Source organism: Lagenorhynchus albirostris, chromosome 1, assembly GCF_949774975.1.
Source record: "Lagenorhynchus albirostris chromosome 1, mLagAlb1.1, whole genome shotgun sequence".
Lineage (NCBI taxonomy): Eukaryota > Metazoa > Chordata > Mammalia > Artiodactyla > Delphinidae > Lagenorhynchus > Lagenorhynchus albirostris.
The window spans coordinates 145,246,322-145,534,679 of NC_083095.1; positions in this window are offsets into that span (position 1 = coordinate 145,246,322).

Sequence of the window (288,358 nt, forward strand, 5' to 3'; positions counted from 1 at the left end):
GTTAACAACCCTGTACGGCAGTTATTATTGTCATTAGTTCCCACTTTCAGAAATGTGGGGTGAAGGCTCAGAGAACTAAGGCCATTTCTAGAAGAACTACTTACTCATGACAGAAATTCAAGACATCTGCAACCTATGATCCTTGATTGAAATCTGGATAAAAACAAACAAACCAAAAAACAAAGCAAACATACTGAGAAGAAAAGATGATGGATTGTGAATCCCAGAAGGATTTAGGCAGCTGGGAAGGGCAGGAGGAGAGGCAGAGGAAGCAATATGCAGGGATTCACGGTGATCAGAGTGTGAGACACGAGTGGGGGACCCACGGGCCCGGGGCTTCCAGGGTCGACGGCAGCACCGAGGCTAAAGGGCAGAGTGAGAGTGGTCTGAGTGAGCTCAAGGCAGACATAGTGGAGAGACTGCAAAAACAAAATAAAGACATTATTGGGATGTTTGAGGACATGAGAATATGGACCATATAGTAGATTTTATGGAGAAAGAAATAGCAAGCACACGCAAATGAAATAAAATGTAAATAATCCATAAATCTTAGTGAAGCTTATCGAGGTATTCATTGTTCTATTCTCATAACTTTTAAGAAGGTTTGAAATGTTTTTAAAATTAAAATTTAGGGCACAAAGAAAGAAGCTCTTACTGGGCTAAGAGCTGGTTTAGGTATAAGGCAGAGCCTGTATTCAACCCCAGGTCTGATCAGCAATCAACCTCTTCCAAGCTCCTTTACTTCCCCAAGATGACTCTTTCTTCCACAGAGAGCAGTAAAAGGAAGGCAGAGTCTTGCCTGCAGGGTGGGCTAATCTGGGTCCGGCCCTGCTGCTAACTGTCGTCTCTGAGAGAGAGGTCTGTGGGGCTTGCTGACCTCGGCCTAAGCCTATAACGGTTCTCAACACCCATGTGCCTTGCCCCTTTGACTTCTGGTGAAGTCTGTGCACCTTTCTCTGCATGATGTTTCCAAGTACAAAAGTAACATACATGGGATTATAGAGAAAACCAACCATTCACAAACATAGTTTTTAAAATATAATTTTAAAATATAATAGAGCAAGATATGTGCTGCTATATTCATATGCTAATTAACAAATAGTGAGTCTGGTAACTACCATGCTTTGAAATAGTGATGAGCATAAACCATGTTTTGAGATATCTGCAACTGTAAAGTGATATAAAAATATCTATGATTTCTACAGGTGACAAAATACAGCTAGTGCAATACGATGATGATTTATTGCCATCATTCATTATTGAAAGAAATGCTGCATTTCAGTTAGTTGTTAATGACTGTCAAAATTGATGGACAGAACTCAAGCTACGAATCCTGGTAAGGACATACACAGGTGCCAAGCTCTGTGCTGGAGGATTTTCCAGGACTTCCTATAATTATCCTCTGTGACTCTGAGAACTCTGTTAGCTGTAAACCAAAAGTTAAGGGGTTGTTATGGTCCCTTTATACCTTGTGCCCCCTGCTGAAGGCTCTGTTGAATAATGTCAGGGTGTATCATCATGACTCTCTCCAAAAGTCATAAGAGTTGGGCTGCACAACTACCCATCTTTGGATCACCTACTGTGTGGCCCTTAACATAGTGTTTGTAAGTTTTCTTAAAGTAAATGTTATATTTTTCAGATCTTCTCTGTACTTCATATCCAAATTAAGATCTCAGTTATTACCTACTCTCCAAAACCCAGTTTCAATTAAACCAACTTAGAAAATCAGTTTTAACCTAGAATTCACTTTGATGAATATTTTTCAGAATATTATAAACTAATTTTTAACATTCTTTCTACTGAGCCTTCTCACTTATAAAAAGAATAAAATACAGAACATTTAGATATCTTATTCAACGACAGAAAGAAGTCCTGGAATTCAATTCTATCATGTATTGATCACACTGAACCTTGAGGATAAAGGCCACCTAACCTCTGCCTTATTTATTTAAATCGCACCTTATTTAGGTGGCTTCCAGTAAGAATATATGTAATAACATAGATAGAAAACACAAATGAAAATAAAACATGTGTAAGAAAAAAAAAAGTCCAGGTCAGGAAACAAATAGGAAATAGAAATTAAAAGAGATAGTTATTATAAGTAAGCCTCCAGAAGATCAATGTGAAAAAGAATTGATGGTCATTAATTTTAGAAGGAAAGGTAAAACTTCTGGTTTACAGGAAAGTCTAGTCTTTCCTAGAAGTAAATTTCAAAGCAGTTTCTCTAAGGAACCTTATGCAGGAACACTGATGGGTGACAGGGACAATACTTTCTTTTCTTTCTTTTTTTTTTAATAAAGTTATTTATTTACTTATTTATTTTTGGCTGCATTGGGTCTTTGTTGCTGCACATAGGCTTTCTCTAGTTGTGGTGAGCAGGGGCTACTTTTCGTTGCCGTGTGCTGGCTTCTCATTGTGGTGGCTTCTCTTGTTGCAGAGCACAGGCTTTAGGCATGCAGGCTTCAGTAGTTGTGGCACACGGGCTCAGCAGTTGTGATGCACGGGCTTAGTTACTCCGTGTGTGGCATGTGGGATCTTCCCGGACCAGGGATTGAACCAGTGTCCCCTGCATTGGTAGGCAGATTCTACCACTGTGCCACCAGGGAAGTCTCAAGCACAATACTTTTAGTAACATTCTCACAGCAGAAAATGGTAATGGGTTCCATATAGCTGATCTTGTCATATCCTTTTAACTTGACTGTGATTAGAGTGTGAGTTAACGTGGACTGTTTTTGACCACGTGTGAATTTAAAATCAATCTCTTGGGCACTGTGGCTGGTAGGCTCTTAGGTGGCCCCAGTGAATCACCTCCTGGCATTCATTCCCTTGTATGATTCCTGCCCCGAGTGTGTATGGGACCTGTGGATTGTTTCTAAGCAATAGAACGCAGTGCAAGTGATGGGACACCAATTCCCTGACAGTGTAACATAAGATTAGGACTTGCATTTTGCTAGCAGGCTCTGTTGACTCTCCCTCTTTCTGACTCTGATGGAGTAAGCCTTCTTATGGGGAGGCCTTTGTGGCAAGGAACTGAGGGCATCCTCCAGCCAACAGCCCTGAGCGAAGGACAGAATATTTCTCATACCTCATGAGCTTGGAGGTAAGTCTTTTCCCAGTCGAATCTCAACAGTTATTCACACCCAGATCACCACTTTTGCTGTAACCCTGTGAGACCTGGAGCCAGAGGGCCAGCTAAGTCATGCTCAAATTCCTAACCCACAGAAACTGTAAGATAATTGATGCGTGCTATCTTAAGCTGGTGATTTGGTGGTAATTTCTTATGCAGAAATAGATAAAACACAATAGATAAGATAAAACACATTTTAAAAAGTAGAGCACAGCCTGTGTTTATGCTACGCTGGGTGTGCCACTCGGATGGTGTTCTGGAATATTGGGTAGTGTGATGTGTCAGCTTTTGGTTACCTTGCAAGCTTTTGATTATGATCTCTTAGCCTCTTGTTAACACAGATGCGAAATCAAAAGCAGAAAAGCGTATGGTTCATATACGAGTAACCTTGCTATAAAACCAGAATTATGGAGATTAACTATGTGCACTCAGATAATTAGAAAGTCATAAAATCATAAAAACAACGTGAAACATGTATATTGTTGTGCTTATGACAGGTGGCATGAGACAATTCCGCTAGCTAATTCAAGGCTCTCCATGTAGTTTGTCACACAATCAAAGAAAAACCAGTGTGTTTCAGGGAAATATACATACTCACAAGTGAACAGGGATTCTAGATGAGGATGTTTAGTACAGAGAATAATCTAATTTTTTGGAGTAAAAGATCTAGAAATTGGGAGATTGATTAAATTGTTTATTTAGTCATTCATTCAGCAATTAACTTTTATCTTCCATGAGCCAGGCCCTTCCTAGATGGTAGAGATAAAGAAGGAAGAGATTTTGTCTTGCTGTCAAACTCACTGTCTAGCATGGATTAAAAACTATGACCATATATTGAAAAAATATATTCCAGGATATGCTAAGAACTCTATACACTTTGACTCATTTATTCAGAAAACAAAAGTTTGGTACTATGCCAATTTTATTGATCAACAAACTGAGGTTTAGAAATCACACAGCAAGCACATAGTAAAGCTGGAATTTGATCCTGAGTCTCTTGACCTTTCTTAACTGTCTTCTGGTTTAATGAGAGTCTAATGCCCAAAACTCAGCCTCTGTACAATGGTGCTGAATCGAATTTCAGAGACAGAGTTTGGGTGAAGTAGAAAAGAATAGCTTTATTGCTTTGCCAGGCAGAGGGGGACACAGCGGGCTCACTCCCCTTAAAACTGTTTATCCCAATCCAGGAGGATTTGGTGAGGAGTTTTATAGCAATGGTTCAAGGATGGGTTTGCTGATAAGGATTAGAGTATGTGCACACTCCTTTAATCTGCTCTCAGGTGATCTTCTCTGGAATGAAGAATGCTAACATCTTCCATTTGTTGGGGGTTTTAGATCCATAAAGAGCTCAAAGATATTGTTATGTGTATCCCTTGAGGTGGAACCAAGACCCTGTCCCAAGGCTTCACTATTGTTTCTTGGCTGCTCCTCCCTTGTCTCTGAATCCCCTCCCTTCCCTGATTAGCAACAGGCTTCCTTGCCCAGGAACCCCACAGGGTCTGCTTGGTTTCAAGTCTCTCACTTTACAAAAATAATGTATGGTTATCATAAAACATTTAGAAAATATAGGCAAATGAATGGGCAACAATTCATTTGATCTCACCACCATGTTTGTATAGCTTTTATTCTGGAAAGTTATGTTTTAGTGGACAGATGGATGGATAATCATCTATGTGAGCATAGTTTATTAAGCAATTTGTGTTTGATTTTCAAGACCCTTCGAGGTTTCTTGCTACAAAGATTTTTGTGGGGAGCTACTTAAAACCAAACCGATCTTCTGACTTTTATAAAAGCCTAAACTTGTGGAAAAGATGATATAGTTCCTTGTCTCAGAGAAGGAAAGAAAGGGATGATCTTCACTGATCAAAAGAAGAAAGAAGTTCTACCTAGACAGTTAAGAAGAAAATGGCAACAGATCGTGCTTGGAGGATGAAACCTGCTTCACGGAGGTGGGGAACTCTCAGAAAGGGAAAACCATGGGGTTCCCCAGTGAGGATGGGCCCCAGGCATAGCGTCAGTCTCAAGCATGGCACAAAAGCGGCGGCTCTTCTGCATCCAAGGGACCATGGGGCCATATGCATTGGGATATGGACATTGGAGAAACAACATTAGCCTAAGCTAATAACCTGTAACAAATGACCTGAGGGTCCTCCCAGTAATTGCGACTCCTCGAGACCCAGGGATTCTTGCACATCTTTGAAAAAGGGAAAACTCCAGTTATGAATGAGAGAAAATATTCCGTTCTAGCAGCAAGGGTGCTAAGAGGCAGAGGAAAAGATGTGACACCTCGAGTACCCCTGATTTATGGACTGATGCCCACAAAATCCATGCCTGCTTTGCCATCTCTACAAATATTAGAGACTATGATAGAGCAGACATTTTTTAAGTGATATTAAGACAGATAAGGCAGGATCCCTTCACTTTGTCTATTGACAAAATATTAAAAATAAATAAGTCTTAAAAATTATATCTATCAAGTGCTCAGTGAATCCAGATGGTGCCTTCCTCAATTTTGTAAGGGACAGTTGATCAGTCAGAGTTCTTCAGAAAAATAGAAACAGTAAGGAAGAGAGATAGATGATGGATAGATAGAAGAGATTTATTTCAGAGAATTGTCTTAAGTGATTTTGGGGTTCTGCTGGACAAATTCTAAATTTGTAGGGCAGTGCAGCAGGCTGGCAACTCTCAGCTGGAGCTGATGTTGCAGACTTGAGGCAGAATGTTTTCTTCCTCCAGAAGACCTCAGTTATTGAAGATAATCTTTATCTAAAGTCAAATGACTGTAGCTATTAACCCCATCTCTAAAAAACCCTCACAGAAACACCTGTGATGAGTGTTTAATTGAATAACTGGGTACTACAGCCTAGCCAAGTTAACACACTGGGAACTGTAGACTAGGAGTAGATGTTGAAGGTGACAGGAGCTCACCAGGTGAGAGAGGATAAAGGGCAAGATGACACTGAGAAGGGAAGCACAAGGTCTGCTTTGGGGAATGCTGAGTGGTCCTGTGTGGCTGAAACCAAGGAGAAGGGATAAAGAGATAGACTGGCAGGCCAATCAGCCAGGGCAAGAGGAAATCCCATGGCTCTTTTAACTTGTAACTTGATCATACTCAGGTTCTGGAGAGACCAATTGGGGTCAGTGTGGATAATGATGGAGGAGTGGGTTTAGCTTTAGAGAAGAGTTATTAGCCTGAATTCCAGCACTGGCCGTGAGGATAGAGAAGAGTGATAAGATTGGGAAGGTATGGGAGAGGTTGACTCCACAGGCCTCGTGACCCTAAGTGTCAGTTGCCGCTCACCCATCACTGTGCTCTTTCTCTCTCTGCTTAGACTTACTTGTGAACATCATTGTCTACACTGTACTCTGTTTAGCCGCTACCAATATGGGAAATTCCTGGGCCATCTCTAGTAGTAGAGACAATAGATGTAACAACATTGTGGCTTCAGTTGTGTAAAGAGTATTGAACCCAACACACTGATACATACCAACAAAAACTATACACATGCATGCACACACATATGCATCATTCATGGGAGAAGGCATTCCCCTCACATTTTAATCTCATTCAGAAATTTGTGCAGTTGGAGTCCCAGGAACAGTTTACAAGTCTAGCTTTCAAGATTATAACTAGAAACCTAGCCTGGAAATATCTTTTCACAAAATTAAGTAGTACAGCTTGAGGATGCATAGAGAAAGTGTGTTGATAAATATTTTAAATTACAGTCCTGTTTCTATGGCAATTCCTTGGGCCTTACTAGGCAGAGAAAGAAATTTCTCTTTGACCAGAGTATGAAGGGATTTATATTTTTCCAGTGTTTTAGCAACAACTACGACTCAAAGCTGGTTGCTTCTGGATCTCTAACAGTCCCCAAACCTGAAATTCATGAAGTGCACTCAAGTTCAGCCTTATGTGTACTGAGTCTCAACAACTTTGCCCCATTAGGCAGACTTGGTCCCTAAATCCCAAACTACACACACCCATGCCCATCCCACTGTCACCTCAACTCCCTCAGTTTTCTTTCTGAGTACACAGGGATTGTCCCAAGCTTTCTTCCACCTCCCTTATATCTAAAGTTAGAAAAGAAATTCAACATTTATATATGTCATTTTGAAATACTTTTATTCCAAAAAGCATGTGCTAAGCATGCATACCAAGTTCTGGGCAAGGCTCCAGGGATCCAGAAATTCATGAGAAACAGTGTCTTGCCCTCCAGAAGCACAAGAGAAAGAGATACCCAGGCAATGAGGAGAGTGTAGCCCAAGCCTGGGATTGAGAAGCTAGTCAATATGGGGAGGGGTTGGCTCTGAGCACACATAATGGATAAAACACTCCAGATCTAGTGTTGTTATACACCAAGAAGCTGGTGAGAAGGGGTCTCTCTGCAGACTAACTCAGAAGTTGGGGAAGCTGGGAGGCCATAGCATCAACATCAGGTTCCAGTACTGGAACGTCCTCAGGGAGCTCAGGTGGTGGTGTCCGGTGTGAAGCCATGTTGCCATTTCCAGTTGAGGCCAGGTGGTAAGGGGAAACGGATAAGAATCTGATGCCCTACACTATCTTCTCCCTTCGTGATGGCCAGTGGAAGAGCGTCAGGGTGTGGGCGCTCCTGGGACTGGGATTCCTGATAGTCAGGGATAGTAGTACAGGGGAAGCAAGGTGTTTCTTCTCATTATCACCTGAGTCAGTGAGTTATGCACCTGTGGGGAGTCAGATGGTCCCCTCCCCTTTGAGTCTTTTGGCTCCTTCATTGACTTGGGGTCCAATCTTCACTGTGAGCAAAAAATAAGAGGGTGATCAGAGACAGAAATGTACACAAAAAACACCCATATGTTGGAGGGGGAAGAAAAAGAATGAGTGAGCAGTAGTGTAGTGCTTCCTAAACACTGTCACTTCATGGCACACGTGGAGAAGATTTTGAGAAGAACACGTGTAGGTACAAGAGTGTTTGGCCAAGGCCCACCCAGCTGCCCTGCGGACAGTGTGCGCCATTATCTCCACACATCTGTTATCTATGCTGATTGGGAAGCAGGGGAGAGATGGTTTCCACTGAAAGAGACAAGGGAATAGGAATTGAGTTCAGAGGCAGAAATAGAAACAGAAGCTGGGGAGACTATCTAAGATAAGGAGGGCAAGGGTGTCCCTGGAGAGAGGGAGAAGGTCCAGCATCTACTGCTAACCGTGCCTTGTGGTTTCATCCAAAAATTCTCCTCTGATTTACAGTTCCTAAGAGGAGCAGACATGTCATCTCAGGAAAAGAGACACTTGAGAACGCAGGTGCAGCCCTTGAGAATGAGGAGAGGGGACATCCAGGTCGGGGAGAGGCCCCACTCTGGATTTCCTGACAAGTGACCTTTCTGTCCCTCCCACCATCCTGGGCAGCAGCCATCCAGGTGCAGGAAATGCAGAGGGAGGGAGAAACTCCAGGGCTGGCACTGCCACCTATCTTCCTTTCTGTCCAGGCAACACTGTCCCGGGAGGCCTCCAGGGCTGCCCTTGAAGGCCTCCAGCTGCAGGGACATGTCATGGCTTCTGGGAACTGTTGCTGGGAGGGTCTACAGGGGAGAAAACAGGGGCATCAGGATGTCTTTCTTTCCGCAATTAGGAGCTCACCAGGAGCCAGAGCCCCACGGCTCCACCTTCTGCCCTGAGACTCCTACTGTTTTCTGGGAAAGGCTCTTCAACTCCTGGGGAGGCAACATCTCAAGGCTGGGATCCCTCCAAGCCCATTTGGGAAATCTTCAGCAGGGTGTTTTCAGATGCTCCAGCCCTTCTAGCCTGCTTAGGTGCACTGGGTGTGTTCCTTGGCCCTTAGCTCCCCTTCTCCAACATGACCCCAGCCTCTGGTCTGAAGGGGGTCCTGACACCTCATAGCAAAAAACAAAAAAAGCTGGCAACTTGAAGCATGTCTTTCCCACAAAGAAATGGTAGCTTAATACAAGCCAGTCCTTCAACTGGGGAAGGAATTTTTAACGGTGGGGACATCAGACATCTGGGACAAGGCAGCATCTGGAAAGAGGCAGGAGTTTATTTGCAAAGGCAGGGGCTTTCCCAGACCCCTGACATCCCAGCCAAAGCAGCTACTCACACCCTTTCTTCCCTGATGCCCTGGCTGCCGTGAGAAGCCGGCATCCTAGGAAGGAGCAAAAGTGGTTCCCGGTAGGGGCGGAGCAGCCTTCTCTGAACAGGAGGCCTGGGCAGGGCCATTCAGAAGCACCTGCTGCTGGAGAGTTCTGCACCCAGAAACTACATAGAGTAAGTGGACACTCTTCAGTTCAACTGCGAAAGCCCATTCAGAGCCCTGCTGGGTTGCCCTGGAAACCCCAACGTAAGCAACTGTCACTGGATGGGGGAGGGGCTCCCAGCCTGATAGGGCACTGGTCCCCTCCACTGCCCCACTCATCATCCTGCTGTCCTGTGGGGGGGGTCACAGCTCTGAGACCTGAAGGGAGGAACCTCATGGCTCCCACCTGTCCTGGGGAAAACAAGGGCTCAGAGACACCACTGGTTAGCTTGGGGGCTGCACAAATATGCCTCCTCAATTAATAGGTCCTTAAGAATAAATTGTATGGATGTACAAATATATACAATTATATCGAGAGACTATATAGGGTGGCCGTGGCCTACGAAAAACAGGTTTGCTAGCAAGGGGGTGGGCTGCACAGTAGAAAGCACCTGGGCTGCAGAGGAACCCCACAGCTGGCCTCTGAGCTCAGGTTTCGGGCAGAGAGGAACCCAAAGCGCTGAGGCAGCAAGGACACCGGGCAGTGTCTGCCAAGTCATGTCCTCCCACTGACCCCATGTCCCCTAAGCCTCATGAGTCCCAGTTCTTATGAAAGAAAAGAGATGAATACACAGGAGTAAAGGGCACAGGGTCCGGGTGGATGGAGAAACTTATAGAAATAAAGTAGACAAGAGAGAACCTCGGGCAAGATGGGGCCGTGCAGCTGAAAGGGAGGGGAAATGATGGGAAGCCAAAAAAGAGCAGGAGTTGGTGGGGGTGGAGAGGAAGAGGGAGGAAAGAAAGGTGGAGACTTAGAGGTGGCCGAGCTGAGGTGCAGCAGTGCTGCCGAAGGTGAGTGCTGAAGCCCAGACTGGACTGGCCAGGGCTGGAGGGCTGCCCCCCAGTCCCTAAGAGATGGCTTCTTGTTCCAGGTCATCACTGAGAAGGAGGGAGAGGCAGGCAGAGGGTGGAGCAAAGGGGACCAGCCGGAGCATGACAGAAGACAGACGGCCCCAAAGTGCCCTTCTCTTTTCTTTGTCCCTGGTCCCCAACCCTCCCAGAGCCCACAGACCATAGAAGGGAAGGGGACCGGATAAGGTGGGGTGGAAAGATGGGAGCGGAACATCCTTCCAGAAAGAAATTATAGCTTAATGGTAATCAGTTCAGTGACCAGGAAACAGCCCTATAATGGTGGAGAGTTAAGCATCCAGTATAAAGCCCTGGGGGAGGGGCACGGTCAGGCTTGGGAGCCTTTCTGATCCCCTCAATGTCCAACATGGGTCACCCCTTCGGAGAGCCCAAGACGAAGCCAGGTCTGAGAGAGACTCAGAAATGGCTGCCAGGCTCAGAAGGAGGTTGAGTTGCCTCCTCCAGGAAGGCTGCCTAAAGAATTGTGGGTCCAGACATGGCAGGGAATAGGCAGGAGAGAGGGGTGCCACGGCCTATGCCCCTTCCCCAGACCGCCCCTGCCAGGCTGCTCAGGAAACCCCAGCCGGAGCAACTGCCACTTTTCCTTCCTGCCATCCTGGCAGTGGGGGGAACTTCTTCTGGGCCCCTCCAGTGGTCCTCCTGCCCACCAGCTCTGCTGCCCTAAGATCATCCAGTGCCCCGGAACAGCGATGGAAATTGCAATCATAGGCCCTGGTGGGAGTGTGGTCTCAAGGAGGTTGCTAAATGACTCTCAACGTGGCTCAGTGACCGTCAGCCAAATGGGAAGAGTTGGATTTGGATTTCTTTTCAGTCAGGGGTGAGGGAACACCCAACTCTGGTGTTGCTCTTGGAGCATGCTCACGGGTAGAGACCCAGCAGACCTGGGACCAAGGATTTTGTGGGAGGGTCCCTTCACAGGACTGTCCCAGTAAACCAACTCCCAGCTGCTGGGCATCTCGGCAGCCGGGGAGCTCTGCCCTCACTTCCCTTTTGATTTCCCTGTTGCCACCATCCTCTGGTGTCTGTTCAGGGATTCACCCATACACCTGTACGCTCATTGCAGTATCAAATATTTGTTGAGATTTGCTGGGCAGTGGTGATACAAAGATGAATGAGACAAAGTTCCTGCATTCAAGTACCTTCCTCCATAGTGAGAAAAGGCAGATTGACATGCTGAGAATGAATACAAATACAAGGCCAGGCTGATGGCTCAGATATACGTGCTCAGTAGTCCTGCATGCCCCCACCCCCACCCCAGGTAGATACATCTACTCAGAGAAAACTAACACTCAAAAAATACTCTCGGGGAACCCTATCAATCAGGAAATAGTGAGTCTTCCCTGGGCCCAGGCAGGAAGTTGGAAAGGAGAATGTTCTTTGCCCACCCAGGAGTTGGGTCTAAAAGAAAAACCCAGTTGCCTGTATTATCAGGGTCCTGATCTTGAGCAGCACTGATGTTGGGGGAAAGGATATTGCTTGGGATTTTTACAGTCCAATGGGAGTGGCCTCCAGGGAACCCACTGAACATACCTGGAAATGCTGGAGACCCAAGAGTTTATAAGGGCTCTTGAGAGTGTCATATGGGTTTATCAGGGACAAGGGTCAGAGGCTTCCTGAGTTCAGCACAGGACTGATAAAGAAGATATAAGGTTACTGTAAAGATCTAGGCTTTGGGGATGTGGGTGCTCACAGGGACTGGGGTTGTGTTTGGAAGCTGCCTCCTTGGTATCCCCAGTTAAAAGGCAGAGGCCAGGGGCTGGTCCCAGGAAGATGGTGACAGCCCAGATGATGGCCAGTGGGGAGTCCTGGAGACTCACGGAGAGATCCAGGAAAAGGTGGGGTGACACTGGAGTATCACAAAGATGGTGTTTCCTGGCCATCAGAAACTGGGCCTGGTGAAGAGGAAGCTGTCCGTTCCTCAGCTGGGAGGGCAGGAGGATAGATTGGAGCCACCTGGAGCCCCTCCCTCCCTGCTGCTCCTGCTACAGGCCATCACTTCTGGGGAAGGGGTCCCTACAGAGAGCTCTTGAATCAGTCTCAGAAACCCAGAGAACTCGGGACTCTGGAGAGAGGGAGAAATGGGCAGGAAAAAAAGAGCTGGGGATGCTGAAGTCCCATGTGCAGAGAGAAAGAGAGAGAGAGAGGCCACAGCCAGGAGAGAGCTGGAGAAAAGAATCATGATGAGAAGCATGTATACAAAAGAGGAAACAGGAGAAGAGAGGGAAGGACAGTGCCCCTCCAGGGGACCAGAGTCAGAGGGAAATTAGGACAAGGAGAGAAGTGCAGAACAAGCTGGCTGGCTGGACCTTGCCCAGAGAGCAAAGCCGTGGGGAGCAGAGCTTTTGGGGTCCAGGCAGCAGCTGGGAGGAGGCCGGGATGGCCAGGTGGACCAGATGCTGAGTTTGGCAAGGGAAGCTGTCCTACTGGAGCCGGACTCAGGGTGCTCCATGCCAGTGTGCAGATGGGGTCTTCCTCTGCCCTCACCGGCTCCGAATTCAGGACTAGCCTCTCTTAGAGTCCAATATAGATGAAGAGAAAAAGAGGAGGTCCCAGCAGGAGGTCATGAGACCAGGGTTGCACTGTGCAGGCATCCCTTGGGGCAAAGCTCATCTCCAGCCTGTGAGGGTCCCCTCTGGGACCTGCTGGGATCCTGTCCTAGGCCAGCTCAGAGCCCTACCGGGACAGCAGGAGACTTTCCAGAGCCTCCCTCCCACCGTGCCTCTCTTCCCAGCCCTGTCTAGGTGTCCTTGCCAGGGATGTTTGAGCTTCCCGCTTCACAGTCTCACAGTCAAAGCAGTCCCCCCGCCCCCCAACCTGAGGAGGAGTGCCCACAGCCCTCTGCTTCTTATTTAACGCAGAGAGATGGCATCTTAGCAATGACCTGTTTCCCACTGAGAAGAACAAAACTGGACAGTCTGAGGAGAGAGGTCTTCTTTGGGACTGGGAAAGGGAGGTGTGGGTCATAAGGTGGTTTCCAGAGAAGCAGGATCCTGAGTGTACCCATCCCCTTAAGCCCAGGCGGCCCTGAGAATCCAAAGCCTGGAGCAAGCAGTCCAGCACAGAGACACCTTTCGGGGGAGGCGCTGGGTAGCTGTGTGCCCAGGAACCACACGGAATAAGCAGTTTTGGTGTATGTGCCAGAGGCCGGTCCCTGCCAGAGTCCCAGACAGCCTGCCCTGGAGCCCCTGCTGAGGGTCATTGCCACCACAGGGCCCTGTCTGTCTCCCAGCCCATTCCCCAGACCACCCCTCTTCCTGGGTCCAAGGGACCGGAACCAAGCTCCCCAGCTCCTCCTAACACAGGGCTCTGCTGACCCCATGGCCTGAGATAGAGACCAGAGCTAGGAGATAGTCCAAGCCCCCCTTTGGCAGCATGGCTGGGAAATAAAAGGGTCTCAGGACAAAACTGGGGCGCTTGAGAAGTGGTCAAATCACAGTTCAGTTCAAGAAGCGAGCAGCAGGCTGGATCAGGGGTCAGGTTTAGGCTTTCTCTTCAGCCAGGTGAACAAGGTAGTTTTCTCTGATCAGCTGATTTGACTATTCGAGCCATAAGAGACACATCACCTTGGGGTCTGTATTCTTATCTCCTTGGATGGGAGCCATATGTCCCCGTTAGCTTGTACTCCAAGAGTGGGTCCTCCAGAACTTGCCCCAGGTCACCCAACTGAGTATGTGGCACTGACACAAGCCCTCCCCTTTGCTTTTTTTTCTTTCCTCGTTCCACCACACTCCACAGTGTCTCTTCATTCACTCACGTATATTTCACCAAACAGCTATGTACTTGAACTTGGCACCAGGGATGCAACAATGAGTGGGATGCAGTCCCTGCTCTCAAGTTGCTCACCGCATTTCAGGGAAAGGCATAGTCCTAAATATCAGGGGGAGATGCTGATGGTCACAAATAATCACTGCGGCCTTTGCTAGACCTCAGATATCAATATTCCATAATCTTCCTTCTATATCGCACCTCATAGAGAACTAAAACCACTTTAGATAGTTGTCACTAGGAAACCACTTTAATTAGAAAATAGCTAGGCCTCTGCTCAAGAAGATCTCAAAAACTTTAAGGAGATACTATCCAAATTCCCATCATCTCCCTTTATGCTAGGCTGATATTTTAGGGACCAGGAAAAATCTTTGTAGTTATGTGTCTAATGTGGAGAGTATACATGAAATGCTGGAGACCCGGATTTATAAGGGGTACTGAGGGTACCATACATGCTTATAATCAGGGACAAAGATCAGATGCTTCCTGAGCCCAGCACAGGACTGGTGAAGGGAAAACAAGGAAGCCCCAAAGACCCAGGCTTTAGGGATGGGATGTGGATGCTCACAGAGGCTGGACACAGCCTCCTTGGAATCATCCCCAGTTAAAAGAACAGAGGCCAGTGGCTGGTCCCCAGAAAAGGATGACAGCCCAGCTGATGGCCAATGAATAGTCTTGTGGGGCTCACAGAGGGAGATAGGAAGAGGTGGGGTGATGTTGGAGTATCACCTGAATGTTGCTTTCTCAAAATCAGAAACAGGTCCTGGGAGATGGTTTAAGGTAAAATTTATGTTGTGCATATTTTAAAATATTTTTTAAAGGAAAAGAAACAGCATTGAGAAGAAGGGAGACAGTCCTCCCTTCTCCCACGCCCCGGGCTTAGAGGATGGATGGAAGTCTGCCCCTGTCTCTGCAGGTCATCAATCCAGTCTTTACTGAGCAGGAAAGCAAAAGGAGGGGCACTCACGCTGACTCAAATGCCTGGAGACCATGGGACACTGGAGAGACAGAAGTAGAAATTCTGTGCTTGTATCTGCAGACAGACAGAGAAGGAGAAGAAGCAGCACTGAGAGAGGAGAAACAAGAACAGAAGTGGGAGATAAGATCAGAGCGGAATGAGTCAGTGCCATATAGGTGCGAACAAAGTCCCCCACTCCAAGGACCAGAGAGTCCCCTTCACGGAGGGAGGAGAGACAGGCAGCTATAGGAAGCAGCCAGCCACACTCTGCCCCAGGCTGCCAGCTCTCCAAGAGAATCATCAAATTCTTCTGAAATTCATGGTTCAAAAAGATAGAAAATAAGGAATGAGGAGCTTTCAGGGGGGCATGGAAAAGGGCTGGGGAACCCTCTTCCAGGTTCTTCTGGAATGGGGTGGCCAAGATTCTGTGTGATTCAGAGATGCATGTGCTACTTGCCTTCTATGTAGTAACTCATCTCCTTGGCTACTAATTGCTCTGCAACTTTCAGGCCTAATGATGCCAGAAGAACAAGATGATTGAAGAGGAAAAGGAAAGAAACTCAGGACTGAAGGGCAGGCTGTATAGGAAACCACCAATTTCCTCTTTGAATGAAGCCATGAGCCACCCAAGACTCCAGGTTAGCTGACCCTCTTGCACCCACCTGTGGGGATTCTTCATGGAGAAAGTGTGAACATGGAGTGCAGAAGAGATGCCCTTGGTCTTGGGAGGCCCAGCCCCTGCTGCTGCTCTCAGGAGCTGCCCCTCTGGACCCAGACCCATAGCCTTGCCCCCCAGGCTCTGGACAGCCTTTGGTAAAGCTCATCTCCAGCTCGGACATGTCTGGTGACACCTCCAGGTCCTGCCCAGATTCCTGTCCCAAAGCATTTGGGAAATCTCTCTCCTTCTTCCCTTCAACCCTCCTCCCTCCTGACTGGCTCTCCTTCCTAAAGAGATGAAACTAAGTATGTTTGTGTTCTTCCCTCCTACCCCACCAACTCCTTTCTCAGGCTCTCTGCATAAATAGTGGTTACATTCCTTCTCAGAAGCAGAAGGATGATGGCACTTAGATGGATTTCTTCCCCAGAGGAAGTTTTATCTTAACACCAAATGGCAGGGATATGGTGTCAGGGACTGGACACCTTACAGTAAATGACTTCTGTGAAAGCCCAGCCCAGAAACTTTCTCATTTTTCTCCCTCCTGAAATTCAGGTGGACTTGAAAAACCAAGAACTAACAAAGCCTTTGAAATAGGTCCCAGGTACAGCTCTCTTAGGGGGAAGCAGCAGATGGTTCAGGAAATGTCCAAGTCAAAATTTAATTACATAAGCAAGGAATCCAAAACTGAGGTCTTGGGACTAGGATTGCTCTTCAGTCTTATTTTAACAGGCTTTCCCTTAATCAGCTAACCTCAAGAGACTTGTTCCTCTAGAATATCCTATAGACCTTCATCAATAAATTTGCTGAAATTTAGAAAACGATTTAAGTCCCTGCCTTACAAGAACTTCCTGCCTTCAATCAACTTACAGTCTGAGAAGGGAAGACAGGCAAATGTATAATCATATGACCCTATATTAAGTGAATATAAGGTCCCCGATGCCCCAACACTCAGAGAACCCCAGCTTCATTGAATTAGCCATAGTAAAAAATTGCAGGGCCTAGCAACTCCAATGGCAATGCTTTCTGAAGTCATTGGTCTATATTCAGACCAGCACAGGAACAATGAGACAGGCTCTCACTTTGTGGAGGGAGAGGGAAGAGTTTCCTGGGTCCAGGCTTGTGGGGTTGAAGTACATGGTTGGATCAGGGACTCTTTGCTATTTCCGGTTGAAGACTAGAGAACCAAGGTATGGAGTGGGATGGATAAGGAACTTGTCCCTCATGAACTGCTCTTTTCCAGACTGTGGAGACTTGAAGCATTTAATAAGGAGGGAATATGGAAATGAGGACCACCTGGCTAGTGAATCTTGACACTCAAGAAAGGAACCAGGAGCAGGAGGTGGTTGTGTCCTTCTTGGAATGTCCATGACCCTTTCCTGCCTCATGGTCCCTATTTTGTCAATGGGAGACATTTTTTTTCATATTTTAAGTAGACTAACACAGACACAGGATATACAGGATTCTGAAACCAGATGAAGTAAGGAAAAAAATAGAGAAGAGTATATATGTCCATGACATATATACAGTACCAAACGTAAAATACATAGCTAGTGGGAAGCAGCCGTATAGCACAGGGAAATCAGCTCGGGGCTTTGTGACCACCTAGAGGGGTGGGATAGGGAGGGTGGGAGGGAGGGAGATGCAAGAGGGAAGAGATATGGGAACATATGTATATGTATAACTGATTCGCTTTGTTATAAAGCAGAAACTAACACACCATTGTAAAGCAATTATACTCCAATAAAGATGTAAAAAAAAAAAAAAGAAATAGAGAAGAGAAGAAAGGGTGGGAGATTGATCCTGAGAGACAATAAGCAGAGCAGAGCCATGGAAAGAGAATAGAGGACGTTGTAGCCATGGAGGGGGTGAAGGTGGGCATGGACCATGGGAGTTAGAGCCAGGTACTGGGGGCATGGATGGGGAGTCAAGGTCCCTCTTTCAACAAATGCATACCATGTTCCAATCGTGCTTGGGAAAGAGAACTCTGATGGAAATGAAAGGCAGCAATAGCCAGGCGTTTAGGAATAAACTGCTGTCTGATGTGTCTGTTCCTCCTCCTGATTCTCAGCATAAGTTTCTGGGAAAGAGGAATTCTGCAAAGCATGAGCCTCACAAGTCTGCCCAAGAGGGGAAGAAGAGAAACAAAGTGTTTCACCAAAGGGAGAGGCTGGGGCTGCTACAGTCTGGCCCCTGAGCTGCCCACACTGTGGAGTACATGTGTAGGTTGGAGGGCAGGGTATGGGGTAAAGGGTGAGGGCTGTGGCTGGGGGAAGGCTTAGCAGGGTACTACAAGCTCTTGTGAATCCAGCTGCTAGGTCTCTGAGCTGTTCCCTCGAGTTCTCCATCCTGATTTGGTTCTCAGCGGGGCCATAATCCAGATTGGATATTAAGAATTAAATTCTTAATTTCCACAGATTCTCTCTTCAAAATAGGCATTCCCAAAACAAATGGACTTGGGCCTGGGGCCCCATTACCCCCAGGGAGAACCATAGTATTTAGGGCCAGCCTTGACTTCCCTTCACTTCTGGAAGGGACATATATCCAACCAGGAAGAGGGGTAGACTGTCTGCCCCAGGATGGGACAAAGAATGGCTTTCCAACGATAGTTGGGGCATAACCCTATTCCCATGCCTTAGGGAATTATCAAATGACCTATTGGTATAGCTCCTTAAGAAAGACAAGGCAAAGTTAAAGTTGCTGAGAAGAATGTATTGCTCCAATCGCCTTGACTAGCAATCCACCTTTTACCTCACCCTTCTCTTTGCTCAGGATTGCTTCCCCTCCAACCTTGGCTTCAATCATCCTGACTTCATTCCCAGCTATCTCCTTTGGATTGGCTCTTCTCTCAGGGCTTCATTCCCACTGAGCCTTGGAACACCATCCTGCTGTTCTGTGGGCACCTGGGAATCTTGCATCTTTGACTGATGTGACCTGGTGTTGAAAATAAGAGAGAATACCTGTTTTGAAGGGAGGATTTGTGGACTCTGTTCTCTTCCACAGGCATTTATTAAACCTGTACATTTAATGTAGCTTTGGCTACAACTGCTTGGGAAGGCATGACCTTCTGGGAACTCCTGCCACCCCTGAGTCACTGACTGACTTAAGTTGCCTGGGATCCATTAGAATTCCTCAGTTGCAAGTTCTCTGACACACAGAAGCTAATATCCATCCAATCCTTTCTAGAACTCATGGATTCATATTCCTGCCTTCTTTTTCCAGCTGCTTTACCATTTCTGCCTCCCAAACTGCTGCATATTTTCTGGTCTCTTATATACATAAAACACTTTGGGAATTGAACATTAATATTAATTCCATTCAAAACACATCCATGGAAACACAACTACTCAGATATTCTAATAAGTCTTAAGGATAAAACAATGAATGAGAAACAGTGTCTTTTCCTCTAAAAGCACTTAATATTATCAAATAACCTTCAGTATCTTCCAGGACATTAAAGATGAGGTTGAGTTTATAAGTCGATATGGGGAGTCAGTCTCTTCAATGGGAAATAGAAGAAATCCTTGAAGACACTAGTCCATGAAAGGCTGGGGTTTGGTCTAAGGAACCACTGGGAAGAAGCCTGCCAACAAAACAGATACCCTCAGACTTATAGGAAGCACATACGTCTCAAAGAATTCAGTCTTTCTAGATGTGGGATCCATAGTTGGAGAGGGAAGCTGTCTTATCAGAGTTCCTAGCTAGAAGACAGAAAGCCAGGTGGGAAGACAGTCAGAAGGTGTGTCATGAAGATGTCAGTTAAATAATGGCTATTGGAAAAGAGAAAGAAGAGTGATCAAGGAAAAGGCAAAGCCAGAAGGGGCAAGAGGGATGGAATACCACCTCAGGCAAAAAATGGTTCCCCAATGCCCCAATGCCTAAGCTGGTTTGTTGGAGCATGCACTGAGAAGTCATGTGGTGTTTAATTATACTTCTGCTTTCCAACTCCACCTCAGCTCCCCCTGTGTCCTGCCTTTCCATGAAAGAAAAGGTACAAATGAATGAGCTAGAATGTCCCCACCAGAAAAGGGAAATCAGCAGAGAGAGATAGCTATATAGAGAGAGAGATGCAGAAAAAAAAAACAACAACAACAAAAACGAGATACTGAGACAATATAACAAAAAAGTTATAACAGAAGGAAAACAGCAAAAGTACTGGGAGTACCCCCTGGGAGAAAAGAGCAATGAGTCTAAAAAAAAAAGAACTGATAGAGAGTATCAGCAGAACGCAGAGGCAAAGAAATCTCTACCAGAGAACTGACAAGGTTCAGAGAGGTCAAAAGAGCAGAAGCTGAACTACAATGCCCTGTTCCACTGAGGTCAGTACCCCTAGCATCCCAGACTCCTCCCACACATTCACAGACAAAGGAGCAGAAGAAAGGAAAACCCTGAGGAGGAAAAAGAAGAGGGAATAGAAAGGGCAGATGCGGGAAGCTTTTGAAGAAATGGGGGAGGAGGAAAGGAATCTGGCCCTCAGATTCCTGAAAGGCTGGATATATACCCCACCATCATCACATTCCCCCACTCCCAAGCAAGTCTCTGGTACACATGGAAGTGAAGGAAACAAAACAAAGCAAAAAAGAAATACTTGGTTGGATGTGGGTCAGGTAGTTTGGAACCACTGAAAATTCCCCAACTCATTTATCTCTTCTACTTCTGAAATCAAATATTCAAACTCAGTGCTGACACTTCATCAGGTGTGTTTGGATGCTACCCAAGATCCAGGCCCATCATTGACTCTTTACCCTATGTGAGGGTGAGAGGAGGTTTCCAGTGGATATCAGTGATGGGCTCCTGGGTGCTCAGGGAACTTGTCCTAGTCTGGTGCAGTGAGGGAAAGATGTACCATCATTTGTTATATTTGGCCTTTGGCCTCATATGAGGTCCTGATCCTGTATTCTGGCTGATACTGAAGCCAGACCTCTGTACCCATTTCATCCGATCAGCTTCTGATGCAGTAGTAGAGAGGGGAGATGGCTGAACTTGAAAGATGACTTTGAGTTTTGATCAAGTCTTCAAAACGAAAGCACTGAAGTATGGGGGACCATTTCTTCTCTATTTTTTAGCCTTGATACAATGACCACATAAGAAGATTCCTCAAGGTATAGTTGTATTTGTTTTGCCATCATCCACAGTAGGGCCTAGAGTATATTCTTCCCATTTTGACAAACATCTATTGAGTACTTAGTAAATCACACTAGGATGTCTGCTTTCTCAAAACTTTTACCAAAACATTGTTTGAGGCTAAGCCCAATTCCAGAGACCTTCAACTGTAGCCTGACCCAGACTTCCTTGTGGTAAACTATGGGTGGGGGGAACAGGGAGGCACAGAACGTCTTGCATTGCTCAAAAAATGGTCCTATCACAATCCAGATCAATAGTGAAGAGCCCAATCTAAAACATGGGACCAGATTTTCCAACAGCTGAAATCTGGGGTTGGTCCTGATTTATTTATTACAGGAGACACGCACCTTTGTGGGGCTACTTACAGTGCAGATGTAGCTGTCAAGAACCCACAGCACTCTCAGGACTGTTCAAAAAACTGGCTCCAGCTTTACGGTTTATGCCTTAAAAAAGCAGCCCAGTGTTCATCCACTTTTTTCCCTCCTTTCCCTTCAGATCCTCTCATCCTGCCTTCATAATTTAAGTTGGCCTTCCCCTCTGACATAGTAGATACACAAAAACATTTTAGAATTTATCTACTATCACTGATGAATATCACTTTAGTTAACAAATATTATTGAGCTTTATTTTATGTCAGGCTCCCGGTAGTGTTGGGAATTCAAAGTCAACTCAGGGGTGGTTTCCCCACATCGAGAAAGTCACTATTTAGAAGGGAAGGATGGACTGCAGAAAAGGAGGCTGGGTCAGGTGTTCTTTGAGGAGTTATCCTATCGGAATTTATGAACAACACTGGGGTTCAAGAAAAATACAGTGGGTGATTTGTTGTTGGTCCCAGTTGGAGAATAAAGAGCCAGATGGTAAGGATGATGAATGAGGAGCCTGATCCCTTCAGGTGTCATTCTTCTCATAGATAATAATTACAGAGGTGGAGAGAGGCTGGGACACCTAAGAAAGAGTGTGGGAACGGGCTACCCAGATAGTTCTCCAGGGCAGGAGAATTCTGGCTGAATCAGTTGTCTCTTGGTAGGTAAAATGGTGCCCTGTCTCTTTCCTTCCATACCCTTATTGCCCCTGTAGCAAATTCAAGCTTCAGCCATCCCTTCTTGTCTAAAAAACATACTAGATGAGGAAAATAAGAGACAAACACTTGGATTCTGACTCTGGCAAACTGTAAAGAAAGAAATGAAGAGACAAGTAATATTTTTTAAGTGTCTAGAAAGAGAAATGTAGAGCTATAATGGCAAAAACATAGAGAGTTGGAAGAAGAAAACTAAAGATGGAGAAGGAAAAATAAAGCCATGGAGGGAAATGTGATCAGATGGGAATGCACAAGAAGGGAGAATCCTAGGTAAATGGAGGAGGAAGGACAGAGAGTGGAGGTAGTGGGAGATGTCAACTCCACCAGGGCATTCTCTTTCCCTGCTGGGCAGTGGCCTGGGCCGATTTATTTCATGATTCCTGAAAAGGCGAAAGAGATGTGGTTTTAGGGAAGAGATGCAACCAGAGACCATGTAGGGAGCAGCTGAGAAAGTTGTGTCAAGAACATGGAAGAATCTGAGCATCTGAAGAATGCTCATCCCTCCCTAACTTACCCAACCTATTCCTGCATCCTCACCCCAGCTATGGGTCAGGTGTCTGAGCAATTTAACTAAAGGGAATAAAAAGAGTAAAGTAATAAAGAAATATGGTAAGTGGAGGATTTGGGCTGTGGGTATGCTGTGTGGCAGCCTCCACTTACCTTCCTTATCCCAGTCTAATTCGGTTCAAATAACACTGCCCCTTGTTCTCGGGTAGCCTTTGAGGGAGCTGACAACCCCAAACCACCCATCCTTTTCTTTTAAGAGTGGTTTCTGTGTAGGGCTGAGGTGGAGAGGAAAAGAAGGTATCGAGGATGGGCCTGCTGGATGGACTTCAGGAATCTTGCCCTCATTACCAGGGTCAGGGCTGTTAAACAAATTTAAGGACCCCTCCTTTTACCAAGATAAAGCCCAAGTTCTTTATGTAAATACAAATAAGATGCATACCAGGATTTTAAAACAGGACGCTTGTTTTGTTTTCATTGAGGTTCTAAAAGGCCAAGGAAAAAAATAGGTGAAAAATTTGTTACCTGTTAAAGTAAGGAGCTAAGACTCACAAAGAAGGCAGCCCCAAACCAGTTCCAAACCTTAATCATAAACCCACATGAAGGGTAAAAAAATGTTTGAGTCTAGGAAAAGAAAAGGAACTTCTTCAGAGAAAGTTCTTGGAGTGGTATCTTCTCTGCATTGGGGAGAGAAAAACATGTTTCTTCCTCATTGCCACAAACTGAAGAGATGACACAGGGCTCTTGACCTGTGGCCCTGGGATTTCGTGAAGCCCACTGCATTGGTGCTGACCCACGGGTGAAAGCTCTAAGGGAAGGAGCTAAGATAGCAGTGCAGGGACTCAGCTTCAGTGGGAAGTGGCTACACTGCCCCAGAGAGTGGAGCCAGGATGGTTCACTGTGTTACGTTGACCAGATGCGCCTCTCAAGAAGAAAATCTGGCCAGAAACCATTTAAAAATTAAGTCCAGGAGGGACATGGTGGTGGTAGAGAGGAGTATTTGACTGAAAAGGAAGAGGTAATTGCAGACCTGAGGATGTGCTTCGCCCATGGCTGGGAAGTGCAATTAGATGTGCTCAGTGAGGAAATGAAAGGGATACTCAATAGCACCCCACAGAAGAGTCAGCCTCAAACATGCACAAAGCCCAGAGCATGCCGTCACCAGATCCAATGCAAACCAATCCACCATGCCATTCCTGAATGCTGGGGTGGAAACCAAGGCTAGGAGGGGTGAACAGAGGAAGAAAAGTTCAAGGCTGAGAATTAGAGAGAAGGTAACCCCACCCATGACTGAGAGAGGGGAACAGCTCTAAATGAAGTCCACTGTTTTGACTATTACACAGGACTGGGTATTCTAGTTGCTGCAAGGGTTCTGTCTTATGGCTAAAACTGACTGGAGGGGTGGTTATTGCCTGAGAGTTTCTGGAAAAACTATGGAACCGGCTGGAGTTTTCATGCCAAAGAAGGAGGGCAAGAAATAGCTTCACAGAATAGATTTTCAGTCAGCAGCTTCTCCTGAATTGGGTGTCATTTGGGTCTTATAAGTGGTTAGAGGAACTTTCTTCACTCCTTCCTTTGGTCTCACAGGCTTCCCTCCAGCCCTGCAGCTGGAGTGAAGCATCCTAGGTATTGTAAAAGAATGCTTCTTTCTCTAGTTTCTTGATCCTGCCGCACCTTCTTGACTGCTGGAATACACTTCATCCCACCATTTTGCTTTCTCCTTGATCCTTTGGGATGCATCTTAGACTTGGCTTCTTTCTGAAAGTCTCTGGAATTTCTCCCAGGTGATGGGAGTGGCTCAACTCACAGATTCCACTGGCTTGCCTGCTTACCTCTGTGGCTCAGAAGTCAGGGTCATCGTTGCCTGTTTACTCGTCCTTGCCCTCTCCTAAAATACTGTAAATTCCTTGAAGGTAGGAATCTCAAGTATCTTATTTACTTGCTTATTTCCAGGTGTTAGAGAATGTCTTGGCACATTGTAGATGCTCAGCTAATGTTTGTTGAATCAATGTGTGAACACACTCACTTCCCCCTACCTCCCCCCACTCTTTTTTTTTTTTTTTTTGACATGTTGAATATATGTGTAGCTACTTCTGTTTACTTTCTGGGCAAACACAAGAATTTCAGTTTCACTGTATGTGACATCTTGGGAGAACAAGATGTAGAAAAGTGGAAATGGAGGGAAGGAATACAGAGAAGAAATAGATTTGTGTCTGAGGGCTTGGTAAAGATAAAGCAGAGACAAATTAGACACCAAGGAGTTATGGCATGGGAGCATGAGCAAAGAGGTTGCCAAGTCTTAGGTCCAAGGGCAGCTGGCATACTGGGTCATGAAGTTGTTTGGGGTAAAGCTGTTTAACAAGGTTTGAGTGGAAAAAAATACAAACTGAAACTGGTGTAGCATATTTCCTCAACTTCATCTCCAGTGTATGAAGCAACATTGAGTATTTAAAGGTCCATTGCCGTTAGGTGAAGTGGATTATTTGTGAAAGGGAGGGGTGAAAGAAAAGTCACTAGAGCAGAAGAGTACTTGAGTGTTCTCCAAATTTGGGAAGAATTAATATAAAACCTCAAGGTCATGGCCTAAAACCCTAACAGTGCTCTAGGGTAGTGGTCGGATGCTAGGGGAGAGGTTCGGGATGTACCCTAGAGAAGCTCCACACAGGGCTTCTAGCTCCCTGCTCTCTGTGCCTACCGTCAGTGAACTGTGCCTGTAATACCCATTAGAGTATCAGTTTACACTATGATCCAAAGACCAGAGTGTGTAACAACAGTGCCTGGGATATTTGTGAAAGGAAAAGAGGAAGAAGATGGAGCCTCAAAATAAGTGATTATAAATTTTAAGTTAAAGAGATGGGAATTCAGAGGCAGATTGCCTTTAGAAAAGAAAAAAGAAGAAAGCAAAGTAAATGAAACACCATTACTTGAACCTAATTATTTTTATGGAGTAAAAAATTAAAACTGCTAAACTCACCATACTTGCAATATCTTTAATTAGTAATTGCACACAGGGTTTTAGAAATGGATCTGAAAAATGTCTATTTAGTACTACTGAGGAGATTAATTACAAATCAAAGCTCTGTCCAACACGAGGCCCTCAAAAATCCTCCGTGACAAGTTATTGAGTCAATACCGTAGGGGAAGACTGAGTAGGAGAAACTCAAGTCAGAGACAGAACCATAGAAGACATGAAAACTTGGATGGGGTACCTGAGACAGAATAAAAAGATGGCCTTAGTAGGTGTGTTATCTGAAAAAAAAAAATGCAGTCATTAATAAGCATCTCCTTGAAACTACAATGTAAGTTCAGGAAAAGTTTCAAGTAAGTGAAGCATGATTTCTGGGTGATATTTAGAGGAAACAATAATAATTATGATCGTTATTAGACTTCCAAACAGTGAGACACTAGCTGAACTCAATATAAGCAAAGCCTCCAAGAGCAGTCATAACAGCAAAATGCCTCCAATGAGTCTTTTAATAAACTGCAAAGCACTGAGTGTAGTCCCATGTATGCAAGGTCCTTAGTAAGGGTAGTGATGGTATATTCAAGGGGAAATGGGCCAGAAATGCTTGACAGTGTTAAGAGTATTCATCTGCTTTACCAGGACTTCTCAAAGCTGTATCTTAGCCAGTTGTGAGGTTGCACCTGATCATACATAAGCATACACTCTTGGTAAAATATTTTAGCCCTTTTCCATTTCATTGCACCTTCCAGTTCTACTCTGAACCTAGAGAAGTGACCAGGATCATGTTGCACAAGTCTTCCCTTTTCACTGTCCAATGACCATCATCAAAACTGCCAAATTTGCTAAGGTGCTGGGAAGATGGTGGAAGAGTAAGACGTGGAGATCACCTTCCTCCCCACAGATACACCAGAAATACATCTACACGTGGAACAACTCCTACAAACACCTACTGAATGCTGGCAGAAGACCTCAGACCTCCCCAAAAGCAAGAAACTCCCCACGTACCTGGGTAGGGCAAAAGAGAAAAACAGAGACAAAAGAATAGGGACGGCACCTGCACCAGTGGGAGGGAGCTGTGAAGGAGGAAAGATCTCCAAACACTAGGAAGCCCCTTCGCGGGCGGAGACTGCGGGAGGCGTAGGGGGGAGCTTCGCGGCCGCGGAGGAGAGCACAGCAAAAGGGGTGCGGAGGGCAAAGTGGAGAGATTCCCGCATAGAGGATCAGTGCTGACCAGCACTCACCAGCCGGAGATGCTTGTCTGCTCACCCGCCAGGGTGGGCAGGGCTGCGTGCTGAGGCTCGGGCTTCGGTCGGTCGGAGCGCAGGGAGAGGACTGGGGTTGGCAGCTTGAACATAGCCTGAAGGGGTTAGTGCACCACAGCTAGCCGGGAGGGAGTCCGGAGAAAAGTCTGCAGCTGCCGAAGAGACAAGAGACTTTTTCTTCCCTCTTTGTTTCCTGGTGCGCGAGGAGAGGGGTTTAAGAGCGCTGCTTAAAGGAACTCCAGAGACGGGCGCGAGCCGCGGCTAAAAGCGCGAGCCCCAGAGACGGGCGCAAGCCGGCTAAAAGCGCGGACCCCAGAGACGGGCGGGAGACCCTAAGGCTGCTGCTGCCGCCACCAAGGGGCCTGTGTGCGAGCACAGGTCACTATCCACACCCCTCTTTCGGGGAGCCTGTGAAGCCCGCCAGTGCCAGGTTCCCGGGATCCAGGGACAACTTCCCAGGGAGAACGCATGGCGGGCCTCAGGCTGGTGCAACGTCACGCCGGCCTCTGCCGCCACAGGCCCGCCCCGCACGCCGTGCCCCTCCCTCCCCCCGGCCTGAGTGCGCTAGAGCCCCCGAATCAGCGGCTCCTTTAACCCCGTCCTGTCTGAGCAAAAACCAGACGCCCTCCGGGGACCTACACGCAGAGGCAGGGCCAAATCCAAAGCTGAGCCCCTGTGAGCTGTGAGAACAAAGAAGAGAAAGGGAAATCTCTCCCAGCAGCCTCAGAAACAGCGGATTAAAGCTCCACAATCAACTTGATGTACCCTGCATCTGTGGAATACATGAATAGACAATGAATCATCCCAAATTGAGGAGGTGGACTTCGAGAGCAAGATCTATGATTTTTTTCCCCTTTACCTCTTTTTGTGAGGGTGTATGTGTATGCTTCTGTGTAAGATTTTGTCTGTATAGCTTTGCTTCCACCATTTGTCCTAAGTTCTATCCGTCCCTTTTTTTTCTAAATAATTATTTTTTAATTCAATAACTTTATTATACTTTGTTTTATTTTACTGTATCTTCTTTCTTTCTGTATCTTTTCCTTCCTTCTGTCCTTCCTCCCTCTCTCCCTCCTTTCTTTCGTTCTTGACTTCTTTCCTTCTTTTTCTTTCTCTTTCTTTCTTTCTTTCTTTCTTTCCTGCTTCCTTCCTTCCTTCCCTTCTTTCTTTCTTTCTTTCTTTCTTTCTTTCTTTCTTTCCTGCTTCCTTCCTTCCTTCCCTCCTTTCTTTCTTTCTTTCTTTCTTTCTTTCTTTCTACTTCTACTAATTCTCTCTACTTTCTGTCCCTTTTATTCTGAGCCGTGTGGATGAAAGGCTCTTGCTGCTCCAGCCAGGAGTCAGGGCTCTGCCTCTGAGGTGGGAGAGCCAACTTCAGGACACTGGTCAACAAGAGACCTCCTAGCTCCACATAATATCAAATGGCGAAAATCTCCCAGAGACCTCCATCTTAACACCAGCACCCAGCTTCACTCAAAGACCAGCAAGCTACAGTGCTGGACACCCTATGCCAAACAACTAGCAAAACAGGAACGCGACCCCACCCATTAGCAGAGAGGCTGCCTAAAATCATAATAAGTCCACAGACACCCCAAAACACACCACCAGACGTGGACCTGCCCACTAGAGAGACAAGATCTAGCTTCATCCACCAGAACACAGGCACTAGTCCCCTCCACCAGGAAGCCTACACAACCCACTGAACCAACCTTAGCCACTGGAGACAGACATCCAAAACAACGGGAACTACGAACCTGCAGCCTGCAAAAAGGAGACCCCCAAAACAGTAAGATAAGCAAAATGAGAAGACAGAAAAACACACAGCAGATGAAGGAGCAAGATAAAAATGCACCAGACCTAACAAATGAAGAGGAAATAGGCAGTCTACCTGAAAAATAATTCAGAATAATGATAGTAAAGATGATCCAAAATCTTGGAAATAGAATGGACAAAATGCAAGAAACATTTAACAAGGACCTAGAAGAAATAAAGATGAAACAAGCAATGATGAACAACACAATAAATGAAATTAAAAGTACTCTAGATGGGATCAATAGCAGAATAACTGAGGCAGAAGAATGAATAAGTGACCTGGAAGATAAAATAGTGGAAATAACTACTGCAGAGCAGAATAAAAAAAAAAGAATGAAGAGAACTGAGGACAGTCTCGGAGACCTCTGGGACAACATTAAACACACCAACATTCGAATTATAGGGGTTCCAGAAGAAGAAGAGAAAAAGAAAGGGACTGAGAAAATATTTGAAGAGATTATAGTTGAAAACTTCCTTAATATGGGAAAAGAAATAGTTAATCAAGTCCAGGAAGCACAGAGAGTCCCATACAGGATAAATCCAAGGAGAAATACACCAAGACACATATTAATCAAACTGTCAAAAATTAAATACAAAGAAAGCATATTAAAAGCAGCAAGGGAAAAACAACAAATAACACACAAGGGAATCCCCATAAGGTTAACAGCTGATCTCTCAGCAGAAACCCTACAAGCCAGAAGGGAGTGCCAGGACATACTGAAAGTGATGAAGGAGAAAATCCTGCAACCAAGATTACTCTACACAGCAAGGATCTCATTCAGATTTGATGGAGAAATTAAAACCTTTACAGACAAGCAAAAGGTGAGAGAGTTCAGCACCACCAAACCAGCTTTACAACAAATGCTAAAGGAACTTCTCTAGACAAGAAACACAAGAGAAGGAAAAGACCTGTAATAACGAACCCAAAACAATTTAGAAAATGGGAATAGGAACATACATATGGATAATTACCTTAAATGTAAATGGACTAAATGCTTCCACAAAAAGACACAGATTGGCTGAATGGATACAATAACAAGACCCATATATATGCTGTCTACAAGAGACCCACTTCAGAACTAGAGACACATAGAGACTGAAAGTAAGGGGATAGAAAAAGATATTCCATGCAAATGGAAACCAAAAGAAAGCTGGAGTAGCAATTCTCATATCAGAAAAAATAGACTTTAAAATAAAGACTATTAGAAGAGACAAAGAAGGACACTACATAATGATCAAGGGATCAATCCAAGAGGAAGATATAACAATTGTAAATATTTATGCACCCAACATAGGAGCACCTCAATACATAAGGCAAAAACAAACAGCCATAAAAGGGGAAATCAGCAGTAACACATTCATAGTAGGGGACTTTAACACCCCACTTTCACCAATAGACAGATCATCCAAAATGAAAATAAATAAGGAAACACAAGCTTTAAATGATACATTAAACAAGATGGACTTAATTGATATTTATAGGACAAACCATCCAAAAACAACAGAATACACATTTTTCTCAAGTTCTCATGGAACATTCTCCAGGATAGATCAAATCTTTTGTCACAAATCAAGCCTTGGTAAATTTAAGAAAATTGAAATCGTATCAGCTATCTTTTCCGACCACAACGCCATGAGACTGGATATCAATTACAGGAAAAGATCTGTAAAAAATACAAACACATGGAGGCTAAACAATACACTACTTAATAACGAAGTGATCATTGAAAAAATCAAAGAGGAAATCAAAAAATACCTAGAAACAAATGACAATGGAGACACAACGACCCAAAACCTATGGGATGCAGCAAAAGCAGTTCTAAGAGGGAAGTTTATAGCAATACAAGCCCACCTTAAGAAGCAGGAAACATCTCAAATAAACAACCTAACCTTGCACCTCAAGCAATTAGAGAAAGAAGAACAAAAAAACCCCAAAGTTAGCAGAAGGAAAGAAATCATAAAGATCAGATCGGAAATAAATGAAAAAGAAATGAAGGAAACAATAGCAAAGATCAAGAAAACTAAAAGCTGGTTCTTTGAGAAGATAAACAAAATAGATAAACCATTAGCCAGACTCATCAAGAAAAAAAGGGAGAAGACTCAAATTAATAGAATTAGAAATGAAAAAGAAGTAACAACTGACACTGCAGAAACAAAAAAGATCATGAGAGATTACTACAAGCAACTCTATGCCAATAAAATGGACAATCTGGAAGAAATGGACAAATTCTTAGAAATGCACAACCTGCCAAGACTGAACCAGGAAGAAATAGAAAATATGAACAGACCAATCACAAGCACTGAAATTGAAACTGTGATTAAAAATCTTCCAACAAATGAAAGGCCAGGACCAGATGGCTTCACAGGCGAATTCTATCAAACATTTAGAGAAGAGCTAACACCTATCCTTCTCAAACTCTTCCAAAATATAGCAGAGGAAGGAACACTCTCAACTTCATTCTACAAGGCCACCATCACCTTGATACCAAAACCAGACAAGGATGTTACAAAGAAAGAAAACTACAGGCCAATATCACTGATGAACATAGATGCAAAAATCCTCAACAAAATACTGGCAAACAGAATCCAACAGCACTTTAAAAGGATCATACACCATGATCAAGTGGGGTTTATTCCAGGAATGCAAGGATTCTTCAATATATGCAAATCTATCAATGTGATAAACCATATTAACAAATTGAAGCAGAAAAAGCATATGATCATCTCAATAGATGCAGAGAAAGCTTTTGACAAAATTCAACACCCATTTATGATAAAAACCCTGCAGAAAGTAGGCATAGAGGGAACTTTCCTCAACATAATAAAGGCCATATATGACAAGCCCACAGCCAACATCATCCTCAGTGGTGAAAAACTGAAAGCATTTCCACTAAGATCAGGAACAAGACAAGGTTGCCCACTCTCACCACTCTTATTCAACATAGTTTTGGAAGTTTTAGCCACAAGAATCAGAGAAGAAAAGGAAATAAAAGGAATCCAAATCAGAAAAGAAGAAGTAAAGCTGTCACTGTTTGCAGATGACATGATACTATACACAGAGAATCCTAAAGATGCTACCAGAAAACTAATACAGCTAATCAATGAATTTGCTAAAGTAGCAGGATACAAAATTAATGCACTGAAATCTCTGGCATTCCTATGTACTAGTGATGAAAAATATGAAAGTGAAATAAAACACTCCCATTTACCATTGCAACAAAAAGAATAAAATATCTAGGAATAAACCTATCTAACGAGACAAAAGACCTGTATGCAGAAAATTATAAGACACTGATGAAAGAAATTAATGATGATACAAATAGATGGAGAGATATACCATGTTCTTGGATTGGAAGAATCAACATTGTGAAAATGACTCTACTACCCAAAGCAATCTATAGATTCAATGCAATCCCTATCAAACTACCACTGGCATTTTTCACAGAACTAAAACAAAAAATTTCAGTTTGTATGGAAACACAAAAGACCCTGAATAGCCAAAGCAACCTTGAGAACAAAAAACGGAGCTGGAGGAATCAGGCTCCCTGACTTCAGACAACACTACAAAGCTACAGTAATCAAGACAGTATGTTACTGGCACAAAAACAGAAAGATAGATCAATGGAACAGAATAGAAAGCCCAGAGATAAACCCACGCACATATGGTCACCTTATCTTTGATAAAGGAGGCAGGAATATACAGTGGAGAAAGGACAGCCTCTTCAATAAGTTGTGCTGGGAAAACTGGACAGGTACATGTAAAAGTATGAGATTAGATCACTCCCTAACACCATACACAAAAATAAGCTCAAAATGGATTAATGACCTAAATATAGGGCCAGAAACTATCAAACTCTTATAGGAAAACATAGGCAGAACACTCTAATACATCAATCACAGCAAGATCCTTTTCGGCCCACCTCCTAGAGAAATGGAAATAAAAACAAAAATAAACAAATGGGACGTAATGAAACTTCAAAGCTTTTGCACAACAAAGGAAACCATAAACAAGACCAAAAGACAACCCTCAGAATGGGAGAAAATATTTGCAAATGAATCAACTGACAAAGGATTAATCTCCAAAATTTACAAGCAGCTTATGCAGCTCAGTAACAAAAAAAACAAACCCAATCCAAAAATGGGCAGAAGACCTAAATAGACATTTCTCCAAAGAAGATATACAGACTGCCAACAAACACATGAAAGAATGCTCAACATCATTAATCATTAGAGAAATGTAAATCAAAACTACAATGAGATATCATCTCACACCAGTCAGAATGGCCATCATCAAAAAATCTAGAAACAATAAATGCTGAAGAAGGTGTGGAGAAAAGGGAACACTCCTGTACTGCTGGTGGAAATGTGAATTGGTTCAGCCACTACAGAGAACAGTATGGAGGTTCCTTAAAAAACTACAAATAGAACTACCATATGACCCAGCAATCCCATTACTGGGCATATACCCTGAGAATACCAAAATTCAAAAATAGTCATGTACCAAAATATTCATTGCAGCTCTATTTACAATAGCCCGGAGATGGAAACAACCTAAGTGTCCATGATTGGTTGAATGGATAAAGAAGATGTGGCACATATATACAATGGAATATTACTCATCCATAAAAAGAAACGAAATTGAGCTATTTGTAATGAGGTGAAAAGACCTAGAGTCTGTCATACAGAGTGAAGTAAGTCAGAAAGAGAAAGACAAATACTGTATGCTAACACATATATAAGGAATTTAAGAAAAAAAAATGTCATGAAGAACCTAGGAGTAAGACAGGAATAAAGACACAGACCTACTGGAGAACGGACTTGAGGATATGGGGAGGGGGAAGGGTGAGCTGTGACAGGGCGAGAGAGAGGCATGGACATATATACACTAACAAACGTAAGGTAGATAGCTAGTGGGAAGCAGCCGCATGGCACAGGGATATCGGCTCGGTGATTTGTGACCGCCTGGAGTGGTGGGATAGGGAGCATGGGAGGGAAGAGACTCAAGAGGGAAGAGATATGTATATGTATAACTGATTCACTTTGTTATAAAGCAAAAACTAACACACCATTGTAAAGCAATTATACCCCAATAAATATGTTAAAAAAAATTGCCAAATTTCCATAGTAAAATTAATCCAGTCATGTTTGAATTGTCATTTGTAAAATTTCAATTTGGAGATGCTCTTAAATGATGAGCTCAGGGAAAGCTATACATCAAAATAGACATTTAATAGCTGGTCAAAACATAGTAAGCTCAAATTTGATAAAAATTTTTACACTGCCTTCCTGAAACGCAAAACAAGACAAAATTAAAATCCAATATTTGTATAAGTAAGTCAAGTTATCATTACTGTCCTTAAGACTATTTGAGATAACCCATTCTCTGAAGTTTTAGAAATTTTTAAACACATTTTTATTCTATACAAAACTCTTAAATCACAAGCTTTTTTCGAAATACAACAGGAATTATATTGAAAAGAGTTATAGCTTGTATAAGTGGTTTAATAATTGAGATATTTACCTTATGAATAATGAAAGCAAATTGATTATTAAACACAGGCAAAGTGAATATTTAAGCGGTATTCTGGAAAATTTAAACAATACAAGGACTAAGAGTCTAAAATTCTGAGAGGACGATTGAATTTTGAATTTGTCACATTTGTTGTAATTCTCCAGAAGCTTGTTCAAATTTTGCTTCCCATTCTCTCGGGAACGTATGGATGATAAAACTTATATATGAGATGAGAATGTCACTCCATCCTTCAGTTAACGATGAATGTTGTCTTAAGTAGTGCAGGGTGGGTGAATAGCATGGGATTCCATGATTCCTAGTCCAAACAGTCTATTAAGTTTTTTTCTGTCTTAAATGTACACTGAGAGGACTTTTTCCAGAGATGCTCAAACCCTTGTTCTGAGTGTTACAAGGAAACTCCCCAAGTGCAGGTACTGTGTCTGGTGAATATCTCTCTCCAGCACCCAGCCAAGGGCTAGGAATGTAGTGAATACCCGGAACCGATGCCTTCTCTTGCCAAGACCAGATGGACTGAATGTGCATCCATGCTGATAGCTTTGCATCACTTCTACTGTTAAAAATGTATCATGAATTGGGAGATTGAGATTGACATATATACACTAATATGTATATAACAACTAATAAAAAATATATCATGATAAAAAGTCAGGCCTGCATTCCTTATACCTCTCAGTTTTTTGGAAACAAAGTTGGGCAGGGCCAAAGACTAAAAAGTCCTTTGCTCATCTTAAGGTTTGCAACGGCCCTAATTAACACCCTAATGAACCACACAAGAAAGAGTTGACAGTCACTAAGTTAAACTGCTGGAGACTGCACTCAAACTGTCCCCAGGCCCTGGAAAATCCTGGAGGTATTCTGCTCAGAAGTTTCATTGGGACTCCAACCTTGAGAAGAGAAATATTGCAAGGCATTTAGAACACCCAGTGGTCCATTTCAGAATTCTGAATGATTGTACTTGTGGATGGACTCTGTAATGATTAGGAGAGAAGGAATGGAGACTTCAAATTTGACACTTTTCCTAACAGCAGAATAAATCTGTGATGTTTAGGTTGTATCAGGATGAAAATAACTGAAGATAATAAAATTAAAATCTGATTTTAATCGCAACCTTGTGTTCCCACAGAACTTTGGATAACATAGAATTGTATTTGTTTTTTTTTAAATCAGTTATCTATTACATGTATAGCTTCCTTGCTAGACAGTGCATATCTTAAGAGTAAGCACGATGTCTTATTTATTTTTGCCATTTTTGCATCATCTCGTAAGTTTAGATTTTACTATAGCTACATAGCAGAAATTTAACTACATTTGTATTGAATTAACACATAGTCAAATCTGAGCTTGCCATAAAGTCCAATATTGACTTGTTTGTTACATATCCAATAATCTTTGTGGGCATTCTCAATTGACCACATTCTCATTGACAGCAGTATGTCAGTTGTACAGGTAGATCAGTTAGGACCTGGGTCAACCGTAGATGTCTGTATAAATGCCTGAAATAGCAAAAGTTGTTGGCAATAAATTTGGGATCAGCTTTGAGGTAGTTAGCTGGAATATTTTTAAAAAGAAAACTTCCTGTTTTTAAAATGGATGGAATATTTAAGGAATGTTAAATATTTTTTTAATAGAATACAAAGAAAATATAGATGACTATAAGACCTCAGCTTGAGGGAGTCTTTTTCATTCATGAAGTAACTGAAGACATCATAAGGAAAATCTTCATATTAGTTTCCACAAAATTGTTAATATTTATAAAAACTACATTTATATTTAGAAAATAACAATACTAAATTTCTATTACCAACACTGTTCTATTGAGGGGATTGGAGTAAATATATATATATATATTTTAATTTAACCAATTTATGAGAACATAAAATCTTAAATTGATTAAAATATGGATTTTAAAGAGAAATTTACATCCATGATACAATTTTAGAATGAGCATGTAAAACGGCATCTTGAATGCATGTTTCATAATGATGAATTTCACTGAGGTTTAAGGGTGAAATAACAATCTTTTAGATTAATATTTAATTAGAACTAGTATTAACTGCTCTTGTGCACTTAAGACAGCCCATTTTTTTTAATGTGTATTTGTATTTCACAACCAACTTAAAATAACTAGATGACTGACTTTCTTACAGAGGATGAAGATGAAGTCCTTATATGAATAGAAAACTTTTTAGGGCTTTACTTTAGAAAATGTGGAAAATTAATTTCTATTCTGCTACATCTATGTGATCCTCTTTGCATATAATTTTTTTCACTTATAAATACAAGCTTCTTTTGTACAGTGAGGGTAATAAACTTTCAAAATGAACATGAGCTCCTTAAAATACCCCCTTGAGATGTTGATCACATTTCAAGGAAAGTTTTCTGCTTTACTCAATGGTGGATCCACTCACTGGAGTGCATGCTTTCTTTTCTCATAAACATGCAAAACCACATATTTTGAAAATTATCTTCGTTAAGTGTTCAGTTCAAACCAGAGCCTTATCCCAGAAACCAAAAGCTTCCTGGTCAGAATACTTTATTGTAAAAAAATGAAAAGGAAGTAGTCATGTCAGCTGCTTTCATCTTTGCTTCCTAATTGACAGGTGTAGCAGAAAGGAATCAGACTTTCTTCTTACAGGATATTAAAGATGGAAAAGGCCTTGGAGATCATCAAATCTAATCCCTTTATTTTGTAAAGAAAGTGAGGCTAAGAGTAATTGACCTGACAGATAGAAAATGATTGAAAATTTTAGTTCTGCTACTTACTTCTATGAGGCTATTTTGAAAATAGACCTCTTATTCCTTTTAAATTACTCTGGACTTCAGAAATAACAGTTGTATGCTAAACCCATCTGTGTCTTGGGGAAGAAAGACCCTACTCAAAATAATGCAGGTGCTGACAGTCAGCTAGTCAAAGTGAAGATTTTTAATGCTAACAAATATTTATTGCATGTCTTCTGTCTGACACTGAATTAATCAGCATGGTATAGAAAAAAAATATCTATATATAAAGGTTTGAAGCCAGACAAGTGAGAATTTAAAGCTTACTTCTGTAACTTACTAGGTCTAAACTGATATTTTAGGTGTTCCTGAACTCTCTGAGCCTCAATTTCCTCATCTGCAAAATATATCTGTGAAGAATAATTTTAGAATTATTATAAAGGCAGAATGAGATGACCTATGAAAAACACATACAATAATGGATACTCGATAGATATTTAGTTCTCTTCTGCAGCTAAGGGGTTAACAAAACCTTTCTTCTTCCTCTAAGGGCATTTGTCATTAGATTCACCTTCTATCTCTGTTTTGCTGAAATATGATAAAGGCAGAAAGTCAAATTGTTATGGCTAAAGTGATCCCAAACTAGGGAACTGCACCACTACTAAGAGACAGTATAACAACTTGTGTTGTGACTCTTAGAACAGAACATGGTCCTTGCAGGGACCCTGGCAGCTAACCCAGAGACTGTTGCAGAAGATACTGGTTTCTAGTTGGAACATGGGGCTTCTAAGCCGGGAGAGCTCACTGAGTGTTGCCTGGAATAAGTCTACTTCCCTCACCTGGGAGCTGTCACTTGAGGGACCAAAAAAGAAGCTCTTGGACAGATGTGCAGACTTCTGTGAGGACCATTCTTGATGCTGTTCTGTGGGCACTGTGTGTTTTCTGCAGCCTTCTGAGAGCCAGGTCAGGACTGTGGCAGTCGTGCAAGTCTGTTCTCTTTAGACCAGCAAGATCCCAGGATGGGCATTGCATCTTCCCATGCTGGGGATCTATAATGGGGAGTAAGACTTGGAATATATCTAAGGGTTTGTGGTCTAGTGGTGAAGCATTGGCATGCAAGCAATTAACAATAAGACAAACCAGAAAGTGATATTTCACACCTAAAATCAACCAAAAAAGGTTATAGGAGCACAGAGAGGAGAAAAATGGCATCCAGTTTAGGGAAAGGGATAAGGTGTCTTTCATTGGGTAACATTTAAAGCAGGTCGGCATGACACACTTTCAAAGGGCAAAGTATTCCAAACAGAGCTTACACTGAGCAGAGGCAAGGAAGCCAATGACCTGAAGCTGTGAAGGATGAAGTGAGGGGGAGTAAGTATGACAGATGGAATGGCAGAGCATGGAAGGCAAGGAGGACCAAGACATTCACAAGGATTTTATTATGTAAATAATAATAATAATAATAAAAAACTATTGGTCTCTGAAGTGGCATATAGTTACTCAAGGAGAAAGAAGATACCAATAAATTAGGAAACAGCAGAAAAGCAGTAGACATATCTTAATAAGGTAAGAGAAAGGCCTCCTGCTAGGTGTAAGAAGGCCAAATATGACTTGAAGAAAATAAAGAATACTGGGACCATTTATGACAGGTATTGAGCTAGTCAACTAGCAATGAAAAAAAAAGTTGTCAAGTGGAAGAGTGATATTACAGTGGAACCCATAATCTCAATTGCAAAGCTTTCTACAGAAGTTGCTTTTAAACTTATTTTTTATCCATAAATGCATAAATACATTTTAGATTACCACCCATCCATGCATATGTTTCCCAAATGTATAAGACAAATTGTTGCATATAACAAAACTTTCCCAAAAACATTCAGCCCTACTAAATGTAATGTAACTTATGTTCTACTGGTATTTTGAATGCATCTTCTGACCCAGTACATTGATTTTAGAGCCGGAGCCTTGAAATGCAATCTGAAAAATCACCATTCTAACAGCAATGTTTACCAGCTGCAGGTGGAAAAGGCAGAAATCAGATTTATTGAGAACTGAAGACAGACAGGGTAGGCATTGGAAAGTCAAAGAAGGAAGGCACTCCAGTGCCAGCAAGATCATAATTGAAGTGCCCGACTGTGGGGAGGGAGACACATACATAAGAAATGGGATTATGAATTAAGAGGGTACCAGGCACTAAAACATTGATGAAAGATGTGTAGTTGGAGTTACAGAGACCTGGGTTCAAAACGCAGCTTTGTCCATCTCTGAACTGGAAAGGACAGAGTCATTGTGAAGTTACAATCAGATAGATTGTACAGAGCTCAGATTAGTCCCTATCATATAGGAAGCATTGATTTAACTAAATCCTAGCTGCTAATTTTTGGTTAAATGAAGGGTAGGCCCAGTTGTAGAGGATAATAGGAAAAGTAACATACAAAGATGTCCTCAGAAAGGGAAAGCTCTGGATTGAACATTTAAAAGCTGGAAAAGTGTTTGGAAACTTAAAGTTTGGTCTAACGAGACCCTGATGCAGTGAAGGGCAGTTGCAAGTAGTTAGGGCTGAGGAAGTTGAGGCTTTGAGATGAAGGTGTGGGAAAATAACCTGGATGTGGAATAGGCAAGAAGGAAGGTATAGCAGGGAAGGAGGGCTGGGAGTCAATTCTAAAGTAGCCAAAGAAATTTGGAGAATGTCTCAGAGCGATATCAATAATTTAAAGAGCTTAGGGAGTGAGTAGATATAGGGGAGTCCTATAAAAAAAAAAAACAACAACAAAAAAACTGGGCTTCCCTGGTGGTGCAGTGGTTGAGAGTCCGCCTGCCGATGCAGGGGACACGGGTTCGTGCCCCGGTCCGGGAGGATCCCACATGCCGTGGAGTGGCTGGGCCCGTGAGCCATGGCCGCTGAGCCTGTGCGTCCGGAGCCTGTGCTCCACAACGGGAGAGGCCACAACAGTGAGAGGCCCGCGTACCGCAAAAAAACAAACAAACAAAAAAAACCTATAAAGCTGTTATTTGGGAATAAAAACAGGGCTCCAAATTTGCTTGAGTAAACTATTTATCTGAACCACATTTTTGTATTCCCAGTGTACAGGATAAAATATTTTGACACATAATTACACGCATATCATTCATATACATAATACTTTATGACATAGAAACATAATGTATCATAGTGTCCAAATATTCATATCTCTATTTTTGAATGCCTATCCCTAGGCATTCAGAAATATTTGTTGAATACATGAAAACTCCCAGCTTTGCCACCTGGCCACACAAACTGAAGGAACCTTAGTTATGTCATCAGTAAAATGGATGTGCTAATACCCACCTCATGGAATGAGATAATACATCTGAAGTACCTGGAATATATGAGGCATTCAATAAATGGTAACTCCTATCATTTTTGGTACATGTCAAGCACTGTTTTTTAATTGCTTTTTTAATCATTGGTCTAAAATATATCACATAAAACCTTTTCTATTTTATGTGGGAAATATGTATGTTTCATTTTTGAAAGAAAAAATGTGTTTAAAATCTATCAAGTATACAAGGCATCTTGATTGTATATTGTATTAATGTATAATTGTCATCCCCTAGACTAATACTAGACTATGATTTCCTGGAACCTGGTTTGCATAAACATATGGGTCTCATGTGATGTCAGAAATGTCAGGAAGACATGAGATTCTAACCCAATATTTCTCTGAGTGAAAAAAATTATGAACCAAGAGATAAATAAGAAATACTGTTTTCTCCATGAGATCTATCCAAAAAATAGCAACCTTGTCAGTCATTTTATATGATCTTAAACTGTTCAGAGCTGTTAGAATTTGCAGCAAGTTAGGCTTGTGGATCCCTCTGTCAGGTAGGGAGTTGAGCATCAGGGCCCTGTTCTAATGTCCCTTTCAGATAGAAGGGCACTTCCTGAGAGTGTGGCACCATGATGACATTCCAGCACCCGGGACCTGATATACTTTCTCTCCAAAGCTTTGTGTTCTTCCACCAGCAGGGGAGAGAAGGGTACGTTACATAAAGTGGAACCTAAGACTGTATATTTTATTCTTTACACTAGAAATTTTAGGATATAAGAAACTATTTATTTCTTCCTCCACCTCTTTATTCAGAATGGAGGAGTAACACCACCAGGGTTTTGAAAATCAGAACTGGATCAAATCCCAGGTCTACTTTTTGATAATTGTGTGATATTGACAACGTTTGTTGACCTTTGGCACTTCGATTTCATCATCCAAACGTAGGGAGAGTGATACATTTCTGGTTGAAATTAAATAAAATAACATGAATACATCTGAAGATATTGAGGATGTTCAACTAATATTAATTCCCACTCTTTTCCCTCTTTATTCTCTTCTGGATTTTTTGAAGAAAAAGGGGTGAAATAGCATTATCAGCTAGGTGCAGAGAGGAAAAATTTATGTAGATGTTGTATGCTTAGAAAACTTACAACACTCAATCTGTCAAAGATACAAAATTCCATCATTATTGTGTCAAATCTTATTCAAGATACTTAAGGAAAATGTACTTAGAATCATGAATAGTTCAACTTCATGAAACGCATTGTTACTGATATTTTCAAGTTGTTCCATCTCAAAACCCACTAAAACCATAAATACACTCACTGTTGATGACTTCACTTAGAATGTTTGGGTGGGAACAACGTGCTGTTGAGGGCACAACAATGGTGCTCCAAAGACTCCCGAGAATGGTCATGACCTAAGGACTTTGGGGATTGAGTCACACTATGTAATATGATTACATTTAACATGGAACTGGATGAGTGCTAAATTGTAAGGTCAGATTGTGCCTTTGTTAATCAGAAACACAACACTGCCATTACCATTTCCATGCTTTGTGCATTTCTAAAATCAAGAGTCAGGTTTACATATGTTGGTGCCAAACAAGGTGAAAACAGCATTAGCACCAGAATAGACAATTCTAATAAAATCCATAAAGCATAAGGAGCCCAATCATCCTTAACAAAATAATAAGTGATTTAGTGGAAACCTCTTTCTATTCCTTAAATATAGGAACATGAAAGTTAAAAATGAGATTTCACCTCATGAAGAATACTATAAAGGTTTAAATTTTATTTTGCAGGATGCAGAATTGATATGCTTAACTCTTATTACATGTAGATAATAGATCTAAAATTTATGAAACTGTATGAATAAGCTTCCTTTTTCAGGCAGTAGCTATAATCTTATTACTTTAACTGAAATATCAATATTTACAGTTTTCTATTTTTCTAAAAAAATGTTTCTTTAAAGACAAGAAACACTTAAGTTAGTCATTTTGGAGGCATCTCCCACTTAAGAATCTTAATCTGAATCAATGATTTTTTTTTTCTACCCATAGTCCAACAATCGTGCTGAGTTTCCTGTCAAGAATTAGAAGATAAGATTTTCATGTGCTGGACATGATATATATATCATGTCCAGGATATATATATCATGTCTTGGCTATATAGGATATATATCTGTAAGTTAAGAAGGAAGTGCAAGGATACAAAAGGGTAAGTCAATAGCTTAGATGGCATTTATCCACATGGGGATGCATGCCCCTTCCAGAAAATGAAAGTTGACAATTAAAGTCAGGTCACTTGCTAAGTGTATTCAATGCCTGTATAAATATTTATAAAACTGCTTTTCCTCTTTTCCCTATTTTGCTCATAGAATGGAGGCAAAGACACTGAGTGGTCATATGGAAAGATATTAATTCCAGAAAGGAAGCAAGAATAATAATTAAGTTCATATCTGTGGTGTCTGCAGGATTAGTAACTGCCCAAGGGCTCTCAAGCACCCTCTATCCCAATGAAGCACCACCCGTTAGCATATCTCTCATGTATTTAATATATATCTCTTTCCACACCACCTATCTTACATTTATATTCTTGAAGAAATGGTATTTTTCATGCTTGTAATCATATAATATATAATATATATTCTGTTCTATTTCCTACTTTCTTGTACAGTTACTGAAATCTGTCCATGTTGTTACATATCAATTTCATTCTTTCTGCAGTATTGTACCATATGCATATTCCACATTTTACTTAACATTCCTCTTATTAATGAACACCTAGATTACTTCTAATTCTTTCCCTTATAAAAATAAATGCTGGGACAACATCTCTATACATGTTTCCTTGTGAATATTTGACAATTTCCCAGAAGTATATAATCAGATATGAGACAAGTAAATCCTACAATATATCCACATTCAGCTTAACTAAATACTGTTGATTTTCCTCTAAAATGACTGCATCAATTTTTATTCCCACCAGCAGCATTGTTTAGCCATACTCCACCAACACTCAAGAATACCCAACTTTTAACAGTATTCACTTTCAAGAAATGGTATCTCAGATTAACATGGAGTCCATTTCTCTAGTTGCTATTAAGTTTAGACATGTCCCTCACACACTCATTATTTGGATAGATTCCTATTTCTGTAAAGAGTCTATTCATAGCCTTGATCAATTTTTCCTTTATGAGTTAAAGTACTTATACTTACATATAATAGGTATTAACATTTGACATATGTAGACATAAAAAGTATTATTCCCAGTCATTTATCTCTTATCTTTGTGATAGTCTTCATTGAATAGAAGTCTTTAATTGTGATATAGCCTAATCCATTAATTTTCCCTTTATGGCTTATATTTTGTTCGAATCTTGTTTAAAAGATGGTGCAATAGGGCTTCCCTGGTGGTGCGGTGGTTGAGAGTCCGCCTGCCGATGCGGGGGATGCGGGTTCGTGCCCCGGTCTGGGAGGATCCCGCATGCCGCGGAGCGGCTGGGCCCGTGAGCCATGGCCGCTGAGCCTGCGCGTCTGGAGCCTGTGCTCCACAGTGGAAGAGGCCACAGCAGTGAGAGGCCCGCGTACCGCAAAAAAAAAAAAAAAAAAAAAAAATGATGGTGTAATAAAATATTTTCCTACATTTCTTTCTATCAACCATATAACCTCAACTTTCACTTTTAGGCTTTAAATCTATTTGGAATTAATTTCTGTATATGGTGTAAAGTAGTTATTTATAATAAACTGATTTTTCCCAGCACCATTTATAAAGTATTCCATTTCCTCATTGATGTCACTGATTTGTGTAAACTGACAACTCTATCATGTATCAAATTCCTATGCACATGGATTTGTTTCTACACTAAACTGTTCCACTATTCATTTTTCTACACCTCCATTCTCTTTACACTTTAATTACTGTAGCTTTGTACTATCTTATAATATACAGTATAGTTAACTCTACCCTGAATGTGAGCTCCCATACTTGCTTACTTTTTTCCAAACTTTTTTTATATTTTCATTTTATACAAATCTTATATAAATGTTAAAGATTTCCAAAAACTCCTTTCTGGGCTGTGTTAAATTTATGGGTTAATTTTAGAAAAATTAACACCTTCACAATATTGCCATCTCATCTAGAACATAATAATATTTCCATTTATATGGTGCTTTCTCCATCTTTTTTAATGAAGTTTTAAATTGCTCTCCATGAAAGTTTTGTGCATTATTTTTATAATTAGCTCCTATATTGTTTGTGAAAACTCTTTTTTGTGCTTAAAATAGTATCTTATTTTACTATGAAAAGTATCTTATTACTTTTTCTGATTTTTTATTTCTAGCATAATGGACAAATGTTGATTATTATATATAGATCTTGAATCAAGTTATCCAGTTAAACACTAATTCAGTCCAATACTATATCAGTTGATTCTTTTTCAATTTTATATGTAAATACACAGGAAAATGAAATTTTTGTTTCTTGACTTTCATGCTTCATACAGCTTCTATTTCTGTTCTTACTTTCACATCTAGGACCTCTAATACTAAGGTGAAAAATAGTGATTAGAGTGAGAATTTTTGTCTTGTTTCATACTTTTAAGAAAACATTTCTAAACTTTCTTAAATATGAAGTTTTATATAGGCTTTTGTTAGACCTTATCAGCACATACTTTTTCTGCACTTTTTAGTTAATTTGCTTTATCTTCTTGAGGCCATTGATGATCAACTGCATTTTAAGATAGTCTTATGTTCAACTACCCTTAAGTTTTTAGGATAAATCATACTGTTCATAATACATTGAAATAGTATTTTATTGGCTCTGTAATTTCCTTTTTTTGTACTGACTTATTCCATTTTAGTTATACCAGCTTCATAATAATGAACTGGACAGATATTTTGCTTTTTCTATTATGTAAGGACATGTATAAAATAAGATTATCTATTTCCTGAAAATAAGCTTAGTTTTAAGTTATATCTCATTCTTCTACTTATCCCTAAGAAATTGAAACCCACACTGATATTTTCCTTATCAATTTTGTAATCAATATCTATGTTTTTCTCCGTTAAGTGAAAAAAAAAATTTTCCGTTTTTATCTTTCTCCAGTTTCTCCACTCAACTCTCATCTTCCAGATTGATATTTTCTGGACTTTTGGATCCATATTGTAAAGGATAATTTGCTTCATTTGTTGTTTTAGACAAGCGTATAATTGATTACAACCTTTGGCTCTATTTTCCAAGTGTCGACTCTTTTCCCTGAATCTTTTCTTACAAACTACATCCTCAAGAATTCTTACAAAGAGATTTGATGTATGGAAAACTTTGTAAAATCCTTTATTTCTTAAAATATGTTCATTTCATCTTCACATTTAAATGTTACAAATGGATGTAAAACTGAATTTCAAATTTAGAGTTTCAATCTTTTGTATCGCTCTCTTGTGCTCCTACTTCCAGGATAGCTTTTGAGATATCTGATACCAACCTATTCTGTGTTCCTTTATAGACACTTTTCTCTCTCTGGATGACTTTACAATTTTCTCTGTCTTTGAAGTCATTAGATTTCACTCTTACACCTCCAGATATAAACATGTTTAATCTGATGTCTATATCTCTAGTTAAATCTTGCTCATTATTTTAAAATATGTCCTCCTCATCATTGTTTCTTTGCTGTCACCTACTTCTAGCCTCATTTTCTCTCAACATTTCTCTTTTTTCCATACAGTCATCTCTGATGCACTTTGGGAGACGTCATTGACCAAGTCATCCAGATCTCTAACTGATTTTTTTGATTATGTCTATTTAGTTATTCAACCAATTAATGTTTAGCTACACAATTATTTTTATAAACAATATCCCCAACTGGTTCTTCTATATTACCACTTTTCAGGAATTGTATTTCTAATAACACTCTCTTATTTATTGTGCAGTGTTTATTATGCCTCTGAGGGAAAAGCAAGAAGTGATTTAGTCCAGATTGTTATACGAAATTTTTCTACCTTGATGAAGGCTTTACTTACTCCAATTCCTGGCAGTGCATGGTCCTCGGCGTATAAAAATGAGTTCATAGGAAACACTTATGGGATAGATGAAGAGTGAACACCCCAAGAAATAAAGATAACAACAGATACAGAGGCACTCTCCCGTCATACCTGGGTAGCAATTGTAAATAAACAATCTCTCATATATGCAAAGGCATTAGTAGTTTAAACAAAGACAGAACTGCTTGTGTTAATGGAACACATGGTTGGTCTTGATCAAGTAGGTAGTAATGTATTTTTTTTGTCTTTTTTGTATATTTATACTAAAAGATTAATCATTGGTTACCTTTTTTAATTTTTTAATTTAATTTAATTTATTTTTCTATGCAGCAGGTTCTTATTAGTCAACAATTTTATAAACATCAGTGTATACATGTCAATCCCAATCACCCAATTCTTCACACGACCATCCCCACCCCCACGTGGCTTTCCCCACTTGGTGTCCATACGTTTGTTCTCTACATCTGTGTCTCAACTTCTTCCCTGAAAACCGGTTCAACTGTACCATATTTCTAGGTTCCACATACATACGTTAATATATGATATTTGTTTTACTCTTTCTGACTTACTTCACTCTGTATGACAGTCTCTAGATCCATTCATGTCACAACAAATGACCCAATTTCATTCCTTTTTATAGCTGAATAATATTCCATTGTATATATGTACCACAACTTCTTTATCCATTTGTCTGTCGATGGGCATTTAGGTTACTTCCATGACCTGTCTATTGTAAACAGTGCTGCAATGAACATTAGGGTGCATGCATCGTTTTGAATTATGGTTTTCTCTGGGTATATGCCCAGTAGTGGGATTGCTGGATCATATGGTAATTCTATTTTTAGATTTTTAAGGAACCTCTATACTGTTCTCCATAGTGGCTGTATCAATTTACATTCCCACCAACAGTGCAAGAGGGTTCCCCCTTTTCTCCACACCCTCTCCAGCATTGGTTGTTTGTAGATTTCCTGATGCAGCCCATTCTAACTGGTGTGAGGAGATACCTCATTGTAGTTTTGATTTGCATTTTTCTAATAATTAGTGATGTTGAGCAGCTTTTCATGTGCTTCTTGCCCATCTGTATATCTTCTTTGGAGAAATGTCTATTTAGGTCTTCTGACCATTTTTGGATTGGGTTGTTTGTTTCTTTAATACTGAGCTGCAGGAGCTGTTTATATATTTTGGAGATTAATCCTTTGTCCGATAATTCCTTTGCAAATATTTTCTCCTATTCTGAGGGTTGTCTTTTCATCTTGTTTATGGTTTCCTTTACTGTACAAAAGCTTTGAAGATTCATTAGGTCCCATTTGTTTATTTTTGTTTTTATTTCCATTACTCTAGGAGGTGGATCAAAAAAGATCTTGCTGTGATTTATGTCAAAGAGTGTTCTTCCTATGTTTTCCTCTAAGAGTTTTATAGTGTCTGGTCTTACATTTATGTCTCTACTGCATTTTGAGTTTATTTTTGTGTACGGTGTTAGGGAGCATTCTAATTTCATTGTTTTACATGTAGCTGTCCAGTTTTCCCAGCACCACTTATTGAATAGACTGTCTTTTCTCCATTGTATATCATTGTCTCCTTTGTCAAAGATTAGTTGAACATAGGTGTGTGTGTTTATTTCTGGGCTTTGTATCTTGTTCCATTCATCTATGTTTATTTTTTTGTGCCAGTACCATAATGTCTTGATTACTGTAGCTTTGTAGTATAGTCTGAAGTCAGGGAGTCTGATTCCTCCCACTGTTTTTTTCCTTCAAGACTGCTTTGGCTATTCGGGGTCTTTTGTGTCTCCATACAAATTTTAAGATTTTTTTATTCTAGCTCCGTAAAAAATGCCATTGGTAATTTGATAGGGATTGCATTGAATCTGTAGATTGCTTTGGGTAGTATAGTCATTTTCACAATATTGATTCTTCCAATCCAAGAACATGGTATATCTCTCCATCTGTTGGTAGCATCTTTAATTTCTTTCATCAGTGTCTTACAGTTTTCTGCATACAGGTCTTTTGTCTCCCTATGAAGGTTTATTCCTCGGTATTTTATTATTTTTGTTGCAATGGTAAATGGGAGTGTTTCCTTAAGTTCTCGTTCAGATTTTTCATCATTAGTGTATAGGAATGCAAGAGATTTCTGTGCGTAAATTTGGTATCTTGCAACTTTACCAAATTCATTGATTAGCTCTGGTAGTTTTGGGGTGGCATTTTTAGGATTCTCTATGTATAGTATCATGGCATCTGCAAACAGTGACAGTTTTACTTCTTCTTTTCTAGTTTGTATTCCTTTTATTTCTTTTTCTTCTCTGATTGCCGTGGCTAGGACTTCCAAAACTATGTTGAATAATAGTGGTAAAGGGGACATCCTTGTCTTGTTCCTGATCTTAGAGGAAATGCTTTCAGTTTTTCACCATTGAGAATGATATTTGCTATGGGTTTGTCATATATGGCCTTTATTATGTTGAGGTAGGTTACCTCTATGCCCACTTTCTGGAGAGTTTTCATCATAAATTGGTGTTGAATTTTGTCAAAATTTTGCTGCATCTATTGAGATGTTCATATGGTTTTGATTCTTTAATTTGTTAATATGGTGTGCCACACTGATTGATTTGCGTATATTGAAGAACGCTTGCATCCCTGGGATAAATCCTACTTGGTCATGGTGTATGATCCTTTTAATTTATTTTTGGATTCTGTTTGCTAGTATTTTGTTGAGGATTTTTGCCTCTATATTCATCAGTGATATTGGTCTACAATTTTCTTTTTTTGTAGTATCTTTGTCTGGTTTTGGGATCAGGGTGATGGTGGCCTCATAGAATGAGTCTGGGAGTTTTCCTCTCTCTTCAATTCTTTGAAAGAGTTTGAGAAGGATGGGTGTTAGCTCTTCTCTAAATGTTTGATAGAATTCACCTTTAAAGCCATCTGGTCCTGGACTTTTGTTTGTTGGAAGATTTTTAATTGCAGTTTCAATTTCATTACTTGTGATTGGTCTGTTCATATTTTCTATTTCTTCCTGGTTCAGTCTTGGAAGTTTATACGTTTCTAAGAATTTGTCCATTTCTTCCAGGTTGTCCATTTTATTGGCATAGAGTTGCTTGCATTAGTCTCTTAGGATGCTATGTATGTCTGTGGTGTCTGTTGTAACCTCTCCTTTTTCATTTCTAATTTTATTGATTTGAGTCCTCTCCCTCTTTTTCTTGATAGGTCTGGCTATCAATCAAGGTCTGGTTTATCAATTTTTTTTTATCTTCTCCAAGAACCAGCTTTTAGTTTTATTTATCTTTGCTATTTTTCATTCATTTCTTTTTCATTTATTTCTGCTCTGATCTTTATGATTTCTTTCCTTCTGCTAACTTTGGGTCTTGTTTGTTCTTCTTTCTATAGTTCCTTTAGGTGTAAGGTTAGATTGTTTATTTGAGATTTTTCTTGTTCCTTGAGGTAGGCTTGTATACCTATAAAATTCCCTCTTAGAACTGCTTTTGCTGCACCCATAGTTGTTGGATCGTTATGTTTTCATTGTCATTTGTCTCTAGGTATTTTTTGATTTCCTCTTTGATTTCTTCAGTGATCTCTTGGTTATTTAGTAGCATATTGTTTAGCCTCCATGTGTTTGTGTTTTTTACATTTTTTTTCCCTGTAATTCATTTCTAATCTCATAACGTTGTGGTCAGAAAAGATGCTTGATATGATTTCAATTTTCTTAAATTTACTGAGGCTTGATTTGTGACCCAAGATGTGATCTATCCGGGAGAATGAGCACTTGAGAAGAAAGTGTAATCTGCTGTTTTGGGGTGGAATGTCCTATAAATATTAATTAAATCTATCTGGTCTATTGTGTCATTTAAAGCTTCTGTTTCCGTATTTATTTTCATTTTGGATGATCTGTCCATTGGTGTAAGGGAGGTGTTAAAGTTCCCCACTATTATAGTGTTACTGTTGATTTCTTGTTTTATAGCTGTTAACAGTTGCCTTATGTATTGAGGTGCTCCTTTGTTGGGTGCATATATATTTATAATTGTTATATCTTCTTCTTGGATTGATCCCTTGATCATTCTGTAGTGTCCTTCCTTGTCTCTTGTAACATTTTTTTATTTTAAAGTTTATTTTATCTGATATGAGTATAGCTACTCCAGCTTTCTTTTGATTTCCATTTGAATGGAATATCTTTTTCCATCCCTTCACTTTCAGTCTGTATGTGTCCCTAGGTCTGAAGTGGGTCTCTTGTAGACAGCATATATATGGGTCTTGTTTTTGTATCCATTCAGCGAGCCTGTGTCTTTTGGTTAGAACATTTAATCAATTCACATTTAAGGTAATTATCAATATGTATCTTCCTATGACAATTTTCTTAATTGTTTTGAGTTTGTTTTTGTAGGTCCTTTTCTTCTCTTGTGTTTCCCACTTAGAGAAGTTCCTTTAGCATTTGTTGTAGAGCTAGTTTGGTGGTGCTGAATTCTCTTAGCTTTTGCTTGTCTGTAAAGCTTTCAATTTCCCCATCGAATCTGAATGATATCCTTGCTGGATAGAGTAATCTTGGTTGTAGGTTCTTCCCTTTCATCACTTTAAGTATATCATGCCACTCTCTTCTGGTTTGTAGAGTTTCTGCTGAGAAATCAGCTGTTAACTTATGGGAGTTCCCTTATATGTTATTTGTCATTTTTCCCTTGCTGCTTTAAATAATTTTTCTTTGCCTTATTTTTTGCCAGTTTGATTACTATGTGTCTCGGCGTGTTTCTCCTTGGGTTTATCCTGTATGAGACTCTCTGTGCTTCCTGGACTTAGGTGGCTATTTCCTTTCCCATGTTAGGGAAGTTTTCAACTATAATCTCTTCAAATATTTTCTCTGGTCTTTTCTCTCTCTCTTCTCCTTCTGCCACCCCTATAATGTGAATGTTGTTGCATTTAATGTTGTCCCAGAAGTCTCTTAGGCTGTCTTCATTTCTTTTCATTCTTTTATCTTTATTCTGTTCCATGGCAGTGAATTCCACCATTCTGTCTTGCAGGTCAGTTATCCGGTCTTCTGCCTCAGTTATTGTGCTATTGATTCCTTCTAGTATAGTTTTCATTTCAGTTATTGTATTGTTCATCTCTTTTTGTTTTTTCTTTAATTCTTCTAGGTCTTTGTTAAACATTTCTTGCATCTTCTTGATCTTTGCCTCTATTCTTTTTCTGAGGTCCTGGATCATCTTCACTGTCATTATTCTGAATTATTTTTCTGGAAGGTTGCCTATCTCTGTTTCATTTAGTTGTTTTTCTGGGGTTTTATCTTGTTTCTTCATCTGATACATAGCCTTCTGGCTTTTCATCTTGTCTATCTTTCTGTGAATGTGGTTTTTGTTCAACAGGCTGCAGGATTGTAGTTCTTTTTGCTTCTGCTGTCTGCCCTCTGGTGGATGAGGCTATCTAAGAGGCTTGTGTAAGTTTCCTGATGGGAGGGACTGGTGGTGGGTAGAACTGACTGTTGATCTGCTGGGCAGGGCTCAGTAAAACTTTAATCTTCTTGACTGCTAATGGGTGGGGCTTGGTTCCTTCTCTGTTGGTTGTTTGACCTGAGGCAACCCAACCCTGGAGCCTACCTGGGCTCTTTGGTGGGGCTAATGACAGACTCTGGGAGGGCTCACGCCAAGGAGTACTTCCCAGAACTTCTGCTGCCAGTGTCCTTGTCACCACAGTGAGCCACAGCCACCCCTGCCTCTGCAGGAGACCCTCCAACACTAGCAGGTAGGTCTGGTTCTGTCTCCCCTTGGGTCACTGATCCCTCCCCTGGGTCCTGATGCACACACTACTTTGTGTGTCACTTCCAAAAGTGGAGTCTCTGTTTCTCCCAGTCCTGTCAAAGTCCTGCAATCAAATCCCACTTGGCTTCAAAGTCTGATTCTCTAGGAATTCTTCCTCCCGTTGCCAGACCCCCAGGTTGGGAAGCCTGATGTGGGGCTCAGAACCTTCAGTCCAGTAGTTGGACTTCTGTAGTATAAGTGTTCTCCAGTCTGTGAGTCACCCACCCACCAGTTATGGGATTTGATTTTACTGTGATTGTGTCCCTCCTACTGTCTCATTGTGGCTTCTCCTTTGTCTTTTGATGTGGGTTTTTTGTGTGTGTGTGTGTGAGTTCCATTGTATTCCTATCAATGATCGTCCATCAGCTAGTTGTGAATCTTGTGTTCTCAGAAGAGGGAGTGAGAGCATGTCCTTCTACTCAGCCATCTTGGTTCCTCCTCCATCCTGTATTGTTTTTTTATTTTTATTTATTTATTTATTTATTTATTTATTTTGCGGTACGTGGGCCTCTCACTGTTGTGTCCTCTCCCGTTGTGGAGCACAGGTTCCGGACACACAGGCTGAGCAGCCATGGCTCATGGACCCAGCTGCTCCACAGTATGTGGGATCTTCCCAGACCAGGGCACAAACCCGTGTCTCCTGCATCAGTAGGCAGACTCTCAACCACTGTGCCACCAGGGAAGCCCTGTATTGTTTTTTATAAAAAATTATTTTATATATTCTGGATATAAAAAATATATTTTGTAAAAGATTTAAAAATTCCTGTAGACCTAAGTTGTTTTTTTTTTTTAGGAGAATAATTTTAGGATTTCAAATTTATTTTGTTTCAGACTTTAAAATAATCTTTGAACTCATACCCACTTATTGCTAGTTGTATCAAATGTATTCCCTTGCCTATAATTCTAATAACATTCCCTAATTAACTCATTTTATCTTTTAGTATAAATCAATTACAATTAAAATAGGGTTTGTTAAATCTCAGTGGAGTATTGTTCCATGTTAAAAACATTTTTACTCAAGAGATCAAGTGTGATTAACTTCAGTAAGAGGCTAAAATGTCAAATTATTCTGAGTAGAGGGAAATAGTAACAAATTCTTTCTTTATAGAATATTCCATTTCTAATAGCAGGATGATAAATCTCCATTTGTCTTATTAATTTACTCCAAAGTAAATTTTAAGTGTTTTTCTCAAGCAACAAGCGGGCATGTGTGGTTAAATCGAAGGCAACTACACAGGGGCTGTCAAGTATGATTCCCCCAAGCAGATTCTCCTGAAAGAGATATGAATGATGGATTTTGTGGCTGCCACTTTGACTTCTTGGTCTGATTTTTCACTTCTCAGTGTGTTTTTGAGATTGATCCATTTTGTTGCATGTATCACTCATTTCTGGTTTCTTTTTTATCCCTGAATAGTATTCCATGGTCTGTAGTTATGTACCAAAATTTATCTGTTCACTGGTTAATGGATACCTAGGCTGTTTCTAGATTTGGTGACTAGTAATAAATTTGCCATAACCCTTCAAATATATACGTACTTGTAGGGACATATGCTTTCAAGTGCTCTATGGTAAATCTCAGGAATGAAAATGCTAATCATATGTTTAACTTTCTAGGGTACTCTGTCTTTTCTACCATCATTACTGGTAGAAAGCAGCAATGGTGGAAAAGGCAGTTTCTTACAATGTTGCATTGCAATAATGCATATATGAAGCATTTATGAGAGTGCATTATTCAGCTCCTTGCTAGCAGTTGGGATTGTCAGGATTTTTGTTGCTGTTGTTTGTTTTAATTTTAATGATTCTCCTAGATGTGCAGTAGTATCTCAGAATGATTTTAATTTGTTTTTTGATGACTAGTGGTGTTGAGCAACTTTTTATATGCATATATGTCATCCATATCTCTTTGGTGAAGAGAAGGCACCAGTGAAGTGTCCAAATAAATCTTTCATCAGATTTTCATTAGAGATTTTTTTTTCTTTTTATTGAATTTTAGGAGTTCTTTATATTGTCTGGGTAAAAGTCTCTTATGAGATAGGCATTTGCAAGCACATTTTTCCAAGTGTGGGGCTTGTCTTTCCATTTTCATAACAGTGTATTTCAAAGAAAAGTTTTTAATTTAATAAAGTGGAATTTATCATTTTTCTATTATTTGTTTTTGTTGTTACATTTAAGAATTTTGTCTAATGATTACAAAAATTTTCCTCCATATTTGTATCTCAGGTTTTATAGTTTTAGGTTTTATATTTGAGGATATGATCCATTTTGATTAGGGCTGATTTTTCATATACCGTATGAGGTCTGAGTAAAAGTTCTTATATCTACACACAGATATCCTCTGTTTTAACACCTTTTTTGAAAAGATGACTCTTTTTCATTGTATATATATATATATATATATATATATATATATATATATATATATATATATATATACCACATCTTCTTTACCCACTCATCTGTTGATGGACACTTAGGTTGCTTCCATACCTTGGTTACTGCAAATAGTGCTGCTGTGAACATTGGGGTGTATATGTCTTATCAAATTAGTGTTTTGTTTTGTTTTGTTTTGTTCAGATCTATACCCAGGAATTGTTGGATCATATGGTAGTTCTATGTTTAATTTTTTGAGGAACACCCATACTATTGTCCATAGTGGACAACACTATTTACATTCCCACCAACAGTGTAGTAAGGGTCTCTTTTTTCCACATCCTTATGAACACTTGTTATTTCTTGTCTTTTGACAATAGCCATTTTGACAGATGTAGGGGAATATCTTATTTCCATTTTGATTTGAATTTCCCTGATGATTAGTGATGTTGAGCATCTTTTCATGTGCTTGTTGGGCATCTGTATGTCTTCTTTGGAAAATACCTATGAAGGTCTTGTACTTAAGTCTTTAGTACATTTTGAGTTTATTTGTGTATGTAGTGTGAGAAAACGTTCACTTCATTCTTTCACATGTAGGTGTCCAGGTTTCCCAATACCACTTATTGAAGTATTTTTCCCTATTGTATACCCTTACCTCTTCTGTGACAGTACCACACTGTTTCAATTATTGTACCTTAATAGTATAGTCTGCAGTTTTAGCAATATGCATTTAAGGTTCCTCCATGTCTTTGCATGACTTGATAGTTCATTTCTTTTTATCACTAACTAATATTCCATTATATGAATGTACCACAGATTATTTATCCATTCACCAACAAAGGACAACTTGGTGGCTTTCAAGTTTTGGAAATTATGAATACATTTTCTATAAACATCTGTGTGCAGGCTTTTCTGTGGACATAAATTTTCAACTCATTTGGATGAATACCAAGGGGCACGATTGATGAATCATGTGGTAGGAGTATGTTTAGTTCTGTAAGAAGCTGCTAAACTGTTTTCTAAAGTGGCTATGCCATTCTCACTCCTGCTATCAATAAGTGAAGTGTTCTTTTTGCTCCACATCCTCACCAGAATTTGGTATTGCTGGTGTTTTCGGTTTGAACCATTCTTATATGTGTGTAATGGTATCTCATATTTTTTTTAATATGTAATTCCTTAATGACAAATGATGTTAATCATCTTTCCTTATGCTTGCACCTGTATATCTTATTTGATAAGGGGTCTGTTCAGATATTTTTTTTCATTTTATAAATTAGTTGCTTGATTCCTTATTGTTGAATTTATGCTTTCACTATCAGTCACAATATTTTCTATTTGTCCTTGCTAATTTGCAATTATTTGGAGATTTTGTAGACATCATTCTATTACAGATTTTTAGTTTAATTATATTGTGGTCAGAAACAATGCTTTTTATGATTTCAATTACTTTAGATTTTCAAAGTTTGTTTTAAGGTCCAGAATATAGTATATTTCTCCTTTCTGTTCTATCAAATTTTGTTGCATATATTGTGGAGGTTTGTTGTCAGAATTGTTAGAATTTTTATGTCTTATTGATGAATCAATCTCATTATTATTATGTCAATTCCTCCTTTATCTCCTATAATATTCCCTTATATGAAATCTGTTTTGTCTTATATTAACATTGCCACTTCTTTTGATTAGGGTTTATATACTATATTTCCCCAGACTTTTACTTTTATCCTGTCTTTATATTTGAGGTGGGTTTTCTATTGGTAACATAGAGTTGTGTCTTGCTTCTTTATACAATGTGATAACTTCTTCCTTTTAATTGGGATATCTAAACCATTTATATTTAATGTAATTAATAAAATTGATACTTTTAAATCTACCTAATTATTTTTGTTTTCTGCTTGTTTACTTGTTAGTCATTCCATTTTTCCCTATTTTTTCAGCCTTATTTTTATTTAATAAATTTTACTGCATTTTTCTACCACTTCTACTTTTTTTAAAGTTGTTGTTCTAAATATGCATACTTAGTTGATAAAAGTTTACTTTCAAATAATATTATATCATAAGAATCTTACAGTAATATACTTTCAATTCCTCTTTCCCATTCTTGTGCTATTTTTGTCATGAATTTTATTTTACATACAGTACAGTACTATTTTTGTTTTAGACAGTCAATTATCCTTTATTTTAATTAAACTGTTTATTTGGATAATTGTAGATCTACATGCTGTTGTAAGAAATAATGAAGAGAGATTATGTGGATTCTGTACACAGTTTCTCCCATTGTTAGCATCTTGCAAAACTTGTGAATAATAGATATCACAACGAAGAGATCAACATTGATACATTCAAGATACAGATCCGTAACACCACAGATTCCTCATGTTGACCTTTTATAGACACATCCATTTCCCTCCTGTACCAAAACTCCTCCTAAACCCTGGAAACCACTAGTCTCTTCTCCCTTTCTATTATTTGGTTATTTCAAGAATGTTATATAAATGAGATCATACCTTTGGGGACTGGCTTTTTTTCCTCTAGTATAATTCTCTAGAGATTCATCCAGGTTGTTTGTGAATCACTAGTATGTTCCTTTGATTGCTACGTAGTATTCTATGGTATGAGTTTACCACAGTTTATTGAAATATTTTTCTGTTGGGTTGTTCAAATTTGGGGTGTTATGAAAAAAATTACTATAAACATTTATATACAGGTTTCTTTTTGATAATTTTTCCCCCCTCTGGAATAAATGCCTAGAATGTAATTGCTGGATCACATGGTAACTGCATGTTCAGATTTTTAAGAAAGTGTCAAAGTGTTTTCAGAGTAGTCATACCATTTTAAATTTCTGCTATCTATTAGTGATCCAGTTTCTCTGTAATCTTGCAAGCATTTTGTGTGTCACTATTTTTCATTTTAACCATTCAGATAGAAGTGTAGTGATAGCTTATGGTTTTAATTTGTATTTTCCTAATAATGATAAACATCTTTTCATTTGCTCATTTGTCATCTGTATAACCTCTGTGGTGGTAAAATGTATCTTTATATATTCTGCCCATATTCTATCTAACTGGATTACTTGTTTTTAATTGTCCAATTCTGAGTTCTTTATCTATTCTAGATAATAGTCCATTGTGAGGTATATGTTTTGCAAATATTTACTCCAAGTCTGTAGCTTGTCTTTCCATCTTGTTAAGTGGATTGCTGGCAGAGCAAACATTTTTAATATTGATGAAATTAAGTTTATTAATTTTTTCCTTTTATATATTGTTCTTTTGTAACACACCTTCCTTAAAATGATGACTTTTTACACTCTTCCAGACCTAGAAAAGCAGAGTGCCGATATCTTTTTTCTGAATCTAGAATAGGCTTGATTCAAATAACTGACAAGCCAGCAGAGAAGAGCAATTAAGGACCAATCTCACAAATCATGATAAAAACAGTACAAATCAAAAATGTAATAACAGAATTTTTTAAAGAATCATGTCTAGCAGTTAAGTCAGGAGTATAGACCTCAGGAGTATATTAACAGATCAAGGGATAAAAATTATATAAAGACCTAAATAAGTACCCAAAGAAACAATGTAAAAATTCCGATCTTTTCCTGATTAAACTAAAGGAATAAAACTTGGTAAAAAAAAAAAAAAAAAGGAATAGATGGACATTCCATGGCATTGTTATATGTATATATTGTATATACTATATATATTTATTGTATACATTATATATATATATATTTTTAGTTAGTTAGTTAGTTAGTATATAGAATGGCTCAAGTCAAGACTGATGCTATATGACATCAACAGATAATACACTTTCAGGTTGCAGAATAATTATGCAAATTTATTTTAAAATGTTTATATTAATTCTGTTATTAAAAACTGCTGGATTCAAATTTCAAGTATGACATTCAGGTGTAAGAGCAGTCATTTCTCAGGACTGTCAACAGCTAGATCATACTTGTCACTACACTGCACATTAGCGATACCAAGCAGGCTCTTGTACCTGAGGTCATTAGAGGTACCTGGGGCAGCATCTTGACTTCGTTTTTCTTTTAGACCTTATGTTCATTTTATGTCTGAGATGAAGATGATTAATTGTAGATAGTACTGTACCTGATTTTGAAGCTTTTTTTTTTCCTGAGAAATTTGGAGTTGGCAAAGTGGACATTCTGCTTTTAATTCATTCTAACGAGATGTGAAAAATTATCTAAATACACTTTTATTTGGAAGACTTGGCCTAAATGGAATTAAATAGCTAAAAATAAGTATAGTTCCTAAAGGTTACTGTGTTTAATGTTATGAATTCTAGCCCAAAGGAATTCTATGAAGCTATGAAGTTTGGAATCATGACATGATCTTATCCTTATTATTATTTCTGTTTTCATTAAAATTTTATTATTTTTGGCCCCAAAATATTCTAATTTACTTACCTAATCTACTCACTTTATACTTATATCCACTATCAATCTATTTTATCAAAAATTGCAAACTCAAGTTTTTGCATATAAAAATAACATCTTTTAAAATAATTGATTATTGCAACATTCAAATCTTATTATCTTATATGTGACTGTTAGCATTTCACCATTAAATATAAGATAAAATAAAAAATAAAGCATGTTTGCTTAGAGTTGCATGCAGATCACTAATCTTTACAAAAATGGAATAAGACAAAATAGTATGTTAAAAATATATACCTTGTTTTTATTATTTAGATTGTATTACTTACACATATTAAATATGATAATAATCTATTTGATCATTAATTATAGACTAAGGCCAGAAAATAACCATTCCAAAAGCCTCAGCTTTCCAAAGGTCAAGGTCAAACAAAACTGAATTGTCAATATGGACAGAATATCAGAACTATCGCTAAACTTTTGTACAGCCCTAATGTATATGTATGTGTGTGTGTGTGTGTATGTATGTATGTGTATACACACACACACACGTGGCAACAGAACAATTATACAATTTGTCTTTCAATGTACCTCTCCTCTATAAAAGTTAATAATGGTTTAATGTCATTTTCTTCTTTGAACATCTTACTTAAACATTTAATCAGAGCTATTATGTCTAAACAAAAGCCAATATCCTATTCAAAAACAGAACACTAGAAGAATTCCAATAAAGTTAAGACTCTTTCAAAGATGTTCACTCACCACTGTTTCTTAACCAGCCACATTGTTTAATCATCCAGGAGAGTAATTCCTGGTCAGGGCTAGTGTGGCCAAGGTGAGTCTGGTTGGGTGGGTCTGTGCTCCACAGGCACTGCTTGGAAACCAAAGACATTCATTCCGCTACAGTGTTCAGGATAGACCAGCCACACTAAGCTAGTGAAAACCAATTGTAAAAAAAGAAAATGTAATGTTTCATACATTTCTACCATTTTTCCATGTTTATTGTTTGGAGTATTGATTCTTTTTCAATTATTTTTATTATCTAAGGAAGAGAGTTTGCAGGTTCCCATTAACTATGAAATATATCGTGCAAAATTCTAGCTCTCCCCATTTTATAATGACCAATATATGTACCAAACACTCCCTCATTTAATCCTCACAGAAAAATCATGTGCAATATGAATTTGTAAGCTTATACATAGGGAAATTGAAGCTATGACTTGCCCTACATCTCACAACAGTAAGATGCAAGACCATCACACTTCAAATCCGGCATCTACTCTACCCTAATGCCTGCTGGTCAAATTAGCACCTGTTTTCCTTGGCATCAGGTCTGAACAGCTTAATATAGAGTAGTAAGGTCCCTGAAAGTCAGAGGATTTGCTGGGGTTTATGCCAGAGCAAAATTTCCTGCATTTCCCAAGACACACACTCAGCACATCACCTGAATTCATCCTTGAGCAGGGGGCTACCGCTCCTGGCAGCCAGGCAACCCCACACTAAGATCTGTCTCTGTTCAGCCCTGGATTTCTGCCACCCACCCTCCATTTCTGTAATTACCTCTAAATTTAACACACGGTCATTAATGATGATGCCTATGAGAATGTGATAATGTTTTCCTTCTTTCATTGGATAAGTGCACCTACCCGTCTTACCCCACATTTTTAACAAGTGCAGCCTTAGATTAGCAAACCACAGGTTTTCTTTCTGACCGTGCTTCCATGGAAAGCTTATAGTTTTCTCTATTCTAAAGTTCACTGAAGTACTTTTCTGCTTTCTTGCAGTTTTTAAGGAGATAATAAGTTCCAAAATTCACCAGCATTTCGCTGAAAGAAGCTTGTCACGGTGGTTGGTAGCTAATGAAGGCCCCTTTAGTTTATCTTCATCAATTGTCAAATATTTGAGTCCGTGAAGTGGTGTGATGAGGTACAAAGACAGATATTTGAAGGGATTTTAACTCATTTGAGCAATTACATGCTTAACTGCCCTGCGATAATCTGCCAGTCTGAGTCTTTTCTACACAGCACAAGTGGAGAGTGTTAGAATAGATGGATTTAGAACATAAAGGCTTAGTCTGAATGGAAGAAAGGCACCAGAGAGATTAATTGCCAATAACAAACAGCAGGGCTGCTTGCAAGTTATATATCACATAGTTACCTACCAGCAGTGATGGAGGCCAGCTCACAGAGAGCAGGACAGGTTGGGACAAAACAGGCATTACACAGAATCCTGAGTACCAATGACCACCAATTTACAGGGAGGTAGAGAATTCACTTTTTAAAAAGAATATACATACATACTATATATATATATATATATATATATATATATATATATATATATACACACACAATATATACATACATTCACAAATGCAACATATACATTAATGCCTGCACCATACACATACATTTATACATGCAATATATACATATGGTTAAAAAATAGCAGCTTTTGTCAAGACACACATTTAGAGATTTTAGAGGCTTCTTCTAGGGCCATTCTTCTAATAGTTAACTGAGTCTACTAACCCATTACTCCTATAACCTAGAAGTTAAATGTCTTTTAAGTATTAGAAATTAAAATAAATGTGATTCAGGATAGATCATATCTTGGGTCAACAAATCAAGTCTTGGTAAATTTAAGAAAATTGAAATTGCATAAAGTATGTTTTATGACCACAATCCTATGAGACTAGATATCCATTACAGGAAAAAAAAAAAACAAAACTGTAAAAAATACAAACACATGGCGGCTAAACAATAAACTACTTAATAACCAAGAGATCACTGAAGAAATCAAAGAGGAAATCAAAAAATACCTAGAAACAAATGACAATGAAAACACAATGACCCAAAACCTATGGGATGCAGCAAAAGCAGTTCTAAGCAGGAAGTTTATAGCAATACAATCCTACCTTAAGGAATAAGACACATCTCAAAAAGAAAACCTAACCTTGAACTTAAAACAATTAGAGAAAGAAGAAGGAAAAAACCCCAAAGTTAGCAGAAGGAAAGAAATCATAAAGATCAGAGCAGAAATAAATGAAAAAGAAATGAAGGAAACAATAGCAAAGATCAAGAAAACTAAAAGCTGGTTCTTTGAGAAGATAAACAAAATTGATAAACCATTAGCCAGACTCATCAAGAAAAAAAGGGAGAAGACTCAAATCAATAGAATTAGAAATGAAAAAGAAGTAACAACTGACACTGAAAATACAAAGGATCATGAGAGATTTCTACAAGCAACTATCTGCCTATAAAATGGACAACCTGGAAGAAATGGACAAATTCTTAAAAACGCACAACCTTCCAAGACTGAACCAGGAAGAAATAGAAAATATGAACAGACCAATCAAAAGCATTAAAATTGAAACTGTGATTAAAAATCTTCCAATAACAAAAGCCCAGGACCAGATGGCTTCACAGGGAAATTCTATCAAACATTTAGAGAAGAGCTAACACCTATCCTTCTAAAACTTTTCTAAAAAATAGCAGAGGGAGGAATACTCCCAAACTTGTTCTACGAGGCCACCATCACCCTGATACCAAAACCAAGATGTCACAAAGAAAGAAAACTACAGGCCAATATCACTGATGAACATAGATGCAAAAATCCTCAACAAAATACTAGCAAACAGAATCCAACAACACATTAAAAGGATCATACACCATGATCAAGTGGAGTTTATCCCAGGAATGCAAGGATTCTTCAATATACACAAATCAATCAATACGATACACCATATTAACAAATTGAAGGATGAAAACCATATGATAATTTCAATAGATGCAGAGAAAGCTTTTGACAAAATTCAACACCATTTATGATAAAAACCCTCCAGAAAATAGGTGAGGGAACTTACCTCAACATAATAAAGGCCATATATGACAAACCCAGAGCCAACATCGTCCTCAATGGTGAAAAACTGGAACCATTTCTACTAAGATCAGAAACAAGACAAGGTTGCCCACTCTCACCACTATTATTCAACATAGTTTTGGAAGTTTTAGCCACAGCAATCAGAGAAGAAAAACAAATAAAAGGAATCCAAATCAGAAAAGAAGAAGTAAAGTTGTCACTGTTTGCAGATGACATGATACTCTACATAGAGAATCCTAAAGATGCTACCAGAAAACTACTAGAGCTAATCAATGAATTTAGTAAAGTAGCAGGATACAAAATTAATGCATAGAAATCTCTTACATGATGAAAAATCTGAAAGTGAAATTAAGAAAACACTCCCATTTACCATTGCAACAAAAAGAATAAAATACCTAGGAATAAACCTACCTAAGGAGACAAAAGACCTGCATGCAGGAAATTATAAGACACTGATGAAAGAAATTAATGATGATACAAATAGATGGAGAGATATACCATGTTCTTGGATTGGAAGAATCAACATTGAGAAAATGACTCTACTACCCAAAGCAATCTACAGATTCAATGCAATCCCTATCAAACTACCACTGGCATTTTTCACAGAACTAGAACAAAAATTTCACAATTTGTATGGAAACAAAAAAGTCCCCGAATAGCCAAAGCAATCCTGAGAAAGAAAAATGGAGCTGGAGAAATCAGGCTCCTGGACTTCAGACTATACTACAAAGCTACAGTAATCAAGACAGTATGGTACTGGCACAAAAACAGAAATATAGATCAATGGAAGGGGATAGAAAGCCCAGAGATAAACCCATGCACATATGGTCACCTTATCTTTGATAAAGGAGGCAAGAATATACAGTGGAGAAAAGACAGCCTCTTCAATAAGTGATGCTGGGAAAACTGGACAGCTACATGTAAACAAATGAAATTAGAACAATCTCTAACACCACACACAAAAATAAACTCAAAATGTAAGGCCAGACACTATAGGCAGAACACTCTATGACATCAATCACAGCAAGATTCTTTTTGACCCACCTCCTAGAGAAATGGAAATAAAATTACAAATAAACAAATGGGACCTAATGAAACTTTTAAGCTTTTGCACAGCAAAGGAAACCATAAACAAGACCAAAAGACAACCCTCAGAATGGGAGAAAATATTTTCAAATGAAGCAACTGACAAAGGATTACTCTCCAAAATTTACAAGCAGCTCATGCAGCTCAATAAAAAAAAAAAAAAAATCCAAAAATGGTCAGAAGACCTAAATAGACAGTTCTCCAAAGAAGGTATACAGATTCCCAACAAACACATGAAAGAATGCTCAACATCACTAATCATTAGAGAAATGAAATCAAAACTACAATGAGATATCATTTTCCACCAGTCAGAATGGCCATCACCAAAAAATCTACAAACAATAAATGCTGGAGAGGGTGTGGAGAAAAGGGAACCCTCTTGCACTGTTGGTGGGAATGTAAATTGATACAGCCACTATGGAGAACAGTATGGAGGTTCCTTAAAAACCTGAAAATAGGGGCTTCCCTGGTGGCGCAGTGGTTGAGAGTCCGCCTGCTGATGCAGGGGACATGGGTTCGTGCCCTGGTCTGGGAGGATCCCACATGCCGCGGAGCAGCTGGGCCCATGAGCCATGGCCGCTGAGCCTGTGTGTCCAGAGCCTGTGCTCCGCAATGGGAGAGGCCACAATAGTGAGAGGCCCGCGTACTGCAAAACAAAACAAAACAAAACAAAACTGAAAATAGAACTACCATATGACCCAGCAATCCCACTACTGGGCATATACCCTGAGAAAACTATAACTCAAAAAGAGACATGTACCACAATATTCACTGAAGCACTATTTACAATCGCCAGGACATGGAAGCAACTTAAGTGTCCAGAGGCAGATGAATGGATAAAAAAGATGTGGCATATACATACAATGGAATATTACTCAGCCATAAAAGGAAACAAAATTGAGTTATTTGTAGTGAGGTGGATCGACCTAGAGTCTGTCATACAGAGTGAAGTAAGTCAGAAAGAGAAAAACAAGTACCGTATGCTAACACATATATATGGAATCTAAAAAAAAGGAAAAGATAAAAATGGTCATGAAGAACCTAGGGGCAAGACAGGAATAAAGATGTAGACCTACTAGAGAATGGACTTGAGGACACGTGGAGAGGGAAGGGTAAGCTGGGACAAAGTGAGAGAGTGGCATGGACATATATACACTACCAAATGTAAAATAGATAACTAGTGAGAAGCAGCTGCATAGCACAGGGAGATCAGCTCAGTGCTTTGTGACCACCTAGAGGGGTGGGATAGGGAGAGTGGGTGGGAGGGAGATGTAAGAGGGAAGAGATATGTGGATATATGTATAGCTGATTCACTTTGTTATGAAGCAGAAAGTAACACACCATTGTAAAGCAATTATACTCCAATAAAGATGTTAAAAAATAAAATAAAATAAATGTGATTAGAGAGCCAAAATAATTTTGAAAAAGTTGAACAAATCAAATGATCTGATCTCAAAACTTACCATAAAGCCATAGTAATCAAGATAGTGTGGTAGTTATAAAGATAGATATATTGATCAATGGACAAAATAAAATCTTGACATAAAATAAATAATTTCATAAATGTATCCAGTCATTAAAAACAGAATTCTAAGAAATCAAATATCAGGAAAATATATTTTTATTACTGTTGTTGCTTTGGTTACTGAATCTTGATTTTCTGCTATCTTTCCCGGATTGCTGTTTGATAATTTGTTTTTCTAGCAGGAGTTATCTAGAGTGATACCATGTGGATTACGTTAGAACATTGTGGTATATGATGAGATATTCTTCAATTTACTCGTTCATTCACTAATTCATTTGTTTTATTCATCTAGCTAATGTTTCCTAAGCACCCCTTGAAGTTTTTTCCGCATAGGAATGGAGATCAGGAGAAAATGGGTGGAGGGGGTGGCATCTCAGGGGACTTTGAAGACTAGTAGGATTCCCGAGAAGTGGCGAGGGTCAGGCATTTCATGTGGGGAGAAGAGCATGAGCAAAGAGCAAAAATATGGAGAAAAAGTGCAGTGGATTAGGAGTGAAGGGTATTTACTCTGGGAGGCCAGAGATAACACACCATCAGAGAGTTAGGGGAGTAAGAACTGTGCTTCAAGAAGGCTAACCTGATATAAATTGTGTCAGGAGAAAAAATCGGTGGGAGTGAGGAGACCAGTAGCATGGCTTTAAAGATAACCTAAACCAACCCACAATGAAGAGCAGCTGTGCTATGGTTAGGAAAGTGCGGATAGAGTGAGGGAAGGATATGTAGAATTAACAGCGGTATTTGTCCTCTGATTTGATGTGGTGGATGACAGAGGAAAGCATAGAAGATGGCCCCAGGTCTTGAGACTGGTGCCAGAGAGAGGAGTTGATGCCATTAGAAAGGAGAGTGTGGAGGAAAAGGATGGAGAGTAGATTTGTCAAAGTAGATCACTGTTTTCCTTCAGAAAAAGTGTCGGTTGTCCTGGCTCTGGTCCTCAGCTGATCAAAGAGTGGAGCTAGTGCCCTCCTGTGTCATGAAAGAGGACACAGACCTTGAATTCCTACACTGGCATGGTAGTTGAACTTGGAGCCTGGGTGAGATGAACAAGCAAAGGGGACCAAGATCAATTCCCTGGGGGTCAACCTGCCTGAGGGAGGAGGGTGACACACTGATGCTCACTGACTATTTCCTCTGGGAAAACACTGAGTTGAGGGCTTGCACATGATTCCTTTACCTCATTTAATATCCACAGCCACCGTGTAAGACATATTCTTATTCTGACATGGCCAGTAAATGTCATAATTAGGTCTAGTCTGATGTCAAAGCAGGAAGAGACAGGTAAGAGGGGAAAGGGAGAGAGAAAACAAGGGGAAATCTCATCTGTAGCAAAATCTGTGTGTTTAGGACATGAAGGTGTTTTCCTTCTCTGTGCTTCAGTTTCTTCCCCTCCAAACACGTGACAATCTTGCTCTACATCTCAGATGAGGTTAGATGAATGAAAGGATCCCACACTCATCAGTGAGGAGCTAGCAACTTAGCCCTTCTCTAGAGAATAATGCAAAAATAGATGTGCAAACTGGAGAAATAGTCATTCATAGCCATACACTTTTTACAAATACCATTGAGTCATCTGTATTTTCAAGATGCTATTTGTGTACTTATTGATTAAAACATAGTAAGTGCTCAATAAATCTTTACTAAATGAGAAGATTGACAAAGGGCTGAACAATCATATTTTTACACTTATGGGCTTAATGTATGGATCTATGCTGGGAAGAAATTAAGATCAGTAACTACAGTGTCCCATGGACAGTTTCTTAGTGTAATAGTGCTACCTACTATCTGTCTCCATTGGAGGTGCAGGATGAGGTAGGTCATGGATTTGTTGTTTCTAGGGAACAGGTGGAAAATCTGCATTCGAAGGGAAAAATCAGTAGTAAGGAATTAAATAGTGTGAGAAGGTAGAGGTGCATCATTATTTAGCCAGAAAGTGTGCATAATGAATTAAGTTATTCCCAAGGTATTTTCATTTAATGGAATTTGATACCCTTTATCTGGAAACAAAGTGAACTCCAAAAGCAAGCCTCTGGCATCATTTACCTATAGGACAGACAAATTTGTGCTTCCCACTCATGCTTCTTACCCAGCCTCCTTTGAAGTCAATATATTTGGAATTAGTTTGCCACCATTAGAGTACAGTTTTTAACACTGGAGCATAACTGGCCAGCGGGCCCATCCAAACCTTTACAAGACTTGATGACTGACTTGGCCTAACTAGACATATAATGTACTGACGACTACCTGAAAAGCACTGTGTGTAACTAAACTTTTCCCTCCTTAGTCCTTTCTTGCCACAAGCAAGTACTAGACAACTAATAACTGCTTCTAGGTCTATGAAAGAACTTCCAAGAACAGAGGACATGAACTGGTCTTTCCCTGATGCAGCCATGTGTAAGAGATGAACACAACCCAACCTAAAAATTTTTACAAATGTCTGTTTTATCTCAGCATGCCATTAAATATCATACTGTACCCCTTCATATGTCCAAACACTTTATTATAAAACACTTGGTTTCCAAAACATTTGCATAAGATGGCGTCCTCACTTTGGCATACACTTTGGCACAAAAACACCACCAGACCCACTTCACCCCAATGTGGAAAGCATGGTCCTTGGAAAAAGAGAAGTAAAGTTGCCACTCTCCAGTACCTGACAGTCTAGCAGGGATAACAAATGAGGAAGCGACAACAGAGCATGATAAAAGTTATGCAAGAAATGAGGGTCAGAAACCAGAGCTATGGTCTCCTTTCCCTTTGCGAATACTAGCACACAATCAGAGGATCAAATGACCTAACTGAGCCCCTGCCAGAGAATCTGAAAACAAGCTAGGAAGGTCTTTGATCCACCATGATAATATAGCACATCATTTCAGAAAGTTGTACAGATGACACTTAGTTTTGAACATGACAGTACTGCTCAGGGCCACTTCCAGGTGCTATTTCCCATCTGCCTGCATCCAGAGCATGGTTGTGCACACCCTCAGACTGGCACAGGGTCAGACAATATGTGCTCTGCACTCATCTTTGCCTCACCCAGTCAAGTCTGTCTCCATGGCACCACTAACCAGCAGCTTGGTTCTCCCTTTCCACGTGGGTGCTATTACACTGCCTTAAACCATCCGAGTCACATTGTTCCTCCTCCAACTGGCTGCCACTTCTCAGAAGGGCCACGCTGATGGACACGGCTCTCCTGTCTTCATGCCATCACCACTCATGTGATTTTTCATTTGAAACGATCACCTTTAGCTGAATTTCAAAGTGCTCTCAAAGCAGTAATGAGATTCCCGGGCACTCTTTGGAACCCAACTGATTCTCTTGGAAGCAGCACATGAACTCCACATAATCTATTTATTCCTATTGTTCAGGTGGTAGCATATGGCGATGGCAAAGAGAGTACCTGTGCACTGATATTGTGAATTGCCATCATTGGCAGTCATCTGATGCACTTGGATGACAGTATATGGATGCAACATGGCCTAAGAAAAAGCCGTATCAGTCAGCAAAACAACACACACCTCTGCTGTATGGAACCAAACCTTCCTAAGTCATATGGAGCACATTGTGCTGATGCTTTACTGCTAACCACGGCAAGCCTTCCTTCTAGTCCTTAGCATAGCTCACCTTTCAAGGAAACTACATGTCAACAACTGTGCAAAGGCTTCTTTTTAAAGGTAAACCTGATGGGTTACTTTTCTGCTTAATGTCTTAGAGGTCACCCCTCCCCACCCTACTATAAATGTTAAAGACCGCACTCCATGGTGTGAGCTGACACATGAGTCATCTCCCATCATCTTCCATTCTCCCTCCATAAGGAGCTATTCATCAATTGCCAAACACATGCAAGTTCTCTTGTGCCCCTCTAGGCATCTACTCACAATGTTTCCTCTCCCTGGAATGCCATTCTTCCTCCTTCTACATAAAAAACATCTTCTTGGGCTTCCCTGGTGGCGCAGTGGTTGAGAGTCCGCCTGCCGATGCAGGGGACACGGGTTTGTGCCTCCGTCCGGGAAGATCCCACATGCCGCGGAGCGGCTGGGCCCGTGAGCCATGGCCGCTGAGCCTGCACGTCCGGAGCCTGTGCTCCGCAACGGGAGAGGCCATAAGAGTGACAAGCCCGCGTACCGGAAAAGAAAAAAAAAATTTGTTTAAATATTAATTAATTATTTTTTAAAAAAAGAAAACATCTGCTTGGACTTCAAGGTCCAGTTTAGGTACTGCTTCCTCTTTGTAGCATGGAGAGTCCCTCCTCCTTTAGTGCCCAGACTGCTTTGTACATGTATCTCTTGTGCTATTCCATCCTTATTTATCTATATATTTGAATCTCAGGCCAGTCTGACTTCCTTGAGAGAAGGGTCACATCTTTCTGATCTTTGCTTAGGTCCCTAGCAGAACGTGTAGCACATGGCGGATCCTCTAGCATCATGTTGTGAACTTCAGCTTTCTTTAGATCTGTGAAATGCAGTCAGGGCTAAGACTTCCTTTGGGATCAAAGTCAAGCACAAACTCAAATCTGTACAGGAGCCAGGTGAATGGCAGAAGTGAAATGAGTAATGTACACTCAGTAGAGACTGCGATACACTGAAGCACTCATGACTCGTGACTGGCCCCAAGGCAGCTGTCACGACTCAGCTCCAGTCAATCATGACTGTGCAGGACTGTGGACTAGGTCTTACTAGATTGTTGGATTACCACCACCCCAACCCTCACCACCTCCCCCAAACCGAGAGACTCCAAATTTTTTAAGATTAGTTTCTCTTACTTAACAATCAGAAAAATTCAAACTTCTAAAGTAATGTGTAAACCAAATATAACACATCTGTGGGATTTTAACCTCCACTCTACCTAACCTCTTTTAATCCTGTTCCAAGGTGGGGTAGGGAAGCTAAATCAGTCTTCCCCTCCCCCAAGCACATGCCTCTGATGTGCAGAGGAGAGCTTGGAGCTGATTAATTATGAGTGTTAATAGCCTGACACTTAAAGTGATGAAAAGAAACAGCTATATCGTTAAAGGGTTAGTTTAATACACTAGTCTAAACGTTACCTTTTCTCCACCTAACACACCCTCAAATTGTCACCTCCAAATATTGAAGCATAAGTGTGCTTAGAATTTATAACACTGAACACAGCGGAACAAGGTCAAGCCATAAGTCTAACATTCCATATGTCTGAGTTCAGTATCTGACATCCCCATTCCCTTGGGGTACAACTTTTTAATTATTATTTATAGATCATCTTTTTTTTAACCACCTGAGAAGTGCAATTATCACCCTGAGATGCAATGTCTGAGGTATCATTTTTTTCTGAAATGGAAATTTTCTATCCAAGTAGAGATCGAGGCATACAATTTATTACTATAGTACCCCTGACAACTAGTCAGAAATATGAGTGTGCAGAATCTGAAAACTAACTCATAATTAACAGTGGAACTGGATCATTTAAAAAAGAAAAAACAAACCAAACTCCTTTGCTTTCTCATAAGATTCCTTTTTCCTGACTTATCCCCATAGCTATTCCTATTATTGATGGAATTTTTGCCCTTATTACTATCTTGGTCCTGAACATAAAGTGTTAGGATAAATAGTTTTTATAAAATTTAATGAATGTTAGGTGCACATTTATTTTTCATTCCACATTTTGCTGACTGAATATTCTCCAGAGTGCTGGCATATTACCAAAATTGACAGTCATGGCATGCATGGAGCTCTAGCTAACATCTGAAGGGAGCATAACACCCAATGGGTTTTAAATCCAAGACTTCAGAACCAGCAGTCAAGACACTCAGGACTCATTGCCAGTTTCCCAAGATGAAAGATGTTCAAAGCTAGCAGTATGTAACTGCATTAACAACTCTGTAATTTTGAATGGATGATGCTAGGGGAGAGAATGGAGTTAGAAATGTATAGGAGGAGAAAAAGAGACTTGACCAAAACTTTGATGACAGAAACCTGGCCAAAGGACATAATTGTATATGATGCATTTCAATCCCTGTGTTCCAGATGACTACTCTATGATATGTAGGCAATATTATGCTATATCCAATTAATTCATGTCTTGAGTAGTAATCTTGGTTTGCCCTTTCCTGGAAAGAGTTCATACCAGACTTCATTCTCCTAAGAGTAGAGCTAAAATCACTATTGAGCTCAGCAGCTAACTTTCTATGATCTGCTTTCACCTGTGGGTTGGAAAGGACCTTGCAGTTCAGCTAGTGACTTCCACCATCTCACTAGTGTCTGAATCCCCTACATGACAAGTCAACAAAAGGCCATCCATTCTGTGGTTCTGTACCTCCTGTAACAGGGAGCTCAGAAATATCTTTCCTATACTGAATCTTTCCCTTTTAAGCTTCTATGTGTTGATCTAAATCTGAGCTGTTGAAGATATACAAAATACAATGAACTTATCTATATGACATCTATTGGACCTTTCTTCAAACAGCTGATGACAGCACCCATGACCTTCAAAATCTTTTAAGTTCCTAGTTAAACAACCACAGTTCCTTCAGTTGCTCTGCATATGATATGGCTTCTTGACCTTTGCTTGACAGAATAACTCCACCGTGGAAAGTAGTTCCTAATCTCACATTAGTATCAGCTGACTATGAGCCTTGTGCCAGCCATTGCTTATTAGGTAAGTTTGGAAATTATCTTCATCTGGATTTCTCTGACTTCACTTTTATTTCTGGAAAATTATTTATAATTTTGATTTTTTTTTCTGCTGAGCCATAGTAGTCATACAAGTCAGACTATTCAGTAGCATTTTGATTATTCATTTACTTACCCATATTTTTAAACATCTACTCTGTGCCAGGCAGTGTGATAGATCAGTACTGAGGTTATAGCTGCTGACAAAACATTGTTCCTGCCTTCATGGAGCTGTCATTTCTAGCTAGATCATTGACCCAAATCAATTCCTTAGTAGTTATGGTCTCTGTATCCTAGGAAAAAGGAAAGACTGGAGAGAGAAGTTGTTCCTTCAGAAAAGCTCTTACCCATGAGCACTTGCATGTGGTTGCCTTACTACAATGCAGACAGAAAGTAGAAGACCATCACCCTTTTCTAGAGTCTATGAGTGAGGCAGGAAGTGGTAAGTTGACAAAAGAGTACATTGTCCATGGGCAAAGACCTTCATCAAGAGAGCCAGGCCAACTGGGAAATAAAACCCCTCCCTGAGAACTTCATTGGCCCTTGCATGTATCTCTATGTGGCCCTTATCATTTGTAAAGTAATTGTTTGTTTTCATATCTGCCTTCCCTGTTAAACCCTAAGGCTCCTGAGGGGAACGGCTCCATATCTGGCCAGAGGATGGCGCCCAGTGGACAGTCAAGGAAAGTTTGTTGAACACATGCCTTAGCTCTCATCTCCCCTAAGTGGTTTGTTGACCAAGATCATTCATCGTTCCAAGTTATTACTTTATGTTGCCATTGTGAGAATTCAGGATAAATACTTTGCTTGTGGAGAAAGAAGCTCTGGAAATAAGGGTTTGCTTTAGTCCTTTTTACTATGCCACTTCCATAGCTATAATTACTTGGTGATACTTGAAAATTATATCAGATTAACAATTAGAATGACTCATAATATGCAATAATTGTCATAGCTATCATCTAGATAGTCTCTTTGATTTTTCTTTTTTACAAAAGTATGAAATGCAAAGATGGAAATAATATATTGAAAAGATATCAAATAGTTTTTAAGTACTTGTTGGAGTCAGTTAATGGGTTATACTCTTATTTACATTTTAAATGAACCTAAAAAAATCAATCATGCAGGGTAGCCTTCTAATGGATACACTTATGAATATACAATGCATTTGATATGGCATGTTAAATTTTAAAAGGATAAAGATGTTTGCTGAATCTACCGACAAATCCTATTGATAAAATTGGTTCAATGAAGTTGTCAAAATTTACCAACAAAAAACAAATGACCTCTAAATTTATCATCACTAAAGTTTCCTGCTAATTAGCATCTAGAGATATTGTGTTATAGATGCGTCTTTAAAAGCTATCAGCCCTCCAACTCTGCATAGTGACATGGTATCTATCAACGTCTCATGGTGCCTGCAATTCTGACATGAGGCACTGGGAAGAACTGGCACGTACCACCATATTTGCATTTTTGCATCTCATTAAGGACATAATTGCATACCAACACAGCAATTCTCCTTCACTGTCTCAAAAAACATTATCAGCAATGTCTGAAATAAATGCTTAAATGTCAGCTACTGACAAGCAAGAAAAGCTGACCTTTGAAGGTTCTCATTCTTCTGAGATGTGCCCTACTATGACTTACTTCTTAATTTTCTGCCTGTGTTTAATAACAGAAAAGGGACACAGGGACTCTTAAGAATTGTGATTGAGTATGGAAAACTAGAAGGGAATCAAGAAATTGCAAAATGGCTACCAACTTACTATTCCTACTAACAGTCATCTGGAATTGATTGAATATTTGCAAAGACAAATCCTTAAAACCACAGAAAATTTGAAGAGGGTGAACATCAACATTTTTTTGTTTACAATGCAATTTCTGCAAAAGTATAGAGTGCCTCCACATTAATAACTAAAATGAGTTTATCCATGATTAATGTTATGACAAAGAACCAAACAACATTTCTCCTATAAGCATGCAACCCATTTTACACATTGTCACAAGTGGAGGCTAAGTGTTGGACGAGCACCAACAGCTAATCTAAAACTGCACAGAACCATTTACACCCTCTCCTCCAAGACCTCATCTCACTAGAGTGCCCTTAGTCTCATGGATCTCATATCCTATTGTACGCCTTTATCCTGTCATCATCCCCTGTTTGGAGCTACCTCAATCTGCACAGCCATTTGGTACACATTTTTTCGAAAGCACTTATCAATTTTAACTCACGTTGAAATGCCATAGAAATGTCTGCCAATGTCCAGAAAATGCTAATCAATTTTGAAAATCTACATCATGGCTTGCATCCCAGATTTTCTACCCAATCCACATCAAATAGAAATGATAGAAAATCATGTTAACATGTTCAGCCGCTTGTTTGCTTGTTGTCGCTGAGGCATTGGTCATGCTTCAATGGCAAACTAACCGCCTGCTTGGAAGCTCATCCAGTTTGCACTACTTTGGGTGGCTATGTGGCGACAATGTGAAGTGGCTGTCACACTTCACGTTCAAAGATTGGGATTTCCATATGAATCCTTTCCCCCACTTCGATTTTGAAGAACGCAAGGGATGTTTTTTCCTTAGATGGAGAAATATGCATTTTTAATGCTTCTATTTCCCCCAAAGAACATCCGCTAGTGGGAATGCTGCTTCTGTGGTAGACATGACACATAAATTTATATTTCAGACTCACTGAGTAAATCTAGATACTATAGAAAAGAGAGAAGAGTTTTTAGTGTGCAAAGCCCATACAAATAAGTCTCTCCCAGCAATAAACAAACAATCAAAAATCCCTCTCAGAATTTTGATTTGGAAGGGAGCTCAAAAACCAGCTGGTTTAACCTCCCCATCATAAGAAAGCTCTTCAAAGACCTCCCAGAAAGACAGTCCTTCCGATGATTAGAATTCCACTACTCCGCGGGAAGGGAAATTTCACTAAGAAGTCCATCTCTTGATTCAAAAATTAATGATAAATCTAGGCTCAAAATCTTCTTTTGTTGAAACCTCACTTAATTGGTGCTCGGCTGTTCTAAAGGAACAAACTGTTGCCCTGTTTCTTGACAGTAATTACTTTGCCACTAAGTTTTCTTGGTTCCAGGGAAAGCATAATCTCATTCAGTCCTTGACTTCTTGTGAGATGTGGCTCCCAGATGACCCCTGGCTCTCCTGGTCAACTTCCCCTGGTCACTCCCCAGTTGACCAACAGTCCTTTTGAAACACCCAGAACTGCCCCCAGGACTGGATCTGATTGTCCCAATGGGACAATTGCTTCTGGGACTCTGGATGTTATAGTACTAGGAAAACAATCTGAGGACATTTTAGCATCCTTAGGAGCAGGAATGCCCATGTTGGTGCTAAGAAGTTCATAATCTGCCTTACTTCTTCAACTAAAATCAGTTTGATTCACTATTTTTGTCATAGCTTCTTTTTTTCTTTCTTTTTTTCTTAATGAAGCTAAAGAGTCTACAATCTTAAGAGGTCCTCAGTGCCAAAAAGAGGAACTCAGCTTTGTCCTGGGTCTAGCAAAGTGCTAGCATGTCTTGATCATCATCATTGCAGCAATAACAGAATCTAACCATTATTAAGCACTTAATATCTAAGCTTGCTTTATCACAAGCCCATGAAGTAAAGATGATTATTATGCCCCATTTTTGTTTGTTTGTTTTTTTAATTTTTCTTTTATATTGGAGTATAGTTGATTAACATGTGTTAATTTCAGGTGTACAACAGGGTGATTTCATTATACATTTACATGTATCTATTCTTTTTCAAGTTCTTTTCTCATTTAGATTATTACAGAGTATTCCCTGTTATGCAGTAGGTCCTTGTTGGTTACCTATTTTAAATATAACAGTATGTACATGTGAATCCCAACCCCCTTTTGGAGATGAGGAAAGTGAGATCCAGAGAGGTTAAGTTACTTGCCTAAAGCCACAGAGCTAGGAAATGGTGATTCTGACTCCAGCGTGCCCACTAACCAGTGCAGAAAGTGGTCTCAGAAAATAGCAGAAGCTCAGAACCTATTTGACACACTAAACTGAAGGATTTTCTTCCTGTTATACATATGTTTTCCTACTGAAGGAAAAGAGTCTAGCCACCGAGGTGACGGCAGCATTGGGACTCCAAAGGCAAGCTGTGCTTTGTACTCTCCATTCTGCACCAATGGAACAGTGAGCAAGGTTAGGGTGAGACAGGAAGGTGCCATCTGCTGTTAGTAGAAGACTATGCTTCACAAGCATGAGCCCATCTCTTTGCAGATCACAAGGCTGGCAGTCTTGAACCAGGAGCCTATCATTTCTCCCGAATTTGAAGTGCCCAGAAACACCAGAGAGCCCTGCCTCCCAGATCCCCATGGTCCCCACTTCACCGTGTGGTGCCAGCTCAGTGATGGAAGTATCCAATGATCCCCAAGCCCTGCTGGATTTCAGAGGACTGGTATCAAGTGACAGATTGATTTCCCGTGGTCATATGTTTCATGCTAAGACTCAGTCTAGAATTCTTCTACGTGGTTGTATTATTTGAAGGAGAAAATGACGGCCAGCAGGTAAAAATAGCAGAACTGAAAAGAAGCGCTACATTTAATTCCATCTAATTTATGCTGCTGTGGGTGGGAATCAAAGTTCATCTCCTAGACATTAATTAAAGCAGAAATGCAGGGAAATGTCAGTCCTCTGGCTGCCAGGGCCCTTTTCAGGAGGAAGCCAGAAGCTGGGAAAGTAGGTCTGCTATTTCCTTGCTGTCACAGAGCTCATAATAGAGGGCAGCAAACTTCGTGGGCTCTCAGAAACTGTCCTGTCTCCCAATCAAGAGCATTTCAGCAAAGAAGGAGAGGACCTTGGGCCTGGAACCCAGCAGCTGTATCCATGGGAATTCCACACTGACAGGGAGGAGAAGGGATTCTGTGCAATTAAGGGCTCGGCAGTCAGCCCTGATCACATGTTGGCATTCCCAAGCATCCCCCTAAAAGCGAATTTTTTATTTTATTTTATTTTATTTTTTATTTTTTATTTTTGGCTGTATTGGGTCTTTGTTGCTGCACGCAGGCTTTCTCTAAGTTGTGGCGAGCAGGGTCTACTCTTCATTGCGGTGTGCGGACTTCTCACTGCAGTGATTTCTCTTGTTGAAGAGCACGGGCTCTAGGCGCCCGGGCTTCAGTAGTTGTGGCTCGCGGGCTCTAGAGCGCAGGCTCAGTAGTTGTGGCGCATGGGATTAGTTGCTCTACAGAATGTAAGATCTTCCCGGACCAGGGAACCAACCTGTGTCCCCTGCATTGGCAGGCAGATTCTTATCCACTGTGCTACCAGGGAAGCCCCCAAAGTGATTTTTTTTCACCCACCCACACCCTTTGCACAAACAAAAATACTGTGCTCTTCTGTTTGTACTCACCGCCCTGCCCTTTGTCCAAAGGTGAAAAAAACCTTTTTATGGTGAAATAAATGAACATACATGACTGTATACGTTTAAGGGGTACAGCGTGATGGTTTAATTTACATCTATTGTGAAATGGTTACCACAAAAATGTGAAAAGGAAAAGGAAAAAAATAATTTTCCTTGTGATGAGAATTCTTAGGATTTACCCTTTTAACAGCTTTTCTATGTATTATTACACAGCAGTGTTAACTATAGTCCTGTTGTATATGACATCCCTAGTATTTATTTATATTATAGCTGGAAGTTTGTGTCTTTTTTCTTCTTCAATTTAATGAATTGTCAATTAAGAACCTTCAAAGAGAGAGGGGCAGGGAGATGCTGGTTTTAAACTAGGGGAAATATAAAGAAAAGGGAAAAGTAAGACCAGAGTAAGGCAATTTCTTTTCCTAAATTTAGAAGGCCTTGACATCTCTGGGAAAACGTGCTGTGTTACAGTGTGCAAAATTCTGCAGGAAGGGAAACTGACTTAAATAAATAATTCTAGAAAAGCACTACGTTTTGAGGCCAAATTCTCTCTAGACCTGAGGCACAGGGCCACACCTGAAGGCAGTGTGAGATGAGGAATAAAGTGCTCAGCCCATATTGGTCTTTCTTTTCAGAAGACATAAAATGTGCTCTACCATTTTATCCTAGAGATTTGGAGGAAAAATAAAAAAGAGAGCACCTGAAAGAAAAAAGACCTGAGCAGTGTTTCTGTGAATATCTTTCTGCCGGACACGGGGACACGGAACCCATTTGGCAGTAATACCAATAAATACTTTTATAGAATGCTGTTCACCTCAACTGCTTTTTGCTAGTCGAGCAATAAAAACAAAACCAGGTTTATCATTAAATCAAGGCACTACTGTTTTGTTAGACCAGGCAGGGGTCAACATATTTTATCTGTAAAGGGTAAGAGAGTAAAAAATTTTAGGCTTTGCAGGCTATGCACTTTTTGCCACAACTACTCAGTTCTGCTTTTCTAGCACAAAGTAGCCAGCGAAAATATATGAATGAAAGGCCTGGATGTGTTCTGATAACACTTTATTAATAAACAATGAAATTTTTATTTTGTCAAATTTTTATGTGTCACAAAATATTATTCTTTTGAATTTTTTCAGCTACTTAAAAATGCACACACAAAAAATGTAATTCTCAGTCTGTACAAAAGCAGGTGATGGGTTGGGTTTGAACCCTGGGGCACAAATTGTCAACACCTGTCTTAGTCCCTGTTGAGCTGGTGGAATCCTTTCCTACCTAATTTTGTAATCTGGGTTTGCTACAGCATGTGTGCTGACAGTGTAATTTAATTTCATTATCCTAAATACTGATGCTGGTTGGAGACTATGTTTCTTATACTTGGGCTGTGGGATTCAGGCAATGTTTAAATATATGCAGTTATTTTGGTCAGTGTTGATCAGCTGCATATGACTCGGCAGGCACTGTGCAAGATAATGCATACATGTACCTATATGACATGCAAGATGAGGCATGACCTTACTGTGATTTCAATGGTAATCATGGAAGGTACAAGCTGGTGGGGTTTACATAGGATTTGACATTATCCTATGCGTAATCCATACCACAAATCTGTGAGAGGGTGTTATTTTGTATCTTCATTTCACAGATGGGAAAGCTCAGTATCAGCCCTGTCAGTTACATAAGATCACTCAACTTGTATGTAGTAGAGCTGGAATTTGAACCCATGCGTTTCCATTCTCTCTCCTAGGGCTCTCATCCCTTCAGGTCTTCCACACTCAAGATCAAGACCTTAATTTAATGTCATGACTATGACCTAACTTAGCATGAACTCATGTGAGGCTACTTCTGGTCTCTAATTTCCCATGTAATTCAGGTATTTCCTTTAAGAAATACGAATGTGTAGAGGCATGGAGCTTATGTGCTCTGGAGAAAACTTTGTTAAGTGAAAGAATACAGCTACAAAATTATTGGCATCTCACAAGTAGTTAAAGGCATTTGTCAGTTCAACTGCCAAATATTTATATTTGAAGATCCACCCTGTGCTAAACGTTTGTCTAGGCACTGAGAATGCAGCAGTAAACAAAATAGACAGAAATCCCTGCTCTCAGGGATTTATGTTATACTGGGGGGAGACAGGCAGTAAACAATAAAATAAGTAAAACATATGCTATGTCAGATGGTGATAAGTGCTGTGGGAATAAAACGAGCAGTGAAGGGTGATTGGGAGTGCCAGAATGGTATGGGGGTGGGAGAGAGAGACAGGGACATGATTTCGAAGAGGCTTGTCAAAGAAGTGTCACCAAGGAGATAATGTTTGAGGAAATACCTAGAGGAGAAGAGAGACCCAGCCATGTTTCTTTCCGGGAAAGAGGACTGTCGGCAGACGGAGCGGGCATGAGGGTGGGGGTTGAGAAGTGGAAGGCAGAGCCTTCCAAGATTCGGTGCCCAATGGAAACATTTTGAAGGAACCATTGAAGCATTTTAAGCAAAGGAGTGGTATAGTCTAATCTAACTTATAGTGTGATAGTATTACTCCAGAAGCTGTTTTAAGCAGAGACTGTAGAAGGCAAGGGTCAAAATAACTGTAATTGTTTAGGGAGAAATGGTGGGACTTGGACGAGGGTGGCAGCTATTAAAGGTAGCATCTTAGTTCTCGCTGCAATAACAAAACACCATAGACTGGATAGCCTACAAATGACACACATTTATTTCTTACAGTTCTGGAGGCTAGAAGTCTAAAATCAGGGAATGGCAGATTTGTGAGCTCTCCTCCTGACTTATAGATGGATCTTTCTGGAGTGTCTTTTATAAGGGCACTAATCCCATTTAAGAGGTCTCCACCCTCATGTCTTAATCACCTCCCAAAGGTCCCACATCTTAATACCATCACATCAACATATGAATTTTGGAGGGGACACAAATATTTAGGAGGGGACACAAATATTTAGGAAAGGATCAGATTGAAATCTAAGCCGACAGGATTTACTGGCCATGAGCTATGGAGCATGAGAGGAAGAAGGAATCAAGGTTGACCTCCAGGTTCTTGGCCCAAGCAATGTGAAGGATGTGACTCCATCCACCAGTACCTGAAATTGGGAAGACAGTGTCAGGGGCAAGTTGCAAGTGGAAGATCAAGGAGTTTGCTGCGGATACGACAAGTTTGACTTGTCTATTAGACACCGAAGCAGGGGTGTAAACAGGCAGTTTGAGGTAAAGGTCAGAAGTTCACACCATAGTATGTACCATAGGTTCAGGGATAGAAGCAGGAGAATGAGAAAAGATAAAACTTTGGTCCTGGTCCAATTGAAACTTGCAGATGAAAAATGCAGCCAGTACAATCCCCTTTACATCTGCTACCTTATATTTTTCTTCAACAACTTGAAAGTTTGGCCAGGGTCCACTCATTTGAGGATGATGCTGTTCAGAAATTATCTGCACTCCTTTTACTAAAATGTTTAATATGATTAGCTGGAGAATTTGTGCTTAATTTTATCACCTGGAGATTAGAGATTAGAGGTTCTTTACTATTGACACTTTATAATTTTCTCTTAGGTTGCTCAACACTGTGGTGGTCTTTTTTAAATCTTGATATTTAAAGTGTATTTAATATCACTGAACTCAGCTTAGCACAAGTAGTACGACATATATTGCTCAAGTCACCAAATCCATTGAAATGCTTAAAATGAAAAGAAAAAAAAAAAGTTGGATGATGCCTGAATCCAATACAGGTGGTATATTTTTGCATTTTTCTCTCCATGAAGAACATCAAATGGATCATGTTTTAATCTGCTGTTATTAAAATGTTGGGATACATCTCCCACGTGATATCCATGTTTTTAAAAGGGAATCTATTGCATGAATGGTTGTAATTTCCTTTCACTTTGACAACACTGAGATGGCAAAACCAGTGTCAGCTGTTGGTCCAGGCTTAAAGGATCACACTCTGCTGTCTGTTTGTGTCTCACAAACTCCAAATGCTCATTTGCAAAATATCCAAGGAAACAGTCACATCTCTCCCTGCATTCCCACCTTCTTCTTTCATTTTATAGAAATAAAGGCAAATATTTCATAATCGTATTTTACCTTTTATTCATGTCTGCTAAATTTAATATTAGAAAATGATCTTCAAGAGGACTGTGATTTGGGATAAAACTTAAGTTTCAAGCATAGATTTTATACAGCAGGAAAAGAAGGTGAGAGTATAAAACATGCCAAGGTATATTACACACAACTGGCTGCTCACCGCTTCTCCTGTGAGTTGCAAATGTAAAAGTCTCAGGATTGGGTAAGATTACTTTCGGGAAAAGTGAGAGACTTTCTCTAAACATGACTGTTCTTTTTGGAAAATAAATTGAATTCACGAAGGATATGATTTGTTGTTTTTTTTTGTTCTGGGGTTGAAGTGAACCCTTAAGTTAAAAGAAAAAAAAAAAAAGCAATGTTTCATTCACCTGAATTTTAACTGGTGCATTGGGAGAAAATGCCGGCTGTGAGAGGAAACTTACTGGACAAATTCCCACGCTCCGTGTTGGGCAGGAAGTCTCTAGCGGCTCAAGGGGCAAGCGCAGAGGAGCAAGCAGTCCTGGCTGTCGGAGCCTCGCGGTGTGTCAGCCACCTGGGTTGAGCCGAAGCGTGTTTCTTCGCCTTGATCTCGGCTTACATTTGAGACACGGTGTTACCCATCCTGTTGCCCACTCCGCCCTGGCTTGAGATTTAAATAAAAACAAATTACAGGTCTTAACAGTGATAGATGGACTGCTTTTACATTTGTGTAGAGTATTTTTGCTCTAAGATTAAAGGCTTACGCATTTATCTGCATAAACTAACCCCTGGAGTAGGGTACTGCTGACATTTTCCAAGAAAAATGAATCTCCTAACTTATTCCAAAGAGAAGACTTGGTATTTGTATGGCCAGAGTGACCTTTGCAAGTGCCCTTTCAGATTAGGTGCACTACATGGAAAATTGTGCTCTTACAGTACTCCATAAATCATACCTACCAATTTTCTTTAAAGGGGTATGTAAATATCAGTGTACCAGGTGGGTAAACAACACCAACCTCATACAAATGGCTTGAAAATTGAAGAAAAGCACCGTATTCTGCTGCTGAAATTGCTTTTGAAGCCCAACATCGGGGCTTGGTTTGTAGAATGCATGAAATGATTTGTGCATGGGGAATAGAAAATGGGCTGATGATAACCACCCTGGACACAGTCCCCCTATTTCTGAGTTCTTTCCAGGATCAAAGATACCATTGCTATTTATTACTTTTCTTTGCATACCCCAAATGCATGTACATTTTAACTGACATCTTCATAATCTGCATATTTCAAAAATGATTAGACAGCTATTTTAGCTGGTTAATATTTCTAGAGAAAATTCATGGAAGCATTCTTGTTTTGATCACATAACACTTCATTTAAGAAGAAAGGGGGAAAACTAGAGAGAAAACTAAAGAGAGAAGCTATAGCTTTTGAAACTTCCAAGGTCTTAATATGAATCAGTACTATTTTTGTGATTTAGTGAAATCTGTTCATTGCATCTCCTTATTTTAAAATAGGAATAGGCAAATGGAAAAAAAATTTTCCTGCTGAGACATTTTAAAGGAATGCCTGTGGCATAAGATACAGCTTGTACTGCACCCAATTGACATGAATAGTTTGAAACTCAGTTTTGTACATTTTTCCATGAGCCAGAAATCCTTGACTTTGATACCTTTGTTAGTTTGTGGCAAAAATCATGGTTCATATCCTGAGAAGAACTTTACATATAGTAAAATTCACATTTCTTAATCAGATAACTTGCCAAAGGGGTGAGATTTTTATATCACATAGGGTTTAGGTAAATAACTCTTGATGTTCCTGTGTGCTATATAGATAGTTAGGAAAACTGCAGAATCATTTCATTAAACATATGTCATTTGCCATCGAGCATGCTAGTTATTTTTGAATGAATGGCTTATCTTTAAGGGGAAAAATGGGCTCTGTAATACACTTTTTTCTTCACAATAATTTTTATTTTCTATGTGCCTTCCACTGAGGAAAATATTCCTAGTATGAAGACTTTGGTTTTCTAGCTCTTAAACAATGAAAAATGAGTTTCTGCATTTTTTTATAAAATGAATTTCTAAAACTTGAATCACAAAATGGTACAAGCAACATGTGGTCATCTACATGGCTTTCCTAGTTCTTCTCTAGTTAGTTGCTATGTGTGAGTGCCTTCCATTCTTTTCTACCTACTGGGCATAACGAAGAAGAAAGAATGCCTTCTAAGTCATGGGGGAGGGGTGGGGGGTAGGCAGGGTGTACCAAGTTAATTGCATTGTTTGCCTTAAGCACATTTTCATCTTTGGTTTCTGTTCTCCATCCTTGAGCACAGTATTTCACCATCTATACTTTTTGACTTTGGTTCATCAATTTCCTGTTGCTCATAAGCACAGTCCTTAAGACCCCTTGCAAATAATATTTCCCTGCCTCCCTATGAAAAGGTAAAGGTTGAAAGCTTTTACTTCATATTTTTGTTAGTGGAGATTAAAAATAGAGTGAATGAAATTTCAAAACTTAACCCCATTAATTATACTTTTCACTGTTAATGAAGTCAAAAAGTTTCAGATTAAAAAAAAAGAAATTCTTTTTGAACACAAAATTTCAGAGCATGAAAATTCATAACTCAGTACAACTCTTTTTTAAAAAAATATATATAGACCTCTATATTAAGTACCAAATTACAAAACAGTAACTTAAGCTCATCAGCCTACAATTTTTATCCTGTCTATAATGCAGTTCATAATAACTTCTCCAGTCTACACCAATATATGCTACTTGTCTGGAGAAAATGAGATTATTGGAAAGTATATTTTCATCCAAGGAAAGGGACTGCTCATCTGACCTCATTGTCATTGTGCATTTCTATGGCACCTTGTATTTCATAGAATTTTCTTCTAACGCCCACTCTTGTCTTGCTTCGTTCAATAAGTATTTATTGAGTACCTACTCTATGCCAGGGACTGCTCTAGGCCCTGAGGATACAGCTGTGAAGAAAACAAAAAAACATGAACAATAAAATCCTTGCCTCAAGCAGCAGAATTAATAAAATTGTAAAATGAGATCAGCCATTGTTTAAAAATTGAATATGTAAAAGAATAGTCAGTATTTTGCTCTTTACCATATTTTCAAATTGTCTCCATAAATAAAACGTTTTGGGGAAATATAATATTTATTCTTTAATTTATTTCTAAGAGGGCTTATTCATTTTCCTACAATGGGTAGATTATAGGAATCATTAATATTCACATTTTATTAGTATACTTCTATTATTAATCATAATGCTTAGCCTTGAGTCCTTCATACCTTTTATCCAACTGGTTTAGTCCAAATCAACTTCTACCATCTAGGTTTTCTACTGAATTTACAGGAGGTGTTACAACTCAGCAAACACTGATTTTCTAGTTTTAATTCCATGATCTGATATCCCTTACTGTTTTGGAAAACCCTGAAAGAATGGCTAATTTCTTTCACTTTATGTCCTCTAGCAGCTAACATAATGCAGACAGTAATAGCTCAATAAACACATTTCTTTTCTACTAAGTTCTATGTCAGGGTCTTCTTTTTTCTTTTTCTCCCAGGACTCACCTGAGACCTGGGATGTGACCATCCTCTCCAGCCCCACTTTCTTTCCCATAACATTTCCATAAGAATTTATGTACAAAAACAAGAGGTGGGCTGGCATTGGCCTGGAGGCCACAGTTTGCAAACACTGTCTAGCTTAATCAAATAACTGAGGGCAGGGGTTGGGGGGGAGGCAAAGGACAGAGAGGTCTTCCAACTCCCATAAATCCATACCACATAGCTAATTATTCTCATGAAAAGTCATCCCTGAATAAGTGGGATACCAATGGACCCAGCCATTTTCTGGCAACAATTATTTAACTTATATTAAAGACATTAAATGTCCAATGTCTCTATGTAATTTGCCTCCCAAATTCTGCTTTTTTTTCTTTTTTTAATGGAACACAGCCAGTGAAATACTATTTCTCTCCTTATAAGCAAACGGGCTTCTTTTCATTACAGAGAGTCAATCCAGCTTCTCTCTTTGCCTTGGCCATTAGAAAGCTCACAGAAAACTTTTGCATTCTATCACTGTAGCTTTTCTCAGCCTTGATAAAACGTTCTCATCTTCTTCCTCTTTGGCTTAACTTTTTTCTCATTCATTTGTTGTTAATGGTTTATTGCTATCCTACGTTCACTGCAGCTACTTCTAATCCTTTTGGGAAGTACTGAAAAATAAAATAGAGACCAAAGAGAAGTGCACGAGAAACATTCTGGAAGGAAGAATGGTGCTTTTGCTTCCTGGTGAAACTTAAGCCACTTTGTAAACCATGTCAGCCCAACATATGCTTCAGACTAGTATGTTTGGCCATATTGCAGGTTGAAAACATTTCCCTACTATTGTGCTGATAGACAAAACAGTCTGTTAGTCCAGACGCCTTATGGAAGGTGTATCACATTCTATGTTTGTAAGTGACCTAACTCTGGTCACTTAGAGATCACATCTGACCTCTGCAGGGCAGGCTGACAGGCAGGGGTGGGGTTCTGTCAGGAAGCTGCTGCTGCAAGGCTCAGATAGGAATTAATTCCCTACTGATAGCACGGGGTAGCCTAGGGGCACTGGATGGCTGCCCCCTGGGGTCATTAAAATAAACTCTGAGGGCCTGCTGATGACAGCCAATGTGCTGGGATGGGAGAAGAGGTACAGGGCAGGGGGGAACCATTGCTGAGCTAGCTGAACAGTGCCCCTAACATGGGGCTACCCCTCCTAACTTATCTCAAGGTCCTGGAAGCAGCATGGCAGGCCAGGAGAGGCAGTGGACCAGCAACTAGAAGATGTGTACATGATCTGGCCTCTGTCTGTGACATGGTCACTGACTCAACTGCTATGCAATCAAGGATAATTTACAACTGTAACCGAACACTTTCCCCCAAATGACCAACATTAAGCAGTAGAGGAATATTTCTCGAATGAGAGGATGACTCTCTCCCTGTTTCCGTCTCCAGTCCCACTTCCCACTTCTCTCAACTCCTAGCTACACAGCTGAGCTAACCTGTGGTCAACTCTTATGGATAATTAACTATTGCAGTGTAAAGTCTCTTGTTAGATAAGTACAACCACACTGGGGGAAATTATGGATAAAAATACCAACAGTGTTTATAATATATATATATATATATATGTACTAATGTGAATGTACAAATGTATGTATGTATGTATTGTGGCCAACTACTTAGTAGTTGAATGCCATAAGGCACCTTGTGCAAACAAATAGAGAGCTGATGGTGTTTTTTGTTTGTTTGTTTTTTGCGGCCTCTCCCGCTGTAGAGCACAGGCTCCGGACGCGCAGGCTCAGCGGCCATGGCTCACGGGCCCAGCCGCTCTGCGGCCTGTGGGATCTTCCCGGACCGGGGCAGGAACCCGTGTCCCCTTCATTGGCAAGTGGACTCTCAACCACTGCGCCGCCAGGGAAGCCCCGAGAGCTGATGTTTTTAACTATCTCCAGGTAAATATTTAGGATGTCAGACCAGTATTTTGGTAATGACTTGTGTTCCTCCCCAAAACCCTTCTTTTACGTAACAGGCAAATCCAGGCAGAAGTGTTTTGGTCCTAAAGACTGCCTTGCTCAGATATTGTCGGGGCTGTGAAGCTCTTCAAGGATGTGAGTCAACCCCAGAGCCTCTGGGACCATAAACAGATCTTTTAGAGAACCCCCAGCATCCCTGAGACCTGGCTGCAGCACCCAGGATCAACTTTAAACCACCTTTACACCCACGATGACAGGTATCGGTCTGGGTCGTGCCTTGAGGAAGTACTCCCAGCAACTGAGTGGAGGAGATGTCAAGACTTTGCATGAAACACAGAGTTCTTAAAATATGTGGCACTGACTACATTATTCCCAGGTCTGTCATGTATTGTTTTAATTCGGTGCAGACAAATCAGCTACAGTTAAGCAAATAGCTTGGAACACATTATTGTGAATAAATGCAGTTTTTTTGACGCTTTGAAAATATGAATGATACAGCTTGGAAAAATACCTTTACTATTATTTTTTTCAATTCCTAAGGGTCAGAGGCGCCCCAGCTGAGAATGCAGAGCTCTTCATTATGACACACCTTGTGATGCGGCGAATATAATGGACTGGAGTTTTTGGAAGCGAATGGAGAAGAGGAAGGGGAAGCTGGCCGAGCTCAGTCAGGTGCTGTACGGATAGTACAGTTCTAAAGTGACATTGTGTTGTCAGGCTTGGCTGATTCTCAGATCAAAAGAGCCATCCATCTTCCCCAGATCTATACAGATCTGTCCTGGGTCAGAAGAATAATCAATAACCCTTAGTTCTCACTTCACAAAAACAAAGGAGCTGTTGGTTTGTTTACCTTTCAGATTGTGTCTTGATTAAGCATCATTAATGGGCATTGTGGAATGAAACTATGTGTGTTGCTAACTCCTCTGGTTTACATTTCAGGATGCAGCATGTCACACAGAGGCAACCCATACATAGTGTTCAGAAAGAGCTCTCAGGAACAAGGTGCACACACGCCAGGGCCGGGATGGCGGGACATAATGAAAAAGCTATGGAGGATTAGAGGTGAAGGGACATTAGAGATAATTCAGCACAAACCTCATATTTTACAGATACAGAAATTGGGGCTCTGAAAGGGCATCAACCTACTCAAGGTCACTTAGCTGGATAAAGTCAATATGAAATGATACACCTGCTTATAGATATATAGTTATTTCTTGCCTGTTACGGACAGTAGTTAGGGTTTGTTACTATGGGTTGGAGTTTTTTATATACCTGGCCACTTGTTTTATTTTCTTAGTGAGGTGTAGTCTATTGTGGAAAGATAATAAGCTTTAGAGTCAGAAGGGCTTGAATTCAAAGCCTGGTCTGCCATGGACAAACTGAATAACCTTCAGGGAGTTACTTACCTCCGAGAGTCTGCTTCTTCATTGCCATCCTGAAGATAATAATATCTGCATCTTAAAGTTGTTGTAAGAATGAAACAGAAATATGGTTAAAATCATCTAGCATGATTCATGGCACATAGCACGTGTTTGACCCATATTTGCTTCCTACTCTCTCTCCCTTTCCTCCCACTGTACTACAAGTTGGCTCTAACTATTTTATGAGAATTTGTCTTTTTCTTTCACAGCTGCTCCTGAAACGTGGATAACAGAATTTCTGTCTGTCTGAAATTCTGTATAGATGATATATAGGTAGATGGATAGTTAGATAGACAGGTAGAAAGATAGATAGATAGATAGATGCACATATATGCAAAATTGAATAACTTATGCCCATAGGTAAATGTATGCATACATGTTATGCTTGATCAGCATATCCATATATGCAAATGATGTGTGCTCAACAAGAGAAAAAAGGTAAAAATTAAGTACCAAGATGTAAACTTTATGAACATTTCAATATAAACTAGGAGAAAGAACACAAATTACCTCAGATAATAAAATAAAAAGAATCATCACTAGGAACAAAACTACAACAAAAAATAACTACTCTAACTGAATCCCACTGAGTTAAGATCCATATAAAAGTAATGTTCTTTAGAGTAACAGTCCGTGATTATATTTTGAACCAAACAATGATATGATAGCTAGTTTCCCTGCATATTGAAATAGTGCAGCTGAATTAGGCCTCTGCACCCCAACAATGAATTAAATTCCAGAGACAGAGTTTTGGGTGAAGAAGAGAATAGCTTTATTGCTTTGCCAGGCAAAGGAGGCCACAGTGCGCCAATGCCCTCAAAACTGTGTCCTGACCTGGAGGGGTTAGTGAGAAGTTTTATAGTAATGGTTCAAAGAGGGCGTGATCAGCTCATGGACACTCTTCTGATTGGTTGGTGGTGAGATAAGTGGGAGTGAGCATCACCGACCTTCTGGTTCCAACCAGTCTGGGGTCTACCTGCTTGTGGGCAGCATAGAGTTAACTTCTCCCACCTGGTGGGAGTTTCAGCATCTGCAAAACAGCTCAAAGATACTGTTATGTATTCAATATACCTCTTAAGGGGGAACCAGGACGCTGCTCCAAGGCTGCACTTTTTTTTTTTTTTTGACTATTTCTCCCTTGTCTCTGCATCCCCTCCATTCCCTAATTAGCAACTGTTTGAATCTGCCCCATGGAGGCTGAATGAAGCCTACTTCCTGTAATCAAGAAATGGGGACACAGAAAGGCTTTTGTGCCCAGGAGCCCCACAGGGTACTGCTTGGTATAAATAGGAGTCCTCAAGCTATCCCAAATATCCCAACTGGAGAAGTGTCCAGAAAACTGAGATAGGTGTACTGAGCTGGGACAGCAGTCAGTATTCAGCTCCAATTGTTTTATATTTTCAGTTTTCACTTTAGTTTCCTTTTCCTGGGTCACATTCCCCCTGGTGGAAGGCAGTAGGGTCAGTCAGTGAGAGGAGTTTCAAACAGACCCAGGAAGACATCACATGCACCCTGGTCGTGATCCTAACAGCTTCCTCTCCACCTCCTGCCTGGACTCCCTGTAAATGCCTTCTGCAGTTACTCTCCTAACCTCAAAAAATTCTCCAAGCTGTGTGTCCTTCTCTTGGCCTCACACCCACCCACTAAAATCTGCCTGCCAGATTTTTCTCCTACTAAGTCACTTACACCCAGATTTCCAGGTCTCCAGCCGACAATTTAACTGGACAGTCAACCTAGCTTTGATTTTATTTTCTCCATAAATCAGTGCCTCTGTGTGGCCTCGGTCACCAATCCCTGGTTGCCTCCCTCTTTTATTTGGGTCAGGCCCAGAAAACATTGTGTACCATCCCCCTATGGGTGAAAGTTTGCCTACTGGAGTTTCTGCTGTTCTTTCTTATGGTTCCACCATGTGCTGTATTTGAAGGTCAAGATCTCCTTTCAAGCTAAGAGCTAATTTATGCTATATGCATCCTGTTATCATTGAGATGTAAATAGGATAAACCGTATCATTGTTCAGACGTGATGGAAAGGAGAATCTAGCTCTAAATGATGAAAAGCATGTGACTCAGAGGAATAGCCCTCATGCTTGGATGCCCTCCTACTTTTCTTGGGCATTAACTGCCATCCATCCTCATGGCAGACCAGCAAGGATGGAAACATCTTCTCTACCTTACAGACAGCGAGTATGATGATGAGAAAGTTTGCCCACGTGCCTAAGCCACATAGCTCGGAAGTAGTGGAGATCAGATTTGAACCCGGCTCTAATGGACTGCAAAGCCTGAGTCATCACCAAGAATATACTGTTCAGGCTCTTCTGCTAAAGGCAACTAAGTTTGTAGAAAAATTCTGGACCGTTGTGGAGTTTGGTTGGGCTGGGCAGTTCTGAATAGTGGGGAATTTTCATCTGGGTGATATGAGGAAATGAGAAGCCTGGAGAATTAGCCTAGAGAAGAGAGCATTCAACGGAACAGGACTCAGAGTAACAGCTCTCCTGCTACTTTTCTTGGATATTCTGCCGGAAGCAACTCTGTGATGATGAGGACAGAATGGGGTGAAAGGGTGACATAGATAAGAAACACCAAAGAATACCTGAAGGAGCTTTCTAACAAGTAACACTGCAAAAGTTTCCCCAGAGGAAATAGTGAGCTCCTTGTCATGACATGTATTTTAAGCAGAAGCTTTGGAAACAATTTAGTGATATTGTTAGAATACAGCCAAATACCTAAATGGAAGCTAATAAGACTGAGTGCTTAATCTGTACTAGGTACTTTTCTGGATACTTTCCACATAACATCTCAATTAATCTTCTCAACAACACCGAAACCAAACTGGGTATTATCCCATTCAAAAGATGAGAAAATTGATGGTTAGAAGGGTTAAGAATTTGCTGTAATTGAGAAGAGCTGGGATTTGAGCCCAGGTAGTAGGCATCAGAAGTCCTGCCTTTATCTAAGAGGCTTCGAATGGCCCTGCTACTTTTGAGATTATATGAAAACCTCCTTCCCTTTCAAGATTAGAGGTAATAACTTCTCTATCTCCCCACACTCACAGATATTGTCCATTTATCATCAAATAGTGATACTATGGTCTTATTTCTTTACCATGTCAGTGCATAACACATTAAAATGAACAGTAACCGGGCTTCCCTGGTGGCGCAGTGGTTGAGAATCTGCCTGCTAATGCAGGGGACACGGGTTCGAGCCCTGGTATGGGAGGATCCCACATGCCGCAGAGCAACTAGGCCCGTGAGCCACAACTACTGAGTCTGCGCGTCTGGAGCTTGTGCTCCGCAACAAGAGAGGCCGCCATAGTGAGAGGCCCGAGCACCGCGATGAAGAGTGGCCCCCGCTTGCCACAACTAGAGAAGGCCCTCGCACAGAAACGAAGACGCAACACAGCAAAAATAAATAAATTAATTAATAAACTCCTACCCCCAACATCTTCTTTAAAAAAAAAAAGAACAATAACTGAGAATAGTAATGAGTGTCCATTAAAAGAGAACAAATTAAAACTAGATGACACATCTTTACCAACACCTCAGCAATGCACATGACAGGTCTCTGATACTTAAGGACATATTCAAACAAAATGGCACTTTGAACTATAAATTTATTTGCACTGAAGTAGCAAAGCATTGCCTGCCCCTGCATCTATCTCATAGGAAATTCAGAGCCTGGTTTTGACAGCTAGTTCTAATAATAAAAAGGTTTTAAATGTAAGGTATAACAGCGTTCCAATCAGTGCCTAATCAGGGTTATGCTTTTCAAATTATATTGTGTCTGCTTTCACCTCCTGCCTATTATCTGCAATAAAAACAGAAGTGCTTAAGAAAATCCTTGATCTGTGCACATATATTTTTAATATTAATATGTCAGGCCAGTGGCAATAAGGATATTAGGGAAATGATGGAATTCTCCCCAGCTGGACATGTTAATTGAGAAGCCAAGTTTGGAAGGCAAAGTTCACATTTGTGCAGATGGCGGGACAAAGCCGGGTGTCGATGCAGGTCAGTGTCAGCCCCAATCCCGGCTCTAATGGTTCAAGTCTCTGCTTTCTTTGCATCAGATTGTCCCTCTGGGCTCTGTAGGTTGGGGAAGTCTGTCTCTCCATTTTTTTTTGCCCTTGACTCTGGGGTGGTAATTACTCTTGAGATGTCAATGTGCTTTCTTTTAAAAAAAAGGGAAAAAAAAAAAAAGCAGGGGGAAGGAAAAAAAAGTTTAATCTTTCTGGTTGGAGGAAATATAAATTATAGCTCACCCTACCCTTTCCCCCGCAGTCCCCCATCAAAAATAAAAAGAGTAACCATATTATTTGGGGGATGGAGAAGTTTATAATCATCCTAAACTAAGAAGTTGAAACTCTTATGGACTCAAAATAGTGACTGGCCCGATGCATATTTCCTTTTTTATCTGGTTAGCTTTAGAATTTATCCACATTTATTACCAATTTTCCACCTACCACGTATTGCCTTTAATGTGATTTATGTATTGCTACCCACCCTTCAACTACAGTAGTATGGTATCAGCAGTCTTTAATAGTTTCAGTTTCCTAAGTGATATAATTATTTATTATCTCTAATTAAAATTCAGAGTTTGGCTTTCAGCACGAGTCTGGATGTAAAGCCCATTTTAATGAAAAGAGCAACTGTGAGCTCTAAATTTCTTTATGAAGGAGATAACTTATGTAATCACTGGTAACCTTTTTCAAGAATATTATCTCACTATTTATAAAACAATGCCTTTTTTACTTTAGAAATTTTCATTTGCATATGAAAACGATGTATTTATTGATGCTTTTGACTGATGCACATTTTCCATTCAGGAATGCTCTTTTCAAATCCTTCCTATACCATTGAATTTCTCTTTGAAAACTCTAAGCTATGGTCCTTTAAAAGATGCTCATATATATATATATATATATGTCTATATATACATATACATAAGTAGCCACTAAGAAAGTTTTCAATTGTTGGTTTCTTTTAAAAATTTCTAGTTTGAAAATTCAGAACCCTTTATGCTCCTGAAGCCACTTGTAATAAGCAATGACACTATTCTTTCCCCCATCCATAGGCATAGACCTAAATACCTTTTCTTCCAGAGACAAAATCATATTGGTATCTAAATATGATGAGTTCTAGCTAAAGATATGTTCAGGTTCCTACTACAGTATTAGTAGCAGACATTTTCATTTAATTCACAACATCTTTTTGTTTGAGTCATTTCACTAATAAACACACTTTGAGAAAAAAGGAACCACTTTCTAATATTGGTGCAGAAATTTGTATATGAAAGTTTTCACATGGAGGCAAGCAAGACAGGGTTTAAGTACACGAGTTTTAAGCTTCATTCATATAACTTATAATGTCCCTCTTCAGGCTCTGGATTTTGCCAGACCATCAGTTTATAATGAGTCACTATGATGAAAGAGACACCATGGTTTAACTACCGCCTACAACAAAAGGAAATGAATGGATCAACGACTTTTTCCTCCCTGTTCTCCCCTTGCTCAAGCCTCCAATAATTTCCACATCACTTCTAAGATCTTTTTTTTATTTGAAACTTAGGACCTATGGGTTGAGCTTATGAAATAAAGTGAGCAAGTTGAAATTATTTTTTTCCTGGGGAGATCTTAAAATTTATCAGAAATCCATTCTTCACTGTGCTATCTAATCACCCCCATGCACATTCTCTTTTTAATTAAGCAAGTTAACTTATTTGGCATTTATGTTTCAGGCCTGACAACCCGCAGCTTTCAGATTACTTCATTCTTAGGTTGAGTGATTCAGAAGCAAAAAGACCCATATAAACCTCTTTATCCAGGTTGTGTTAGACAACATCAATGCCAGAACAGGACACATAGGCATGCCGAAAGGATCTGTCCAAATTAATCAAGATCAAGATTTTGCATCTACTTTTTTGGTCAAGGTAACCATGATGTTTCATAGAGGAATGACTTTTAATTAACTAAATTTCTTCTATAGACCCAGACACAAACATAATAAGGAAATGTGTTCACCATACATGATTTACATTGCATTAGAAAAATTTATTTTTAGAATTTATATACATTTTAATTATTTTTTATTAATTCTTTTATATGTTAGATGTCAGCTGAGCTCCAGACACTATGCTAAAGTGCTTGGGGAAAGTGAAGGTGAGTGAGACTCAGTTTCCGGTCTCAGGAACTTATCAAGGAAGCTGACACATGCCCGACTGAATCTCTTACAGAGCAAAATAAGGTTTCATAGCAGAGGTAGAAACCAAGTTGAGTGGCCTTCCCAATAGAGTCATTACCTTTTTGGTAAGGCAGTTGGCATAGTGGTTAGGAGAAAGGTTCTGGAGTCAGATTGCCTGAATTTAAATCTCAGCTCTGCCAGTTACTAGCTGAGTGACTTCTGTTTCAGTTTCCTCATCTGTAAAATGGAGACGCAAATAGTTTTCACTTCATCTGGTCTAGCCAATGAGTAATGAGTCCGAATTAGAGGGTTTTGGGGGAGAGGAGTGGTGGTGTGAGAATGGCAAAAGCAGCTACTATGAACAATACTTTGTATGGGACAGGTGGAGAGAGGTGAAGACATCCAGGCTTTAAATTGTGGCTCTGCTTCATGATACATATTTAAAATCAGAAAAAAGTGACAAACTCAGCCCAAATCGAAGAGGAAATGGGACAAAATAGATTCCAATATATATTGATAAAAACACTATCAATTTTCAGAGGAAAAAATCTGGATTTACCATAGTATCATTCTGCAGTACTATTAATTAATTTCATTCAAAGAAGTGAATACTATGTATAAAGATAAAAGCATAAAGTATACTTTATCTAAAAGTATATAAGTAAAAGTATAAAGTAAAAGCATAAAAAGTAAAAAAAAAGTGTAAAACTATAAAGTACAAAAAAAGAAGCTGCAAATATGGGATGAAGTGTGAAGTTTCTTCTACACCTTATATAATTCCATTTTGGTGTGGAACATCTGGGAAGCCTGCAGGTGCCCTGGGAGAGTGGAGTCCTCCTATTCACTTGCTAAAACAGAACTGTAAGTTAATGAAAGGTTCCTAAGGAGGGAGTAAAAGTCATGTGTCATAAACATATAATTTATTTCTAAAATGTTTAGATAAGTAATAGTTAAATCTTAACTATTTGGTTTAATTTAATTTTTAATTTATTTAATTTTATCTTGATTTATAATGACAAACCCTACCAATTTACACTGAACAAATGAAACCTAGTAAATACTTCTTTTTTTAATAACACTTTACCTTTATAGGGAAAGAAACTCTTTGTCTTTTGTAGAAATTTTTGTTGGTGTGATTTCACATTTTAGGGCGTCTCATCGTATCAGGTGAAACTGTTTTTACAAAATATCAGTGGAGTAATTCAAGGCAACACGAAGTACACTGCTTCTTTTTATCTATAACTGTTCAGAGTCATTTTGAATGTAGCATCCCTCCCTCCTTTCCTCAAAGCACAAAATTCATCTCAGCTGACCTCACCAAATATTTTTTCATCTAATGATTCAAATAATTGCTGGTACCCCTGTTAAACATTAATGCATTTTGCATTACTGGCAATGGTAAATCTAAGGTATTCTAAACTTACTTTTAGACTTCAGTAATAGGGAATAACTATTGTTGCACTGTTGTGTTAATGCAAATCACAGAAACCTTAGTGGATCCACAGACAATTCATTAATACTCTGGTCAACTTGATTAACATTGATTCACCATATACACGGGTTGTTACAGAATCTGTGTTGCCTGTGGTCAGTAGCAATATCATTACTTACTGTAAGTGTGTCCACAGATCTGGTCTACATTTCATGATTATTACCACAGCTTATTCACATGAAATTATGGGAGATCTTCAAGTCCACAGATTTTGACCACAGACCCAAGCAGGTGTTTGCTTAATATTTTAGTCAAATATCAGTGAGTTAAAGGTTAGGCCGGGGAAAGTAAGAATAGAGGGGTCACCACACTTGCAGGAGGGGGATGAGACTTGATCTTCTCGGGTCTGGAACGGTCAAACCCCAAGGTCACCCATTAGTGATCCTGCCTTTAAGGACTGTGAGATGTCAACAATAAATTCACCATGCCAGAACCTTTAACCCTCTTAATGCTGTGAACACCAGGAGCCAAGGCCAAAACCCAGAAGGAAAGGACCCAGGGAGAATATTCACACAATTGTCTGAGGGATGTGGCATTTATGTCCTTTAGGTTTGCCTCTGTTAAAGCAGACAGCTAAGAAAAAAATGAGAATGTTGTTTGATGTCCAAACTCTCCATGCACACAATTCATCCGTGCACGGGATGCAGACATGATATAAATACGGTGCAAATAGCATTGTTCAATTGTCACATTTTCATTCTATCACAAGTGTATCCAAGTAACAGAGTCTTAATGTAAGATACCACCCCCCTCGTGCCTCCACAGTTAGAAACGATCAATGCATTAAAGATAATGGGATTAGCATAGGACATTAGAAAATTTCTTTCTTAGTAAGAGCAAGATTTACATAGGAAAGACTACAGATTTTAAGAAAGCCTGATGCATGGATCTCAAACATAAGTTTGCTTAATATAACAATCACTCTCTAATCATTTCTGAAATCCAATCATTTATCAAATATGTCATCAAATGTTTTTCAAAGTCAGTCCCCTCCCAGCAGACAACCACAGTGAACATACTTAAATTTCAATCAGCTATGAACATGCTGATGCTACCAACCCAACTTTTAAACCATTAAAGCAGTTACTTCATCCCTCAAACACAGATTTCAGTTCAACCCACTGCTGGGAATCAGGTTTTTGTTAGCATGCCCCTAGCAGGTCTGTGGGATAGAGAAAAATGAGCAAAGTCACTCAGCATCTACAGAGCTAGAGTAACATTGCGGTCCTAGAAGCAGCAATGTAAAGACAGGCAGAATCAAAATTAAGAAATGATGAAGAAATATTTTGTAAGCTGATTTTTCAATAGTGGATCCAATGATTTTTTTAAAATCCATTGGAATACTGAGTAGTAATGTTAATTTATTGTCATTCTTATTTCCACCCCTGAGTTATGGACCACCCAGCACTCATCAAGTCTAGCATTTTTCTTGGACAAGTGTCCCAGTTTAGATGATAAATTATGTGCTTGCTCTACCTAGAGGTATATTTGAGCAGTCACAATGTGAAGGTGATGACATACATGCTAGATATGAGTGGCTCTATACAAAGGACTAAGGAATTTGCAATGAAACAGGTAGGAGAGACAGGGGAGACTGTTTCATGTTCAAAGTACCATGGGAGCAGAGAGGAACAAGAAATTAATTCAGATTAAGAGAATTCACAGAAGCGCTGAAGCAGTAAAATGAAACTGGGGTTCAGAGGGAACAGCATTGATTGGCCTGGAACACAATGTACATGAGAGAGAGAAACAGACCAGGACAGGAAGACTGGGACATGTGGTGGGTACTTTGAACATCAATTAAGGAGTTTAGAACCATTCTATGAGTAACTAGGAGTCTGAGAGATTTTTAGCAGAGAAGTTGTATAGTCAGATATCCATTTAAGGGGGTTCTTTCTCCCTACTATGTATATATATCAAAGGGGAATATTAGGGAATGGTTAGGAGGCTACTGCTTCAGACCAGGGTGGGAAGAGAAAGGCCTTTATTTAGGAGCTTTTCTATACCAGGTCAAATATTCACTCTCATTCAATCTCCCGGACAACTTTAGGAGGCAGGCATTACTATTATAGCGGTTGTTATTGTTATTCTTTCACGTATGAAGGAGGTTGAGTTACTTGCCTAGGTTCACAGTCAACCAGGATAGAGCCTGAATTTGAACCCAACTCTCCTCTGACTCCATCACCTTGCACACAAAACTGTCCCCGGGAAACAGAGACGGAGCTTAGAGCCAGCAGGCAGTTCGAGGTGTACAAATACAATGCCTGTTTGTTTATTCTAGAAAAACACTGTATAGCACTTTAGTTTTATAGTCTACCCAAATCAGTAGAACTTTCTGATTTCCTTTTTGTCCTTTGGAAAAAATTAAGTCTACCTAAAGAGTTACAAGGAGACTTCAGAAAAATAGTCGTGCATGGTTGCTAGATTTTAGGAGACACATGAATTCAATGTGCTTCTTTTTTTTTTTTTCAGATTTAAGAAACACTTACTAAGTACTTGCATCATTTCAATTCATGTTCAAAAGAACTCCCCCTTAGTACTGTAGTGATCAGATGGAGAAACAGAAGCTCAGAGGGATAAATGTAATTTCTCCCAAAACCAATTTAGCAAAACAGTTACATTGTCAGGGTTACACATTCAGGTCCAGAGGCTTCCAGCAGCTTTGTGAATCTATTCCCAGGTTCTCCGTTTTCTGCGCCTTGGGGTGATATGAACGAACCCTCCATTTCCTCAGACTCAGTGTGCTTCTGAACAATATTTCACAAATCACTGGTGTATACGACATACACCTTGGATTGGTGAGTCCAAGACTAAATGAACTAAAAGTGCTGGGACGTGGTGTAAAAACCCACAATCGTCAAAGTCTTCCAAAAGAGGCAACTGCCAGACTCAATAAAGTCTTTCTTTCTTGTCTTCCTTTCCATTGCACAGGTCAAAAAAATCTAACAAAATTAAAAACAATAGCAACAACAAAAATGAACGAGACATTAAGCTCAACAGGGAAGAAACAAAAATAAAATCCTTTTATCTAAGTGGATTTAGAGCCATATTACTAGCCTAATGAACGAACACCCAATGGCTTTTCCAAGAAGACTGGGAGGCATTAATTTCTCCGAATCTGTTTCTAGTGTTACAGAGAGAAAGAGAAAGACACGTTGACCCCTTGTGAAAATATTGATAGACATTCCAAAAAAGACCCTGAATCATGATCAATTAAAGCCCAACTCCTGGTGAGGTTTGAGAATATTTAATGCATCTTCCAAATGGTCTGCCCCCTCATCAGGCACACTGTGAAAGATGCTGAGCACACCTGTTTATTTTCCTCTCATTACACAAGTGTATATTTTGGGTTGGAATCATTAGTTGCAACAAATGAAATCTCTATATTTATTCAAGCAAACATAAGAGATGTTTAAATGACTCTGCAAAAGGAGAATACTCACCAAAAACAACAAAATTATGACAACAAATTAATTTGTATGAATTTTTTTTTTTAATCTCAAGTTATATTTTTTCCTGAAACCAGAACATCTACAATATGTTTCCATTTTGGTAATGTGTGTATTGTTGGGATTTTCTTTTTTCCTCCCAACTTCAAACATCCTTTGAAAATAACACATTTTTTTCTAAAAATAAGAATTGGCTCTAAAATGATAGAGGAAAAATATGCTTGTCTAACCATAAGTTTTTAGGGAAAAAAAAAGCTGCTTTAAAAACTGAAAGACAAAGAAAGTATATTTCACTATAAATTATTCATTGCACTCATTTTGGATCAATATTTATAGATATTCACATGCTTCTTATAAAGCTTGGGAGATTCTTTCAAATGTCATAATTTCCTCCTCAAAGCCATTGTCAGAAGCACAGCTTAGGGCTGGCAATAACTGAGCACAACTTGAGGCTTATTCTCTATTCTCTCCATCTTCAGCATCAGGACTGCTTGATACACTGTGGGTTTCTGCCACTGTTCTACCACATCACCCCGTTGCTGACCTTCTACATTCTGTCAAGTGGCTACATTTTATAGGAACAAACAAAGAAACTGGTCGCCCTTACCCATTGAATAAGAATGGAAATGTGGCCACTACTGTGGTTCTCAGTAATAGAATTTAGGGTAAGTAGAATTTGCCTTCAATCCCGTGAACCCACATTAAGAGAGCAACAAAGGTTCTAGGAATCTGGTTGAGGGGAGCCCTGTTTACATATCACAGCTTTCCGAGAGGACTGCTTTCTATGTTTGGTTTGGTGGGGACAAGTCTGAAGATGAGGTTTATAATAGACAGGGGGTTGAATCAAAAAATGCCCTGCCAACATCAAATCTTCATGTTCCTGAAAGTCCTTTCTCGCTCCTCGAAATCTCAGATTTCTCTACTGTGGAAAAAAAAAAAAAAAAATCAATACCTACAGGGTTCTCTTCTTGGGCCCTTTGCTAGGAGCAGGGCTGCAGTGAAAGAAAAATGGGTTTCAAAAGCTGCTACAACTATTTCACCTGTCCAGCTTAAGAACCAAAAAAAATTTTCTCCTTGCACCATCAGGAAAATATTTTCTTTGTACCTTCCTCATTAGGACAGTACAAACAGGTTTAAACTATTTAAAATAATACGAAAGCAGCATTCTTTTCTTGATGAAAAGTAATTGGGTAAGTAAAAGAGTTTTAGAAATTCTAAGCAGAGTGAAAAAAATTAGAGATCATCACTGTTACTATTATTAACTGCACAAACAATTTTCTTTTCTATTATATTGAAGAGATGGAGCCAGTGAATTTGCATAATTGTGGATGGCTTTGTAGGAACCAAAAATAAAGTCTAAATCTCAAAGTCTAGGAGATAGTGCAGCCAGGTACCTTCATATGGGTCTTGTAAGCCTTCATCTTCCTGTGTCACAAATGGGTGCTCCCAAAACAATGGTTAGGCTTTCAGAGGACAAGGGAATTCAGCAAAAAGGCCTGTGTTTACATTGAATGCTACCGTGAAAAGCTCTTGCGCCTTTTATTCTTGGTCTTAAAATGATCACTTCATTAAAATGGATCTTTTCAATAAATGCATTGCCTTCCCAAGTAGTAACAGCAATTCAGTCACTGACTATATTAGGGTATGTAATCTAGAATATTTTGTTAATGATTTTAGCTGCATAATGCTTTGGCAGTCTTCAGGTTGAGGGGTGTTAACATCAAGTAATCACTAATATCAAGTAATACCTTTAGACAAAAAGCGCTCTACGCAAACTTTGATACATATCAAAAGAGTTATGACAACTCTTCTGGAAAATGATTGAGGTAATCTGAGCATGATTTTTCCTGAGTAGGGTACAAGCCACACTCTAGTAAATAAAGAAAAAAGCATTTCAGTTATATTTATTTTTCCAATATACAGATCCATCCCCAATTTCAGCTGTTTTTTTCCTCTTTCTTGATCAAAAAGCACGCCAACTCGGGGCGAACACACATCCTTTCTATTTCTATTTGAGCCCCCCTGTGTCTCCGGAGAGGGCTGATGGAGTTCAGCATCTCGCTTGAAGCCTGAAGCCATTTCCTCAGAGTCTTCCTTACAAGACTCCAATGCCTCAGCAACTTTCTGCTTCAGCAGTTCCATCTTTGGGGCACGAAGATTTATTTTCTTTCTTCCTACAAGTGAAAGTCCAGCGTGTGAGCCCCCCGCCTGGTACCCAGAGGGACCAACAATACAACCACCAGGATCAACTTGAAAAACTCGTCCAGGGGGGAGACTTCCCAGCATCTCTGTGCTTCTCACTAGGTTAAGTGCTTCATATATCAATGAAGGCAAGCCCTACTAAACCGAATTCCCACAGCAGCTGCATGCCGCCGCAGTTATCTGGAGCTCAATTTTTGCAACCCTCCATGTCTCCTGCATAGAAAGTCTACACACAGCATATCAGTGCATGCATGGACATTCAGGACGGATTTTGACATTGGGGCCTGAAAATCACATCTTGGTCTAGGGCTGCAGTGAAAATAACAAGGTGTTTAATGGATCAGGAAACATTAACACGGACATATATGTGTACCTTACAAATATTATTGATGGTCGTTTTTTAACATTCAGACTTCTTTAACATGTAAATAGACTGCTTAAATATAAAAGTTTTCATGTTTCAAAACAAGGAAAGCCCCCTTTTAAAGCAGACCTGACAGTTTTAAGAAAGTGTTTGGATTTTTAATTGACACCGTTGGGGAAAGGAAAAGGCAAGGTTTAGTGAACATTGCAGTATATCTGTTTGCAGGTGGATTATTTTCTGTGCTTTAAGAAAGTACTTTTCTGTTCTATGCAAAGGAGACTGATAGTAGGACATGGTAGTGGAGGTAGATGGGGGGAGTTTAGATATATAATCTGAACACACATGAAGGAGGGCAACCAGATTCCACATTTACCAGCAATGTGGACCTATACACTTATTTTAAAAGTGACCATATTATTTTCCTATGTACGAAATAATGTTATGCTTGATTAGTGTCAAAGGTATGAGAGTAACAACATGGCATGTTTCCTAAGCTCTACCTCTCTACAAATAAAATAAATAGTAATGTTTAGAAGAACCCAAACTAGAAAAGCACTGAAGTTATTTTAATAGAAATTACACTGTGATCTTAGCTGGGAAAGGTGTTTGTCATTTTCCCATCATTGTTTGACCACTGAAATTTTCTAAAAGAAAATTGCAAAAAACTCCAACTCATCCTTTGAAAAACAAATTAAGCAAATAAATATTGCCTTGAACTAAGTATAAAAGCACTCTACAAAATGATAATTTCACTTTTTTGAACTAATCCAGAATTCATTGAAATTTGATTACACTGGTATGTTATTTCAAATTTGAAATTTACAAAAAATAAATTACTACAATGTGTAGCTGTCCTTAAAACCATCAGCTATAACACATATCTTTAGAAAAAATAAGTGTTATACCTTCTTATGATATATTTATATGAAATGTGTTTTGTTTTATTCACAAAATGATTTATTTTATTCCATATTTTGCTTTCTCTACTATACGCACCTTAATACTTTTGCATAAAAGTTGCCAAATAAACATTCTTTATCATGTCAAATGCATAGCTTTCGTCTGCATCCTGTTTATTAAGACACCCTTTACGAAGTCCCTCACATTTTCAAAAGAACCTATTGAAATAAAATTTGAAGAAAATGTTCATAAATGAAGCTGGAGAGAACTTCTCCAATGTCTGCAGATTTAAATGTCAAATTCCTATCAAAATTTATCACAGTGATAGGGAAGCACATAATCTTATGAAGAAAAGGAAGCACATTTATCTTTAATAACAAAAATAAATAAAAGAGCAGAAGACATTTATTGTCCCTCTTCCACCCTCATTAGCAAAAATCTAGCAAGCGAACTATCACAAGTAGTGTTGACTTAACAACATTTTTTTTGGTGGTAGGGAGTGGTGATGAAAAGGGTAGATTAAAATGATGTATGTCAAATATTAGTAGCCTTTTAAGAAGCCATCCCCCATGGCCCTTAACCCCTTACAGATGGCAAATCAGGTGCAGAGCAAATGAAATGAAGATGATAGTGTGTTGACAGGAGCAAGCAGATTCCAGTTTTCATCCTGCAGGACAACAGGAATGACATCACATCTTTTCAGACTGACACCTTAATGAATTTAGCAACACCTGAACTTTTCTGGCCCTGGACACCTTTGACATGGGTAGGTCCTTTTGTGTCAGTAATAATAGGATTCTGTATCATTCCCCCACTCCATATTTGATGGCAGAATTACCTTTTGGGCCCTAACAAGTTGACAGGGTTTCATTTTGCTTCCTTTTTTTTTTTTTTTTGCGGTACGCGGGCCTCTCACTGTTGTGGCCTCTCCCATTGCGGAGCGCAGGCTCCGGACGCGCAGGCTCAGCGGCCATGGTTCACGGGTCCAGCCGCTCCGCGGCATGTGGGATCTTCCCGGACCGGGGCACGAACCCGTGTCCCCTGCATCGGCAGGCGGACTCTCAACCACTGCACCACCAGGGATGGCCTCTGCTTCCTCTTTTAATGACGTCTTCTTTGCAGGTGAACTGGAAATGTAATGACTTCCTTTTTTGTCCTGGAGGATTCCTAAATGTCATTGAGAGACCCAAGACATCTCAATCTGGCTTAATGCAAACAGGAAGCCAAGGGTTTTTAAAGGTGAAATGGGTCTTGCTAATGAAGAAGTATCACTCTTCCTGGGGCAGGCAGCTTGTTAGTTCGAGTTAGGTGAGTGTCACAGGTTAGGGTTCAAGCATGACATGGGGTGTGACTCAAGATGTCATCTTTTATTTATTGGACTTTAAAAAAACAAAACATCATTGAGTGCTTGGGCAATAAAAACAGGGAACCCTTTCTGCACTGGAGAGCAATCCGGAGAGAAAGGTAATGAGCTCTTGCCTCAGAAATTTGCCATGATGGGGTCCCAATGATGATCAAGTTCAAATATGTGAACTTTAAATCTGTGAATGGTAAAGCCACCCTGTAAATACAACTGCCTATTCATGGGGACCAGAAACTCAAGTTTTCTGTTTATCTCAATTCTTCAGTCTTTTTATTTTTCCCATGAGTGTGACTCAATAGTTACATAGTTGTCTCTTTGTTTCCTTCCCCCTTCTTTTACACAATAAAAAGGCAAGAAATACAATACTTGTGGCTATCGTGAATTTGCAAAATGGTCCTGAGGCCCAAAGGGGGGTGGAGAGGAGGCTGCCCAGATTTAAAAACTTGGCACTGTTTAGAACTTCCTACGCATTTAAATCATTTCGAAATTCTCTGCTTTGCTGTCTTTTTCTGATATTACTCACCCGGCTGGTCACCATTTGGGGGAAATATAAGAATGGAAAATCTGATTCATACAATGACATAAAATCCATCGTGGAAAAAAAAAAATCCATCGTGGGTGAATAAAGCCAAGCTTCCCAGCAAACCCAGCTTAAATGTGGATGTGCTTGCTCAGAGCCGAAAGGGTTAAAGAGACACCTTCTCCGCTGTCGGCTCAGGGCCACCGTCAAGTTACAAAGATACACCAAAATATAATGTCCCAAATATTAAATGATAACATTTTCAACCCATCCGAGCTAATTAGCAGATTCTACTTGCATCGTGAGGCCATTCTCCCTTTCTTTCTTTTTTACCTTAAAATATCTAATTACCACGGCCAAAACTTTTTGGATCCGGAGGTTGGTGAAAATTCAGAACCTAACCCTTTTACGAGAGGGCTATCCCTGTCACATAGCTCCTCTCTTTTTCCTTGTCTGCGGTGTAAAATCCATATAATGATTAACTGTTAGGTTTGCCCCGTTTACCTTTATGGAACAAAAATTATTCCTTCAAAGATGAGGAGGGTTTCTCAATTAAAACACTTCTGTGAGTCATGGCCTCTGTGTCATTTTAGGAAAAACACACAATGCCATTTGGTTCTAACAGGTAAAATAATGACTTCTTCACCTGTCAACGGCTAGCTTAAAATTCCCACACATGTAGGCCATTTCTGTTTCATCTGTTCTTTGAATTTCAGCTGCTTTGCTTTTCAATGCCTCTGTTTCACTGGTGTCTCTTTTGTGTCTGAGACGCTCACACTGGGTTCTCCCTCTTTGGTGCTGGGCTTTCTTTTCACAGTGACATTTCAACATAAACAGTCAATATTCATTACCTCAAAGGAGACTTCCCTCCTATTGCTGACCAATTAAATACCAGCTGAGATAGGCAGACAAAGGTAAAGGAGCTGTAACACAAGACAGGCTTCGAGCATACTTTCTGCTCCCTTAAAGGAAGAAAAATTGTCATCAAAACAAAGAAAGCTGGGGATTGAAGGACTATCTCTATCCAAGAGACACAATTCCGTTGGATGCTATGGTTCCCTGTCTTTTCATCTGGCGTACTGCAGAGTGTGGGGTTTTTTTTTGTATTTGTGTGTGTGTGTGTGTGTGTGTGTGTGTGTGTGTGTGTTGTTTTTAATAATTCAGCACCATGCATTTCTGAGGTTTCACTGAGAAGGACAATCAGCCCTTAATTAGTTCCTGACTGAAGATGGCCATATTGGCATAGGCTGTTTACTCAGATGCTGGTGGACCTGACCTTTATTTTCTTCCTCTGCTGACTAATTTGATTTAGCTTGATTTCTGCATTTCTCCACCACACAAGAGCGACTCAGGAGGTGCCACTTAGAACATCTGTTGAGACTGAGCCCTTTATGGTGAACTCTCCGCTGTACGGGAATTGCTGGGAATGGCTGGGAGACCTGTCAGCTAAGCCCTCTGAGCTGTGCATTCACTTCAGGGGGGTTGGGGGGGAATGTTCTGGTATATTTCCTTGACTCATTAAACAGTTCAACTCCCTTCCCACCCAGTCCGCCCCTCCCCCACACTCACACGCTCTCCAAGATACACAGAAAAATGTAGGGCACTTAGAAAAACATTTTCTTAGGAAAGCTGGAGAGACTTTTTAAAAAATAATTCTGCAAATTTCCAACTACTTCTCTCTCTTTTTTTTCTTTTTTCTTTTCCCCACAATTCTGGCCAGCATACATGTGCCAAGCTCTCCACAAATGAATTGTGTAGTAAATTGGGCATTTGGATCTTTCTTTTGTGGAATTGTCCCCCAAGTAAGCCATTTATTCCACCTTCACCAAATGTCGTCCTCTTTGGTGCTGATTTTTATATTTGAAATGTAGCCTAGATTTAAAGGCTTGTAACCCAAACTATCAGGACTGCCATCCACAAACAAATTCAACATTTTCTGAAGGACTCATTTAGATAACATTCCCGTGCAGAGTGACCTTAAAGCAGAAGGTTACATATAAATGAAGTACACACACCCCATTCATTTTCATAAACATACATATGCATCCTAGCTTTGTCATCAGTTCTAAAAGCCACTACAATATTCCTAAAACAAACAAACAAACCAGAGTCACTCTGGATGGCAATCCTTACTCAACTTCCTTTAGAAACAGAATTAAAATCAGTGACCAATAGTCAAAGTAATGCATAGTCCAAATTTTCTGTGTCTTATTAATCAGCTGCTTGAGAGAAGTGAAATACCAGTTTCATTTTTTGAGAATCCCTCCTGAATTATTACTCTGTTTTGTCTTGTAAAAACGAAACTGCAATTAATTCAAGAAGTTAAACTTTTATTTCTTTCGATTTTTTTTATAAAGAAAAATAAACTTTAGCTCATAGGAATAATATTTTTTTTCCTCCCAAGCCAGATTAGGTGAATTAAATCATCAGAGAATTTTGTTTTCCATGTATGCTTCCAGCAGCTAGAGGGCACAAAAGAATGCTTTTACCTTGCCTTGTCTTTTTTTTTTTTTTTTTAATCATGGAGTGGAACTATATAGACTCAGAAATAAACAAAAATACAGGGAAAGCTGGTAGATTTTATGGCACCTTCCTTCCTCAGGTGTCAATCTTTTCACATTTTCCTTCCAGCAGGAATCCAAATTCCTGATGACAGTAATAAGTGACAGGGAAATAGCGGAATTTCACCTTCCCCCAAAAAAAGAGTAACTCCCAAAGAATGAGAGACTCGGACTGGGGCACGATTATTCCAAGTCTGGCCCATTGTTATTTTTCTGAACTATTTTGTAGAGCTCTTTTTGTTCAAAAGCAATATAAACATATGTTTAACCTTTATCGTTCTAGCATCTTAAATATTAATGTTGGTGGTGATTCTGCATGAACAACATCTATTATTTTTTCACTAATAAGAGGCTTAAACGAATAAACATGAAAGCCTTGGAGCAACCTTCCTGTCAATTAAGAAACAGTCAGTAGTACTTCAAATGAACAGTTCCAGCAGGTCTCACAGCAACTGGAATCAGAGTGGAAATGCATGCTTCAAGAGACACAAAAGAGACCCCAACTCATGACTCTTAAGTTTTGCAAACCATCCTCTCCACACTCTTATATACCCCCCATCTTGTAAAGCTAGCTACTAAGATTCCATAGTAAAAGGCATTCTTTTTGGAACATTTATTTGAAAGCATAATAGTTTGGCATTTTTCTGCAAGAAACACTAATAAACCTCAGGAGGAGTCACATCTGTTGCTGGAGTACAAAATGGGTTGGGCCTCAATAGCATAATATATATAAACACTTTTTCCCCCTAATGAACTGTACCACCCCCTTAGGCATAAATGAGTTGGATCTGGATAAAGTGCCATTTGCCAAATTGTAAATTGCCTACATTTATTTTGGGAGTGCACTAAACAGAGTGCTAATTGCCTTGTTTAGCACTTTCCTTTCTTTCATTTGCACTGGTGTAAAATCTTAGTAAATTAACTCAAGGCTTTTATTATGTAGGTAGCATTTGAACAACCAAGAATTAGTGAGGAGGCAGCATGAAAGGACTGATAAAAGAGGAGTTGGCTCTACCCATAATGCCATTTATATGTCCCTTGAATTAAAAGGATGGAATTAACTTTTAATCCTTGGGCTTTTTAAATAGCTGATGTTAACACAGAACGTATTACGCAGCCATTTTATTCAAATTTGCTCACTTAAAATGGGTAGAATGTTAACAACCATGATCATATGGGGAAAGTGCAGCTCGCTGTATTCATATACACAAGTGTATATATTAAGGTTCATTCCAAATAGCAATTTATGTAGTTGCAGTCAATTGCATAGTCAAGATTCCAGCTTATTGTCAAAGACAAAACACTCCAAAGTCATTAACATCCACTGCTGTGCAGTAGCCTATGTAGAATGAGTTGGGAGTCTCGTTGCCATTCCTAATAGACAGGTGTAGACTTCAGAAAAGCCATCATCAGATTTACCACAGCACAGAATGCACACTGGCTGTTTGACTGTAAAGCATAGAGGCAAAATAGCCCCCAGAGGCTGAAGATCTTGTACTCTTACAGGTGGCCTCTTGTGGGGAGCTTGTCCAGGGAGCTGTGGAATCTTGCAGATGCAGATAAACAGATTATTCTCTTCTCAGTATTCTTGGTTTCACTCAGTTCTTGGTTCATTAGGTTTTCCAGATCCTTTTAAAACTAGGTATACAGCCTCAAATTTTTCCTTTCAAAAGAAAAGAAAATATGTTGCAAATGGTGATTTAAGATGAAAAGCAATAAAACCCATCATCTTTGATTTTTTTTCTCCATATCTTTTCCTTTAAAAGTCAGAAGTTGTGCTTAGATGGAAGTCTGCCAATATGAAAAGCGGAATGATGAAACAAAAATTGATTCAACTCCTAATCATTTGTATTAACCTCTCATACATAGAAATCTGCAGGTTATTACAGAGAGACTAGAGGAGATACTTAAATGAGGACAAATTCTCTGGTTTTTAAGAAGTTCGACTGGGCCTTGATTTTGGTGCACACTGACTTTAGAAATGTTTTTTCTGAAGCGGTATTATTTATGTTGTAGAGGGTAGCAGGGGACACAAGTGTCCTTGCTCAAGGTAGTGTCAATGGAAGAAAGTTTTAGAGTATAGAAAGGCAGTCGGTATTTGCTATGTTGAATGTCACTGTGAATCCAGTTAGAAAGATAAATTCAAGTCTTGATTATCTTATTAGCAGAAAAGGAACAGTATGTGTTTTGCTCAATAGTCCCTAGAAATCCAAGTAGTATCTGTGATTTGTTAATAGATAATATGCTAACGGTACAAAAGATTTTTAATTCAGGCAGACATTTGTGGATTCCAACTTGGCCACTGGAACTCTGATCTCTAACAAGAGACCTCACCTTTTTAATTATTTGTTTCTTCATCTCTAAAATAGGGCAACAATACCAATGTGTAAATGCTGTTGTGAGAATTATATGACAATGAATATAAAGTTTCTAAAACATGTACATACTCCATAAAATTTCATTCCTCTTCTGGTCCTCTTTTTATTTTTTTCACCTCTAATCCCACCTCTTCATTAAGTTAATGAAGCAAAATTCCCACTTGGATAATAGAAGACATAGTAGTATAATTACTTTTGTTCCTCCAGTGTAGAACGTGATAATAGAACTCCTCAATAATAAATATCTGAGGAAAGAATAAATGAATGAGAAAAAAATCACACAACGTTTTAAGATTGCAACTGGAATAATAACAAATTCAATGGGAATATTAGTCACCAATATTATTTACTAATCCCACCCAGACTTAAAAACAGCTGGTAGATTTAATTGTGCATATAATTATAGAAGATGCTTGTGAGATATATATATATATATATATATATATATATATATATATATATATATATAATACTAAAGGCTTTATGATGAAACACATTTTGTGAAGTCTCCAGGCCAGAATGGTCTGGAGCCATTTCAGATTGCTAACTGGAATTCCATACAATTTTTAGAGATACTATGTGGTCTACCTATTACTCAGCACCAAATTGCAGTTATATATAAGTTTTGCATGAAATAAGATAGGACTGAATATATTTTTGAAACAAGTTTATTTGCCAGGGAAGCAAAATGCTGGCTTAACTACTAAACTTTGTCTGAGTTCTCATTTAAATAAAAAGCACATTGACAATGAAAACTGGTGAGAATGAAATAGGAGAAAGCTGAGAGAGGATATTTTAACCTACATGATCTATTTTATGTCTTTCATAATACAAAGACTTTTCTTTTTTTTTTTTTTAAACATCTTTATTGGAGTATAATTGCTTTACAATGGTACGTTAGTTTCAGCTTCACAACAAAAATGAATCAGTTATATATATACATATATTCCCATATCTCTTCCCGCTTGCGTCTCCCTCCCTCCCACCCTCCCTATCCCACCCCTCCAGGCGGTCACAAAGCACCGAGCTGATCTCCCTGTGCTATGCGGCTGCTTCCCACTAGCTAACTACCTTACTTTTGGTAGTGTATATATGTCCATGCCTCTTTATCGCTTTGTCACCGTTTACCCTTCCCCCTCCCCATAGCCTCAAGTCCATTCTCTAGTAAGTCTGTGTCTTTATTCCTGTTTCACCCCTAGGTTTTTCATGACATTTTCTAATTTGGGGTGATTGTCACTTTTAATGGAATAACTTAATGGCAGTTCTATGAAATAATAGTTCCATATGAAATAACATAGGTTTCAGTCATATGAGTCCTATGAGAATTCATTTAAGGACTAATCCTTGATTAGAGTTAAACTGTGCTGAAGATTGGTCTTTATAGAGTCCTTCAAAGAATTGATTCCATAGTTATATCAATATAAAAATTTACTCTAACAGGAGAATTGGCCAAAGATTTCATAAATTCAAGTTTTTGTTTCCCATGAGACTTTCACCAATGGCAGAAGCAAAAGACTGGTCACTCATTCTTTCTTTTTTTAAAACATCTTTATTGGAGTATAATTGCTTTACAATGGTGTGTTAGTTTCTGCTGTATAACAAAGTGAATCAGCTATACATATACATTTATCCCCATTTTTCCTCCCTCTTGCATCATCCGTTCTTTAATGAAAGGAACTGAGAGTCTGACTAATGATAGCTGTTTCTATCATTTCATTCCAACATGTTTTTCTTTCTTAAATCCTTAGACAAATAGTCTACAAGTTAATTGTCCATGCTTCAACTTATTTTAACAAACTTATATCTTTTAAGGGTTTATATTTTATCTCTAAAAACCAAAATGGTACTCCTCATGCCTCACTTTCTAGTTTTTCTCACCATCCTTCTTCCTTTTCTTTGATCTAAACTGTGACATTTTTATCTATTATCAGATACTCTTAAAAAGGAGCTTTAACAGAAACTATTCAAACAGTTAAGCCATGATTATTTTCTTCAAAGAAAAACATATTCTTTATGAGTTACTTTCCCATCTTACAGTTCTTGGGGTTCAGTCTTTTTGTTTTGGAGTATTCATAACTCTGATGACCCAAATCAGCTTCCATCTTGAATAAACTTGCCAAATGTTTCATGAGTGTGTAATTTTACCATCTAACTGGCCTTGGTACATGGATCCAAAGCTACCTCAGACAATCGAAATGCTGGAAAACCCAAACAAAGTATATTTGTTTTGTTAAGAAGGAATTTATAAAAATGAGAGTATACACGTTTTGAATACAAAAGTATTCTGCATCAATCTTCACAAATACACCACTTTTCTCATAAAATGTGGTATCAGTTTATTAAGAAAAACTTGGTTTAAGGCTACAATTACCTATTAGTTATCTAAATTTCTATAGGTTCTTTGCATAACAGAGGGTTAGTTTTTAGCCACTGAAAATATTCCAGACTTAGAACCTTAGCAGGACAGTAGATGCTAATCCAGAGTAAAACTTGAACGAGAGAAGCAGGCCTTGTCCATTACTTTCTCAGGCTATGATCACTGGATCAAAAACAAAGATACTCTTAAGTACGACTCTGTGAGTTAAAAGTCAAAAAATATAAAGCCCCTCATAATCCCAGAAGTTTTCTGGGATGTATCTAACCATAAGTATAGTAGAAGAGATTCCTACACCACAAGCTTCATTAAATATTCAGGCAATTGTGCCAATAAACAAATGTCCAGAGATTGCCTAGGATCGCAGGTTGGCTAAGACTCTTTCCAGTAATGAGGTGAACAATTCTCATACAGGCTAATTTCTGTCTGTTTGGTATACTGCCTATTCTGACTACTAGGCATGAAAGACCTGTTTAAATGCATTTTTGAAGTGCTATAATATTTTCCTTTCTATTCTTGGAGTTAAAGCTAAAAATACTTGTGTGTGTGCCTTTTAAAATAGGATTTATATATACAGGTCTTGTTTTTGTATACATTCCCCCAGTCTATGTCTTTTGGTTAGAGCATTTAATCCATTTACATTTAAGGTAATTATCAATATGTAGGTTCCTATTGCCATTTTCTTAATTGTTTTGGGTTTGTTTTTGTAGGTCTTTTTTCTTGCCTTCCTCTTTGTTCTCTTCTCTTATGGTTTGATGACCAACCTTAGTGTTGTGTTTGGGCTGCTTTTTCCTTTTAGTGTGTGTAGCTATTGTAGTTTTGGGGTTTGCTGTTCCATGAGGTTTTGATATAGGAGTCTATATATGTACAAGGTTGTTTTAAGTTGCTGGTCTCTTTCCTGCCTAGAGAAGTTCCTTTAACATTTGTTGTAAAACTAGTTTGGATTTCTAGTAAAGAAGATCTTTAAATCTGTTGCTTTTAAAGAGTTGACTCTGCCCTTCTAGCAGAAATATATCTTAAGAAAAAATCTCAGATGAGGGAAGGCCTTAAACAAAATGATTTAATTGAATTATTATTTTTAAAAAGTATTATTTTAATATTCAATAAAACATTTGCTATAACCCAAAATATTCAGAAGATGAAATGTTGGGTGGTCAAATAAAAAAAAGTATTGGGTTGGCCAAAAAGTTCATTCGGGTTACAAAAAACCCGAGTGAACTTTTTGGCCAACCCTATATGTTTATAAAAATTCTAGTAATATTGACTGGGGAAAAAAGTATAGCACAATTTACATATGACATGATCTTGACTCTAAAAAAGAGAAAAATACAAAGATAATTAGAAGAGAATCAACTGTGTCAAAACAGTTATTCTCCCTGAGCTGGAAGCTAAGATTATGCAAACTATTTTCTACTCGAATAAACTTTTCTCTGTAATGATTTTATAATTAAACAAAAAGAGATAACTGGGGAAAAAAGAATTCTTCAACATGATTATTCAAAGCAGTTTCTTTGTGGAGATGTGACCGCAGTTAATGATACAAAAAATGATACAACCTGTATGTACACTTGTCTTCAGTCACTCACCTCTTTATAAATCCAGAATAACATGAGGACCAAAGAAACAAATTAACAGTAGCACTAGAACCTGAAGACAGGCTCCTTTGCTGAACTAGAAACAAGTTTAAGACACCTTTCTCTAGCTTCCTTTTCTAAGTGGTGATGTGAATTATTATAGATTAGATTTGCAAAGTTCATTGCCCTCCGTTTTTATCTCCGAAGTAAAAGACATAGGTGGACACAGATGGTGCAAGAAATGATAAAACAAATACAAAAACAAAGAAACAAACACCAAGGGCTGAAAACTGCATCCTTCCTCACGAGAAATTCCAGTTTCACTGACCACCTTCTTGCAAGATTTTAGTTCATGTATTTCTTTGCTACCTCCATCTCCCATGATTCCCCTCGTCTTCTAGAGTGCACACACACACACACACTCACACACATTCTCACACTCACACACACTCTCACACACTCACACACACAGAATTGCCTCTACATCTGAGTTAGCCATGAGCAATTCGGTTTTCCTTTTGAGCACACAGACAGCCCTTTGCGTTTTTAAAGAAATTTCCCGAACAACATTGGTGTGTGAGGCTCACTTAATTCCCAATTCTCTTACTTGAATCTCACCCTTTCTCCAAGTAAGGAAGCTAAAGCTGAGAGATTAAGCCACATTCTGAAGATCACAAAGTCAGCAGTGGAAGCCAGGCCAGAATAAATTCCAACGGTAGTGTTTCCCTTAAGAGACCCCTGTCACTTTTAATCTACACGGTTAGAGTTACCCACCCCCCAAGCCTTAAGTCTCAGCAATGCATATTAAATGAATATTAGATAGTATGCTCATTGGCTGAACTTTGAGGTGTTAGAGCTCTCTGTCCACCAGTCTAAAGAAAATTAAGCTTTTTGAAGGAAATGTGGTCTCTATTAGTAAAGGGTTAAACACAGATTATGCAAATAAAGATATTGTCATTTGTCCCCTCTGTTCATTCTGAGAGCTGCTTTTCTGTTGTTGATTTTCTTCTCCTCCAATTGAGAGATTAACCTGGTCCCAATTGAAATGGCAGTCCATATCATACCTTTCCTTGATCTCACAGCATGGCTAATAACAGTGGGGCTCGCCAAGCAAGCGTCTTTATTTTTTCTTTATTGTTCCAGACTACACATCCGTGAACCTTCAGCATGTTATGTACTTAACCATGGTCAGGTTGATGTCATTATTTTCTGATTGTCCGGGAGCTCCCGGGGTACTGGCCCATATTGACAGAGAAGGGCTGGCATGCTCTTTGTAGGGTAACCTTTGAAAAAGAAGTCCCTCGACCACCTGCATGTTTAGCCTAGGGCTGTGACATTGCACTCGGCCAATTGGTACGCTTCAAAACACATATTAGCACCAGTTGTGCTAGTTCATCATGCTTTTTAATTTTCACTTGGTCTTGTTAGATAAACCTTATCTGTGCCACAAGCAAATGCTTCACAGAGCAGATTTTTCCAGATCTTAGCAAGAAGGTCTGGTATGCATGGGTCAGTGTGTGCTTTGTCTAAATCTAAGCATAGCTATTTGTTAACTTCCCCCCCTCTTTTTTGTATTTTTTTCTCTGTTGCCTGTCCATATGTCTAAGTAACTAGCCAGGCTAGCCAAAAGCAGACAAAACCAGGGACAGGAGGACAGAACGACAAGAAGAGTGGGGCAAAGTGCTTCTCTGCGTGAACCTTCTCCACACTTAGCTTTTACAATCCTATAAAAATTGGTCTACTTGTTATCAGTTCAGACTGGAAAGCAAGCAACAGCCCTCAATTGCCTCAGGCTTTGATGTAAGCACCCCTGACTATTTCTGTTTAAACTCTAGCGGATGGAAGACACCTATAAAGATATTAATTAGCTCCAGTTGTCACCAGATGTGGTTCACATTCTCTACGCCAGCTCTGAAATACTGGAATTTTTATTAGGCAAGGTAATGTTTATGGCTCTCATTAAAGTCTGAGTCATAAAAGACTGAAGATGAGATTGGAAGGGGCAGGGATGGGGGGAGAGTTTTCTCTTTATTTATCAACTTTCAAAAATCCAAAAGACCTGTGCTTTAGATTTGAGTGGCATGCTAACGTTCAGGGATTTGGCAAGAGTCTTATGGTGTTTACACTTTGAGGAAACCCTTTGAGTTATACTACATAAAATGACTGGTTTGTGTCAGAATTATGAGTTACATTTATATGCTTAATTATAATAATATCAGCTGGGTAGCACTGCAACCATGCAAAAGAATTCAGTACTAATTGTTACTGGACTGGATACTTGCTTCTGGGGTATAATATGACAACAAAAGGAATTAATTGTTTATTCAAAATGGGTGAAAAGTACTTCTTAACTGGCAGGGTGGGGTGGCAGGGAGAGGAAGAAAACCCAGAAACATCTTCCAAACTCTTTTCTCCAATGGTCCCCTTCCAGCCCATTTGCTGCCATGCTTTCAGGACTCTTAGGAAATACTTTTGTTAATTTTTTCTCTTGGATGAATGAGAGGGTAATGGCTAAAACATGCTACTAGACTATTTATTAAAAAAAAAAAAAAGAATTCTTAATTTGAGAAAGATTTGCAGGCCAAACTAGCTGCTTAGATTCCTTCAATATCTTCCCTGACCTCATTTTGAAGATCCCCCTCTCATGAAACCTACACACATAAGACCGGCCCAATTCTTCTGCCGGCCCACATGATAATCCATGGTCTGGGGTCCCCAAATGTAATATATCTTCATCTTGAATCCTCTGATGACTTATATCAGTGTATCCAATTTACAGTTTCATAAGATCTTTGGAGATTTTAAATGATATTCAGAAATATGCTTATGCATTTTTAAAAGAGTCCTTTTTTCCCATCTGAACTCTTTTAACAAAGGTATTACACTAAGTACGAAAGCTGTCCAATTTTTTCCAACCTTTTGGTTCTTTCTAAAACACAGTCATTTTGTTAGACATTGAAAATGTCTTGATTTAGTTGTCTTGCTATTTTGGGCCTGTCCTGCCCCCTGCAGTGGTAATAAGGATGGGGGTTCCTGCTGGGCCCTGAAGAATACCATTTCACGGCCGCCACAGAGCTGGCAGCTTTTATTTATGGAGCCAAGAAAATGAATGGGTATTAGTGTCCAAACATTTCAACATGCTCCCGCGGCCATGCACAAAAGGGACTGATTTGCAGCAAATTTCCACTTATTTTCCAAAAGTATTTACCTTACCGAAGCTTGGCTGATCACTATAATGGCTTAGCTAAGGGGGAAAAAAATGACCATTTCAGAACCCAATTTTTATATATATATTTCTGAACCTTAAAAGTGTTCTACTTCTTCCGAATAAATATAATATCCTTGGTTGCTAGGCTTTCATGGATATATGGATAAATCTAAGGTGCTGGGGTTTGTAGTTCTCATTGTCATTTTCAATTCAAACAAGAAAAGACCCTGCACAGCCCAAGGAAAGATAGTTCATATCAGCAGATATAGGCTAGACATAAGGGAGCATGCTTCAAGTAACCGAGGTCATCCTTGGACACTCTCAAAGAGTAAGTTCAGCATTTTAATGTTTGGAGTTTGGTCCAGGAATTGAGGGCAAACATGTTCTATGTTTACGATTTGACCTCAGACTAATTGATTTGTAGGCAATCCTGAGATGCTATAAATCACTTTACATTTTTACAATGTGCAATTCACTCCTTTTGTCAACAAATATTCATTGAGCACCTACTTTGTGCCAGGCATTTAAAAACTGCCTTGCAGAGATGTTAAAATGTCTTTAAATGTGGCGTTTCAAGAGCTTTGCTCAGGGTGTCTATACCCTCTGCTCAGGTACACACTTAGGAGATCACTTCTCCATCCATTCTGCAAGCCCTGTCTCTGAGCAGGGCTGTTCTTCATTCTCTAAATATGGTATTGCTTTCTCAGCTCTGGACCTTGGTTCTCTCCTTAGTACACAAGGAATATCTTTTGCTACAAATCAAAGTTCCTGCTCCTCAAATTCCAGCCAAAAGATCTATTCTTATATAATCAGTCCCCCAGGTCCCTGGAACTAAAATCTCCTTTCTCTGAACTCCATCATGTGTTATGACTGTTGGGTTTATTTGTGTGCGCAGACTACTGGATAGTAACCATCTGAGGGATGAATTAATTCCGGTCACCTTGCCTAAGACTTGTACGTACTTTGCACATAGTAGATGCTCTCTCAGGGAGATGGGGAGACCTTGATGAAAGAATGAGTCCATGACCTTATATATCCATCTCATTGTCTTTTTTACTCCACAAGAGGCAAGATTTACAAGTCAAAGAGATGTGTGGATTTTCTCCTCTTTGTGTTCTTCCAAGATCTGTGTTTAGTTTTCTAACATTTATGGCAACTACACCATGGCTGTACATCTCCTGGCCACCCTTCAGAGTGTCACAATTTTATTGCCCAAACTCCTATGCAGAACAGTATGACAATCTCAAACTTCTTATATAAGTCCAGATCTAAACTGCTAAAATGTTGCTCACAGTATAAGAAGTTATTAGAGTATAAGAAATGTGAAATAAATAAAAGATACAAAACCAGCAATTATTTCATTCTGGCTCCATTAACTACTAGCTGTATGACTTTGGGCTGGTTACTTAATTCTCTATACCTCAGTTTCCTCATCTGTAGAACGGGGGTAATAATAATAGCAACTTTGTGAAGTTACTGTGCAGATTTAGTGAGTTAATATAAACACATAGAAATTGCTCAACAAATATTAACGATTTTCTCATATTTGAGAATGTATGAAATTTAATTTAGAGTAAACATTTGTAGGTTTACTTGTAGTCTTTGAATAAGAGATAATAAATCTCCCAGGCATATCTTCTCCAATCAAAGCTACTTCAGCCAAGGATACTATACTGCCTTTCTGTATAACAAGATTAATTTTGGAAAAGCTTCTTCCAGGAAATTCTGTCATGTAGGCTTCTGATGTCCTGGGTCTCAAAAGGTTTCCAGTCTTGGGTCACTGATTGGGCCACTCCCATTGTGTCCAGGTCTGTATCATAAGCTAATAAATTGCCAAATACCCTTACTCCTTTAGATTGCCAAATGGATATTCTATAGACCAGACAATCAATGGCTCTTTCAGCCAAGCTTTCTCCTGACCCTTATGGTTTGCCCAGGCATCTGTGCTGGCTTTTGCCCTCCTTCATAAAGAAAGTCATTCAATTCCTGTGGATTTACTTTAGGACCAGAGTTCCATGGATTTTTTTGTTTGTTTTGCTGACAGGTGAGATAGTTTATTCTAGTCAAACTCTGCCATTGACAAATGATGTGACACCATTTGCTTTTCTCTGTGCCTCAACTTTCTCATATGTACAATGAAATGATTGACTCAGAAGAGTATTTCCAAGGAGCTTTTGAACTGTACATTCACTAATCTTAAAAGTTCAGTTTTAGGGAGAAAAAAACCTCAATCTCAGAAACCTTCCTTTGCATCTTCAAAAAATGGAACTAGATGTGTTCTTATTGGAAAGCTCTCACACAAGTCATCAGCATCTTGGTTTTGGGCAAGTCTACCTTAGCCATACTTCATGTTTTTGACCTGGCAGGGGCACAAATTGACCAACCCATTACCAAAGTCCAGTATGTCAATTGTCTCCCTTCTCAGATGAAGCAGTATCTCAGACACATTCCTAAACTTAACCCAACAAGAAACTTGCCCACAACTTTCATGTCACAGTGAACAGAGCTAAAAGCATAACAGTGAATAAGACACAGATTCGCCCTCAAGAAGTTCACAGGCTAATACAAGAAATACATGTAGAAATAAGTAACTACACTATGGATCGATCAGTACAAAACTACATGTGGGCATTTGAGCATGTTTATCCCATGTATGTTAGAAGTGGGGGATGGAAGTGGGGGAAGAGAAGGAGAAGGAGAAGAGGGAGGAAGAAAAAAGAACAAAATAAAGTTTAAATCTGGGCATGGATTTTGGGGGGAAATGCTAGAAGAAGCAAAATTAAACAGCTTTTCTTAGTATAGGACTTCTCAGGGCCTTGAAATTATGACTATGTATTGTGAATCTCTAAGAGTTTATTTGCAAAAAAGAAAGGAACTTATTTTTCCCTTTTATTGTTCAGATTTAACTGTTAACATCTTGGGAAACAGTAGTATTATACTGGATATAATTGGAGAAACTCTATTGGAGAGATAATGATATGTATGAGTATAGAAGCTGAGTAAAGTAATCTGAAGTCATGCCCTGACTCCTTTAGTATTATAATAATTCCTTCCTCAAGGACTTGTTGTGAAGATTAAGTGAGTTAGGTTATATAAAGTGCTTAGACCAATGCTTTGCATATAAAAATATTTAATAAAAATGTATTATTATTATACCATTGTTATTATTATTGCAACAGAGTGGAAATTCATCAGTACTATTGGGGGCTGGAGTTTATTCAAGAAATTCCTAAAAAACTGTATGAAGATTCCTTATAAAACAAAAAATAGAGTTATCATATGATCCAACAATACCACTCCTGGGCATATATCCAGAGAAAACCATAATTTGTGAAAAGATACATGCACCCCAATGTTCATAGCAGCACTATTTACAATAGCCAAGATATGGAAGCTACCTAAATGTCCATTGATGAATGGATAAAGAAGATGTGGTGAATATATGTATAATGGAATATTACTAAGCCATAAAAAAGAATGAAATAATGCCATTTGCAGCAACAGGGATGGACCTACAGATTATCATCCTAAGTGAAGTAAGTCAGACAGACACAAACATCATATGATATCATTTATATGTGGAATCTAAAAAGTGATACAAATGAACTTATTTACAAAACTGAAATAGACTCACAGACATAGAAAACAAACTTATGGTTACCAAAGGGGAAAGGGCGGAAGAGATAAATTAGGAATTTGAGATTAACAGGTACAAACTACTATATATAAAATACATAAACAACAAGGTCCTGCTGTATAGCACAGGGAACTATATTCAATATCTTGTAATAACCTATAATGGGAAAAAATCTGAATCACTTTGCTGTACACCAGAAACTAACACAATATTGTACATTAACTATACTTCAATTAAAAAAAAACATTCTAAATTAGTTCCCTAACTTTTGAGTTAGATTCTCCAGGGAGAAGGGGCAGAGGTGGCAGGAGTAGAGCTTGGCAGGCAGAGGAACCAGCATAAGCAAAGATCCAGAAGTGGAAAGCCTGGCTTCATTCGTTTAGAAATGAGTATGCAGCAGATCAATGCCCAGAACCTCTCCTAAAACTAACGGGAAATTGGAGAGGGCACCAACCGTTACACTGCAATCTCCATTCACCCGCCTTTTCAAAAGCCTCCTTAGTGAAATACTTACTTCAGTTCACAGCAGCCCTATCCAAAGGCCATTATTAAATACTATTTGTTATTGATGCTTCAAATTAAACCTAACCATTATTTATTACAGCTTCTTTTTCCAAATTTATTATTTCCAGGAAAAGACATAAGCAAAAAGTTCAGTGAACTGGTAGAACTGCCACATTTACCGACACTTTCTAGAAGCTCTACTTTCTTAGGCCTCTCACTGTGTGGCCGCTCCCATTGCAGAGCACAGGCTCCGGAGGCGCAGGCTTAGTGTCCATGGCTCACGGGGCCTAGCCGCTCCGCGGCAAGTGGGATCTTCCGGGACCGGGACACGAACCCGTGTCCCCTGCATCGGCAGGCGGACTCTCAACCACTGCGCCACCAGGGAAGCCCAAAGCTCCACTTTCTTGAGTCTTCTTACCTATATGACATTTTAAAATAAAATATCAGTACTTAAGAAACCAGAAAATTCTTAGTGTTTGTGGCAATTTACAAGTAATTTGCATTACACCAAAATCACAGCAATGATTATATGAAAGTACCAGCCTAGTTTTTTTTTTAATTACATTGTTTCTTTCAAAGAAACAGTCTAAACAAAGGTCAGATTTTTTAAATAAATATTTATGAACAGCCTGCATTCATATTGTGCCATTAATTTTACTTTGTAATTATTCAAGTATTTTGCAGAATAAAAAATTTTCAGAAATTTCAAAAATGAAATCCTCTTTCTCTCTCTCCCCCTCTCCCGTTCCTCTTCCCATCTTCTTCCTCCATTCTGACTTGACAGAAACCAACTACAGTCATCCTTGTTATGGAGGGGGATTGTTCCAGGATGGATACCAAAATCCATGGATGCTCCAGTCACTAATGTAAAATGAGACAGTATGCAGATACAGAGGGCAGACTCTAATGAGACATGGACTTCCACGTTTACTTTCCAGTGCATTAGATATTGAATTTGATAGAGCTCATAGAGGAGGAGGTGAGAGAGAAAGAGAATAAATTTCATAAAGTCATCAGTATCTCAACAAATAAAAGTAGTAATTATTAAACACATAGTATTCACTTATTGAGCTGCACCCTGCACACACAGTAGGCCCTGCAATCTTCACCAATGAGATGGCCCTTCTTTACAGATAAAACGGAGACTCCTCAATGCTGATAAAATCTCCCACTTTACACAGCTAGTGAGTGATGTAATGTGGACTTGAAAACAGGCCACACAGACTGCAAAATCTAGGCTTTACCCATCTGCCTCCAGGAGTTTCTCCTAGAAAACCCAAGAGCTTTATGTCCACAGAACAGCTCACTGGCTGAAGGCAATTTAATAAACAAGGAATCCCTTGAGTTTTTGTTAGAGTCAAAATTTGGAGGAAAAAATTTTATCTCTAAGTTGGAATAAGATTGATTAGAACATCTATGGATAAAGCTCCTGCTTCTCCTGGATGTCTGCAAGCAAGGACAGATACCGATGTTAGCAGAACCAGGTGGCTGCCCCTGGCTAAAGCGTTAATTTAGCTATTTGATAGCTTAGCCTCCCTGAGCCTCAGTTTCCTCAAATGTAAAATGGGGATGATAACTTCCCTTCTGCTTGTTCCTGAGTTGTTGAGGGCATTAAATGAGCTTAAAAATATGAAATATACATATATATGAAAATAGAGTATAAATATATAGAATATTAATTAAATATAAAATATAAAATTATTGTAATCATTATATACTCCGAACTGATTAGAAGCCCAGTCTTTCTCTGAAACACCTGGCTTTATTATTTTTTCTTGCTTTTGCTTGACATTTTAGGATGAAAGAAACTCAATATCAAGTCATATGAAAAATTCATCCAACCCAGTGTTCTGTCTGTGACAGCTATCAGCTTTCTGAGTTCAGCTAGTATCTCTATCTCCTTTTAAATGAGTGTTATTATGAAATATTTAAAATAGAAAAATAATTAGAAAATGATATAACAAACATCTGTGTACTCAGCAAATCTTGTCATTTTTCCATTTGCTTCAGGTCTTTTCTTCAACAAAAATATATAAATAAAACATCACAGGTACAGCTGATGTCCCTCATGTGTTTCTTCTGGATTTTATTATTATCTCTTCCCTTCCCAGAGGTAAACACTGGCCTGGAATTGGTCTCTTATTACCATGCAACTTCTTATATTTTTCCTATAATATTTTTATATTTTTACTTATACTTCAAATATACCTATACATTTACAAACAATAGTATGATTTTGCATGCATTTAAACTTTATTAAAATTGTATCATATTGTACACATTTGCCAATCAACATTTTGTTTAGATCCAGCTGATTAGTTGTAACTGCTATTTAAGTGTGACTCACAATTTACTCATCTGTTCATTCTCCCAGTGGTGGACACTGAGGTTGCTTCCAATTGCTTACTGTTACAATCAAAGCAATGAATATTCTTATGTTTGTCTCCCTGGGCACATGTGGGACCAGTTCTCTAGGGCAGTGATTCTTAAGGTGTGGTCTTGAGACTAGCAAGATTGGCATTATCAGGGAACTTATGAGGATCTTATTTAACTTTTTTCACAAAAATCCCTAGCTGATTCAGTACCATATTTTGAATTTTCCTTTTTTCCTCCACTAATCTACCATATTACCTTTGTTATGTGTCATGTTTTAATGTATGTATGAGCCTGTTGCTCAGCTCTATATCACATATTCCAATTTTTTTCCATCTATATTAATTCTATACTGTATTTCTTATTACAGGTTCACTTTTTTCCTCAATCAATATTAATAAAGTCTAATTTACTATTTTACTAATTTTATTTTTCTGGCTTGCTATTTCATTAATTTCTAATTCTACCTTTCCTTCCTGCTATTTTTTAAATCTGTTTTTTTCTCTAGATTGTTTAGCTAAATGCTTGGCTAAATAATTTTCAGCATTTATTCTTTATAATGCAAACATTTATGGCTATATATTTTCCCCTAAGTACTGCCTTATCTACAGCCCATATAATTTGCTCTTTACTATTTTAGTGTTTACAACTAAATATATTTTAACTTTCTCTATGTTTTCTTCTTTGCCCCATGAATTATTAAAGGAGTGTTTACATATCCAAATATGGGGAGCTGTTTGACTATTTTTCCTTATTTGTCTTTATAGCATTGTAACAGTCAGAGAACATGTTCTATGTGATATTCATTATTTACTATTTACTGACACTTTCTGTCTTGCTCTGAACTTCGACAGTTTTGACTCATATGTCCTGTATAATTTTAAAAGAATGCGTGTTCTTCAATCATTCAGTAAAAAAATTCAATATATACTTTTCTCTATTCCTTTTCTTTCCTAAATACATGTTTTATACTGATATTTCTTTCATACGTAAAATCAAAAACATTAAAATTTTCCTTAAGTAAACCTAAGAGACCACTGATTATAAAGTAAGCCATTATTTTATCTATCACTAAGAAAGAAAACAGGCTGGTAATTAATTTTTAAATTACAAGACACAAACTGATTTCAAAGATTCGAAGTGTGAAAAAATAAAAATAGGGCTTCCCTGCTGGCATAGTGGTTGAGAGTCCGCCAGCCGATGCAGGGGACACAGGTTCATGCCCCGGTTTGGGAAGATCCCACATGCCGCGGAGCGGCTGGGCCCGTGAGCCATGGCTGCTGAGCCTGCGCGTCCGGAACCTGTGCTCCGCAGCGGGAAAGGCCGCAGCAGTGAGAGGTCCACGTACCGTAAAAAAAATAAATAAATAAAAATAATTATTTTGCATTTAACTTTGGAACTCATTTATAAGATGCTTCTTTCTGTTCTTTCTTTGTTTCCTCAATTAAATTGTAAGTTTCCTGACTTCTCATATTTTTAATACTTAATAGCATAAGCAATTTGTGTTGAAAAACCTACTTTCCTTTTCTTCTTTATGAGTTATTCGTGACTGTTTGATGTGTTACTTTATGTGTAGGTTTTAACTCTTAGTTAATCGTCTTTCTATATAGTCTTCCTATGGGGACTGAGAAATTCTCAGCACCTTAACCTCTGTTCAGCTCAGTCCCTTAAACCTTCATTGAAGTCATGGGTCTTTCTTCACAAATAAAGGGTATCTCTTCACTGGCTCCAGTTCTTGGACACCTAACTTCAAATGTGGCTCTAGGTGGAAACCCAAAAGCAGCAAATCACACATTTCAATGTATGATTTCAAATCATATATTGTTATAAAAATAAAGAGAGCCTTAAGAGAAACTCTAACTGTAATTGGTTTTCATCAGTAGAAGATATTGTATTCACTGTTTCTTAAACCCAAGAGAGATTTCTGGATGAAACTGGCTATATTAATAAACAAGAGTTACCCAAAATTGACTTGAAAAAGGAGAAAAATCTTAAGCCTACATATAAGCAGTAGGAAATGCACTACAAGTGAAGTCCAAAGACCTGGATTCTATTTCTAAGCTCACTCTGAAGCAGTCTCAGCGTTTCATTTGTGAAGTTATTTGTAAGGCAGTCACCAGTTCCATCACCCTACGATTTTTATTTACTATTTATTTGCTAGCTTTTTTCATTATTTTAAAGCCAGGTGTTGTCATTCAAATTCTTATTTTCTAATCTGAATATATTTCTTATTGGCTTCTTATTAAGTACAATCTTTTGGTACCGAAATTCATATAAGCACTGGAGTTTCTTCCTAGGTCAAAGGCCTTAGTGAAATTCTGGATATCTTGCAACACTGCAAACTGGAAAATTACACTGCAGGTAGATAGAATTGCATTGCTTAACCCAAGTGTTTAACCTGGTCAGACCGCCCTAGTTGGATGAATAGTTCTTCATTTTGCACTGCAGGCCCTTTCAGATAACAAAAAGGAAGAGAAAAGAAAAACCAAAAAGTAAACAAACAAGCAAAAGCCTGTGTTTAGTGAGAGAGAGATGGTAAGAGACGTTATGCAATAGGGTTTTGTAATATACCATTGTGACTTAATTCTGGCATCCCTGACAAGTGTTTGATAAGTCAGCCTTGCAAAGAGACCTGCTTCCTGCAGGGTGAGTACCAGAAGCAAGAAGAGAGCCTCAAAGCACTGACTCCAGATATCAGGCACTCCCCTACATGACTGGGAAATTTTCATGATTCCTGGATGGATCAGTTGATCTATTGCCACTCATATGATCAAAACCAACTTTGAGTAGGGTTCATTATTTATCCCTAATGATAATAAGCGATGTTGAATTATCTATTTACTCCTTAAGTAATTATTGAGATTCTACTATGTGCCTGGTGGGATAGCGCATGCTGGACACACAAAGGTGGCGCAGAGGAGTTCACAGATGAGTGGTGCTTCTAGAGAAGAGAACCCAGGGGACTAGGAAACAGCTATTAGCCATGGACCCATGGAGGATAGTGTGGGTGATGGTGGGGGGCAGAAAGAGTAGTGTTAGGGAAAATGCAATGAAAGGAACTAATACTTTTCTAAGTTTGAACTATTTATTCTTCCCTCTCCTATTCTGAGTATTTCCTGTTCTTGGCGTTAACAGTAGACCACTGCTCAATGTAACCTATACAAATTTTTAAAAATTACTTCTTAAGAACACTAAAAAATAAGTTGCAAGGATATCCACCTAAGTACCCAGTGCTGAAAAACTGGTACTTTCTATTCAAATATGTTTAATATATTTCTGATGAGTGTGCTTTGCTTTCTGACAGGTAAGGAAACACTAGCTTGCTTTACAACTGTACTTCTCTCATGATTTCATTCTAACACATCAACATATTTGTTCAAAAATGTGAATTTCTCTGAGTGTTCTTCAGGTCACTCTACCCTTCATCCTGATTTTAACTTTCTACAAAATAAGGAAAAATATTCTAACAGAGAGGTAGTGAGCTACCTCATCTGCCACTTACTGGGGATGTAACCTTGGAGTAGTGACTTCTCTGGGCCTTAGGTGCCTCACTAGTGCAGAATCAGTGACAATAAGTGATAACAACAATAATAATAATAATAGCTGAGATAAAATAATTCCACATCATATGCAATGAGATAAGCCCAGCTAAAAAGAATTGCCTCAAAAAAGTTTTCAGCCAAAATTTCATTTACATTTCTAAAAGCATCCCCTATTTCAGAATCTATTAATTTCATTGTAGAGATTGATTTTTTTGTGAAAAAAAAATTATGTAAGAATTCTCCATTTATCACCATGAAACTCACTTCTAAATCAATCAATCTTGTTTCATATTTTGGTTCTTCCACAGATGAGAATCTTAAAATATTAAGTCTAGGCTGGTAGTTTAGGGTGGTTTATAATTGATCTCAAATTTGTGAGAATTGAAGATGGGCTGGAAATTTCAGCCAATGCATCAGCTTAACATCATTATGCAAGTGACTGTGCTTAGGGTATGAGAAAGAGTAGGTTTCAGAGGGGCTGGCATCTGGATGTTTGTTAAGACAGCTTTGACCTGGGTAGAAAGGTGAGGGATGGAGTGCAGAAGAGGGGTGTTGCTGTAGAGCATGAGTCCAGGCAAATCAGCCTTAAAATTCATTGACCCATATTAACCACTCATATATTTCCAAGATTTAAATGATTCCTTTGCACTCCCTTGGGCCAACACCACATTTTTTCCATCTAGTTCAAGGTTATCAGTTAAAAATCAAATAAGATTCTCCTGCTTATACCAATGTAATGATCATGTTATGACTATTATAGATTTTCCTCCTATCTATGCAATCACTCTGCCTTCACATGCTCATTTAGCTCCACTGGAGAGCCACTTTCCCCTTGCTCAGTCTTCATCAACTCTTAAAGTTGACTACTATTGACTGCTACTTTTTTATTCCTGGTTATTCTGAATGACATTACCAACTGAGCTTTGATCATTGGGGCAGACGTGTGTGCTAGAGGATTAGGAGGAGGTCTTTGGATCAACTGCCACAAAGAACTGAGTTCTTGTAGAGTTGATATATTTACAAAACAGAGGATATGTAGATAAGCAGAACACTGAGCTTGAAACAGAGCTGTCCAATAGAACTTTCTGGAACAATGGAAATATTCCATACATGCTCCATCCAAAACGGTAGGCACTAGCCACATGTCGCTACTGAGTATTTGAAATGGGGGTTGTGCGACCAAGGGATAGAATTTTTTATTTTATTTTATTATTTTTTTAATTTTATTATTATTATTTTTTTTTTTCGGTACGAGGGCCTCTCACTGTTGTGGCCTCTCCCGTTGCGGAGCACAGGCTCCGGATGTGCAGTCTCAGCGGCCATGGCCCACGGGCCCAGCCGCTCCGCGGCATGTGGGATCTTCCTGGACCGGGGCACAAACCCGTGTCCCCTGCATCGGCAGGTGGACTCTCAACCACTGCGCCACCAGGGAAACCCAAGGGATAGAATTTTAAATTATATTTAACTTTAATTAATTTATATTTAAATAGCCACATATGGCTAGGGGCTACCATACTGGACAGCACAGCTTTAAATAATCAAGCAAGTAATATAAAGATATCAGGTTGCAATGTCAGCTGGGGAGACACATTAGTAGGATGCAACACCATGAAACATAGGTGCCACCAGGGGACTAAATCAAATGTGAGCAACAGGAATTCAGCTGATGAATAGTATACAGAGTCACGATGTGTTTGTGCATTGAACAACCTTATGCTAACACAGAAAGCGTAGCATACCAGTAAACAAGTCATTTTATCCAGGTTTTACCAGGATTACTCTGAAGTGTTGGAAATGTCCTCTGAAACCAAGCTAGATGGACTTTTCTTCAAAGTTTTGGATCTCCTTATGAATCATAAGAAGTTATCACTGAGCCATGGGACACTCTTTGCTGCAGGAATTTAGCCTCTGCCTTCAGAATGGGCAATTCCAAGGATCCTATATAGGACGAGCATCAGTGAAGCCAAGCATCAGCTATCAGCAAGTCCTAATTCATCTGCATGACACATCATCACCATGTGCACATTTCATACACAGTACTCCTTTCCATCTTGCCATGACTGTATCAGTTCGTATCTTGGCAAGGTGATTTAAAGATAAACATAAAGTTCTCTTCTTTGATTACAGGCAAAGCATTGACTTCTCCAGTTTGAGTTTTCACCATTTTGTTGGTTGCTCAAGCTTCAAATCTCTGTGTTGTCCTTAACTGCTTCCACAATGTGCTTTGTCCAACGCATACCACCATCACTACTGGTCCAAAGCTATTTTACCTGTGGACTAAGTTGTTACATACATTAGAACTCAAGAAGATAAGGGATTGAAGTCCAGTTATTCTATTTACTTTCTGCATGACTCTGAGCTACTTAATATCTTTGAGTCTCCATGTCCTCAATCTAAATGGGGCTAGTTGCATCTACTCATGATATAAGTAAAATCATCTATATAAGCATAATGCTTAACGATTAGCAGAAATGAAACAAATATTAGTCCCTTTTCCCCTTCTTTTCTTTTTTATCTTCACTTTCCATTAGTGTCTTTCATTCTGTTTTCTGGTTTAAATACTACGAAAATAGATTCCAAAATTCACATATCCATTTTTGTCTTCTTCTCTCTCCCAGATTTGTATATCCAACTGCTGACTTAATATTTCCATTTGGAAGTCTAATAGATATCTCAGACCTTACCTCAAACTCACTCTGCCCTCAGACCTCCACATCTCAGTTAGTATTCATCTAGTTTTAGGCCAAAAATGTAAAAATCACTCGGACTTCTCCCTTCTCATATTCCAATTCCACTTCTTCTCTATCCCTTTCAAAACATTTCCTAAATCCAGCCACTTCTTTCCACACCCACTACTAACAGCCTACACAAACCTGGACCATGGGCATCAACTTTGAAAGCTGTCTCTGCTTCCTCTCTTGACCATTACAGTCTATTCTCCAAACAGCAGCACTCAAATGCTCTTTTAAAAACATAACTCAGCCCACATCATTCTACGGCTCAAAACTCTCTACTGTCTTTCCATTGCATTTAAAATAAACTTCTTACCAGAAGCTGCCAAACCCTACATGTTCTGACTACATGTGCATTGAACAACTACAACTTCATCCCTTACCATTCTCTGCTTCACTCTCATGTACAGCTTCATGTTTTTTCTTGTGGTTCCTTCAGCAGTTTAAACCCTGTTCCCTCTAACTACAATACACTTCTTCCAGAACTTTAGCTTATTCCATCCCTTCACTCAGACTATCATTAGAATGTCACATTCCCAGAGAGCCCACCACTGCTCTCTTTCCTTTATTCTGCTTTGTCTACCTAGTGTCTATCACTATCTGGCATTATCATATCAATTTGTTCTTTTGCCTATTGTCTGCTTCTATTAGGATGTAGGAAATTTTCTGTTTCGCTCACTTTGGTATCCCAACAAATAAATCGTGCCTGGTGCATAGGAGGCACCAGTTAGTGATGAGTTTGCTACAGATGTACTGGAGTTATTCATCCCCACAGTGCTCAGGCTTTGAAGATCAGGAATTGGGAGCCCCCAGAGGGTCTGCCTCTGACAGAAGCTGCCTCATCCTTTACTCTGGTGCACCATCCACAAATTATCATCATGTATCTATGCCATGGCATGGACTTATCTAGCTGGAGACCAATAAATCCTAGCTAGTTAGGTGCTCAATAAATGATGGGAATTTGTGACATTGTGATTTTTGCAACAACTCTGCTGTGTGGTTGTGTGACATAGGAGGAAAATGAGACAAAGGAAGACTGAGAAACTTGCCCAAAGTCATCCAATCTGTAAGTGATGAACCAGAGATGAGAACCCAGGCTGACTGACCCCAGAAGTCATGCTCAATCCCTGCATTATAAATACTACTTCCTATGTTAGCTGCTGTAATTATCTGAAACTAATGAGCACAGAGGATCTTAAAGTTTGAAGGTGCTTTAGAGATTATCTAGCCCCACTGTTTCATGTGGAAAAGGGAAGTAAAGGTTCTTCAAATAGGTAAAGGACCCACACAACCCTATGGCTCGCTAGCCCCAGGATTGCCACAGAATGTAGATCTCCTGATGTCCTGCCATTACCAGGTCTTAAAAGGTACCCTTGATAGGCAAGAGACACATCCAGGTAGAGGTCTTTGGAGTCATCCCTCCCTGATTTAACATTTATATTTGTTGATTACCTATAGAACACAGGCTTCCAATTCTTTAATCTTCACATTCTTTTACTTACATCCATTGATTAGGCATCTCTCTGGTCAATGAAGAAATAAGAAAGGAAAAGAAGGGACATTTTAGAATTTTAGTGCAATGATGAAAATGATCAATTCCTCCTAATTCTTAAACCTAATTCTTACGTACAGGTAGATATGCTCCACAGAAAGCCATGTTTAAATCTGTACCTACCTCATTCTTTTGCCAATTGATATACCCACTAATGGTCCTTTTATCTTAGATCATTCTTTTTTACTGGCATTACTAGATTACCATTATTAACACTCCAGTTTAATAGCCTTTAGTGTAATTATTCGATGCAATTTTCTATGTAAGATAATTCTCAACTTTTAAAGCATTGCAATCTTTGCTAAATAGCAGGAATTTCTCTTCTACACCTGGCACTTTCTTGGGATGTGATCCACACTTATTAAATATGTGCTGTTTGAGTGCTTCTGTGCACTGTTTTTTTACAAAGGTCTGAGGTGTTACTTTTATAAGTTTGAGTCCATACAAATAGGAGACAAGAATATATTGGTAGAAAGCCCAAAGTTTTCTAAATGTATATAAGCACAGATTAAGAAAGCAGTAATTAATTTCTTTTGACCCTGAGCTGAAATTTCTTTCCAAAGCTGTCATATAGAGAAAGAGGCCAGAAAGGAGAAGTGAGACTGTGTAACAATGCAATTAAACCCTTGTAATGAGGTCGGGCCTTGGACTTGTTGCAACTGATATCATTATAGCAATGAGAAGGCCTTATAGGGATGGTTGGATGTTTTTGTTTTTTTTTTTAATTCATGCTTTCTTTTTTAACTATTTACCACCAGGCATGTACTCTTTTGTACAGGGAAATATATAGGCCTTATGTATAAAGAAACACAAATTTCACATTTTTTTTTTAGAAGAAGCATTCAGTTGGCTCAGGCAGGTGATCTTTTGTATGCACAGCAGGAAAGTGTGAAAGGCACAGAAAGAGCTCAGGATTAAGAATCAAGACGTCTCTTGCACTGTGGCTCTTAACTTACATGTGTCTCCAATGAGCTGAGGCCAAGCACAAGGTCGTAGGGCTCTAGTCTTGAGTCTCCTGCTAAGTAGCTGTGTGACCTGAAGCAGGTCCTAAATATCTCTGAGCCTCAGCTCTCTCATTTCATCAAGTGAAAAGAATACCATTTACTGGGTTTTTTTTTATGGTTTATCTCATAATTAATAGGATAAATTTGATATAAGTCATCCTATTAGGAATGCATTGGTCTTGTTCTCTCTGCAAATATTTATGTATATTTTTAATTGGTTATGATCATAAATTTAATGTTATGTGGTTATTTTTTGATTACACTTTTTTTTCTTGTTTTTTTTTACATCTTTAGTGGAGTATAATTGCTTCACAATGGTGTGTTAGTTTCCACTTTACAACACAGTGAATCAGCTATACATATATATATGTTCCCATATCTCTTCCCTCCTGCATCTCCCTCCCTCCAACCCTCCCTATCCCACTTCTCTAGGTGGTCACAAATCACTAAGTTGATCTCCCTGTGCTATGCGGCTGCTTCTCACAAACTACCTACCTTACGTTTGGTAGTGTATATATGTCCATGCCTCTCTCTCGCTTTGTCACAGTTTACCCTTCCCCCTCCCTGTATCCTCAAGTCCATTCTCTAGTAGGTCTGTGTCTTTATTCCTGTCTTACACCTAGGTTCTTCATGACATTTTTTTTTCTTAAATTCCAAATATATGTGTTAGCATACGGTATTTGTCTTTCTCTTTCTGACTTACTTTACTCTGTATGACAGATTCTAGGTCCATCCACCTCACCACAAATAGCTCAGTTTCGTTTCTTTTTATGGCTGAATTATATTCCATTGTGTATATGTGCCACATCTTCTTTATCCATTCATCTAATGATGGACACTTAGGTTGTTTCCATCTCTGGGTTATTGTAAATAGAGCTGCAATGAATATTTTGGTACATGACTTTTTTTGAATTATGGTTTTCTCAGGGTATATGCCCAGTAGTGGGATTGTTGGGTCATATGGTAGTTTTATTTGTAGTTTTTTAAGGAACCTCCATACTGTTCTCCATAGTGGCTATACCAATTCACATTCCCAACAGCACTGCAAGAGTGTTCCCTTTTCTCCACACCCTCTCCAGCATTTATTGTTTGTAGATTTTTTGATGATGGCCATTCTGACTGGTGTGAGATGATATCTCATTGTAGTTTTGATTTGCATATCTCTAATAATTAATGATGTTGAGCATTCTTTCATGTGTTTGTTGGCAGTCTGTACATCTTCTTTGGAGAAATGTCTATTTAGGTCTTCTGCCCATTTTTGGATTGAGTTGTTTGTTTTTTTGTTACTGAGCTGCATGAGTTGCTTATAAATTTTGGAGATTAATCCTTTGTCAGTTGCTTCATTTGCAAATATTTTCTCCCATTCTGAGGGTTGTCTTTTCATCTTGTTTATGGTTTCCTTTGCTGTGCAAAAGCTTTGAAGTTTCATTAGGTCCCATTTGTTTATTTTTGTTTTTATTTCCATTTCTCTAGGAGGTGGATCGAAAAGGATCTTGCTGTGATTGATGTCATAGAGTGTTCTGCCTATGTTTTCCTCTAAGAGTTTGATAGTTTCTGGCCTTACATTTAGGTCATTAATCCATTTTGAGCTTATTTTTGTGCATGGTATTAGGGAGTGATCTAATCTCATACTTTTACATGTACCTGTCCAGTTTTCCCAGCACCACTTATTGAAGAGGCTGTCCTTTCTCCACTGTACATTCCTGCCTCCTTTATCAAAGACAAGGTGTCCATATGTGCGTGGGTTTATCTCTGGGCTTTCTATCCTGTTCCATTGATCTATCTTTCTGTTTTTGTGCCAGTACCATACTGTCTTGATTACTGTAGCTATGTAGTATAGTCTGAAGTCAGGGAGCCTGATTCCTCCAGCTCTGTTTTTTGTTCTCAAGGTTGCTTTGGCTATTCAGGGTCTTTTGTGTTTCCATACAAATTGTGAATTTTTTTGTTCTAGTTCTGTGAAAAATGCCATTGGTAGTTTGATAGGGATTGCACTGAATCTGTAGATTGCTTTGGGTAGTAGAGTCATTTTCACAAGGTTGATTCTTCCAATCCAAGAACATGGTATATCTCTCCATCTATTTGTATCATCTTTAATTTCTTTCATCAGTGTCTTATAATTTTCTGCATACAGGTCTTTGTCTCCTTAGGTAGGTTTATTCCCAGATATTTTATTCTTTTTGTCGCAATGGTAAATGGGAGTGTTTTCTTGATTTCACTTTCAGATTTTTCATCATTAGTGCATAGGAATGCCAGAGATTTCTGTGCATTAATTTTGTGTCCTGCTACGTTATCACATTCATTGATTAGATCTAGTAGTTTTCTGTTACCATCTTTAGGATTCTCTATGTATAGTATCATGTCATCTGCAAACAATGACAGCTTTACTTCTTCTTTTCTGATTTGGATTCCTTTTATTTCCTTTTCTTCTCTGATTGCTGTGGCTAAAACTTCCAAAACTATGTTGAATATGAGTGGTGAGAGTGGGCAATGATGTCTTGCTTCTCATCTCAGTGGAAATGCTTTCAGTTTTATACCATTGAGGACGATGTTGGCTGTGGGCTTGTCATATATGGCCTTTATTATGTTGAGGAAAGTTCCCTCTATGCCTACTTTCTGAAGGGTTTTTATCATAAATGGGTGTTGAATTTTGTCAAATGCTTTCTCTGCATCTATTGAGATGACCATATGCTTTTTTTCCTTCAATTTGTTAATATGGTGTATCACATTGATTGCTTTGCGTATATTGAAGAATCCTTGCATTCCTGGAATAAACCCCACTTGATCATGGTGTATGATCCTTTTAATGTGCTGTTGGATTCTGTTTGCTAGTATTTTGTTGAGGATTTTTGCATCTAAGTCCATCAGTGATATTGGCCTGTAGTTTTCTTTGTTTGTGACATCCTTGTCTGGTTTTGGTATCAGGGTAATGGTGGCCTCGTAGAATGAGTTTGTGAGTGTTCCTCCCTCTGCTATATTTTGGAAGAGTTTGAGAAGGATAGGTGTTAGCTCTTCTCTAAATGTTTGATAGAATTTGCCTGTAAAGCCATCTGGTCCTGGGCTTTTGTTTGTTGGAAGATATTTAATCACAGTTTCAATTTCAGTGCTTGTGATTGGTCTGTTCGTATTTTCTATTTCTTCCTGATTCAGCCTTGGCATGTTGTGCATTTCTAAGAATTTGGCCATTTCTTCCAGGTTGTCCATTTTATTGGCATAGAGTTGCTTGTAGTAATATCTCATGATCTTTTGTATTTCTGCAGTGTCAGTTGTTACTTCTCCTTTTTCCATTTCTAATTCTATTGATTTCACTCTTCTCCCTTTTTTTCTTGATGAATCTGGCTAATGGTTTAACAATTTTGTTTATCTTCTCAAAGAACCAGCTTTTAGTTTTATTGATCTTTGCTATTGTTTCCTTCATTTCTTTTTCATTTATTTCCGATCTGATCTTTATGATTTCTTTCCTTCTGCTAACTTTGGGGTTTTTTTGTTCTTCTTTCTCTAATTGCTGTAGGTGCAAGGTTCGGTTGTTTATTTGAGATGTTTCCTGTTTCTTAAGGTAGGATTGTATTGCTATAAACTTCCTGCTTAGAACTCCTTTTGCTGCATCCCATAGGTTTTGGGTTGTTGTGTCTCCATTGTTATTTGTTTCTAGGTATTTTTTGATTTCCACTTTGATTTCTTCAGTGATCACTTTGTTATTAAGTAGTGTATTGTTTAGCCTCCATGTGTTTTTATTTTTTACAGATCTTTTCCTATAATTGATATCTAGTCTCATAGCATTGTGGTCAGAAAAGATACTTGATACAATTTCAATTTTCTTAAATTTACCAAGGCTTGATTTGTGACCCAAGATATGATCTATTCTGGAGAATGTTCTATGAGCACTTGAGAAAAATGTGTATTCTGTTATTTTTGGATGGAGTGTCCTATAAATATCAATTAAGTCCATCTTGTTTAATGTATCATTTAAAGCTTGTGTTTCCTTATTTATTTTCATTTTGGATGATCTGTCCATGGGTGAAAGTGGGTGTTAAAGTCCCCTACTATGAATGTGTTACTGTTGATATCTCCTTTTATGGCTGTTAGTATTTGCCTTATGTACTGAGGTGCTCCAATGTTGGGTGCATAAATATTTACAATTGTTATATCTTCCTCTTGGATCGATCCCTTGATCATTATGTAGTGTCCTTCTTTGTCTCTTGTAATAGTCTTTATTTTAAAATCTATTTTTTCTGATATGAGAATTGCTACTCCAGCTTTCTTTTGGTTTCCATTTCCTTGGAATATCTTTATCCATCCCTTCACTTTCATTCTGTATGTGTCTCTAGGTCTGAAGTGGGTCTCTTGTAGACAGCATATATATGGGTTTTGTTTTTGTTTCCATTCAGCCAGTCTGTGTCTTTTGGTGGGAACATTTAGTCTATTGACATTTAAAGTAATTATTGATATGTATGTTCCTATTCCCATTTTCTTAATTGTTTTGGGTTTGTTATTGTAGGCCTTTTCCTTCTCTTGTGTTTCTTTCCTAGAGAAGATCCTTTAGCATTTTTGTAAAGCTGGTTTGGTGGTGCTGAACTGTGTCAGCTTTTGCTTGTCTGTAAAGGTTTTAATTTCTCCATCAAATCTGAATGAGATCCTTGCTGGGTAGAGTAATCTTGGCTGTAGGTTTTTCTCCTTCATCACTTTAAATATCCTGCCAGTCCCTTCTGGCTTGCAGAGTTTCTGCTGAAATTTCAGCTGTTAACCTTATGGGGATTCCCTTGTGTGTTTTTTGTTGTTTTTCCCTTGCTGCTTTTAATATGTTTTCTTTGTATTTAATTTTTGACAGTTTGATTAATATGTGTCTTGGCGTGTTTCTCCTTGGATTTATCCTGTATGGGAGTCTGTGCTTCCTGGATTTGATTAACTATTTCCTTTCCCATATTAGGGAAGTTTTCAATTATAATCTCTTCAAATATTTTCTCAGTCCCTTTCTTTTCTCTTCTTCTTCTGAAACCTCTATAATTCAAATGTTGGTGTGTTTAATGTTGTCCCAGAGGTCTCTGAGACTGTCCCCAATTCTTTCCATTCTTTTTTCTTTATTCTGCTCTGCAGTAGTTATTTCCACTATTTTATCTTCCAGGTCACTTATCCGTTCTTCTGCCTCAGTTATTCTGCTATTGATCCCATCTAGAGTATTTTCAATTTCATTTATTGTGTTGTTCATTGTTGCTTGTTTCATCTTTAGTTCTTCTAGGTCCTTGTTAAATGTTTCTTGCATTTTCTCCTTTCTATTTCCAAGATTTTGCATCATCTTTACTATCATTATCCTGAATTCTTTTTCAGGTAGACTGCCCATTTCCTATTCATTTGTTAGGTCTGGTGTGTTTTTATCTTGCTCCTTCATCTGCTGTGTGTTTTTCTGTCTTCTCATTTTGCTTATCTTACTGTGTTTGGTGTCTCCTTTTTCAGGCTGCATGTTCGTAGTTCCCGTTGTTTTTGGTGTCTGTCTCCAGTGGCTAAAGTTGGTTCAGTGGGTTGTGTAGGCTTCCTGGTGGAGGGGACTAGTGCCTGTGTTCTGGTGGATGAGGCTGGATCTTGTGTTTCTGGTGGGCAGGTCCACATCTGGTGGTGTGTTTTGGGGTGTCCATGGACTTATTATGATTTTAGGCAGCCTCTCTGTTAATGGGTGGGATTGTGTTCCTGTCTTGCTAATTGTTTGGCATAGGGTGTCCAGCACTGTAGCTTGCTGGTCATTGAGTGAAGCTGGGTGTCGGTGGTGAGATGGAGATCTTTGGGAGATTTTCGCTGTTTGATATTACGTGGAGCTGGGAAGTCTCCTGTGGACCAGTGACCTGAAGTTGGCTCTCCCACCTCAGAGGCAGAGCCCTGACTCCTGGCTGGAGCACCAAGAGCCTTTCATCCACACGGCTCAAAATAAAAGGGGGATAAATTAGAATGAAAGAGGATAAAGAAATAAAATAAAGTAAGGTAAAATAAAATAAAGTTATTAAAATAAAACAAAAATAATTATTAAGGAAAAAAAAAAGACGGATGGTACCCTAGGACAAATGGTAAAAGCAAAGCTATACAGACAAAATCTCACAGAGAAGCATACACATACACACTCACAAAAAGAGGAAAAGGGGAAATAATAATAAATCTTGCTCTCAAATTCCACCTCCTCAATTTGGGATGATTCGTTGTCTATTCAGGTATTCCACAGATGCAGGGTACATCAAGTTGTTTGTGGAGATTTAATCCACTGCTCCTGAGGCTGCTGGGAGAGATTTCCCTTTCTCTTCTTTTTTCACACAGCTCCCAGGGCTAAGCTTTGGATTTGGCCCTGCCTCTGCGTATAGTTCGCTGGAGGGCGTCTGTTCTTCGTTCAGACAGGATGGGGTTAAAGGAGCCGCTGATTCGGGGGCTCTGGCTCAATCAGGCCGGGGGGGAGGGAGGGGCACGATGCGGGGCGAGCATGCGGCGGCAGAGGCTAGTGTGACGTTGCACCATCCTGAGGCGCGCAGTGCGTTCTCCTGGGGAAGCTGTCCCTGGATTCCGGGACCCTGGAAGTGGCAGGCTGCACAGGCTCCCCGGAAGGGAGGTGTGGAGAGTGACCTGTGCTTGCACACAGGCTTCTTGGTGGCGGCAGCAGCAACCTTAGCATCCCATGCCCGGCTCTGAGGTCCGCGCCGATAGCCGTGGCTCGCGCCAGTCTCTTCAGCTCCTTTAAGCAGCGCTCTTAATCCCCTCTCCTCGCGCACCAGGAAACAAAGAGGGAAGAAAAAGTCTCTTGCCTCTTCAGCAGGTCCAGACTTTTCCCCGGACTCCCTCCCGGGTAGCCGTGGTGTACTAACCCCCTGCAGGCTGTGTTCATGCAGCCAACCCCAGTCCTCTCCCTGTGCTCCGACCAAAGCCCGAGCCTCAGATCCCAGCCCCGCCCGCGCCGGCGGGGGAGCAGAGAAGCCTCTTGAGTGCCGGTCGGCACCGATCCTCTGTGAGAGAATCTCTCTGCTTTGCCCTCCACACCCCTGTTGCTGTGCTCTCTTCCGTGGCTCCGAAGCTTTCCCCCTCCACCACCCACAGTCTCCACCCACGAAGGGGCTTCCTAGTGTATGGAAACCTTTCCTCCTTCACAGCTCCCTCCCACTGGTGCAGGTCCTGTCCCTATCCTTTTGTCTCTGTTTATTCTTTTTTCTTCTGCCCTACCCATGTACGTGGGGAGTTTCTTGCCTTTTGGGAGGTATGAGGTCTTCTGCCAGCTTTCAGTAGGTGTTCTGTAGGAGTTGTTCCACGTGTAGATGTATTTCTGATGTATTTGTGGGGAGGAAGGTGATCTCCGCGTCTTACTCTTCCGCCATCTTCCCCTAGATCTATTTATGTCTATTTGAGTCCACCCTTATTTGTCTAAGATTTTTAGTAGTTCTATTAGGCAGCATTTTGCTGTGATTAAGACCACGAACTTTGAAGTCAGATTGCCTTGGTTCAAAACCTGGTTTGCCATCAAGTGATATAAACTAGGTAAGATACTTAATCTTTCTATGCTTGCTTCCTTAGCTATAAAATGGGCACATTAATAGCACTTATTTCATAGGGTTGCCATGAAGATTCAATGAATTAATGGATGAAACGTGCTTTAATGAGAATGAGAGCATGTAGTAAGGGCTCTATAAGGATTAACTCATTATTATTTAGCTAAACCATTCCATTCTTAAAGAATTGAAGAGGGACAGATTTCACTGAACTTCCTAGTGAAAATCCTCCTGTTCCTGGACTCAGGACACATGAAAAATACTATGCTAAATTAGAAATGAAAATGCTTTGATCACAGTTTGGTGTCATCAAATTGAAAACCTCTGTCTTGGATATAAAAACAGAGTCATCAACATTAAAAATTACATATGGCCTTACCTAGAAAAAGGAAAATGGATGAATAGAATAATTTTATTTACCTTCTATAAGCATTTAATAATCATAATGGAGTACATGGAGTAAGGAAACAAGAGTAAATAACAATAAACATGACTGTATGCATTCCAATAATACTGTTTCTCTTGTTGCTTTCCACGTGCCCAGTGGGTTTTCTAGTTTTCTCAACATCCCCATTTATGAATGATTAAAGAAGGATGTGAGGGTGCTTAAAAATAAAACAAATAAACAAAAAAAAACTGGATAATTTTAGAACAGAATAAAAATATTTAAAGAAAACAGACATAACCCAAGCACCTAAGGTGACTCGAGTACCCTGGTAGAGTGTGAAAGTGGCCTCAGAGAGCTTCCCAGCAGATATGAAGTGAAAAGGAATCTTAGGTTGCACAATTCTCACATCTGATGAAAAGAAATATGTTAAGTCCCTCCGTTTCACCAGCTGCTTGTTTAAAGAGATTATTGCATGCTCTCCATACACTCCGCACTGAGTTGAGTGCCATGGATATGAAGAGGACAGTCCAGTATGGCCTGTAAGACACTTGTAGTCTGCAGGCAAATACATCCTTGGCTCTGAATTCTATGATGAGTTGATGATAGAGATCTATATTAGAAAGACGTTGGAAAAAATCACAGATAGAATCTTCAAACAAAATTTTCTAAATGACATAAAATTTTATTAAATTTTTAACTGGCTTTAGATTTCCTCTCTAGAACAGTTATGATAACATAAGCCCCACCAAAAGTCTTAACACCATCAAAACCATGAGAATTCCAATTGTAACTAAAATACCACAGCATAAATATCTGTGCACATCTTCATACTCTATTGAATCATTGCTTTTAATTAATTCACTCAGCACCTATTCTCTGAGGCCCTGGCATGTGTCAAGCCCTGGGCTCGATTCTGGCTCTGTAGCAAATGAAAAATTAGACGTGGCCTTTGGTCACATGGAGCATACACTCTGATAGGTGCACAAAACTTCAATGAGTTTTTGAGTCATAACTAATTTTCTATTTCCCTATTAAGTTGTTTTCAATTATGTGTCAATGAATAGTTTCACCCTTCTGTCTTCTCTTTCCTCTTCGAAAAAGTTCTTAATAGGGAAGCTATTGCATCCAAGGATATGGACAATCTTATAACTCTTAAAGTATTAGTACAATTTATAAGTTCACCAAAAATATATAGAAGCCTACCATTAACACTTTCAGAACCGGTTTTCTTTCGATTGAGATTGTGCTTTATACATGAAATCACATTGTTTCTTTAAACTGAATTAAGACATCTTATTAGGAGTTTGTTTTCCTATTTATTATTTGTTTCTCCTTCTAGAGTCTGAATCTTTCTTTTGCATTTTTTTTTCTCCCTAGCACCTCACTACTGAGCCTGGAACACAATAGGTACATATTAAATTGTTCCATGAGTGAATGAATACAGCCCTCTAGAAGAGTGGTTTTCAACTTCAGTGACACATTAGAATTACCTGGAGAAGGTTTCAAAATCCTAATGCCCAGGCCACATTCAGATAAGTTAGATCAGAATTTCTGGGGTTGTGAGCAGGTGTCAGTCTTTTTTAAAGCTCTCCAAGTGCAATGTACAGCCAAGGCTGAGAACTGCTGCCCTAGAGCCTGGCAACTCAATGTGTGGTCCAAGGACATGCAGCACTGACTGGTTAGAAATGCAGAATCTCAGACTCCTTGCAAACCTAATGTGTGCACTCCAATCTGTATTTTAACACAATCTCCAGGTGATTCATATGCATTTAAAAGTTTGAGTCTCTATGTTTTTGTTTTGTTTTGTTTTGTTTGCGGTACGCAAGCCTCTCACTGTTGTGGCCTCTCCCATTGCGGAGCACAGGCTCTGGACACACAGGCTCAGCAGCCATGGTACACGGGCCTAGCCATTTTGTGGCATGTGGGATCTTCCCGGACCGGGGCACGAACACTACCAAACGTAAAATAGATAGCTAGTGGGAAGCAGCCGCATAGCACAGGGAGATCAGCTCTGTGCTTTGTGACCACCTAGAGGGGTGGGATAGCGAGGGTGGGAGGGAGAGAGATGCAAGAGGGAAGAGATATGGGAACATATGTATATGTATAACTGATTCACTTTGTTATAAAGCAGAAACTAACACACCATTGTAAAGCAATTATACTCCAATAAAGATGTAAAAAATAATAAATAAATAAATAAATAAAAGTTTGAGAAGCACTCACCTAAATAACTTTTCCAACAATTTTAAACCTATACATCCAGCTGCTTCTTAAGCCTGTTCCCACTGCTTGGCACTGAAACCATACCACTGCATGGAAGACACTTGACTTCTTTATAAGTGAACAGGAAAATACAAGCTGCCAATTTTCAAACAAGGTTCCCTTTGTCAGTCAATTACCTCTGTCTAAATTCCTCTCCAAAAAGGAGGAGGGAGAAAGGGCAAAGCAGAGACCTCCCAGCTGGGATAGCTGAGTAAGACTTTCCCACATGAGGCAAATGAGGATATGGAATAATGGGGAATGGTCAGAGCTGGAAATCCCAAGACATAAGGTCCAAGATGAAGGGGCCCACCTGCAGGCAGCTGAGGCTATAAAAAGCCAGGGACAAAGCTGGAAGAATAAGAGTCCATGAGTTTGGGGGCTTCCCTGATGGCACAGTGGTTGAGAGTCCGCCTGCCGATGCAGGGGACACGGGTTCGTGGCCCGGTCCGGGAAGATCCCGCATGCCGCGGAGCAGCTGGGCCCGTGAGCCATGGCCGCTGAGCCTGCGCATCCGGAGCCTGTGCTCCGCAAAGGGAGAGGCCACAACAGTGAGAGACCCGCGTACAGCAAAAAAAAAAAAAAAAAAAAAGAGTCCATGAGTCGGGACCAAGTAAGTTGGGATGAAAGAGTCAGTCATGAGCACCTCCAGCTAAAGGGACAGGACGATGGGACAGGCAGTTTCTAGTTCACATGAATGGAAAATAGTAGAAAGAAGAAAGTGCATCAGACACTGGCAGACTTGGATTTGAATAACAGTGCAGCTCTTCTAGAGACTACGAAAGTTATTCAATCATTTTGATCCTCATCTGTAAGCTGGGAATAGTAATTCTTACCTCATAGGTACTGTGAAGATTAAAAGTGGCAATGCATGTAAAGAGCTTAATATCGTTGCCTGGCCCAGAGGAACGTCTCAATAAATGGAAGCTGTTATTCATTAGTATCTTAACTCTTTTCACAAACATATAAAACTGAAAGTAACTAAATATTGTGTTTGCTATTTTTTATGACTTTTCTTTCTGTTCTCTTCCAAAGCAACCTAAAGAGAGGTTAGCATTCCTTGGTATGTTTGCTAAATTCCGTTGAACGACTGAGCGGATTGTATTTTCCAAGATGGCCATGATAGGTTCTCCCATCCTGCACACTCTTCTCCTGTGACATTGACACCCCTCCCAGAAGAAGAGAAGCCTGTGTGCCGTGCACTCACATGTCAGCAAGCTTGTGACTCTGGAGCAAGTGATGATTTGTGAATTTTGAGGCTAGGCCATTAAAGATGATACAGCACTTGGGATGCTTGCACATGGGACACAGATACCATGTTGCAAAGAAGTAGAGAGACCACATGGAAAGGCCACATGTAGTTCTGGATGATTCCCCAACCAAGGCTCAAGCCAGCAGCCAGCACTGACCTCCAAGCCTTCAGATGATTCCAGCTCACAGTCTTCAAGACATCACCTGAGTTTTCCAAGCTGAGCCCAGATACTGTATCCTGCCCCACTGCTCTCCTCATGTCCTCTCTGTTTCTCTGATAAATTCTTGAGAATTTACCAGCATAATAAAATGTGACTCCTTATGCCACACAGTTCAGGATCATTTGTTACACAGCAGTTGATAACTGGACCTCTGATGTCACAATATTTTCTCATAGCATTTAAGATTCCTATTGTTCCAGCCCTATCAGTCTCTTGTTTACTGACTCTCAGCAATAACTTATTACAGAGTACTTTTAATTTAATTACAAAGATAGCTCAGAATTGTATTTGGCTGCATATAACAGAAACCCAACTGAAATTATTGTCCTTTATATTAAGAAATCCAAAAGTAGGTGATTCCAAGGATGGTATGGTAGCTCTATAATGCCATAAGATTCAGGCACCTTTTTTCTTTCCACTCAGTAACTCTTAATGTGTCACTTTTATCTTTGTGTTGATAAGACGGCTGCTGCACCATATGAGTTGAGGAAAAGTCTCTATCAAGGCAGAAAGAAAGGGGAAGGATCAAAGGTTAAAGGCTGACAGCATCTGTCCCTTAATATCTGGGAAATAATAAATTTCACGGAAACATCACCAATAGACTTCAGTGAATTTCTTCTTGTCCAAAATAGACATGGCCTCTCCTGGCTGCAAAGGAGAATGAGAAATTCATTTTCATAAGTGGGTATGTCGCTACCTTGAACAAAATTGGGGAATTCTGCAAGGGAGAGATTATCAGTAGATAACCAATAACATATGCCACAACTTTAAAATAGAAAAAAATAATTAAAGCATCCTTTGAGGAGTATGAGAAGGGGAGGAGGCCCATGGTGCTTGTAGGGCCTTGTGCAGAATATGGGAGAAACAGTGTGATGTAGAGCAAAGATACAGAGATTGGAGTCAAGGGGTCACAGGCTTAACTTGCCACCAGGCCTCTGTTTCCACAACTTGTAAACCGAGTATTATAAGAACACCTATATAACAAAGTTGTTGTGAGGACGAAATAAGAGGAGCCCTGTGAAAACACATGGCAGTTTTTAAGCATGCTAATTCCCTCTCTTCCGTACTTCGCCTCAAGTCACAACCAAGAAGGCAAAAGTTAAGTTCAAAATCATCTCACCTTTGCAACTGTCAATATTTCATGGTGCTGAACTTCAGAACTTAGAGGAAGTCCCAAATCAGAAAAACCTAGACTCACACAGCCTGCCTTGTGTCTTGTACCTCATACCAGATTTTTGCAGCAATTGAACATTTTTTTTTAACTTCCAAAAGCAAGGGAGGCCTTGGGGTAAGGTCATAGACTGACTAATGCACTGAGTCATGGCCCCATTCAAGAAAAGAGATTCTAAAATGAAGAGTCACCAGTGATTAAAAAAAAAAAAAAAACAAAAAACAAAAAACGACCTCATCTGTTGGGAGAATTTGAGCTGAATTCTTCTGGAAGCCAGATACACTGAACTAGAAAAGGAAATGAAGTCTCTCAAACAGCTTACTTTGGGTGAAGACAGAAATCATAACAGCAAGGAAAAAACTTTGCTTCAGCACTCTGACTTGCTAGAGTGATAATGAAGAAATATGAGATGGTAAGAAATCCTGTGATGCTTCCAAATCCTGATAAAAGGTTGTCCTCTCTTTACTCACATCACAACTAGAGAACAATTTCTACCTTAAAGAGTAACTCTGGTGACTTACTATTAATGTAGCAGTTCTAGAAGTAAACAACCTGTAGTAATACATCCATGGTTCTCCTCGTCATGTTTGGCTGAAATGCAAGGTCCCATCACCCCAGGGTTGCATTTATTACTTCACTCTCCTGTGGAAGGTTTCTTTTACATTGCAAATGCTCAGAGGCCTCCTTCCATCCCTTTGGTTGACCCCTTACCTTAAAATGAGTGATCAAGGCTGAACACCATGATTAGTATTCAGAGAAGTAATGAACAGCACTGAAATGTAAATGGATAAGGAAAGCACCTTCTATTTTGTAAAATAATTATCCAACCTAATAATTATTTCCATGACTCTTTTGGATTGATTGAGAAAGGGCAACTAGAAGCTGAGAGTTGTCTTTCAGATCTAAATTCAAGAAGCAGAGCCCCAAAACAAGGTCACCCTTTAAGAGGAAATGGCAAAAAGCTGATTATATTTTGATGTGGGGAGACTGTTTACACACATTTGTTTCCACTTTCAACATTTTTCACTGGTGAAGAATTACCACTCGGTGAGGGCCAAGGTAGAGTCCCCCTACTTCCAGGCTGTAATTTTAAGAGCCAATATACACTGCAAATCCCAAAAGAGACCTTTATCTCCTCCCCACACTGTCTCTGCAGATATAGTGTGAAGAATTTTGGAAGTTGGGGGGAAGAAGATTTTTTTTAATTAACTCTAAGTTTTCCATACCTTCATATTTAGGTTGCTGGAAAAATGCAAAACAGCAATATTTATATGTTGTTATCCTGGGCCGACAATGAGCATGTTCAGACTGCTTTATCCTTTTTCATTCTTACTTAGAGCTACTTGGTTTGTTTCACTTTTGATTTCTATAATAAACTGGAAATAGAAATTTTTAGGAAATAAGAGACACATATAACTTGAATATAGAATGTTCTCATTTAAGTCAGTATGTCAAAAGTGGTTTTTCAAAATCTTTGGTAATAGATAAGATTATGAATTAAGTTATCATTTCTCTCCTCATTCATTATTTAGTGATTCCCTCCTTTTGACCAATGGTAGGTGAGCTAAGCCTGAATAATTCCCAGAATAATGAAATATACACTACTTATAAGCATGCAGGATAAAGTTATTTTCTGTTTTCTAGCAGAATACTAGAGGCCCTTGTGCCTGAGACATATGGAACAGAGAGGAAAAAGTACAAAAATTATACAGTTAACCCATTGGATGTATTCACGGGACTGTTAAGCTCTAGGGTAATCTCTTTTACAATTTTGGAAGACAGGTAAGAAAAGTAGAAGTAATGCACTGGAATTGGCAAGGAAGATCACAGATAAAAATAATTCCCCCTTCATATAAGAGAGCTGCACCCATGGCATCCTCCAGGCATCCTGGATTCAGGAAACATAAAGAGGAAAATGGGATGATTCCAGTGGGAGGGGATGAGACGGGGCACTGACCCTGACTGATTATGTGGTTCTGGGGAACCCTGGACTGGGGCTAGGATGGTAAACTCAGTGTTTGCACTTAAATTTCTGCTTTTCAAAAGCTTCCTGGGCCCATTTCAGTTACCACCTTCCTGAAACACCTTTCCCATAACCTCCAGTTGGGATCATTCATGCCGTCCTTCCCAACTCCACACTCTTTTCTTTCTACTTGCATTAAAATTTTATGACCCTCCTGTAGTCATATTCTATGGAATTGGCACCACATCACATTATAGCCCACATTTCCTGAGCATTCACCAAATGCCAGATAATGCAGCAGGAGCTAAAGGAAGAATACTGCTATGTTCTGTGCTCTCAGAAAGCTTATCGTCTGCTGCGGGAAGCAGACAAAAAAAAACAAGTAAACAAACAAAATAATTACCAACTAGCTCCAGTTGATTTAACATGCAATGTTCTAACAGATATCAAGCAACTAATGAAATAGTAATGAATACACAATTAAAATTCTTTTATTATGCACAATATTTAATAAAACCAGTCATCATCTTCTTAAGATCTGGCTGGTGACTTCATCTCAGTCCCACTGAACTGCAGAGCATCTCTAGGTTGTGCTATACTTCCCCACAGTTTTCTTGCGTCTTAGCTTGTATTTGGCTGTGAGCAGCAATCATAATGGATGAAGGGCCTCCGACAGTGAGTTGAGTGAAACCTCTCCATCAGGATAGCAGTTGGTGTATTATTTGGTGGTTTTAATTCTTGCCCCCAATATCTTGCTGTGCTCCCGGCTGTAATTCATATTTCCTATGTCTGAGTTGTCCACGTTGATTTCACCATGTTCATTATTTGAATCCAGTACTTTCACTTCATTATTCCAGCAGCATTTTACTTCCCTTCTCATTTCCAATTGTTTTTCTATTTTTTCAATATTCTCCATCCATTTTCATCTAGGAATTTCATTACCATCTCAGAGTCTGTTTGAACTCCACTCTTAACGTTTCATTAGCATTTCATCTCTCATTTTTCTGAGTTCTCTCATATGAATCAGGAATTTTTAGATGACGTCTCAAAACTTTTAAAAGTCTAAGTTAATACCTGCTTGCAATGCATAAAATTCTCCAATTAAGAAAACTAACTCTCATAAATGCATAAAAAAGAGTAATGCATTGCATTAGATACAAGATAGATACTTCTTTAATGTCACCCTAAGTTTAATTTTAAAATACTGAGTAAATAAATGTTCTTAAATGCATATAATTTATGTAAATAGTCACTACGTTTTTGCCTGTCTCTGAGTTAATATCAACATTTAGAAATTACCGTAACTGGTTTCTCCTGATTATCAGATGCTATGCATTCATTGGCTGCATAATGATTCTCAACTCTGGCAGCACATTAGAGTCACCTAATTAAAAACAAAACACTCATTCTCTACTCCAGAGAAATCAAATATCTATGTGTGGGTCTCTAGCAATGGAATTTTGTAAAAGTTCCCTGGGTGATCTTAATGTGCAGGCAGGGGTGAAAACTACAAAAAAAAAAAAAAGTGCCCAGCTAAATCTTGAAGAGGCACATAGAAGAATATCTGAATACACAGCATATGAGAAACGCTAAGAAGAAAATAAAATCAATAATGAGATGGACTGTCATTAGTGTATTTATTGTGCCCTTTTATTTTCCAGTGCTTTGACACCTGGAGACTGTCTGTATCATGGATAGCCGATTCCTACTTTCATATGAAAACCAAGCTCCAGGCCTCTATTCATTTGCCCTAACCACTTCTGGGCCAGGTACCAGACAAATGGAGAAAACCTCTGTGCCCCAGAGTCCACTGAAATTATTCAAACCAGGCAATCCTAAGCCTGGTTAGCCTGCCTTGCCTTGACCACACTTTCTCCTCACTCCCTCTGCCTCCTGCTGACCCTGGTGCTTTCCTCTGTGGCCCTGCATGGCATGGCCTACCTCCTGCTTCTCAGCATCTGTGGACACAAACTTCTTCCTTCGTGACATTCTTTTCCATATCTGCATATCTTACCATACCTGATAAAAACAAATCCCTGATCCATTTTAAAACAATAGGGAAGGCTTCTCAGAAAAGGTGAGGTGTACACTGACATCTGAAGAATGAAAGGGAGATAGCTTTGGGAGGGAATGAACAAGAAAATCCAAAAATAGAGGTGCCCACAAGTCAATATCCTGGGAATTGGCAAGAACTTAACTGACCTGAAGCAAGTGGGAAGGAGAGTAGCAGTGAATTTGGACATGGTGTAGAAGCCACATCACTGGGGAAAGGTGTGACCTTATTCCAGTACAGCTACTGGTGTGCGGGGTGAGAGTGAGAAGTTGTTGTGCCACTTATATGCTATTCCTGACAAAAGAGTTTGTAGTAGCTTAAATTTCTGTTATATAAAAAACACTTTTTGATTCCTTTTCCTGTACAGAGCACAGAGCTAGATGCCACAAGGAAACAAAAATAAAAATGGTGTAGTTGGCTCTATATTTTTTTTAAGTTGTGAAATCTAGTAGGAAAGATAGTTAAGCAATTAACTCTGGTTTAAGTGGAAGGTGAGACCAAATTCTTTGATTTGAAATTTCCCAAAATTTCATTTGGGAACATTGGGGTTTTAGTATGCAACTGTTGCTTTGACATAGCCTTAAAATATTGCTCTGATCTTCCAAAACTGTGTTCATTTTTGCCTACTTCATGAATTAAAGTTCCCCAGTACAATTCTCTTTCTTCCTGTAATTTACACAAGTTTTGTTTCTTTTATAAATATATATATTTGGTCTCAATACAATGTTATCCAGGTTTGAAAGTTCATACTATTATATCTTCACTGTGTTTTTTCCTGTTATCATGGCTTGCCTTCTTCTCTCCCCTCAGTCCCTCCCCCCAGAGTTGCACTTTGGTATTAAAATTATAAGGCTTTGTTGTTCTTCCTTTTGTATTTTTTCAGATGTATCTTTGCCTCCCTTTTTCTTGTTTTGTTGTTACCATGTGGTATGTTTCTTGTAAATAGCTCATGGTTGAATTTTATTTTTAATCTAATCTGAGGCCTCTTTGTAAATGAAATTACTATCTATTTGCAAGTGAGTGTTATAACTAGTATGCTTGGTCTTATTTCTATCAGTAGATGGAGCCCACCTTTCACTTGGACTGTTCTCCACCTTAACCCACCACTGCAGGCTCTCAGATACAATTGTGGGCCACTCTTCCATGTTGGATACCACTTCCAGGAGAGAGGAGCAATAAGAATAGTGTAGAATTAGGATCAGGAAAAAATAATATTTGGAACCAGCCCATCCTCCTCTGAGGCTCTTTGCCATTTTGGGAGGCTTCCTTCTTTCTCTGCTCCTCTGACCTTTCCAGCTGCAATGCTGTCCCCTACCCCCAGCCCCTCCAACTCCCTCTCCCACACGCTGCTCATTTTCTCACTCCTTCCTCCCCTTGTTCACATCAGTCTTACTCTGAACTGACCATGAAACAAGTGAATTCTCTCCAAAAGGTCAATTACTTCAGTCCCCAGTTAAACTCCCTAGGTAACAGGTCGTTGATTATGTGGAATATGTAAGGAGGTATGGGACAGATATATTCTTCAATCAGCAGTCTTTTCTTCTGGAAAAAGGGAAATCTGGGACCCACAATCTTGGTGACTCAGAGACTCCTCTGGAAGACCTTAGAAAATCTCATTTTCCATCCCAGTCCCCATTCCTCTCCCTGAAGATGGTCCCACAGATGCTTTCTCTTAGGCATCATGCCTGTTCTGCTCTTAAAGGAGGGCCCTCCAGCATTTGCCACCTTCATGTCTCCTAATAGACATTGTGACCACTAATTCCATCCCAGGGGTCCAGCTCAAGGAAATATTTGTCCATTGGCACCTGGTCTCTCCCAGTAACTGAATCTCCTGAGTCCTCAGCTTATAATCACATGGATACATTATGGACTGAGGCTCTGGGCTTGAGCAGATTTGAGTTCAAATCCACACCTTGCTATTGTGATCTCTAGGACCTTGAGACCTATAGGTTCCCTCATCTGTATAAGTAGAATGGAGTGTGTGCCTATTATGTTCTTTTAAAATAAAATGAAAAAATACGGGCAAAGGGCCAAGCCTCCCTCTTGATTCAATGTTGACCATGATTATGGTTATGATCATTATAACTCCATGGTCCTCAATTTTCTATAGTGATCAAATGACCACGCTATCTAAACCAACTTTACTCAAAGGATATCTAAGGGAACACTGATTTTGATTTTCAAAATAAAGTTTATGTGATTAAAAAAAATATTTAAAACCTCCCAGCATTATATCATGTTGCAGAGTACCACAGAACCAAGAGAATCAACTAAGACATTGCAAAATGGGTTACATGCTAAAGCTTACTTTCACTATAAAAGGCATCAGTTGAAAATTTGTTTTTAGAATTGGGCAAAAAGAGGGGAGAGGGTAATAATTCAATGAGTTTTATGCAGCTTAAGAAAATGGGAAATAAATCCAGTATATGTGGATTTTCAAGATGCTCCATCAGGACAAGACAGAGAGTAACTGAAAGAGAAGGAAATTTCTAGGAACTTCGATCTCAAGTAGGGTAAGTACCACAGAGAATGGCTAAAACTGGAAGAGAGGCTGACCTGGCCTGATGGGGCAGTCCTATAACATCACTAATAATAGGGGAAGCGTGATTCTTATGGAACAAGTCCATTTCTGAAACACAGTTAGAAACACCAGCCTAACAGATTTTACTCACAATTTGGTAGAGGAGTAGAAGTATTTCTCACTCTACAGCTCAATTAAAGCAATTCCTCCAAACCTAAACTCTTCATCAAAACAAACCTATGTGTTTGATGTCTTACTCAAATGTTATGTTTAAACAATAGGCAAACATAAAAGATTTCACACAGGAAGCTACATTATTCAGTCTCTTTGTCATTCGCCACTTGATGGAGGAGGATGGATGGTGACCAGAAGAAACAGTTGATTTTTAAATGCTTGAAATAGTTTTGTGCTTATCTTTTTACAATCCCAGTTTTCAAAGTAGTGTCATTCAGAAAGCAACATCTTATTGGATTGGCCCAAACCTATAGCCTTAGGTAAAAATGAAATGACAGCTGTCACTCAAATGCTTTGCAAGTTATAATCAGCACAGAAGTTAAATAATATATCAAAAGACTCTCTGTCTTTTCATGACTGTAAAACTAGGAGAGAACGACTTCCTCAGTGTTCATAATATTGTAGATATGATAAGTCTGAACCTGTCATCAGACTGTGTCCAGCCGCTCCCCCACCCCAACTTGATGTTTTTCTGATTTCTATTCTAAAGTGGTGTGTGGAAGTTTTTTAATTGGTGCTGGGATTTTTTTCCCAGGGTTTCCTTGCCAAGGATATCATTATGGGATTCTGCAGTAACAAGCATTCTTCTGTTCAAATTTATATCAATTAGTTTAGGACAGTAATTCAATTGGATGGCCCACTGGATTTTGAAAGACTCATGACCATGTCAACGTGATGACCTTTTTCCTTCTCTCTCAGCCAAAAGCAATTTTTTAACAAGGAGCCCTGGAAAGAAATGCTGGTTTAATAATTAGTTATTGATCATGGTCAATGCCATGGTGAACACCATTGGATTAGTCAGAGGCCAGCAAATCAGAACATGGGAGTTTTCCTTGTCAAGATTGGGGTGGCGGGGGGAAGCAAAGAACTGACAGAATAAGAGATCAAAAATAGCTTAATTAGGTATGTTTTCCTCTTTGATATTCTTTTAATTTTCAAAAGTAGAAGTAAAATCTTTAACTTGGATAGATTCAAAGTTTAACTATCTAAAACAGCTTTATTAATATAAAGCAACTTAATAGTATATATCCATTTAAAAACACTATAAAAGACAAGATATGAGTTAAGTAGACTTGGAGACCACTAAAATTGCTTTGAAAACAATGTCATGTAAAGTTATTTTGATAAATTAACCCTGCTTTGGCCAGCATTTTTGCCTGGCTAAGATACCATTAACCCCCATGCCCTGAAATGCATATTAGAAACAACTTGGATACATGCACAAGAAGACCATAACAATTATAAACAGTAGCTTTAAAAGTATAATTGACTTTTCTGAGCACTAATTTAGGCATCACTTTAGGGCTGCATAAAATATTTCCAGATATGAGACACTTAATGGAAGGAGAAACTTAAAAGACTGATTTTATTGTACTTTGAAGGGGAAAAATGTTTCCATTAGTTGTACAATTTCTTCCTAGAATAGGAAAAAAAAAAAGAAAAACACTGAAAATGCACAGTGTGGTGACAATGAAGTCACAACTTCTAACTAGTTTGAAGGTAGATATGTCCAATCCTCATGGCTGACAAGCAAGAATGAAGGTCCTTTGGGGTTTGAAGTTGAAATCAACCTTATCCATGATAAAGCAGCTATGGTGTATACATATTCTTTAAAGTAACATTTAGAGGTGGAGGTGTGGATACAGAGCAAGTAAATCAAATCACTCAACTCTAGCCCTAGGGTTTTATCTTTTTGGAAGTCACCATTTCTCCAGGAAAAAAAAAGCACATTTCTACTAATTTTGCAACCAATTTCAAATAGTTCTGTTGGTCCCAGGGAGTAGAATCACACCCAAATATTGGGACTACTTTGGGTCAATGTAAGAAAGAGATTCACTACATTTAGCTTGCTGTCACACAGTGTCCCAAGAATCATTTATTTCTCTATCACAAAAGATGGTCAGAACAAATCTGGACAACGATTTGATTGGGATGTCAAAGAGAAGAGGTAATATCTGAGATTCTTCACAGCCCTGATTCAAGATATCTTCTGCCTTCTAGCTGATTTCAGATTCTCTGACATGAGAATGGTCCATCTCCTGAATTATGATAATATCCTGGAATACTTCTCAGAAAGTGAAGCAAATACAATGATCAAGTTTACCACCTCACTTTTTTATGTCAACCTGCCCTTAGAAGATGAAATTATTGGTCGTTAAGAGACTGATGTCTATTGCTGCATATATGTTAATTATATGCTTCTCAAAAAAAATAGCTCTGTACTTTTTGTGCATGTGTAAGAAAGAGAAAAAAAACTTTTTTTCTTAAATAACAGCCATATATGAAGACCTGTGGGCTTCAAATAAAATGAGTGTTCTACTTTTGGCTTGATCTTTAATGAGCTGGCTAACTTTGGACATGACACATCAACTCTCTGTTCTTTGTTCTCATCTATAAAATGAGTATGGTGTCTAAATCCTCACTATGCATAGTGTGATTCATGGGCCAGCAGTACTGGCATCACCTGAGAGCTTGTTAGAAATGCAGAATCTCAGACTCTTTATCAGAACAACTGAATCAGGACCTGCATTTTAACAAGATCTCCAAGGGAGAAGCTCTGATCTAAAAAAATCTTAAGATCAATTCCAACTCTATTCTAGGGGGAAAAGGGAAAGACAAACTGCTTAAACTTAAAAGGACAGCCCAGATGGATGTCTTAATTAACTTGATGGTAGGAATCCTTTCAGAATGTATACGTATATCAAATCATCACGTTGTACATTCTAAATATATTACAATTTTATTTGCCAATTATATCTCAATAAAACTGAAAAAATAGTGTATTTGAAATGGGCAATAAAAATAAAATAAAAGGGCAGCCCAACACTTCTGTATTGTGTGTGTGTGTTCACTTTCCAATGTTTAGCTTCTTTACCACATGGATGCCCTGAGGCTGTAGGACACATGTTTACCTAAGCAAATGTGCTGTCAAATGCCCTGAGATGGAGCAAGATGGGATGAGGACCTTAGTTCTGCTGCGTTGTTGGTCTGACTCAGATGTTTTCCATAGGGTCATGGTGCCAAGAATTAAAACCTCTTTACCACAAGAGCTCATCCAAGCTCACATCCAAATTAGGAAAGTACAAGAAATAAATAATCTTATCTGTCTTTTCTTTCCAGCATCACCTGATCTATCAAGTCTGTCTTTAATAGCCCTATGCCAAGCTGACAGCTCCCCCACCTCTACATCGGATCAGTGGGGACAGATGCCCCACCCCTTGGAAGATTCACTTACAGTAACTGTTGAGGTGCAAGCAGAGAATGAACAATAGAAGGCTGTCAAGGCCGACAGCCAGCCCTGGATGTATGAGCGCTGAGCTGACAGCAAGGGCCTCAGAGGGTAAACTGCTTTGCTGGAACTAATTAAACAGATGAAATTATTACATGAATATGCAGATGTTGTTTACATTTTACCATATGGTATTATTTCAGGTAATAACTCGCAGGAGAATCCTTTCCTCTCATCAAGAGGAAATGGGTTGAAAAGAAGGCCCCCCGTGTCACCTTTCAGTTGCTAGGCAGATACTGATAACTCGCAGGTTTCCTCTCTGAGTCATGGGGAGTGTTCAGCCTGGATTCCCACGCACAACAAGATGAAGCTGAGGCTCCTCTCTGGAAGGAATAGGGGAGTGTGTGTGTGCTGGGGAGAGAGGGACTGCTTTAGCTGAGCTGAAATGGCTACAGCTGTTAGAAGATCCGCCCTGGAGTGGAAGGGCATCCAACAATGGACGTGCTGCCCTTCTGAAAGTTGCAAGTAAAAGCCAAGGGACTCATCACTGTGGTGGGCATTTCCTCAAGGCTTGGAAGTGTGTAAATCAAGGCAACTGATTTGTAAACTGACACATCAGAGACAAATCTTCCAAATGAGTATCAAATCCTTCAATGGGCCACAGTCAGAGGAGACAAAGCAGTTAAGGAGAGGAAGCTGCACGTTAAAGGGGAAAACATGGCAGAGCCAGTTCAGCAAACAGAAGTCATTCTCCTCCCCACTTGCCCCTGCCTTCCTCCTCATTACTTCCATACGTCTGTTAATGCATCAAGCCATGTGGCTAGTCTAACTTCAACTTCCTCTTATCCCTCATCAATCACATCCAACTCATCACAAAGGCTGTAGGTTTTACCTCCAAAATGGTCCTCCATGTCTTCCTGCTGCCTCATCCCCAGGTGCCTTCCCAGATCTCTGGCATGAACTATGGTAGCAGCCTTCCTCTTAGGCAAAACGCTGAACGAAACTGCCTGCCCTGGACAGGCAAAGACAGTAACAATTTGCATGAGTTATTTACGACAAGAGATCCTGGTAAGGAACACGGAACTAACAAGCCACCACTAACCAGAAGAATACGGGAAATGTCAAAAGGAGAGAGGAGATGCCAGTCCATATATCCTACCAAATTCCCAGAATCCTCCTCGCTGGAAGCCATCTTGGCTGAGAAGTTGCACTCGCCACCAGAAAGGACCCTGAGTCAGAGTGATTGGCCAGAGACAACCTGGAAACTAACCCCATCACCATAAAACCTGAGGCTGTGAGCCATGTGCCAGAGCAGTTCTCCTGGGTTCCCTTACCCTGCTGCTCTTCTCCCGGGCGCCCCTTCCCAATAAAGTCTCTTGCTTTGTCAGCACATGTGTCTCCTCGGACAATTCATTTCCGAGTGTTAGAAAAGAGCCCACTCTCAGGCCCTGGAAGGGGTCCCCCTTCCTGCAACATTCCTACTGTCCTTTTCTCACTCTGCTATATTCAGTCCCCTCCTGGCCCCACTGTCAGAATCGTTTCTAAAAGCCAAATCTGATCAGGCTTCTCCCTGACTTAAAAACAGTCAACTGCTTATCACTGGTTTTAGTCTCAAGCCAAACTCACCCTGCTCTACAAGGCTATTCTCTATCCACATTCTACCCATTCTAAATTGGTTCCAATTTTCACTCTAGGCTGAATCCAGAGCTGTCCCCTTACCTGGAATATTTCCCCACTTTCTCCTCCTCTTAACTAACAGTGAATCTTTCTTTTATGTTTGCATTGGGATCTGTTGTAATGACTGTTATTATTTTAAAGAAAAGGAACCATCTCATCTGGTTCCCCTAAAACCCTGCATTATTTACTTCTTTGAGATAATCGGGTCAAAAAACTTTCTCTGAATTCATCCACCTTTCCCCATGCTCACATCAAACATATGCAAACATATATACACACACATACAAAGTCTTTATTTTTTACAGACCCGGGATACCATTATTCATGCTACCCTGCAACTAGCTCTTGTCACTCTACCTTGTCATGAACATTATCTAGATCAAAAGATAGAAATAGAACACATTCTTTTCAATGCTGCAAAATATCTCATGCTGCATATACACTATCATTTAACAAAGTATTTTGCTATAACTAAATATTCAGGATTTTTTCTTTTCTGTACTTTCTCTTTTATTCTTTCCTTGTTTTTTTTTTCTTTCTTTGCAAGTGAAAATAAAGCTATTACAAATTTTCTTGTATATAGGTCCTTACATATTGATACCTTTATTTCAAAAGGATAGGTTCCCCAAAGTGAGACTACTGAGTCTAAAGGCACATGTACTTTTAAATGTAATAGATATTTCCAGATCGTTCCCCCAAAAGGTTGTAATAATCTATACTTCCATCAGCAATAAATGAGTGTCATCTGCCCACATCCTTCATAATGTTATATTTTACTGCTTTTTATGTTATTTTTATTGCTGTTTTCATTTTGCCAATAGAACAATAAAAAAGTTATCTTATTTTAATTTGTAGTTCCTTCACTTGTGAGATAAGTTCAGCATGTTTTACTATGTTTATTTTCTGTCAAGATTTCCTCTTCCTTGAGCTCTATGCTCATATCCATTTCTCATTTTTATATTAAGTTGTTTGTCTTTCACAAATTTGTAGGACTTTGTAAATTAATTCTTTGTCTGTCATATGTGTTGCAAATATATCTTCCCAGGCTATCTCTGTTTTTCTTTAGAGCTTCTTGATATCTTAAGTCTCTTGAGAAGGCTTTTTCCCACGCTAAGTTTATTCAACTATTCATTGAATGTTTAATTAGTTTATTTTTATACTTCCTCTTTTGGAAAATTTTCTGGGCTAGTTTCAGTATTTATTTTTCCATGTGAAGTTCAGATTCCTTCTGTCACATTTCTTACCCATTGGCAAAAAAACTGGTTAGATTTCTAATTATAATTATATAGAATTTACATATTAACTTGAGAATGTTTGAAATTCTATGATATTGGATAATAAAAACATTACTCACTATTCTTTCTAATTTATTTTTAACCTTCAATAAGATTTTGAATTTTTTTTTACTTAAATACTATGATTTCTTGTTAAATTTTTTCTTGGAATTTTAATTTCTGTTTTATTATTTTTAATGCATTTTTATCTTTCCACTTTCAACTAATGATTACTGTAATTGAGAAGTTGTAAATATCCATATTACCTTATTAATTCTAATTATTCATATTATCTTATTAATTCTAGATTTTAATAACTAGATTTCAGTGGCTTCTCTTAGGTTTACTAAGGATGCAATCATATCTTCTACTAAAAGATAATTTTATCTCTTCTTTTTCAATGAGCAATTCAACTTATTTCATTTTCTTGCTTTATTACATTAGTTAAAACCTCCAAAAGAATGTTAAATAATGATAATAGTAGAATTATGCATTGTATCTGAATTTAATAAAATGTTTTCAATATTTCACCATTTAATATAATGTTTACTGTTGGTTTTAATATATAGATTTTTATTATATTTGAATATATTCTCACATAAAGATTTTATTAGTAATAGCTTCGAATTTTAGAAAATACCTTTTGGGCATCCATTGATTGAATAAATTATATTTGTTGATATAATTTATTATGGTGGTAAAAGTCCAAATTTTGAATCTTTTAAAAATTTTTGTTACTCGTGGTATATTATTCTTTTACTACTTTGTCAAATTTAATTTGTTAATACCTTTTAAATTCATGTTTTAGCTAAATTACACTGTCTTATCAGGTTTTGAAATTAAGGTTCTTCAGCTTCATAATCTGAATTGAGAAACTTTGGTTTGTATTGGTTCAAAGTGTTGTGCCTCCAAGTATGGCTTTTAGACCAGTAGCATTGACACTGCCTAAGCACTTAAAATGGCAAAATCACATGCTTCCACAGATCTACTGGATTAAAATCTGCAGTTTGACAAGATCCCTAGGTGATTAGTATGTACATTAAAGTTTGAAAAGCACTAGTGTAAATAACATAGTGTTTATCCACTTTTTAAAATTCACATCACACTCAGCCAAAAAACTGGTTGTGACACCTATTTGAAAATGATAGATCACTGATTTCTTCCCAAATATTTCTTATATGCCTGATCCATCATATTTCTACCTCTTCTTGAGCCAAATGTGACTGTTATATTTTGCTAGGTAATCATGTTTCTTCTCACTTTTCCCTATGAATAGGTCTCAGCATAGATGTTCTAGTCTCCAAGGATACCTTCCCAGCACCTGTAGCCCTGCCTCTGTGCCCATACTCCCTGATCCTTTAGCACTCTCCTCTCCCTCTGTCATCATACTTATATTTTATTATTATGTCTTCTTTAGCTGCCTTTCCCCTCTGGTAGATTATCATATCTAGAAAAGAGGATATGATGTCTGTCTTGTTCGTTTTTGTATGCCTGGCATCAAAAAAATCTCTGACACACAGTAGGCATTCAAAAAATATGCTGAATGACAACTGGATGCATGGATGGATGGATGGATGGATGGATCGTTGGGTAAGAAAGCAGACATACTTAAAGGTAGTGGCCGATACAAGATTATCTTTGTATCCCTTGCACATTTCACAGCATCATGCATACTTCCTGGCCCATGAAGACCACTCAAATTCCCTTTCAAAATATAAACTGCTGGAGGAGACAAGGTGGTGGAGTAGAAGGAGGTGTTCTCACTCCCTCTTGTGAGAACACCAGAATCACAACGACCTGCTGAACAATCATCGACAGGAAGACACTGGAATTCACCAAAAAAGATACCCCACATCCAAAGACAAAGGAGAAGCCACAATGAGATGGTAGGAGGGGCGCAATCACATAAAATCAAATCCCATAACTGCTGGGTGGGTGACTCACAGACTGGAGAACACATACCACAGAAGTCCACCCACTGGAGTGAAGGTTCTGAGCCCCACATCAGGCTTCCCAACCTGGGGGTCCAGAAATGGGAGGAGGAGTTCCTAGAGAATCAGATTTGAAGCCTAGTGGGATTTGATTACAAGACTTTGACAGGACTGGGGGAAACAGAGACTCCACTCTTGGAGGGCACACACAAAGTAGTGTATGCATCAGGACCTAGGGAAGGAGCAGTGACCCCAGGGGAGACTGAACCAGACCTACCTGTTAGTGTTGGAGGGTCTCCTGCAGAGGTGGCGGTGGCTGTGGCTCACCGTGAGGACAAGGACACTGGTAGCAGAAGTTCTGGGAGTACTCCTTGGAGTACTCCCAGAGTCTGTCATTAGCCCCACCAAAGAGCCCAGGTAGGCTTCAGTGTTGGGTTGCCCCAGGTCAACCAACGAACAGAGAGGGAACCAAGCCTCACTCATTAGCAGTCAAGCAGATTAAAGTTTTACTGAGCGCTGCCCAGCAGATCAACAGTCAGCTCTATCCACCACCACTCTCTCACATCAGGAAACTTACACAAGCCTTTTTGATAGACTCATCCATCAGAGGGCAGACAGCAGAAGCAAGAAGAACAACAATCCTGCAGCCTGTCAAACAAAAACCACATTCACAGGAAGATAGACAAGATGAAAAGCCAGAAGGCTATGTACCAGATGAAGGAACAAGATAAAACCCCAGAAAAACAACTAAATGAAGTGGAGATAGGCAACCTTCCAGAAAAAGAATTCAGAATAATGATAGTGAAGATGATCCAGGACCTCGGAAAAAGAATGGAGGCAAAGATTGAGAAGATGCAAGAAATGTTTTACAAAGACCTAGAAGAATTAAGGAACAAACAAACAGAGATGAACAATACAAAGACTGAAATGAAAACTACACTAAACGGAATCAAAAGCACAATAACTGAGGCAGAAGAACAGATAACTTACCTGCAAGACAGAATGGTGGAATTCACTGCTACAGAACAGAATAAAGAAAAAAGAATGAAAAGAAATGAAAACAGCCTAAGAGACCTCTGGGACAACACTAAATGCAACAACATTTGCATTATAGGGGTCCTAGAAGGAGAAGAGAGAGAGAAAGGACCTGAGAAAATATTTGAAGAGATTATAGTTGAAAACTTCCCTAACATGGGAAAGGAAATAGCCACCCAAGTCCAGGAAGCACAGAGAGTCCCATACAGGATAAACCCAAGGAGAAACATGCTGAGACACATAGGAACCAAACTGGCAAAAATTAAAGACAAAGAAAAATTATTGAAAGCAGCAAGGGAAAAATGACAAATAACATACAAGGGAACTCCCGTAAGGTTAACAGCTGATTTCTCAGGAGAAATTCTACAAGCCAGAAGGGAGTGGCATGATATCCTTAAAGTGATGAAAGGGAAGAATCTACAACCGAGATTACCCTACCTGGCAAGGATCTGATTCAGATTCGATGGGGAAATCAAAAGCTTTACAGACAAGCAAAAGCTAAGAGAATTCAGAACCACTAAACCAGCTCTACAACAAATGCTAAAGGAACTTCTCTAAGTGGGAAATCAAGAGAAGAAAAGGACCTACAAAAACAAAAACAAAGCAATTAAGAAAATGGTCATAGGAACATACATATCGATAATTATCTTAAACATGAATGGATTAAATGTTCCAACCAAAAGACAAAGGTTTGAAGAATGGGTACAAAAACAAGACCCATATATATGCTCTGTACAAGAGACTCATTTCAGACCTAGGGACACATACAGACTGAAAGTGAGGGGATGGAAAAATATATTCCATACAAATGGAAATCAAAAGAAAGCTAGAGTAGCTATACTCATATCAGATAAAATAGACTTTAAAATAAAAAATGTTACAAGAGACAAGGAAGGACACTACAAAATGATCAAGGGATCAATCAAAGAAGAAGATATAACAATTATAAATATATATGCTTCCAACATAGGAGCACTTCACTACATAAGGCAACAGCTAAAAAAGAGGAAATCAACAGTAACACTATAATAGTGGGAGACTTTAACACCTCACTTACACCAATGGACAGGTCATCCAAAATGAAAATAAATAAGGAAACAGAAACTTTAAATGGCACAATAAACCAGATAGATTTAATTGATATTTATAGGACATTCCATCCAAAAATAGCAGATTACACTTTCTTCTCAAGTGCACATGGAACGTTCTCCAGGACAGATCACATCTTGGGTCACAAATCAAGCCTCAGTAAATTTAAGAAAATTGAAATCATATCAAGCATCTTTTCTGACCACAACGCTATGAGATTAGAAATGAATTGCAGGGAAAAAAATGTAAAAAACACAAACGCATGGAGGCTAAACAATACATTACTAAATAACCAAGAGATCACTGAAGAAATCAAAGAGGAAATGAAAAAATACCTAGAGACAAATGACAATGAAAACACGATGATCTAAAACCTATGGGATGCAGCAAAAGCAGTTCTAAGAGGGAAGTTTACAGCTATAAAAACCTACCTCAAGAAAAAAAAATCTCAAATAAACAATCTAACCTTACACCTGAATGAACTAGAGAAAGAAGAACAAACAAAACACAAAGTTAGCAGAAGGAAAGAAATCAAAAAGATCAGAGCAGAAATAAATTAAATAGACACAAAGAAAACAATAGCAAAGATCAATAAAACTAAAAGCTGGTTCTTTGAGAAGATAAACAAAATTGATAAACCATTAGTGAGACTTATCAAGGAAAAGTGGGAGAGGACTCAAATCAATAAAATTAGAAAGGAAAAAGGAAAAGTTACAACAGACACCGCAGAAATACAAAGCATCCTAAGAGACTACTACTAGCAACTGTATGCCAATAAAATGGACAACCTGGAAGAAATGGACAAATTCTTAGAAGTACACAACCTTCCGAGACTGAACCAGGAAGAAATAGAAAATATGAACAGACCAGTCACAAGCACTGAAATTGAAACTGTGATTAAAAACCTTCCAACAAACAAAAGCCCAGGACCAGACGGCTTCACAGATGAAATCTATCAAACATTTAGAGAAGAACTAACACCCATCCTTCTCAAACTCTTTCAAAAAATTGCAGAGGAAGGAACACTCCCAAACTCATTCTATGAGGCCACCATAACCGGATACCAAAACCAGACAAAGATATTACAAAAAAAGAAAATTACAGACCAATATCACTGATGAATATAGATGCAAAAATCCTCAACAAAATACTAGCAAACAGAATCCAACAACACATTAAAAGGATCATACACCATGATCAAGTGAGATTTATCCCAGGGATGCAAGGAATCTTCAATATACGCAAATCAATCAGTGTGACACACCATATTAACAAATTGAAGAATAAAAACCATATGATCACCTAAATAGATGCACAAAAAGCTTTTGACAAAATTCAACACCAATTTATGATAAAAACTCTCCAGAAAATGGGCATAGAGGGAACCTACCTCAACAAAATAAAGGCCATATATGACAAACCCACAGCAAACATCATTCTCAATGGTGAAATACTGAAAACATTTCCTTTAAGATCAGGAGCAAGACAAGGATGCCTGCTCTCACCACTATTATTCAACATAGTTTTGGAAGTCCTAGCCACGGCAATCAGAGAAGAAAAAGAAATAAAAGGAAAACAAATTCGAAAAGAAGAAGTAAAACTTTCAATGTTTGCAGATGACAGATACTATACATAGAGAATCCTTAAAATTCCACCAGAAAACTACTAGAGCTTATCAATGAATTTGGTAAAGTTGCAGGGTACACAATTAATGAACAGAAATCTCTTGCATTCCTATACACTAATGATGAAAAATCTGAAAGCGAAATTAAGGAAACACTCTCATTTACCATTGCAACAAAAAGAATAAAATACCGAGGAATAAACCTACCTAGGGAGACAAAAGACCTGTATGCAGAAAACTGTAAGACACTGATGAAAGAAATTAAAGATGATACCAACAGATGGAGAGATATACCATGTTCTTGGATTGGAAGAATCAATATTGTGAAAATGACTATACTACCCAAAGCAATCTACAGATTCAATGCAATCCCTATCAAATTACCAATGGCATTTTTTGTGGAGCTAGAACAAAAAATCTTAAAATTTGTATGGAGACATAAAAGACACCGAATAGCCAAAGCAGTCTTGAGGGAAAACAACAGAGCTGGAGGAATCAGACTCCCTGACTTCAGATTATACTTCAAAGCTACAGTAATCAAGACAGTATGGTACTGGCACAAAAACAGAAATATACATCAATGGAACAAGATAGAAACCCAGAGATGAACCCACGCACCTATGGTTAACTAATCTATGACAAAAGAGGCAAGGATATACAATGGAGAAAAGACAGTCTCTTCAATAAGTGGTGCTGGGAAAACTGGACAGCTACATGTAAAAGATTGAAATTACAACACTCCCTAACACCATACACAAAAATAAACTCAAAATGGATTAGAGAGCTAAATGTAAGACCGAACACTGTCAAACTCTTAGAGGAAAACATAGGAAGAACACTCTTTGACATAAATCACAGCAAGATCTTTTTTGATCCACCTCCTAGAGTAATGGAAATAAAAACAAAAATAAACAAATGGGACCTAATGAAACTTAAAACTTTTGCACAGCAAAGGAAACCATAAACAAGATGAAAAGACAACCCTCAGAATGGGAGAAAATATTTGCAACCGAATCATCAGACAAACGATTAATCTCCCAAATATATAAACAGCTCATGCACCTGAATATCAACAAAACAAACAACCCAATCCAAGAATGGTCAGAAGACTTAAATAGACACTTCTCCAAAGAAGACATACAGATCGCCAAGAAGCACATGAAAAGCTGCTCAATATCACTAATTATTAGAGAAATGCAAATCAAAACTTCAGTGAGGTATCACCTCACACTAGTTAGAATGGACATCATCAGAAAATCTACAAAATCTACAAACAACAAATGCTGGAGAAAAGGGAACCCTCTGGCACTGTTGGTGGGAATGTAAGTTGATACAGCCACTACAGAGGACAGTGTGGAGGTTCCTTAAAAAACTAAAAATAGAATTACCATATGATCCAGCAATCCCACTACTGGGCATACACCCAGAGAAAAGCATAATTAAAAAAGACACATGCACCCCAATGTTCATTGCAGCACTATTTACAATAGCCAGGTCACAGAAGCAACCTAAATGCCCATTGACAGACGAATGGATAAAGAAGTTGTGATACATATATACAATGGAATATTACTCAGCCATAAAAAGGAACGAAATTGGGTCATTTGTTTCTATGTGGATGGATCTAGAGACTGTCATACAGAGTGAAGTAAGTCAGAAAGAGAAAAACAAATGTCATATATTAACACATGTATGTGGAACCTAGAAAAATGGTACAGATAAACCTGTTTGCAGGGCAGAAGTTGAGACACAGATGTAGAGAACAAACGTATGGACACCAAGGGGGGAAAGCCGTGGGGGGGTGGGGATGGTGGTGTGATGAATTGGGTGATTGGGATTGACATGTATACACTGATGTGTATAAAATTGATGACTAATAAGAACATGCTGTGTAAAATATAAATAAAATAAAATCAAAAAATTTAAAAAAATAAGATGAAATACTTTGTAAACTAAAAATTGATATAATGATGGTGCTTGAGGATAGAATGACAAATGAACAAGTCATAGTCACCAGAGAAGCCTGCTTACAATGTGGTAACTTATTTTGTTTTAATTTGCTTAGTCATATCGTTTAGAGAATTTTGGAACTCCCCTTAGGGTTTCAACTTTCATACCTACTTGTGTAAATCCTCAGGCACAGAAAATCATCACGTAAAAGATAGGTTTCATTTCAGAATCAGACAAGAATAATTTACTGACAGGACTAGAAAATAACTATTTGATAGTCAAGGTTCGCAAAAACAATCTTAAGTTAAAAAATCAAATACATATAAGGAATAACAAAGCCAACTTTCTAATGGTATACCAAAGTCAGTGCTGAAAACATGATTGTCTAGAATGTGTTGAAGGATGGAGCAAATGCATGACCCTGGAGAGGCACGTATTGAGGGTCACCCTGGGGCACTGGTGAGGTTCCAGTTTCTGTATTGGAACATTATCTCATTTATTCTTTCTAGGCATTCCTCAGTCCATGGACAGATTATTTCCAAAAGGTGGTTTTAAAATTGTTTATAATTCATAATATTGCTCCTATGAGGGATGTGTTGGTATCCCAGGACAGACCACAGGAAGCTATTGGGTGGCTATGTAATGGAATCATGATGCTGAGATGACTGACCGCATAGTGCATCTAGAGTGTTATCTGATCATGTGGGACCCCCCGAACAAATATTGAAGTAGACACTTGTATCGGTCAGGACTCTCCAGAGAAACAAACTAATAGGATATGTGTGTGTATGTGTGTATTTATTTTTAGAACTGACTTATAGAATTGTTAGGCTGGCAAATATGATATCCAAAAGGCAGGGCAATAGGCTAAATTCTCAGGCAAGTGTTGATGTTGTGGTCCTGAGTCCAAAATCTGTAGGACAGACCAGCAAGCTAGAGACTCAGGCAGTCTGGAGTCAGAATTCCTTCTTTTCTGGGAAATATCAGGCTTTGATCTTGAGGCCTTGAAATGATTTGATGAATCCCACCCTCATAATAGAGGGCAGTCTCCTCTACATTGTGTCAGCTGATTGTAGATGTCAGTCACATCTGCAAAATACTTTCACAGCGACATTGACACTCAGACTTGACCAAACCACTGGGCACCACAGCCCAGCCAAGCTGACAAGTAAAAGTAAACCTCCACAAGGTGCTTGTCCACCTGTCCCATTTCACAACCACTGCCCACCCTCCCGTGGCTTTGTGCTACTCTAAGCCTTCCTCACATGCTCTCTATTCAAGCTTTCCACAAGTTTCTCCTGGTCTTTACCCTTCCCCTAGAAAAAAACACTCATTATTTCAGAACGCAAAATTTATGAAAAAAGCAACATGGATGGACATTATGCTAAGTGAAATAAGTCAGAGAAAGAAAAGTAATGTATATCACTTATATATGAAATCTAAAAAATACAACAAACTAGTGAATATAACAAAAAAGAAGCGGATTCACAGATATAGAGAACAAACTAGTGGTTACCATGGGGTGGGGCAATATAGGGGTAGGGGAGTGAGAGGTACAAACTGTTAGCTGTAAAATAAGCTATAAGGATATATTGTATGACACAGGGAATATAGCTAATATTTTATAATAATTATAAATGGAGTATAATCTTTAAAAAGTGTGAATCATTATATTGTAGACATGTAACATATAATATTGTACAGCAACTATACTTCAATTAAAAAATAAAATTAAAAAAAGCAACCTAGCAATCTGGTCAGGCTAGCTTATACTAATATGTGAGTGATAGAATTTCAGGAATCAAAGTCAAATCTTTCTGCATTTTTGGATTAGAGGAGGAGGAATTTGTAGGAATAATTTGCACTAAATGAGGGAGTCACAAAACACTTGAGGAGGGAAGCTGGCAGATGACAGAAGTGAGGAAACGGGGCTCGGTCTAGAACAATACATCGGGGTTGAAAAGAATCACAGGCAATCGAACAGTGCCTAACCCAGCTCATCAATGGCCAGTCCTTGCCCCATGGAAGTAGTCCCAGTGTTGCCAGATTTTTTTCAGGTTTTCAAGAAAAGCTGGAATTCTAGATTTTTATGTGAAATTTCCCAATAACAAAATCACTCTGCTAGCTGCCAGTTCGAGACTGCTCCCCTAGCATTTTTCTTTGCTGTCTCTTTTTTTCTTGTAACTCTACGTTCTCACATTATCAAACAGTTCGGGGTTTCCACAGTATAACTCAGCCAACCCCAGCAGGAAGTCAGGGGAGAAGGAACAGAGAGGAGAAAGTGGGAAAGGACTTATGCCTATGGCTCATTGGTCCAAAGCCAGGTGTTTCTATATTAGGGATTTTTTTTGCAAAGTCCTTCCCCCTATACCAGGGTCTGGTGGGCTTCGCCATGCACATGGGGTTCATAAATCAGGCTTTTTTTTTTTTAATAAAATCTCATTCATGTTGCAAGTCTGCTGAGAGCTCTCAAAGGCACACAGTTCCTCTGGGATCAGTGATTGACAGAGCTTCTTCAGGACCAGGACACAGGTCATACCACACACAGGATCCTCAGAGAATAATCACACCATCCTAATCAGACCAGCTTCCAAAAGGAGGACAGAACAAGCAACCATCGTCCACTTATTATTTAGTAATTTCTACAGGCAGAGGTGTTTCCATATCTCTTCATCTATGTTTATTGAAGAAAATGCCCAGGTCTCTCAGGTTGGAAAGGGTCTTAGCAACTCTCGAGGGAGGGGCAGAGATGCCTGCCCCATCAACCCCTGTGGTCTGACACTGACCCTACGAACCGGGCCTAAGGTGGTGCTGACCTCCCTTCAGACTGATAAGATTCACCTGAGGGGGCTGTGAAGCATACAGACCCCTAGGTCTCAATCCAGAAAGTCCCATCCAATACATTTACCAAAAAATCTCCTTTTAAAAGTGCCCCAGATGAGGTGAACTGAGGAGGAAACTTCAAGCACACCGTCCTCTGGGAAGAAAAGTAATATATTTGGGGAACTGCGGAGCAGTGGTTGTGGGGGGCGTGGGCATCCCTTCTAAGCTGGAGGCTCTGCTTCAGTAGTAATAAATGATGCTTGGCAGTTCATCTAAGAGTCACCAAAACACCAACTATGTAAAACTGAAAGTTTTTACGTAGAAGGACCCAGTTGTCTTCTCTTAATTGAGAGGCCAGGGATGGATTTCCATAAAAACTGGATTTCATGCCTTCTGTTCTTTCTTCCATGGAACTCCAAACACTTTTACAGAATATTGTGATGGGAAAATTTACTCTGCAATAGACAATTATCCATAGTATGTCTTCACAGTGGTCAAGCAGGGAAGTTCACACACTGTTGCTTATCTCTTTTCACACACCGAAATTCATTTTCTGAAGAATGGAACAAAACTCACCAGGCCTTGAAATAAAAATAGTGATGCAAAAAAAAAAAAAAATAGTGATGCAGTGCTTAAAGAAAGATTTGAATTTAATTCCAAGTCTTCGTAGATAAGTGCTTAAAACACATGCTGTCCTTTATTTGTTACTTTATTTTTTTTATTATTTTCTTAATTCTTTATTGGAGTATAATTGCTTTACAATGGTGTGTCAGTTTTTGCTCTATAACAAAGTGAATCAGCTACACATATACACATGTTCCCATATCTCTTCCCTCTTGTGTCTCCCTCCCTCCCACCCTCCCTATACCACCCCTCTAGCTGGTCACAAAGCACCGAGCTGATCTCCCTGTGCTATGCGGCTGTTTCCCACTAGCTATCTATTTTACATTTGGTAGTGTATATATGTCCATGCCACTCTCTCGCTTTGTCACAGCTTACCCTTCTCCCTCCCCATGTCCTCAAGTCCATTCTCTAGTAGGTCTGTGTCCTTATTCCTGTCTTACCCCTAGGTTCTTCATGACATTTTTTTTTCTTAAATTCCATATATATGTGTTAGCATACGGTATTTGTCTCTCTCTTTCTGACTTACTTCACTCTGTATGACAGACTCTAGGTCTATCCACCTCATTACAAATAGCTCAATTTCATTTCTTTTTATGGCTGAGTAATATTCCATTGTATATATGTGCCACATCTTCTTTATCCATTCATCCGATGATGGACACTTAGGTTGTTTCCATCTCCAGGCTATTGTAAATAGAGCTGCAATGAACATTTTGGTACATGACTCTTTTTGAATTATGGTTTTCTCAGGGTATATGCCAAGTAGTAGGATTGCTGGGTCATATGGTAGTTTTATTTGTAGTTTTTTAAGGAACCTCCATACTGTTCTCCACAGTGGCTGTATCAATTTACATTCCCACCAACAGTGCAAGAGTGTTCCCTTTTCTCCACACCCTCTCCAGCATTTATTGTTTCTAGATTTTTTGATGATGGCCATTCTGACTGGTGTGAGATGGTATCTCATTGTAGTTTTGATTTGCATTTCTCTAATGATTAATGATGTTGAACATTCTTTCATGTGTTTGTTGGCAGTCTGTATATCTTCTTTGGAGAAATGTCTATTTAGGTCTTCTGCCCATTTTTGGATTAAGTGTTTGTTTTTTTGTTATTGAGCTGCATGAGTTGCTTATAAATTTTGGAGATTAATCCTTTGTCAGTTGCTTCATTTGCAAATATTTTCTCCCATTCTGAGGGTTGTCTTTTCATCTTGTTTATGGTTTCCTTTGCTGTGCAAAAGCTTTGAAGTTTCATTAGGTCCCATTTGTTTATTTTTGTTTTTATTTCCATTTCTCTAGGAGGTGGGTCGAAAAGGATCTTGCTGTGATTGATGTCATAGAATGTTCTGCCTATGTTTTCCTATAAGAGTCTGATAGTTTCTGGCTTTACATTTAGGTCATTAATCCATTTTGAGCTTATTTTTGTGTATGGTGTTAGGGAGTGATCTAATCTCATACTTTTACATGTACCTGTCCAGTTTTCCCAGCACCACTTATTGAAGAGTCTGTCCTTTCTCCACTGTACATTCCTGCCTCCTTTATCAAAGATAAGGTGACCATATGTGCGTGGGTTTATCTCTGGGCTTTCTATCCTGTTCCATTGATCTATCTTTCTGTTTTTGTGCCAGTACCATACTGTCTTGATTACTGTAGCTTTATTACTTTAGATAAACAACCACAGACATACCTACTAGGGGTTCAGCTGTTAGTGCAAATGAATAAGAGAATTGTGTCTGCCTCTGAGGGACTTTTTTATGTACCTGACAGTCAAATACAGTGTTCTCTGCAACAACTCTAGGGAAACTGTTTGTTTACCATCTCAGAAACCCTTTGGTGCACGCACTGCAAAGGATAACTCTTCATCTGCTCATCTGCAAGGCTATAGAGCTAAAGACCCTAAAATCCTGCTAAAATGAGAGACTTGGCTTATCTATGGAAAGGAAAGTATTTGAGGCAAGTAAGATTAGCAACTTACTCTATCTGGAAGGTATTATTTTTACCGGGCTCTTCTGAATGTTTACACATTACATGCCTGATGCAATAATTTATTAGATAACAGGCCCTTTTCTATTCCTCATCCGCAGGGACTGATAAAAAATGCCATTTTCAGGCATTGAAATTGGAGAATAAGGGGAAAAGCCTTGTTAATGCTTTCTGTTTTTTAAAAAGTCTTCATGCAGAGAATCTCAACCTAAAGCATACTGGGGTAATCTAGAAAGCTTTCTAGGGCACGAACCTGTGTTCTCTGTATCAGCAGGCTGACTCTCAAACACCGCGCCACCAGGGAAGCTCTAGAAAGCTTTTTAAAAATGTTAATAGTTCAGCCTCACCCCAGACAATGAAAACAAATTCCCTGGAGCTGACCAGATAATTTAAACCTCTCCCAGGTGAGCCTAGGGCAGCTAGTCCTAGAAACCCTATACATAGGAAGTCATGCTGAGGAGTTGCCTCTCAGGTGAGACCCTTTGAGAAGATGCGCTTCTGGTAGGCACCTCAATACCTAAAAACCTGAACCAGGCTCACAGCAACAAATTCTGAAGTGTCTGAGTGAGGTTCCTCTAACAAAAGAGTAGACAGTAAGAGGTCATTCTGAGCAAACAAGGGCACTTTTATTTAAGGTATGTTAATTCTAGGAATCATTTTGAAATATAAGGATCGACAGGTTTAGTTTGAATCTGGGGGCAAGAAGGGGGATCTAAGCAGAGTCTCAGTTGAGTTCAACAAATGCTATATCGTCCTTCTCTCTAAAGAGTGACCCCTCCCACCACCCTCATCTACCCACCATTATCTTGGAAGGCAGGATGGAGTAAGCAATGGCATCAGTTATATACAACAGGGCTGGTCACTTATAAGGCGCTCCTCCTTCATCCTCTATATGAGCACTTGCAGCTAGTTGTCTGTATTAGTTGCTAAGCATCAGGTTGGAAGAGTGGTTTTACCAAGGAAAAGAGGACCAAACTGGAACCAAAGGAGCCAGTTGTATTTGTGCTAGCTGGGCACTTGGGCAAAGTGCTCAACAAAGGCTAGTGGATAACCCTCTTATCTTTCCATGCAGATATAGGTAAAATTTAGATGGGGTGATGATGGAAACAAAACAAGAAACAAAAATGCCACCTAATAAGTTGCCCTGGCATATCAATTAATGTACCACCTGTGGAGAACTCAGGCTACAAAGAAAAATCAATCCTCCCTTCAACTCCAAGTCAAAGCCTACATCAGTTCCCAACGGAATCTCGTCCTAACAGGAGGTCACATTCCCCTCCCCCCGAGGTAGAATTATGACAAATTTTGTTCAGAAGTTCTCAAGATTTTTCATTTTGTTTAGTCTTATATTCCGAACAGAATAAATTATAAACTCTCTGAAAATCTCCAGATGTTTGTAAACTAAAAGTCAAAGAAGTGATTGAATTGTTTGTGCCTCTCCAGAACCCAAGCTCACTCTTCCAGCTCCGGTATTCTAATTTCCTCAAAGATCTGTATAAGCAGTGAATGCTGGCAACTCGTTCCCACAAGTGGTCTGGTAGAGTCTGGGACCCCAGTGGGAGGCGGGTTCCTGTTCCAGCAAGGGTGACCAGCAACAAAGGGGCTTCACAGGGCTGCTACAGGAGGTAACCCAAGTTAATGGAGTATAACGCTCTCCTCCTGGCTCATCCCCAGGCAGGTTTCAGCTAGCAACTCAGACATCATCTCCCAGACCAGCCACTCCCAGGATTTCTAGAATATTACCCTTTTACTCCCCATGGCATTCCGCTCCACCTTCCATTTTCTGGCTTACTTATTGATTTATCATTTATCATTTGTCTGCCTTCCAAAGAATGACAGAGTAACTAAAAGAGGGACCTCACATGCTCTGTTCACTTCCTTATCCTCAGCCCCCGCACTGTGCCAGGTATAATAGCCACTCAGTAAATACCCACCGAAGGAATGAAGTGATAAACAAAGACATGGGTGGTCGAGGTAACTAGACCAGGCAGACAGTGGATGGTAAGTTTTCCAGACCATCTGATGGGCTCTGGTGTGGAGAGAGTCTGGAGAATTGGGGGCCTGCATGAGTCTGGACAGCAGCCCAGAGGAAATGAAGAAGTTGGAGAGGAGATACCCCAGACCCTTTTTAGTCACTCAACAAGCAGGAATGCAACACTAATTTTTGGAGACTCTACTATAGCCCATCATTGGGATGACAAAAATAATTATCACATGGCACATGCCAAGTCTGAGGCAGGGAAACCAGTTTATAAACAAAAACATTTTTGGGGAGATGTTTATAACAATGAACATCATCATCATATCTCATATTTATTGTAAAGTCAAGTCCTCTCCATGGATTAACTCATTTAATCCCCCCAAACCATCTGAAGTTATCTCCATTTTGCAGATTCAGAAACTGAGGTTTAAGTCAATTGTCCAAAGTTACAAAACCAATAATGGTGATAGGTAGGTAAAAGGTTAAGTGGTCGTAAAAAAAATAAAAATCATAGAGGGAGGGAGGAAAGGAAAAAGAGAGAGAGAAAGTGTGGGGAGAGCAATCTAACAAAATAACAGCTTAAAAAGTTTTATTTTTCCCTTGGGTGGTAGTTTCGGGAGAGAGGTGGGCTGCTGCTTCGTTCTTACACCTGGGTCCTCCCACCCAGTCTCTCTGCCATCGCCTGCTCTCATAGGCTTGGCTAAAGTTCAGGGAGGGAAAGGGGCATGGGAGAGGTTTCCAGTCCTGTCCACGTGTGGTACCACAGCACTCACACCCACATGCCACAGGCCAGAACCTGGTCACTCTGCTCCCCTTGTCACAAGGTGGCTGAGAAGTACAATTTTTCCCTGAATAACTGCATGCCCAGCTACAACTCTATTGCTATGGAAAAGGAGGGTGGATGGATTGGGGCAGTCAGCTAGCAATCTCTACCATAGCAGTAACGAGATCCACACCTGACTCCCAAGCAGCAAGACCCGTGTGAACAAATTAGTGCAACTCTTTATCCCTCAGAGAGAAGAGGGGAAAGGGCCAGGTTGGAGAATATAGAGCAAAGGACTGATATTCAAAATGGGTCAAGCAGAGATCTAATGCACAGCATAGTGTTTACAGTCAACAATACTATATTATATGTTTCAAAATTGCTAAGAGACTAGATCTTGTGTTCTCACCACAAAAAATAAATTATAATTACATGACTTGATAGAGATGTTAGCTAAAGCTAAGGAGGTAATTATACTGCATTATATAAATTTATCAAATCAACAGGTTGTACACCTTCAACTTACACAATGTTATAGGTAAATTATATCTCAGTTTAAAAAAAAAAAAGTGGGCCAAGCAGAGTGAGTAGATATTTGCCAAGCAGATATAGGAGGTAAAGTTTTACCTCCTAACAATGTAAAAACATAATGATTACAGCATGTTGTTACCAATGTAAGTGGTAACAACATGAACAAATACAGAAAATATCAGGCATACAATTTGCATATTGAAAAGTAGGTAGTTTAGTGGAGATAAGGACAGGAGCTGAAAGGGGTCAGGGATAGTGCATGCTGACACCAGGTAGAGGCACAGTTGTAAATAACCTTGGATTTCATATTATGGAATTTGTGGGCAGTGTGTAACAAAGACATTTTTTTAAGCACCAGCCATGGAGGTAACACGATTGTATCTCTCGTAGGGTTCTCTGAATTTTGAATTATCTCCTGGAGAAAGAAGTTGTAGACCTGCTCTGACCAACTTCTGCAGAGAAATTCCTACCCACACAAGAAACTCTAAGTGATACTTGGCTGGGAAACTTCTGTGACAAGGCTCCTGTCCATGCAGGGAATATGTATTTCTGTTTTTCTGCAGGAAGAGTTGGAAAATGTCTCATCCTAGATGAGAATTCTCTGCTCCCAGAGTATGAAAACATGTGCCACCAAAAATTGTAGCCATAATTTTGCTAGAGGTTAGAAAGCCTTCCATATATTTGGGGGGATAATTTTCCTGATTGCTCTGGTTCAGGCTAATAGTGATACTTGTTGGCATTCTCTAGGCCAACAGCTGCCAGGAGTGGGGGAGGTGAAGAGGAGCATGACATAGCAACAGAAAAATAACAGCCTAAAATGAGATTCAGCTGAACTCAGTCACTAAATGAACAAAGTGGTTGGAGAGTGGCAAGGTACACATGAATAGGAGCAGCATGTCATTGTATGAAACACATTCTATCATGAAATTGTCCAGTTCATCTCACAAATCATCACAATCCTGAAATCCACATTCAGGTTTGTATTTCACTCTTGAGGGTGCAGTTAGTGTCTATCCTTAGATAAGCCTCTTAAAATAAGGGGTCTTCATATTTTATGAGTCATGAATACCTTTGACTATAGAATAAAAGTTGGGATGAATACACATGATTTTGTGGAATTCCTTGGAAATGGGGTCCATAGTCACTAATAAAGGAACTCACCCTTTTTTTTTTAAATCAAAATATAGTTGTTACAATGTTGTGCTAGTTTCTGGTGTACAGCAAACTGATTTGGTTATATATACATATATTTTTCATATTCTTTTCCATTATGGTTTATTATAAGATATTGAATATACTTCCCTGTGCTGTACAGTAGGTCCTTATTGTTTATCTATTTTATATATAGTAGTGTGTATCTGTTAATCCCATACTCCTAATTTATCCCTTCCCCCCTTCCCCTTTGGTAACCATAAATTTGTTCTCTGTGAGTCTGTTTCTGTTTTGTAAATAGCTTCATTTGTATCATGTTTTAGATTCCACATGTAAGTGATATCATATGATATTTATCTTTCTCTGTCTGACTTACTTCACTTGGTATGATGATCTCTAGGTCCATTCGTGTTGCTGCAAATGGCATTATTACATTCTTTCTTATAGGTGACTAGTATTGCATTGTGTGTGTATATATATATATATATATATACACCACATGTTTATTTATTCATCTGCAAATGACATTATTGCATTCTTTCTTATAGCTGACTAGTATTGCATTGTGTGTGTGTGTGTGTGTATATATATATATATGTATAATACACCACATCTTTATTCATTCATCTGTTGATGGATACTTAGGTTGCTTCCACGTCTTGGCTATTGGAAATAGTGCTGCTACGAACATTGTGGTGCTTGTATCTTTTTGAATTAGAGATTTCTCCATAAAAAAAAAAACACCCAGGAGTGGGATTGCTAGATCATATGGCAACTCTATTTTTAGTTTTTCAAGGAAACTCCATACTGTTTTCCATAGTGACTGCACCAATTTACATCCCCACCAATAGTGTAGGAGGAAGAACCTCACTCTTAAAGATCAAAACCATGTCTTAACACAAAAGGAGGACTGGCCTGGACTCAGGGTGTGAAAGAGCCCCGAACAGTGGCCCAGGGCCTCAGGTTCATGGTTTCCCAGATTCTCAAGATCCTAGAGCTGAAAGAGAAGGGGTGTAAGAGGGCTTGGAGGTTGGCTGTACCAGGAAAGAAGGAGTAATTGTACACAAAGGTCATGCACATCGTGGGGAACAAGCACAAGCCACATTACTTGGAAAAGATACTTGTCAGGAAGGAAAAAACTTCTCAGTCTCCAATCCCTAATAGAAACTCAGATCAAATTGGTAGCTATGTCTTTCTAATTTTTTTAAATATTATTTTTAAGTGGATACATTAGTACTAATTTTATGTTACTGATAAATATGAAATTTAGTTTTCAAGCCACAAGTATCTTCAGAGTTCTATGGTCCTCCATTGGTTTTCTTATGCAAATGAACATACCAGTTTGCAGGTAGGTAATAGTAAGATGGCTGTCTAAAGATCTCTACAGTGTAAACAAGTTCACTGCCATTCTCTCCTTAGGTCAGATACGTATCTGGGGCCATCACTACCTAAGTTAGAATTTTAAAGTGTTTCCAGCTTCATATGACGATCCCACTGTTTTGAAGGCAGTGGAATGTTTGCTGAATTTCCGGCAAGTGGATTCTGTTTGGATGGTTTAATCCTTCTGATTCTTCAGCCCAGTGTTTTCTGGCTAGAGTCCCAAATCAGATGCTGAAAGTCACTTAGCTTTACATTCACAGAAAAGATTTCAAAACTGATCTGTTTCTGATATTTAATGTGGGGAAGCCAGACACATATAACCTAACCTGTTCCAAATTACATGATGCCCTCCACGAAAGCAGGAGTGAGAAACGTGTGCCTAGCCTGACCTAGCCGTACCAAATTCCATGCTGGGAGCTCCAGTTAAGAAGAGTCCTGTCCGATGTCCTGGCTTCTCCCCAGTCATTCTTTCTATTAACATACTGCCTGTTTTAACATGCATGTGAAACAGATGCTACAATTTGCATTCACAGTTTTGCTATGGAAAAGAATCAGTGAACTTTTTCTTCACTTTTGAAACACTCTTTACGATACAGACACAGAGCTCCTCCAAAAATGGAACACTAAATTAAACATTTAGTTGGTTTACTTCTAGAGTGAACAAGGCGGTGTGCTGCATTTTACATACTTCTTGTTCCTGTGTAGATCTCGCGCGTATCTCTGGTGGAGCTGGCTCGTTTCGCTGTGCTAGAGAACAAGGGACTTTTCCAGCCTCTGTAGCAGGATAAGGTGCGTTTCATCTTGGTGTGGTTTCTATCACTCGTCACATGTTTATTGAGCACTGGTGCTGGTGTGCAGTGGCCAACAGGCAGAGAAGGAGCGTCAGGGAACTCAGCCTACCTGGAAAGACGTCAGACACGAGTTCGAACGACAAGGAGGTGCAATGAGTGTCACATTTGGAAAGGTACCTCTCACAATAGGACATCTCATTGGGCAGACCTGCTATGCCCTCTCCCTAACGAAGAGGAAGATTCTGAAACAGCTCTTCTAATTGTTTGGATTTTGTGTGTCTAGACCCACCCCTGAACACTCTAGACATAGGAGATAATATGGCATTAGACTACTGGGTTCAGACCCTGCCTCTGCCACTTTCTAGCTGTGTGACCTTATCCAAGTTCCTTAACTTCTCTGTGACTCAGTTTCCACATCTGTAAAATGGGCCTTATAAAAGTATCTATCACACAAGTGTAGTCATAAATATTAAAATACCTAAGAGCTTTAGAAGAGCACCTAGCACACAATAAGTGCTTGAAGTATAAGATATTATTTTTTCCTACTAAATTAATGAATGAATTCAAAGAAGGAATGAATGAACTAACTTGTAGTTCTTTCTCGTGATCCAGGTAGGGCTAACAGTAATGAATAACATTTTGTAAAGAGCGAAAACGAGTCTAGGAGGACTTTATGGTTTTTATTGTTTTCATTTTCTTAAGGTTAGAGATAACAAAGTTTATCCCTCTTATTTAATGGAAGCACAAGTTGAGGTCCCCACTGGGTGTCATAGATCACTTCACTTCTAAGAGCAATCACTTCTAAGAGGAAGGAATTACTATCCCTATTTTATGGGTTTTATCGATGGGAAAAGTGAGTCTCCAAGAGGCTGAGGAGCTTTCAAGGAGCCATAGAGCTAGTAAGTGGTGGAGTTGGGACTCAAACCCAGGTCTCTCCGGTCCCTCCAGAAAGAGACCTTGCTGCCCCTGGCAGTCAGAGAGATAAATGAGAGGAACCATCAGGACTCAAAATCTCTGGCACGGTCATGGCTCTGTGCTTCTACCCCAGACCAAGTATTCGTTCCTCTACTTTAAATTCCCTTGTTTACTGTCAACAACCCCATTTACTGATGAAGCAATAGTTTCTCTAGGTGACTCAAAAAAGAAGATTTGGAATTTTTCATGAATTTGATTCATTTCTGGAAATATACAGTCATGAAAAAATAAATCAAAATCTCATTAAGTCACATGTTTCCAAGCTTGAATTTTCAAACAAAACCAGAGGGCATTACAGTTTTAAAATAATGCCTCATGATTGACTCAGAATAGATTGGTTAATGTCTGCACTGTGGCTTCAAGGAAATAATGATTGAAGTAATCCACAATGGAACAACTTCATAACCAGAATAATAGTTTTTTTGTTTTTGTTTTAAGTAAGAAACTCCTAATATATAAAAAGACTAAAATGTAGCCCCTGGGGTTTTCGAAATCTTATTATTATATAATTCAGAAGCCAAATAGGAAACTTCTAAAATCCAATGATAATTGTTTATTGTTTGTCTATAGTTTGTTTTTTGTTTGGGGATGGCAAATGTACATTTGTTTATTTGGGGAGGGATATGAAGATAACTGTGTCATTAGCTTCAAGTCTGAGCTGAAAAATAAACTCTGATCATAGCTATATTTCTAGACTTTCCAGAGTAGGAAATACATTTCAGGAAGTTGAGAAAGTTAAGAATTACCCATGGGTACCTTTCCTTTCGAGTCTGCACATCCAGAAAATACTGAAATATATTAGGAATTCCATAAACACATATTAATTTAGTACATGAATGAATGCTGATTCAAGGTCAAAGAATAAACACAGAAATTGGAACAACAACAGTTTTAGTATATGTTGTGGCTTGATCTTACTGCAGAACATGTTTTAAAATATTTTGTTAACAACTAATTTGTGAATTATCCTCAGAAAGTAGAAATAAAACTTACCCCTTTAAGCTTTCTTTACTGCTATATCTCTCTAATGCTTAAAGTATTAACAGCATATGAAGTAAATTAATTACAATTTTTCAAGCATAAAAATAAATTTATTAAACACAGTTTTAAAGTTGATAACGTTTTAACACCTTAAATTTTAAATTTCTGGTTATTTTTCAATCCAGGAGAATGAATGGAGAAATCTACATCTCCAGGGCCAGCATTCTGAAAGAGAACATTTCTAAAGGCATGTGAGATTTTGCACCTGTAATTATTTTGGGGTACAAAATTGGCTACACCAGTAATTGCTCCTATAAACAGCTAATTGTAGCTGCTGTTAGCCACTTGTGGGTGTAATTAGCTGCTTGCCCTTAATCTTCATGGAATGCCCAATTCTCCCTGTAATTAGTCAATTGTAGATGCTGTTACTTTAACAAAAGAGGAAAGACTGGATTATCTCCCTTAAAAATTTGTTGATCAAACCTTTAAATTTGAATCTCAATTTCTAGAAAATGTGAAGAGAAGTGATTCCTCTGGTTAAATGGATTAGAAATGGTTTTACTTTCCTGTGTCTTAGAGACTCCGTAACAATCAGATGTTGCACGGACATCTTCGCAAAAAAATCTATATTTTTTTTTGAGTATTGTTAACAGGTATCATTATTTTTATTTTTTAAAAAATTGTACTCCTACTAGAAATGTGTATAAAATATTTAAGGTAGCTCCAGGTGCTTACATAAAATATCCTGCTAGAAAGGGCCTCAACATTTAGAAAGTTAAATAGTGGACTTATGCAGCTTAATAAAATTGGAGGCAGAACACTTGAAAATATGAATTAAAACTTTAGCTCTCTTATATGCCAACTGTGTGTGTGGCTTTGGGCATGCTGTTTAACCTCACTAACCTCAGTATTCTCCTCCGTAAGGTGGGAACAATGATTCCTCTACCTCTCCAGGTGGTTGTGAGGATTTCACAAACAAATGCATGAACAGTCTGAGAATTTGATAAATATTTCTTGATCTTACTGCATCAAGTAAAATTCAGTTCTTCCTGTGCATTGTAAAGCATAGCATCTTTCTCACTATAATGTTGAAATGTGGTTTTGATATTTGCTCCTCAAATGGAGCTACTGTAAAAAACATAAAATTCTCCAGAGCCATTACTTGTTCTCTTTCTTATGAATTTTCAGAATTGTAGTATTTTCTTTTTTTAAAAAAAAAAAGCAGGAATATTTTAAAGTGGCAAATTTTAGTAGACTGTAACTAATTTTAAAATTAGTTAAAATCCTGACATGATGTTGTACATACATATATATTGTAACGTATATAAAAATATGAACTTGTATTATGTGAGTAGCATCAGTCTCTGAAAAATTACAAAGGATTCTTAGAATTGGAACCCTCATCGTCAGGAGTCAAATGTTTCTCCCAGTTAAAGCGCGAGATCCTGGGAGAGCTGCCGAGAATAATCAGTCGTGGGTGGGCTGACAACAGAACCCCAGGCTTCAGTCCAAATGTAGCCTGTTGGGGTGATACTACCAGCTTTTCCCCATTATTTCATTATAGAAGGAAAACTCTAAATGAGTTCTACCACTCCTGGAATCATCTGAATCTTAGCTTTGAACTATAACTTTTCCGATTTGGCCATAAATCATTCTCTGCCCCAAAGATTGTATATATCCTGATTATCATATGAGCGTTTGCGTGTCTGTGCATGTGTGTGCGTGTGTGTGGATGTGTGAGTGAATAATGTTGTCATAAAATAGACTAGAAGCCTTGGGAGCTTGAAGCAATATCTTTCTCCACTAAACTGCTTTATTACTGCCATCCCCTCCCTCCTGGGCACGCAGTCATCTGAGACTAGGCCAAATTGGCAGTCATTTTCAGAGAGCCTGGCAGGCCTGTGATCTCTGGGAGTTCCCAGACGGTGCTTCTCCCTCAACCAGCCCTCCAAGGGTCAGTAGCAGTCCTGGCTCCTGGGCTGCAGTTTGCCTGGGCTGGGTCAAGAGTCAGGACCAATATACATTTCTATCTTAAAGTCATACTGTGAAAACATTCTCTACCCACCGTGGTATTCTTGTGGTGACAACTCTCTTTCCAACCACTCCCCTAATTCTCTGACTCCAGAGCCTACCATGCCAGAATTCTCATCAGAGGCTGCAAGCAAGGGGCCCTTTGGTGACCAAAGGGTTAAATTGATAACATACTTGTTCTAAAAAAAAATAATTTGGTGTTGACTGTTGATAAGCAGACCTGAAATAATAATAGCAGAGACTGCTTATCACAGACAGGCAATAGTCCTATGACAATGTTCCAGCTGATGAAAAAAATGGGAACAAAAATTAATAGTGACAGTACTGGTAGAAACAAGCCATAAATTCAATACTAAGTCATAAAATACAGACTAACCCAATAAACACATGCTACTGTTATTATATTAATATTGTTTAAAATACCATAACATTTTAAAAAATGGAATGGAGGTGGAGGAACACTTTTTTTAGCAGTAATTTTCACTCAATGTGGCTGAGAGGCAGAAGATTTTTTTAAGCTAAAACCGCTAAAACTCTAACTCAGCGCAGCAAAGAATCTCACTTGGAAACAGAGCAAGCACAAGGGTGATCACATTTCTATCCTCTACAAAGAGGAAATGGGAAGATTGAACATATTTTTTGAAGTTTTTTTTTTTTTTTTTTTAATGAGCCATGCATTTTACATTTGTGATGTCAATCATCAAAACACCATTTGAGGTAGGACTTATTCTTCACATTTTGGAACTAAGAAAACCAAGGACAGTTAAGTTGTCTGAAGCGACATAGCTAGTAGGCAGAAGAGCTGACATCCAAACACAACGCTGCCTGACTTCAAATTAGGGTTTGTAAATCAGATGCTGCAGAGGCCAGACCCTAAATATAGAGGGAAAAAAAAAGAGTTGGTTGGCTGTGGCCCCTGGAGAATGCAGGGCCGGTCTAATGAGGCTGGTGTGACTCAGAGCCAGCTGATGGTTGCCATTTCCAGACTGGTTGATTTTTTTCCAAAGAAGCCCCAAATCCATATTCTAAAATAAAATCCTACTCTTTAAACATTAGCACAAATGAATCAGGCTGACATCTGGGAGCCTGTGCTCTCAAGCCTGTGTTTTCGGCCCTACTCCACATGTTTCCAGACAAAGAAAACCAAAAAAAATCTTGAGATTCTTTATTAATGTCTGTTTCACTTTGGATATTTATCCTTCAAGAAATATTTTCATTCTAGATGTTGTTGGCATAATATTATAATTTAAGTATTTTTCTCCCCTGGATAGTCTTAATTCTATCACAAATACTAATTGCAGGCCAGTAAGGGGTGCCTTGTCATGGAGAAGAACAGAACACTAGTCCCTGAGAATTTTTAAATTTGGTCTTCATCGTCGGAGACTTATTGACTTATTAGAAGCTGTGCCAATAGTTTGACTTCTATGTTTTTATTGAAATATAGTTGATTTGCAATGTTGTGTTAGTTTCTGGTATACAGCAAAATGATTCAGTTATATAAATATAAATATATATATATATACGTATATATATGTATGTACATATACACATACATATATTCTTTTTCATATTCTTTTCCATTATGGTTTATTATAAGATATTGAATATAGTTCCCTGTGCTGTATGGAAGGACCTTGTTGTTTATCAGTAGCTTGACTTTTTTAAATTTATAATTAAATAATTTATTAAATTTATAATTAAATAATGTTGTTATTTTACATTGGGGTATAGTTGATTTACAATGTTGTGTTAGTTTCAGGTGTACGGCAAAGTGATTCAGTGATACAAATGAACTTATTTACAAAACAGAAACAGACTCACAGACTTAGAAAACAAACTTATGGTTACCAAAGGGGAAAGGTGGGAGGAAGGGATAAATTAAGAGGTTTAGATTAACAAATACCTTGACTTTTAAAGTCGAAAAGCCCAATAATGAAAAGATTGCCTTCTTCTGAGGTATAAGGCTTCAGCATTTTAAATTGGAGAAACAGACACAAAGAGGTCATTTGACTAGCTCAGGTTTGTCCAACTTGCCGGACACATACACAAAGCTAGGAGTCCTATGCTCTCGCTCAGGTATCTGGGAAAGTGTTTGATGGTGGCCTTCAAATAGGTGTGCTGGTTTGGGTCAAACAAAATGCCTTTGGTCTCCCAAGCCCCTTATTTGTCTAGCTTAAATATGACCAACATGGCATAAATGAGTTTTTTGTATAAGCTTCAGGAAATCACATGTGATTTACCAAGAATAATTCTCGAATATTTTTAATCTCGTGACCAGCATTGTAAATAACAGAAATGAGCTCACCCCCAGCTACACATTTTATTTCCATTTCTGGTGGTTGATCCCCCCCACCCACCCTTTACTCCCACCCTCTGTGTGATAGACTTTCATTCTTTACGAGACATCAGAACTTGACTTAATAGGCAGCAGGGGTAAAACAGCCAGCTCTTTACATGTAGGGAATCCTGAGGTACATACAGGCCTGTTCTAAGATATGATAACGTAATCTAAAGCCAGGCCTAGCCTGTCAGTTCAGGTCTAAAGGGATTTGATTCAGTGTCAGAACCTTTGGCTCCCAAGGTCGCTTTCTGTTCTTGCTTTTCTTATAACAAAAGGAGGTGGGGGGACCATGGGGCGTGTGTGTTTGCCTGTGTGTGTGTGTGCATGAGCGCACACACACGTGTTTTTTCAAGGCTCGTGAATTCCTCAGCTGCTGTTTGTTGAGCACAGGGCCTTTATTTCGGCCTCCTGAAACATTTTCATTAGACAGAGGCCTCTGAAGTAGGCTGGAGATGTGGATTGTGCAACTAAAAATCTTAGGCCTCTCCAGAAGCAGCCTGATTGAAATCAACGCTGTGTCAGGGCCTGTCATATCTCAGAAAAGACATAAAACACACGGAAACATCAATAAGCAACAAGCTTCTGACAGCTCGGAGACGTTCCAGCTGACAAGAAGAGAAAGGGGGTGAGGTTAGGGCTCAGGGGGGATATTTAAAATGCCTAACAGCCAGCCGAAGTGTTGGCAGGCTTCAGGGAGGGCGGGAGAAGACAAGATAAAGTCTATCGGGTTATCACCTGGTTCGAGGTGGGTTCCTCCTTGCAAGGCCACCGGGATGAGTCAATGACACAACTGCTTGCTCCCTACTACACCCCCCGCCTTTAATTTTAAACCTTTCCAAGAATCAAGCTGCATTTATAGTGTTGCCCAGACAACGTTTGTGCAATAAAAGGTTTTTAAAATGTTAAAAAGAAAAAAAAAAAGGAGAAATCTGTGAGTTAAAGAATTCTGCTTCTAGCTACAATGTACAGAAATCAAAAAGGATTAACAAGGTTTTTTTTTTCATTTAATTTCCTGTACACCAGAAGCTTTTGTTAAGAGATCAGAGATATTGCTATTTATTGAATTTTTAATATGATCTTTATTAAAAGGCAGCACACATGTTTGGTTTTCCCTCTCTTTCTTTTATTTTTTAACATGCATGGATATAAAAATCAAAGGCCAGGAATGAACTATAGTTGTTTGATTTCAGTGCTTTTGTAATATGTGTGAGGATTCAGATATAGTACGTATTTAAAATTTTTAAAAAGCAACAGATAAATGGCCTTCTACTCTTTTTAATGGTTCTTGGTCTTACAATGAAAGAATTGGTCATTATGTGTTAACCCTTCAAGTATTTTACCCAGCCGGGAGACTTAAAATGTTTTCTAGTCCAGTATAATCACTTGAAGAAAGTCAATGGAAAAAAGGGGCAGTAATTTGGACCCCAATTCACCCCTCTCCATGGATTATGTCGGGCACGTGTTTTCCTATGTGCTGACCCCTGGTTGATTTTCAAAGGAAGCTCTCTTTAGTTAAAAAGTCGAAATGCATCAAGGGGGATGAAAATTGGTAAACTTGGATTCTAGTCATAGGTTACAGATTCAAATGGGGGGGGCATTATACCCCCGTGAACTTCAAGGCTAAGTCAGTCCTTTAGGTTTTAGAGAGTATTTCTGTAGATCCCAACTCTCTGCACATTCTGCTTTTTCCACACTCAAACCTTACTCATTTTATGTCAATGATCCCATGCTCATTTATGCTCTCATGTAAAACCAGCCAACCTCAAAAAATGTAAAAGACAGAGAGCAGTCAATGGTGTGCTGGTGGCATGGTGGAAACCAAATAGTCCAACACTATCATCTGAATTATGTGGAGCAATTTTCCTGTTATCATTCAGCTTCAGTTTTCCATCTATGAAATGAGAATAATATCGCAGTTTGTTGGACAGGCGAAAAGAGATATTGTATGTAAAGCTGCCTTGTACAGTATACAATACTGTTCATTTTTGTCATCATTTTTAATAAAAGCCAAAGGAGGAGAAAAGAGCCCAACAATGAAGGAGAGGAAATTAATATCTTAAAAATGTAGGCTATAGTTAGCAACTGCTATTGGACAAAAATGGAATGCTGAGCCTACCATGTCGATTGCTATTCTGTGTTGTATCTGAGTCCAAGCTCACACTGCTCACCACACAACAGGCCAATAAATCAAGAGATGAGTTGCTGGGGCAGGGAATAGCGACTTTATTTGGAAAGCCAGCACACCGAGAAGATGGTGGACTCATGCCCCAAAGAACCATCTTGCTTGAGTTAGAATTCAGGCTTCTTTTATACTATAAAGGGAGGGAATAAAGTCAAACATTTCCTGGTTCTGGTCAGCCTCCAGAGGGGATCTGTTAATTTCTTCCCCCCTGCAGTTGTTCACAGGTGGACCCGGTGACCATGTTTTCTGTGAGCTAAATGAAGGTATTTGAACTTAATGCTCATTATCTGGAAGGCAGGGTTTCCAGAGATGGGTCATTACATATAATTCAAGCTTATAGGCAAGATCCCTTTAGTGATTAACGTGTAATAGAATACAAAGTTTCTTCCCTATTACAGGGTGAGTCCTCAGGTGCCCTTCCAGCCGTGGAAACTCAGTCAACAGTTGAAGTGAGAAGAAAAAGTCATGTTACTATAGATGACTGAGTACAATAATAGGAAGAATGATATCTGTTTACCAATGCCTGGTGGCTCCTTTTACATGTATATGTTCTCTTACTCTTACAACAGTCTTAAGAGAGAGGAAGTATTTTTAGCCCCATTTTGCAGATAAAAATCTCAGATACAAAAAATTAGTTACCCCCTACTGTCCTATGGCAAAAGGTTTTTTTGTTTGTTTGTTCATTTGTTTATTAGAAGTACACATTCTTTGCCATTTATATTGTCCTTGTCACAACAATGAATCATGGAGGTAATGGAAACCTGGGAGAAAGCCAGGCCCAGGCTCAGTGACAGAGGAAAAAGAGGAAACAGGACAGAACAAGGTCTGAGGCAAGAAATCCCATGTCTGGTGTGGGTAGAGTCTTCAATACCTATCTGGCCCTGGCCCTTGCAATGACTGAGTCTTTGCTTTCTTGGTTCCTTTAACCTGGAAGGCTACTCATTGTTTGGTGACTAAACAACCAAACTTCAGCCTACATCATGAGAAACCAGGGAGGCACAGGGAAATGTGTCCACTCACATGTTTGTGCTCTTTTCATGTGTTTTCTTTGCTGGTTACGTAGGAAACCCAAATGAAATTCACCTTCAACCTATCAAAGTCTACATTGCTGGCCAGTTGGAAAGCTGGACCAACTCTCTGTGAAATGGCTTAATGAAATTCTTTCCAGGTTAAATAGCTGCTTACATTTTGGGTTCAGAGTGTCTGAAAGCATTTTTAGACACACAAATCTATACTATGCAATCCTGCTGTCTAATCATTTAAAAGGTTACCTTTGCAAAGCCCAATTGAGGCTCCATTTATGTCCTAGGACTGGAAGGTCACTGTGTTAGGCTCTATAGTCATTCATCTATGAACTTGCAGTGTCTGGAACAACATTAAGCACAAAATGAAAGTTGAATAATTAAAGCAGTTCTGGTTTTTGCAGTCCCTCTTGCTCTTTTGATGTACTAAGTCATCCCCAAATAAGAAAGTTGTTAAAGTAATATATGTGACTCATTATGCATGTGATGATATACATATACATCAGTATTTTTTAATGTCAATTATTCATTCTTTTATTAAAAACAAAACATCTATTTGGTGAGGACCTATTATGTGTTAGGTGCCATGCTGGGTGCTGGGATTTACTGGCTAACTCTCTTTGGGTCCATGGTGTTTATTGGCAGAGGACTTAAATTATGTAGCTCCTAAGAAACTGATATGAAGCAGGCAGTTTTCACATAATGAATCCTACCTAGATATTCACATTTACCCAATATTCATATTTTAGGCTGATGGGTAAATAATCACTCAGTTTTCTGGGTGCCATTAAGAGACTTCTTTTGATGTCGGAGGAAAGGAAGAATTTATGTAGAAACAGAGGTTGTGGGGTCCTTCATTTTTATTTATGCAGAAAATATCATCCTGGAAAAAATACAGTTGCCAATACTTTTCAAATGGAAGGAAACTGGTGAGATGGATAATAGAGGAAAAAAGGCTGCATTTCTGTATTATCTGAGCAATAACTTCAGATACTAACATATTAAGTGCTTCCCATGATTTTTCATTATGCTATAAAATTTGATGACAATTTTTCATGTTTTAAATGTTAATGATAACATTTAATACACTTTTCTCTGGATTTTGATGAAAGTACAATTGCATATCGTCATGCTGGAGCAGTAAATGTATATTTCAATGTATGACAAAGTATACTCCATTTAATGGCTGCATAAGGAAATAAAACCTAGGAAACTTGCAGAAAAACAAATATTACAAATTCAGTAATTCAGTCGCAGTGAAAACTCAAGAAAGAATGAAGTGCAATGAACATTATGCACTGTGTTTCTTTACTTAGCTCTGCTGATTTTGTTCTACACATGACAAGGACACATTTTACCCATAAGAAGCATTTGTTACCTTCATACTTGGAGAACTGGTGACTTCTGCACCTTCCCACTGTCACCCTTTTGCCATGAAAAGGAACTAAAATCAGAAATTCACACTTGTAATAAATACAGAGCGTTTACTGGTCTTAATAACTGTCTTACCCTCTCCATACTTGTCTGGAAGCTTCCAGAGGGTGGAACACAGTGTTTATAACATCTAGACCCAATTTCTATCACAATTGATGATGCTTAGTAGAAGCTCCATGACAACTTTCAACAATTTAATATATTTCATCAAAAGTTTGGTATTAGGGGCTTCCCTGGTGGCGCAGTGGTTGAGAGTCCACCTGCCGATGCAGGGGACACGGGTTTGTGCTCCAGTCCAGGAAGATCCCACATGCCGCGGAGCGGCTGGGCCCGTAGCCATGGCCGCTGAGCCTGCGCGTCCGGAGCCTGTGCTCCGCAGAAAAAATAAAATAAAAAAATAAAGTTTGGTATTAAATTGAGCTGAAATTAATAAAGTGTGGAAGACATTATAATGCAGAAGTCAGAAGCTTGGACTTAAGAAGAGACTTGCTTCAAAATCCAGTAAATAAACAGTCCTGGTTGTGAAACCATCTCTCGAAGCCTGGGTTTTTCTCATCTGCAAACAGAGAATACTACTAACTATTGTGCGTACTAAATTAATTTAAGTAAAGTACTTAGCATAAAATGAATGTCCAATTAATGGTAACTATTATTGTAATCCCTATAATATAACACGTTCAATATTGTTTTACATAATTGAGTTTTAATGGCTGTTCTTGACTTTGGATATCTTTTTAAAACATTCTCAAATCCAAGCTTTGGAAATAAAGGCACTCTTTTTTTCTTCTTGTCCAGAATACACTCAGTATCCATCTAGGACTATAACTAGTCAGTTATCTGAGTCAGGACACATTACGGCAATTAGTACAGTCCAAGAATATTTTAGTCTAGGAATTAAGTAGAATGTTTATTTTCTAACACTCTCTTTTTTTAACATTCATATATTTTAGTTATTGATTTCATTTGACCCTAAAATGTTTGAAGCATCGTAGTAATGGCTAAAACTATACAATTAAGATTCATTCTTCTAGTCAGGTTATTCGTTTCTGGATACCTGATAATTAAACTTGCCATAAGATATTTATGTAGGAACAAATTATTATTATTTTTTATTCCGAAAAGAAACAGGCCATCAAACCAAAAGTCTTTAATGGGTGTCATTTACATGCTCTTTTTCCTGTCTGCTTTCAAACAAACGCTCCTATTGTATGAATCAGTCCATCAGTATTAGCATCAGCAGATATGTAACATAAATGAAAAAACCCAATAGAGAATGAATACAAGCAAAGTTGGGTTTTTGAGGGGGTGGAGGGTTCTTTGGACTGCTATCTATTATGATGACTCTCCAAAGGCTGTATAATCAAAACTGCCTCGTATACAATATCCTCAGTGACAAGATGTGTTACCAAGGTTGTCGCCCCAGAATCATACCCCTGCCCCTGCCTCAAATAGAAACCAATTACTCTTACCTAAGTTTCAGGAGGAAGTTGCAAAGAGAAAAAAAATAAGAACCTATTAGAGCCAACTAGGCCCAACATGGCAGAAGATTTGACTTCCAGTAGAGTTTGAGCCTCATTATACACTCATTGCAATATATTAGCATGCTAAGTGACACAGCCACCAGTGCCATGACAGTTGACAATTGCCATGACAAAAACCAGAGAAGCCCATAGAAGGACTGAAAAGGAGAGTTGCATCAGTCCTAGGTTCAAACCACACCCCTATTCTCCGACAACTTATGAATATTCCTCCCACTCTTCCCAAATCCTTCCCTTTTACCTCGCACCTCCTGTATATTTGGTGTCTCCACTTGAATTGGGTTGAGAAGATGATTTGCAAGCTAGGTTCCCACTTCTCCATCCTTTGTCCATTGAATGAAGCCTGTGATTTTCCACTCTCAGCATCAGTTTCATTATTGGCTGCAAGAATCCAATCAAAAAACAGAACACCATTTCTATCTAGGTCTAGGACACTGGCACTAGTCCAGTCGACCAATTTGGTAATAGATGGAACAGTACCATCCTTATGCTCACGGAGGCTAAGGTCATGGTACTCACATGACGTTGATTTCCTGGCTCCTCCTATTTGGGGAATATAATGTTAACTGCCTTAGGTAGGTATTTTCCCCCCAGGTATACGGCAGACAGCTATCGTAGACAACTTCTCCAGAAGACTATTCTAAAATATACACGCGTGAAAGGTACAGATCATTAAGTATATTTCTACCTTTGTTTCTTTAACAAATGTACATTTTAAAATTTGTTCTCCCGGGCTTCCCTGGTGGCGCAGTGGCTGAGAGTCTACCTACCGATGCAGGGGACACGGGTTCGTGCCCCAGTCCGGGAAGATCCCACATGTCACGGAGCGGCTGGGCCCGTGAGGCACGGCCGCTGAGCCTGCCCGTCCGGAGCCTGTGCTCCGCAACGGGAGAGGCCACAACAGTGAGAGGCCCACGGACCGCAAAAAAAAAAAAAAAAAAAAAAATTATTGAGTGTTTACTATGGGTCAGGCATTTTAATTGTTTTATTTAAACCTCAAAAATTATTGAGGTATAGATACTGTTATTATCTATTTTACACCTGATACAAAAAAGCAGAAAAGTTAACATGTGTTTTTATTGGGAGGACAATTTTTTTTTTTTTTTTTTTTTTTTTTTTGCGGTACACGGGCCTCTCACTCTTGTAGTCATTCCCGTTGCGGAGCACAGGTTCCGGACGCACAGGCTCAGCGGCCGTGTCTCATGGGCCCAGCCGCTCCATGGCATGTGGGATTTTCCCGGACTGGGGCACGAACCCGTGTCCCCTGCATCGGTAGGCAGACTCTCAACCACTGCACCACCAGGGAAGCCCCAAAAGTTTTCTATTTTTAAATGTTACGAGTTTGTTATAATAAATCTAATACCAGAGAGTAATAATACATTTGTTTGATAAATACATGATAAGCAATTACATTGATATAAATTTGCTGCTTTCTAAAGATTTTTAAAGGAATGCATAAATTTTAAATAGACTTAAAGCTCTTATCTAATTATAATTGCAGTTATGTAGTTAATATTGGTAAAAAGGCTTATTAAATTCTACCCCAGAAAAAAAAAAAACTCTTTTTTAGAGATTAAAAAATGATTGACACCTGGATTACTAATCCGTTTTATCATAATTTTAGAACAGTTATCAGAAGTATATTATAGAAGAGCAACTTATAACTTTCTACAGGAATGAAGATTGTGAAAATGATCTCAAATTATTATGATATATTAGCATAGATTCATGATGCCCACTTATCAGTAGCAGTATTTGTAAACAAAGCAAACCACCAAGAACTGAATTGTCAATGTCTTTTTTTTTTAACATTTTTATTGGATTATAATTGCTTAACAATGGTGTGTCAGTTTCTGCTTTATAACAAAGTGAATCAGCTATACATATACATATATCCCCATATCTCTTTCCTCTTGCATCTCCCTTCCTCCTCCCACCCTGCCTATCCCACCCCTCTAGGTGGTCACAAAGCACCGAGCTGATCTCTTGGTGCTATGCACCTACTTCCCACTAGCTTTCGGTTTTACATTTGGTAGTGTATATATATCCATGCCAATCTCTCACTTTGTCCCAGCTTACTCTTCCCCCTCCCCATGTCCTCAAGTCCATTCTCTAGTAGATCTGTGTCTTTATTCACATCCTGCCCCTAGGCTCTTCATGCCAATTCTTTTTTTCTTTTTTTTTTTTTTAGATTCCATATATATGTGTTAGCATACGGTATTTGTTTTTCTCTTTCTGACTTACTTCACTCTGTATGACAGACTCTAGGTCTATCCACCTCACTACAAATAACTCAATTTTATTTCCTTTTATGGCTGAGTAATATTCCATTTACATATGTTCCACATATTATTTATACATTCATCTGTCGATGGAAACTTAGGTTGCTTCCATGTCCTGGCTATTGTAAAAAGAGCTGCAGTGAACTTTGTGGTGCATGACTCTTTTTGAATTATGGTTTTTTCAGGGTATATGCCCAGTAGTGGGATTCCTGGGTCATACGGTATTGCTATTTTCAGTTTCTTAAGGAACCTCCATACTGTTCTCCATAGTGGCTGTATCAATTTACATTCCCACCAACAGTGCAAGGGGGTAGCGTTTTCTCCACACCCTCTCCAGCTTTTATTGTTTGTAGATTTTTTGATGAGGTTCTCTCTGACTGATATGAGATGATATCTCATTGTAGTTTTCGTCTGAATTTCTCTAATTATTAGTGATGTTGAGCATTCTTTCATGTGTTTGTTGGCAATCTGTATACCTACAGAATCTATACCTACAGAAATGTCTATTTAGGTCTTCTGCCCATTTTTGGATTGGGTTGTTTGTTTTTTTGATATTGAGGTGCATGAGCTGCTTGTAAATTTGAAAATTAATCTTTTGTTAGGTGCTTCATTTGCAAATATTTTGTCCCATTCTGCGGGTTGTCTTTTCGTCTTGTTTATGGTTTCCTTTGCTGTGCAAAAGCTTTTAAGTTACATTAGGTCCCAGTTGTTTATTTTTATTTCCATTTCTCTAGGAGGTGGGTCAAAAAGGATCTTGCTGTGATTTATGTCATAGAGTGTTCTGCCTATGTTTTCCTCTAAGAGTTGGATAGTGCCTGGCCTTACATTTAGATCTTTAATCCATTTTGAGTTTAGTTTTGTGTACGGTGTTAGGGAGTGTTCTAATTTCATTCTTTTACATGTAGCTGTCCAATTTTCCCAGCACCACTTATTGAAGAGGCTGTGTTTTCTCCACTGTATATTCTTGCCTCCTTTATCAAAGATAAGGTGACCATATGTGTGTGGGTTTATCTCTGGGCTTTCTATCCTGTTCCATTGATCTATATTTCTGTTTTTATGCCAGTTACATACTCTCTTGATTACTGTAGCTTTGTAGTATAGTCTGGAGTCAGGGAGCCTGATACCTCCAGCTCTGCTTTTCTTTCTCAAGATTGCATTGGCTACTTGGGGGTCTTTTAAGTTTCCATACAAATTGTGAATTTTTTGGTTCTAGCTCTGTGAAAAATGCCACTGGTAGTTTGATAGGGATTGCACTGAGTCTGTAGATTGCTTTGGGTAGTATAGTCATTTTCGCAATGTTGATTCTCCCAATCCAAGAACATGGTATATCTCTCCATCTATTTGTATCATCTTTAATTTATTTCATTAGTGTCTTATAATTTTCTGCATACAGGTCTTTTGTCTCCTTAGGTAGGTTTATTCCTAAGTATTTTATTCTTTTGGTTGCAATGGTAAATGGGAGTGTTTCCTTAATTCCACTTTCAGATTTTTCATCATTTGTGTATAGGAATGCCAAAGATTTCTGGGCATTAATTTTGCATCCTGCTACTTTTCAAATTCATTGATTAGCTCTATTAGTGTTCTGGTGGCATCTTTAGGATTCTCTATGTATAGAATCATGTCATCTGCAAACAGTGACAGCTTTACTTCTTCTTTTGTTATTCGGATTCTTTTTATATTTGTTTTTCTTCTCTGATTGCTGTGGCTAAAACTTCCAAAACAATGTTGAATAACAGTGGTGAGTGGGCAACCTTGTCTTTTTACTGATCTTAGTGGAAATGGTTTCTGTTTTTCACCATTGAGGATGATGTTGGCTGTGGGTTTGTCATATATGGCCTTTATTATGTTGAGGTAACTTCCCTCCATGCTTACTTTCTGCAGGGTTTTTATCATAAATGGTGTTGGATTTTGCCAAAAGCTTTTTCTGCATCTGTTGAGATGATCATATGGTTTTTATTCTTCAGTTTGTTAATATGGTGTATCACATTGATTGATTTGCATATATTGAGGAATCCTTGCATTCCTGGGATATATGCCACTTGATCATGGTGTATGATCCTTTTAACGTGCTGTTGGATTCTGTTTGCTAGTATTTTGTTGAGGATTTTTGCATCTATCTTCATCAGTGATATTGGCCTGTAGTTTTCTTTCTTTGTGACATCTTTGTCTGGTTTTGGTATGAGGGTGGTGGTGGCCTCGTAGAATGAGTTTGGGAGTGTTCCTCCCTCTGCTATATTTTGGAAGAGTTTGAGAAGGATAGGTGTTAGCTCTTCTCTAAATGTTTGGTAGAATTCACCTGTGAAGCCATCAGGTCCTGGGCTTTTGTTTGTTGGAAGATTTTTAATCACAGTTTCTATTTCAGTATGTGTGATTTGTTTGTTTATATTTTCTATTTCTTCCTTGTTCAGTCTTGGAAGGTGGTGCTTTTGTAAGAATTTGTCCATTTCTTCCAGGTCGTCCATTTTCTTAGCATATAGTTGCTTTTAGTAATCTCTCATGACCCTTTGTATTTCTGCAGTGTCAGTTGTCACTTCTCCTTTTTCATTTCTATTTCTGTTAATTTGAGTCTTCTCCCTTTTCTTCCTCATGAGTCTGGCTAATGGTTTATCAATTTTGTTTATCTTCTCAAAGAACAAGCTTTTAGTTTTACTGATCTTTGCTATTGTTTCTTTCATTTCTTTTTCATTTATTTCTGATCTAATCTTTATGATTTCTTTCCTTTTGCTAACTTTGGGTTTTGTTTTTTTGTTCTTCTTTCTGTAAAGGTTTTAGTTGTAAGTTTAGCTTGTTTATTTGAGAGTTTTCTTGTTTCTTACAGTAGGATTATATTGCTGTAAACTTCCCTCTTAGAACTGCTTTTGCTGTATATCATAAGTTTGGGGTCATTTTGTTTTCATTGTCATTTGTTTCTAGGTATTTTTTGATTTCCTCTTTGATTTATTCAGTGATCTCTTGGTTATTTAATAGTGTATTGTTTAGCCTCCATTTGTTTGTATTTTTTATAGATTTTTTTCCTGTAATTGATATCTAGTCTCATAGCATTGTGGTCAGAAAATTTACTTGATATGATTTCAATTTTCTTAAATTTACTGAGGCTTCATTCATAACCCAGGATATGATCTGTCTTGGAGTATGTTCCATGAGCACTTGAGAAGAAAGAGTATTCTGTTTTTTCTGCATAGAATGTCCTATAAATAGCAATTAAGTCCATCTTGTTTAATATATCATTTAAAGCTTGTGTTTCCTTATTTATTTTCATTTTGGATGATCTGTCAGTTGGTGAAAGTGGGATGTTAAAATCCTCTATTATTATTGTGTTACTGTCGGTTTCCCCTTTTATGGCTGTTAGCATTTGCCTTGTGTATTGAGGTGCTCCTATGTTGGGTGCATAAATATTTACAATTGTTTTATCTTCTTGGATTGATCCCTTGGTCATTATGTAGTGTTCTTCTTTCTCTCTTGTAATAGTCTTTGTTTTAAAGAATATTTTGTCTGATATGAGAATTGCTACTACAGCTTTCTTTTGATTTCCATTTGCATGGAGTATCTTTTTCCATCCCCTCACTTTCAGTCTGTATGTGTCCCTAGGTCTGAAGTGGGTCTCTTGTAGACAGCATAGATACAGGTCTTGTTTTTGTATCCATTCAGCCAGTCTATATCTTTTGGTGGGAGCATTTAATCCATTTACATTTAAGGTAATTATTGATATGTATGTTCCTATTACCATTTTCTTAATTGTTTTGGATTCATTATTGTAGGTATTTTCCTTCTCTTGTATTTCCTGCCTAGAGAAGTTCCTTTGGCATTTGTTGTAAACCTGGTTTTGTGTGCTGAATTCTCTTAGCCTTTGCTTTTCTGTAAAGGTTTTAATTTCTCCATCAAATCTGAATGAGATGCTTGCTGGGTAGAGTAATCTTGATTGTAGGTTTTTCCCTTTCATCACTTTAAATATGTCCTGCACTCCCTTTTGGCTTGCAGAGTTTCTGCTGAAAGATCAGCTGTTAACCTTATGGGGATTCCTTTGTATGTTATTTGTTATTCCTCCCTTGCTGCTTTTAATTTTTTTTCTTTGTATTTAATTTTTAATAGTTTGATTAATATATGTCTTGGTATGTTTTGCCTTGGATTTATCCTGTATAGGACTCTGTGTGCTTCCTGGACTTGATTAACTATTTCTTTCCCCATGTTAGGGAAGTGTTCAACTATAACCTCTTCAAATATTTTCTCAGTCCCTTTCTTTTTCTCTTCTTCTTCTGGGACCCCTATAATTCAAATGTTGGTGTGTTTAATTTTGTCCCAGAGGTGTCTCAGATTGTCCTCAATTCTTTTCATTCTTTTTTCTTTATTCTGCTCTGTGGTAATTATTTCCACTATTTAATCTTCCAGGTCACTTATCCATTCGTCAGCCTCAGTTATTCTGCTATTGATTCTTCTAGAGAATTTTTAATTTCATTTATTGTGTTGTTCCACATTGTTTGCTCTTTAGTTCTTCTAGGTCTTTGTTAAAAGTTTCTTTTATTTTCTCCATTCTGGTTCCAAGATTTGGGATCAAATTTACTATCATTACTCTTTATTCTTTTTCAGGTAGACTGCCTATTTCCTCTTCATTTATTAGGTCTGGTGGGTTTTTACCTTGCTCCTTCATCTGCTGTGTGTTTCTCTGTCTTCTCATATTGCTTAACGTACTGTGTTTGGGGTCTCCTTTTCGCAGGCTGCAGGTTCGTAGTTCCCGTTGTTTTTGGTTTCTGCCCCCAGTGGCTAAGGTTTGTTCAGTGGGTTATGTAGGCTTCCTGGTGGAGGGGACTAGTGCCTGTGTTCTGCTGGATGAGGCTGGATCTTGTCTTTCTGGTGGGCAGGTCCACTTCTGGTGGTGTGTTTTGGGGTGTCTGTGACCTTATTATGACTTTAGGCAGCCTCTCTGCTAATGGATGGGGCTGTGTTCCTGTCTTGCTAGTTGTTTGGCATAGGGTGTCCAGCACTGTAGCTTGCTGGTCGTTGAGTGAAACTGGGTCTTGGCGTTGATATGAGATCTCTGGGAGACTTTCGCCATTTCATATTACCTGTAGCTGTGAGGTCTCTGGTGGACCAATATCCTGAACTTGGCTCTCCCACCTCAGAGGCACAGGCCTGTTGCCCTGCCAGAACACCAAGACCCTGTCATCCACATGGCTCAGAATAAAAGGAAGAAAACAAGAAAGAAAAAAAGAAGAGAAAATAAAATAAAGTTATTAAAGTAAAAAAATAAAAATAATAATTATTAAAAATAAAAAGTAATTTAAAAAATAATTTTAAAAAGAAAGAAAGAAGAGAGCAACCAAACCAAAAAACAAATCCACCAATGATAACAGGTGCTAAAATCTATACTAAAAATAAAAACAAAAAAAACAAAAATGGACAGACAGACCCCTAGGACAAATGGTAAAAGCAAAGCTATACGGACAAAATCACACACAGAAGCATACACATACACACTCGCAAAAAGAGAAAAAGGAAAAAATATATATATATATACATTGTTGCTCCCAAAGTCCACTGCCTCAATTTGGGACGATTTGTTGTCTATTCAGGTATTCCACCAATGCAGGGTACATCAAGTTGATTGTGGAGCTTTAATCCGCTGCTCCTGAGGCTGCTGGGAGAAATTTCCCTTTCTCTTCTTTGTTTGCACAGCTCCCAGGGTTCAGCTTTGGATTTGGACCCACCTCTTCATGTAGGTCGCCTGAGGGCTTCTGTTCTTCGCTCAGACAGGACGGAGTTAAAGTAGCAGCTGATTCGGGGGCTCTGGCTCACTCAGGCTGGGCGGAGGGAGGGGTACGGTTGCGGGGTGAGCCTGTGGCAGCAGAGGCCAGCGTGACATTGCACCAGCGTTGAGGCGTGCCGTGCATTCTCCCGGGGAAGTTGTCCCTGGGTCACCGGACCCTGGTGGTGGTGGGCTGCACAGGCTCCTGGGAGGGGAGGTGTGGATAGTGACCTGTGCTTGCACACAGACTTCTTGGTGGCTGCAGTAGCAGCCTTAGTGTCTCGTGGCCGTCTCTGGGGTCCACGCTGATAGCTGTGGCTCGTGCCCGTCTCTGGAGCTCCTTTCAGCGGCACTCTTAATCCCTTCTCCTAGTGCACCAGGAAACAAAGAGGCAAGAAAAAGTCTCTTGCCTCTTAGGCAGCTCCAGACTTTTTCCCGGACTCCTTCCCAGCTAGTCGTGGTGCACTAGCCCCCTTCAGGCTGTGTTCACGCCGCCAACCCCAGTCCTTTCCCTGGGATCTGACCTGCAAAGCCCGAGCCTCAGCTCCCAGCCCCCGCCCGCCCCGGCGGGTGAGCAGACAAGCCTCTCGGGCTGGTAAGTGCTTGTTGGCACCGATCCTCTGTGCGGGAACATCTCCACTTTGCCCTCCGCACCCCCCGTTGCTACGCTCTCCTCTGTGGCTCCAAAGCTCGCCCCCTCCGCCACTCGAAGTCTCTGCCCGCGAAGGGGCTTCTAGTGTGTGGAAACCTTTCCTCCTTCACGGCTCCCTCGCACTGGTGCAGGTCCTGTCCCTATTCTTTTTTCTCTGTTGTTTCTTTTTTCTTTTGCCCTACCCAGGTATGTGGGGAGTCTCTTGCCTTTTGGGAGGTCTGAGTTCTTCTGCCAGCATTCAGTAGGTGTTCTGTAGGTGTTGTTCCATGTGTAGATGTATTCTTGGTGTATCTGTGGGGAGGAAGGTGATCTCCGAGTCTTACTCTTCCGCCATCTTGAAACTCCTCCTCTCTTTTTTTTAAAGTGTGTTATAAAAATATGTTAGTTCATCCCTGTAGTACTGAAAGCAAGAGAATGGGGAAGGAAATGTTGAAATAAGGTTGCTTTTTAATCCATGCACCCAAGTGGGGATGCATGATGTTTATGATTCTGCAAGAAGGGGTGCCAAGAGGATGATGCAGCAGTGCTGTCAAAACTTTAACTCATCTTTCTGACCATTTTGTTAGCTATTGCAGTTACTAGTGAAATTTAGATTATTCTCTAAACAACTATTTTCTGGACAAAAAATAAAAACAGATTATTCAAGCAAATGAATTTTGTTATGGTGAATCAAAAACAACAGAATTGGAAACAAGCAGACAAATCCAAAAGGTGAGACATTCTGCAGACAAACTGGCCCATTCTCTCTAACAAGTCATGGTCATGGGAAAGGGAATGTGCTGAATTGCAAGGGACTTGGGCATAATAGCCAAGTTCAATGTGTGGTCCTGCAACGCACCCTATAAAGGGTATTTGAGGTCAATTGTGTAATCTAATCACAGCCTGAGTATCAGTACATGAATTTACTGAAATGGAAACATGCGGCTCATTGATTGGAAAATGCAGATTGCAAAGCATTATGTATAGTATTATCTCATTTTGCTGAAAAATATACATCCACACAGAAAGCATCAGAAGGATATGCATGGGCTGTTAACAGTAGTAAAGTCTATAATAAAATAGTTTTTTAAAAAAGAACTCCACTGATTTTCTATTTATCTTGCTGAAAAGCGCATGGAGAATTGCCTTTTTATGTTTTATAACTAAATGGACTCAAATATCAAGTGGGGAAAATATTCCATTGAAGTAGACAGGTCCAAGGTGACATGTAATCATTCTCACATACGCTGCTTAAGAACCTTTTGTATTTGTCAAAGTCAAGTTCACCGATCACTTCCTTTTACGTTTATCTGACAATCAGGGCTATTTTCATGAGTTAGAGGAAAGCAAACTGATTTCTCCTTTGCCTGTAGTTATTAGAAGATGCACTTGACACCCCTGATTTGAAATTACCTGTGTCTTGAGATACTGTCTTGGTGCTGAGTGAACTAATGAAAGACTCTTTGGAGATACTGGGTTCTTAGAATCCTGAGTAGTACTCTGCTAGAATGATACACTGCAGCCCCTGACTTTGACATACAGTCAATGAATTTTAAGCCTTAGCAAGTGAATCTTCCTTTGCATGACTCTATTTATAAAGACAAATACTGAAAAATTGTCTACATTTACTAAAACTACTCAAATGTTCTTGTGCCCCCTTCTGCTACTGATTAAGAACTATTTCTATAGGGGCTTCCCTGGTGGCGCAGTGGTTGAGAGTCCGCCTGCCAATGCAGGGGACACGGATTCGTGACCCGGTCCGGGAAGATCTCACATGCCACGGAGCGGCTGGGCCTGTGAGCCATGGCTGCTGAGCCTGTGCATCCAGAGCCTGTGCTCCGCAATGTGAGAGGCCACAACAGGGAGAGGCCCGCGTACAGCAAAAAAAAAAAAAAAAAAAAAGAACTATTTCTATAAAAGGTTATCAAATTCAAGTTCACTTTCTTATTATTTTTATTATATCACATGTACCCATTTTTAATTAAAGCACCCTGTATTGTAATGAGTTTTCAATTTATTTGCATTCAGTTAATGAGCTTTGAAAAAGAACCACATCCATAACCCTCCTCTACTCTTTTCCTTTTAAAATGTTATGAAGATAGTTATTTGGGAAATAGCAACTCCAAAGTCAGAAGTTTCAAAACTATTTAAATAGCAAAAAACAAAAGCCCAAAACCACCAAGTGTAAGAAGTTGTTTTTGTGACAGGTATGGCCCCAAAGCCAAGTGATGATCTCTGACAAGGTACCACGAGACATAACTGATGGGATAACTTCCTTTTGGCAAACCCATAAAGGTGCAACATAGATTAAAGAGCATTTAACAAATTCTTTATGAAGAGGAGGAGATCACACAGCCTGCTAAAAGTTGGACCATCACTGTCATTTGGGGATTGTTTACCTCAAAAGGCTAAGGTTTTTTGGAAAATTTTAATTGTTGCAATCTTCCCTCTAGTGATAATTTGGTATTAATCCTACCTCTGTGCATTTGTCCTGTTTTTAGTAGAATGAATACCTACCTCATTCAGTATTTTTTGCATTGAACCAGGTCAACTGAAGCATCTTTCACTTTAACTACAGTACCTGGGATTTTAAATGGATCCTGGTTTTACCTTTCTCTTTTATGAATTTGGAATATTTCACATTATCTATATTTCCTTTTTTTCTCTCTCTCGTAAGAAGTGAAATTACCTCAATATTCCCTTCCCCATCTCAGTTCTTTGATGTAGCATTATCCTTTTCCCCCAGTGATGAACACCCTTTAAGGCAATAATCCCTTTCCTCTGCAACAAAAGAATCTGGACTTTTTCACTAAAGTCCAGTTCAGCAAAATACAGCCATCTGCTTGACTCTGTGTCTTAAATGTCGCATTGCTTTGATGAGCAAACAGATGCCCAGCTGACGACTATACAGGTATAATGGGACGGGTACGGAATGTCTCAGTTCAGGGCCACTTCATAGGTAGATATTGGGACCTCACCCAGTTTTATCCTTAATTGATGAAAACAAAGGAAGTGTTTGAGTCATTTTAATATCTTTATTAAGTTGTGTCTTAGTTTGCTCTTTTTGAAGATTAATTCTGGTCTTTGTCTCTCTCTCTTTTTTTTTTTTTTTTTTTCCGGTACGCGGGCCTCTCACAGCTGTGGCCTCTCCCGTTGCGGAGCACAGCCTCTGGACTCGCAGGCTCAGTGGCCATGGCTCACAGGCCCAGCCGCTCCTCGGCATGTGGGATCTTCCCGGACCGGGTCACGAACCTGTGTCCCTTGCATCGGCAGGCAGACTCTCAACCACTGCGCCACCAGGGAAGCCCTGTCTCTCTTCTTTGATAGCTGCCATTCAATCTTGTTTTGAAAAATATTTCCACTCCTCCCTCTCCACCCCACCCCTTCTGAAGATCCTCACACTCAAGGTTCCCTCTGTTCTCCCCAAACTAAACTTCTCAGTGTTTGATTTTCCCACTCCTGATTTTACACTTCCTCCACACTGGTCCTGAGACCTGGAATAATGTCCTCCCTTTCAAGTCTGTCCTTGCCCTTGCTTCGAATCCCACCTCTTTTACAAAGCTCTCTTTATGTGTCTTGTGGTACTGGGGAGTGGTTTGGGGAAGTGGGAATAAATGTGTTCACATATGTAGTTGAGGATGAGAAAATAGAATGGATAATTGGATTTGAGTAAACAGGCTCATTATCCAAACTCGAGACACCAAAATATGAAATTAAAGTAAATGGTTTATCATGTATTTATTTGTATAAATAAAGTAAATTGTATCACTTAATTCTATAATATATTACAAATTCTAAAAAGGTAGTGGTCAGATATTTTGTTTCATTTGTGTCCAACTTCTTTCACCAAGGGCTAAACAATTCAAAATACAGCATATATCTGTGAACTTTCCAGGATACAGATGCAAAATGACCATATTTTTTAGTTAGATGAAACCTTGGAGAACTTTGGAAGAGCCTCCGGTTTGTTCACAGGTAGGTAACTGAGCAAGGCCTGGAAATGTTTCCATACCCACTCTGGGTCAAAGGCCCATTTGTACCAGAACTGGAATCAGAATTGGAATCAGTCAATCCTTACTGGCAGCAGTCAGGATCATACTTCTGTACTTTAACAGAAAGAGTTAGGAAGCTTAAGTTCATCTTCTTATTCATCTTAGCATCCATACCCTACTGGCAGTCTTAGGGTTAACCACTTACCTTCTGGTCAATATTGAAGCTTTTATTAAGTTCTGTGAGAGCCTAAAACGTGTGTTTGGGGAGTGGGGGAATTGTATGCAGTATTTTATGTACTCTAGCATGGTATAAATTAACTAGAAAGTCAATAGACAATCTATAGGCACTTTACAATATTTATCTCCACCACAAATGTATAAGGAATGGATTTGGTCTGGTACGTGGGATTGGGACCCTTGGAGACTTCCAGGTAGGGGTGGGAGAGGAAAAGCAGAATGAAATTTAGCAACTTCCAATTTAGACATGTGGAGCAATTTGGCTGCTTCTATGTGGTAAGTTAAGGGTCATGAAATTGGGGGTAAGAAGCATATCTGTGCATCTATTTAACACATTTGTCTTCAAAATATATTTCACTAGACATAGTATGAGCAGTTGCCAGATGCAAGGACACTTTTAGAAGCTATTTTAAGACAATCATATTCTAGAAAATAATTTAAACAACAAAATAATAAAGATTTACCCAGTAGGGAGAGGGACCAGAGTTCAAGGAGATCCTCAGAAGGAAATGGTCTCTGCTTTAAACATAAAGGATTAGAGAAAAGCGTGTGGAAGGGGAGGAAGAGACTGAAAGAAATTATAGATTGCTAGAGAGTAAAGATATGAGGCAAGAGAAGTAATAAGGGACCAGATTCTAAAACTACGTTCAGGAGCCTAGACCTTGTTTTGAGGGCATCGTGGAACCATTAATGGCTTAAGGAAGGGCAATGGTATGATGAGATCTACATTTTAGGGAGATCCCAGTGGCTGCAGAAGGACACCAGTAGTAGGGAGACCAGAAGCAGAGAGGCTGTTAGGCTGCTGTGGCAGCCTCTGGAGGAGGGAGTCTCTGCAGAGCACATGAGAGAAGCAGTCAAATTACTCCTCAAGTCTAAATTGGCAGTTGCTAAATTTCATTCTCCTTTCCTCTCACACCCCTACCTGGAAGTCTCCAAGGGTCCCAATCCTGTGTACCAGACCAAATCCATTCCTTATAAATTTGCTTCAGTTACAAAGCTGAAAGACAAGGAGGAAGCTAGGTGTGATGGCCTACATTGGACCTCAGATCAGGTCCTCATAGAAATTAATAACAATAGACTTCCTGTGTATGTGACATAAACCCCACAACAAGTCCATGTGGGAGGTACTATTATCCCCACTTTCCTTGCCAAGAAACGAGCACAGGAAGAGAGGGTAATGTGCTCAAAGTCACACAGCCAGGAGGAGGCTCCCAGATGATCTAACTTTGGGGCCCAGACTAAGCGCCATTGCTTGCCTCTGTTATGACCAAGGCCCATATGACTGTCTGGAGACCTACCACCATCTATTACATCATTTTTATGGAAAATTGGGTTCCAGTTCCCAAAAATCAGCAATCAAGTGTACATTTGAAGCAAGTCTCACTAATAGAAAAATTGGAAGACTGATGAGAAGGAAACTATAAAAGTTGATACAGGGCCATAAAAGAAGATTCAAGTAAATAAAGAGACATCCTGTGCTCCTAGACAGCAGTGCTGAAGACTATAATTACAGCAGTACTCTACCAAACTGATTTATAAATTTAATCAAAACCAAAACACAATAGCAACATTTTTTGGAATTCAACAGATAAATTCCAATATTTATCCCAAAGAACAATAGTATACAAGAATAGCCAAGGAAGTTAAAAGAAAGACAAAGAATTATAATGGGGCAGAGACTACCATATGAATAGCAGAATATATTATAAAGCCATAATAGTTAAAATTATCTATTGGTGTTGTCCTCAATAAATAAATCACTAGAGACAATAGAAAACCCCAAACCAAACATATACATATAGGTAGATAAAGAGATTATATATATATATGTAGGTATAGATATAAATGTATGTATAGGAATTTAATATGTGACAATGGAGGGATTTTGAAATAATGGAGAAGTGGCAGAATATCCAATAAATGTTATTGAGAACACTGTCTATTCAATCGAGAAAAAAACAAAAAATAAAAACTACATCACTATGGAGAATACTCAAAATAAATTCCAGATGAATTTAAAAACTGAAGAAAGAACCAAGCTATTAACAGAAATTCTTGAAGGAATTTATTTTCTTAAAAAATATTTTTATTAAGATACCAAACATAAATACCGAAAAAAAAAGATCAATAAATTTGGCTTCATTAAATGTGCAATGTAGGGGAAATATAATAGATGGAATTCAAAGTCAAGTGATAGGCTTAGAGGAATATTCACTATTGCAAGCAAAAAACTATTATTCAGAATATAAAAGAACACCTATAGGCCAATAAGATGAAGAAAATTTATCCAATAGAAAAATTGATACCAAATTAGCCAAAACAATTTTGAAAAAGAAGAAGAATATTGAAGAACCAACATTTCATGACTTCAAAACTTACTACAAAGCTACAATAATCTAGACAATATGGGCTTAACATAAACATAGACATATAAACAATACAATGGAGGCTTCAGGGAAGAAACAAACCATACATTTATGGTCAATTGAACTCTACTCACATCATACAAAAAATTAACTCTAAATTAATTAAAGACCTTTAATATGAGTTAAAACTATAAGCTTTTAGAAGAAAACAAAGGAGAAAATCTTTGTGACTTTGGATTTTGGTGTCACAATGACAATAAAGCAAAAGTCACAAAACAAAAAATAGGTAAATTGAACCTCATCAAAATTTAAAACTTTGATGCTTCAAAGGACACCATCAAGAAAATGAAAAGACAACCCACAGGTTGGGAGACAATATCTGCAAATCATATGTCTGATAAGGGTCTTGTATTCAGAAAAAAACAACAGAAACAACTCTGACAACTGAACAACTAAAAAGACAAATAACCCATTTCAGAAAATGGGCAAAGGATTTGAATAAGCATTTCTCCAATGAAGATATTTAAGTGGCCAGTAAGCACATGATAATACGGTCAACATCACTATTCATTAGGGAAATGCAAATCAAAACCACAATATGATACTATTTCACACCCACTAGGAAGACTATTATCAAAAGGCAGATAATAACAAGTATTAGCAATGATGTAGAGAATCTGGAGCCCTCTTACATTGCTGGTGTGAACATAAAATGGCAAAGACACTTCGGAAAACAATCTGGTTGTTCCTCAAAGTACCAGACATAATTCTTATATGACCCAGTGAGTATACCCAAGAAAATTGAAAACATATATTCAAACAAAAGCTTGTTCATGAATATTCAGAGCAGTATTATTCCTAATAGCCAAAACGTATGAACAATCCAAAAGTCCATCAGTCGACGAATGGATAGATAAAATGGTATAGCAATACAACAAAGTAGTATTCAGTCACAAAAAGGAATGAAGTACCGATACATGCTACAACATGGAGGGAATTTTGCAAACATTACAGTAAGTGAAAACAGCCAGGCACAAAATGTCACATATTGAATAATTTCATCTATATGCAATGTTCAGAATAGGCAAATCCTTAGAGACAGACAGAAGATTGGTGGTTGCCAGGGAAGGGTAATAGGCAGTAACTGCAAATGGGTATGAGATTTCTTTGGGGGATGATCAATGTACAACTCTGTAAATATACAAAAACCACTGAATTGGGTGAATTTTAAAGTTTGTGAGTTATATGTCAAATAAGCTTTTATTTTATTAAAGGGTAAGGATTGAACAGAAAATCCACAGAAGGTCAATACACACATGAAGATATACTCAACTTTATTGGCAATCAGGGAAACACAATTAAAATCACGATATACCATTTCATATCCACCAGATTTGCAAAAGTCAACACATCTGACAATCCCCAGACCTAAAGAGGATGTAATGTAATAAGAAACCCTGTAGAGACTGGTGGGACTTGAATCAGTACAGCTCCTCTGGAGGACAACATGGCAACAGGAAAACTGCAAATACATGAATTCATTGTCTCAGAAATCCTACTTCTGGTTTAAACCCTAGAGAAGGCCCTACAGGTGCACAAGTCCTACCCACCTATATTCATTACATCATTATCATAAATAGCACACTACTGTAAATAACTTATATTTTTATCAAGGAAGGACTATTTAAATAAACTGTGGTGTATCTGTACTATGGAATATTATGCAGCCTACTAAAAGAATCAGGCAAATCTCTATGTACTCACATGTACAATTCTTTAAGTCATATCAAGTTTCTAAAAATTGCAAATAATGGGTACAGTTTGCCTCCACTTGTGATTTAAGACACCAATTATATTTTTGTACATTTACATGCATATGTCTGCACTTGTGCAGAAAAGGACCCACAAGGACCCAAAACCCATTGTTTGCAATAGTGGGCTCTGAGAAGGGAGTGGGTGTCGAGGAGGGCTTTAATTTTATGTATGCTGCTTGTTTTTATTTATAATGAGAATTGTTCCTCTTGTATAAATCAGAAAAAAAGTTTGGAAGGAAATTAGGAAAGAATGAAAGAAGGAGGAAGGAGAGCTTGCAGGCAGGTGAATCACATTTACAAAGTGGGGAGGGAGGCTGCCTGTCATTGGGTTTGCTGCCTGGAACCCCACTGAGTCAATAGTTTTGTGACTATTAAACTCACAGTTATGGCATCTATTGACTGAATTCTAATTTATAATGTCCCCATAGCAAAAATTTCCAAGCGGACATCCACAGAAATAATTATTATAAAGTACTCTGTTCTTGAGAATTATGAATAACGCTCCCTCCCATCATCAACTGAGCAAACCTGTTGGATTAAAGCCATCAAAGATTGTTTACCAAGCAGCGAGCCTGCATAATACACGTGCTCTGCTCACAGCCCTCCGCTCCCTCTGCTACTTTGATTTAAGAGCATTAGGAAACTGTGTAATTTTTTGGTCCTCTTTTTATTTCCATGGTAATTTATGTCTGTGGGTAAGCATTTTATTTGATCAAGACATGGGGCTAGAGTTATTTTCCGAGGTGCTTGAGTTTTCCTTTGATGCCACTGAAATTAAAGGCAGAGCGGTAGAGAGTACCCATGCTGTTTGTCACAGAGTCAGAGGTTAGAATTATGTTGGCTGCCATTTATTGTGAGTATTCCATGCCAGTAGTTAGGGTAGCACTTCTCATGGGCAATGCAGTATTATTAATATTGCAGACATCAAAACATTTGTGAATGGGATATAATTGACTTGTCAGTCACATTAACAATATCCCCTGTGGAATACCATTCCAACAATGGCCAAGCAGAATATTCCTAGGTTATTTACATCTGACTCTTTAAGTCTTAAATCTTTGAAAAAATTCTAAAGATTTATTTTAGTTTTAACACAGTGAGAGATACGATTTTGTGTGTGTGTTATGTAAGAAACTTAAGAGCAAAGCTTACTGTCAATGCTGCTAATAAATGTTTCTGAAAACTAACCAACATGTGAAAATATGGTCCACAATATTAGATGATTTTTAGGAAATAATTAGGGTCCTCTAATGTCGTGGGATTATGATAAAAATCTACAAATGTTTAACTATTAAGTTTTGATTAGACAAATACATTAAAACTTTAAGCTGAGGTTTAAAAGATTCTGTAAAGTGGAAAGACATAAAAATCCCATGTTAAATATATAGTTTGAAGAAAATATATGAAGAAAGCATTAGCTAAAATGTAAAATTTGAACATGATTTAAAATTCTACCTTTCTATCAGTAGGTTAAAATTAATTTTATCTTGAAATGGATCCTAGGCAGGAGCAATTCTCTAGCTAAAAATAAAATTGAAGTCCTCCGCTGATTGCAAGGTAAAATTAATAGGGGTTAGTAATGTATATGTAAATACTTAAATATCCAGAATACAGAAAAACTCAGAGGTATTATAAGGAAGTCACTTTCTAAATGGTGTATAACATTTGTTTTACAAGCAAATTGGTTATTTTCAATCAGAACTTCATTGGTGTTTAAGGAAAGAAGAGAAATGTTCAACAGAGTAAGTGTTTTTCAAATTAATTTACCTGTGGATTTTTTTTACAGTGAGACATGCTGTTTTGTTATTCAGATATTTATAGGAATATCTAATAAGGAATGAATAACGAGCCATTTTATTTACATAAGAGACTTCTGCCTTTTATTTCGCCCATATTATCTGTCCAGCTCAGGAATAATTCTCAGATCTTGGACTGAGTTCCTTTATGTACATAAATAAATTTCAAAAAGTTGCCTGATGGAAATAGTTCAGTGACATTAACAAATTCTGCTCCAAGACATTTAGGGTTTTCCGGAAGCCTCCTTCTTCTTTTACCTAGGTCAATGTCATAGGTAAAGTAAGTTAAAAAACACTTTGGGGCTTCCCTTGTGGCTCAGTGGTTGGGGGTCCGCCTGCCGATGCAGGGGACGCGAGTTCGTGCCCCGGTCCAGGAAGATCCCACATGCTCTTCCCACATGCCGCGGATCGGCTGCGCCCGTGACCCATGGCCACTGGGCCTGCGCGTCTGGAGCCTGTGCTCTGCAGCGGGAGAGGCCACAGCAGTGAGAGGCCCGCGTACTGCAAAAAACAAACAAACAAAAAAACACTTTGAAAATATGTTCAAAAAATTGAGTTGCCATCGTTAGACTAAGACTAGCTAACCATTGAGGCAGTCTTCCATCTTAAACACCCCCCTAGTCTGATGTCTGTATAATGGACCCTTTCATTCACAAAACAATCATTTATAGATCATCTAATACGTGACAAGTACTAAGGCGGATGCTGAGGATGCTGAGGTGAGCAACATAGTATAGAGTGGGAGAGAGAAACTTTTATAATATTATCAGGCAGATATATAATTACAAACCTTATGAAGATCATGAAGAAGGGGGGCTATGACACTGTATAAGAAAAACTTTAGTCTGTGTGTCAGGGAAGTGATATTTGAACCTGGGAAGTGAAATTGGGAGATATTAACAAACTCTGCCAATACCCCATACAATCAGGTGGTTCCTAACTTGCACTAAATTGCTTATAACTATTTTTATGAACAGGCTACACACACTGAGTCAACAGGGAGAACTAGAATGTTTGAAAAGTGCTCAGCTAAGCTTTTGACCTTGATGGCTGCAGGAACAGTTCTGTGGATCACGTGTCTTTTGGGAGAGTAAGTGTCTAAATATGGGGTGGCCAAATCAAGCTGTAAGATGAGAATTCTTAAATTTTTAAGCCACATGAGATAAGAATCTAATAGCAAATATTCATGCTTGAGATTAGGAAACACTGCCATATAATTTATATGGTTTCCGATTTTTTTTTCTCTGTAGAAAATCTAAGAATCATGATTTTTTAAAACATAACTGCAATACCTTATGTGTAATTAGGTTGCCAAAATAAAAATGCTAACAGTGTACTGCTGACCTTCCCAAATATTCATTGAAAAATTGTCACGAAACGAACTACCTTTTCTCTTTAGCCTAGATTACTTCAAGTTTAAACAGCAGAAAAAGGAAAAAATAATCAGTAGAGAGGAAAATAGCAATTTGAAATTTTTAATTCTGAAATTTAGTAATAGTGAGACAAAAGCCCCTCAGAATTACATATATGTATAAATTACCAGGTAGCCGGGATCAAATAGACTTTAAAATAACCTGTGCTTGTCTGTTGATAATTTTTCATTAGCTCCAGACTGATTGTTTCCTTTAGCAACTCTATAAAAATCTGAATTAACGTGCTGTATCTAACCTGTTCTGTATCAGTATTCTAACCTATTTATATAATGACCCTTTATATAATGATCCCTGAAAAATAAAACCCAGTAAAAGTCAATGTGTGAAAATCACTCCAAGATGGAAAATCTTAATTTTGCAAAAGAATCGTGCTCCAAAGTTTTAGCCTGTGATATATTTAAGCAGGCTGAGATTGATAACTCCAATAATACCTACATCCTAAAGCTAGACCTTATCATGTTCCTTAATAAGGGAAATGCCTAAAAATTATAAGGCATATTTTGGGAAGACTAGACCAACAAACCTGTGTCAAAATGAATAAAACCATCTCATCAAGCTAATGCGATTTCCTTTAGCCTGACTTGCCACCACCAAATAGGCACCTTTTGTAAGGTTATTATAATGGCTTAATTTAATCTTACCAGACGCACAATATGGGGATGGTTACTTACTGATAACGAAACTAGTTGCATTCATTAAATACTGCTATAAATCTCTCTTCTGAAATAGCTGTAATATGGCCTTCCAGCAACTACAATAATGTAATTCTTCATCTTTCTGTATAATATTAGATAACTATAGCCTGCAGCCAACTTCCACTGTAGGTGCTGGGCTGGGGTGAGGTCTTTGCAATCCTGTGAGAGGGTGGTGGTGAGGTTAGAGACATAAGGGTCGTTGAGTGAAACTTGGGAGATTGGAAAAATTCAGAAGAGAGCAAATCTTTCCTCCGCTGCAGATGAGGGACTAAAACACCTCAAAATTCTTAAAAGACATTTTAAATTCCCTCCATAAACAGGTTCCTTTATATTTTCATCAATCTACTCTTTTTCAGAGAACAGTTCCCTGTATTTTCCCTTCATGGAGAATAAGTTAGTGATTATTGCAATGTGCGGGTATGTGATTCTTCTAACACTGGTTTCAGAGTCTAAATAATAAATGTTGAAGAAAAAGTCAATTCTTAAGGCATTTGCAGTCTCATTTAGCGGTTCCTTCTGATGAAACCTGTATCATTTTTAAAAGCATGTACCTCAAAATACATTTCAACAAAACTAGCGTTCTTCTAAGAAACTTTTCAGTGTTCTAATCTTTGTAGGCACAGAAAAGTTTCTGATAATCAAGTCATGTGTTTTTATTTGGGAGAGCCTGCCCCACTTATTTTAAAACTCTCTTTTGCTCCAATCTCTATGAGGAGCATTAAATGAAAAAGAAGAGAAAGGGGAAATAAAAAAAGAAAAACCCTGTTTCAAAGATCTGAAGCATGGACAGAAGGATACTTTCTTCTCTGCACTGGCAGTTTTAAGATTAAATGCCTCTGTAGGCTTCCCAGAATTATCAACCTTGTCCAGTGGCTGAATATTCTCCTCAGAATTTGTTTTACAGAAATTTTCTCAGGCTAGATCTGTCTCCATTCTGATTTTTATGTCAGTGAACATTTTGGAAGTCTCCTGGAATTACTGGTATCCTGCTTATTTTCTCCTTTTGGAGGAAGACCATGAAAGCATGAAGCTTAGGTAAGCATTCTATGCTCATGAGGTCTCTGAGCCAATCAGGCTGACGTAGTTTTTATAGACTTGAGCTCTGGATGACAGGGTTAGTGAGTCTGTAAAGTTTAGGAACTAACCATTGCATGCATTTTTATTTCACGTCATTATGTCGTTTGCAGGAGACAGCACTGTAACAAGAAGCAACTAGTTTTCTCTGTCCCTCCAACTAAAGGCAGATGCTACCAGTGGATTGAATCTTTATGAAAAGAAAACTAGCTTATGATGCTTAAGACTGACCTAGAGGGCTAAAATTCACTAGAGCCAACTGGGAATCAATCCATGCTGGCTCACCTGATGAGCCCTCATGTCAGGGGAAAGAGCCACATTTACGTGGGATGTCATGGATGAAGACTGGGTGGGTCGCTCAAGTGGCCACCACCCTTCCTGCCTTTCTCAGAAAGAACCTGGGTAACCATCTCCGTTGTTGTCTGTTAATGTCCTTCAAGAGGGACTTGTTTTTGGAAAATCTGATATGCAAACATACAAGGTCACAAAATTATCAGCTAAGAAGCTGATTTGCATAGCTCTGCCCCATACCACTACCTGGGCTGAGTACATCCCTCTGATGGCCGAGGCTCTAATGCATTATGATGGCATCCTCCTCCAAATGCACCAAATATATAATTGATAAACAAAAAATGATTTCAAAAATCATGTTTTTTTTGCTGAAATATATCCCTAGGTTCTGATTAAAAACTTCCGAATAATGCTGTCAAATCTAAACTTTTTTACTGCTTGCTGTACATGTGTGTATGTGTTGCACATAAAAATGATGAGGGTGGATATGAAGCTAAACTTACCTGATGGGTCTTCCGGGGCTGATGCAGGCTATGGTTAATAATTAATATGGGGCTTCCCTGGTGGCGCAGTGGTTGGGAGTCCGCCTGCCGATGTGGGGGACTCGGGTTCATGCCCCAGTCCGGGAGGATCCCACGTGCCACAGAGCAGCTGGGTCCGTGGGCCATGGCCACTGAGCCTGCGCGTCCGGAGCCTGTGCTCCGCAACGGGAGGGGCCACAGTGGTGAGAGGCCCACGTACCGCAAAAAAAAAAAAAAAAAAAAAAAATTAATGTGGACTTTCAAGTCTGAATTTGGTTATGCCCTGGTCTCAGCCTCAGAGCCTGGCCCTCCCACTCTGCTTTGAGAGCACATAGGTCAGCAGCCTTTCCTTGGAGCCATCCCAGTCTGTCCAGGGCCCAGCAGACCAACTCCTTCCAGAGTCTCTTCCAGAGCAATGGACCAGGACTTCCTCAGAAATGCAATCCATTCAGGCCTGGCTGACTCCTTCAAGTCCTGAGGGTCCCTCCCTCCTTTTACCTACCACCAGGAAGACTGCTTGGAATAATTCTCATGGAAGTCTTGAAGCCACGTTCGTTCTTGTGCCTCACAGCCCTGCCTTCCTTGTGCCCTGCTCACAATGACAGCCTCTCTGCTCAGTGCTGCTCCAAGCTGCCTGTCCCCTGGCCCAAAGTCCCACTCCACCGTCTGGCCAAATATTTTCACTGTGCCTCCTGGGACTCTGTTCAAGGGTCTGCAAGCCATCCCCCACCTCAGTGAGGCTTCCTTCATATTGCCTCCAGTTACAGTTGGCTCCTCCCAAGGCTGCTGTTCCTGTATCAGCTTCTGAAGTAGAGGCTGATCTGTCTTCCATTCCCTATGGACCTCAGAATTAAGATGTACTTGCCGAAGCTCATCACCACTTCCACATATAGACACTTTCTCTTCCAACAAGTTGAGCAGGTGATTCAGCTAAATCATCTCCTGCTCTCATCATAAACTTCTCTATCACTAATCAAAAGTCTAAACATCTGGGTCATAGTTCCTCCCCTCCCAAGTGATGCCACCAACTGAGGTGCTCTCAGCATCTTCATGGACCACCTGGCTGGCCTCTCAGCACTTTGGTCTACTCACCTCCAATGATTCTGCATCCACCTCTGTCACCCGTTCCCATTACCCATCACTAAAATCACAATTTGAAACTCATAAAAGTTTAGACATCTGTTAGGTGACCACCATTCAATTGTTCCACTACTTTTTCAGCTTCAGTGAGACCTCCGTTCTCCTGACTTCATTCTATCCCCCAATCGGTCGACTCCTCCTGTCTTTACTTCCTTCCCTACCAAGCTGAGACTCAGTAACCATGACATCAGGCAACTTTTGTCATTTCTTCAACTCCTCTGTCCTTTGGCTTCTTCTGTCCCACCTGCCTAGAAAAACTGGGCCTTGGATCCACCTGAATGTTCACCTGCTCAACGTCTATTCCTAGGGAGTAAGCAACGCTGAAGTAGGTCACCCAAATTTAGAGATTGAGGCCATGAGAAAGTGAAGATCTCCAATTGCATCCAGGCCCTCCACTTTGCCTGCCAGTCTTCATTTCCTTCTCTATTTTCCTCCCGTTCTCCCCAGTAGCAATTCCCAACTTTCTCCTAAATTCTTTAATTCAGCTGCCTCTCATTTCACAGAGCCATAGATTCAACCACCACTGTGAAGGGCCTCACACAACTTCCTGCCACCCCTCAAATGTGATTTTGTCCTCACCCCTTCCTTCCTCTCCTTTTCCATTAGACATTTCCTTCCTCCAGCTTAAGCCTTAGCCCTCCACATGTTCTCTGGATCTCCTCCCCTCTTCCCTCTTCAAGAACTAGCTCCAACCCATCAGCATTTAAATATACACCATTTCTTTATTCTAAAAACAACAACAGCAACAACAACTTTGTACTATATCAGTGTCTCTTTTGTCCCTTTGTAATGGAACATCTTTGGAAAAAGTGCTAAATTCCTCTTTCCTCATTCCTTTCTCCTCACCCTGCAACTTTCACCAATCAGGCTTCTCTCCCAACAGTGCCAGCAAACTAATATCTCAATATCTTATCAATAGCAATATCTCAATATCTTATCATATTGAGAAGGTCTTCTCCCCTTCCCCTCTCTTCCTTTGAGTATAAAAATGTAACCCACTAAGTACCCGGGCAATGCTTGCCTGCCCGCTTGTAAGCCTCACAAGCGTACTATTCTAATAAATAACTTTTTATCTATCAATTTGCCTCTCGTTGAATTCTTTCTGCCCTGAGACATAAAGGACCGGGCTCCTTGGAGCCCCCTGCAGCAACACCTATTAGTTTCACCATTTCTCATTCTTACAAACTATACAAATAAATACAAATACTAGAATGAGCATATTTTTATACTTTTCTTTTCATACAAGATTTTCTCCAGGATACACACCTAGAAGTAGGCTTTCTGGATAAAGCACATGCACATTTTCAACTTGACTAGATGATGCAAAATTGGTCTCCAAAGTGATATCAAAGACTGCTTGAGGGGCTTCCCTGGTGGCGCAATGGTTGAGAGTCCACCTGCCGATGCAGGGGACAAGGGTTCATGCCCCAGTCCGGGAAGATCCCACATGCTGCAGAGCGGCTGGGCCCCGTGAGCCATGCCCGCTGAGCCTGCGCGTCCGGAGCCTGCGCTCCGCAACGGGAGAGGCCACAACAGTGAGAGGCCCGCGTCCCACAAAAAAAAAAAAAAAAAAAAAAAAAAAAAAAAACTGCTTGAAATTATGTAATATTCTCTCTCCCTTTTGCCAGTACATGGTATTGTCACATCTTCCAGTGTTTGCCAATATGATGGGTGTAAAATGGAATCTCACTTTTGTGTGAGATTTCTCTGGTTGAAAGTGAGGTTGAATATGTTTTCATATGCTTATTAGCCTCTTGTGTTTCCACTCGTCTGAGATCCTTAATTCATTTTTCTTTCCCATTTTTTTCATTTTGGTTGCTTCCTATTATTGGAGTGTAGGAGTTAGTGTTTATCTTTCAGTCTGTTCCCCATGTGTCAATTTATCACCAAGTGCTAAATATCAAGAAATCTCTCCACTTTTCACCATCTCCAAAGCCAGCACCATCCCAGTAGAGATTTGCCATGTCTTCTCTGAATTACCGCTTAATCATTTTCCTTGCCTTTGGTCTTGCAGTCTCTAACCTATATGGCAACCAAGGAACAGTCCCATGACACCATTCTTCCATTCAAAGAACCTTAAAGTTCTCCTCTTTCTTATGACCTGAAGGACATTTATAATAAGGCCTTTGCTTTTCTCTTCAGTCCCATTTTAGTTTCTCTCCTCTAATTCACACACCCTATGCTCCAGTTGTACTTGCCGACTTTTGGTTCTTGTAGTGGGTCCTGCTCTCTGCCTACCTCTTGGCCATTGCATATGCTGTTTTCTGCTTGGAACCCTTGCATCAAGGCTGCCCCATCACCACCACCAATCTCACCTTAATAATTCCCTCTCGGTCTTCAGATATCAGCTAAGAATACACCACTTTTTCTAATTTCCTAGTTCCAGGTGAGTTATTTCTTCTTGAGGCTCCCATGACACCTTTTGTTTATTTCCACTGTTGCACATGTTACATTATATCCTAATAGCTGTCTCTTTGTCTGTATCTACCAATAGAGAGAAGCACAGAGAGAACAGGGACCACGTCAGTCTTCTTTTCAGAGGTAACCTCAGCACCTAAGGGGATGCTTGGCTTAGAGAAGTGGTGACTGATAACATAGAAAGAGATTCCATTGTCAACAGTCCAAACTGAGAAGATAGATCTCATGATGACTTGCTCCAAGTTCAATCCACTTAGGAAAAAAAAAAAAATCAACATACAGAAAACTTTTCAAAAAGATACTTATTGTGCAAACTCAAGATCTTACCCAATCCCCTCAAAAAAAAAAAAAAAACAATTTGAGTGGTGAGGGTCAGATCCTAACTATATAGGACTCTCTGGATTACGTGCTTATCAAATCTCAAGGTAGCTTAACATGAAGGAATCTGACCTTGCTCAGAAAGGAAACTAAAGGAGTCATATTAGAATATGCACATAAAGCATTTTTTCCTTAAATATCTTTTCTTTTTCAGAACTTAACTGAAACTTCTGTCTCTCCTATACTGTTTGTTTACACAACCAAACATCAATGATAACGTGAATATATATAGTATTAAAAAGTCACATAGTCTTAAAAAGATAACTTATAAAAATAAGATTAGAATTATTCTCTACTCTCTGTTATACAGAACTCCTAATCATTTGATGAATATGTTTAGAATAGCTTGATGCTAGCACAATCTGTTAGGTAACATAGTTTTTCAGCATAAAGAAAATGTGACTTGGACAGATGTTGGTTAGAATCCTGGTTACTTAACCTCTGAGAGTTTAACCTAACAATCTGTAAAATGGGCATTTTAAGACTAGTACCTGTGCCTCAGGGTTACTGTGAGGATTAAGTAAGACATGAAATCGATGTGAAATGCCCTTAAAGAGTGCACACACTAGGCCCTGAATAAATATTACCATTCATTCCTTCTGATGTAAGAATTCCTCTAAAAACACCACTATCATCCATTGTCTGCTTGGGTCCTCATCTTGAGCTGGAATCTGCATTTCTGAAATGATAACTGCAACCGTTTATTGAGAGCTTATTAGGGATCAAACACTACCAGTGCTTTGGGGCATTAAAACAAGCCCACAAGGTCAAATGTATTAGACTCCCCATTTACAGAGGTGGAGAGTCTGGTGCAAGGAGATGAGAGGAGATGCTGTGAAATGGATGATAGACTAAATTTTCAGGTGGATGTTTTGTAAGCACTAAGAACACCAAAATCTCACCACTAGGAAAGGTTTGTGAAGTGCTTCACCTTTCTGATAAAGCTACTATTTTGAAGGACATGGGAAAAGTGGGGAATGTAGTTTATGTCTAGATATACGCAAAGCATTTTGCAAAGTTAAGGACATAAGCAGGAAAGAGAATATGACAAAGACAATGAAGAGAAAGCATAGATCCCAGCACACAGTAGATGCTTAAGAAAACTGGTTGAACTACCTTGTACAACTGCAACATATAATATTGTACATCAACTATACTTCAATAAGAAATAATTTTTTAAATAATTTTTAAAAAGGAAAAAGAAAATGGGTTGAGTCTTTACAGGCATAGAGAAGAGATTGGTGTTTACCAGCGGGTAGAGGGAGTAGGAGAGGCAGATTGGGGTAGGGCATTGAGAGGCAAAAACTACTGCGTATAAAATGGGTGGGCTACAGGGATGTACCATACAGCACAGGGAAATTTGGTATTATTTTGTGGTGACTTTAAATGGAGTATAATCTATAAAAATATTGAGTCACCATGTTGAAACTAATATGATGTAAATCACCTACACTCCAATTAATAAAAAAAGAAAAGAAAACTGGTTGAATCCAGAACTGCTAATCTACACACAATGTCAGAGGTATGCCATTTATCAACAGCTTGGATCCTTCCTTATTGATCAATATGCAAGGAATTAATTATTAAATATTTTGAATATCATACCAGTTACATAAAAGAATAGCTGTATACATAGTTCCTTCTGAGCATAAAATTTGCATTTAAAATTTTAAATTTCTCATTTCAGGAAATAAAAAAGATTCAAATCCATGTCACATGATCTGAAGTTAGAAATTTAAATTCCCAACTCCAGGAGAGATAATGAATTAAATTTCATAATTTACCTTGAAATCCATAAATTTCTCTAGACTGTTTTTATTCATCATCCACCAAATGGAGACAATACCACATCCTCCTATCTAGTTAGCACTAGTTCTGAAACTCAATCAGATCATTTGGGTAAAAGGATTTTGAGTTTATCACCACTGTATAATGCAATTTATCAATCTGGAACAAATGGTTTTCCAGAGTGGATTTTATTACAAATAGAAGTGTTATTTATAAAAACGTGTCTTAGATAGTTGAGTATGGGGATGAAGGAAAACTGCTCAAGCAGTTAATGTCCTGCATCTAGATTGAGTTCATCTTTGGTTTCTTCTCCTTCCAGTGGGGCTGCTCATCCAGGGTGCATTCCTCTCCCGCGGCAACTTCAACAGAGAGGGAGCGAAGTTAATGAGAGCAGAGCCCACTGTCTTCATGGCTATCTGAAAGGAGTTCTGTAGAGGCTCACTGGGGAAATGAGACCTGTATATTACTTACAGTTTGGAAATGATGTGTGGCATCCTGTTGCCTCATTGCCATTTGATTCTTACAAAGGAAATGATTTTTTTAAAAGCTTCTAGGTTTTATCTTCCTAAGGCTTTTTTTCCAACAAGATTTCTATGCAACAAAAAACTTTTATGGGAACTCCCTGGAGGTCCAATGGTTAGGACTCAGTGCTTTCCCTGCCAAGGCCCGGGTTCAATCCCTCGTGGGAGAAATAAAGATTCTGCAAGCTGCATGGCATGGCCAAAAAAACAAGAAAAAAGTTTTGAACCTTGACTACATCTTCTACTACAGATAATGACAACTACTTAAACTGCATTTAAAAAGTGCTGAGTAGTTGATCCTGGTACCTAATTATGTAACTCATCTTGTTGGAGCCTGATTGACACTAAAAATAATAAATTAGAACAGAAAATGATTTTACAGGGTCTGTGGGCTGACAGGCAGGCTAAGTGTAATATCCTCCATTACACTTGTCATTGAATTCTATATGGTTCAGCTCTGAACAAGGACGACAGGACTTACTATGATTTCACGATTTTTATCTTCAATCATCTATCTCTTAAACATATAAAATTAATTTGCCTACTTACAAATTCAGTGAAAGGTGGAAGCAAAAAAACACCCTCTCTGTGGTAAAACAAACACTATTGCAGGCAGCCTATTGCACGGACAGGAGTGAAATAAATTAAAAACTGTCATTCCTGGATAATCTAGGATACAGCCTCTGAGACATCTATTTCCTTCATCTGATCTAGTAAATTTATAAATTAAAAGTTAATAGCCATACCTGCTGAATCACTGGGATTCATTTGGGAAATTATTTTAAAAGAGCTGTACTTGAAAGCATCCTGTATAACATGATGGGGCCATCGGTTTGCTTTAAGCAGTTTTCAAGCCAAAATTAATTCTTATTGTTATTTACAAAACAATTGGTTGGTTAAATTTATAGCACAGGGGTTTTTTTTGTTTTTTTTTTTTTGTTTTTTTCAGGAAATCATGATAATTTGTTCTTTGAGTTTTGGGGAAGAGGGAAAAAAAGTTTGGAAAAAGAAGTTTAAAATATTGCTACTTTTCATTTTAAGTAATGGCTGTGAATCATTGAGGATGATTTTTAATTTTGATTCATTCAATGAGCTCTCCTAATACAATGATTTTCTCCATGGAAGTCTTTAACCACAGTGGCCATTTGCAGCTGATGATTTTTTTTTATAAATAATTTATAAAGCCCCTATGCACTTATACTTTTATACTGAAAGAGAGAGAACAGAATTGCATCTTAAACTCTATTTACAAATTTACCTTGGCAGGCCCTCTTACTGCCAATAGGAAACGATGTTGCATATTTAATTTGCTCTTTTGTTACAACGGGGCTTAGGTTAGTTAATTTCAATTTTCGATTTCAAAAGCTATCAAATATGGCTCAGATGAGAAATCAATTTTTCTCAGCTGCCTCTGTTTTTGTGATGGGAGGCTTCTCATTGGCTGAAGGTGAGCCATGTGACATGGCAAGAGATTAGTTCACCAGACCCCGTGTTGCTGCCACCTCAATTACTGCCTGCCTCTTGTAATTTAGCCTTATAACACCTAATTTCAAGACAGAACTCATATTTAATTCATGAAAGCTTCCACAAGAGTAATTGTGAAATAAATTGCCATAGAAGATATCCATTTGTGACTCATTTTAATTTTGTATGCTAGTAGCATGCTATTTATTCTACTTGTTTAACATTTTAGCACAAACATTTTTTTTTTTAATATTGAACTTTATGCACTGATAGCTGCATACTTTGCACCATTTTCCCACTTTACATCATCTCCTTTACTGGGATTTCCTTTCACAAAACTTCCACCCAGTGGTATTTCCAAAGGTTGTTAAAATCAAGAACTTATAATCTCCTAATTATTGAATGTGTTGTTATGATTTGCACAGAACTTTAGAAGTAGTAACTAAAATCACAAATGATAGCAGATAAATGGTAGTTAGATGACAAGGATCATTCAAAGGGCCGAGAAATAGAGTTTAATTTAATATTTCAAACAAAGGCATTCATTACACATATTGACATTTACATTTCAACATTGATATATATTTTAAAATTCTTGAACCAAAACATATGTATTTCCTGTGTATACACACCATTTTGTCCTTTTCCTCCCTGTTGCTATGCCAACAAGGTGGGTGAGGCCTTCTCAACTGCCAAACTCAGCTGTCATCCCTTCACCCTAAAAGCCTTATAATTGCTTTTATTTGCATACGACAATTAGGCAGGATGGCTCACAGCGAGAAAAACCAACCTTTCTCTCCCCAAGTGCACACAACGCCAGCCTGTAATTTATAAAAGATACGCGCCATGTGGTGGAGCACTAAAATAGAGTGATGAGTCCTTTCATCGGATTGTAAGCCATTAACAAAAGAAAACATCCCCTTTCAGGCTATAAAAAATGCCTATCTGGTGTGAACCTGCAAAATCACAAAGTTCCCCCCTCCTCGACTCCCCCCCGCATAGACCCTTCACATTCATTATCACATTGAACTCAAAAGGAGTTCTAGTGAAAGAGTTACATTTGGGTGTTTATGAGTAATGGGGTGCAAATAAAATCCACACTAGGCTAAAACTGCATCCAGAGCAGTTGGTGTTTGAGGGTAGTTTTCTGTTTCTTTTTCTTCTTTTCTTTTTTTTAACCTTGTTTTGCATCGTGTTGCATGTTGAAACGTCATATTAATATAATCATTATTACCCTTTTTCTTTGCAGAAACCATGACAGGATTTTCCAATCAGCATTCAGGTCTGTGAAAGCTCAAGTCAGGAAGAATGTGGATGGTTTAAATCATACTCTGTTTCGGTTTTCAAAAGGTCTTCAAAAATTAGTGTCTAGTGTAAAAGGTCAAAGCATGGTTGGAAATCATTTCAGTGATTTATTGTCATCATTTTTTTCTGGTGACTTTAATTCTAATTATTAAGATATTTTAATTTTATTCTTACATGCTGCATAGAATCTAAGACAAAATTTTTAACAAATTCCTTTTTAAGCAATATTTTAAGCCACCAATTAGGCTGTAGAGTTTTTTTTCAGCCTTTTCTTAGAGTTTGTGCCATTAGAGACCTTTACTTTATAGAATGAGCATTGAATCTGAACTTAATTTCTTCTAAATTGTCCTAGCTTTAAAACTATTATTCAGAGCACTAAAATTGTGACCTATTTCTTTCTCTGAGAATCTTTTAAAAGGCAGTTGGCACTCCATTTTTATTCACCATTTACTGAATAAATAGTGATCATATAGGCAATTTAGGGCCAGGATCGTCAAATAGATATAACTAATCACACAGCCAAGTGTCTGCCTCTATGCTTCAGAGCGGATAGTAATTACAATAACATCTTGAAATAGTTTATCTAGATTAATTCTGTATCTGAGTTTTTAGTCAAACATCCACAAGTGAATTACATTAAATTTGCTAAAACGACAAAATTAAAAAGTAAAGGAGTCACTTCGGAAAGCAATGATGAAATTAAAGCCAAAGCATTGATTATACAGGACAAAAAGTCAAATTCCTTTGGAAAATTATAAAAACTAGGTCATGAATAAAGTTACAAGATATATGAGAAACTCACAAAGAGGAGATAAGAGACATGAACAACAATTCATAAAAAAAGACATTAAAGTGCCAATAAATATATGAAAAATGCTAACCCTCACCAATAAAGAAAGAAATGCAAGTTTTAGAAAACACGCGATCTAAGTTTTCACATATTAGAATGTAAAAATTAGATAGTGATAACATCATTTTGGCAAGGATATGAAGTAACAGGCACTTTAACATACAGCCCGTCAACATGTGGATTGTTACTCCTTTTCCAGAGGACAACTGGCAATGTGCAGTGAAATTTTAAACGGCCCTGATATTTGACCCAAGAATTCCACTTCTAACATTTATTCCAATGAAAAACTCAGAGAAGAAATGAATGAACACATACAACGGTGTTTTTGTATGCTATTTGCCCCAATTTTTGAAACAAGCTAAATATACATTAAATAAGTCATACAACACCCCTATGGTGGAATATCATGCAACCATAAAAAAGTTGATATAGATCTGTTTTCCATGAATATCTATCTATCCATCTATCAATACATACGTACATATATGTAATATATTATTCTATTTATGCAAACATATATAGAATATATTTTTCTATTCACACAATAAAAGGGTCTTCCACAATCTATTAGGAATGATACTGCAGTGAGTTGGGTGTGGATTTCTATGTGATGTTCTAGTTCACTACGAGCACAATTTTCAGGGTAAAGATACAGTCATGAGTAGACTTTCAGTAAGCAGCGTTTTATTTTTTTAGAACAACATGTATTGAAATTTTCCCAGCATTGCAGTTTAATTTTCTGTTTTTTTTTTTTTTTTCCTAGAACCATTAGTTACTTTCCTGCCCTCTTCCCACACCTCATATCTAATCTGCAGTTGCCTCCTTTTCTGGTATACCTACACTACCTAAATTGTCATTTTAATAGAACTTAATATATTAGGAGTTTATCTAGAAAGGATAACATAATACTATAAGGATCTAAAATCTAACTTGGTACTTTCCTGCCAGAGTTCCTGATATTAACTGAGGAATAAGGAAAAATAAGAGATGTTTATTTCCTAAGGGAGGGCTTCCTGTGTGAAGAGAAAGGAGATAAGTCCAAAGAACAATGACCTTTCATGAAAGTTGGATTCTACCTTCATCCTACTGAGTATCAAAGCCTATTTACTCTCAGGCTTCCAGCATGGTTATAGTAAGTGCTGAATAAATAGTTGTGTAATGGATGGGATGAAAATAAAAGCATCAGAGTCAAGCAGGAAACTTCCCAGCTTACATTACTTTCTTCCTGCTGACCTACATAGAGATACAGGTAACCTTTACAAATTAAACTAGTAGTTACCTCTCACTGGCAAAGTGAGGGTGAAACCTTATCTATGTTTCTGGATAAGTCAGCATACTTTTACTCAACCATTTACACAGATATGCCTAGATATTTGAAGCAAATATATTTTACAAATAATTTGTGTTTTGCTGGATTTACTTAAATAATTTCTTTGTTCACTATTTCACATGGATATTTGATACTTCCTCAGAGACCACAAACTTTTAGGACCCCAAAATAAAAGAATCCAAAGAAAACTAACAGGAATCTACTCTCACTAGAAACATGGAATAAAAAGTCTAACATTATTAATGCTTGAAAAATAGTTTGCATTTTATTGCCATACATTATACACAAATGAAGTTCCTTGAAATCAAAGAAGTCTAATATTCTGATTGATTAAAAATGTATGTGGTTTTTAAAAGATCTCCTTTTTCCCATAGAAAAGATAAATTTCTTTGTCCTCTTAATTTTGTAGGACACAGAATATGGTAAATTGTTGGAAAGATAGGATCAGATGTAAAGATATTTTGAAGACATTTCTAATGTATAGCATATACACATTTATTGAAGGAAAACGTAAAACATAAGAAAATGGGTAAAACAAAAATATGCAGGATAAAGTTTTCTAAGATTATCCCCAACTCATACTTTGGCAATTCAATAGATTTATGCCACTCTAGGCTCCTTCGCTCCATTAAAAACAATTATAATGATAAATAATAACAATATATGCATCTTAAGAACAGTGCTGTGCTGTGGTTTTATTATGCGACACTCAGAGACAAGGGAAGTACTTTTCTTGGAATATAATAAGAAATATAGTGCATGAATTTTGGTGTAGTTGGGAAAAGAGTTCTTTGTATCTGCATTCCATATAAATTATTTATTATACTTTTTTAAAAAGACTTTTCAAAATTATGACTATTATTTTAAGAAAGTATGCATACATTTGTAATCTTCCCTTATCCATGAGACTATTGTTCTTGAGATGAAAAATACAAATGGGATAGCGTGATGAGAAAAATGCTGTATGGGGCAGCTGAAATTTGTCTATTGTGTGCTTCTTCTAAGCTGCCTTTCATTAGTGACTGGGACACTGAAAGGTGGGAAAAGTGACTCTGAATATTTACTGCCTCAGAAATACAAAAATCTGATCACTTTCTATCCACAGAGTTGTAGATAGCCACTTCACATTATCAGGTGTGCTATTTCTAGAGAAGATGTACAAAATGTATCCTAGGATAGCAAATGCACAATTATGAGGAACCATTATACATTATTATTTTTCATTATTACTGTGGTTCAAATTAGATCATGTCAAACAGAAATAGCTTACACTTTTCAAAGCTAGACTTCAGTTCATGGTCTGATAAGATTTCCACTGGAGTAGTTGTGGGAGAACGCCCTACTTAAATCATGATTCCTTTGGAAAAAGTGTCCAGGCAGAGCACTGTACCTTTTGGCTGTAATCTCTTCACAGAGCTTTCTTTCTTATCTCTTTTTTATTTCTCACCACATCTGTAATAAAAAGGAATCTCTTGGTAAGAACTCTTAAGTCAAGTGAAACCTTGTGTGGAGTGAACATTGGTGAGATATTAATAAATTTGGAGATGTGTAAGCAGAGGCTCGTTTTTGCTTGCTTTGATGCCTCCACCCCTGGTCTGTGAACCGCGGAGTGGACTCTGACACTTTTAGGGAACAAAGTGTCCCCAGCACTACCTCTCCCCCCTCACTTCAAACCTCATCGGAGAACTCCTGAAATGAAGCTGTCACTCAGGGCTGCTTGGGGACCTGTCACCACAACATTGAGCCTTTTCATTTTGATGGGTCAGCCTGCAATCCCCTTGAAAGAGATGTCCCTGCCACCGTGGTTTCTCTTTCTACAGGAATTCTGAATTCTAATGAAACTCCAAATCGCTCAATAAAGGCAGGGGCACGAGGAAGTAATCCAACGCAGATCTGAGTGAAATTTGTATTTTATCTTTTTTCTTTCCCCCAGCCCATTATTCTAATCGCTTAGGTGGTTCACAAAGCGTTGGTTCGCAGTTCAGACACAAGAGGAATGAGGTGTCCTTTGTCTGGATGCCACACTGAGATTAGGTAGCAGCTCTCTGAAAATGAAAGGCCGTGGCTCAAATTTCCTTGGGTAAATATCCATCCACCTAGTGTAGTTTGCACCTACAGTGTTACACATACATTTCTAATGTGTGCTGGGTTGATCGAGAAGAGAGAAATTCCCATTAACATGATATCTTTTTACTTTTCGTGTGTCCGTGAAATTGTCTTTCAAAAACCTCATGTGCACCTTTTGCCATAAAATGAAGAAAATAGCATTGTTACTCTCTACTTTTTGATCAGAAAGCAGGCATGTTGTAGATATATCCTCTGCAGAGCATCATACAAATTATTATTTTCGTTCTGTTCTTTCAACAGTGTTCACGTTTTTGAGATACTTATATTGAGTGTCATACACTATTCAACACCTGTCTTCTCTTTAGGGGAAAATAATTGAGAAAACTTCCAGAAGGAAAGCATTCATGTGATTGCCCACTAAACTTTATTTCTTAGTATATTTTATAGTATATGCTAGAATAATTGTGTTAATTCACATGAAAAGGCAATTTCCCCAGAAGTTCCGCAATGAATTTTTTTACCCCGTCTCATGTTTATCTAGAGGATGTTTCGTGTTCTCAGTTCATTTAGAAAGATAGATGGATGGATAGATAGATACATAGATATCTACATACGTAGATACATAGATACATTCTTTATCTATAAATATAGATATAATAAAGTTGAATTTATTGCTTTGTAACAAGCTGAACCCCAGTTAACCCTTGTTTTATTATTTAACCTTCATAAAGAGCTAACAAGCAATATTTAAAATATGTTACAGTATCCTTGCAACGCTGACAACTCTACAATCATATTCGTATTACTTAAAACCTAAGAGCCTCCAATCCACATTGTCTGCTTCCACTCTGCGACACATCACCCTAAATATGTCAACTGCCTGTACTTTAACTGTCCAAAGAACATCTGTTATAACTCCTGGTGCTTCAGGGTCCACACATTAGTTGTAATCTTTTTTCCCAGTTGATAGAATGCAACAGACCATTGCATATAAAACAATTTCTCCACTCCCAGCCTGGTTGTTTTTGTATGTGGTTAAAAGGACTATTTGGGAAAAATACCAATAATATTAAAATACAATTTCTCCAGTTGTTTCCATGATGTGTTTTATTCTCTCTGTATGTACTACTAGAAAACAGTGAACTAGCCTTAAAAATCAATTGTGATCTACCATATAAAGGAGGGAGAAAGAAAATGGGAGAGAGAGAGAAAGAATCGCGAGTTACAGCTTCCTTTTCTTGCCCATTCTTTGTATAATATACGGAAATGTTACAATAAATTCCAAACCCAGGGTGGTCTCAGTGTTAATCTCCATTTTGAATCTGATTGATTTAGACCATAGACTGGCTTGACTATGTCCTTATAATTAATTATTTCTTCTTTCTTCTTTTTTTCCTCTATGAGTACTAGATGCCTCCGTTTTTTACATTTTTTTCCCACATACACAAAATGTATACCTTTTTGTCTTGATTCAGATTAAATCACATATTAACTATACACTCATATACACACACACCCTGAGGCTTGGGGAGAACTTTAAAATTAAACACTGTAGAGCATTCTAAACTGTCTGGAACAATAGATATTGTTCTTTCTAAAACTGCAGAAGCCACTAACATTGCCTAAGACTTTATTTTATTATTTTGTGGCATTTTTTAAATACGAAGTATAAGGATCCAGTGGGTTAGTGTGTACTAGATTTTAGTTGTTCTATTTCTTGTGGCTCAAAGAAAGAATTAGAATGTCCATACCCCTCGGTCCCCTCTAAGACTTAATATGCCTTATTAGACCCTGTTTATAAACTGTTTTTCTTCATTTTAGGGATAAATGCCCAAGTTTAAGAGCTAAATAGGCAAACGTGACTAGCAATGCCTGTCTGGCTGTAATTCACAGCCTATCTAATTCCACTCTTGGGTTGTTACCCCTTTTCAGTATTGAGGAAAATTAGAGTGTCCATTTTAATTCTTATTTCTGGAAGCACAAAAGATGGAAAAATTACACTCTGACAAAAGCTAAAGAAGAAAACAGTTTACTTGAAACACAGACCAATCACATCTGTATTTATGTGTACAGAAAAGTGCAACAGTGTGTCAGCAACTCAACTTTTTCTACTTGTTGAGAAAAGTCATTGTCTACCACCTGGGAATTCACTTCTGAAGCTTTGAAAACATTTCAAATGCAGAGAAACATTGCCATTTACTGGTGTAAAATTATAGTAGTCCAGAAAACAAAATGTGCATGAATTCACCATGTAAAATGTACAACTCTGTGTTCAGCTTGGGTAATTCTTCAAATCAATATTTTAATGGACAGTTACTTAAAACTTCTCAAATACAGACTAGAATAAAAAACAGCCTTTAATAGATAAAAGCTTGAGTGTGACAAACCCACTTGCTCCTTGGTGTTTGTATTTGATCAGAGGATTGAAATTACTTGTCTTCTCCTCCCTAACAGTCGTCTGGTTATACCCATCGAGTTGGAATTCCAGGTCAGCTTTGGGGCCAGAGAAACCGGGATGCATGTTGTCATTTCATTCATACTATTGGCCTAAGTCATTTTATTCCGTAGGAACAAGCTCTGGGTTTGGGAAACGATTTTTTTTTTTTTTTTTTTTTGCGGTCCGCGGGCCTCTCACTGTTGTGACCTCTCCCGTTGCGGAGCACAGGCTCCGGAAGCGCAGGCTCAGCGGCCATGGCCCACGGGCCCAGCCGCTCCGCGGCATGTGGGATCTTCCCGGACCGGGGCACGAACCCATGTCCCCCGCATCGGCAGGCGGACTCTCAACCTCTGTGCCACCAGGGAAGCCCAAGAAATGATCTTCGACAATGAGTTCATCAAGGTACATCTGGGGAATATAGCTGTGCGCACCTGGGGAAGGAGGAACACCTACTGCTTGTGAAAGTGCCTCTTACCACCAGAGTAGTATTTTCGTTTCTCCATTCCATCTCTCATTGGCAAGTCAGTCAAAATCCCTGTGAGTTTTGACTGTGTTCCAACCGAAGGCCAGAATTCCAGACTATGACACCATGAACTCCAAGCCAGCATTACGCACACTTCACCTTGACAAGAAGGTCTCCTAGGAAGGCTCCACCCCCAAGTGTCCTATGGACCCAGGCAGGGAGGACTCTGTGCTTCTGTTTCTTCACTCACAAAATAAAATAAACATACCCATCTCCTGCTCAGTGTACCCCTTAGGCAGAAGAAATGAGAAAGTGCTGGAGAAGTGTTTTGAAGCTGGAGGCAGAAGATGCCATGGAAGTAAACAGTAATTTTATTAATTGCCTCGAAATAGAAAATGTGGAGTTTAAATCAATGCTACTTTCTTCAGAGTAAACACTAAATATAACAGCCAAAGCAATATGGTTAAAATTAACTTGCAGTTGCTTTTCAAGCTGAGGAGAGAGAATTACAAGCGGGGGGATATTGCCAAATCTCATTTACCACTTTCTTTCTTGTGAATAATATCTGTACATTCAGGTCTTTGTAAGACTTCTCAGTGGCATAGGAATCCCATTGCATCTGCTTATTCTTGATTTTTATCAATGGAAAAAAAATATTAAATTCCCACACAACACGAAGTACCACGATAATACCTACCAGGGCTGCTGCAGCATCCCCAGACTCTGGGGTCGTCCTCCTCCCTCCTCCTGCCTTTCCTTCACTTCTCTATGTGTGTGTACACAGGGGTGTGTGTGCGTGTGTGTGCCTGCACGTGAATCTCTTACTCTGCAGCTAGTGTGTGCAAAATGGTTGTTACTGACTACTCACAGGTTGCCAAACAGCACTGAATGGGTTAATTGGCATTTTATTTGTTTTGTTTTGTTGCTTTTTTTTTTTTTTTTTTTTTTTTTTTTTTTTTGCGGTACGCGGGCCTCTCACTGTTGTGGCCTCTGCCGTTGCGGAGCACAGGCTCCGGACGCGTAGGCCCAGCGGCCATGGCTCACGGGCGCAGCCGCTCCGCGGCATGTGGGATATTCCCGGACCGGGGCACGAACCCATGTCCCCTGCATCGGCAGGCGGACTCTCAACCACTGAGCCACCAGGGAAGCCCAATTGGCATTTTAAAAAGGTAATTGCAAAGTGTAACCAGCAGGGTTATCACCAGAATTGGGAGGTGGAATGTAGGTCTCCCACCCACTGGAGACTCACATCTTGAAGAGCAGGCTGAAGACAAAAGCAATGCTACTGCTGTTTCTTGATTTTCCCTTTCAGCTGCAACTGCTCACCCACAATGCTCTCTTTTGAATGTACTGTATCAAGCCAGTAGTTACAGAAGAGTAAGATGTGCTCTGTCCTGACTACAGAATTACCTTGGGATATGACTGTAGCATAAATATGCAGTAAATCATTATATGTGTGGGTTTCTTTACATCATGCATAATGTATACACACAGGACATGTTTGGAAAAGAACTAAGAAATGACTGGAGTCACAAAGAAACCGATATATTTTAAGACATTTCTATGACTTTCAGTGTGAAATGTGAAATTTTAAATGGGTTTTTAAACAGGTTACTGTAAAGCACACATAAATGCCATTTACCTCAAATCATGATTACTGCAAAATAGAGATACAACCACCGAGGTGAACAGCTGCCACTGGTGCCCAACGTGACTTCTTGGTTTAACTTCCAAAAGGAAGAATTTCATGGCAGTTAGAATGCCTGTCACTACACCTGAGTAAAAGAAAAACAAGGAAAGGCAACTATTAACAGGAGATTTCTAAATGGTATGGTAAGCTACAGGGACAAATAATAACCTGCCCTCTCTCAGGACTAAATGCACACTTGTCCAGGTTCACACCCTCCCACACAAATGTGCACACACACAGGCAACTGTGAACTCCATGGAGTCAAGGCTATGTCTTCTTCTTTGTCTTTCCATCCCCTGCAGTTCTCAGCACAGTGCAATAAACATAATAGCTGTTCAATAAACATTGTCAGATTCAATGGCTAAGCTAGATGGAACAGAATTACAAAAACATCTTTGCCTACAATATTAAGGATTATGAACTTTGGCCACACCAGAATAGGTCAGAATCCAGGTTGCCTGGCTCAAAAAAAAAAAAAAAGAAAAAAACTACAGTAACTCCAACTCTAGAGGAATAAAATTAAGTATATAGTAAGAATGTATTTCCTTATAATAATAGTTTTCGATCAGTGGCCCTCTTCTTCCTTGATGTAGAAGAAAGTGTCATTATAAAGATATATAAAGATATATAGATCTCTCGAACACATGATGGATCTTTGCAATAAAAAGAAGAGATGATGTCAATCTACCCCCCACATCTTGCCCCTCACCCACATTGTTCAGTTATGCTGTCTGCCATTTGCCCGGCCACCCAATCCTAAGATTCTTGGCTGGGGGATAACCCATTATCTTAAGCATTGCTTGAGTAGGAGAGCCAGAGTTTTGGCATAATATGAGTAGGGCTGAGTGGTCTGGCAGTCAGAGAGCTGAAGTCTGGGCAATGCCACACACACACACACACACACACACACACACACATGCCATCCCACTGGGAAACTTTGAATTGGCCCTCCCCCTCTGCAGCAGCCTGCAACAGTGCACAAATCCACATCAGCTTCCCATCTTCTCTCCTGCAGGCAGCTTCCATCTTCAGAGAAACAAAGTAGGGGAGATTGAAAAGGATCAATACCTCTTCTGGTGCAAACAGAAGGCTGAACAGAACTGTATTCATTTTGGACTACGCAAATTGCTCCCTTTTACCTCTCCTCCTTTGCTATTTATAAAAGAAATCTCAATTAATACTCAATATAATTAGCACCAATTTACTACTGGGGTAATTTCATTTAATTTTTTCATATCCATAGCCAATATTACAGCAATAAACAGTTACATTCTTTTTTGGACTGGTGTGGAATTATTTGCCCACTTCTCCTAATGGCAATTCATACCCCACTACTGCCTACATCCCCCTAACAAGTATGAATTTAAATGGTTTCCAATGGAATTCTACTGTCAGTATTCTAGAACTGCTGGACTGCTGCTCCCTATTTTGCCTTCTGCATCTTTACTTACTTGTGCCCAGGCCTAATGCAGTATAATTGAAACAATTTTATTGTCTGGAGCTATTCATTCTAATGTTTCAATGACAGAAAATACTGGTCAATTTGACAAGTTAATATGACTTCAGTGGTCATTTGAACTCCTTTAAGCCATCGGGTGCTAAAATTGCTTGTCACCTCCCTTCACCTGAAACGGAATTCAACCAGTATGTAAGGTTGAAGGGGGAGGAGAGGAAGGGAGAAAGTTTTTCACAGAAATGCAGCTCTGTCAGGAGTAATTGCAAGTTTTGATAATTGATAGGAAACTGCCCCTTTTGTCAATGGCTGGATCCCTCTCAAAAGCAACACTTGACTCTCCCCATCACCACCCTTATGAAAAGCCCCTGAATTTTGTGTCTGGTCTCATATGCTAAAGACTTGACCAGTCTTTTCTCTCCCTATTCAAATATATGAAACACTCTTCTTAAAATACTGACTTCGTCACTAAGAGATCAGATATAGTGACTTTTCAGGATGGCATTTAAAGGTAATTCTTTAAAACTTAAACAGTCCCGTGTTTCCCAGCAGCTTCTAACAATGGTGGTTGTGAACTTCCTATGACCCAAAACAATCTTATGCAACAAGATTTGCAGGTAACCTCTGAAAAATACAAAAACAAAAATGTGTGTGTGTGCCTTTCTGAGCTGTTCCTAAGTGACCTGAGAAGGGGTTGCTTTCAATAAAATCTTCTAAGTAAGTTTACATATAAAGAAAAATCCACATTTTAAACTAAATAGCTTTTGGGTTTATTTTGTCTAAATCAAGTTCCAATTGCTTTGTAGGACCCAGTGCCATTCTTTCTGATTTTTCCACAAAAAAATTTTGATTGTAAGGACATCACTGAGGGCCCAACCAAGGTATGTCTCCTTCTCCTAACAATGGCAAAAGCATTCTGGAAAATCTGGGGTAGGATTCCTTTTTGAAAAATATATTTTTAAACTATCCCATTCATTCTTGGGGGAACTGAATGTAACTTTGTTTCCTTAGGTAGCTGGTACCTGGCTTTCTAGGCACCGCATCTCCACTTCTAGGTTAGTATGACCACATAGCTTAGCACTTTGCTTCTATACTCATCACTTTGTTTTTTGAAGGCTTTACACTCCTTTGCATTGGAAAATTCCCTTGCTTCACAGCATCGACGCATGTCCTTGTGCCTACTTAGGACAAAAGCATGTAAATAAGTCATGAAAAACATGACTTTTCAGCTAGAAAAGTCAAAATGGTTCTTAGAACTTTGAAAATGCTTTTTCTGCACCTCTGATGTTCTGCAAAGATAAAATCCAATTTAAATTTGTTCAAAGAAATAATCAGAATAGATTCGTCATCATCCTCACCTATACTCTGTGGATGGATATATTAGAATATATATTTTAGGATTTTCAATTAAAAACAATCCATGAGACCCTGAATGTTCCACTCATGATGGTATCTGGACCTACATAGAGGCTAATGTTTTCCTCTTTCACATTTTTTTGCTTTTCCTTAGCGCTCAGACCTTCAACACAGGAGCATATATGCCAAAAGTGGTTCCTTGGAATAGAGGGTGGCCTAATTATTAAAAGAATGGACTTCCTGCCTGTGATGCTCTGTCTATCTGTGTATAAAATCCTACAACTGTGAAAGCCCTCATGTACTGCAAAAGGGAAAAGAGGGGGGGGGAAAGGGAAAAAAAAATCAAAGTGCTCAGTCGAGACACATCAGAGAGATTACACAAGAAGGGAAGCCTAGTTTTCGAGCGCCCAGAATTCTTGACCAAAGAAGTAGTTAGTCCCAGGTCTACATCAAAAGAAAGCGTCATTCTGTGTCGTTGCTAGACTTTTCTGTGATGTTTTGCCCTTAGTCTCAGAGTAATCAAAAGTCATATTAAAAAAAGAAAGAAAGAAAGGATAGGCTATCCCTTTAAAATTAGATCATCACTCTGTATTAATATGCAGAATGAGTTGTCAATTGACCAAGCAACAAATGTACTTCCTCGTATCCTCATTTTCACTTCTATCTATGAATATTTTAAAACCCTAATGTGCACTTGGCCATTTGGGTTTTAAGTGAAGACTTATCACAGTGTAAAACCCTTCATTTTTATCCCTTAGCTGAGGGCTTCTTTTTCCCTTTTCCAGGGTGTCATTAAAAATCTGATGCCAAGAGCTGGGACTTGGCAAGGTTTGCAATATAATTTGCAATCTGCAGTGTTTGCTGGCTAGCCCCCACCTGCCCCCCTCCTTTTTTTTTTCCCCTTACCAGCCTGCCTGCTAGAGTCAATAGGGGGCATCGCTCATCTGTCTAAAAGAAAAATAGCAGCATACTAATTAGAATTCTATTTGCCAGAAGCCTCGGAGTTGCTGTGCTTATAGATTTCAAGCTTCTTTTGTTTGAATTAAATTGCCAACTTTTTTTTTCCCTTCCTTCTTTGCAGTAGCAGGAGAGAGCGGGTGCCTTATTTGATTGAAGGGGGGACGGAGGGGAGATTGTGCGCGGAAAGAGTCTTAGCTATGGAAATGCTGAGGAAATGTCAGGGTTGTGTTTAAAAATGTCTGGTATGCTTTTCAGGGGCTGACTCCTGTCTTTTGCAGCGTTGTTTTGGGGGAAGTGGTGGGAAGGTGGAGAAGTTCAAAGGGCAGAGGCTAGCTCTCTAGCGGAGGCCCCCAGCCCGCGCCCCTTTGCCTGATGCTGAAATTCTGGGGGAGAGCTGACATACTTTCACCCCGAGAAAAGCCAGATGGTTCATGCTCGGATAAAACCTTGGGCTGGGATCACAAAGCTGGTTCATAATGGAATACAGTATCTCTTGCTCCGTTAGCTATTTCTCCCAAAGGTGGGGGGATGGAGCCAGAAAAACCAGATGCAAAGGAAAGGCCATATTTAAAATCAACCTGTTTTTATGACCTTGCATAAAGTTGTCATGGTCCCTTATTAAAATGTCAGAACTTCCCATGAAGAATTTGAAAATAAGATCCATGTTCTATTTTGAAAATAACATACCGGAAGAAAATCTGGGGTCCCAGAAAAGTACCCAAATATTTTGCTGAGGAATCCTACAATTATTCCATATAATCCCATTGTCAGGAGTGTACCCCTGAAGGTCTGGAAATAACCAAAGGGAAGACTAGATACTTAGCAATTTCCCTCTGAGCTAAGCTAATAGAAAGGCTCACAGCAGCTCACTATTAAGTGAATTGTCTTTTGAAACACAAGAAACAAGAAATATAGACCCTATCCGAAGACTTACGTACAGGACAATGAAATTTACAATCCAAACGCAATTGTCTACAAAATAATGAGATATTTTATATATAAATGTGTAAAGATAAAGTTGCATTGCATGTAATAAAATTGTATTGACTGATACAACGTAGAGACTGGGGCTCCTATTTCTTAAGTCATTTTATCATGAGGAAAATACTTTGTTATAAAAAGCAGAATAGTTCATTTTTTTGTATATTGTAGCATGGACATTGGGGCTAGCTCTGGAATGCTTATTCAACCACACTCCCTCCCCACCGCCCTGACAAAATACATTTCTTACTGACTGTTTCTGGAGTATGAGAGCCTCTAAAAGAGCTAAAAACCCAAACAGGAACTTCATGAATGGAAGAAAAAAAAAAAAAAGAATCATAACCTCAATTGTTAATGCTAACCTCTTAGCTATTTAGGGTAGCTTGTTTCTTTACCATTAGATACTCCAATTCAAGATAAAGGGATGAGATCTTATTTTTGTGGACCTGTGTATTACAAGCGAGCCAATTCAAAAGTAATTATCTCAAAGAAATTTGCTGAACAGAGTATCTGCATAAACTAAATGTGTGTACAGAGGTTAGTAATGTGTTTCTTGGAATTGACACATTTTAATTGACGTAGTTTTGGGGTCTGGGTCTTGCCTGAGCAAGAACTTATTTTGCATATGCCATTAAAGCAGTAAACATTTCAAGATTTTTTAAAATGATTATTTCCTTAAAAACTCCCAGTTACAAGATAAATAAGTACTAGGGATGTAATGTACAATGTGATAAATATAATTAACATTGTTGTACAATATGTATGAAAGTTGTTAAAAGAGTAAATCCTAAGAGTTGTGTTCACAAGGAAAAAATATATGTTCTATTTCTTTAATTTTGTATCTGTATGGATGTTCACTAAGCTTATCATGGTTATCATTTCACGATGCATGTAAGTCAAGTCATTATGCTACACACTTTAAACTTATACAGTGCTGTATGTCAAATACATCTCAATAAAACTGAAAGAAAAAAATAAATTCTATGTCCTGACCTTCTTGTACTTAAATTAGTAATTTTTCCTTATACAAGTATTGCTTTCTCCTTCTGTACACTCCTTTCAATTTCTTAATAATACTCCAAGCTGAGGAGCAAAATATTGATGCTTATGGTATCATGGAAAACACAGAGCCAACTCCACTCACATCCTTTAAATTACTTTCCCAATTCTAAGCCTCCAAGAATCTATTCCTCCTTTACCTGTTCTTGTTATAAGAAGTGGCAGAATGACCCACAAGATGGCACCTGTCACCGGAGGATTTTTCCTGCCTTCTGCGGGCCAAATTTTGCTTGAACTCACTGTGACCTCTGTCATATCCTCAATTTCCCTCCACTCTTGGCTCTCTGTCTTTATTCCTCTCATGCAGGCCCAGGCCGTTTACCCAGTTTCTGAAATCTTTTCCTTCAAGAAGCCAAAGTAAAACTTTAGTTTGAAAGCGGGGCTCAGAATTCAGCATCAGCAGTGACAGGATATTGGAGTGTAGACTGCCTTCCACGGCTGCCTTCTTGAACTTGGAGTTAGTGACGGAACAGGTTGCTGTAAGATTGATTTTCCCCGTGGCACTGCCCTAACTCACACAGACCCTAGGCCTGGAGGTGAGGGAGCTGATTGCAATGCTGATGAGACTGTAGGGTTTGGGTTTCATTTAAGGCAAATGCAGGACAAATGGCTAAAATGGAAGTGTCCTTAGACGGGTCTGCTGCATTTTAAACCTGGCTAGAGTGATACCTGCATCTCCGCACATTAAATCTAGGTCCTGAGTTTGCAAAGGAGTCAAAAGTCTAATAAAGGGGAAGGATAATGTCTTTGAAGAACCAACAGGTTTTAAAGGGAAAAGGATTCATCCCTCAAGAGCACAAGGACGCAGAAAATTTGATAATGTGTTTGGCAAGTAAGTAACAGTTTCTATTTCTCCAGCCACGATAACTGTGTGGTTTGGGGGAATCTGAATATCCAGGAATTTGTTAAGGAAATGATTCGATTTCAGTGTATTAAATCCGTTAGTGTGGGCGAAAGGATTCTGGAACTGTGTCGGCCAAAGGTTAGTTTTATTATCAGAACCATGAAACGCTTTTAAATGTTAAAGTCATTAACTTATTATTATGAGAATGAATATTACTTTATCCATATTCTTTGAAATGAACTCAATTCAAATAACAGAGGTTTTTTTCTTATGTCAATTAACTATACCATTCAAAATCATTAAAAGCCAGTCTGGAAAAGGGAGTAAGGTACAGGCAGGAGTTGGAGAGGGGGGATTGTTGGGGGAAAGCCATTCATCCTGACTGGAGCAGTGGCTACAGCTTATTCTGGTGATGGCCAGAGAAAGTGACAACTCTTAATGGACCAGTCACCTCGACCTCCCTCCTCCTCTTTCTTCACCCTTGCTTCACGGTGTCAGAAAAAGAGAAGGAAGAGAAGCCTGCCACCGGCAAGGCACAGTGACCCATTGTATGATCAGATATGGCAACAGCCCCCCTCTTCCCTTCAGCCCTTGGGGTGGGTTCTGTGTCTGCCCATGGCCAAACACTGCACCACTGAGTTCTCTCAGCATTTCAGTAATGGTGCTAGAAAGGGTCTTGAAGCAGTGTAATTAAACTCATCTACAGCTGGTGTAATGAAACAAATAAGAGAAAGGCATTGCATGTCAAGGACAGCTAACGTTTGTGCTTTTTTATAATTCTTTTTTAAAAAAATCATTATTACCCTGTATTTTCTATGTGAACAACATTACTTCTGCTTCTTTTATCTCCCACCCTGTTCACTTGGGAGTCATTTTTAAGGTCAGCCAGTATACATTAATCCTGCCTCGAGTAAAAATTTACTCCTCACGATAGAAATGACAGGGCTGTACAATAACACATGAAAAAAGTCATTCATTATTTATTTTAAAAATAGCAAAAGGGATGGTCTGTCTTTTTGTACATTACACAAGTGCTAGATGACAACTCGTGTGTGTATGTTTGTGTGTATTGTTACGAAAGTACTATCCCCTATTATGTCTCCCTGATTTTCTAATTATTCTGGGATTTCAGCACCAGAGAAATATAAAAAAATAAATAAATAACATTTTCACAGCACTCAGATGGAATACCATTGAAACCTCTTCTTCGAATTTGCCTCCTGCTTACTTCTCGTGTTTGATGTTGTTCATCTCCCAATGGATGAATCTTTTCTTTTCTTTCCTGAGAGATTGAAGCAACCAAGGAAGGGGAGGGGCAGAGGCAGGCAGAGGGGCAGGAAGGAGAAGCCGAGATCTTTACTGTGTGTTCATTTATCTGCCTCTAAGTAGGACTTGAATAAAATTCAGGGAGACACTCCTCTCTCTTTTGAGCTGGGCACGAAAACAAGCTCATGAAATCAAACAAGAGGGCAAGAGCTTATCTTCCCCCAACAAATTTATCAAGAGAGAGTTTGTGGTGGGCTTATGAAACTGTCATAGAAGGACAAGGTAGAGATCAAATGTACTGTTGAGTAAGGAAACGAAGCACAAACTTTGCCCAGAGCTTGGGGACAATGATTCTCAAAGATTAACCCACCCTCTCAATTAACACCTCACATGAAAATCCCCGCAAGGTCATGGGATCTGTGCTTCGGTGCGGTCAATCAGCGCCGCCCGCCTCCATACAAACCAAGATCGAATGCAGAATTAACACCAGTCCCCAAGCCCTCGCTCACAGACTCACGTCAGATTAAGCCCTTGCACAGAGAAGATATGAAAAGCATTTCTAATTAGGGTCTGAGGTTACTGGTTAAAATGCAGTCGAGCAGTCTACCAACCATTCTTCTCTTTTTTTATAATTTTAATTAAACTCAGATACTATTTAATTCCTACCTGCATAGATTTAGTGCTACTTGAATGCAAACCTGATAAAGAATACTCCTGATCTCCACTTAACTGCCACAAGGACTTATTAAAGAGGGGGTGACTGTCTCCAAGATCTTCCAGGAGTTCCTTTGCAATAATTACTTTTCTATCAAATGAAAAGCATAATATTTTTTTCGTAAATAGTTTTTTTTTCCCCTGTGAAACTTTGACTTCCTTATTCTCTTGACAAAATTGTAATTATAACTTCACCATAGGGGTTACTTTACCATCAGGCTAGCCATTAGAATGCTTTTACTTACACACCAAAGCTCTGTTTCCTCATGGCTTATAGAATGTTGAGATGGATGCACAAATTTTCGCACAAATGTATCATTAATTATACGTGGATGTGTTGCTTCTGTACTTAAAAATGCAATTGATCAGATCCTGTTCGAATTATTAGGAATTCCGCAGCGTGTCTGAGTCCTTCTGCCATTGTCTGATTAGTAGTCTAGAGTCTTGGTACCAATTTTTAATATCTGCAGTGACCCCAGATGCCTTAAACAACCTCTTCAGCATACTAAAGCCGTGTTCTTCCAAAGTACATGTCTGAATAATTCAGGATCTGTAAAGGCAGTTTTGCCCTTATGAAATTATTTGGGCAACTTTGGGATTCTAGAATTCATAAGGCTAGTTTTCTTTCCATGGCCTTTTTATTATTCTCCCAATGGTGGTTTCAAACAGCCATTGCTTCAAAACTATTGTTCTAATGTCTTGTTGGAGTAAGAACAATATCAGAAATTATCCAAATAAGTTCCCATTTTAAGTACTTGTAGCAGAACTACTCCTTAACCCAGAAGCAGCACTCAGACCTAAAACATCCTAGCTACTGGGTAGAAGTTAAAACACCTTCTCATGTTTCTTTTTTTTTTTTTTTTTCTAAGTGTATTTGCCATTTTAAGTAGAGAAAATGACATTGGGCTTCCCTGGTGGCGCAGTGGTTGAGAGTCCGCCTGCCGATGCAGGGGACACGGGTTTGTGCCCCGGTCCGGGAAGATCCCACATGCCGCAGAGTGGCTGGGCCCGTGAGCCATGGCCACTGAGCCTGCGCGTCCGGAGCCTGTGCTCTGCAACGGGAGAGGCCAGGGCAGTGACAGGCCCGCATACTGCAAAAAATAATAATAATAATAAAATAAATTAAATAAGAAAATGACATCAAGAGAGAATGTGCTCTCATTTGACAATCCATTTTACATTTAAGGCAAAACATTTTGAATAAAATATACGAAAATGTGCTTAAGATTTTAACTCACTTGATACCAATGCAAACACAAGATTTGAAAAGTTTGGAAGCTTAGACTTAAAAAGAGCTTTAGGGATCATGAAATCCAGAATTTTAAGTGACTAAAGTAATTTCTTATTCCTCTCTTTTATTTTTGCTCATAAGCCCCAGAACTCAGAAATACCCCAAAATAGCTAGACTCTCAATAGTCAGCTTGTGCCCTGGGACCACGGCATTAACAGAGTTATGTTCAGTTTACAAAAATGTACCAGAAGTCCTTTTAGACACTGCTACAAAGGGCTGAGTCTTAAACCAAGCATTTTGTCTGAGACTTCAGGCATGGAGCTGTCAAGTCCACACAACTTTGGTCAACAGTAGCTTTGCCCTATCTAGGCAGGAAACACAAGAACACTCTGCACAGAAAGAGAAGGTTGCTGTGATGCTGTAACTCTGTCTTCCCAATGTTTCTTTTCTTGGTCCCCTCTTTTCTATCCCCACAACCACAGGTCTATGTCCCTCATTACCCATATGTCACCTGGATTAGTGCTAGAGACTAATCACTGGCCTCTCTTATTTTAATCTTTCTCCTGTATTACATTCGATATTAAAATGACAATATTTTCTTCCTAAAAGAGAGACTTTGTCCATAACCTATTATGGCTTCCATTTCCTATAGAATATCTCCACATTTGTCCCCTACCTACTTTTCAAACCACATCTCTTTTTTTTTTTTTTTTTTTTTTTTGCGGTACGCGGGCCTCTCACTGTTGTGTCCTCTCCCGTTGCAGAGCACAGGCTCCGGACACGCAGGCTCAGTGGCCATGGCTCACGGGCCCAGCCACTCCGCGGCATGTAGGATCTTCCCGGACCGGGGCACGAACCCGTGTCCCCTGCATCGGCAGGCGGACTCTCAACCACTGCGCCACCAGGGAAGCCCTCAAACCACATCTCTTATAAATCTGCATGAAGCTATCTTCCAATCCTGCATATATATGCACAGAAACTTGAATACACCTGAATTTCCCAACCTCAAAGCTTTGAAAAGCAGCACAGAAACATTATAAAGAACAGATTAGCATTTCACTCCCCTACATCTTAGCTGAGTTACCATGGGCAAGTTAGTTAACTTCTCTGTGCCTCACTTTCCTCATCTGTAAACTAAGGATTGTATCTGTACCTACTCATGGAGTTGATGTGAAAAATAAGTGGGTTAGTACATGAAAAGGGCTTAGAACAATGCCTGGCACCATGGAAGTACTTCATTATAGCTATTTTTTAGTATTACTCAGCCACTCTTCCCTTACCTGGAAAATTCTTCCCTCTAGTGTATGCCTGTCGAAGACCCAGTGGTCATTTAAGACCCATGTCTCCAAGAAACCCCCTGTGGTATTCTCACTCAGAATTAGAACTCATTCTCTCCTATATGTTCCTTCTAGCATTTAACATATTCTGCCATTGATTACAGTCGCCTATGCAGGTCAGCAGTTCTCTAGCTGTATGCTCTGAACCCTTAACAATTTGCCCCAAATTTTGATCAGTGAGTAAAATGTTCTGCAGCTACAGCTGAAGATGCCTCTTTCTGGGGCTGGGTCAGACAGAACAAGAGCATGAGCTCCTGGAGGGCAGCCTGCCTCTATTTCATCTTTGCATCTCCCATAGCTCTGAGCACAGCGCTGTGAGCAGAGAATAAGCTTGGTAAATGTTTGTTAAATTAAATCTCAGGCAATTTGCTTCGATTTACTTAGAACTCCCTGGGTAAGTAATCAGTTCCTATACCATTCAATAAGTTTTTAATAGTATTTACATTGGACTCTCCGTATAGGCTAATCAGAACCAGCTCTCCTAACTCCCTGGCTTTATTCTCAGGGATTTCAGACAGACTCAGATTGTGCCTTTGCCCATCCTAACCAAGGCTGATACTGAATGGGAAAGCCCTGACTTTCTTTCCCATTTATAAAACAGTCATTACAGAAAGAGATTCATTTGCCAGACCTATCAAGTCAAAGATTTGATATACATGGGACTATATTCCCAATGAATGCACAGTTGTCTAAATTGCTGAAATGGACTGATTGCTTTGTAGAAGGCTCCATACCTTTAGAATTTAGATGACACCATTATGGGATTTGTTGAAAATTGTCTAGTATCTGAAATTCAGACAAAAGCACACAAAATTTAAACCCAAAGATTATTACAAATGTGTCTAACTATTCTGCTCCATGAACATTATATCTGACCTAAAAATGAGTGGAATTTACTTTGAATTTTAATCCCTTTCCTGTTATTTTTTTCTTTTGCAATTTATATTAAGTTCCACAATAGCCAAATACTGAGAAAGAAGACATTAGAGGTATAAGCTCTAGGTAAACAGAAAAACAAATGAAAACTTAAATGATAACGAAACATAGAGAAAATATTTTTTGAAGATCAAGTGCTGTCAATGGGATCCTGAAAAAAATCTTTAAATGTATAAAATTTTCCCTAGGTATCTTGTTTGAAAAGATATTTCTAAGTTTCCTTGATTGAAATTAATGTTTATTTGATTAGTTTATATTGATTAAGATGATTTAGAAAACATAAAAAATATATGTGAAATAAATCCCTTTAAATATAACACCTGGGAATTAAAACTAATGTTGAAGAAACATTTACCTTGCTCCATGGTCTTGCTTAAGTTATCTCAGTTCTCACAACGGCTTCCCAAATTAACCAATTATGTAATATCCATTCAGATAACTAAATGAGTTGACTTTCCAGATGAGATAATTAGCTACAAATAGTGAAATTTTGAAAGAGCTCTTACTATCATTTATGACAATTAAGACTCCCATTGTACAGATAATAGTACTGAGGTTCAAAAAGAAGTAATATGCCCATGGCTGCACATTTAGAAAGCCAGAGGGTCAGGATTAAAACATGAGCATCTCTTTCTGAAGTCTAAGTGCTTTTCCCTACACTCGTGTGATTCCTTCCTCAAGGATTGTTTTATTTCTTCATTCATTCAAAAAATATTTATCAGGAGCCACCTATATAGCAGACATTATATTAGGCTCTAAGAATACACCAGCAAATAAAACAAAGTCCCACCCTGCCTGAGTTTATTTTCTAGTGGGAGAAGCAAACAACATATTAATTCTCAGGTAACAATAGCAGCTACGAAGAAAAATTGAGCAGAACACAAGTCTAAAGCCAACGGGGGTGGAGGAAGGGCTGTTTCTGGTGGGTGGTCGGGTACTCTTTGTTTGAAGACCATTTAAGCAGAGACCTGAAGGAAATAAATCACCAGTGCCAATTCCTTCCCCATGTGCACCTAAGAAATTAATAGTCAGTTGAAGAAGCCATTAAAGTAGAGATCCTCAAAAAGAAATATTAATACTACACAAAAGCAAATTAAACATCACGGCTTGGCCTGTGTATACGATATATACCTACATACAGTTCCAGTGCATACAGTTAAAGGTAGTTGGATCTAGTAACTGCGACTAAATCACTATTCTTAAGATTTCTAATCCCGTTGTTGTCTGTATTCCACACAAGAAAATTAAAAAGCAGAGTTCCTCGCCCAGTAGGAGGCTGGTAGAATGCCAGCCATGCATAGTCACCACTGCCCACCTCTTCTGCCATGGCCTGAGCTCGGTTTGCTTGTATGTCTGTCTTCCCCTCAGACTGACAGCCCTGGAGACAGGACCTTATCCTCCTCCTAATTTAACCAGCTCTGACGTCCAGCGTATAAATGGACCCCTATGAAATGTTTACTAAAAGAGAGATTGAAATGAATGTGGACAAGTTTTATGCAGCTAAATATTCACAGAAGAATAATATTGGCCATTTCTGCTGTACGTATAAGGTACATATACATTGAAGGGCATTGGACTCTGGTCCTTCCACAAAATTGTTTAGTAGGTGTTATCACCACCACCACCCCCTATTATATACAAGTGAACCTCAAGGCTGGGAGGAGCCAGGAAATGGCAGATCAAGGGAAAGGTCTTGCCCCTCCCTGGACAGGAGATGTTGGTGACGGTGACAGACTCAGCTTTTCTTTCTCACTGCCACTCTGCTTCCTGGTGTCTAATCTTGAAGTCATAACAAGCCGATGTTGCGTTTTACTACATGGGAAGTGGAGAACTAAGCATCATGGTGTGATCTTTATTGAACTAACCCATATTGCTCATAATACTGTCCACTACAATTTTCCCTTTGGTCATTACAGCCTCGAACGCAGAGGAATTTATAATGGCACAAATAAGTGAGTCCCTAGAAGTGAGTACCAGAGACATGTGAAACCTGGGTCTACAGAACTTTCCACCTATGTGTAAATGTCTACCGATGATTAACTCAACAAAGTGCATGCCTAAAATAGATGTTCCACTTATTCTTCCATCCCGGCATCCATTTGACTCAAGGACACACATTATATGCTCAACATTTCAGATTAATGAGCATAGGCCCACAGCACAGCCAGGTTAATATATTTCCTGGTTGTTGAATCTGATCGTCTCCATCTGATATATCATGCATTAATGTCCCGGGAGCTTAAGTTGCTAACAGAGTAAATAGGAACATCATAAAAGGTTTTATGTCTCATAGAGGCTTTATAAAGCAAAATCTGCATAAAGCAATATTTGGCAACATAACAACAATAATGATAACATAATAATGATAGGCAATGCTCTATCCAATGTGTAAGTAATATTTTAATTATTTTTCTCCATAATATCTGCATCCCACTCTGCAGAGTAACTGCATCTCGTAATTTTCAAAGATGACAAGATTACCATTATTAATGTTCTAGGATCCATGTATTTATTTTTTAATGTTATTAATGCTACTAATGGTGATGAATATGAGAGTCATTATGAGGTAAGGAGGTGGTTTGTTCTGATGATTCCACTTGGGTCCCTGGAATTTAACATTCCATATTGATTAATAATTTATCTGTGGCTGGAGCCAACTTTTTGTGTATCCCATTTGTGTATCCACATGTATATTTATGTCTACTAAATTATTTTAAAGAGCTCTAAAACTAATTGCCCTATTATCTCACACAGATAGTTTAGATTGAGAGGAATAAAATTATAGAAATTATAAATGTCAGAGCACTTATTTTTAGACTTTTTTTTAAAGAGAATGTTGCTTTTACTGGCAGAGGGAATTATAAGCCATCACCTTCTCAGCCCTGGATCCCAAGGAGATCGTCTGTTAAATTTATGGAACATTTTAAAATAGTTTAGTTTCCCCGAAATTCTAGGCTGACCATAAATATAATGTATCTCATGGTTTAAAGCTCTGCTATTCAACACGGTAGCCCCTAGCCAAATGTGGCTAACTAAGAGCTTGAAATGAGGCTGGTCTGAATTGAGATGTGCCATAAAGGTAAAATACTCCCTGGGTTTTGAAGGCTTAGTCCAAAAAGCCCAGAGCTCATTAGTAATATCTCTGTATTGATAATATGTTTAAATGACAATATTTTGGACAGATTGGGCTAAATAAAATATTATTTACATGTCACTTTTTTTCTTTACTTTTTAAATTCAAGTGCAAGGAAATTACACACGTGGCCCACATAAAGTTTCTATCGGGTAGCCCTGCTCTTGAGTTCAATCTTTGTAACTTGTCATCAACCCGTTTTCCAGATGAGAAAGTTGAGTTCACAGAGATCATATTGGAGATCTGAATTCAGCCAGCAGCTTGGCTTTAGAAGCTGTATTCTTAGCCCGTGTGCCACATTCGCTTAGAAACGAGCTGCTGAGGCTCTGCAGTTTGGCCTCTTCCTTGTGGATACCCTGAGCTCGGTGGCTGATGGGAGACAGCTAGAGCCATCAATACTCCAGGACCTGAAGAAAGGTTCCAAACAGGCCTAAACAACTCCAAGGAAGGACAGGAACAATCTCTGGCATATAAAAATACTCTCAGCTGCAATGTGGCTTTGTCCCTAAATGAGGACAAGGCCAACCTTGGCCGACATCATTCCACAGGGAAGGCGGGGGCTATCATCATGCTCTTCGGCCGCATATTAGCATCAGTGACTGGCACTCTATTAGGATTGGTATCAAGGGGGTGGGATCCTGGTTTCCCTGGATTTGGGCCTTTCACGCCTTCTGATTGATAGCTTCTACTTGTAAAGCGGTCACCCGCGCAGCTGTCTCCTGTTCCTGTCCGCCTTTCCACTGTGGTTGATGCAATTCTGGTTTCATTCGTCGGCCCCCTTGAATAGCAACATCCTCCAGTTGGAGGAAAACCTGCTGTTGCCTTGCAGGGCCCGCATTTGCATGCATGCACTGTCCTGCCAAGCGCTCCGTGGCACTGTGTCTGCCAACTGACAGGCAGCCTGTGGATCCCATCCCTGATAAGTTTTCTAGCTTCTCAAATTATCTGTGTTTTACTTCACTTTCATGCTCAAAGCATAACAAATTTCTTTGATATGTTTCTGTGTGCTGTGGAATGCCAATGGCATCAATTGAACTGTATTGCACCACAGAAAAGCTGTTTTTGCAGAGCCTCCATTGACATAAGCTATAAATATCTGCTGTTTCATAATGTCTTTGATTGCTACATAAACTCTGATCATTAAACATTGATCAAAGATGTGTTGGGATCAAATGGCATTATGCTAAGATGATATTCAAGTGCAAAAGGCAAGGGTCAGGATTAGGTGTCCTGCATATGCCCCTACTCTCATTGTGGCAAAGCTGCCAGTGAACTCAGATACATCAGCTTTTGTCCTTCAGGGTGATTTTAATGAAATGCATGGTGGTGCTAGAATTTTCAAGGCTTATTATGTATTTCTTTGGGAACTTAAAATTTTCATATGACTACTTCTGCCTTTTGGAACATTGTAGAGAAAAATTAAAGGTTGAAAAATAAATAGATAGTTAAACACACAAGAAACCAAAATAGATAGATAGATAGATGATAGATAGATAGATAGATAGGTAATAAATAGCCTTCTGTACTTTTAAATATTTTTTATTTCCTTCTTATATTGACAAACATATAATATCTGTTGACTGTGGAAAATTTGAAAAATACAGGAAAAAATTACCTCAGGCCTAGGAACCAGAAATAATCCATTAACATTTTTTTATTCTTTGCTATGCACAAAGACTGTTTTTCAAAACATTGGACTATGCTAGGCATTTGTCCTCATCATACTGCCTTTAGCACTCTTTTTCACTTTGATACTTATCCTGGACATTTCTCTCTATATTAAATATTTTTCTATAGATGTTAATTACCTTGATTGTGGTAATGGCTTCATGAGTATATGCATATATCAAAATTCATCAAATTGTATACATAAAAGATGCACAATTTTCTATATATCAATTAAACTTCCACAAAGCTCTTAAAAATATACTTTTATAACTTCTGTTATAATAATTGTAAATCCTGTGGATGTATCATAATTAATTTAACTAATTGCCTATGGTTGAACATAAATATCTTTTTTCTTCGTCTCTGTAAACTATCTAGTTTATTGGGGATCATTGAACAGAACACAGGTTGAAATAGGCTAATGTAAATTAAATAAGTAGTTTAAATATCAACTTACCTAAAGACAACATTTATATTCACATCCAACTTGTAAATGGAAACAAAATTTCTAAGTCAATTAAAGTTTGTTGGGGGTTTTCAAAATACACTATTTTTGTTCTTGTTCAGTTAAGCAAAGTCATATTTCCAGGAAGAATTCTCTCTCCTACATATAGTTGAGGTCTCTTTAACATAAGCTGCCTTCCATTCTCCCAAGAAATCAAGTTTATCTTGATTATTTGCCTCTAGAATCAGAGTTCTCATTTGTAATAACTCCAATTTAGATGCTAGATCGTTAGCAAACTTCCAGAGTAACGATCAGATTCTGAATGTGCTATGTGATTGGACATTACAATCATTTATTGTTCAATACCTTTGATGTCAAAACAACTGAATCAGTGCGAAAGGGTTGCTCAGTATTGTAACAAAAACAGGATCAATGACATTTAGTCTAGTGAAGAGAGCGTTGAATAATAAGTTAGTTCTTTCATCTGAAAAGAAAGAAGTTTAACTAGATGATGTCTAAGTTCTCTTCTTCCTCTGAAATGCTATCTGTGGATACTTCAATCCTTCACTCTCAGATCAGACATCGAGCACACTGAATAGGCTTGTCTTAAAAAATAAAGACCACATTTAAACATGTGAAGTGTTTGGAGATATATATAGACAGACAGACAGACAGGCAGACAGATAGATAGATACAGAGATACATAGATGATAGATAGATACAGAGATAGATACGATAGATAGAGGTGGAGATGTACGTATATATTTGTTTCAGAGCCTGCATGGGAGACCCCACTTCCCAATATCCATTCCTTATTTTAAGCCTGGGCTGGCCCTGAGATCTACTTTAACCAATAAACTATGACAGAAGTGACGCTGCCTGAAGTGGTGTTTTATACCAAATCCTTGATAAGTCCTATAAGCAGATTTTGCACTCTTAGAAGCCAGCTGCCAGGTTAGAAGTTGAATACCCTCAGACTACCATGCTGTGAGGAAGCCCAAGCAGCCTATCTATATGCCTGGGGGAGGGATGGGGTCCCAGACAACAGCCCCAGATAAGATCCCAGCTAGCACTAACAGCCAGCCAGCCATGTGGATGAGGCCATTTTGGACCTTTCAGCCATCTGACCACCTGAATGAAACCAAGCACAGAAGGAGAAATGCCTGGTCAGCTCAGCAAATCACAAGAACTAATAATTGCCATTGTTTTAAGCCCCTATGTTTTGGGATAGGTTGTGATGCAACAATAGAGAATGATATATATTGACTGCTATGGGGAATACAGAATAGAATAAGATGTAATTTTTTCACATTTGCCTAATGACAGGCACATATATGTACATATGTATGTGTGTGTGTACACTACTTTCTCTCCACCATAGTAATAAAGATAAGAATCAGCTTAAAAAGAAAACCACATGGGTTGACTTGGACTCTTTCCCATTGGCGTGGTTATGGGATTCATTAAATTCTTGACTTAACATGAGGAATATTTGGTTTATGTTATTCCTGTGAAAGATTCAAATCAACAGATTCACGAATACACTTTTTGCTCTAGGTCAGGAGAAACTGTGTTCCACAGTAACACAGTTAAATTGAGTGGAATTCGTGCTCACCAAGTTTCAGGATACATAATATGTATGATAACCACGTCTGACGTGACAGAGCCTGATGCGCTGCTGGATGGAAATAAAGCTGCCAGCTTCTGCCATAGAGGAGGACAAGAGGCATTTCTATTCCTCCAACCAGCCTTCAGCCTGCCTTATAAGCAGATTTAGCTCACTTTGAATATGAGCAGAGACTTCCTCTGAGATATGGTCGGAGAGCGGTCATGGACCTCTCTTCCTATCTCTGTCTCTCTATCTCTCTCTGTCTCTCACCCTTCTCTCTCTCCACCTAGTGAGATAAGCAGCATAAACAAAATCACAACCACCCCACAATTTCACCAGCAGCAACAAAACAAGAAGAGGTACTATCTTATCCCATATGCTTCCTAACATCCCAGCCAAGGAAAGAAACTTCTTGCCTTAGCGTGATGTAGTGCTAACCTTGCCCTCAGTCCCCATCTTCAAAAGAAATACCAATTGTGTAGAATTAGAAACACCCTCTCTCTGGGTCAATGCAAAGATAAATCACAGGCTATGCCTGTAGCAGCTCTTTTTTCTCCACATTACCTGCTGTTTCCTAGAAACTCCCATCCATAAAACCTCACCTGACGACATGTTATAATCACCAAGATAATAGCTCATCTGACATTAGTTTTGCTTTTAGCAGTTTTTACAAATTCAACGTAAGAAACATCCATATTCTAACAAGTAGCCTGTTTTAAAATCACAATGTAGGTTGGGTTAAAGCCCACCCACATAAGTAGAAGATTTTAGCACCAGGTATGGGGTTGACTCTGTGCTTGGAATTGGGAGCAGAGGATGGTGACTCACCGCAATTTGGAGGTCTGTTGCTTCCTTCCCTCCTACTGTATATATGACCTTCATAAAGAGAATTCTGCTCTGCTACCTTTGCCTCCCTGGGGTGTGTTCTGAAATGGCTGGGCTTCTGGCTCTCTTTTTCTTCAATCGTCTGAATGAATGGGTTTGATCTCAAAGATGCCCGAGTAGGAAATGAGTCGCTTGTGCTTTTCAGGCCCCTCACAACTGACCCCAAGACCACCACACATCTACCAGGCCAGAGTGACCCTCCCAGTCAGTTCATGCTCTGTAAGACTCCCTCCTCCTCCAAGCTCAGATGAATATCCATATGTTCCACCATGCACCAAAAGGAGACTCTTAAAAATGAAGAGCACAGAACTGAAATCCAGTATCCCAGTTGGTCATCTAACTATTGGTACTAAGCTTTGTCTTCTCTTTTGAATTACTACTGCAATGAAGAGAGACAGACAGACAGAAAAGAAAGAAGGATGAACCAGAAGAGAAATAACAGGAATTGGCTGATGAAAAAAGATGGAAGGTGTGGGTACATTCAGTAATTAGAATGGAAAAGTACACACACCCAGCTGTCTTGAAACTATATTTTCTGTGCACAAGCAATACTGGTCAACTCCTTTTCGTTATTGTTGGCATTTGTTGAGGGATACAACTGACTTACAAGAAAATAAAATCCTACAGATTTGGGCCCAAGGTAAGTCAGGTTTGCTTCTGAAAGTCCATTGTCTAGAATAGCACCTAGCATTTAGTAGCACCCAGTTAAATATTTGTTGATTGATTGACTAATGGTTTATGTATTTTAAGTATATAATCTTTAAAGTAATTTAAATTAATATGCAAGAACTTCTAATAAGTACATGAATTCTCTTTCTACTCGGTAAGTAGACAGTGTAACAATGTCTACCTTTCCTCCTGTTTGGCCACTGTTTACACCAGCTTGATAGAAAATGCTTCCACTTCCCTGTAGAATTTTGTGTGAACAAATTGCATATCTATAAAATTGTGTGTGGGTGTGTGTCCCTGTAAAGTGTTAAACAGTTATTTATAGAGGGAAGATTTTTCACCCTCGATTCTAGGGGGCATTCTGTGTCTGTTCCCAGAAGTTGTCAATAAGTTAAGTTTTATAAAGCAAGTGATACTGAAACACAACATAAGTTCCCTATAAAAGAAACCTCGTGCTGAATGTTTTTGGAATGTTAATAATAGCCACCTTTACTTCTAAGACTGAATTTTTTAATATAATACATTCTTAAAGGTTTAAAACATTTGCATAACTAGATTTTAAAACATTTATTTTTATCATAAATGAGCATTATTTATACATCCTGCCATATAACACCACTTTAAAATCATGAAACAGCTTTATTGAGAGTTAGGCATCATGTAGCCTAAGAATTTGTATCTATTTTGAACCCTGCATTATATTTCTAAACTTTGCTGGGCTTGAGGAGACTAAGGAAAGCATTCACTCACATTTTCGTTAACTTTAATAATTACTTTTATGTTAAGGTATACTTGACATACAACATTTTATTAGTTTCAGGAGTACAACATAGTGATTTGATATTTGTGTATATTGTGAAATGATCACCACGATAAGTCTAGTTAACATCCATCACCACATATAGTTACAGAATTATTTTCCTTGTAATGAGAACTTTAAGACTTATTCTCTTGGCAACTCTCAAATATACAATACAGTATTATTAAATGTAGTCACTATGCTGTACATTATGACATTTATTTTAAAACTGGAGTCTACCTTTTGACCTCACCCATTTTACCCTCTCACCTCCTGCCTCTGGCAACCACAAATCTATTCTCTGTATCTGTGAAATTACTTCCTTTTTAAAAATTACTTTTAAGTCAAATCTTAGTTGTTTAATAAAAAGTGAAATCTTGCTTACAATTAATAAAGATGAAGACCATCAAAATTTTAAGATTTACTCAAAATCTATATATGTCTTCTTTAAAAAACACTGGGAGTGGAAGGGAGAGTAATATTCCAATCATGGAGGTGTAGGAAACAATAGCTTTGGACACAGCATGCTGAGAGATGCCATAAGGGCCCATTGGGACCCATGCTTTTCTCCACCTGTCCTGAACCCCCCACCATAAGAGTTGCTATTGAAAGTGAAGATGGTGTCTGGAAGGTCAATGTTAAGATCCACCAGTTGCCCACAAGAGGCAGATGCACATGAGCAGGGGATCATCAGAAGATTTGACTTGGAGGCCCTAAGAGAACAACTCATAGAACACAGGAGCATCCAGGAGGGGTTGGCATGACTATTCCCAGAGCAGAATATGGTACCTGGTACATAACAGAAGTTTCATCATTTTTAAATTAATGGCTTCACAAAAACACATAGATCTAGGTAAGGGCACTTCAGGGTTGGATGTTGAAACAACCAAAGGCTCTGGGTACAAGGGAAGGGGTCGGGGGCTGGGTAATAGCTGAGCTGTGAAAACAAAGAGATGCTAAAACACAGTGACTTAAATAACATGGAAATTTATTTCCCTATTGCATAACTCTGTAGGTTGGAAGTTGACAGGGTGGAGCAGCCCTCTGCCTCAAAAACCATTTGTGGCCTCAGGTGCCTTCTATTGGTTGTACCACTTATCTCCCCAGGTGTCACCTTCCTCTGGGTGGAAGGACCTGGGTCACTGCTAGGAACACAGTCTGTATCTTACCCTGAGGGAGAGGAGAGAGAGAGAAAAGAGGAGCCCATTTCCATGTTTTAAGGTCCAGACCCAGAAGTGGCACACATGACTTTTACTTACACCCTGTTGACTACATCCAACCTTCAGAGAGACTGAGAGATCCCATTTCAAGTGCTCAAGTGGGAGGTCATGTGCCAGCAAAAACTCTATATCTGGTGGAGAAGAGGAGAGTGGCCAGAGGTGGGTACATACTAGTCTGACAGGTTGAGGGACAGGCTCTGAATGTCTATGTGGTCTTTGCTGTAGAGTAAAAACTCTTTTTGGTCATTTTTCTCTGAGGTCCATCTTCCCCAGGGCTGCCAGGTACCAGTGTAGCTATCACCTTGTCCACAGGTCATACGGTCCAAGGACTGACAACTTCCTAAGACAATCTCCTGCATGACAGCATCCAATTAATTGAAGTTGACTATTGATGAGAAGTAAAGGCATTGTTTAAAGTTTCAACACCGTTTTTATTTTTTTGCCTTTTGAGGAAACATCCTTGACATTAGAATTCTGAAAATGAAGTAAACAATCTAGTCAGTTCTTTTCCATTTACTTATATTTGAGAGAGTTGGCTGCTAAACTAAAAGGCACTAATGTATTCCCCTACTCCAAATACATCAAAGAAAGAATGAAAAGATATTGCAAATAAAGTTTTCAAAGCTTTTCTTTCTTTTTTAATTTTTTTCTTAAGCTGACTATTTAATGGAAATGGCTACTATGCAGTCCACAGATTATCCTTATTAAAAATTAAGGGAAATACATTTGATGCTTTGTAAAGAGTAACTTTGCGACTTCCAAGTAATTTTAATCCAGGTGCTTCATAAAGGTGATAGTCTAGGTTACTGCTTTTAAGGCAGGAAGTTCATACTTGAATGTGGGAGCTGCCTTAATGCCAGGTAATGTAACTGCTGCTGAGACTCAGGTGAAAAAATGTCTTAACCTTCTTAGCAACCAGCATGGTCATTATTACTATTCACACCTTTATCTTTTTATAATGTGTCCCACCTCTAAACTTGTCTCTCTTAATTTTGGAGAAAACTCTTCATTACCTTGGGAATGCTGTCTGCACAGATTTTTATTCATGAAGAAGATTTCCTTCCACTCTTTTCCAAGGACTGGCATTTACTCCCTACCTGAGCGACACCTTTGCACATTGTCCAACAGCTAACATATATCTGCTATCCTCCTGGTGAACTACTGAAAGTTTGACACGGTCCAGCTGATGGTGACAAATAAAACGAAGATGTTCCAGCTGGCTTAGGGTCACCTCAGACTCCCTTTGTCTGCTTCCTGACAGACTCTACCCAAGGAGACTCTGAGAAGTCATTTCAACTCATTTTTTAGCAGGGAAGAGTGTGCTTAGAAACCTCTATCCCTGAAGGCCTGGTGGGTTTTCTAAACCGTGTCGAAAAGAAGGTCCAAGGAAAGGGTCTGTATTCATTTTTTATTGGTACCATAACAAATTACCACAAATTCAGAGACTTAAAAGAATGCAAATTTATTATCTCATAGTCCACATGAATTTGGCTGGTTTCTCTGCTCTGGGTTTCACAGGACAAAATCAAGGTGTCACTGGCTGAGCTCTTATCAGGAGGCTCTGAAAATCAGCTTCTAAGCTCATTCAAGTTGTTGGAAGCACCCAGCTCCCTGCAGTTGTAGGACTGAGGTCTCCATTTCCTTGCTGGCTGTCAGCTGGGGGCTGAGCTCTCTGTCTAGTCCATGCCCCTCAGCCCCTCTTTCTCAGAGTCAGCAATGACCTCACACTTGGACTCTTTCTGACTTTTCTTTCTGCAGCATCTCTCTGTCTGCAATTGGAGAAAGTTCTCTGCTTTTAAGGGCTCATGTGGAGAGATTGGGTCCATCCAGATAATCCAGGGTAGTCTCCCTACCTTAAAGTCTGTAAAAGCACAGAAAAGTACAGTCATTATTTTATAATAACTTTAAGTGGAGTATAATCTATAAAAAATATTGAATAACTATGTTGTACACCTGAAGCTAATACAATATTGTAAGTCAACTGTACTTCAATAAAAATAAATAAATAAAATAATAAAGTCTGTAACCTTAATTACATCTGCAAAGTATCATTTGCCATGTAGTAGAACATATTCATAGGCTCCAGGGACTAAACCATGGAATCTTGGCGGGGGGTCATTCTGCCTACCACAGAGCCTGGCTGTATAGATAATAGAGCACTGTTTTCCTCTAAACTGGGAAGTCACACCTAGGCATGGCAAGACTTGAGGGTGGGACAGGGTGATGGTAGTCAGACCATCTACCTGAATCTCAGAGAAAGAGAAGGCAAGAATGACTGGTCATTTACAACTGGCAAATTATTGTTAGAAAAAGGACAAGATCTTAGCTGGATATGGTCAGACTTGCTTTGTGATAAGCTGGAACTTACATTTTTAGATATATTTTGGTCTTTTCATTCATTTATTTATATGATTATTTGGCAAGCTAGACTGCTAATAAGCCACTAGTTGGTTGTTACTATACTCATTTATTTATCATTCCACATTTTTACAGAGGATTGAGGTAGTCTACAATAAGTATATATAATAAATTAGGGATGATAGCAACAATAATAAATCCGGAGAAAGCTTCCTTAGGGATATACAACTGTCAATGAGACCTTAACTATAAGATGACTTACAAATACAGTTTATGGTATCTAGACTTTGTGAGAGCATGACATTATGGGTTTCCAGCACTCCATCCCACCAGTAAGAGAGAAAGTGAGCTGAAGTCCAATTTTTGTAGCCCCAGTAATAGAGAATGGCAAAGGAATACAAAGAGATTTTGTTGGACAAAGCAAAACAATTTTCTCAGAAGGGCCTGGAGTGATATACCCTAGAATCTTACTATCCTTTGTAGTTAGACCCACTTAACACTTACCTATAGTCTAATCCTATCTCAGACTCTGGGGTAACTTTGATTCCTAAGCCATCTAAAGACAAATCCCAATTGTCAACAAGACCTGAGGTGAGACACAAAGAAAGAAAATCAATGCAAAGAAAAGGCAGATCTGTCTGTCAGAAGCCCGTGCTCCCTTCCTATTCAGAATCAGTCCGCGCTGTGTATGTCTGGTTGGCAGAAAGCATATTCAGCCACCCTCTCTAAAGGCAAACAGGACTGATATACCCTCTCCCTATCTGCTGGCAACTGGAGAGTAAGAACCCAGCAAGACTTGACCAAGCCGATGCTCTCACCTGGGATTCAGAAGCTTAGGGGACTGTATTCACACAGGAGCAACAGGAATGTAGTTGCAGTTGACCCTCAGTGCCATCAGTGTTAAAGGTCCAGGCAGGAGACACAAAGAGCACATTGCTCCTGCCTCGGTCTCCCAGGCCTGGCTCTCCAAGCTTCACATTAGTTTGTGAACTGCCTGATACCATCCAATGCATTCCCTTCCTGCTGAAGTTACTCAGAGGTGGTTTATTTCCTTTGCAACCTAGACCTCCACATGATGCATCATTTGTTGTCTGAGCTCTTGCTTTGTCTGGCCGTTACCCTGCTGGGGGCATATGAGAAAAGGGAGCAAAGTTACAGGGAGAGTAATGGTAACAGAACAATAGTGCAGGCATGACATGGTCAAATGTCCTGTGACTATCACTGACAGGACAGAGACTCTACAAAAAAGGAGGTAAAAATCCACAAGTTGGGAACTGAAGAAAATAATGGTCTTTTGCCCTTCACAAGTCCAGTGGGTAAAGGAAAATGGCACATAAAGGATAGGCCTAGATCCCTTGAATCATATAGGTTTTCTTTTAATTAAAGTATAGTTGGTTTACAATATTGTGTTAATTTCAGGTGTACAGCAAAGTGATTCTCTTTTTTTCAGATTATATTCCATTGTAGATATTGAGTGTAGTCCCCTGTGCTATACCATGAGTCCTTGTTGCTTACCTATTTTAGGTATAGTACTTTGTTAAACCAATACTCCTAATTTTTGCCTCTTCCCCTCTCTCTCCCCTTTGGTGAATCATATAGTTTTAATTGTCCTACTTGCAGAGCCCCTTTGCTCCTCAAAGTAGACATATGAATGAACAGCACAATTTTATCTCCTCCATTCCCCTGCAATCAGGAACGCTAGATCAATCTCCTTAAAAAAATAAAGCCCACAGGTTTTCCATTTTCAGACTCCTTTAAGATGGAAAAAGCGTCCCATGTTCCTCAATTTGGAGGATGCATGCCTGGTAACATACTCTGCTCTTTTGGGGAGAGCATTGCAATGCTGCCCGATGGTGAGATTTCTGTAAAATGAGAGGCTGCACAGCTCACACTTTTGTTTTTAATAAATGTATTTATTTTATGTATTTATTTTTGGCTGCATTGGGTCTTCATTGCTGCAACTGGGCTTTCTCTAGTTGTGGTGAGCAGGGGCTACTCTTCATGGCAGTGTGCCTGCTTCTCACTGTGGTGGTTTCTCCTGTTGCAGAGCACGGGCTCTAGGCACGCGGGCCTCAGTAGTTGTGGCACGAAGGCTCAGTCGTTGTGCTTGTGGGCTCTAGAGAGCAGGCTCAGTAGTAGCGGCGCACAGGCTTAGTTGCTTCGCGGCATGTCGGATCTTCACGGACCAGGGATCAAACCCATGTCCCCTGCACTGGCAGCCGGATTCTTAACCACTGCGCCACCAGGGAAATCCTGTGTTCCTGTGTATTTGATTTCAGCAAGGTACCATCCTTGCCAAATTTCAGCCTCAGAATTTCAGTCCTTGGTACAAACTCAGCTGCCTTTAGTTCCTCCTTATTTTACCATCTACTGTTACTGTACTTTTATGATTTTCCACTAATTTCATCCAAGATATTGTCAAATTTGCTATTAAATGGGATTGGGTCTCTTGTTCAGGTTTTAGCACCTTTAGGTAGAGAAGCATTAGAACAATAGGAATCTCATTTACGAGTCCAACCCATTGTCCTGGTATCCTGCTCAAATAAGGGAGTCACTGCAGAGAGAAGGTCAGGAGTGCTGCTCCCCCTCAGAGCAAGTAAGGGACATGCCTGTGGTGGCTGTGCCAGCTAATACCTGAGGAAACAGAGTTGCTGGTTAGACCCACTGTTAGGCCTTATAGACTGTCCCAGGCAAGGTGGAGTAGACGAGGACTGGGAAAAGATACCTGACCTCATTTAATATTAGTTTCCAAAATATCTGACAACCAAGCCATCAAGGAAGGAAACCCCCAAAGTAGTCTGGTAGCACAAGAAAAGTCCCTTACTCGCTAAATAATCTGTCCTTTCACCAAGTTACCCACCTGGATCATCCCCATTCTCCTCTGTTTTGGCCCAGCTTTGGTTCTTTCCCTTATCTTCCATCCCTGCCTTATCTTTGGGACAAATTGTGGTTTCCCTCACTTCAGCTTCAGCTCAGACGAGCCTGCCTAGGTGATCCCATGCTGAACCTCCCAGGTGGAACACCCTCTACGTTTCAATGCCTCCATTTAAGCTCAGACCCATGTAGCTGGCCCCCTTTACACTGAACCATCTCCCTGGCACTATAATAAAAGTCAAGGGAGGCAGTAGAGCATGCTGCTAAAAATTCTGGCTTGGAGTTAGACTCTGATTTGAAATCTCTCCGATTTGAAATCTGAATCTGAGAATAGTTACCTTTGTCCTTGGACAGATTACTAATATCTCTACCTCTCAATTTGTTATCTGTAAAATAGGAATGGCGAGATTCCAACCTCATGGCATTGTTCTGTGGCTTCAATTAAACTGTGAATATAAAATATATGTTCAATAAATATCAGCCTTAGGGAGGGTGGGAGGGAGGGAGACCCAAGAGGGAAGTGATATGGGAACCTATGTATATGTATAACTGATTCACTTTGTTATAAAGCAGAAACTAACACACCATTGTAAAGCAATTATACCGCAATAAAGATGTTAAAAAATACTAAAATAATAAAACAAAACAAACAAAAAATAAAATAAATATCAGCCTTTTTATTAGCTATTACTTACAATCACACATAGGGACCCCAGAAATACCTTCTAACATTACATAACCCCCCAAAGGAAGTCTCCCTTACTTCCCCGCCCAGAGGATGAAGAAGAACATCTAAAAGACTAAGAAACGTCATTCCAGTTGCCCATAAGAGAGGGCCAACGGTGAGCTTGTAGCACGTGGACTGAAACCTTTGAGAGTGATGGTGTTGGTGGCCTAAGGGGCAGGTGGTCGTCTTGGGTCATGAATTATTGAAATTATTGTTTTAAAACTACATTTTTGTGCCTTACTCTGAATCCATGTGTTGCAGTGAAGGGAGAGAGAGAGAGAGAGAAGTAGGGGCCAGATCATCCAGAATCTTGCAGGCCATATGTCAAGTGCTTATTTCCATACCAAGAATAAGAGGACACCAGAGAAAGCTTTTAAACCAGAGAGTGACATGATGAAATTTACTTGTTCATCACTTTAGCTGTCATATGAAAATTAGACTGGAGGAGGCAAGAATGCCTGGTCTCTTGGACTAAGGCAGTGGCAATGGAGATGAAGACATGTGGGTGGATTCCAGAGATATATAAGAGATGAGATCAACAAAACTTGGTTATAGTTTGAATATGAGAAAGCGAGAGAGAAGGAGTTGTCAAGGATGGCTTCCAGCTATTTAGATTGAGTAACTAACTAGAAGGGTTATGGTATCATATGATGTACGAGGACAAGCTTTATTTAGTTTTGTTACATGTGGGAGATAGATTTTAAGTTATGTTTTGAATGTTTTACATTTTAGATGTTTCAGGGCACACCCAGGTGAAGATGGAATGCAGGAAGTTAGTGATAATCAGCCTGTAACAACAGACCTTGGTGGGGATAGTATAGTATTTTTGATGGTAAAATGTCCCACGTTATCCATTCTCCTCCTGTTCTATTGTGCAGTAGATCACGATAAATAGCCACAAATTCTTCTCTTCTCATCAAGAGGTAGATTGTATTTCTCCATCCTCTGAATCAGGCTTAGCCACTTTGGACAATGGAGCATTAGTAACTATGACTCAAGCAGGGGTTTGAAAAGGCTTGCATTAGGTTTTGCCCCCTTTTGCTGTATGTGCAACCCTGATACCACCATGTGATGAGTCCTAGGTAGCCTGCTGGAGGGCAAGAACCCATGTGAAGGTGATCAAAGCCCATACCCTGCCAACCACCACATACGTGTGGTGCTGCAAACTGAAGTCATTCACACTGGGCCAGAACAAAAGAACAGCTCAGTTGACCCAGAGAATTGTGTGCTAAATAAAATGGTTGTTATTTAGGCTGGAAAATTTGGAGATGATTTGTTAGGCAGTAAACGCTAACTAATGCACAGAATATTAGTTACTCTTGTTTTTAGCTAGACACTTTTTTCAGACTCCCTTGCAGCTAGATATGGCCTTCTGATCACATTCTGGCCAAGGAAATATAAAGAAGCATGGCAGGTTCTGGAACATTTTCTTAAAAGTTGGTTGGTATGACCATCTGCTTTATCTTCTCTCCTCCCTCACCTCCTTTATCTGCCACCTGAACTGCAGCTGTGATGACTGAAGCTCTAGCCATCATCCTGAACCACAAGAACAGGGCATGTAGCATCATAAATGTGAAGAAACCCAGGTCCCTGAAGAATTCATGGGGAAGAACTGCATACTAGCTTTGGACTGCTTGCCTCCATACATTTATGTGTGGGAGAAAAATTTAACTTCTGTTTTATTTAAGCCACTATTATTTTGAACTTACTTTACTTACTGGTGAAACTTAAGCCTAAGAGTTAGAGCCATTGTCAAAGCGCTAGACATACCAAGTAAGACTGTACTGTTGTCATTGGTCTTTGCTTGACCCTGAGTTTTCTAAACCACTCACTTTTGTCTTTATGTTGCAAGTCATTTCAATAAGCCACTTAACTACTTGGTCTGGATTTTTCAAAATCATAGCAGTCGTCTGACTATCTGGGAAGATCCATAGCTGGTCCAATTAGCTCTTGCTTGTGGTTGAACTGCCCCTCACTCAGTATGCCAACAGTACTTTGGTCAATCCACAGAGCCTGCCCTTGGACACTCACTGATGCAACAACAATATTCAGTTTCAAATCAGTAGCACTTGCTTCTTCTTATAGTCTGTTTACAAAATTAAGGTGGCATTCAGGGCATGGAAGCAGCCTAAGTGTCCATTGACAGATGAATGGATAAAAAAGATGTGGCACATATATACAATGGAATATTACTCAGCCATAAAAAGAAACAAAATTGAGTTCTTTGTAGTGAGGTGGATGGACCTAGAGTCTGTCATCATACAGAGTGAGAAAGAGAAAAACAAATACCATGTGCTAACACATATAACATGGAATCTAAAAAAAAAAAATCGTTCTGATGAACCTAGGGGCAGGACAGGAATAAAGACGCATGGACGTGAGGACACAGAGAGGGGGATGGGTGAGCTGGGACGAAGTAAGAGAGAAGTATTAACATATATACACTACCAAATGTGAAATAGATAGCTAGCGGGAGGCAGCTGCATAGCACAGGGAGATCAGCTCGGCGCTTTGTGACCACCTAGAGGGATGGGATAGAGAGGGTGGGAAGGAGGTGTAAGAGGGAGGGGATATGGGGATATATGTATACATATAGCTGATTCACTTTGTTATACAGCAGAAACTAACACAACATTGTAAAGCAATTATACTCCAATAAAGATGTTAAAAAAAATGTGGCATTGACCCTATATTAATACCAATATATGGTATTATGTTAACATTTGAATAGTGCTTTATAATTTATGGTTCACTTCTATATGTGTTCCTATAAAAAAGCATTTTTATTCTGGAGTTAAAATTTATTTGTGAGTTATAAAACCAAATTACTGGAGTAAACTATATTTTATGAAACAGGAGAAGATTGAACAAAACAGATTAGAATGGAATGGACTAGAAAACATCTGAGTCCATTGTATGTAGGGAGGTTGGTTTTCCATTGTGAAATTATAGTTTCATTTATATATATAAATATGTATGTGTATACCAGGTCTTCTTGTAAAACGTGATTTTTAATTTAGGTGATAATCAAAAAGTCTAAAAAACAGTGCTATAGAGAACATCTACTATTTTTCCCTATTTGTTATGTATTATATATTTTCAGTTAATGGCACCCTAATTTTCAATGGGAACCATCCTCCCTCATTCACACTTCATAGAGAGAGGTGGGCCCCTGCTTAGACCTGGCCAAGTAGCATGTTACATCCTTTTAGCCACAGAATTGGTTCAAGAAGGAAGAGTCTCAGTAATTTCCAATCAACTCAGGCTTTGCTAGGAAAAGTGATGCTCATCTTTACACAAGTTGTGAGACAAGGAAAATGAAGTCTCTTCCTGCGCATACCCTCCCCCTCCCCAGGGGCTGCTGAGAGGTTAGAATGGTGAAAAGAGTGGTGGCTCTTGGCACCACCACACCACCAAGAAGAAGGCCCTGCCTGTGGGTAGGGCCAATGCAAAGTACCAGGAGGGATGGACAAAGCAAGTATGAGTCCAGGTGATATCATTAAACTCCCTCACCCAGTCATACCAATAACTTACCTACCTATCCCTGGAATTTTTAGGTCAGGCAAGAAATTCCCTTTTGTACTCAGTCCAGTTTGATCAGGATTTCTATCACTTGCAATCAAGAGTCCAGACTACTACACTGTCTCATTGGACAGTAGGAGGAAATAATCCATGTATTATTTTTAAAAGAAGAAACTGAGGCTTAGAAAAATTTTTCTACCAATATTACACAAATAATAAAAGCAGGACTTGAATTCAGATCTTCCCACTTCAGAACTCATGTGTTCCCCATTATAGGACCCTTGTCTGGACAGGACATCAGTAGACATCTTTGATTGATGAAATAATTGTACTTTCATGACTGAAACATGAAATAGCATTTCTGGAGGCAAAATATGATTGTCTTCTGGCCTTTTGAAACAACACAGTCACCAGAAAACCAGATGTCAAGCTTTATTTGTTTCCAAGCCATTTGAAGTATCTTAATAAGATTTACAAACTATATAGGGGGACTTAGGTGGGGCAGGAAACAAATATTTAACTCATCATTTTGTTCATTAACAGTCCCTGGACCTCTGACAGTCTCCTTATTTTCTTCCCTGCTTCAAAGCTGCGCTTTCAAACCGCCAATTACAATGGTAACCACTAACTTTTAAAAAATGAGATATAATTTATGTACCATACACTCACTCCTTTAAAGTATAACATTTAATAGTTTTAGTATATTCACAAAGTTGTGCAATCATAACCGCTATCTAATTCCACAATATTTTCAGCAACCCCAAAACAGTCCCCATACCCACTAGCAGTCAGTCCCTATTTCCCCATCTCCTGGCCCCTGGCAACCATTAATCTACTTTCTATATCTAAGGGTTTACCTATTCTAGATATTTCATATAAATGGAACCATACAACATATGACATATGACAACTGTTGGGCCTTTTCACTTAGTATAATGATTTCAAGATTTATCCATGTTGAAGCAAATTTCAGTTCTTTATTCCTTTTTATGGGTGAATAATATTCCATTATATGGATATACCACCTTTTGTTTATCCATTCATCAGTTCATGGATGTCTGGATTGGTTCCACTTTTAGGCTATTGTGAATAATGCTGCTGTGACCATTCATGTACAAGTTTTGTGTGACTTAAGTTTTCAGTTCTCCTTAGTGACAGTTTTGAGGGACAGTTGGTCTCTTTTACAAAGTGTCTGTACCATTTTACATTCCCACCAGCGCTGTTTATTATTATTATAGCCATCTTAGTGAGTGAAAGTATAGTATTCCGTTGAGGTTTTGGTCTGCATTTCCCTAATGATTAATGGTATTGAGCATATTTTCATGTGCTTACTGGGCATTTGTACATCTTCTCTGGAGGAATGCTTGTTCAAACACTTTACCCATTTTTAACTGAGTTATTGTCTCTTTTATTGTCTTTTTATTATTGTCTTTTTACTGTCTTTATTATTTCGAGTTCTTTGTATGTTATGGATACAAGACTCTTGTCAGATATATGATTTGCAAATATTTTCTCCTGCTCTGCGGCTTATCTTTTTACTTTCTTGATGGTGTCTTTTGAAACACAAAATTTTTAAATGTGTGGGATATTCTGCCATATCCAAAAAGCCGATGTTAATAACAAACAGCTCTGAATTGTATTCCAAAGGTCAGAATGAAAAAAAGTCTGCATTTCTTTATTCTTTAAATCAAGTGCAATATGGTTCATACCCACACATCCAATATTAACAAGAAGTCCTACTTTTCTTCTTCCGGGATCTTACAGGTGCCCTAGGGAGGTTATGTAAAGTCCCAAATAGCCACACATATGTTTGTGTGTCACTGCTTTGACACCCCTTTTTGCACTGGGGGCTGCATTCATTTATTCACTTAGTTCAAGTCAATCATTCATTAATGCAAAAAACACTTGTCAAGTACTTAACCAATGTGTCAGACACTGTAACAGAGGCTGAAATGAATGGGGAATATGATGACCTGGTCCTGGCCAGCCACCATCTGTCCACTGCTGTGGCTGAGTAGAAAAGGAGTCAGCTTCAGACCAAGGCAGGTATTTAATGCCTAGCTCCACATCAAGTTCCATGCCTATTAAATGTCCTTCCACCTCTGAGTACTACAGTCTCTACTGCTCTCAGAACCCACAAATTTTCTCTTTGTCTTTCGGGAACCCAAATACCATCATAGACTACTCCCTGCCCACCACTTACCTCTGAAAGGACCAAGCATCCACGCCTCTACCTCTCGGATATTCATTCCTTCAATGTATCCAGACCAGAGAACACTAGTTGGCTTCTACACACCAAACAGGACCTACAGGTATATGCTTTTGGTTGGCACACTTTTTTTAAAGAAGGAACTTCACATCCTAAAATCTGCGGTTTCCACATAAAAATCCAGATTCCCATTTGCTTATAGAAACTGAAAGGATCTGGTAAACCAGTCTACATGGGAATGCCCTTGTAGAATGAGTGTACCCGCTCTGGTTCTCCCAGTCATCATTACACCCTTTTGCATTGCCCTGACCTGCATCTCTCACAGACATGCATGCTGGTGACCCCAGTCTATATTTGCCATGGCAGATGCTGCTACGTGTTCACTAAACCATTTTCCTTTCCTTCCTGGACACAAAACTAAGCTACATATTCCCAGGTCCCTTTGCAGTTTTGGAGGGAGCTACACGTGACTAAATCGTGGACAATAGACTGAGGTCAGGAGTGATGTTCACTCCGAGTAGCCTTGACCCAGAAAAACCTCCTGTAGAATCATCCATGCTCTCTGTCACTCATTGGCTGGATGTGAAAGACCCCAAGTATGCAGAGTGGGGAGGAAGCTCCAGACAAAAAAGGACTGGGACTGACTGAACAGAATACAGCTGCCCTGCTAACTGCATCAGATTGTAAGGTGAGCAAGAAGTAACTTTATTTTGTTTTAAGACACTGAGACTTTGGGGTTGCTTGTTACAGCATTTAGCCTGTTTGGCAAAAGTGCACACTCTGCTTTTTGTTGGAGAAACTGAAAATTACATGGCTTTAGTGAGTGGAATATGGATGGGTAGATGTAAAAATAGGGGCCAAGAATCCAACTTTCTATAGCTACTCATCTGACTTTTTGGGAAGAGGCTAGTAGAAGTAATAACATAGTGGTGGAGGATACCACTATCCTCTGAGTGATGGTCAGAGGGAAATTAACATTGATCAAGTGTCTTCTATGCCAAATACTGCCCATATTCATTGTGTCATCATATCTCCTTAATGAGATATATACTACTATTCTCAGTTTATATTTCAAGAAACTGAGGCAGGAAGCTTTGCCTGTGGCTTCCCTGAATCTCTTCTCACCACACCCTCCCACTTCTGGATGATGCTTGGCCATTTATAGCCTATATAACTGGGGAGGAAGCTTAAGGCTAGGACTGGCCTTGAGGAAACAACTGGCCTTGACTTCTGATACATGAGGAAGGTCTTTATTTCTAAATGGCTACATTTGTAGAGTTAGAAGGAAGATTAGAGATCATTACAACTCCCTCTCCTCATTCAGTAAGCAACGCAAGCTCAGAGGAGTGATGGTATCAAGTGAGTGAAGGGTGAAACTGGGACTGGAAACTTATTTCTGGAGCCCCAGGGTCTTTTCCACCTTTGCCACTACTCCTTAGTTTAGTTTGATCCCTGTTTAAATGTAAATTTTCCTGGGAAGAGACTTTTATGCTTAATATGTTTGATGGTGGTAAGAATTTTAAGTGCATGAGGAACGAAAATTGGCCACAGGAAAGAAAGGGCTCTGCCTACTTCACGCCGAACCTGGTTCCCCTGAATGACTACCCAAGAGCCTTCACCAGAGCTGAGATACAGACGTGACCACAGAACTGGTCTAAGTTGACTGTAGATGGGGATCCCTAGAAGACCTTGTAGACCCTCTAGAGGGACAGAGGTTTAAAAGGCTGGCCCAGGGGGTCACACCAGTAATTAGGGACCAGGGAAAGATTAGACGGAGTTTTTTGCACCCTGGGGGCAATATCAGGTCTCTATCCATTCAGCCCTTACATGAACCACAACTTCCCAAGTGCCTGAGGCAGTCACCGTCTTGCCTTTTGAACACATAGGCCACATTCACCTCCAAATGAGCCTTGAAAAGCAACCACACGTGTTTTGAACAAGGAAATATATGAAAGGAACCCACTTGGATGCATAACCCTGTGATTCATCAATTTTTCTCTTCCAATTTAATTACATTGCAGGAAATATTTGGCTAAGACATGACTGCTTATGGCATCTATATTAATACCAGGATCAGGGCGGTTTCAGGTCATTCTTCCTTTTGATTCTACTTTTATTTCTAGAATAATACCACTTTTCCTGTCTCATTTGTAATGTGATAGCAAAATAAGTGATAAGGTTTAATTGTCTCTGGAAGAAAAGCTTTTAAAAATGTATTCTGTAATATGCAACATATTTAGAACTTATGATAAGCAATTTCTCTCAGGAGGAAGTTTTCCAAGGGGAAAAAAAAGTGACTCTAAAAGTAATTTCAGCAGCAAAGTAGATTAAATATCCACCATATTAGTCACAGAGCATTAGATGGAATTGAATTGACTGATCAGAGGTCAAAGCGTGGCTGAAGTTTTTAGCCCACCAGAGGAGCAATAAAATCCAACCATACTTAAAATCATTAACTTTAAACCCTTTGATATGAGATTCAAAACCTCACTGCTCATAGCAGGAACTTCCAAACACCAAGCCTGGTAAAAGAATAAATCCCTTCAAGAGCTCTACATTTCAAGAAATACTTTAAATGGAGCTGAGGTAACAGAAAGAAACTGAAGTTTCCAGTTTTCTCCAAAAAAAATATATTAAGACTTATTAAAACAAATAAACTCTGGTCTACCCTCCAAAACATTCTCAGACAGATTTGTTCCAACAACTGAATGGGATGTGTCAAAAGACTCAAAGTTAAGTTCTGGAAAGAGAGGCAAACTTCAGGACTATGAACTTTCTCCTTTACATTCTCTCAGCCTCAAGACACAGCTGAACTCTCATTGCCACCCCCTGAGAGGTCCCAAACTCATACCTGAAGGATGTTGACTTTCTGGACTGTTTTTTTGTATTTTTTTGGTTTTGTTCCTTTTTTTTTTTTGCGGTACGCGGGCCTCTCACTGTTGTGGCCCCTTCCACCGCGGAGCACAGGCTCCGGACGCGCAGGCTCAGCGGCCATGGCTCACGGGCCTAGCCGCTCCGGGGCATGTAGGATCTTCCCGAACCGGGGCACGAACCCGTGTCCCCTGCATCGGCAGGCGGACTCTCAACCACTGCACCACCAGGGAAGCCCTGGTTTTGTTCTTAATGACAAACTGAGCTACAGGTCACCAAAGGTGAGAAATCTAAGAGTGAAAGTGTTCTTGTATGTTGAGGAGGGAAGCAGCATGAAGTAAATGTCTGAACTTAGAAGCTGACCGGCAGAGAAAACTCAAAGCTGAAGCAATGGCTGGCGAGTAATTAAATAACCTAGAAGCAGTCTCACATTGTTAAGTCAGTTCCTAAATAAGAGATTGTGAGGGACAAAAGATAAATGACCTTCCTAATTGTTAAACAATTTATCTGTTCCTTCCTCCACTTTGACTAGTTTGCTCATCACTATTAAATGCACAGAGTTCTGTATCCATCAATTAACAGAACTGATTTTTTTAAATTTCTATTAAGGCTGTGAGTAGTGTATCTGTAAATAACGAGATGTTCTCTTTAATGATGGTCACTGATTTAGGTGTGGGAGGGGGCTGGCTTTTAATTATAATTGTATTTATGACCAAATTGAAAGTGTATTTGTTTCAGAGGAAGCAGGTAGTCTACAGAATTACCTGCGTGCTCAGACTAACATACATTTGGGATAATATTTTAGAAAAAGATGTGTTCAACTTTTTAAAAAGATGTGCAAATTTGTGAGACAGGAACTTGCAACATTTTAAAAAAAACATGTGCATTATACTAATGAACAGGCAGTAAAAGTTGAACTTTTGAGTAAATGAGGGGACACTGAGAATCAAAGCACAGAAGAATTGGACCAGGGACAGAGGCATCTCCATGAGGATTTGGTTATTCTTGGATGGGCCAAAGGACCACCACTAATCCTTGATGCTGGGCAAAACCACATATAATTTTATTTGACTGGCAACATTTATGGTGAGAAAGGATGGTCCTATCAAAGTCAGGAGACTTCAATAAGCCTGTATATATAAGATACAGGCTTGTTGAGGAGATATATATATATATATATAAAGAGAGAGAGAGAGAGAGAGCATTTGTGGAGGTATTTCTAAAACTTTAGAGAGAAGAGCTTTAGGAAGGGGGCCCAGTGGCTTATAAGCCACTCATTTTCTGTGTGAGCTTGGATAACCTTGCTCCTGTCTCAGTTTTCTTATCTGCTAAATGGGATCATAGTAACAGTTCTCATAAGATCTCAAAAGAATCTTTATTGTAAAGATTCACTGAATTAATACATGTAGGCATTAGCACAATATCTGGTACATACTAAACATTTAATATTTGATTTTATTATTGCTTTTAAAATATAAATATTGGATGTACATGGTGCAAATTTTAAAAGGTATAAATCAGCACACAGTAAGAAGTAAGTTGGCCTCTGTCACTATCTCTGGACCCCCAGTTCTCTTCCCAAGGCAACCATGGTTACCATATTTTTGGGTAAGCTCTTAGAGACATTATAAACATGTAACATATGTGATATGTGTGTCTATACTTTAAAAAAATTAATGGTAGTGTATTCTGCATACCATTTTTTGCATTTTGCTTTTTTCACCTAATAATCCATCCTGAAGATAGTTCCTTATCTGTCCTTATAGAGATGCCCTGCTTATTTCAGTATCAATACAAGATATTTCATTAAATTTAAGTATCATGATTTATTAAGCAGATCTCTATTGATGCATGTGTGGATTGTTTCCAATCCTTTTTAATTGAAATATAGTTGATTTACAGTGTTGTGTTAGTTTCAGGTGTACAGCAAAGTGATTCAATTATATATATAGTTTATATAAATATATACATTCTTTTTCATATTCTTTTCCATCATAGGTTATTACAAGATATTGAATATAGTTCCCTGTGCTATACAGTAGGTACTTGGTGTTTATCTATTTCATGTAGGATTGTTTCTAATCTTTTGCTGTCACAAAAGATTCACATGCTGTTCAATGTCTACACTTAGACATCTTTGCACAAATGTATGTTTATATCTGTAGGAAAAATGACTACAAGTGGATTTTTTGGGTAAAAGGGTATGTCCATTCTTTGTCCAATTGTCCGAAAGAAGATCTTCACATGTGAATATACCTTGTCCAGTAAAAAGTATATCACATACAAAAGGTATAAAGGTATGCTGTTATATCACAATTTTCAAAGGGAGGAATCTGTTCACCATCCAGCATCACCTGTTGCAAAATGTCCTATAATTTTTTAATTGTTCACAATTATTTTTACTGAGTCACCCTCTCCTCCAAAGTTATAGAACTAATTAATTAAATACATTTGCTCAGCCTGGATAACTATGATAGGTCATGTGTGTGTACACTTTGTCCTGACCACATATAAAAATAGAATTAGGGGGCTGAAAGTTAACATAGGAATTATTTTTCCAACCCTCTCATTTGACCTACAAGGATGCAAAGGAGGCACGGTGATATGTTCATGGATATATGTGGCAGAGGAAGGCCTAGAATTATCCAGGGTCCTCATTCAGGGTCAGGTGTCTCTTATCCAGGGTCCTCATTCAGTGTCAGGAGAAGACTGCCTCTTCCCCAATCTTGTTACCCGCTGAGGCCCAAATCAGGGGCCAAGGAGCAAAGTTTAAACTCATATAAGAGTAATTTTAAACAGCTTGTAATGGGGGGGACGGGTAGCAAAATGGGAAAGTGCAGTTTTTGTATTTATCTGACAAATTGATGAAATAAATACAATCCTATATAAATTATGCTTAACAACAAGCTTTTAAGATATCAAAAGTTACATCAATAATATAAACACTAATGGTTCTTCTCTGATGAGGTATATAAAAAAACTTTTTTGTCTCTTCTATATTTTTAGACATAGAAAATGTTTCATTTCCACAGAGGTTATACCTGTAGTTTTCTGAGGAATAAAATTTTCTTTTTCTTAGCAAAAGTCATTGAAATGAATATAGTAACACTTCAAAATAAGCTGAGGATTATTTTACAGATAACAATCAAAAACAAAATTATCTCCCCAAATTTAAAAATTCTTCCTCAAAATATAACTCTCTTCAGAATGTAGTCTTCCAAAAGGTAATCGACAGTTATCAATTGTTTGTATATCACTCATCTCACTGTCCTCCACAAAAGATAACATACTTTGAGTATTAATTCTAGAATCAAAAAACTATTTTTAGCATTCTCACAAAATTGAAATAGTATCACTCTATGTATTATAAATAAATAATTTTTATTTAGAACTAGACCAGTTTACATAACATAAATTCATATCTGATGAAAGAAGAAACATAAATAACCAAAACACTCTACAGCATCCCTTAAGCGAGGCTTAAGAACCATGTTTAATAAATACTATGTGTGACTACCATAATGAGATAGCAGTTTACTTTGTTTAGTTTCCTATGCTACAGAATTCTCCATAAAACATCTTTTATTTACCCCATACACAAAACACCAAAGTTAGAGGCTGACATGGCCTTACATAAAATTAGCTCTGCTACACATCCTAAATTATGTACATGGAGTGACTAATTACTTCCCTGCTTGTTTGGCTGGTATCATTAGAGTACATCTCATTTTACTGTTTTTGTATGTGCTTTTACATGTTTCTCCAATTTGATATTATCTGTTACAAACAGTCAGCTACTTATGGTCTGCTTCCAAAGTATTTTATAACAAGCTCAGGCGGGTGCTTAATGAGCCTATTACAAGGGCTTTGGGAAGAAGAGGCTTTTGTGAGTCCCTTTCTGCCCCCTTTCGAGTTTAGAAGGTGGGAGAAAGTGGTGGAGAGGGTTTAAATGAGCCTTTGCTGGTCGATCTACCTGTGAACAGAACTGGTGTGTTGCAATTAGAAAGGAGGAGTGGCTGGGGGAACTGAGAGCACTCCAGGGAGCATCTCTGGGGGGCTGACTTGGCAGCCACCTAAGGTTCCGGATTGAGGCCATCTCAGAGTCCAGGCAGATGGATTCCCGCCTTCACACCAACGTAGCTTTGAGCAAGTGACTCTTTTCCAGACTCTGATGCTAGTGTCACTCTGATTTTTGAAAAACAGAATTTATCCCTGTAAAAATATTTCGATCTTGGGGCTTCCCTGGTGGCGCAGTGGTTGAGAGTCTGCCTGCCGATGCGGGGGACACAGGTTCGTGCCCCGGTTCGGGAAGATCCCACATGCCCCGGAGCGGCTGGGCCCGTGAGCCATGGCCGCTGAGCCTGCGCGTCCAGAGCCTGTGCTCCACAACGGGAGAGGCCACAACAGTGAGAGGCCCGCGTACAGAAAAAAAATAAAAATAAAAAAATTCGATCTAGATAATTATATTAGAGTCAGAGTGATAGTGAAGATTCCCAGGAAATGAGGTCAGACCAACCAACAATCTACTCCCATCTCCGCCCCTTGCCAGCTCTGTGACCTTGAGCAAATTACTTAATAAGCTTATTTGTGCCTCAGTTTTCTCATCTATAAAATGGGCATGATAATCATGCCTTCCTCAGTTGTTTTGAAGATTAAGTGTTGCATGCAAATTACTTGTTTTGCAAAGATTTCTTATTAGCTGTGACTGTTCCCGGTACCTAATAAGGGCTCCCTGGGAATCATATATACTTGTATAGTCCTCATTGCTCACCAGACCAAGGTAAATAGTAGGCACCCAAAGGTGTATTGAATAAAATTTCTAATTATGTTAACACACCATAGTTGGTAAGAAAAAAAATAACGCCAGAAAGTAGCCATTACTGTTTTTGTTGCCTAATAATTTACTGAAATAATATTTTGTGCATTTCCCATTGAATTTTTCCAACACTGTGACCTCAGGCAGAGTAAGTATCCCAACCCTTCAGTTATTCTTGCATTTCTCTGCCTCAAGGAGTTTTGCAGAATTGAAAGTAGATGTTCAAGAGCTCATACTATATTTTGTAAAAGATTAAACAAAGGATTTCAAACTGAGATTCTCACACGGGTGTGTGTGTGTGTGTGTGTTTTAAATTGAATTTGAGAGGCTTTAGACATTCAATTACTCTCTAATTCACTAAAATCCCCATCCCTCCTTTGTTTCACACTAACTCCTCTCATTAATTTATTTATTTTAATTTTAAATTTATGTTTTAATATTAATATGGGAGATAACGATAAACAAAACCTAAATAAACAAAAGGTTTTATGTGTCCTCAATACGATTTTTTTTTTAATTTTTTTTCACTTTCTTTTTTTTTTTACCTGCTTGCTCCTGAAGGAATTTGAGTCGCATCCTTGGAAGCTCATGAAAATATTATCCTGTGTATCCTTGGAGAGAACAGGAATAGGGGAGTGGGCTTTAAGGGAAAGATGAGGAAGAGATTTTCCTCAGGCTGAAAAAGACCAAATGTTGGGGGCACTGTGTCTGATGGGGGAGACTGCCTGGCCTGGTCTGATGGCAGCAGAAACTCAGAGGGGACCTGACCAAGGGCCTCCTGCCTCATCCATGATTCACCCATGTCCCAAACCTGATAGAAAAGCCACCGAGCCACCGAGCCATTAGACTGAAGTGACCATGAGGAGGCCAGTGGGTATGTCAGCATTCAAGTGTGACCCGATGACCAGTGACAGGTGGCTGAAAGGGCAGTCCCAATGCCTGGATGTCACAACCCAGACCTCGGGTGACCCTGGCATGCGGAAGGTGGTGAAAAAAAACATAATGGCTGAGATTGCCTGACCACCAGCCCAACAGGATGGCTGCTGGGCTTGGACTAAATTAGCAAAAAGAAAATAAAAGATATGAGGATTATTTTATGCAGTTTGTCAACAATAAATTGTAGCTCACTCCATCACTGTCTTTTTAATATGATACATTTTATGCTAAATTAAAGAAAATAAGAGCTACATTTCAGTGGGAGAATGTTATTATGTCACTGTGTTAAGTGTGTGTGTTGAAGACTGCTTTATACATGAAAACCTCAGTACTAGGCATTTTAGGTGTCCTCTCTGCCTACAACTGCTGCCCTCTGGCCCAACTGAGCAGTGGCTTTATTTTATTTGACTAGAAAAATAAAATAATTGAATTAAAATAAATAAATAAAATAATAAAATATATAAATAATAAAATAATACAGTTATACTTTAGGTAAGACACGCATTCTCTAGTTTCTGGGCCCAACTAGAAGCTCCACATTCTTTTGTAACATGCCTGTCATGATGTAGAGGCTAACATGACAATGCTATGGGATATCCCGACTCCCTGTAATTAACTCCATCTCCACTCCATCTCATTAGGTATTGTACATGGACCTGGTGATGTTTACTTGAAAGAAAAATGGTCTTTTGAAACAAAGTAGATCAAAACCACTATTTGTCTTTCATTTATTCTCTCTAGTAGATTTTGGTGAGTAAATGCTTGACTTTAATTTTATCTTCAAATGTGTTTTTCTTTCCTTCCTTCTTTCCTTCCTTCCTCCCTTCCTTTCTTTTCTTCCCTGAAGAAAGGAATGCTTCATTCAGATCTTTGGCCCAACTAATTAAAAATCTCAAAAAACTATACTCTTGCTAACTACCCAAGTGACTAACCACTGCAGGCCAGATTCAAATGGGATTTGTATTATTCACTCATGTCTGAGCTATTCACCATTAGGCTACATATTACAGTTTGTCACAAACCAAAAATCTTCTCTGTTATGCTAAAAGAGTATCATTTCACAGTCTCTGTTTCTGAGTTACATCACCACCATTTTTAGGAGAAGTCGTGACCCTGTCACCCCTTCGCAGCAGAGGCAATTTGGCCTCACTTGCTGCAACACAGCTGTGCCTCCGGTACTGTCCTCATAACGCAAAAGGGGAAATCCATTTCTCTGTTCATTCAGGTCTTTGGCCTGTCTGCTGAGAAGGCCTGCAAGGATGAAAACCATGTTAATTACATAAGTGATTTAATTTTGATAGTGTAATAGCTGACCATTAGATCACAGGCCAGATTCAAACAGGATTTGCTCTCCAAATTGTTCACCATTTCACTGTTTCACAGCAGACATTTTTGGTTTTGTTTTCTTTTTACTAGCTGGAAGCATTTGAAAATAATTGCAAAGATAAGAATCATCAGAGAATCTTAAAAGTAGAAAGTAGACCGTGGTTCTTATACTTAGATAAATATACAATCTCAGAAGTCAGAGGATTTATTGTACTGGCTTTCACATGTGATTGATTTAGGCTGTGGGAGTCCATTGACTTGATTATGTTCTTACACAAACTCATCGTAGAAAATGTCTTCTTCCAACAGCTTGGGGTTTAGTTTGGAGTGTCTTGTAGACAGCTCATGCCAGCTCTTGTGATCTAGTTAAAGAGAGACACCATCTCAAATGTTTGGCATGATTCATTAGACAAATTACCAAATACTGCCATAAGGTAATCTTGCACTGTGTGGCAATGTTCCCTTCTTGCAAAGATTAGTTTCTTTAAGATGCATGAAGTCCTGCATCAAATGTATCTTGTTTTCTATTGTAGAAGCTTACTGAACAGAATCACCTTTCCAAACAAATACATTAAGATCTGCTGCCTCAGTCCCAAACACACGAACTTCAAATCCATCCACCAAAATTGATTCTCATAGGGTTTATGGAAATATAGAAACATTCAAAGGTAGCCAATGTGAGTGTCCTCAGTTTGACATCATGAATAAAAATCAATAGAAATAAGGCATCGTTTTCTCTAATTGAGACACAGAGTTCTGTGTAGTTTAATTTTTGGTGACACCAATTGCTCAAGTACAGCTCTGAAATCGGCAGATATCCATTCTCATTTTGGCTTCCTATTCCACCTCTCTAATTCACTTCTGGGGCAAAATCATGGTCATTTCTAATTATACCCACAGTTGCTTAATTACTAGAGTAATTGGTCACTTGTGTACTCACAATCAGACACAAATGCCGGATTTCCACTGCCAACAGCAGGTGTAATTATTTGTTAGCAGAATTTCTACCTGAAATTATAAATGACCACCAGAATTACAGGTGTAAAAAATAAGATGCTGGAAATTGGGGCTGAATCAATGTCTCATTTGGCTGAAGGGAACTGGTAACCAAGAGAACATAAATAATGAGAATTGTCTATATGACCTTGGGAAATCTCCAGGAAATAGTGAAAGTCAGTTGTGCTGGGGGTGGATAGAAAGGTAGGTACAGAGAGAGAGAAGGAGGAATAGAGGCAGAACCAACAGTCTTAGAGAAAAATAATACCACCTCATCAAAATGTATATACCACCTAATCAAAGCCAGCCTGACTTCTCTCATCTAAATCAGAACTGCAAGAATGAGGCTCTGGTGATCAATTTCTTTTCACAGAAAACAGAGGTGGAGAATACCTAACACCCCAGTACACTTTTCATCCTTAAAGAACACCCCCTCCAAGTCTGAAGGTTACTTTTTTCCCCTAAAGATGTCGTAGGGCCTAGGGAGCCACTTAAAGTTCCTTGCCATGCTTGCCCAAGAAGCACAAAGTGTTGGTAAAGTATAAACAGAGAGTGCTTTTTCTTTGACCCACTCTGCAATGTGATGGGGCAGTGTTGTTAGTTTATGCGAGAGAAAATAGCATAGGCTTTCTGAAAAAAGTGGAATTGGATTAAGGCCTTTGTGCAAGCCTCAATGCTGAGGGGAATTAGCAAGAGTTGTAGGCACTTAAAGGGGCCCTCATGCTGAAGCTTATCCCAGATTTTGCACAATAAACATTTGAATATCAACAGTGTTTTGCAACTTGCAGCACTAATGTATAAACTTCTCTCTTTTGAAACTCCCAAATCCTTCCAAATGTCTGTAACACCCTTTACATAAACATATAGGAGCTAGAGTAGAAAACACCTAGTCAAGGGTGCAAGTCTGCTTTTTAAAAAAGATCTTTCTCCTTTTCTATCTGCAGGGTCTAGAATGCTTTATAATGGCCAGCTAAGGACTTTAGATGCTCTATTTCATGTTAACCATTCAACTTTCTTTCAGGCTCTGCATTCTGATATGGGGGGTGGGGGGGAATGGGTGTCCCAGGAATGAATAAGGAAGCACGGTTGAGCTCAGAACTGTTTTGACCAAGATTTTTGTTGTTGCTTTTTAAATATCAGAATCCAAGAAGGTGTTGTTTTAGAAGGACTTTTTAGGAAGTTTTCAGAAAGAAACCCAACTTTGGAAGAAACTATTTTGTCTATAACAGCCCGCTGCTGCCTCATTGAGAATCCACATATGAGAGTCAGTTCCCACCCCACACACTAAACTGATACCCAGTCTTCCTGACTAAAGACAGTAGACTGATTTTGTAGCAAGAGTGTCCAACATCAAACCGTTATTTGATGTTCCTGACACTAAGCAAGTTCTATTTTTCTCTTTAACAGTTCCAAACTCCCGAAAGTGAAATCGAAGTGTTGTAGAGCCTAGGGGGGATAAAGCTTTAATTCCTCTCTCTTCCGAGATCAATCAGAAGGCAGACATAATATTTTGTTTTCTGAGAACAGTATATTTGCTTTTGGTTGCTGGGATAGCAGAATTCTCCCTTTCAGTTCTTTGTGTCATCTGTGCAATGGTGTCACTTTATCTGATTTGATGCACTTAATTTTAGACTAAAGCAAACACTTGGGATGCAAGCACATTATTCATCAAAATCTATATCACCAGTTTATGGGATTTAATGAATAAATGGATCCCCTTCTTCCTTTCCAGCATGTATTATCTAGAGATGATTCTAAGTAACACAGTCTGGAGGTAATGTATTCCATCCAACTGAGGAATTTGCAGGGAAATTTATCTATGGTGACCCAACAGAGTAGTAAAACACTAGTTTGAAATTATTTTTTGGAACTGTGTTCATTTCATGCCTGAAAAGGCAGTGGTAAAAATCTCATTGCATTGGGGGCTGGGGGTAGGGGGGTGGGGAATGAAGACATAACTGTCCTGTCCAGCTCTGAGGCATGTTGAAGCAGTTTGCCTATTGAATTTGATACAATGATGTGTAGATGAATAAAGTTATCTCCAGTTCTGAATAGGATGGTGTCAGTGGGAGGGTAAGAAGGGGGGAACTTGGAATCTGAAAAGAATTCTTTTTTTTCTTTTTCTTAAAAAAAAAAGAACTTGAAGGTCAGGGTCCAGCTGCCAGGCAAGAGTAGAACACAACAAAATGCTGGACAGGCCCAAATAAAGACAACTATAGGCACCCAGACATACATATTGCAAAAGTTGCTTGCTTCAAGTAACTAATGTATTAACATGTATTTCTATAGGCAAACAGCTATTTCTTCCCTTTAGGCTGTCTTAGACACTGATGCAAACATAGGAACATCAAGAGCATCTGTAAAAATTACAGCTTTAATGAAACAGATGAAACAGGCCATCAAAGGTAGGAGAAAAGAAGAAATTCTAATGATTATGGCTTAATTCTAATAGATTATAATTATTATGATTGGTATGAACCAGTTTCTGACTGACATTCCATTTTCCCCATTTAAGCTTTCATTTAAAAAGGGGGGGGGGAACAAAACCAACAGCCACTAATTATTCTCCAGGATTTGCTGTTTAACTCAATACAAGGCCTTTAATCAAATAGAGTAAAGAGATAAAACCTTTAAATACGAATCATCACACAGATACACACTTTTCCTCCTCCCGTTCTTTTTATATTGGCTTGAAAAGTTAACATTTTGATTTTTAATCGTTTGAGTTCTGTGATAGAAAAAGATGATCTGAAGAATTTTCAGGTAGTGGGATAGATTAAAACTCAAAAGGTTGGGAAGTTTATGGCAAATCAAGTTATCTAATAAATGTTTTATGTTCTCGGTATTTTTGATTACTTTTATATTTTTATTCAAATGTGGTGTTATTTTCCATGAAGTATAATGATTGTTAAACATTTACTTTGGTTAGATGATGCTCGTCTGTACTCTGATAAGTTTTTAGAAGACAGAGAGAATGAGAAAAAGAGAGATGAGAATAGGATAAGGGCAAAGCACAGCTTGCCCAAAGGGCCTGAAAATAATATCCCTTTCTGCCACATTGCAGCTTTTTACTTTCTATGGCGATATATCTGCAAAGTAACCTCAAAGTTCAAAATTTTAGATTTTTTATATACATATATGTTCATTTTTAATTCCATTTTAACATATTTTTGAAAAAAAATCCTCTCATCCCAGGTTAATAGGTTGGAAGCATGCTGTATGAGAGTTTTGTTTCTCTGTACTTTGGACTAATGCACAATAGTAAATTAGTCAATTTTGATGATGCCAAACTACAAAAATTCAAAATGAATGAAAAAGGTTGTCTCTCTGTATTTGGCCACAGAATTTTATAAGTCCAGAGTAGAAATGTAAACTTGCAATCATAAACATTAGCATAGATTAAAAGGCTATTTTCATAGAAATTAAATTTCATTTGATATTTTCAATAAAGCCAAAACATCTTACAAATTAAAAAGTATTTAACTTCTTTGACAAACTATGAAAACTAATAACAGTACTTAATAATCTAAGTTATTTCACCAGCTTACATAACAACCACCTTATATTATTCCACATTTTATCAGCATCACTTGTACTAGAGCTTTTTCTTCTATTCTGTAATGAAAAAGCCAGGGAAAGATCTATAGATTGAACTGCATTAAGCTACAGGGTGGCACAGCTTTTTAACCATGACAGTTAGCTCTATACTTCCACAGAAAAAAAAAAAAGGATGAGTTTCTTCATCATGCATGTTGCCATTAGACTATTGACACCCTATTGTGTGGTTGAGAGAGGTAAAGCAACCCAGGAGATTATTCAGAATGTGAGATTGTAAATGTTTCTTAAAGATGTCTTTACAGAAAGTACAGCTTCTCTCGTGTGGTCTTCCAGGCTGCCGTGCACAGCTCTGGAGCTGCAGTTGTTAAAGGCGGGATTGGTGGCATGCTGTGTTTAATGCAACTCTTACCAACAACTTGCAGAGATTAGGAGACCGGCAGAATGATGTCAATGGAGGTTTAAGGGCTCTGCTTTCTGAAGTTGTTCTGAGTTAATAATTAATGGATATCTTTCTTTGATGGCTCTTTTATATTTAGATGCAGCTGCCTGAAAATCAGCCACAAAGGAAACTTGGTTTTGTTTGTCATTAATTTTGACTTTGCTTAACAAATGTTTTTGTGTGCCTCAGCATCATAGCCTCCCTAATTTGGTCTTGGTTTCATGTGGAGATTAAATCCTTGATTAACAAAACTGTTGTTAATTTTCAGAGGTTGGTGATGGTTTTCTTTCTGGGTTTTTTTGTTGTTGTTGTTGTTTGTTTGTTTTATGGAGTTAGGTCATTCAAAGTAGTTTTCAAATCTTTCAGATGGGCTGAATCCAAGTAACAGTTCAGTGGTGATGCTAATTTTGAGGGAATATGTTCACAGAGGAGTTCCTAGTCTCAGATAATGTAATAATTTATTCTGAGTTCCTTTAGCATATGACTATTCTGATATTCTCTCCTATGCTATATTTTAAAGGCAAGAGGGAGAATTACATAATTGCCCACGATGAGCAAATCCTAAATGTCTTCTCTATACATGAGTTCCACTAAATTACATGCAACAATTTGACCAAATTGATATGGAAGATATTAATTAAGAAAAAAATAAACTTTGAAGTATAACCAGGCTTGAAGATATTCAAATAAATTGTTGCCATAAGATACATGTAATTTACCAGGATTTTTATTTGCACCAAATCCAATCTGTCTCAAAGATCTCAGTACTATCTTAGAAATAAAACAGCAAATTTAATGTTTGTATTATATGCATTGGAAATAGTTTGGTAGAACCATACTTAAAGTCATTTCAAATGTCTTTTTTTATGCCAAAACAATTCCTGTTGACTCATTTCCAATTTCTAATTATATGAATAATTATTTCTGAATCCCACAGTTCTCCTAAATAGCATCTATTTTAATAACTGCAATTGATACTTCCATCAGTTAATATACTGTCTTGCTTCAGCAAATAACTAAACATCTGCTGGTTGCATTTATTGTCACTGAGTAAATGATTTTATTTAAAAGAAATCATGTAAATTAGGTAGGACAGACTACACAATTTTCTCTTTTTCACTGGCAGAAGAGCTTCCTTTCCCTTAAGAACTGTATGTGCCTTATAGACCTAAAGAAAAGTATCTGCCTTACCAGCTTTCGGTAACAAGATTAGGGAATAAAATTTGATTCTAGAAAAATAATATGAAAATAAATTCTATTTGATTCAGTATATTCCTTAATATTCCAACTGTTGATATTTAATTAGTTAACTGGGATAGTTGAGCTCTTTAAGACTTATTGGCATTGGCACTTCATTTTGCTATGTTATGTTATTTTCTGTTATCTAACTATAGCCTTAGATGTTAAAGGAAGCTTTTGGCCCCTAAAGCTCTATTTGTCACAGAAAGGGAAACTAGATGCTTTCAACACTATTTTTCTTAGACTTTTTTTTTCCTATAAGCACTTAAAAGTCTTTTTCTCAGCCCCTTCTAATAGCTACAGATGGCGTCCTTTAAAAAAAATTCCAACATCCTGGTGCTATCGGTGATCTCCTGTAATTGATAAGAGCATCTGTAGCTTGTTTTTATCTGACAGGTGTCAGACTCGAAAGCCACAAACGCACTGGGGTCATAATATACTTGTTCATGCCCTTACCTGTTTTCACCGAGAAGGTTAAAAAAAGAAACTGCTACTGTCTTCCTGGATGTGTGATTACTACTTGGGTTGGATTTGACAATACCTTGGAACGATGTGTCAAAAAGATAGGGAGGGCACTTCGGAAAACTCCCAGACCAAAATGCTAAAAGGTGACTAGGTAATGAACACAAAGAGTGCAGAGAAGACATGAGAAGAATTCTTTTAAATAGTACAATCAATAACAGTGCTTTTAAAACTCCATTTGAAAAAAATAAAGCAAAAGTTGTAGTTTTTTGTGAAAAAAAAGTTTGTCACAATTTGGCAATTAATCTTACATAGTTAATATGAAAACACTTTTTAAAGAATCGTGACACTTGTTGCAAACATTTTCTTTTGATAACCTCTCACAATCACACATTAAAAATTACATTTTTGTCCTCAAAGCGGTAATTACAAGATCAACATTACACAGTTGATTATATCCCTGTTTTATGACTGGTTTTGTGTTCCCAATATTAACAATTTTTAGTAGCCTATTTAGGGAGGAGAAAAAAGAGGAACAGTGGAATATTTGAGTGATTTTTATCATCTCTGATTTAATTCTGTTGAAATTCCTCCATTAGCTAAAAATGGAAATTGCCCTTCTCACTGTTTTTGTCAAAATACATAATTTATTTTATCATTAGTTTCCAAACTGTCATCCATTTTCCAAGCCTAGAAAAAAAAATATTTAAAAGAAATGTTTGACATTCAGTATCACTCAGAGAAAAAGAGGCATACATTTAACAATGTGTATGTCTTCTAAAAGAGATTATGCAGGTATTTAAGGAACAAAAAAATAAAGCACTACCAGATTTTTACACTTTTTAATCTTGAGAAAGCTTACCTTGACATTGGAAGTTATTCTTGCTGTTGATTATAGTAACATTATCTAGAATGTATAGGTATCTTTAAAACAAGCTACCTCTATATTGGCCAGATGAAAATTCAAATCTCCACCTCATTGTCTTTAATCGTAAATACACTTTCAATGGCATAGCACCTAAACTGAGAATATACACCTCGTGAAAAATGAAGGTCTAAAACACATTCACCCTATTAGCTTTCAACTATGACAAGATTAAATATGTTTTCCTTAAATTGATTTTACGTATTCCTGCTGTTTTTACTGAATCCTTCACTTTGTACTTTGGTTATGCTACCCTTTGCTCAAAAGAAGTGCGCTGCTGGAATATTAGAAAATGTGGAAAAAACGCACCATGGTTCCAATGTAATAGATATTGTTTTAGAATATTTGTCCTTGAGTTTAAAATAAAAGAAATGTTAATAAGTGCCCCATTCAAGACTTTCCTCTCCAACACTAAGAAGCTTGTTTTCGTTTGATGAAAACTATTAATGCTAAAACAAAAATTGTTTTGAATTCATTTATAAGGGATATGCACCTACCTCTTTAATTAAAATCAGTGATCCATTAAGGCTTTTTAGCTTTTTTCCAAGCTGTGAGCATACTGAGTATTTAAGTATGAATAAGAGTGAATGTGGGGGGTAGGTTAGCTAAATAAAAGATTGCTTGATATCTTGGAGTTCTTTGAAGAGTTTTATAGGCTTAGAGTTCAGAGTTTGAATGAAGGACTTTTTTTTAAACTTTTATATATAGAAGTTTGTTAACCTGCATTTCAATTATGGAATAATTAATTAATTATACTAATTACCTTAGTGAAAAATTTTACACTGTGAATAACCTAAGCTTAAGTCATAACTTAGTGATAGATTTGATATTGAAATAATTAAAATTGTCTTAGGGTGTCACTAATTTTTATTTTTCAGCATAGAATGTTCACTTTACATGAAAAATATTCAGGTATCTGTTCTGGAATATTAGTTTAGCATTTATCAATGCTTCTAAACATTAAACTATCAAAATAATGTATGCAAAGAGACCAGATATTTACATGCTGCAGTGTTTTGGCTTGAGGATTTGTGAATATTGGCACTTAACTAAAATAAAAGTGATTAAATAAATTTTTATGAAGAAGTCTGATTCTTATATGCCAAGAAATTAAAATTAAAGAACAGAGAAGAGTAAATGGCAAAAAATGTGATCTACCTTCAGAAATTTTCCCTTTTATAAAAGTATTTTAATATAACAAGATATACCAAAAATTGTATAAATTGAAGAAAGCAAAAATTATCATTCTTTACTGAATTTTTACTACCTGTTTTCAAAAACTCTTATTCTTTATGTATCTAAGAATACGTAAGTCTTCAAACTCACAAAGCAAATAAAATGAATTGAATCGTGCAGACTTCTATGAAATAATTTTACCAACAGAAATAAATAGAAGGCAAACAGAGTTATACTTGTTCCAATATTGACACAAATCGATGAGAAATAGAAAATTTACTTTCATTCTGCTCAGAATGTTTTCCCTTTCGAGTAAAACTCTCTGCCACAGTATTGTTTTTTAAGGATAGCCAAGATTAAGATGCCAAACTTTCCACTGGCTCATTTCTTAATCATGATAGTAACTTAGAATTTTAACAGAATTATACCTTTGAAATATCTTTCCATCTTCATTAACTAAAACTGCTGTGTGGTCTGTACAAATGATCTAGAATAGAGAAATAAGTCCAACAGAATGGATCCACATATACTTGAGTTGCTTTGCTCCATTTTGTTATTTATTATGGTCTTTAGAAACTGACATAGTAAATTCTATTATAATTTTCTATAATAGAACATTTTAATATCATAAATGGTTTAAAATCATAAATTATAAAATTGAAATCAAACCCATAAATCTTTACCTTCTCTGCAATTTCTGATATTGTCTTTTAAGGTGACTGCTACAATATATAAAATATATTAAAGCAAAAACATTTCTAATAATTATGAGTTACCTCCCTATTCTTCTTGCCCTTGGAATATATTTTGCAGTTGAATTTTATTACTTGGAATTATAATTAAGAAGATTTCTTCATAAATAATAATAGAATGTAAAAAGTATATTATCACTAAAAAAATCTCTAATTTTGATAGTCCATGTAAAAATTGTGAAATCTGCATGAGCCTAGTTTTATTTTTACTGTATTTTAGTCCACAAATAGAAACATAGTTGGGTGTATCTAAAATTAATCTTCTTTAAATATCAAAATACTGACAACACTGACAGGGAAAAATAAAATTCTACTATATTAAAGTAAACAGTGTTGTTCTTAAACTCTAATTTTCTTAATTTAATACTATTTAAATAACTCTTAAATGTCTAGTTGATTGCTTTGATACAAAAATTTCCATAAAATTAAATGATCCACAAAAACTTAGATTTTTAAAAATATTAAAGACAATGTTTGCATTCTACTTCATTTAGGTGTGCAACTTAAAGAAAAGCTATTTCTTAAAAATACATTTAAATAAATAGTAGTGTGATAATTTAAGTTAGCATTTGGTTTAATGAAAAATTACTTGACAAATTGTAATGCTAGAGGACAAAAACAAAAGAATTTCTATTCCTTCTTGAAATTTAAATTATGAAAATAAAGGATTCATTGTTCATATCAAAGTATTGCAATACTCATTTTAATTTTAAATTGAGAAACAAAAAAATACCATTGTAATTTTTTTCATAAATTAATATTCTTTGGTATTAAACTGTGAAAAATACTTACTTAGGCCATGTGTTCAAATGCAAACTGAGATGAACTTCTTCATATTTAAAGAAGTCCTAAGGCACAGACAGCATATTATAATTTAAAGAAAAATATGGATATAAATAGTCTTGCTATTTTTGAATTGTTTGTATGCAAGTTATATTGTCACATGAAAAGCTCAATCTTTAAAAAAATATAACTCAATATTTAAATAATAGTCTACAGTATTAAAATTTGAAACTATTTTTTCTTGTTTTGGTGGTCTGTGTTACATTACTACTTATTCATAAACCTTTTGAAATGTATACAAACTATAAGCAGCACCAATTATAGGTGAAAGTATTGGCTGGTATTTTATTTGTGGTAACTGAAAGAAGAGCAGGTCAAAATCTAATTTTTTAACTGTAATTCATGTTGGTTTTATTTTAATGTTTTTCCCATATGAGTATATATCACTGCAGTTTGAAATCACTAAATAGCTTTTCGTACCATAGTCTACATTCTAAGAAGAATTATCACACATATGAATTATACTTCGTGAACATTTTTAAATTTGTCAAAAGGTAACAGAATAAATTTTAACCATAAATTATTGCCTCATTTATTTACACAGATTCCAGTTGAATAAAATTTCAAAACTAAAAATAAAAATACCTTTCTTAACTTTATCTCACATTAGAAAGTTTTTAGTATAAAGTGGTCTGAGTGACTTGGTCAGGAACAGATTGTATAGTAATGAATGAGAAGATTCTAGAATGAAAAATAGGACAGAATCTTCCAGTAATAAAAAGAGGCAATTAAATGTAGAGGGAAGTTTCTGAGATAATAAAGGATATAAGCTCCTTGCGTTATTATATACAGTAGTTGTTTTTTTAAGCATTTACTAACATGTTTTTTAAAATGCTCAATGATTTTATATCTGTGTGTATCACATATTTTATGTATACATATATGTATGTGTATATATTATATTTTTATAGTATATTATGTATTTAATATTATATATTTGCAATAGGAACAGTTAAAATGTTTAGCTTTTAAAGTGTGAAAATATTTTACATTCAACAAAGTAAGTAAGGTTGGATGAAATAAATCTTTTTAGACACTTTGTTGAGCTGGAGTTAAATGAACTCATTGTCATTGTACCTTCCTTTGGAACACATGATGAATAGATAGATTTACAAAGTAAAAATTTGAATTGAAAACACATCATTACTTGAGATGAAGACTTTTTTGATTAATTTAGTTTACTGATTTGGAGCCTATTAAACAAGGAGAAAAGTTGGCTGTTTTCAAAGTACTGAATTGAGGATTATCATTATTTTGATGAGGCCACCCTACTATGATAGGGCAATGTAATCAGAACATTGAATTAAGTCAAGCTGTAGTCTACAAAGAATAAACTGTATTCATCAGTAAATGTTCTTAATGGGAATCCTGAAAATATTTCATTATTCCTAATTTAATTAAGAGGTCTTCAACACTTACTATGGGTCCACATTCATATTCAAGAATATATTATCAGCAATACCATAAGAAATGGTGCACTGGGTCCTGATTTCAACCTGCATTTTTATTTTCAAATGAAAAATAGGCTTCTTTGCTTTACGAACACTCATTCTGTATACAGTCCTGAAAATTTACAAAGTCACCGGCTATGTATTACCAATAGAAACCTGCTTAAACCAACATGTTAATTAAACGTTAATTCATAAATATTTATTCTGGCTTTATGTTAATATGAAGTTCAATTATATTGGCCTTATCTATATAAATAATGGATGTGCGACCCTATCAATAATTGTACCTCAGGAGTAGTGCATAACATCCCAAGCATGTTTATAGACAAGCATTTTTTTGCATTATTTTCATCTACATCCACAATCGTTACATGGCAGGGGACAAGAGAACCACATCCCAGGTGTTTTCAGCATCAGAGGTGATGCAGTCACATCCTTAGCACAATGCCAGACCCATAGTAAGCAGTGCAGAAGGAGTTATTCACAATATTACTAGAGGGTCCCTCTTCATAAGAGCACTGCTCTGTCATTATAGCCCAAAGGAAGTTCACTCAATTACACACTTCTTCAAAGTAACTCCTCACATCCATCACACATTTTATCAGTATAATATGCATTGCCATTTAGGGTTATACATAGTGTAAGGAAGAAATTGGTGCAGGCTGAATGTACTTCTGATAAAATATATGAAAAAGACTTGGCAGATGATTCTGTAGCAGAAAGTACACATAGTAACAAACCAAAGCCTGTGTCTTAACACAATCCACAGCTATATGCACGTTGGCAACAGGAAGGAACTACACAAATTGAACAAACTGCACAGTCATACTTTAAACTTCTTCCCTAAAGGTTCTTGGTTTGCTGAACTTAAATTTGATTTGCTCCTTTTCACTCTCTCTAGTAAAATGGTAAGGGGACACTGGTAGACATGCAAGCAAAGGGTATTGGGCCACACAATCCATTTGGTGCCTTTTCTGATACAATTGCTCTGAGTGGCAGTGCAGGGTGAAGAAATGGAGCATGTGTGTGATCTGATGAGCTTGGCTCAATGGAGGCTGCTTCTTTAGGCAGCTAAATTAAAAACCTCCCTGCAATTTTGAACTGAATCACCCCCTCCGAGGTTGTAATTGGTGATGGTCACTTAACTCTTTCTATCCTTCTAAATTCAAATGTGTAGTGTTCCTTTATACCGTGCATTTATTAGAACCCTCCAAAAGGATTCAAATAACATGGAGTACATAGCCTTGCCAACACAATATTGAGATCGAAGGGTTTTGACTACATCAGATCTCATCAGTCTAATGCATTTTTCCCTTCTTCTTTTGAGTAAGAGACAGGAGGTAACATCTCTAAAATAAAAGTGACATAGGGGGCTTCCCTGGTGGTGAAGTGGTTGAGAGTCCACCTGCCGATGCAGGGGACACGGGTTCGTGCCCCAGTCTGGGAAGATCCCACATGCCGCGGAGTGGCTGGGCCCGTGAGCCATGGCCGCTGAGCCTGCGCGTCCGGAGCCTGTGCTCCGCAACGGGAGAGGCCACAACAGTGAGAGGCCCGCATACCACAAAAAAAAAAAAAGGTGACATAGGTTTTGACTTTTTCAAAGTTGATACTAAAAGCCCATATTTATAAAATAACAAAGGATTATACTGCGTACATTGGACCTATAATCTGTGAAATTGATGAAGTCCTTTAAAAATTGAAAAGCACTCTAAAAATTATTTAGAACTGAAGA